General features: G+C 38.0%; 5 protein-coding genes across 5 annotated transcripts; 3 read left to right on the top strand and 2 right to left on the bottom strand.

Moving 5' to 3' along the window:
• Window positions 1–6,805: 6,805 nt before the first annotated feature.
• On the top strand, window positions 6,806–7,204 carry LOC131054292 (uncharacterized). Its single transcript, XM_057988768.1, has one exon. The coding sequence runs from the start codon at window positions 6,806–6,808 to the stop codon at window positions 7,202–7,204; it is 399 nt and encodes a 132-aa protein (XP_057844751.1).
• A 12,971-nt stretch (window positions 7,205–20,175) lies between these two features.
• Window positions 20,176–20,559, top strand: LOC131859362 (uncharacterized). The gene has a single exon (XM_059213005.1). The coding sequence runs from the start codon at window positions 20,176–20,178 to the stop codon at window positions 20,557–20,559; it is 384 nt and encodes a 127-aa protein (XP_059068988.1).
• Window positions 20,560–37,807: 17,248 nt separating this feature from the next.
• On the top strand, window positions 37,808–38,242 carry LOC131054291 (uncharacterized). Its single transcript, XM_057988767.2, has one exon. The coding sequence runs from the start codon at window positions 37,808–37,810 to the stop codon at window positions 38,240–38,242; it is 435 nt and encodes a 144-aa protein (XP_057844750.1).
• Window positions 38,243–45,546: 7,304 nt separating this feature from the next.
• On the bottom strand, window positions 45,547–237,044 carry LOC131054299 (uncharacterized). The gene is made up of 6 exons (XM_057988773.2): window positions 236,724–237,044; window positions 188,741–188,770; window positions 116,972–117,073; window positions 98,343–98,450; window positions 59,013–59,067; window positions 45,547–45,902 (listed from the first exon to the last, which is right to left on the bottom strand). Exons 1-6 carry the CDS (start codon window positions 236,798–236,800, stop codon window positions 45,834–45,836), a joined length of 441 nt encoding a protein of 146 aa, XP_057844756.2. The 5' UTR covers window positions 236,801–237,044; the 3' UTR covers window positions 45,547–45,833.
• Window positions 237,045–255,176: 18,132 nt separating this feature from the next.
• Window positions 255,177–255,695, bottom strand: LOC131873687 (uncharacterized). The gene has a single exon (XM_059216867.1). The coding sequence runs from the start codon at window positions 255,691–255,693 to the stop codon at window positions 255,244–255,246; it is 450 nt and encodes a 149-aa protein (XP_059072850.1). The 5' UTR covers window positions 255,694–255,695; the 3' UTR covers window positions 255,177–255,243.
• Window positions 255,696–288,358: the final 32,663 nt, after the last annotated feature.

Raw genomic sequence — 288,358 nt, forward strand, 5'->3', positions numbered from 1 at the left:
AATTTACTTCTGATGAATTTGTGAAGTTCTATGATGAACAAGGAATTAAAAGGCAGGTGTCAGCCCCTATAACTCCACAACAATATGGGATAGCAGAGATAATGAATAGAACACTTGTTGAATTTTCTAGAACCATGTTAATTCAAGGTGAAGTACCAAAAATGTTTTGGAGAGAAGCAGTCAGCATTGTTGTATATACTTTGAACTGGGTACTTGCCAAGAGACGTAATAACAAAAAACCTTGTGAATTATGGAATGAAAAGACTCCTAATGTAAGTTATTTCAAAAAAAATGGGAGTAAATGTTTCATTAAATGTGATGATCTCACTAGAAAGTTTAATGCAAAGTGTGATGAAGGTATTTTTCTTGGTTACTCTACAGAAAGTAAGGCATTTAAATGTTATAACAAGAGAACTAAGAAGATCATTGAAAGTGCAAATGTGAAGGTAGATGAGCTCTCTGAGAAATCTGATGAAACCATCAGGTCTAAACCTGAGAAATATGAAGAAAAAATTGTGTTTATAGAACTAAAAGTACAAAAGGATGATGAATAGGAAAATGCAAAAATAGGTGCTCAATTGATAAATGAAGAAAGCGATGAAGAAGATGAAGAACATGAAGAAGAAGGCACAACATCAAAACTGGTAATGCCAAGATATGTCAGACTGAATCATTCAGAAGACCAAATTATTGGAGATAAAAATGTTGGTGTACAAACAAGAAGGAAAATCAAAGGAAACTCATGTCTGATTTCGACTATTGATCCTAAAACCATAAGAGAGGCATTGAAGGATGATGACTGCATTAATGCTATGAATGAGGAATTGGATCAGATAGAGAAAAAAAAGACTTGGACACTGGTTCCTAGATCGGAAGACAAGAATGTGATTGGCACTAAATGGGTCTTTAGAAACAAGTTGAATGAAGAAGGCAAGGTTGTGAGGAATAAAGCAAGGTTGGTATGCAAAGGCTATGCACAAGAAGAAGGAGAAGATTATGGAGAAACCTTTGCACCGGTGGTGAGATTGGAAGGAGTGAGAATGTTACTTGCTTATGCTGCATTTAAAGGATTTAAGGTCTACCAAATGGATGTTAAATCACCTATTCTTAATGGCATCCTTAAGGAAGAACTGTACATAGAACAACTGGATGGATTTTTTGTGTTTGAAGATAAAAATATGGTTTGCAAGTTGCATAAGGCACTATATGGATTGAAGCAGGCACCGAGAGTATGGTATGAAATATTGTAGGCACACTTGATCAAGATAGGATTCTAGCGTACCAGTGTGGACAGTAACATATATCTCAAGACTAATGGAGACAATATGTTTATAGCTGAATTTTTGGTGGATGATATAATCTTTAGTGGTGATGATTTATGTATGGATTTTGTTGATGAGATGAAGAAAGAATTTGAAATGTCTCCAATTGGTGAAATTAAATTTTTCATTGGGTTGCAGGTCCAGCAATTGGATGGTGTAATATTTATCTATCTAAGTAAGTATGTTAAAGAGGTGTTGAAAAAATTTGGCATGGAGGATTGTAAATCGGTTGGTACTCCGATGGTGACAGGTTGTAAATTGTCTAAACAAGATGATTCACCATCTGTTGATGAGAAGGAATACAGGTCAATGATTGGTAAGTTGCATTATGGCGTTCATAGTAGGCCTGATATTGCACATGTTGTTGGATTGGTTGCTATATTTCAAAAGAACCCCAAGAAGACTCACTTGATAGGGGTGAAATTGATATTCCGGTACCTAAAAGGCATAGTAGATTATAGATTATGGTATACTTATAAAGTTGATTTTTCTTTGAATATGTTTACTAATGCAGATTGGATAGGTAATGATGATTGGAAAATCCCTACTGGTGGAGCTTTTCTTCTTGGAGGAAGATTGGGTGCTTGGACAAGTAAAAAGAAAACTTGTGTATCACTGTCAATAGCAGAGGTAGAGTATGTTGCAGCATCAATGAATTGTACATAGGCAATATGGATGAGGCATGTGCTAGAAGGTTTTAAACTTGATATGTCTGAATCGGTGATCATTCATTGTGACAACACTAGTTCTATTAATATTTCTAAGAACTTTGTGTTACATGAAAGAACAAAGCACATAGAATTGAAATATCATTTTCTAAGGGAGAGAGTACAAGAGAAGCAAGTTAGAATGGAGTATGTGACAAGCAAAGAGTAGCTAGTAGACATTTTCACTAAACCATTGCCAAAGACAACCTTTGAGTACCTCAAATGTAAATTAGGGGTCAGACCCCTACAAAAGAAGAACTAGGATGTAGGTGATGCATCAATCCAGTGGACTTAATGATTTTTCTTCGTTGTGGATTGATGAGATGTAGGCTACTCTGTAGGCGAGCATCTTAGATGAGATTTGCAGAAATAATGAAGACGGGATGCACCTTTGGTATTTCTATCAAAGGGGGAAAAGAAAACTATCAGAAAGGGGGAGAAGAAATGAAGATGAATCAGAATCAGCAGATGAGGTGCAACAGAGAAGATTTGCAGAGAAGTTCCGAAACAGAGCAGAGCAGTATGAGTTGAGTATGTTGGTGCTTATGTTGGTGTTACCATCAATGCCAAAGGGGGATAATGTTGGTATGATTGGCATAACTGATGCAAATGGAGAATGTTGACTGAACCAGTAAAAGATTGTTGGTGATGATATAATGATGAAGAGATTGAGATTGAATGATTGGATGACTTTGATCAGTTATTTGTGTTTTTATTGATGGCAACTAATGTTTACTATGTTTTATTTTGTCATCTTAGTCTTTTTTGTCTACCGGAGAGAGCTTATCGATAAAGAAACAAGAAACTGGGAATTAGGACTTTAACCAGTAAATGAGGAAATGTTTTGATTGGATCTGACGATAGGTGATAATTTAAGTGTTGAGGTTTGGAATGTGAGTTTGTATCATTGTAATATGTATCTGACCAGAACCGCATCATGTTGTGACAACTGGGAGTCATGTTTATGATTTCTGATATATTTTTGCTAGGGTTTAAGAAGGGTTTAAGGACCGATAAACAATTCTCTTAACCAATAATGATTTTTGGTTTGGTGGTGATCTACATCAAGTTCAAATGTTGGAGATGATGAGGCACAATCTACGTAGAATTTGAATTGCTGCTTTAGCATGTTTGAGGATGGAATTTCTTGGGAAACGGTGAAACACTTAGAAGAGTGTTCTAAGGGTTTGACTTTGTATCAGATCGAGCTGTTGTGATGAGTTGCAATCACTCAATGGTTGATATTGTCTTGTAAAATATTGTAATGATATGTATGATGATCTGATATGATCTATGATGATCTGTTTATAAATTATTGATGTATCTACGGTTTAGTGACCAACAATGTTGTAAAGGATATTTATGTTGATATAGTTGATGTTTGTTGTGTCGATGGTTTTTTAGAAGAAGTGTGAAAATGAACCAGAGTGTGATAGATCTTCCAGAGTGTTGCAAATTTGGAGTAGAATTGGATTTGATCAAGCAAGCAATTGAGTGTTATACCAAGATCATTCATTATTGTTCCTTAACAATTGCAGCAGATAAAATCCCTTAACCGGGTAGGTCCTAACAAGCCTTACATTGTAAATCCCCTAACAGGGTAGATCAACACCTGAGTTCTAAATCCTCTTGCAAGGTTGATCCTAACAATTCAAAGCTCCTAACAGGGCTCATCGTCTACATCCCTTAGTCGGGTGACTCCTGACAGGGTCTTCTCCTAACAAGGAATCTTTGTAAGCTCCTAATTGGGCTAGGCTCCTAACAGGGCATATTCTGAAAGAGTGCAAATTTTGTGGGTACCAATTCCTACTATGGTTTTTCCCTATTTGGGTTTGCACGTGAAAAAGATGGTGTTCATATGGTGAATGTTTTTGATGTGTTTATTTTATTTTCTTTTAGTTTATGCATGTGGATGAACACTTCATGAGAAGCATTGTTAAATCAATTTAGCATATGATTATCAGAGGCTATCGGTTCTGGTAAATGGTTCTATTGGTGGTTTATGTTTGATTTTATGAAATATTGATAAATATAAGTTTTTTTTTTCAAGTGGTGTTAATACTTATTTACCCCCTCTCTCAGTATTAATCGGATCCTCTAAGATTAACATTAACAAGTAGGTAATTTTAACTTTATTTGAACTTTAATCTCAGGTTGATGTCAATTCAAACTATGCACGGTGGAAATCCAATGTGCAGAAGGTATACTGAATTCATTGTAAGTGACTATCACAAACTAATGTGTGTATATGTCACAAATTGTTGTATATCAATTGTCATGATATATAGGTGTCATCCAATCTATAGGGTGAATACGTAATTCAAACTTAATGATTATTTATTGTTGTATGTATCAAACTCTTATTACTTATTGCTCTCTTCATGAACTGATGTTATATTGAATCCTTATTGTATCATTGTATGTATATTATTGACTTCTTACTAATATGATTTTATTTTGTTCCAAAGGAATTTGTATCATACCAATATATGATACCAAATGACTTCCTAAGAAGTCGTGACTCTACACCAAGAGTCTTGATGGCAATGGGATACAAGACGATTCATAATTGTAATCAGGTTTACATCCAAACCGATTCAATTATAATCAGTTATGTATAATCAATTTAATCAATGTGATAACAAATCAATTAATAACAAATTGATTATAAATCAATGTGATAACAAATATGATATTAACCGATCACAACCAAACATCAATTATGTAATGTAAGTTGATAATCAGATACATATGTTTAAAGTAAATATGACATGGCAATCAGTAATCACAATTGATCTGTACGTTAAAATATGAATCATAATAACTAGAACAAGTAAATTGAATAACCAAATGTCTAAGGCCATTAGGCCAATTAGACATTTGGATTAGCTAGGTTGGTCAAATGAATCCGGCCGTAGCTATAATATCTTCAACAATATCCATATCAAGGTTTTGGGTTATTATTGTTACATCCTTAGTTAATCCTAACAAATAAACCCTAATTACTCTTATTGATATATATATTTTTTTAAAGGCTCCTCATAATCAATTGTCACTAATATATACTCATGTGTTTTATATATCTTGAGGTTTTCTCACACCTTCTTTCTTATACCCTCATCCTTGCACTCTTATGATTTATATCTATTGGATGATGATGTGTCTTCTATGAAGATGTTGTTTCATCATTTTCATGATTTTTTTTCCTTCATAAATGTTATTATTCCCATCCTTCTATTTTATACATACATACTTATCTAAAAGTCCCATTTTGATATTGTTTGTACATATTGAGGATTTACCATGTGATATGTATAGTGTTATGTCCATTAAGGAGGTTATGTCTTCCCTCCCTATTCATCTCAGAGTTATTACTTCTAATTATACTTCCCTTTCATGTCATGACAACCCTATATTTATAGATACATGTGCTTTTAATAAAACTCCTAGTATACATGATGTGTTTTATAATGATCACATTTATACATCTCATGTCTACCCTATCAATGTTTATGATACTCTTCCATATTGATATCTTATGTACCTTGATAGTATACAACTTTATACTAGTTCATTTGCCTCGTACGTATCCCACATCAATACTTCATTTCCTTCACATACATTGCATGAAGATATTATGATTTTTAGTGAGGGATTATTACATGATGATTATGACAATTCTTTAAATGTTTACATACATAAAAAATTATTTTTCCTTTTTAATTATGACTACTTGGAGGATGATATTTTATTGACTAGAGAGTTTAGACCCCACTTGAGTGATAGAGCATTATAACAATTTGTTTCACCTTGACTGTTGTGCATTTCTTGTATAAACTTAGTGCATGTTTTGACTGCTTATTTTTTCAAACCTAGTGCTCATGAGGATAGTATGGACATGGTGGTACCTTCACACACGAATTATCTTTTGATCTTGTTGTCCATATTAAATGAATATACAAAACCTACATTCCATGTCATCCTATACTATCTCAAATTAGCTCAAGACCCAATGCTCTAATTAAACAATCTACTTTATCTCGTAATACATCAATTCTTTTATAAAATTCCATCAATTTGAAAAACTAATTCAATCTAAATTTAGAAAATGAAGATTAAAATTAACCTAACAACTTTCACCTAAAACTAAAAATAAAAGCTTAAAAGATTAAATTCAAATTGCTAAGAAAACAAAACAAAAAAACTTAAATTCACTTCCCAAAAAAAATTAAATACTTAGCTCTTATATTAAAAAATAAATAAAAATCAAATGCTAAAATATTAAACAGGCATGGACTAATCCCTCATTCAAATCGATTCAAAACCACAAGGATCATTCGGTTAAAAATTAAATTGATAAAAGAAGAAGAAAAAGCTAATAAATCATATCCATGGAATCGCTTCTTAACATGTTCGACATAGAAGATAACAACGTTACGGATCTTCATATCCAAAATATAAACAACTCGCTTTCACAGGATTCATCTGGATCATGAACTGATTCTGTTCCTTGTCGCAAATAAAATATATTGTGTTTAACCAACTTAGCCAGTCCACTTTGGACTTTTTTAATCTAAACTTTTCAAGTAAAAAACAGCTTTATTATACTGGCCACTGAACTTTATTCAAATTATGCTTTGCAAAGTTGAGGGCATCGTTGAAGAAACAAAATAGAAAATCCACAGACATTTGGCTGGTAGTCATGGCCCATGAATTCTAACAACTACAAATAGCAAGAGATATGACGTTTTTGAAGAGTAGAGCAGTTCAACCATTATGGCGATGATCTCAGATTTCAGGGGATTTTCCATGTCTGTGAAGAGATTCATGCAAAGGAGAAAATACGAACGCCTGGATGATTTTAATGGCGGAAGAAAGCGATTGAGAGTAGTGCGGTTGGGAGGGCGTAGAGGCAGGCGAATTTGGAAGCTCAAATCCATTCCAAAGTTAAAATTCAGAGTTATTAAGTCGGCTGTTAATGTTGCTGTAAAATCATTGTCTGCAAAAATAAAAGATGAGTATGTAAAATTGATGTTCAATCTTTCTCATTCTAGATGTAGACAGCCTACTTCACAGGTGCGTATTGAAGAGTTCAATGACAAGATTATTGTTGAGATTTACAAGTCGTTTGGAAGAGAGGTCAAAGTGTTGCCGTCCCGATTCGTCCAGAGATGAGAGTATGTTTAATATGAACATAATTGTTGTTTGAGTGGGTGTTTTCAATGTGTGTAGGAAATTTGTTTTCATGTAGCAGTTTGCAGAGATTGTAACTGCTGTATTCCCCCCAAAAAAGAAAAACTAATCGTATTCCAGAGCAGCTCTGTTTTGTCTTAAACGAGAAATTGGATTTTCTGCAATGTTTGAATACAGTGAATGTATGGTTGTCTTCCAGATGCATTGGGTTCTGAGATTATATACCTGCCTTCAATGTGCTCTAACTCACATTATTATATTAAGGATGGTATAATATCTTTGAAAAAGGGCCAGTGGTAGAGCCGTACATTCATAAAGTCTAAGTGGACCATGTCAAAAATAAAGAAAAAAGAATATTAAAAAGGTCGAGTTTTAAAATTTTTGGTAAGCTAAAGTAAAAATAGATGGAGGAGGACCATTATCATCTAGATTGTCTCAAACATTTCTAAAGGCAACATCATCAATTAACTTTCAATTATTGAGAGTGCCTTCTTTGTCATCTTCGAGAGGGTTTACATGATCCAATTGAGTTCGGTATAATCTAGTGATGGAAATTTTGACTTGTTCATAATGCTTATAATCATATTTGGTCATTTGGTTTTGGTCTGGTGATTGGATGCTATCCTGCTTACTTAGAAAATTGGTTTTTGGTTCCGGTGAGGGTTTCACCAGCAGAGCTTTTGGTGGAGATCTTTGATGCATTGCATAATTGGTGCTGGTGCAGCTTCTGATGAAGTTTCAGGATGTTGTTGGTGATCATGTTCGAGACTTGGCATTTGGAGATCATTGCTGAAGCATGTGGACCTATGCTTGGTCCAGCATGTCGACCTATGCTTGGTCCCGGTTGATCTAGGTTATAGACCGACATTAATGTAACGTGTGGATAGGACCTATTGTTGTATTTCTGAGATGTCTTATATGTGGATATTATTTGTTTTGATCTAAAGTCAACATAGTTTATAATTATGTAATTGGTTTATTGTTAGGTGGTCAACCTGATTGTTTATGGTCGAGGGTTTGTATAAATAAGATGTAAGATCTCATTGTAGATCATCATGGTTATTGTAAGAGGTCATGGTCAAAGAATGTAATGTGCAAATAATGTAATATCACTCAGGTAGCGGAGTTGGTCATTCATTGGAGATTGAATTGGGTTTGTGTAAGAGGATTTATTCCTCCAGTATTGAGCTTAACCGGAACTGTACTTAGGCATAGGAGATGCTATCTTTTGTAGTTCAACACTTCTCTGGATTGTAGTCTGGATTTATATGTAGTCAGTGAGGCTCCTTTTTTGATGAGCAGTGTGCTCTAAGCTGTTGGCCTTTCTGCAAGTGCAGGCCCCTTCATTGTAATTCACATACTTACTGCAGAAGTATTATCTGGCTGTGGATAGGCTTCCCACCATAGTTTTTCGCTTTACCGGGTTTTCCACATACAAATCTTGGTGTTGTGTGGATGGCTTTTATTCTGTGATTATTGTTTATGCTTAATTGGATTAACTGTTATTCCAGTATTGTTGTTTTAAATTGCTAATGCTTCCGGTAATTTGTGATAATTGATTCACCCCCCCTCCCCTCTCAGTTGTCTTCCGGTTATTTGAACTATCTAACATCATCCATAAAACTTGAGTACAACAAAATGTTATGGCAATATACTTTTCTTCAACAGTAGATATTGATACAAATTCTTATTTCTTACTCATTCCTGAAACCAATCTATCTCCCAAAAAGAATGTTGCACCACTTGTACTCATCCTGACATCAATACTTTTGGCCCAATCATCATTTGTATATGCCTTCAACATGAAATCTCCATCTTTCTTGTACCATAGGCCAAAATCCTAAGTCCCTTTCAAATATCTAAAGATCGTTTTCATTGGTTGATCATTAGTCTTCTTTAGACTAGCTTGAAATATTGCAACCAAACATATAGCCTACATAATATTCGGTCTAGAAGCAGTAAGATACAATAATCCTTCAATCATAGATCTGTACTTCTTTTGATTAATGTCCTAAGATGCATCATATTTTTCCAACTTGCATCCAATAGCTAAAGGGGAAGTTGTTGGAATCAAAGAACACTGAGAGGGGGGGTGAATCAGTGTTATGCAATTTACAAATGAAAGTAGAGTGAAGAAACATAAACCAATTAACCACAATACCATAACACCAAAAATTTTACGTGGAAACCCGAAAAGGGAAAAACCACGATGGGATTTGAACCCATAATATTATTATACTTTGATCAGGAGTATGATAATATTACATGAAGAGGAATGCAATTGCATTCAGGCACACTGCCTAGAGCTCATTGCTTAATTACAAGAGGGATACAACCTGGAAGAAAGCTCACTGCTTTATAGATGATTACGATTAATTACAAGTATGATTGAACTGAAGAATAGCATCTACTAAATAATAGTTCCAGATAGGCTCAATTTGACTTCTACAACTGTTCTAGTTATCTTCTCTATTATGTTGCACTGTCATACACCAGAGAACCAAATTTGGAATCACACTCACAAATCACTCATACAATATTCGCACACTCATAATATCATACAAAATGCTCAACCAAATTGGTCTTATATATCCGCACTACCAAAATAGATTAATTTCCATGTCAACTTCCAAAAATCGCATAACACGCAACATGAAACGTGCACCAACAAGTCGGCTCAATTTGTCACAAAACCATATGTGGACCTAAACGAGATAATAACAAGCTTCAAACATGTCAGCCCAATCTCCTCAAACTCAAAACCAATCATCAAAATCATCCCAAAGATTCTGCACCACAAATTACACCAAAATAGCTCTATTCTTCCTGAATTACCGGTTACCAGACCTTCAAGCATGCTCATGAATCAACACCAGAAACTACAATTACAAATTAGCTGCCTCGAACTATCTGCCTCTACACCGCAACCAAATTTATGCAACCAAAATCAAGATCTGCATAATGTACTCATACTCTACTAGATATTGTATTCCACCTTCTAGACTTATGCCAAATGATAATGCAACTTCTAATAAGTCAAATCTACACATATCAGATAAGATATCTGAACTGATTTTCCATCGATGACAACCCTTAAACATCTCTCATGCATCAATCTTCACTAAAACAGTGTCTCTTACCAACAATCTCCCCCTTTGGCATTGATGGCAACACTGTGAAAAATGACACTATATTCCCTAAACTACAAATTTCAAAACTCATAAATCTCCAAGACTCAACAAGCTCCCCCTGAGATTATACACCATTTTTCACATTGCTCTCTCCCCCTCTGACAATAATGTCAAAGAATGTGCCAAAATTTATATACAAAGATATATACAGTGACTTACAAAAGTTTGAAGATATCATCAAAAAATTTCTGAAAAGACTTCATGTGCCTATCCCAACCTTCCTTCAAAGTCTCCAAAATATTGATCAGAGCACTAAACAAGTAAGCATGCACTTCTTCTCCTCTATGATCTTCTGGAACACTCTTATTCAGAGCAATCATTGCATCTCACTTACTATTGATCAAAGAATCTATTCGGAGAGTGATAAGGCATCTTAGTTCTCCCACTCTACCCAAAATTTTGTCCTTCTCCTTATTTAAGCTCTTTATTCTATCAAGTATACCCACAGCTTGACCTTCAAAATTGCTAGCAAAGGCTGATTGAGGTGCATAGGATTGAGATATGCTAGCTAACTTCCCTTCACACTCTTTTATTTTCTTATCAATGTCAACAATAAACTTAGGTAAATCTAGAGACTTGTATATTTGACCACCTTCATCTAATGCATCTTGTATATTCTTCATAGTAGTTATCAAAATGACCCTATCTCCTTCAATCATCTTCAAAATTGTCCTCATTCTCATAGCATTAAATTGATTCAAAACTTTAACATATGTTGCTCTCTCCAAAGACACAAAATGAGAATATATTGCATTAAGTAGGCTTCTAAGATTACCAGAGGGAGTATCACCTGAATCAGACTTAAATGATCTAGCAAAAATTTATCTAATACATCTGCGACCAAAGTTATCAACTTTTTGTCTGCAATGTGAGACTTGAGTAAGTCATCACTGGCTTTTGCTTGTGCAAGAGTTGCTAGCTTTAGTGCTTGGATAGGAGATAACGAACTCAAATCTATAGGCCCTTGAGTGAAATCATTCGAGTCAGTGACAATCTGTTTACCCTTATCTGCTACAGCGTCTCTTGCCACTATCACCAGAGCCTGATTATCCTTCTCTTCTCCTTTCTCCTTATCTACCACATTTGTATCAACCTTTGCACTTTCTTTCTTTTCTTCATCTACTCCCTTTCCTGCATCAACTTCTCATTGACCATCTCCAATTTCCTCAACTGCCTTCTCTGAATCAACATTTAACACCGAAGGGTCCTATTCAACTTCATTGGAGTCATTAACCTTAGCAGTATCAGTATCATTTGCAATTGTGGTTTGATCATTTTTCTACCCTATTGGAATGGTTTTCTCAGTTGAGTGATCTTCCTACACATCAGAAACTGTTGTATACACTTTCAGAATAGATGTCATGTGTCTGCTCTTCTGGTTGGGTGTCATCTTGTGTTGGATTTACATCATATCTATGCTCTATCAAAAATTGTTTCAAAATTGCTTCAGTCTCTTTGACAACTTCATCTATTTTCCCGAACATGATCTTATTAACTCTCTTTTTTCTTTTGAATCTATCTTTTTTAATTAGAAGCAATCTATCAACTTTAGCTTTAGAGATTATAGAAGACAAGTTTACTAATACACATTCTTTTATTCTTTCATCCTCTAAGTTGGTTGTATGCCTCCTGGCATCCAAAATATCATACAATCCCTTCAGAATCATGGATGAAAAATCTATCAAGGCTTTACTATAAACATCCATATATTATACAATTGCTTTCTCTAATGCTCTCTGATCATTATCATCATAGTTTTCATAATATACAGGTACATTCTTCAAATTTCCTTCCTTTAGCACTTCATCAATTATTTCATTTAATGTCACTGGGGGCACAAGAGTATAAGTACCTTCTAACTTTCCAGACTTCAGAGCTTCATCAAGCTCAGACTTAGGCTTCCTGTTAGGTCTAGGTCTACCGAATGACTCAGGTTCAGTTCTTAGCTTCTTGGTAGGTTGGGCTCCATTGGTTTGAGGCTTCTTCACTACCCCAGTAGAAGCAGCAATCTTCTTTACCTCTCTAATTGCCTCATCAAACTTTGTCTCTACATCTTTAGCAGTGGCTGCAACATATTCCGTTTGTGGCTTCTCCTGAACTTCCTTTTCTCTACTCCACCAATTGACTTGGCTTGTGGATTGGGTGGAGGGATAGGCTTCTGAGCATTAGAGGTAAGTGTTGACTTGGTTTTCCTTGGCTTGGTTGGTTTGGGAGGAGTGGAGACCAATTTTGTCTTCTTAGGCTTTACCATGTCCTCCTCCTTTAAAATATTCTACTATCTTGCCCTTTGTACAACTTCCTTGATTATTCCCATTTGTTATGCAAGCTCTTCAACTTATTTTCTGACTTTCCTTTTCCTTGCGGGCTCAGTGAATTTCTTGTGCAGGTCAAGATCTTTCTCCATATAAGTGTCAAAAATTCTTCTTTCTCATCTACCGGTCTACTCAACAAGTGTTGAGCATAAGCATCAAGAGTGTTTCCATCCACTTCATATCCAATGGGCATGATCCAAACAGTTCTTGGTTCAACTGCCTCCATGTGGAATTGGTCTTTATATACCATGAAGCAGATAGTATCCTCATATTTTTCTACAATATCATTTGGAATCCTCTCTCTACTCTGCATCATAGCTTGAAATGATTTGAAATAACCCCATAAAGTAGATTTATATTGTACTACATCACCCAAACCTTGCAAACCTTTTTTAATTTGTACTGCCACCGGTTTATCATAAGCCCACTGGACTTTTCCTATACCGGAGATTTCATTCAAAAATTAAAATGTCAAACAAACAATCAAGGAACCAAACTTGGAATCATGCTTCTTATCTTGTTTGATCTTCTTCAGATTGCTCATAAGCTCACTAAGAAGCACTCCACATAGATCATTCAAAGCACGAGAGCCCTACCTCGATTCGCAACCCTGATGATCTGAAAGCGAGATCTTTTTAGCCTTCGATCCTTCAACAGCCCACACCCTTTTGCAAATTCCCTATCTTTGTATATATTCTTCATCGAAGCATTTGGGGAGATGACGAACACCAGGCAAATGACCAGTTTCTCCACCAGGTCGATCCAAGACAAAACTGTTGAAGGCAGCTCGCTCGGATCCCTTCGTGTTGTCAGCTCTCATATTAAAAAGGGACTCACATAGGTGTTAATGCAAGTGAGGGCAATGTATACAACAGTTGCGTGCCAGATAGAATTATCACCCCCCACTCCACCGTTTTCTAAGTTGTTGTTATGTCCGTACCAGCTACCACTCCAATGGAGTTGCATACAAAGAAAGCTTGATCTTTAACTACATCCTGACAGAAATCATTAACTTGATTTGCCCATTTATCAAACATGTATAGGGAGTTAATTGGAAGGTCACATGGATTTGGCTTGTCCGAGCATCCATAACCAAGAAGATCAATTGCACAAACCCTATTGAAATTTGCAAGAATAGGCAGATTCTTCCTCCAGTGATCACAGTTTGAACCAAACCCATGGATTAGGACTACGGCTAAACCCCAACACGACCCCTACACTCCTGGAAGCCTTCGACTTGACCGAGTTAGTTTTTCTTTGAAAAGAATTCTTGGGCTCATTACGACTACTCCCCGAATCCGTTAAGCTACCCTTGCTCAAATAGAGATTTCTTGTTTTTTCATGTTTTTTTTTTGTTTTTTTAATAAAATATTCATTCTTTCTAAATTTTTCAAATAATGAATCTATATTCATATGGAATGGCTACGACTTGGTACTCTTAAAAAAAAACTTAGTTTATATATATTTCCTAGTTTTACTAATTTTTTTTATCTTTTTCAATCAAAATATGGAAACATTTATTTTATGCGAATTAACTTGCTTTATCTAAACTTGCATACTATATTTACTATCCTTAAAAATCTATTCATTCTAAAGTTGATACCAGATTTAAAAAGAAAGCTAGAATTACATTAATTGTTAACCTTAGAGACTCTAAGAAAATATTAATTCATATTAATATTATCTATAGAGATATGATGTATTCATAAACTTTCAATCTTAATATTTAAAAGTTTACTAACAATTGAAATTTTATATATTTATATTTTAAATGTAAAATTATGTTCTTAGAATAAATAAAAGTCATGAGCAATTAAATAAAATAGAATACATATATCAATGGTAAGCATCAAATTCTAGAAACCCAAATTTGCAATGATAAATCCGCCTACCCACTATGAAGTATGAAGTCAAATTAAAATGTAAACCCAATCAATTGCATGAATTCTAACAATCTAAAATTGTAATTTTATAATTTCTTTTTCCTTTTTTATCTTTTCAAGTAAACGATATATACATAAATTTGAATGTAAATACTAAAACTTGAATTGAATGGCATTTTATCTCCATAGTAAAGTGTGAGAACTGTCATACCTCATTACTCATACAGAGTTAGAGGGAGTAGAGATTCATGCAAAGGAGAAAATACAAACGCCTCCATGATTTTAATGGCGGAAGAAAACGATTGAGAGTAGTGCGGTTGGGAGGGAGTAGAGGCAGACGAATTTGGAAGCTCAAATTCGTGCAAAAGTTAAAGTTCAGAATTATTAAGTCGGCTGTTAATGTTTCTGTGAAATCATTGCCTGCAAAAATAAAAGATGGGTATGTAAAATTGATGTTCAATCTTTCTTATTCTAGATTTGGGCAGCCTCCTTCACAGATGCATATTGAAGACTTCAATGATAAGATTATTGTTGAGATTTGCAAGTCGTTTGGAAGAGAGGTCAAAGTGTTGCCATGTCCCAATTCCGCCAGAGATGAGAGCATGTTTAATATGAATACAATTGTTGTTTGAGGGGGTGTTTTCAAAATGTATGAGAGCACAAATTATAACTGTTGTATTCCCAAAAAAATTGAAAAACTATTCGTATTCCAGAGAAACAATGTTTTGTCTTAAATGAGATATTGGATTTCCTGCAATGTCTGAATAGAGTGATTGTTTGATTAGGCGTTTTCAATATACGTATGGAGGGTGTTTTTATGTAGTAGGCAAAGTGGGCTAAATTTCTTTAGCATGCATAACACATTCTTGATTAGTTTTTTTTTATACTAGGCATGCTAATTTACTTTAATTCCAACTTAATTTTCTTATATAAATCATCCCAAACTTAACAAGGAAAACCATCTGGGAAGAGCTAGACAGAAGACATGCAAATAGGAAGCATTCTATGGAGATTACAATGGGTGCTGCCATTGAGTTGACAGGGACCATGGTCAAGGTGAAAATGGAATCTTCTGCAATTTCTTCGAGAAAAGGTTGTTTTTCGATGAGAAAGCTAAAGAGTTTAGTCAAGATTGGCAAGCTGTGAAATTCCCAACCATGTAGACCATCGATTTGTGTCTTTTGGATGGTGTTGGCTTTTGGGGGTGTGAGTCATTTTCTGGGTTTGTTGTTTTGTTGCTTCTTTCATTTCGATTGGATTAGTTTTCAATTGTTTTTTTGTTGGTCTTCAACTAGTTCTGATTCTTTTTGTGTCTGTTGATATTCATGTTAGGTGTTCTCACTCACTCCTCGTGAGACCCTTGTTCTCTGTCGTGTGGAGCCCTTCTACATAAGAATTTGGGCCATATCCCATTTTATCTAATCAAAACCTTAACAAAAAAAACTCATATATATGTGTAATGTAAAATTTGCATACCCATGCCAATTCTTCCCATTAAGTTTTGGACCGCTTTTTTATGAAATGAAATAATACAATTTTTTTCATATTTACAAGTGACAAATTCTTGTTTAAAGTTTATATCTCTTTCTAATAATTATTCACCATATATATCACATTATATATCCCTATATTTATTCAATCGACACATTCACCATTGTTAGTCATGTAATTTACCCTTGCTTACACGTATATACACACATTATACCCTCATTTTATACCTACATTTTTATATTCAAAGTAAATCGCATAGCACTAAAGATCAATCCCAAGGGAATTATGATTGACTCCTAAATTTTAATTTTTTATATAAATTGCTAACTCCTACTCTTTTACTAGTTTCTCAAACCAACTTGATACAAGTTTGTGCAATTTATTGTTATGTCTTAGTATTTGAATATATTCAATGCATAATTAATTCATAAGGAGGAATTCATAATTTCTATCAACCGAAAAATAATTGTAGGAACATTTTGATTTTAAAGAGTTTAAAAGGAACCCATGGCATTGAAATGTGTATAGAGAATATCTACATGCTTGATAATTCCATCTACAAATATTTTCCAATAGCTATAAATCTAGTCCAGTAAGGGCTTGAGCTAGGATAACATTGTCCTACCAATTAACTAGTCTTCACTAAGGCATTTATGAGTATTGCTATCTAAGTGCATCTTAAGATATTACAAATCGAAGCCTACATTTGATTAGGGACTAATCTAATTAATTACAAAATGATCCTATTAATGGGATCAATCTCATGTTGCTTTATTTCAACAGTAAGGGGCTAAGTTCAACCCACGTGTATTTTAAATATTCAATGAAATATAAATCAATCATCAAGTATTTACAATTTCATGGTAATTGATGAATCAATTCTATGTAGCATCCACAATTGTTCTTCATCATAGTTCAAAAATCTTTGTAACCAATCTATTTGTATCTAATTTCACAATGTTCATTTATTGTTATTGAATTATTATAGCTATTGGAAAATATTTGTAGATGAAATGTGTATAGAGATCATACAAAGTATTATCTACATGCATTGAAATGTGTATAGAGAATATCTACATGCTTGGTAGTTATTCTTAATATTTCAATTATTTTATTGCATTGTCCTAGATTATTCAATGTGTTTTATTTCTATACATTTGGTAAACTCAATCATTCTTACCCAATCTAATTTTCCTATATGGTTTCTCCCTCATTGGAATTTAAAAGTTTATTATTAATATAATATATTTACTTCTTATCTTTATATATGATTGTAGTTGGTTTTTCTTTAGTATTTTTTCTTCCTACTTATATCTTATTTAGGATTTGTGGTTTATAGGTAGCTCTTGTGTTCCCTTCTACCCAACCTTGAATTTGCCTCTAGTCCATTATATTTTACAAATATATATTAATTAGTAATCCTTAATCTTATATCTAGTTAGATTTGTATCCACCCTTTTTCACTTATCATATTGATATATCCATATTAGGATTTTGGGTCATTATTATTCCCTCCTTATCTGATCCCAACAAACAAACCCTAATTACACTAATTGAAACATCATTTTTTTAATGGCTTCTTATAGTCAATTGTCCCTAACCTTTATTCATGCGTCATATATTTTGAGTTCTTATCATACCTTCTTTCGTATGCCCTCATTTGTGTGCACTTATGATTTTTGTCTCATGGATAATAGTTTGTCTTCTATGAAGGTGACATTTCATAATTTTCATGAATTTGTTTCCTTCATGGATGCCATTAACCTTACCCTTCTTTTTTATAGATACATACTTTACTTATCTAAAAGCCTCATATTGATCCCATTTGTACCTAATGAAGATTGATTCTGTGATATAAATAGTGTTATGTCCATTGAAAAGGTTATTTCTTCCCTACCTATTCATCGTAGAATTATTCTTTCTAATGATACTTCCCTTACATGTCATGAAAATCCTATATTTATAGATGTGTTTGCTTTTAATGAATTTCCTTCTAGTATGCATGATGTGTTTTATGATGATCACATTTATATATCTCATGTCTACCCTAGGGATGTTTATGATACTATCACATAGTGATATCCTATGTATGTTGATAGTATACAACTTTAAAGATATTATGATTCTGAGGAATTATTATATGATGATTATGATGGTTATTTAAATATTTTTGATAAAGATAAATAGGTTTTACAAGGACCTAAAACCCAAAGTTTTATAGACCAGCAGCCAAAAAGACATTAATCATAAGCGAAACAGGGGATAAACCCCACAAAGACCCAACACCAAAAAACAAAACGAAAAGTCTCCAAAAAAGACAAGAGAATGCCCTCAACTAAGTGAGTGTACCAATTCAGTATTCTTATGAATAATCTTCTTGTTGATTTTCTCCTGATCTTCCATTTAAATGGTTATTTAAATGTTTCTTTGCATGTTAAACAAATTATTTTTCCTTGTTAATTATGACTACTGGGAGGATAATATTTTATTGATTAAAGAATCTTATCCATGGAATCGCTTCTTAGCATGTTCGACTTGGAACATTACAATACTGGGGATCTCCTAAAGTGCGAAGTGTTTTATATCCAAATTAAAAACAGATCGTTTTCACAGGATTCATCCGGATCATGCACTGATTCTGTTCCTTGTCGCATATAAAAAATATTCTGTTTAACCAACATAGCCAGTCCACTTTAGCCTTTTTTATCTAATTTTTTCGATCAAGGAACAATTTGATTATGCTGGGATCTGAACTTTACTCAAATTATGCTTTGCAAAGTTGACGGCATCCATTAAGAAACAAAATGGAAAATCTGTGAACATTTGACTTGTAGTCATAACCCATGAATTCCAACAACTACAAATAGCAAGAGATATGACGACGTTGAAGAGTGCAGGAGTTCAACCATTATGGCAATTATCTCAGATGTCACTGGATTTTCCATGTGTGTGAAGAGATTCATGCAAAGGAGAAAATACAAACGCCTGGATGATTTTAATGGTGGAAGAAAGCGATTGAGAGTAGTGCAGTTGGGAGGGCGTAAAGGCAGGAGAATTCGGAAGCTCAAATTCGTGCCCAAGTTAAAGTTCAGAATTATTAAGTTGGCTTTTAATGTTTCTGTAAAATCATTGCCTGCAAAAATAAAAGATGGGTATGTAAAATTGATGTTCAATCTTTCAAATTCTAGATTTGGGCAGCCTCCTTCACAGAAGCGTATTGAAGACTTAAATGATAAGATTATTGTTGAGATTTACAAGTCGTTTGGAAGAGAGGTCAAAGTGTTACCATGTCCATCTTCCATCAGAGAGGAGAGCATGTTTAATCTGAACACAATTGTTGTTTGAGAGGGTGTTTTCAATATGTATACGAAAGGTGTTTTGAAAATGTATGAGAGCAGAGATTATAACTGTTGTATTTCGAAAAATAAAAACATATAGTATTCCAGAGCACCTTTGTTTTGTCTTAAATGAGAAATTTGATTTCCTGCAATGTTTGAATACAGTGAATGTATGGTTGTCTTAGAGATGCATTGGGTTCTGAGATTATAGACCTGCCTTCAATGTCTGTAAGAGCGACTTTCATTATAACGAACTGCTGGTCATTTTTTTGAAAATTTGTATTGATAGGATTTCTAACTAGGTTGGAGATTTTTCTTAATCATGCCATCACAACAGACATTTGATCTTTCTAAAAGTCATGAGCAACTAAAAGTCATGAGCAACTAAAATGTAAAATTATGTTATTAGATTAAATAAAAGTCATGAGCAACTAAAATTAGTAGAATACATATATTAATGGTAAGCATCAAATTCTAGAAACCCAAATTTGCATGATAAATCGGCCTACCCACTATGAAGTCCAATTAAAATGTAAACCCAATCAAATGCATGAATTCTAACAATTGAAAATGTAATTTTATAATTTCATTTTCCTTTTATCTTTTCAAGTAAACGATATATACACAAATTTGAATGTAAATACTAAAACTTGAATTGAATGGCATTTTACCTCCATAGTAAAGTGTGAGAACTATCATACCTCATTACTCATACAGAGTTAGAGGGAGTAGAGATTCATGCAAAGGAGAAAATACAAACGCCTCCATGATTTTAATGGCGGAAGAAAACGATTGAGAGTAGTGCGGTTGGGAGGGCGTAGAGGCAGACGAATTTGGAAACTTAAATTCGTGCCAAAGTTAAAGTTGAGAATTATTAAGTCGGCTGTCAATGTTTCTGTAAAATCATTTCCTGCAAAAATAAAAGATGGGTATGTAAAATTGATGTTCAATCTTTCTCATCCTGGATTTAGTCAGCCTCATTCACAGATGCGTATTGAAGACTTCAATGACAAGATTACTGTTGAGATTTACAAATCGTTTGGAAGAGAGGTCAATGTATTACCATGTCCATCGTCCATCAGAGATGAGAGTATGTTTAATATGAAAACAATTGTTGTTTGAGAGGGTGCTTTCAATATCTATACGGAAGGTGTTTTCAAAATGTATGAGAGCACAGATTATAACTGTTGTATTCCCCAAAAAATGAAAACTATTCGTATTCCAGAGCAACTATGTTTTGTCATAAATGAGATATTGGATTTCCTGCAATGTCTTAATAGAGTGATTGTTTGATTAGGTGTTTTCAATATACGTAAGGAGGGTGTTTTTATGTAGTAGGCAAAGTGGGCTAAATTTCTTTAGCATGCATAACACATTCTTGATTAGTTTTTTTTTATACTAGGCATGCTACTTTACTTTAATTCCAACTTAATTATCTTATATAAATCATCCCAACCTTAACAAGGAAAACAATCTGGGAAGAGCTAGACAGAAGACATGCAAAGAGGAAGCATTCTATGGAGATTACAATGGGTGCTGCCGTTGAGTTGACTGGGACCACGGTCAAGGTGAAAATGGAATCTTCTGTAATTTTTTCGAGAAAAGGTTTGATCAAAAGGTTGTTTTTCGATGAGAAAGCTAAAGAGTTTAGTCAAGATTTGCAAGTTGTGAAATTCCCAACCATGTAGACCATCGATTTGTGTCTTCTGGACGGTGTTGGCTTTTGGGAGTGTCAATCATTTTTTGGGTTTGTTGTTTTGTTGCTTCTTTCATTTCAGTTGGATTAGTTTTCAATTGTTTTTTTGTTGGTCTTCAACTAGTTCTGATTCTTTTTGTGTCAGTTGATTTTCATGTTAGGTGTTCTCACTCCTCATGAGACCCTTGTTCTTTGTCATGTGGAGCCCTTCTACATAAGAATTTGGACCCTATCCCACTTTATCTAATCAAAAGCTTAACAAAAAAACTCATTTATATGTGTAATGTAAAATTTGCATACCCATGCCAATTCTTCCCATTAAGTTTTGGACCCCTTTTTTATGCAATGAAATAATACAATTTTTTTCATATTTACAAGTGAAAAATTTGTGTTTAAAGTTTATATCTCTTTCTAATAATTATTCACCATATATATGACATTATATATCCCTATATTTATTTAATCAGCACATTCACCATTGTTAGTCATGTAACTTACCCATGCTTACACATATATACACACATTATACCCTCATTTTATACCTACATTTTTATATTTAAAGTAAATCGCATAGCACTAAAGATCAATCACAAGGGAATTATGATTGACTCCTAAATTTTAATTTTTTATATAAATTGCTAACTCCTACCCTTTTACTAGTTTCTCGGAACCAACTTGATACAAGTTTGTGCAATTTATTGTTATGTCCTAGTATTTGAATATATTCAATGCATAATTAATTCATAAGGAGGAATTCATAATTTCTATCAACCGAAAAATAATTGTAGGAACATTTTGATTTAGAGTTTAAAAGGAACCCATCACATTGAAATGTGTATAGAGACTATCTACATGCTTGATAATTTCATCTACAAATATTTTCCAATAGCTATAAATCTAGTCCAGTAAGGGCTTGAGCTAGGATAACATTGTCCTACCAATTAACTAGTCTTCACTAAGGCATTTATGAGTACTGCTATGTATGTGCATCTTAAGATATTACAAGCCTACATTTGACTAGGGACTAATCTAATTAAATACAAAATGATCCTATTAATGGGATCAAACTCATGTCACTTTATTTCAACAGTAAGGGGCTAAGTTCAACCCACTGGTATTTAAAATATTCTATGAAATATAAATCAATCATCAAATGGTAAGTATTTACAATTTCATCTAAATGGATGAATCAATTATATGCAGCATCCACAATTGTTCTTCATCATAGATCAAAAATATTTGTAACCAATCCATTTGTATCTAATTTCACAATGTTTATTTATCGTTATTGAACTAGCTCAAATTAATCTAAGGTAATTATTCTTGATAGCTAAATTATTTGATTACATTATCCTAGATTATTCATTGTGTTTTATTTCTATACATTCGGTAAACTCAATCATTCTTACCCAATCTAGTTTCCTTATATGGTTTCTCCCTCATTAGGAATTTAAAAGTTTATTATTATAATATATTTACTTCTTATTTTTATATATGATTATAGTTGGCTTCTCTTTAGCATTTGTTCTTCCTATTTATATCTTATTTAGGATTTGTGGTTTATAGGTAGCTCTTGTGTTCCCTTCTACCCAACCTTCAATTCACCTCTAGCCCATTATATTTTTCAAATATATATTAATCAGTAATCCTTAATCTTATATCTAATTAGATTTGTATCGACCCTTTTTCACTTATCATATTGATATATCGATATTAGGATTTTGGGTCATTATTATTCCCTCCTTGTCTGATCCAAACAAACAAACCCTAATTACATTAATTGATACATCATTTTTTTAATGGCTTCTCATAGTCAATTGTCCCTAACCTTTATTCATGTGTCATATATTTTGAGTTCTTATCACACCTTCTTTCTTATGCCCTCATCTGTGTGCGCTTATGATTTTTATCTCATGGATAATAGTTTGTCTTCTATGAAGGTGACATTTCATAATTTTCATGAATTTGTTTCCTTCATAGATGCCATTAACCTTGCCCTTCTTTTTTATAGATACATACTTTACTTGTCTAGAAGCCTCATATTGATCCCATTTGTACCTAATGAAGACTTATTATGTGATATATATAGTATTATGTCCATTGAAGAGGTTATTTCTTCCCTACCTATTCATCGCAGAATTATTCTTTCTAATGATACTTCCCTTACATGTCATGAAAATCCTATATTTATAGATGTGTTTGCTTTTAATGAATTTCCTTCTCATATGCATGATGTGCTTTATGATGATCACATTTATATATCTCATGTCTACCCTAGGGATGTTTATGATGCTATCACATAGTGATATCCTATGTATATTGATAGTATACAACTTTAAATATATTATGATTCTGAGGAATCATTATATGATGATTATGATGGTTATTTAAATGTTTTTGATAAAGATAAACAGGTTTTACAAGGACCTAGAACCCAAAGTTTTACAGACCAGCAGCCAAAAAGACATTAATCATAAGTGAAACAAGGGATAAACCCCACAAAGAACCAACACCAAAAAACAAAACGAAAAGTCTCAAAAAAAGACACGAAAAGGCCCTCAACTAAGTGAGTGCACCAATTCAGTATTCTTCTGAATAATCTTCGTGTTGATTTTCTCCAGATCCAACCATTTAAATGTTTCTTTGCATGTTAAACAAATTATTTTTCCTTCTTAATTATGACTACAGGGAGGATAATATTTTATTGATTAAAGAATCTTATCCATGGAATCGCTTCTTAGCATGTTCGACTTGGAACATTACAATACTGGGGATCTCCTAAAGTGCGAAGTGTTTTATATCCAAATTAAAAACAGATCGTTTTCACAGGATTCATCCGGATCATGCACTGATTCTGTTCCTTGTCGCATATAAAAAATATTCTGTTTAACCAACATAGCCAGTCCACTTTAGCCTTTTTTATCTAATTTTTTCGATCAAGGAACAATTTGATTATGCTGGGATCTGAACTTTACTCAAATTATGCTTTGCAAAGTTGACGGCATCCATTAAGAAACAAAATGGAAAATCTGTGAACATTTGACTTGTAGTCATAACCCATGAATTCCAACAACTACAAATAGCAAGAGATATGACGACGTTGAAGAGTGCAGGAGTTCAACCATTATGGCAATTATCTCAGATGTCACTGGATTTTCCATGTGTGTGAAGAGATTCATGCAAAGGAGAAAATACAAACGCCTGGATGATTTTAATGGTGGAAGAAAGCGATTGAGAGTAGTGCAGTTGGGAGGGCGTAAAGGCAGGAGAATTCGGAAGCTCAAATTCGTGCCCAAGTTAAAGTTCAGAATTATTAAGTTGGCTTTTAATGTTTCTGTAAAATCATTGCCTGCAAAAATAAAAGATGGGTATGTAAAATTGATGTTCAATCTTTCAAATTCTAGATTTGGGCAGCCTCCTTCACAGAAGCGTATTGAAGACTTAAATGATAAGATTATTGTTGAGATTTACAAGTCGTTTGGAAGAGAGGTCAAAGTGTTACCATGTCCATCTTCCATCAGAGAGGAGAGCATGTTTAATCTGAACACAATTGTTGTTTGAGAGGGTGTTTTCAATATGTATAAGAAAGGTGCTTTGAAAATGTATGAGAGCAGAGATTATAACTGTTGTATTTCGAAAAATAAAAACTAATAGTATTCAAGAGCACCTTTGTTTTGTCTTAAATGAGAAATTTGATTTCCTGCAATGTTTGAATACAGTGAATGTATGGTTGTCTTAGAGATGCATTGGGTTCTGAGATTATAGACCTGCCTTCAATGTCTGTAACAGCAGCGACTTTCATTATAACGAACTGCTGGTCAAGTTTTTGAGACTTTATATTGATGAGATTTCTAACTAGGTTGGAGATTTTTCTTAATCATGTCATCACAACAGACATTTGATCTTTCTAACTATTATTTTAAGGACTTCGTAGTAATCAGAAGAGAAAGGAATTACAAAGTACATAAGAAAACAGAGTAAAAGAAGAAAAAATGGTGTTCACTTTTATAGATTATCAAGGAATATGTGGCAACTAAATGTGAAGTTTTTAACATTGTTTAAGATATGGAATATGACAAAATAAGTCAAATATAAGTGAAATAAGAAGTCTTTAATACTAAAATGTGTTTTTGCTGAAAGAAGTCACATCCAAATTATTGAAAAAATAACATGATGTCAAACCTAGATAGTTCTTTATATTCAAGTGTGACATAGAGGGAGTGCTGAATAAAATAAGTCATATCTAAATTATTAAAAAAATAAATATGATATGGAATTCAAACGAATAGCTTTTATCTAATGTTGGAAAAAACAATCTACATACAAATACAAATTATGAAATATAATAGTATAAAATCCAAATCAGCTACACTCAAACAAAAAAGTGCCTACTAAAATGGCTAATCACAATAAACATTGAATGCTAAATGGAGGTGAACTCAAACATGCATATTAGAGGTACTAAGTTGCAATCCCAACTGATCCTTTCAAAATAATAAATAAATGCATTCTTATTTTTATTTGAGAAACATTCACAAGATGAATCAAATGTTTTTGTTTATCATCTATATGAAAGTTTCTTAGCTTGTTTGTGCTAATTATCTTAATATTAACATTTTTATTCTAACTTTACAAAGTTGTTCATAATTTTGTTATTTTTAATTATTTTTCAAATAATGTAAAGAAATGCTTACATTTTCAATAACCTTTTATGTGAGAAAAACTTGAATGAATGTAAATGTAAGTTTAAGATTAAAAAGAGAAGAGAAAAAGAAAGTTAAAAGAGGATATTAGATTGTTTTTTATTGAAAGGAGATTGAAACACAATAGGGAACAAACCTTTACATTATTAATCCTCTTTTTGAGATCTATGTAGTTTAGAATGTATAGTTAATCCCTGTCAATTTTTGTTGTAGTTAATCAATTTTTAACTTTTTTTTTATGAAGTAGCATTTTGGCATTGATACACCTATATCATGATGTATATTCACACAAAATATAATTACATCGAAATTGTTTTATATAATTATACCTTGTAGTGTTGATGTGTTTTTTACACACATGCGAACACAGAATAAAATACCATAAGTATATCCTCTCTTGAACAAAATCTTTTGGATGCTAAAGATTTTCTTAAGGTTCATCCAAGAAAGACTCCAAGGTTCCATAGGTAGGGTCTCTACATGTGGTTAAGCTTAGTTGGTTTGATGCGATTATGCTAGAAGCACAAGGGGACTTACATTTGAATGTCTGGATGCTTGATGCCCTAGAACTTAGGTCATTTGATATTACAATATGGTGATGCTTTTGGTCCTAACCTAGCTGGAGTTAAAAAAAAATGATAAAAGATAAGGGTTTGAGAGAGAATCTATCCTAATCCTATGAATGTAGGAAGGTGAGTGAATGATCAAATGAAATCCTAATGAGCGAGGTCTCACCATCAAACTAAACAATTTGACACAAGCTCGATGCAATCTTCTAAAGACTTTCAAGGATGTTCGAATCAATACCATCAAACATTGACCACCATTCATGTTAATGCATAAGCAATGAGTGTAAACGATTCGAAGTTAGTCTCATATCATTCCAGTTGACCACACAAGGCGCACTTACAAGCAACAAGAGGCTAGTGGTATGGATAAAACGGATTTCGCATGCATACATTCAATAAATTCTTGCATTCAATCTAATCAACATGAAAATAAATTGAGAAGTAGAACTATGAGGCTTTTTGAAATAAAAAATTTCACCATAACTTCAATGAAAAGAGTATCTCATTTACAAGTCATACCAACAATTCTTCCATCTTCTAATCTACTTCTATTCTAATTGCTATTCTATTTTCTCCTAACTATGAGCTACTCTCCAACTATTAACTAACTACTCACTATTAACCTTTACAAATAAAGAGCCTGAGCCTTTTATAGTGCTCCCAATACAACTCAACGGCTCAGATCAATTTGAGATCAATGGCCAAGATTTTACAATGACAACCCTAATTAAGGTTTGTTACAACAAACTCTCCTTAGCCAATGAGAAAATTACATTCAGCGAATGTGGACCAATAGATATAAAGGGTAGGTGCCTCAGAGTTTGTGCCATCATGGAGGAATCAAATACATTATATGTAGACATGCTGATGTAGACCTTCCTTGATTGGTGAGTGGTGACTGGGACGATGACTAGGATACCACCTCAACTTGCACTTGTAGGTTTGGAAGATTTGATACTCAACATTACAAGCTTGCTCGAAGTAGTGGTGATGGGATATATTGAGGGAGTTGAGTCCTTTTTCCATCCTTGCTTTCTTTGGAGTGATTGTATGACTTCTCCTTAAGATCCTTACTCCAATCTTCTTCATGCCTCCAAGGTGTGGTGAGAATACTTGAGATTGTTCCCTCCTAAATACCTTTGTGTTTGATGAAGCTTCATCTTGATCTTACATAATGATGATAGGAAGTGTTTGTCATGATCGAGTCATCCCTCCATCCTTGCTTGTGTCTCTTGCATGGTGGTTGCATGATCTTCCCTTTTATATCTACAAAACAAAGCAAGTATAGTATCAAACTCATATGATATATAGCTTATATAATCTCTTATCTTGACACAATCTCTGATTTTGAATGATTGCAATCAATAAGTTCATTGGGTAATTTGAATACCCTAGGGAAAATCTAGGTTGTCTAAAGATGAAATTGCTGGTTGATAGGCCTCTTAGTTGAGCAAATTTTCTTTTCCTCAATACTTAAATGATAAATTCGCCTTTTCAAGACATCAGACCTGCACCCTCAATAATGAATTCATCTATAGGCTGGATGAAATTCGCAAATATGCTGATGAAATTCCTTGTCTTGCTGGAATAATTTGTTGACTTGCCACTGACGGAGAGAAAAATATTTGAATTGATGCTTAGAATGATTGATTTGACCTCCCTTTATATGTGATCTAGGATAAAGATACAAGGCTGACCTGATTTAGTATGAATAAAATAACTTTCAAAGTGCTGGCCGACTTGATCTCTTCTTAGCAATTTGAAATTTTGAATTTGTTTAGGTGCCAAAATACTTGTTTTGTTGAATTTTTCTTCGGATCTCATGCAATCACTCTATGTCCTTGCCAAGGACAGGACCTATAATAAAGTTCATTGGCTAACCTTTATAAAGCATGTTCTTATCAATTTGCAGCATGTTATTTGAGGAAAGGTCCTAAAATCAAATGAATCTGCTCCATGACTACCTTAGGGACTGGACAAACAACACATTTTGCTCCGTGTCCTTCTAAAGGACGAGACCTAAAAGACGGATTTCGCTCTATGTCCTTCATGAGGACAAAACCTATAATCAATTTGCTTTGTGATCGACCTAAAATGTTCAAAATTTTCTCCATGTTCTTATTCAAAATTTCACTCAATAGCCAACCTAGGGACAAGGTTAAGGTTATAAACCCGCTCGCTTGATGTATTTTGGAAGGATGTCTTTCAAAAGATGGTTCTCTTTGAGATCGGCCCAAGGACAAGTCCTATAAACAATTTTTGCTCTATGTCCTTCATGAGGACAAGCCTTAAAATGGAATTTTCACTCTTGGACTAGCCTAAGGACAAGGTTAAGGTATGAATTCGTTATTAGACCTTCAGAGGGACAGGACCTAAATCTATATTCACCCAAAGATCAAGATAAGAACATGAATCAAGCTCGCTCATCATCCTCCTGAGGGACAGGACCTAAATCCTATTTCGCTTTATGTCCTTTGTGAGGAAAAGACAAAAATATGAACTACTCTCACCGAACCCTCCAAAGACAAGCTCAAATTGCTCCATAACTAGCCCAAGAACAAATTTTAAAACACAGCTTGCTCTATGTCCTCTTGAGGGATAGGGTCAAGATAGGCAAAAATTCGCTCTCTGGCCTCTCTAGGGACAAGACTTAAATGAAAAGATTTAACGACTTACCTTATGACCTTTACCAAGACATGACTAGAAACTTACCACTCCATCAATTTGAAAGCAACATCAATTATGCCTTCTAAGAACACCTCAATAAGAAATTCACTCTGAAACCTTCGAAGGGATAGGGCCTAAAAGATAAACTTTCAAGCAATGACGACTCCTAACTTAGCCTGATCCAATTTGTGTTAACCCCATAAACTCACTCATTTCATCCTGAAAGCAGAGAGGCAAAAAAAAGACAAAAACCAAACCAAAAAAGAGGGGTCCCCATTTTGATGGGGCGATGTGTGATATGGTCACAACATGTAGTATAATAGAACATTATCTACAAAAATCATTCACCTATCTTCAATAATCAAACTAGAGCATAGAGTCAACATAGTCATCATAATGAATCCACCATTGTCAAGGAGAATATCAATATTAAGAATGAAACAAGAGGCATCATAAACATGAACTAATCTAAAAGTGTTTATCACATCCTCTCATAAAGGATGAATCAGTGAGGGGCGCTATAGTAATTCTTTTTCCAAGGCTCGGACCCTTGTTTCTTGTCGATTCTTAGCTAAGGTTGAAAAGCTATATTTTTTGGTTCATTCACACCTTGTTGGCTATTATGCTTAGAATTTCAAGACCTTTCCTAATTTACTTACTCAAAACCGGAACAAAAACCCCATTTGTATTTGTAGTGGTAAAATTTGCATACCCATGTCAAATCTCATTGAGTACTAGATCCATTTTGATTAAATAAATTAATAAAAAAAAATCCATATTTACAAGTTGCAAAATTCTTCTGGAAAGTTTATACCTCTTCCTAATCCTTATTCATCTCCATTTACCCATCCTTACACATATTTTTAGATATATGACCTCATTAAATATCCTTGTTTCTACTTATATCCACACATTGACCATTGTTACTCATGTAATGAACTCATTCTTATACGTATATGTACATTCTATTGCAACTTTGATACTTGTATTTTTATATTTGAAGTAAATCTTATAGTGTTGGTAACTAAAGATCAATCCCAAGGGAATCAAGATTGAACCCTAAATTACAAATTGCTAACTCTTCTTTTCACTAATTGTTTTTGAAATTAATATATAAATTATAACTAGGGCACTGACCCTTTACATAGCCAAAAGGCTATCAAAAATTTAAAAACAGCCCAAAGGAGACATCTTTTCACTAGTTGTTAGGAACCAACTTGATACGGGTTTGTGCAATCCATAGTTTTTATCAACCAAAAATCATTCTAGGAACATTTTTTATTTAAAGCTTAAGAAGAACCCATCAAATTGAAATGTGTATAGAGACTATATGCATGCTTGAGAATTTTATCTATAAATATTTTCTCGTATCCAGTTTAGCAAGGGGGTTGACCTAGGATAACCTTGTCCTAGAAATTAAGTAGTCTTCACTGAGGAATTTATGAGTACCACTATCTATGTGCATCTTAAGATAATAGAGATCAAGGAAACATGGGTTGAAGAAGCCTACATTTGTTTAAGCTAATCTAATTAATTACAAAGTGATCCTATTTATTGGATCAACCTTGAATGGTGATTCATCATTGTTTGATCCCTACAAACAAACCCTAGTCACACTTATCGATACATAATTTTTTAATGGCTTCTTGTAGTCAATTGTCTCTAACCTCTAATAATGTATCTTAAATATTTTGAGGTATTCTCACACCTTGTTTCTTCTTATACCATAATTATTCCACATTTATGATTTTTATCTCATGGATGATTCAATGTGTCTTCTATAAAGGTGTTGTTTCATCATTTTCATAATTTTTTCTCCTTCAAAAATGTTATTTTTCTTATCCTTATATTGTATACATTCATACTTTACTTATCCAAAAGTCTTATATTGATCTTGTCCATTCCTAATGAGGATTTATCATGTGATATATATAGTATTATGTCCATTAAGGAGGTTATGTCTTCCCTACCTATTCATCACATATTTATTCTTTCTAATGATACTTCCCTTTAATGTCATGAAAGCCCTATATTTATAGATGCATGTGCTTCTAATGAATCTTCTTCTTGTATTCATGATGTATTTTATGATACTCACATTTATACATCTCATGTCTACCCTGCAGATGTTTATGATGCTCTCACATAGTGATATCTTACACGTTGATAGTATACAACTTTATGTTAGTTAATTTGCCTCGTATGTACGGGCATATCAGTACTTCATTTCCTTCATATACATTACTTGAAGATATTATGATTCTTAGTGAGGAATTATTACATGATGATTATGATGGTTCTTTAAATATATATTTGCACGTTAAATCATTTTTCCATTCTAATTATGAGTACTTGGAGGATGATATTTTATTGATTAGAGATTTTACACTCCATTTGAGTGATAGAGAACTATAATAGTTTGTTTCATCTTAATTGTTATATATTTCTTGTATTAAATTAACACTTATTTTGGTTGTTTATTTTTTCAAACCTAATGCTCATGGGGATAGTGTAGACATGGTAGTACCTTCACACATGATTTATCATCAGACCTTGTTGTCCATATTAAATGAATATACGGAACCTACATTCCATGCCATCCTATACTATCTCAAACTAGCTCAAGACCTAGTGCTCCAATTCAACAATTGACTTTATCTCATAATAGATCTTGACTCTTTTTTAAAATTCCATCAATTTAAGTCGATTTTAAAAATTTAAATTTAGAAAATGAAAACTAAAATAACCCTAACAATTTTCACCTCAAACAATAATAAAAATATAGTTAAAAATTAAATTCAAATCACTAAAATAAATAAAAATACAACTTCAATTCTCTTCCAAAAAAAATATTAAATACTTTAACCCTTATATTAAAAAATAAACAAAATCAAATGCTAAAATATTAAACGGCCATGGACTTATTCCTCATTCAAATCAATTCAAAACCACAAGGATCATTCGGTTAAAAATTAAATTGATAAAAGAACAAGAAAAAGTTAATAAATCAAATCCATGGAATCGCTTCTTAACATGTTCGACATAGAAGATAACAACGTTATGGATCTTCATATCCAAATTAAAAACAACTCGCTTTCACAGGATTCATCTGGATCATGAACTGATTCTGTTCCTTGTCGCAAATAAAATATATTGTGTTCAACCAACTTAGCCAGTCCACTTTGGACTTTTTAAATCTAAACTTTTCAAGTAAAAAACAGCTTGATTATACTGGCCACTGACCTTTATTCAAATTATGCTTTGCAAAGTTGAGGGCATCGTTGAAGAAACAAAATAGAAAATCCACAGACATTTGACTGGTAGTCATGGCCCATGAATTCCAACAACTACAAATAGCAAGAGATATGACGTTGTTGAAGAGTAGAGCAGTTCAAACATTATGGCGATGATCTCAGATTTCAGGGGATTTTCCATGTGTGTGAAGAGATTCATGCAAAGGAGAAAATATGAACGCCTGGATGATTCTAATGGTGGAAGAAAGCGATTGAGAGTAGTGCGGTTGGGAGGGCGTAGAGGCAAGCGAATTTGGAAGCTCAAATCCATGCCAAAGTTAAAATTCAGAGCTATTAAGTCGGCTGTTAAGGTTGCTGTAAAATCATTGTCTGCAAAAATAAAAGATGAGTATATAAAATTGATGTTCAATCTTTCGACTCATTCTAGATTTAGGCAGCCTACTTCAATGGTGCGTATTGAAGAATTCAATGACAAGATTATTGTTGAGATTTACAAGTCGTTTGGAAGAGAGGTCAAAGTGCTTCCATGTCCCGATTCGTCCAGAGATGAGGGTATGTTTAATATGAACATAATTGTTGTTTGAGTGGGTGTTTTCAATGTGTGTAGGAAAGTTGTTTTCATGTAGCAGTTTGCAGAGATTGTAACTTCTGTATTCTCCCAAACAAAGAAAAACTATTCGTATTCCAGAGCAACTTTGTTTTGTCTTAGATGAGAAATTAGATTTCCTGCAATGTTTGAATACAGTGAATGTATATAGTTCTCCTCGAGATGCATTGGGTTCTGAGATTATATACCTGCCTTCAATGTGCTCTAACTGATATTGTTATTTTTAAGACATCATTGCAAGCAATATAAGTCAAACTAAGGCACAATTTTTTGAAAATTTATATTGAATGGATTTCTCACAACGTTGGAGATTTCTTTTAATCTTGCCATCATGAGAGACATTATGTTGTAACTTTCGTTAATGAACATGTTTTATTTGATTTTAATAATCAAAAGGATGGTATACTATATTTGGAAAAGGGAGGGTGGTAGAGTGGTACATTCATAAAGTCTAAGTGGATCATGTTCAAAATAAATAAAAAATAAAAAATATTTAAAAAGTTAAGTTTTAAAATTTCTTGGAAGCTAAAGAAAAATAGATGGAAGAGGATCTTTATCATCTAGATTGTCCCAAACATTTCTAAAGGCGACATCATCAATCAACTTCCAATTACTTCTACAAATAAGTTAAAGAGTGGCCAACTCTAGGCAAGGAAACTTGCCTAATTCAAGAGAACCATGAGCACCTCCTCTCCCATGAGAAGAGGTAGAGAGTGTCTAGAAGGATTTATCCCACCCTTCACAAGTACCAATATTCCAAGAAGTTAGAGGATGAGAACCATGGTGACCACATGAACAAGATCCACTATCACACCTCACAAAGTGGTTGCATCCATGTTGACACCCTAGCTTCATGAACTAAGTGACCATTAATGAATTATTGTAAAAATTTGAGAAGAGATATTCTCTTGACTAGGGACTGAGAGATTGCATTGGCCAAGAGATAGCTAAATCCTTTAGTGGCCAAAACGTAAATAGATGAAGCTATAGGAAAGCATTAATAAATGGACATATGAAGCTCAAAAGGTGTAAATTCTTGGCTAGTGATCAAGATATAGATAGAGGCACAAAAAAAATATTTATAAACTGAATGAAACAAATCCCAAAGATAAGGACTTGAAATATGGTAAGGATATGATCATTGACCTTGGGGAAGTCAAACTAAAAGAAGATGGTAGGTTGGTGGGACCAATGATCCCAATTCATGCTTCCCAAATATAATATTATACAAGATAAAGGTGGGCTAAAATGAATCTCATCTATTCAAGATGAATGAGCTAGGTGAGCATGGAATAGATCTTGAGAGTTAGAGTTTTGGAAATGATCTTGTAGCTTATATGATCGGCAAAGTAATCGACTACTAGTTGTAAGATCACCTCAAGGTCACTAACTTTTTGTATACATTTTGAAATTTCCTTTATTAATTAGCTTGCCTAAATATATGGAGTGAAAATATTCAATACTAATATTATGGAGGTCGTTGTCTATAGTATCCTAAAGGGACATGTAAAATTAACTAGGCAAGTCATCCCTCCTAAGAGTTTTATCATTGACCATCATGAAAACAACTTCCTTTTATATGTATGTATGTATGTTTTTTATTAAAAAAGCAACGATAACTAGGGCGCCAACCCTTTACATAGTGAGAGACTATCAATAATACATTTGCAACAACAAAACCTTACAATTCAACAACAACCCAGACCCAACTCAAGGAGGGGTACGGACACCCGAACCAAGAGGGATTGGGGGGGGGGGGAGGGGGGGGCAGGTAAAATTTCCCCCGTCACCTGTGACAAACAACAATCCAGGCAATACTGTCCTTGGGACCAACAAGAGAGTGATCAAGAGGTAAGGTCCCTGCTTGGATACCATCAGAAGGTTCGAGGGAGTGCAGCAGCAATCGGTTGTTGCAGAATAGCATAGAACTATTGCAAAACAACAGAAGGCTACTGCAGAGGAGTGGCTTCAAGAGAAGAAGCAGAAGATATGGAGTGAAGCTGCAAGTCGAAGGCGATAGGAGTTGAATCCAAGATTGGAGCCACAAGAGTTGGGACGTCACGGACATCAGCAACATTGTCCTTCTGAGAGGATTCAACCAAAACAGAGTCAGAAGCATCAGATGATCTTCAGTATGTGTGTATGTTAAGATATAGGTTTATTTATAAATACATAATTTTATATTTTAAAATATAAGATTAATGAAAATATCTCTTTTAAATTTGGCTCTAATACTACTTAAAATATGATGATCCTTTTTCACAATATAAAAGTTTATGCAATTAGTAAATTTGTAATCATTTATATTATTGATAATTAAATTGATTTTTAGGGACATATAAATAAAGTAAATTGAAATAATTTTATAGAAATTATTTATAAATATGTTTTAATGAAACAAAATAGGAAAAGAACATTTAAGTTAAAATGAAAATATATATATATGTTAAATATTTATTGAGAGGGTTGGTCTATTTTCTGACTATTTGATCATGATATTAAGTTGTGACACACCTAGAGAGTCCATTTAAAAACCAACGTGTGCATACTCACACCAAAGTATGTGCCTACTAGCACCATTCCTATTTGCACCAAAGCCCTAATTAGGATACTCCTAAATGTATTTTGTACCCTGAGGTGGACAAACCCTATATCACCTTCTCTAGTTTTCACTTCTTGTTTCTCACTCAAATCATGCAAGAGAAATTCACACACACTACCTACTCAAAATATACATATTTATAATGTTTTGGTAGGTAGTTATCCAATCATCAAACCCATTTGAAAAATACCACCTCATAATAAAAAGTGTTTTATTACTCACTATAATCAAATGATTTATTTACGATAATTGATATTCATATTTTTTTCACTTAAAAATGGTTACCTTTTTTTCTACTCTTGGGATTTGTAGATGAATTACATACTTTTCACTTCTTTACTCCAACATATCAATATTTTATAATTTATTTTCATTCTTTAATACTTTTATTTATATAATGATGTTTTTAACTTCTATTAAATTATTTTCATTTTTTGATAAAAAGTTTTATAACATTTGTAAACATTTTTGACTAATTTTTTTAGATACTATGCATCTACTTTACTTCAATGCTAACTTAATTATATTATATAAATCATTCTAGTAACCTTAACAAACAAGCCCATTTATATTTGTAATTAGAAAATTTGCATACACTTACCAATTCCCATTAAATTTTGGGTCTATTTTGATGGAATGACAATACAATTTTTAACAAATTTACAAGTAACAAATTCTTGTGTTAAAGTTTACATCTCTTCCTAATCCGTCATCTCTAATTGACCATCCTTACACATATTTTCATACATATGACCTTATTATATCCATATTTTCACTTATGTTCACACATTCACCATTGTTAGTCATATATTACACCAATTCTTACACACCTATATGTACAATTTATCCCACTTTGATACCCACATTTTAATATTCATAGTAAATCTCACAGAACTAAAGATCAATACCAAGAGACGTAGGATTGACCCCTAAATTTTATGTTTTTTATTCAAATTGCCAACTACTCTATTCACTATTTGTTAGGAACCAATTTGATACATGTTTGTGCAATTCATTGTTATGTCTTGGTATTTACAAATATTCATTTGTAATTAATCTATTACGGAGAATCCATAGATTCTATCAACCAAAAATAATTGTAGAAACATTTTGATTTAGATATTTAACGGAAACCATCACATTGAAATGTGTATATAGACTGTCTAGATGCTTGATGATTTCATCTATAAATGTTTTCCCAATGCTATAAATCTAGTCTAGTATAAGGGTTGATATGGGATAACCAAGCCCCAACAATTAAGTAGTCTTCTTTTAAGGCATTTAGGAGTAGCATGATCTATGTGTGTCTTAAGATATTAGAGATCAACATGGGTTGAAGAAGCCTACATTTTTTTAGTCTAATCCAATCAGTTACAAAGTGATTGTATGTATTGAACAACACCAAGGGGCTGAAATTGAAACTATGAATATTTTAAATATTGCATGAAATATAAAGCATTCATCAAATGGTAAATAACTATAATTTCATGTAAATGGATGACTCGATTCTAGATAGCATCAACAATTGTTCTTCACCATAATTCATAAAGCTATGCAACTAATCCATTTGCATTTAACTTCACAATATTAATTTATTATTATTGAATTAACTTAAATTAATCTAAGATAATTATTCTTGACAATTAAATTATTTGATCATGTATTCCTAAATCATTCATTATGTATAATTTATTTATATTAAATATTAAATAAAATATAAAATTAAATGCTAAAATATTTAAGAGGACTGGACCTTCTCTCCAAATAAAACCCTCATTCAATCGGTTAAAAATAAAATATGAATTTAGTCAATTCAAAACCACAATGTTCACCTGTCACCTCTACAATTATAAAAACTGAGAAAAGAACAAGTTCAAGTTCATAAAGCATATCTCCATGGATTTGCTTCTTAACATTTCAACTTGGAAGATTACAACATTACAGAATCTGGAAAAGAATGAAGTGTATTTTATCCAAATTAAAAAAAGGTTGCTTTCATAGAATTCATCCAATGATAAAATGATTCAATTCCTTGTCGCAAATAGATAATACCATGCTTAACCAACTTAAGCCGCTCCACCTTGGCCTTTCCTATCTAAATATTTCGACTAAAGAACAAAGTCGATTATTATGCTTTTCGAATTTGACTGCATTCTTTAAGAATCAATGAGAAAATTTGTAGACATTTGACTTGTATTCATAACTCTGAATTCCAACAACTACAAATAGCAAGAGATATGACGTTGCTGAAGAGTGCAGCAGTTCAACCATTATGGTGAGGATCTCAGATGTCATGGGATTCTCCATGTGTGTGAAGAGATTCATGCAAAGGAGAAAATACAAGCGCCTCGATGATTTTAATGGCGGAAGAAAACGATTGAGAGTAGTGCGGTTGGGAGGGCGTAGAGGCAGGCGAATTTGGAAGCTCAAATTCGTGCCGAAGTTGAAGTTCAGAATTATTAAGTTGGCTGTTAATGTTTCTATAAAATCATTGTCTGAAAAAATAAAAGATGGGTATGTAAAATTGATGCTCAATCTTTCTCATTCTAGATTTAGGCAGCCTCCTTCACAGATGCGTATCGAAGACTTTAATGATAAGATTATCGTTGAGATTTATACATCTTTTGGAAGAGAGGTCAAAGTGTTACCATGTCCATCTTCCATCAGAGATGAGAGCATGTTTAATCTGAACACAATTGTTGTTTGAGCGGGTATTTTTAATATGTTTACGAAAGGTGATTTTATGTAGCAGTTTGCAGAAATTGTAACTGTCCGTATTCCCCACCAAAAAACAGATAGCAAGTATTGTTAGCGCAAATTTGGAGTCTATTATCTCCGTAATTCACGGAGAGATTCTTGCTCATGCATAAGCTAACAAGCTAACAAGGGAGTTATAGCTTTTTAACTTCCTCTGTTTATTTCAGTTCCATTTCAACATTTTATGCAATTAATTGTCGATCTTCAGAAATTTCCGTTTCTGTTATCTATATATCATTTGTAATTCATACAGATTTGTAATAATAGAGATGATTGAATTGCATTAATTCAGTTTTGATTTTCTTTTGTATTTTACTTGCAAGTTTGATTCTTTCTTTTCTGCTAGATCTATTTTATTTTGCACGGATAGCTGCAAAATTCTACATGGTATCAGAGCTAGATTGCTAGAAAGAAGAAGCATCAGGCATATTTCTAAAAATTACCATCATCATGGAAGTTGACGTAGACCTCTATTTCTAGATGCATGCATATTCTTCCTCTAATTTTTGCATTCTCCTTGCTTTTTTTTCTTATATTGATTCTTTAAAACTTATACGTGCTTTGCAAGCACTACATAACAAAGATCTAGAATACTTGCTATCTGTTTTTTTCATGACAAAGATCATCAAAAAAACAGATAGCAAGTATTCCAGAGCAATTTGTTTTGTCTTAAATGAGAAATTAGAATTCCTACAATGTTTGAAAACGGTGAATGTATAGTGGTCTTCGACATGGATTGGATTCTAAGATTATATACATGCCTTCAATATGCTCTAATAAACACTTTCATTTTACAGAAATCATCACAAGCAATATAAGTCAAATCAAGTATGAATACGTTATCCAAGAAAGGGATAACAGCTAATTAGTTAGACAATGAATCTATTTACACTAGCACAATGTTGCAGTCATATATAAAAAAGAATGTGTATTCCTAGTGTTGTCTTGTTAGTTCATGCCCGCAAGAAACTATAGCGAAGGTTGTTTCTCTTAGCGCATTATTAATGCAAGTGTAGGCAACCAATCAAACATGCTTCTTTGTAAATATTTTCCTTATCTCCTTATGTCTATGGGTTGAACATGCGTATTGTTTAGGTTCATTATTACTGTCAAATTTGTTGGCGTTGGTTTGTTGGGAGTTTTTGGCGGTTTGCAGAGGCTTGCAAGGTTCTCAACAAGAGAGAACGCACATCTCTAGAGGCAGTTGCAGGCCGTCAAAACAGAGTATATTTGCAGTACCGTCAAAACAGGGTTCCTGCAGTAGTTTGAAACAGATGGCTATGGAAGAAAGACTTGCAGAGATCAGACTTAGGGAATGTGGTTGAATGCAAGGCACACCAACAATTGGTAATAAAAGAATGATTTTCTCGCATGCTGGACACTTGCACTCTACTACAGGGCATCAATTTGTGTGGCATTACTAATTAAACAAGAGTGATATGCCCATCTTGCTTGACATGAACAGTTGGCGATTGAATTTTTAATCTTTTTGCATGCAAAGTGAGAGGTGGCCACGTTTTGTGCATGGAAAAGTGTCTTTTTATCATCATGAAGACTGAGTTTAATCTTTTTCAAGGTTGTCTTCATATTCTAAAGACTGAGTTTAGCAACCATCGCAACTCTTTCTATTTCTAAAGGGATTTCAGTTGGTTGGGCTCTGTATGGAAAATCCTATTATTTGGTTGTAGCAGTAATTCACATTTCATATGTCTGGTTGCACTGAAATTAGCCCCTTTTGGACATTGAGCTTTACATTCTATTTCAGATATGTCTATTCTCCGCGACATGTCTTGGCGTAAAATATGAATATAATAAATTTCATTCATTATTCAGGATTCATCTCTTGAGCACAATGGCAAAGTCACAAGAGAGTTTGGATTGGCTTGAATACATTGAAAACAATTTTGAAGGATCCAAACGCACCCCAACAGTACATATAATGTTGTTTGACTATTTGATAGTGATTATGCATTTTAAGACCAAAAAAATTCCTCTTTCAGTAAAATTTTGTCCTCCTTACCCTGTTTCCACCCAGTCAATAACTGTTTTCTAAGCCATAGCCCTTTAGGTAACCCTCAGAAATTGTGTTTCGTGAATTTAAAGGTTTGTTGTCCTTTACAGTGTATTCTAAAACTTGAAATTCCCTTTTATCTGGTTCACCCACCTTTTTATTGGATTCTCTAATTTCTTTCACTTGGGGTATTTACTAATAAGGAGATTTTGATGTTGGATTTCCGTGTTAAAATTGTGCATCAAAACAATGAAAACTTGTTCTCTCTGTTGCATTTATATAGAGGCGCTTTGGATAGTACTTTTCCTTTGTATTCGAGGTATGTGCCTACATATTGGCTCAGCAAGAAGGTAAGTAGATTCATGTCCACATATTCAGAACTATCCTCAAGCATAAAGTTTATGTGGCATCTGATCTTTTGCAGGTATATGCCAAATACCAAAGAATTTAGGATGCACGTCAAATGTTTGACAAAATGTCTAGGGGAGATGAGAGCCAATGGAATGTAATGGTCTCTAGGGTATGTTACTGGAAGAGATTTTCCAATGAACTCTTCTTGAGGTTTATTTATTGTTTCATGATTATGTGTTGTAATCTTTTCCAATTTATTTGATAGAAATATCTACTTTCAGAAACTATTTGAGAGAGTATTGCAATGGAGGTTTTTCCAATGCTTAGGAAGATTTTTGAAGTTTGCAGAACACCTAATCGAGTATTCAGGTAATCAAACCGTAAAATCCCAAAAGTCATTTATGTGCACACTGAATTGGAACTTCTGTTTATAGAATCTACATTTCTTTTGTTCTCCAGAATTATAGATGTTGATATTTCAAGCAAACATGTGAATTCCTACAATTGATATTTATTCATCCTCTTTTTTATTTTCATTTCCCTTTATACAGCACATATAATGTTGGGGTTAATACTTAATCATAATAATCAGATTGAACATATATTTGAAAAAAACTTCTTTAGATTCATGCAATTTTCCATTATGCATTTTCCAACATCATCTTTTAGGTTTTTTCATTGTTATTTTGTTTTGATTTTTATGATGTTTCTAATGCTGACATTTATTTTTGTATATTGAATCAATGCGTAAAAACTATTGTTGTGGATGTTTTTGAAGTTGGTTGTATGTTAGGTGTTTGAAAATCCTCTACTTATGTCTTTTTTTTGTCAAAATCTTTTGGGAGAGAGTTGATGCCTTTGTTGGTCCCTGATTTTCGCTTTTCTTGTTCTTTTTCTTTCTCTTGGTAACCGGTTTGTACATTGTCTTTTTCATTATTTTAGACTTTTCATATTTATTGGATTTTTGGAGGGACTAAAAAAATTACTTAACTCAAATCTGCAAATTACACATTAAATGTTGCAATGTTGTTGATTTGAATATAGGGTATGCAGTTTCATGCTTGTGTAATTTAATGTAAAATTGAGGAAATCCGTAGCTAAAGATGCTAAACTGCTGCTACAAATGGTACAACAACTATCGGGCTAATAAGCCTCTAACCAGCGCTACTAAATAATCATTACTCTATGGCAATCAGTCTAAAATTTTAATCTATTTTTGCAACTTGATTTATAAATATCACACACCCATATCCTGTTTGTAGACATCTTTTCAAGCAGTTTGTTTTTTGTAGATCCCATGGGGATTTATGACTACAATATTCTGAATAAACTTGTACTAGATAGAAAAACAAAACTTTAGCTTCTAATCAACAATACAGTTTTTGTAGATGGAATACTTTATTAACAATTACTCGAAATCCCATATAGCATTCAGCAAATAGAAAGACTTGTGACCACTCTAACAAAAGCTGAAGGGCAGCAAGTTCCTGCCAATGATTGAAAGAACAATCATGATTATATTGCAATTTTTTGATAGCATATTGTTTCCTCTTAAACAAGTTATATAAACAAAACGAATATCCTTATGCAAACTATTGCAATTTTCTGCATAGTGTATTGCTTCCACCAAAATAGCTCATATGGATAAAGAAAACAACTTTGCTGCAAATTATTGCAATTTTCATTTAGTATATTGCTTCATCTAAAACAGTTTATATAGATAAAACAAATAGCCTTGCTACAAAACATTGCAATTTTCTAATTTTATATTGTTTCCTCTAAAACAACCTATATGGATCAAACAAATAGCCTTATTGCAATCCTCTACGATTTTCTGAGAGAATAAATCGCTTCCTCTAAAATGACCAATAAAAATTATAAAAATAACCTTGAACAACTATTGCAATTTTTTAATTGTCACGATTCCTCTGGAACAGACTATGGAGACTCTTGAAATCTTATACTTGTCCACAACCTAGTTAGGTATACTATATCTCTTTTGCATTTCATTTTGAAATGTCTTGAAGAATCTCGAATACATTGTGTCACATGTCTTAGTATCTAAAAAGCTATGCATATGATCCTTAACCTTATCATTACAAAGCTCTTATGACCATACATGATTGCTATAAGTGATGCAATTGAAGAAACACAAAGAGGGAAAGAGTGCGGCGAGCTTGCGAATGGCGGGTCTATAAAAATTCAGTTGGAAACTTCATTCCAACTCTTCTTTCAGTTTTTTGCTAGCCTTTTTAAAAATTGTTGGTCCCATGGGAGGGTTTACTAGCGAAGAGATTGAAAAATTGGTATTGTTTGTGGTGGATCATCCATATTTATTTAGCCCATTTAATTCATTACACATTTTTCCAAAACAACAAGAAGTCCCTATTTTCATTCATGAATCGTGTAAGCCTGCCATAGGCCAATTTTGCAAATTAACACATGCAACGTTGTTCTTTCTTTCATCTTGTGAGTGCCTGCTATTGAACTTGAGACTTCTCAACAAAAGGTTCTATGATGTCCTAAAAGATAAAACCACTAAAAGAGAATTCACCCATCCATATGACTTAACTGATCCTCTTTGAAAATGACCACTTATCTACAAGAATATCCAAAACTGGGAATTAAATTTAAATGGGATGTGAAAATTCCTTAAATTCATAGAAATGAAAACATTTACATTCTCCAACTTTGTAAAATGGGTGTTACATACAGATTTCAAGGGTTACATGCAATCAGTATTATTATCTTCTAACAACATAAAAACTCATCTTTCAATATTACAAGAGAAGAAAGAGACAAGTCTGAATCTTGGCTACTCTTTTGCTTTTAACTTGCAGTCATTATTGGTTGGTTACTGGCTGATAGGGCTTCAGGATTCAACTGTATAGAATTCTTTTAGCATCAATGTTTTTTTATCACACTCTTTGATCTATTATTATGATGAGTAAATTCTTTTGGTTGCTACTTTTGTATATGCATTCTTTTGCACTGAGGCTTATGTAAGACTAGATGAGGTGCAAATTTTGGAGTGCAAATTTCGGAGTGAAATTGATTGACTGAGTATCTGTGTTTAATAGTTGCTGCTATGGAGATCACCAATTCTTTTAATATCCTTTGCAATTGACATCTTGAGCACTATTAATAGGCAGAGCCATGTTCAATTGGTTTCCAGATAGCCAATCAATTGTAGATACTAGATAGTCAAATAGAGCACAATGAAGGCATGAAGACGTCTCGTTTCTGGTAACAGAGGTAGATAGTCAAATAGAGCACAATGAAGGCATGAAGACGTCCTGTTTCTGGTAACAGAGGTAGATAGTCAAATAAAGCACAATGAAGGCATGAAGACTATGTAGGATGACTGGAGCGAGGTGTTTAGTTTTATGTATTTTATATTGCATGGCAAAAAAAAAATGCTTTGATTTATTTCATTGATTGTAATTTTTAATCTATCTTCATTGTCTTTAATGTTGTGAAATATTAGATATAAAAGGCACTTTTACAATGCACGATTATGTTGTCAATTATTTAACGTTAGCTTGTTATTCATTAGCAAGCAGAATAATACATTATGGTATTGCTATCATACAAAGTCATGTAGATCAATGTTAAAAATTATGTGCCAAATACATAAACAAGTCACACAACACCAATACTCCAGACTCAGCGACTATATTCATGTATACACAAACACATCATGCAACAACAATACCAGAACTGTTTTTCCAACCTCTGGCAAGAACTTCGCTGCTTGCAGCTCTTGTTTAATATATGTTTGATTATGTTCCAATTGTTAAATGTGTTTAGGATGAACATGATATCATAATAGACCAAACAATTTCTCTAAGTGACAATAAATGGTAAAAATAAACTTGATAAACTTCTTGTCAAAACTTAAACAAATCATCTACATAATCTAAAATAAAATAGTATTAAATTTTGCAAAGAGTTGAATGTAGTTTATGGGTTACTATTTTCTTTAAAATTAATTTGATGAAAATTAAATATTTCAATGAGGCACTACTAGATTTTCAAAAAAAAAAGAAAAAATTAGATGTTATTTGAGCTAACTCAAGGATATAAAAAAAATATATAGGTAATCCAAACTTTGGATTTAAATAAAGGACATGTGATCAAAATGTGATACACATTTTTCAATTTTTCTTCATCCATACATAATTATGTGTACTATTTTTATCGTAACTTTTTTAAAAACATTAAAAAACAATATGAAAGTAATGAATGTTTTTCATATATATGTATATCTAGAGGGAGAGAGGGAGAGACAGGTATTAAAACTATATCGAGGCATATATCATGACATTTTATTCTACAAGATCTTTTTATTTAATAAAATTTGGTTAAAAAAAGTTTGCAAACATCAAACATGAAGTAAGAAAAAAATTTAGAATAACACCAAACTGAGAGCAGTTTAGCAAGTTTTACAAGACCCACTTGCAAGTGGCATGGTCATATATTAGGATTTTCTTCTACGTCAATGGGAGCTCTCTATATCTATAGCTCATTGTGAAAATATATGAGATGTCACTTTTCACGTTCAATTCTCTTCCTATGCTTCTAATATATTTACATGTATAGCTCTACACATGGTGCTTCTTAATATATTGGCAACATTCTCCAAAACTTCAACATTCACCCTACGAGAGTATGCCATTCAACGCAAGCAGCATTGAGATTTCTATCATCCCAATTTAAATATGGAGGATGTTCACAAGAATAATCATTGGGATAGTCAGTGATGAAGAAATAGTCATTCATCTCCAAAGCTTCTACTTTGTTCAATCTTCTACAAGTAAATATTGATCAACCCAATTGCTAAAAGCTTACGACATTCTAGATTATTTTCTAACAATTAATTAATCTATCACTTGGATCAATGTATTCAATTGCTACTAGACCAAAGCTTTAAACTTCACAACCATTTAACACATTTTGCCTACAAATTGATATTGAGAATGCATTTGCAGCTTAGAAATTGATATTCTTTGCCTGAAAATATAAACTAGAAAAAATCTACTATCAAAATCTATGCTGATTTTCTTTCCATGTAAAGAGGAACATTTCACTGCAATTTTTACAATTAGTAGGTTGTGTACAAAATTGAGTTACACTGTCGTTTCAAATATGCCATAGCTACAATCTCATTAGTCTGTTCCTAGTATTTTTTGGTTGCTCGAAGAGATTCCACTGGAAGATTGAGTAGCTCCCTAATACCTTCACAAACCTGAAAAGAAAATTTTAAAAAGGATTCAAATTCCTTTGTTTATCTCTACAGTAATTATACCCTATTAAAATCATGGGGGCTTCACTTAGTGAATCTGGGTTATATCACATGCATTCATGATATACTAAAGAATCCCCCTATTTTCAAAAAATATTTCCCTAAACTCTTTTTTTGTCACCCTCTCCCAATACATAGCCTAAATTAAAAGCCCCCTATTTTTTACATATATTGCATTTTTCATAGCCCGAATTAAAACCCCCCCTATTTCCATCAGATAGGCAATATATTGAGCTCATTTTTTCAGGATATTTTACTCCCCAATATAAATGCATGTGATATAATATTGCCTAGCTAATGAAGCCCCCATAATTAAAATCGAGGATGCCAGAGATACAACTATCATTTTACAAAACAAATTAGAAGTATGTGCAAAGAACACAATCAAATTAGAAATAGACATGGCAGAATGATACACCAATAATAACTATTATTTTAATGGGAGATGAAGCACGTGCCAAGTTTACATCTTAAAAACAGAAAATATACAGGATTAAATGCAATAGCTCATAAGAAATCAATGAATTGAAGCACTGCAGTTGAAATAATAATCATAAGCAACTTAGTACAGTTGCTACAAGCACTCTACATAAGAATATACAGTGCTCCTAACACCCTGGACTATATCAAGACTCCGAAGAAACATTAAATAGAAAAAATATATCATTAGACAGTAGTAAATAGGTAGGGGCGGACCAAAAATATATCATTCCATAAGCCTCATCTCAACTTAAAAATGGAATATTAAAAAAATTAATCTAGCCAGTATCCTTTTCTTGGTAAAGATGTTGTAAGCTTTTCAGAACAGAAGCAACAAAAAGTTGGAAATGCAACTTTCAAGAATAAATACTAATGCCAAAAGGATGAAAGTCGACCTTCGCAGTAAGATATTTCTTATTTTAAACTAGAAATTTCATATACTTAACCAAATCATTTACCTATTATTATACATGTTTCTAATGAAGGCAACGTCTTGGTGTTTTGAGGCCAAGGGAAATCTCAAAGAACATCTTGGTGTTTTGTCACGGAAAACTTAAAAGGACTGAAAAATTCTATAAAAACCTGCAAATTTTTTATCAACGTTATTAATTGCTGAGGCAAATCATGATCTATTTCAAGAAGAAAATAATAAATTGCCTCCTGAATTTATGCCTAGTTCTAAAAAATAATTTAACTTCCTTGTTAATTTAGGCTGATACTAAGAAATAATTAATCTAGGCAAAGTTTTGCCTAAGGCAAAAAAATAGTTTACTTCATTTGGAATGTCTTCACAAACGACACGTAAGCACATTAAATTTAATATAATATATTTGTTTGAGCGGCTTCATAAATACATGAATGTAGTATGCAAGACCTTAAATTAGGATTTTTGGTCTAAACAGATTAAATGGCTTGTGTTCTTTCCAGATCCCATATCTGCAGAATGCAAGTCGGTCATATTTGCTAGGGGAAATGAAACTGGCATTGATTGACTATTGATTGAATTCCACTACTAGACCAACTATGGAAGTCCATTTTCAGAAGAAAATATGAAAAACCCGAAAGAATGTAAGCCATTCGATCTATTTATTCCAACAATCCCAATTTAATTTTTTTGTTTATTAAGTACACATTTACCTAGTTAGCTAGTAAATTAAATAATTGTATCATAATATCTACGTATAGATTTCCAACTAATAATTTTATCTAGACCCAAAATGGTTCAAAATTAAATGTGTTTAGTTGCTACTATATGTTATTAAATTATTTATTAACTCAAGCTCCAGCATTTGACCAAGAGACAATGAATGATCAATGTAATTAGTGTCAAATGCTTTGTTATGTTTTATTTACTTGGCTGTACCCAACTATAATTTCTTATTACCTTTTTGTAGTTGTTAGGAGTCAATTGTTAGTGGTTATAGATGGATGTGTTTTAAATAGGCTTCTTGTTTTAAGGAAAGACGGTCTAATCTTGTCAGATGCTCCCTAGTCTACATCTTTTTACAAGCAATACTCTAAATGAATAAAGCAATCATTGGTGTTAAACTACAAATTCTTTATATAATTCTATTTATCTTTGTTTTCTCTATTTACTTCGCAAAATATAGCAATACAATTTGTAAGAAAAGATATGGCAGTGTTGCCTTCCTTTTGCTACCAAAAGAAGGCATTGACCTTGTAGACCAAGATCAGCAAAAAGAATCAATACAACCTTCTCTATATGAGAAGAGTCTTCATTAGGAGGAGTAGAAGGACTACTTCATAGATGGAGATAGGAGTGGCAAGGGCCTCGACACATTGCTATTACACAATCCGACTACAAACAATATTTCTTTCATATGAGAACAACCTTCAAGGCATCAAAAGCTGCCTAGATTTGCAAGAGACAAATTAGAGGATCCAGTCAGACATTGTAAAGCAAGTGAAACCATTTGGGCAACAAATAATCAAAATGACAACACATATTAGCCACAGTATTTTTCCAATCACTGCGAAATTTGTAGCCATTGATAGATTATAGATACATGGAGATTGAACCAACCTCCAGAATACATGAGAAGAATTACGAAAGTTTTTCAAATAGAAACTCAAAACTGCTTCAGGATGATAGTGAAATTGTGGCAAAAATCTAGAACAATAGCCAAGGTAAGCATGAAGGAATAAGCACTTATAATTGTGTTGTGACGTATTCACACATCGCCCCATTGGAAATGGGGACCCCTGCTTTTTGCTTTCTGGGGTTTGTTTTCTGGGTCTTTTAGGGTTTTGTCTGTTAGCCTTTGCAGGATGAGTGTCGCCAAAGGGATCACTGAATAGCAGGCTCTGCTTGAGCTAGGTTGAGTCTTTGGGGCCCCAGAATTAGGGTTTCTTTGAAAGTCTTCCTTAGGGCCTGGTTTTGATCTTGTTGCTAATTGTGTCTTGCTTGGTGAGTATCATTCTTGAAGGTCCAAGCTAGGTCAAGTTGGTGAGTGATGAAGTTTGGAATGTCATCCTGATCTTCGAATGCCCTGAAATTTGGCTGTCTGGAATGTCCTGATCCTGAAATTTGGCTGTTTGGAATGTCCTGATCTTGAAATTTGGCCAAGTTTGGAATGCCCTGATCCTGAAATTTGACTAAGTCTAGAAAACTGAAGAATCCTCCAAAAACTAGATTTTGCAATATAACTCCTGGAGGTCCGAAACCACTCTCAAACATCCTGACAGTATATATATTTCCTTATATCTTTCTTCTTTCTTATACTTAAATGTTATATTCCATAAATGAATCCTGACGGAGAGGCTAAACTTTAGAATTTCGCTCCTGACCCTTCCAAAGGGTCCGGAGCGAATTTCAATTTTCACTCCTGACCCTTCTAAAGGGTCCAGAGCGAAAATTCACCAAGGACTCAGGATCTCACCTAAGTCAAAGAGTGGTCAAGCAAATTTGCAAGGATATGGAAGGAAATGGATATAGGATCAAGTTTAAGACAAAGTCAACTCAGTTTGAAGGTGAATTGAGCCTAGAATAGGAATTTCGCCCCTGACCCTTCCAAAGGGTCTAGAGCGAAATTCCTGAAAACACTAATTTCTCCCTTAGCCAAAGTCAGGACCAAGATGGAGATGCATGAGGAAGTATCTATGTTTGCCTCCCAAAGAGGATGAGAGTTTGAAAAATCAAGAATCAAGGTCAAAACATGATTTTCGATCCTGACCCTTTCAAAGGGTCCAGAGCAAAAATCCTTATAACTCTTGTTTTCTTCCTTATTTTGCCTAGGTGTTGACATGATGGAGGACGAATGGGTATGTTCTTGCCTTGAGAGGAAGTTGGGTGTTTTGGATGATCAAGATTTTGCCTAAGAGATGAATTTCACTCCTGACCCTTCCAAAGGGTCCAAAGCAAAATTCATCATAAACTTCATTTGCTACCTTGTTTGACCTTGAAACCTTCTTCCTCAGGTGGAAAATGATCTAAGTTTGCTTCTTGAAGTGGTTTGAAGTTTGAAAAGTGAGTAATCTAGCCTAGAATGAGATTTTCGCTCCTGACCCTTCCAAAGGGTCCAAAGCGAAAATCCTCTTAAAGCTCATTTCCTCCTAAGTTTGACCAAATTTTGATTTGCAGGGCATCTTGAAGGGAAGGATGGACATCTTGTGGCCTTTGGAAATGTTTGAAAGCATTGAAATGTAAAGGATTTTGGACCAAACAAGAAATTCGCTCCTGACCCTTCCAAAGGGTCTAGAGTGAAAAAACCTAAAAACACATCAACAAATTGCAAGCTCAAAGAAGTGGTGGTGACATTAGAAAACGAACCAATAGACAATTTATAGAAAAGATGGGGAAGTATCTCCATGCACTTCTTTACGAGTTTTCCCAGAGTGCAAGTGCTCAAATTGCACAGATTGCCAAAGAACATTGTAAGTGATAGGGACAACAAGTTCCAATGATTTTTGGCAAGATTTACTCAAATTGAGTGGAACTAAACTCACTTCTAGTACTAGTTATCACCCGCAAACTAATGGCCAAGAAGCACAAGACTTGGGTGACATGGTTACATTTGGGTAAGTATTGCAATATTTCTATCTATCCCATGTTTGTAAAGATGTCACCATTTATGCCATTGTATGGCTATGAAGCTCCTAGCTTTGTTAATTTATTGTTTGGTGATAGTAAAGTAGCCAAAGCTAAGGATTTGTTGCAGCAAAGCCAAGACAGTGTGAAATCCTTGAAGAACAACCTCTAGCATGCTCGAAATCAGAAAGATGTGCACAGATTGACACCATATAGAGTGTGCATTTGAAACAGAAGACATGTTTTATTTGAGGTTGCAGCCCATCAAGCTATCAACTCTCAAAAAGAGTGTATTAGAGAAGTTGAAGCCACAATTTTATGGCCCATTTAGGATCTCCAAGAGGATTTGAGAAATGGCTTATAAGTTAGAGCTTCCCGAGACCAGCAAAATGCATAATGTGTTCCATGTATCATGCCTCAAGAAGGCACTTGGACATAATGTTGATCCCTCTTCTAAGTTGCCCCCATTGGATGAGGAAGGGAAATTTGTTTTGGTTCTAGAGGTAGTATAGGGAGCATACTGTAAGGAGGAAGACCATCAAAGAGTATTTGGTGAAGTGGAAGAACCTACCTATGGAGGATGCTAATTGAGAGAGCAAATTTTGCATCTGGATTTGTGATTGCTTGGGGACAAGCAATTCTAGGGAGGGAGGACTATAATGTCCCTTCTCAAGCCTTGTCAATTTGATGACCATGAGCCTATTTCCTAAGTTCCCATAAGCTAATTGGTATTGGTAAGGGGACTCCAAAGATCTTGGAGAGCATAGATTCAATCTTTCTTGGTTTCTATTAATGGCATTGAGCTTAGTTGGTGTTATAAATTGCAATGAAGCTTTCAACAGTGTTTTTGGATTTCTAAGGTGTTCTCTAAGCTTATTGGAGATCATGTCTATTTTTAATAAGTTTCCAAGTTGGCACCAATCATCATCCCATTGCTTCAATTACCTCATGGCACAATTAAGATTGGTTTCTAAAGCCTTGGCAGTGCTTATTGCAACTCGGGTGGAGTATTTAAAATACACATACGTTTCCAAAGTTAAATGTTAAAATATTTTTTTATATTTTAGATCATTTACTAATATTCCACTTATACGAGCATTAATATGAGACCAATACAAGCTCTTGCAAGCCCAACCATGAGACTAATATCAACTCCTTTCGAGCAACCACAACAAAAACCACCAAACCAAGAGTCACAACATAGAAATCCACATTATTTAGAAATCACTTTCACCTATTAGAAACCAACTATGGAAGACCAAGAGTCACAACTCAGAATTCCATATTAGATGTCCCTTTGGAATTTGAACTTGAGTCTCCACAATGAGAACTCAATGTTTTAACCAATTAAGCTCAACCAGTTGGACAATGTTAAATAATGCAATTAAGTGTTATATTTTATTAAAGTTATTCATATTCCCTCAAAAGTGGATGTCTAAGGAAATATGAGGACTTACATATGAAGATTCAATTTAAAATTTAGAAAAAGGCCTTTGAGTGGGAAAATGGATTATTTTATAATTTCAAGTTAGCATTTTTCCCTCCAAAGCTATCAAAGGAGGTTGAGGGGTCTCATTTGTTCATATGTTGAAGATTTCTAATACCATTATGATACTGAATTAAACTTGCGAGTTCTTTCATGATCTTTTGCGGATAAAAACTTTCATTGGATTTCTACTTTTGGATTTGAGAGATAATCCCTTGCTAGAGTAATGTGATTCTATTCAAAAATCGTCACTACTCTTTATCACAGTTTCAGTTTTGAGGTTTCAAAATGAATTTTTTGAAGTGTTTTGATGTTACAGATTTACCAATGTTTGTGATGGTGTTTGTTTGAAACTTTTTCAAAGTTGAATGTGATCTTTGAGGGCAACTGGAAAGAGTTCCTACTGCTGGCTCACACCACTTCATTTCTTTCCTGGTTGTACCCTATTTAAGGGTCATTATGAGTGAATATCACATTTATATTGTTGTTAATATGCTGATGATAACTTTCTAATGCTAGTCATACAATTCCAAGACATAAAAGTGCAGATTTAGGACGGCCGTACCATTCCTAGGGGCCCAGTTACTTTCTTGGAAGGTCACGAGGTTTGTTGGGAACCAAGCACCTGAGGTTCCAATCATATTCCTTGCTGGTTGGAGGTGCCAATACTTGCTAGTTGCTACACATAAGAGTTTCGGGTTTCATGATGATATGCATCCATTAATGGCATTGTACCTATTGAAACAATGACCTGACAGACCTGCACAGGTCTGAAAATCAGTTATCGGATTGCTAATTTCCCCTTCACTGATGTTGCAGAGAAGCTGGGATGCATTTTGAGGAGGAATCCCAGTTCATGATCAATTTGGGAGAGTTGGGTATGTGCTGATGAGAGTTTTAGAATCATATTGGCTGTTCACACTTGTAACAGCGTGTTTCAATGTATTTGAGCCATACAATAACCAACTCCTTTGAGCCATTCGATAGCCCTAGATGCCATTATACGCATCTAATAGCATCCCAAATTTATAGGTTGTTCATATATCAATGACAGAATATTGGAGAACACTATAATGTAATACAGCAGAAAAGGTTACACATATTACATAAATCTAAAGCTGACCTAACAAATATCAAGACTTGTGGGCACTAGCCTCCTAAAATTGGGATAAGGGTGAGCCAACTTAGTATTTGTCAAAAGGTTGTGTGTGAGTCATCATTATTGCCAAATGTCAATCTTAGTGCCCTTTTTTAACCTGACATTTGTCCCTAGATTCTTTCATATTTTCCTCTAGGCAAAGATCATGTCATCCTGAAACCTTAAAACATCGAACCCTGATCTGCTAACTGCTATCTCACATTGATCTGTTTAACAGAGATTAGTATTGTGTTAAGTCTCTCTGCAATATATTGTTTGCCTTTTCTTGGGTTAAACCATGTAAAACTCTATGGAGAAATTCCACATCAACCAGATTTTATCTTTAATAGGTATGTTAAAGAAATCTGCTAAGCATAGATTTCTTCTTCTCTTCTCATATTTGATACAGGTCATGTCAACTGTTATCACAAAAGCTTGCACCCTTGCTGAGCTATCAACTCAGCAACCTTGTGAAACATGGAAACAACCCCGAAGTGTGGGACCTTGCGCAAGGGGGTTGAATCTCCGAAGAAGGCCGGCCTCCTTCTCAATCCGGGTGCAAGTGTTGAACCAACTCAACACTTCAAAACTTACTCCTAAGCCTATTCTAACAACTTGCAGAGGTAAAGGGAAGAGAGAATTGCTTGAAATAAAAGGAGGTGATGCACCAAGAAGAGATTGTTCCTCGCCCTACCTGAAATGACACAAAGAATCAATTGAAATACCCAGGAGATGCACAAACTTCAATTGTATGAGTGACTCCAATGCATGTATTGAGGTTGAATTCGTTGAATGCCAAGAGGGGAGAAGGTTTCCCACAAGTCACACTCAGAAATAAGTTAACACAGCATAAATGAGAGAAGAGCCACAAAACATACACCTATGATGAAGGTAAGGAAACATACACAACATACATAAGTTTGAAGGAAGGCAAGAATGGTGATTTCAATTCATTATAAGGCCAATGGCCAAACTTATAGTTGCATAAATGCAAAATAAATACAAGAGAAGTGAAAGAGCATAGAATAGCCCAAGCTAGCAGGGAGAGAACCCTTTTACAATGAGGCTTAACAACCTTTATATAGAAAAATGGTTACAAGAGTGATCATGACCCCTATGTGTCAGTCTGGGAGTCCAGGGAAGTGCATGCACTTGGCTTCTATACATGCAAGCAACCTAGCCATACCCTCAAAATGCAACCCTGAGAAGGGTGGATTGACTGACCTTCCAAAGACAGAGCATGCAGACATGACATAAGTCACCACAACAAGCATGGCCCCGTACCTCTCTTGATGGAAATCCTGCCAAAAACATTGAATGCACCCCTGTGGCTCCACAAAAGAAGGTGCACAACTCACAAAAGTCGTCGGAGCATTTAAAGCTTTTAGCGTTGATCACGCCATCCGGAAGTGTTGTCAGCCAGAAAGAAGTCCAAGGACTTTGGAAACTTGGGTTCCCGAAGTGGGGAAGACAAGGAAAGAACCTCGGAACCTCGGGGTTCCGGGAAGGAGAAAAGAGAGCAGCAGGGAGCTTTGGGACCTCGAGATTCCGGAGTTCCGAAGAACAAAAAAAGGGCTAACGAAGGAACTTCGGAGGTTCCGGGAAAGAAGAAGGGAAGCAAAGGAAGAGAACTTCGGAAACTCGAGGTTCCGGAGTTCCAAAAAAAGAAAGGAAGAAAGGCTAGGAGGGAACTTCGGAACTTCGAAGTTCCATAGTTCCGGAGAAGGCAAGGGAAAGGAACCTCAGAACCTCGGGGTTCTGGAGTTCTGAGGAACTGAGAAGGAAGCAAGGAAAAGGCGAGACTTCACAAAGGAACTTCGAAACCTGGGGGTTCCGGAGTTCCGGGGAAGGGAAGAAGAAGAGAAAGGAACTTCGGAACCTTGGGGTTCCGGAATTTCAGGGAACGGAAGAGGAGGGGAAAAAAAGGGAGGAACTTCGGAACCTCAAGGTTCTGGAGTTCCAGAGTTCCAAGAAGGAGAAAACGAAGAGGGAACTTCGGAACCTCGGGGTTCTGGAGTTCCAGAGAAGGAAATCAAGAGAAGGCAAAGAGAAAGATCTTCGGAACCTCGGGGTTCCGGAGTTCCGAGGAAGGAAGAAAAGGCCAAGGGAGGAACATCCTTCGGACAAGGCAACACCTCACACTTCATGATTCTTCTACTTTCTCCTTGATCAACTAGGGCAGCGCTGGTCCATGGATTGTATCTCTGATCGGTTCTTACTGATGGACCAAGGGTGTCATAAAATGACAACATTAACACTACCCCCCAAAATTAAATTGTCCCCTCTAGTTGCTCACTAGTTCAACTCGATATATACATTGAGACAGCTGAAAATTTCCAAAATTAAAACCATATGAGAAAACATTTCTCCAAGACCCTACAAAACTCACCTTCAATTCCTCTGTATTGATTCTCATTGCCTAGACAAGAATCAAATCTACTTACCATTCTCTATTTTCGTTTTTAAGTAACTATGTTTCAATTGGAGTTCCAGACTCCTCATATTCAAATCCCATATTTATCTCATGCTTGATTTTACTGGTAGTGTTCCAGTATTTCTCGCAAATTTGGATCTCTTGACATGGTTGAACTTTGAAAGGTTTGCCTTAGAGTATGAAATTATTTGTTTCTATCAGACATGATCCCGGAGCTAGGTTTGTAACTGTAGTTGTCTTGCTATCTATTTTCCTTGGCTCCAAAAAAGCAATTGTACTACCTTTGTACCTAGTTCCTAGGTGTTAGCACTCAGATGTTATTGCAAAAATAAATGTTTCAAACAAGCCCACTAATGCATGCTTCAATAACATGAGATTGAATGATAAAATAACTCCCCTCCACAACTATATATCCTACCAATATTTCTAGCATAATATGACTAGCTAAAAAGTGAAGTTGTTTCACTATCTGTTTTCCTTGGCTCTAGAAAAGCATGTACTATATTTGAACCTAGTTCCTAGGTGTTAGCACCACTTGGATGTTACGACAATAATAAATGTTTTAAATAGACCCACTAATGCATGCTTCAGTAAGATGAAATTGAAGGATAAAAATAAACCCCCTTCACAGCTATGTCCTACCGAATCTATACTATAATATGACAAACTAAAAAGTGTAGCATTCCCTCAACCCCCCATTAAACCCATTGTAGAGGGCGGCAGGTGGCAAAGAGATGGTAAATGGTGCCTCGTCTATTATATATGTGATTGGATCTCTTCATGTGGGGCATTTTGTACCTAAAGCACTCACTGCTCTACCAATTAGTAGTAGGGCCCTCTTTCAATTCAATTAGAGATTAGATCTGGCCCACCCTAAAACTTTGTTGCGCTCCATTCTTTCACCAAATACTTGAGCACCTCTAAGTTGTGCCTTAAAGTCAGGAGGTGCTAAAGAGGAGGAAATGGGGTCCTTGGCCAACAATAGATGATGATGTTCAACCTTTATTCACTGGTGTTGATTGAATGTTCCTATTAAAGCCCTATACCTATAGTTGTGCGGCCTTCATAGATCTCCATATTCAATCCCCACATACTCTATTGAAGGTAAAGATCTAAGCGAATACAAAAGTTTTCCTTGGCATTGGGGAATTAGAAAGTTTTACCTAAGTGAATTTATCAGCAATTATAGTAATAGGGAGCAAGAGGTCGGTTTACCTAAAGTTTTAGTAAAGTTGTTACGATTAGGTAATGGGTGGGGTATTTTGACCCTCTCCTTCAAACCTATATTAATTTTGAACATCACAAACAAATTTTTGGCTACTCATCCGTGCATTCATCAAGATCAACTTTCTCTACGACATGCTTCCTCCCCCACTCATAGATACTTGGGAGCCATATATTCCAATGACTAGGGATATAGACTAAGTGATATTATACCCAATTCCACCATTGTCAACCATTAGAAATGGGTCCATTATAAAGAGAGAAAGAGCATCATGTTCGACTAGATATCAAAGGGAGGAGCTAAGTGGAGCCTCTAGTCTTGAAAACCTTAGCTACAGAATGTATTTTGACTCTCTCCCTCATTACCCCTTCCTTCCTAGCTTTAATCTTTTGTTTTGTCATCTTTTATGTAACACTTCTCACATCCTATTTTACAAATGTTCAAGATCGATGCTCTACTATTTATAGGGCATGCCATGATGGTTGATGGTTCCAGATTGATGTTAAGTTACCCATCTATGATGGATGATGACAAATTGGATCAAAATCAGTGAATCATCAACTATCTATCATTGATTCCCTTCGATAGGGTGTTGCAGAACATTTCCATTAAAGACCCAAGGGTAGAGCAATTTTCATTGGCCCAACCAAAAATATTTATTTTGATTCTTATTCTGGATGATCCAACTAGGATTCTTGATAGGGATCTCACTTATGAATAGACCCTAGTACCTATATAAGGCACTACCAATCAACTAGACCCAAGCAACATACTATATATAGGGCCCACCATAGGAACATAACCATATGAAAGCTCTCCTCTTCATTTCTATATAGACATACATGAAGGGCATAGTTCTTCACTCCATAGCTTTGGTAATGTAAGCTCCATAACTCTAGTTTATCAAGAAAAATGTTTCATATACCTTGTATAGGGTCCATCAATGTGTGCAAGAATTCCTTATTCCCAAATACACAGATGTACCCACACCCCTATCTATATGACTAGGGTTGAGCCTATTTCTCTATTGCTAGAGATCAAAACAACCCAATTATATGGGTAGGGCTCTTATGGGATGTAGTTCCATGTCTTCACAACAATACCACTTGCTATATCAAGGGGAACAACCTCTATCATAGTTCAAGGTGACTAGATGCAATATCTAAATTAGTGTTGTCCGGACCCAAAGTTCAAGAAATTAATTTCCATGTCCAAGTGGATACCATTCATTGGTCATATCATCTATTCATGTATAGGTCACATGGGTCCATACGTGGCATGTAAAAAAAATGGATCATTTGGATGATGTCCCTATAATATAGAGGGCTCAACCTCTCTTAGCACCCTACTATCAACTCGGGGGGAGGGGGGAGGAGAGCGAGTGATCCAGGAGAGCCCTACCATCCATAGGGTGAGCAATTGATTTAGATGTCATTTAAACATACAAATACTATAGTTGTACAAGCATATGGGGGGCACCTTGTAATTGTTGTCAACATTCATTCAACACCACTTGGTATTTCTACACTAAATATGTAGGAGCAGCACACAAATCAACATCACTTACTTTGATGGTTGACAAGGTCAGCCTCATACTCTATAATCCTCCTAGGTTTAGCACAACTAGCTAATTAGGTTCTTATTTGTACTAGGATTTGAACTAATAGAAGGATAGATAAATAATCCTACTCATTCAATTTGAATGGGAGAAGTAAACAAGTAGCAAGCAAATAGATGAGTACTTCACATCTCTATTGTAGGGCCTCGATAGGCCTCTCCTTGACTTCTCTTTATCCACCTAACAAATCATTTATACAAGCTAAAATGTTTGTCCTCTAGTCACAAGATTCAACTTTCAACTTCAAAATCTCAAAACCACAACCCTACTTTATAATAGAACCTATAAGTGATAATATCAGGCATAAATAATCTGATCTAGTATGTCACCAAAAACTCATTTGAAGGAATTAAGTATACGTTTCAAAAACACTTTGTTATATTGCTACTTATTTGATGATTAAAGTTAAAATATTAATCAAAGTTTTCACTAGGTAAATATGACTTTGATTTTATGACCACAACAAACTTTTGAGCATGTAAACTTCATTAGCGAATAATCTTATTTAATAGGTCATAGAAAAAGCGAGTAAAGGAATAGAAAAACAATGGTTGTCCAAAAGTATTCTTATTTGTGTACACCTACATTAAAACACAAGCATAGGGACAACGTAAAAACACAAACCAGCTTTATTTGTGCTTTGATTTTTGCAATTTGTTCAGTATATTCTTCAACTTGCCTGTAACAATAAGAAAATGATGTCACCGAGCCAAAATGATATTTGACTAATTGTAAACTACTATATTCAAATCCATTATTGCCTTGAATCTAACCAAAGTATCAAATTCAAATCATCATTTAAGAATTTATCACTCATTAATAAAAGTGAGAGAAGTGAAATTTCAGCCTTACACATATATAAATTTTGTTACTAAAAAATTGAGCAAAAATTCAAATTCACAAAATACAAAAAAGTATTATACATATATATATATATATATATATTGTTGCTAAACATTGACCAAAAATTTTAATTAATTAACAAAATAAAAAAAATTAGCTTGCGATCATCCCATATTAGAAAAAATTGTCAGATAAGGAAGATTTCTAAGGTATGACATGCCCCAAAAGTTTTGTCAATTTGAAACAAGCTTTGGTTTGTAAGGCTCCATATCTTCCTTCTCTCTAGTACTTACATCGCTGATAATTCTGCTGATAATACACTTATTGAGTAACCCAATGTATTATATGCAGAGATTCAACAGAATCAAAACCAAACGAAATTGACAATCACTAAATAACTGAACAACATAGATCTTTGCTTCAATCAAGAACATATACATAGCAGGAAAACTCTTAGGAAAGATAGATAACTTCAGCATTTGTAGTCGTTTGGCAGAAAGAGATGAATGGTTGGCAAGGCAGAGTAGACAATTGGCTCAAAAAGAGTGGGAGTTGGAGCAAACAAAGGCTCACCTGATTGAGACAGCTCTCATTGTCACAACCCTGAATTTTAGCAGACATAATTATTATATTGTGAACATAAAGTGACATAATTAGAATAGAAATTAATAAGTTGGCTGTTGATTTTATATTTATTTTAATTTTAAATTATGGATCAGTTAATCATTATGTTTATTTAGAAATACATAAATTTGATGCTGAATATTGATTTTTGTATACATATATGCTGATGAAAAATTGAGTTCTTGAGTTGATGACAGGTGTGAGGACAAGAAAATGGCTTAGGTAGAGGTTGCCTAGCCATCTGAAAGCGTATGGTGTGATGGAATTGCACACACGGACGTAATTTGATAGTGATGCATGTTTGATTTCAATTGAGGGCTAACCCGATTGATGAAGTAACTAGATAAAGAAAAAAAATGATTATTAGATCGATTTGAAAATAATATCCTAGATTGAAACTCCGTGATTTGATGATTTCCATGGTAGACATGATAAATTACAAAACATTTTCTTATTTAAAATCTTTATGAGTAAATATCTATTTAAATTTTATATGATGTAACTAAAATAAAGAAAAGAAAACATATATGTAATTGTGAATAGCAGTTAAACAAAAATACTTGTTTCATTATTATTCTAAATGGATGTTATTAATAGGAAAATAAATAATATACCTTAATTAAACTAATTGTGCTTCTTTATTTAATTCCTTGCAAGTGTACTTCAATTTCAAATTTAACATGTTTTAGTTTAGATTCTTTATAAATAGTTAATGAATTTATCTTTCACAAATAGATTATTAAATATTCAACTGTTTATAATTGATCATAGGTATGTGTGCCCATTTTTATTTTTCTTTCTTCTCGTGAAGATGCCACTGAAATTTTGAGCAAACCATGCTCCCCTAATAACCATCTATAACCATCTTCACATGCCAACATTAGAAAATTCCGGGCATTTAATATATTTTGATCTATAAAATCAATGTCTGAGCATATATTGGCGGGGGAGGGGAGCGGGGGAGGGTAGGGAGGCTCAAAGTCACACATTTTCAGTGATATCTTGTGATGTCCCTACTTTGAAATATAATTTAATAATAAATAATGATAATAAAATTAAAATACAAAAGAATAAACATAAAAATAAATTAAATTAAATATCAATACACTTAGTACTGATTAATCATCCATTTATTTCTATCAGCTATATTATTAAAGAATAACCATTTATCTCTATAATAATAAATTATTAAATACCGTTTATCTTTCTAATAACCAATTATTAAATAAAATATTAATTACTATTAAATAATTATCTTCGGACATGTAATGCCACGGTTAAAACACTTCGTTGGTGAAGCGGCCACCATGGTTCAAATTCCTGTTGGGCCTTTGTGCTTGCAAGGCCTTGTGCCTTCGCTGGGCCGTTGTGCTCACGGATTTGAACAAGTGAAATGTGGGGATGAGGTCCCCCGTTTGTAGCCTCACTGATTCATAGCTCCAGGTCAAAAGCATTTACCCCTTATTTTAAAAAAAACAAATTACTATTATGTTGTCCTCATTTTTGTTTCCAAAAATGAAGGACCACTACATGAAATTTTTGTGAAAAAATAAAAAAATTTACTCTATGGCACGCTTCCCGAGGCAGAATTTTGACGAATCCTTGAACTGGCTTAATCCTCACTCTATCCTCGAACTACGTTTCGAATTTCGTCAAAATTCTAGGTTCGTTTGGTATGTCTTTCCTTCAATTTCGAGTTTTAAAACCCCGACTGCGGGTGGAGAATTTTCTTCAAACTGCAAGTTTTAATGATATTCATTGTATTGGTTGTTGTAGGGGAATTTTTAGCTTATTACATGTGCATCTTTATTAAAAGATGTTACTTGCAATTTGTTTTAAATTTCCCTTTCTTGTTTTTGTCTTTTTTTTGTTTTTTGGTCTTTTTTAGTTAAAATAGGGATTTTTTTAACTCAATTACAAATAAACTTGCAGTTTGGTCAAAAAACCCCTGCTTTAATGGTTTTTGCATGTAATAGGGATTTTAAATCCCCATTACATATGTGCAAGTATTTCTAACTTGTTGTAGGGATTTTATTTCCCTTTTACAAGTAATTAAAACTTGCAGTTTGCTCCAAAAAAACCCGATTTTGCCTTGCGAGTGCTTTTTTGACAATTTTAAACTTGTCATTTGTCCAAAAAAACCCGATTTTGGCTTGGCAAGTGAAAAAGTGAAAAATAAAACTTGTCATTTGTCTAAAAAATCCCGATTTTTCCTTGTAAGTGGAAAAAGTGAAATTAAAACTTGTATTCTTCTCCCAAAAACCCGATTTGCATTCTCTTATGCAAATTCGAACTTGTCTTTTGCTCCAAAAAACCCAAAATGCAAGAAAAAAACGGTTTTTGAAGAACTCAAAGCAATTTTTTGTGCAGATTTTCTAGGGAGGAAAGGCGTTTTTGCTTCTACCCTATTTTCATGCGTTCATGGACATCTTTCACACCAAATGGAGGTTGCATTGACTGGTTTTTTGCCCTAGATCAGCAAACACATTTTTATTTAATGCCACGTTTTGGGGGATTATAACTTATTGAAGCTGCAATCTCCTAAAGCATTTTGCCCTCTCTCACCTAGGTGTGGAGTTTGGGAGGAGTTTTAAGCTATTAAATGATGCCATTAAAGATGCAAATGATGGCCACGTTTTTCCACGTGACTCCTTTGGCTACGCTTTGCAAGCACAAATCATCATTTCTTCTACTTCCTCCTTAGGCGTTTTGCTCCAATCCTTTTAGGCGTGCTCTCTCATTGGCACTTTGATCTTCCAAATTTGGGATTGCTGCTACATTTATCAGTTTGGTGCATTTTTACAAAAACGTGTTCAAGGTTTGGCATTACGGATTGGTCCTTTTTACCGGTTTTGCTTCTTCATTCCAAGAATTGTTGCATTATTGGAGAACCATTTGCATTTTCAAGAAAGGTATGTTCTCTTTCCTTTCTTTCCTTCATTTTATTATTTTCTTGTTTTCTTAATTTTCGTTCTTAGTTGTTTTTTTGGCATGTGTTGTTCTTTCCCCAAAAATCGGTTTTTTGTGAGAGAAATTTTCCCCTTGGTATGCAATTTTTGAATTGCATTGTTCTTCCCAAAATTCCCTCTTTACTTGTATTCGGGATTTTTAATCTCGATTACAAGTTCGCTGGAAATTCTTGTTCTTCCCCTACGGTTAAGGAATTTAACCATTTTTGGTTAAAATTCCAAGTTAAAACGTGTGAAATACCCCTCCCTTGCAAATTCGGGTTTTGAAAACCGGATTACATGTTGAAGAGTTCTTCCCATTTTCATGAAAATGACTTTCCCAAATTTTCCCATTTCTATCCATTCATGTTCCCCATATCCGTACTTTCCATTTCCATCATTTCCCGCAAGTCAAAATCTCATTTTTCGTCTATTTCTCCATTTTCGAATTTACAAGTGTACTTGTATTCGGGTTTTAAAACCCTGATTGCATGTATGTCCTTTCCAACTTGTATACTTGCGAAAATTCTCCCAAGATCCGAAATTGGTCAAAGACAAGATTTTCCTGTTTCTACATATTTCCCCTCTTCCTCTCACAAAATCGCGAAATTCAAGAATCAAAGTTTTACCCATTTGGAGAAGGAAGAATGATATTTGTAGCTGACTATGATGCTGCCTTAACTCTTTTCTTCATCACAGCATTTCAGGTTCACAATCAATGTCAGATTTGCCGGCATCTCCAACTCCAAAGAAAATGAAATACAAATATGACAAATATCAGAATGAGGTTGCACCTTCCCAGGTTTTTTCTCCTTTGGATCGCATCAGAGACACAGAGATAGGGCCCGTTGATATGGCAGAATTCATCAACAGGGTAGAAGATCCACAGGATAATAACTTGCAATGGTTGTTGGATAGCCATATCCATCATGCATCTTCCTTCCCAGTGGCTGCCCTAGAACCTGAGTTTGTTCTTGCATGCGCCCATCATTTTGACAAGGAATCAAGAGTCATCAAAAATGATGATGGTGAAGCTATAATTCGTCTTGATGCGGATACAATCGAGAAGGTCTTCAGAATACCTCTTGCACCTGTTTATATGGAAATCACCAAAGAAAGTGCAACAGAATATTACGTAAAGAGGGAAAAAGAATGCAAGCGGCACATCAATAGGTGGATCCAAGAGCCACGTCCTTCTTTCTCAAGGTGGGCAAAGTTGTACCATTGTGATTTCAAATGGGAGATAGGAGACACCATCACTCTTCTCAGCAGGATGATGGGCCTTGAGCATTCCAATGTCTTTGAGCCATGGATGTATCAGTTCATTATGTTCATACGACAGTCACATCACATTTCATGGGGGGAAGTCATCAGCGATGCCTTGTGCGAACAACTTGCAGCAGTTCCTACCACCATGACCTTCATGAATTCTGATTTGGTATATTTAGCAGCATCACTTAGACACTTTCCAGGTCTTTCTACCAAGGGTGATCGCTCGCTTATACCAGTTTGGGAATATTATGACCAGTTGCCATTGAAACCCAGCAAACTGCATTTTAGAAGGGTCCAAGATGCATTCTTCGGATATTTCATGTGTCAATTTGACAGAGATCTCAGGAACAAAAGAGTATCAAATGAAGCATGGGTCAAGGTGTCTGAGTATGGGTGTTTGTTTCTGCAATTTCCCACCTTCACCTATATGAGGATAGGATGCTATGATGGTCAGCCATACATGCTTCCGAGATACCCAACCGATAAGATAATTCTTATGGAGTTGGGAAGACAGATCATGGCTGTTCACACTTTTCAGTCTACTAGACACAAGGTTGGAATGGGGATCTCTACCACAAACCCATTGAAAATTGGTCGATACTCCCTATCACATCTGTGAAGGCTAAGGCCATGGAGGCTGAATTGCAGGAAATCAAGCTTAAAAGGTTCAAACCTAAAGCTGATTTTGATTATAGAGGTATCAAGGAGAAGATCAAGAAATCCTTTGTGAATGTTCATCGCATTGAAGACATCTGGGTAGATCTCCGCACAGAAGCCGAAGTCCTCAAGATGGATTACTGCAGGCTCACTGTTGAGCAAATTGTTGACTTGAACTTGGCGGATATCCCACAAGGGATGATTGATGACGGGCATATACTTGATCCTGAATACACTTCACGAAGGGTTGAGGAAGCTCCACTTCCTTTGATCCAATGGTCGCACAAAGAGTGCATCTCCATCCTTGACAGATTCCAGCCTATCTTGGCCAACACTAACGCATGGCTGAAAAGTAATGCTGTTAGACTTATCAAAATCAAGGTTGGTAAAGAAGATGATTCTACAGGGCCTCTTGGACAGAAATCTAAGATTCAAATCGACAACAAGGAGGGTGCTTCATCTTCGGGCACAAGGATCAAGTTACGAGTCAGTCGTGCAGTAGTGCTTCCTCCTGAGGAGATGACTATTCGTGGGAAGGAAAAATCACGATTCCATGTTCAGGTGATCGATCTGGATAATCCAGAAGAGGGGCAGCAATCTAACGATGCTCCTAAGTCTCCAGTTTCAAACTCGCCTCATGAGGTCATTCCTCCAGTTTCCATTGAGATGCCTCTTTCTCCTCCTGATTTGCTCGTGGATGAGTCTCCTCAGAATGCAATTCCCATTTCAGCATACGAGCCATCTCCTGATCATCAACAAGAAAGTGTGTTGAAAGTTCCTACGAATATTCCTACTTGCATCCAGTTATCAAAAATTGATACTTCCACTTCTGGTTTTGAAGAATTCATGAGGCAATCTTCATGCCCATTGGTAACTAAGCAAATCGTGGTCGCTGTCCCAACTGATATTCCTCCCAGGGTGACTACGGTAATTCAAACAGAAATTGCTTCTCCTTTGCCTACGGTTGCTACTGCAAGTGAGTTGATGACTTTGCCTCCATGGCTTAGTTCTTTCACCCCGAAAAGGAAGAAGCAAGAGATCTCACCTGATGCCTTTAACTACCAGCAACTCAAACAATCCAGATCCAAAGTTGCTAAGAAGGCCAAGACTATCTCTAGGGTAACTGTTGATAGCAATAAGATGAAAGTAGCTAAAATTGTGGAACCTATTGCAGATAAGCCACTTGATGAAATGTCAGCTGTTGATTATAAGGTTACGAGGATAGAGTTGGGCAAGCAAACACATGAGGTCATTAAACATGATGCTCAGTTTTCTGTTGCTTCATTGGTGCGAAGGTGTGATGATCTTCTTGCAAAGAAAGACAAGCTAGAAGAAGAAAACCGACAACTTATGGCAGCCATTCATAAAATCACAAAACCTGTTGCTGAAGGGAGTAACTCCATAGGTTCTTCTGGTTCCCAAGAATCGATTCGTGGAGTGGAAAGGGCTGCTCAGAAAGTACAAGCCCTGGATTCCTGGGTTGGTCAGCTTCATGATCAATGTGTACAAGTAATGAAAGACATTTTTCAAATAATGTCTAAGTTGGAAACTATTGAGGAGAAATTGGATCAGACTTCTAACACTTTCAAAAGGAATTTGGAAAGTGTTGAGAAAAGTCTGACAGTCTGGCATACCATACCCCAACAACAGTTGAGTATTTTGCAGGAGCATGCCATCATCTCTTCCAGGGTCATGTACTTGGAATTTGAAGAACTCCTGGAAAACAAGACCCTTGTTCTTAAATCCCTCATTGAGGAGATCGGTGATGCAAGGAGATTCCGGGGTGAAGTTTACCGAGGTATTGTCTCACATTGTGAAAGGGCCTCTTGCAACATAGTAAATCAGGATGGAGAGCTGATTCTAGAAGAAGAAGTTCTTGTTGATTTACAGATGAGGATTCATAATGAATGGAGGAGCGAACAATTCTCGGCAGCTTCAATTCAAGCATTGATGAAACACCAAGCCTTTCTGCATGAAATCCAGTCTATCCTGGATAAAAACAATTCCGCGCTCCTCCGCTGTCACGACACTATTGTGAAGACTATGGTTGTTGCCAAGAACACCCATGAACCAAATCCCGAGGAACTACAAGCGAGCATCCGGAAATTTCAAGGATTTGTGTCTTCACAAAATGCAACTTAAGTTTTTTTTTAACACTTAGTTGATTTTTTCCTTTTTTGTAATCTTTAGTTGTAATTTAGTTTTGACAAGTTGCATGTAAAAGTATTTTTTGTAAAATGCAAGTTACACAATACTTGCACTTTTGTAAATACATGTAAATCAACTACAAGTTGTGTCCGATTAGGACTGTAGTTGGAATAAGTCTTAGTTAGTTGGAGTAGCTCTTAGTTAGTTAATGAAGTCTCAGTTATTTATTGAATGAGTCTTGGTGGTTGAGAGAATCTCTCAAGTTAGTTAGGATCCTCCCACCTTTTTCTCAAGGCTCCTCTTCTATAAATACTTGAGGGGTCTATTGTAATATTCATCTTTTGGAAAGCAAGCAAAAACTCTGCCAGGTTTACAGCAAGAAGTCTTTGAGCTTATGTATGTGGATTGAAAGTTTTTTAAGAATAATAAAGAAGGATTACTCAAGTTTTGAGTCTTTGAGCTACATGTTTGAGTTTGAATCTTTTTATTTCTTCTATGCAAAGTATTTCTAAAGGAGCTTAGTCCAATCTGATTTGAAGTCTTTGAGCTGCAAGTAGAGAAGATTAATTAAAATAGGAAACTCTCTTGAAGGAGCAGCAAGTCTTTGAGCTTGCGTCTATTCTTGAGGAAAAACTACTGTTTGATAAGAAATAGCAGCAAGTCTTTGAGCTTGCATTAGTTCTTGCCTTTGTGTTGAAAGAATAGATTATTCCAGTTTTTGAGCTGTTATCTTTTATTCCTTGTAAAATTTAGAATAGCAAAAGGTAGATAGGACTTCCAATAGTCAAGTCTTTGAGCTTGATATTGCTGTCCCGTCCCGAAGGAAGTGACGGAAGTCTTTGCGCTTTCAGGAAACTTCATTTCCTTTCTCTCATTTTACTTGAAAGTAGTTACTGCTGTTCATATTCAATCACTATCCTTTTCTGTGAAGAGAAAAGGATATTGTCTTTCTTGAAGAAAGAAGGAAGACTGATGTACCATCCTATTTTTATTTCAGTTTTAGTTAGATAGGGGGAGCCTTCCCTTAATTAGGAGAGTTTTTACTCGTGTGCTGTGGTTGAAACCACAATTTTGTATATTTCCCCCAGGTGTACAAAATTTTCAATCAACATATTAAATAATTACTAAAGAAACACAATGACAGACCAAATCTGACAAATGTCAAATTTGTCTGCCTTTGCAACAAAAACATACAAGGGAAACTACGTAGCAAAGAGGAAAGATGGGGTGTCATGCCTAAGGCTCATGAACGACCCATTATACAAAAGATGTGCTACACAAATACTGTTTTAAGGGGGCCAATTCCTTTGACCATAGTCTGCGATAATTTCTTAAGAGATTCTGATATTATGTGAGGGCAAATACGGTATTAATGCCATTAATCATATTGACACATAATCTTCATACTTGGCAATACAATCAGCTATGTAGAGATCATATATAAAGAAAGAGTCTACCAAGGTGTTGACGTGTATTTTGTACACTATCAAACACAGAATAAAATACCCAAGGGTACCTTATCCTCTCTTGAGTAAAGCCTCTAAATGCTGAAGATATCGCGAAAAGGATCAATCAAGGTGACTTCAAGGTTCTTCGTTGTAGGATCTCTACGTGTGAATAAGCACCAGTGGTCGTTGTAAATGTTGTTTCTTCAAGGGGTCTTACGCACTTTGAAAGCTGGTCCGTGTTGCTCTCACTCGATTGCAGGAACAGGATTTTTCCTAATACTAACAAATTCTCAAAAAAGATCAAAAGATAGGGGTTTTCAAGAGACGAATTCTAATCTAATCCTAAGAATGACTCAATGTAAGCTAGACTTTGGTAAGATTCTACCAATTTCAGTATTGCCAAGGAATTACAACTTTGCTAGAATTGATGCGATCTTCTAAGGTGATTAGTGATTTTCAAATCATTAAGGATTATAGATACTATCATAAAGATACATATCAATATTTCAATGATAATTGAATGTTCAAGCAATCTCAATATCTCCAGTTGACCACACAAGGCGTCCTTACAATCAGTAAGAAGCTAGTGGTTTGGATACGAATCTCACCAAAGATTAAGCACAACACTTAGTCCTTCAAACTTAAATACTACTTCGACTGAGAATGATTCAAGAAGATAAACAACCATGAAGATAGCCACAATTATTGCAATAAAACACCATAACTTCAATATTTTATTGATCTCAAAGCCAAATGGACAACAATTGTTCAAAATTCTTTCTTCACTACTCAATCTTGCTACACAATAACTTTCTCTCTAAGCTCTTCTAATTTCTCATCTGATCTAATGAAAAAATGAAAATGAGTGAGGGTATATATAGCATCCTCAATTACAATGAACGGCCCAGATTGAAAGAAGATCAATGGCTGAGATTTTGACACCTAAACCCTAATTAGGGTTTATTACAAAAAGTTCCCTTTTCAGATGAACATTATTAAATGCATAGCCAAATATTTAATTGGCACAAAAGTCGAGGAAACATAGACCAATGATAATTAAGATGCCACATCATCCTATAACAACCTTTCTTCTAGAACCTTGTTCCCTTTCCTATACTCTTTCTTAGCATATCCAACGAATCTGGACACAATCCCTTCAATCTCTGCAATGGGAATCTCGGGAAGATTCTTCATTCGTTCCTCCAAGTGAATGACCTGATCAAAAGCAGTGAGAAGAGCCGTTTCCCATCCAGGTTCGAGTTCTTTGATCTTCTCAATCAGGAGCATGGTAGTGAACATCAGGTCTCGTTGCTCATCTGTGATGACATTTTCCTCTTTGCAAAAGATGACCTTGATTCTTTCTTCCAACTCTTGGATGTCCACATCTGTCTCAATCTCGATCCGTCGGCCAAGGATGGTACACAATACTTCAAACACTTTATCCTGAATAGGATGGATGACACCTTCAACTTGATTGCATTTGGTGTTGATGTCTTCAAAAAAGACCTCTTTCATCTGGAGCAGAGCTGACCACTGTAGTAGGTTATGAGTTCCTCCATCCATTATCTTTTCTTGTGCCAGGATCCGTCTTGGTGTTTGTCTTATTACTTGCAAGACAGGAATGATAACATCTCTAGTGTGAGCAAAAACGGCTACAGTTATCATTAGATTATGAATAATCTCAAGGACTTGGATAGCTCGATGAATTGTCTTCATCATTCTTGTTGCAAATTCAACGACTACCGTGTGGGATTTATCAATCCATGAACTCATAAGCTGAACCAAGCTTTTGACCCTTTCTGCTTCGCCAACTGATTCAAGAGGAAGTGCTTGTAAAGAAGATACTGCTGGATCCTGACGTCTCAAGGGCTGATTGAGATGACTTAAGTAGCCTCTCCAAGCACCGACCTCCCTCTCAAGCTTCCTATTCTTTTCCACTTCTTCTTTGAGTTTGTCCTTAAGTGCTTCAAATGAATCGGTTGCCTCATCCATTGCATGTTCAGTAGTGAGTGGACCAAGCTCAAATGTTTCTACGTCATACTCATCTGCAAGAATTTCACCTTCATACTTGTCCACCACTGGTGTAGCTATTTGCAATTTCCTTGATCCTGTTTCATCTCTTATCACCTTGGACATCATGGTGGCCTTCCTCTTTTCTGTTATCTCTTGAGAATTTCCTATAAGGCTCTCTAAATCAATTACATTCTCTTCTTCTTCAATCACAATCACCCTTGTCAATCTCTCTTTCAATCAATCCGGGATGGCGGATCTTGTTTCTCTAACTTGTATTTCTTTCGGCAGTGGTTCATCTTCTCGGAGAGGAGATGTCACTTCATCATCATTTCCATGATCTTCTTATAGCTCATTGATTTGGGGAGATTGACTTGATGAATGCTCAGGTGTCTGTCCCTTGTCTGGCTTATCATTTTGCACCGTAGATTCCATAGATTCATCCACCTCAGGTACCATCTTCTCTTGACCTTCAGCTTGACTTGCCTTCTTTCCATGTCGAGAAGATGTGCTTGATGGGCGATCTTGATTGGCCTCTTGCTTCTTCTTGGAGGATTCTCTTTTCTCAAGTCTTTCTTTCCTCTTTGCGCCTCTAGGATGAGAAGTGTCTTCAGTCACGCTTGCTTCTCCTTCCTCTGGCCTTGCCTCCAAAGTAAAAGTCATTGGTACGTTCTGCTCTCTCAACTTCTGATGTTGTACATCCACCCATCTACGAGTACATGATAAAACCGGAGCCATCAAAGATCTCAAGTCAAAAATCTCAGGCTCGCTCCAATCTGTCTTCACTCTTTTATCTTCTTTGTCATAGGACGATTGGAGGTATTTGCCATTGTCCTAGGCTTGATCAGCTACTCTGTAAACCTTGCATTTCCTGATGAAATCTAAAGGCAATCTAGAATGCATCTTCCTTTTAACTTCTAAATCACTTGAGAGATTCATCCAAAAGTCTTCCACCTGAAACTCATGTCCGTACTTCCTAGCAACTGTCTCCTCCATATAGCCATATGGATCAAAATTCTCCCGCGGGGCAAAGAAGGTGAATGAATACAAGGCTAATTCCTTCTCTGCATCCTCCGAAGCTTGAGTATTAGGACATACCTCAACTGAATTCCCCAATATGATAGGTACGGGAACTCCATTTCCATGCTTGTGTCTGGATACCTTTGCACAAGCTGCCAACTGTCTGGTTACCTCAAGTAACACTATTCTATCTGTCGGATATCTCGGCAACATGTAGGGAGGTGAAGGACACCCCTGAACTCTGATGTATGTAAACTTTTGAAACTAGATGAACCATGCATCATACCTCTTCACAAGTTCTTGTGCATCCAGAGATAGTCGATTATGAATCCCGCCTTGCAAAATCCTAGTGATGTTCATCGTGAAGGTATCATTGACTAACTTCTAGTCACTTCTAGGCGGATGATGTAGATGAACATAAGAGTCACAAACTCTCACTTCTCTAGGTCCTCTTCCAATCACTCCTCTGTGAGGTAGCCCTGCATACTCGAAACTCCTGATCAAGGCGTATATAACATATGAGCTCATGTGGAACGACTTGGTAGGTCTTAGCCTTCTCAACTGCACATCCAGACTATTGCTAATAATTCTGGCCCAATGAAGCGTTCCTTTTCCTTGGACTATCACCTGAATGAAGAAGAACATCCACTTTTCGAAGTAGGCGGCTTGGGGAGCCCCTGTAACTCGGTTGAGCATAGTTATCAAATCTCTGTACTCCTCCTGGAAGTCGATCCTATGCGGTGTGTTGGGAATCTTGTTCAAGCAAGGACGACTTTTGAGCAACCAATTCTTGTTGATGAGGTTCAGACAAGTGTCAGGATCATCTTCATACATTGACTTGGCCCCTTCTAAACTTTTGTAAATCATATCTTTATGCTCTGGAAGATGAAGAGCCTCACTTATAGCCTCCTCTGAAAGGTAGGCTAAGGTGTTCCCTTCCTTGGATACGATCAATCTTGATTGTGAGTCATAATGGCGGGCACACTCGATCATCAGCCCATGGCACTTGACTGCTGGAGGGAAACCTGCCGCCTTGATGATGCCACTTTCAATTATCCTCTTCGCAACAGGTGATGGCTTGCCAATGTAGGGGACCTCTTGAAACTTCTTCACGTTGAAGTTTCCCAAGTTGGTATCTCCGATATTGCTCCATTTAGACACGATCCTGGTCTCCAATTCGTCGTTCTTCCGATCTTCTTTGATGAGAGTCGGGCGACTAGTAGATGCTCCTGCCTTTGGAGTCGCCATCTTGACAACTACACAACATTTCACAATTAGTAATATATCTTGAAGCGTAGAAATATAGACTTAAAAGGAAGATTTAAGATTTTAATTAGGAAACTTCATGATAAATCTTGAGTTATCATTTCCTAATTAACTATGCAATATTTAGATTTTTCAAAACAAATGCTCAAAATTCAAATCTTCAATAATGGTGTTAAGATGATTTAGCCATACCTCCTCTTGAGTATTAAACTCTAAGAAATGATGCAAAAATAGATGAATTTCGCTAGGCAAAGTGTAGATCAAAGCCTTCTCTTGAATGAATTGCGCCACTTCTAGCTTGGAAAAGAATAAACTCCACCTCCTTCTAGTCTTCAACACTTGAAAGAAATTCGCTCCAAACAAACCAGATTTCACACCTCTAATTAGCTTTTCAATTTCGCACTTAAGACAATGATTGAATGATTTGAAATATAAAAAAAAAAACTCCTCCAATATATAGAGCGCTCACCCCTTTGCTCCCTCTAGGCCGACTTGGCAAAAAGGAGGTTAAAAATAAATAAAATTCCAAAAAAGGGGGGCCAACTTGGCAAAATAAATCAAAATAGTGCCTTGAGCGCTTCATATTTAATTTTAATTTAATAAAAATTAATTTTAAATGCCTTCAAAATAAAAGTTCGATTTTCTAAGGCTTAAAATTAATTTATTAAATGCCAAAATGCCTTTAATTTAATGCTAATTTAATTTTAATTTTCCAAATGCCTCAAATTTAGCAATTTTGGCGATCAAAATGCAATTTGGAGAATATTAATTTTTAAAACAAGGCTTGATTAAACTCCATGATGATTTCGCCCTGGACCCTCTCTGAGGGTCAGGAGTGATTTTTGAATTTTAGCCTTGAATTCTTCGCATCTTGACTTGAAAACCTCCTGGAGGGTAAATTGATATCCAGTTAACGTGTTGCACTTCAAATTTGGCATTTTGTGTGAGAAAAAATAGGTGGAAATGTCAATTTCGCTCTGGACCCTCAACAAGGGTCAGGAGCGATTTTCCATTTTCTAGCTAAAATCCACCTCAACTTGATTGTTGACCCTTCAATGTCACTCCCAAAATCCATTTCCTTGCACTACAGAGTTAATTCATCAATAATTTTGAGGAAAAAGATGTCTTTAGAGGAGATTTCGCCCTGGACCCTCAGCAATGGTCAGGAGCGATTTTCCATTTTTTGCTCAAAATTAGCATTTTTCAACGTTCAAAATCTCTTCAAGACATTTCAACTAAGCCTTCTCACTGACTTGCAAACTTAGCTTTATCAAATTTTGGAGAAAAGGTGTGATTTTGAGGTTTTTCGCCTTGGACCCTCAGCAAGGGTCAGGAGCGACTTTTTCATTTTTTGACTAAAAGATCTTCATTTCTTCATCAAAACACCTCCCCATCAAGCTAGATCATGTTAATACCTTCAAAATAAGCAATAAAATCCTCTTTCAAGTTTTTCGCCCTGGACCCTCTCTGAGGGTCAGGAGTGATTTTTGCAAACTGAGCTTGATTCTCCATCATTTTTCATTGAAACTTCATTCGTCATTAAGCAACATCCTTCCTTTATCCACTCCATCCAAATTTGCTTCGTTGTGTTGTAAGGAAAAATGAGGATTTCCAACATTTTTGCTCTGGGCCTTCTCTGAGGGTCAGGGGCGATTTTTCATTTTGTGACCAAAATCATCAAGTTTCAAAGGCAAAACAATATTCATCATGCTTTCGGAGGTCTCTTCACCTTAGCCTAACCTTGCCTTAGCACAATTTTGAAGAAAACATGAAGTTTTTGTGATTTTCGCCCTGGACCCTCAGCAAGGGTCAAGAGCGACTTTTTGGTTTTAGGCATATTTCTCCATCGTTTGGACTCCAAATTGCTTCCAAGGCATAAAACATCATCTCCTCTTCCTATCCACACAAGATTTTGTCCCAATTCCTCAAACAAAGGAGAGAATCCTAAAAGATCGCTATGGGCCCTCTCTGAGGGTCAGGAGCGATTTTTGTAATTGACTTCTAAATCTTCATTCCCAACGATCTCTTTTCACTTCAAGGCCACTTAAACATCATTTCAAGCTCATGTCTAGGCTTGTCTTTTCTCAAACTTGGATGAAAAAATCATATATTAGGTTTTTCGCCCTGGGCCCTCTCTGAGGGTCAAGAGCGATTTTTTGATTTTGGGTTGATTTCCTCTTTTGTTGATCATCCAAATTATATTCAACGGGTAGAACATGCTTTCCTTCATCCCTTCCAATCATAAAAATCACTTTGATCTTGCAAGGATAGTGCACTTTTGAAAATCTCGCTCTGGACCCTCTTTGAGGGTCAAGAGCGATTTTTGCTACCTAGACCAAAGTGCTTCACTTTTTATCTCGAAATTTCTTTGCCAAGGAAGATGTCATCTTGTTTCATGCCATGAATAAGTTCTCATGTCCAAGAAAGGTCAGAAAATGTGCACATAAAGAAAATCACTCTGGACCCTCTCTGAGGGTCAGGAGCGATTTTACCTTTCCTGGGCAAAACTCCTTCAATTCATCATCTTCAATCAAGTCTGGATACTTTATCATGCTCACTTCATCCTTCGCCATGCCTTTGACATCTCAAATCGATCAAATAAGGCTAAAAATGACCTCTATAAGATTTTTTGCCCTGGGCCCTCTCTGAGGGTCAGGAGCGATTTTTTTGTTTTCAACAAGGTCCTTCATCATTTCAAGTCAAAACTTCTTTAGGTGGCTGGAGAAAGTCATTCATTTCCCCTTCATACTCGAAACTTGGTCTTTTTCCATTGCAAAACGAAGGAAATCAAAATCTCGCCCTGGGCCCTCTCTAAGGGTCAGGAGCGACTTTTCCCTCTTAGGCCAAAAATCATCACTTTTCCTATCTTCAAAACTTCAATCACCTTTAGTGACGTTCAATCATCCTTCCGAGAGACCCTGCACAAAACACATTAGAAAAGTCAATGACAAATATGACTTAAACAATATTTTCGCCCTGGATCCTCAGCAAGGGTCAAGAGCGATTTTACCCTTTTAGGCCAAACTGCTTCAAACTTAAGTCTCAAATCACCTCACAAGGCAAAGTCAGGTCATTTTCAAGGCCAGGAACTAGTTAGCAAGTCCATCAAAAATAAGAAATTGCACTTAGCATAAAATTCGCCCTGGGCCCTTAGCAAGAGTCAGGAGCGATTTCTCCGTTTCAGGCATCATCTCACTTCAAAAAATGGATCAAAACTTACCCAGGCAAGAACACACAATTTCTCCTTCAAAAATGCTAACACTTAGTCAAAATTGGATTCCACCCTAAAAACCCTGATTAGACCTAACCTAAGACCTATTTCACTCCCCTGAAAGGCTTACCTTATTTCAATCATCTCAATTCTTCGGGAGGACACTTAACAATTCTCCAAAATTTGACTGGACTTAGCCTGAATGACACCCAAAAGGAACCCCTAAGGTTTAGCCCTAGTCCAGGATCACCACTCACTCACTCAAAACCCTAAAACAGAGAGAAGAACAAGTAGAGAGAAAGCAAAAAAACAAAGCGAAAAGAGGGGGCCCCCATTCTAATGGGGCGATGTGTGAAATGGTCACAACATCTAGCGACACCACTGAGAATGTTCTCGAACATTTGGGAATCAATCCATCTTAAAGAAAAAACTCAGAAAATCTCCCTCAATAAAACAAGGAATTAAACAGCACTTACAAGAAGAGACCTTCATATTGAGATAAAGTATTAAGTCCACAGTTACCCATGTGTGTGCAAATGAGTTAATTCCCCTCAACAAGACAATCATGATCTCCAAGTTCCCCTATGATGAGCTACGTAGTTTATCTGAACTCCAAAAGCATCCTGGATAGAGCCTCGCTGCCAGTCAGACGTCCATAGTCCCGACGAGGTTATCGCCGCAAGCTCACGAACATTGCTCCATTGCCAGCCAGGCGTCTATAGCCCCGATGGAGTTATCCATATATTCCCATTAGCCAATTTTGATATTTCCTTTTCGGCTCATTTTCCTTTTTTTGATTTTTTCATTTTCTCATTTTTCCTTTTGATATTGCTTTTTCGTTCCGTCAATTCTTTTGGCTTGTGAGCAATGAAGCTCACTAGGGTTTGAGGATTGCGGTGGCGCTAAAGCCAGATTTTAAATTTTTCACCGATCACAGCTTTGTCTGAAAATCACGACGACTCGGAGATTATAAGTGTGAAAAGATATAATAACTGGAGGACAATAATATCTGAGTCCAATAAGCTAATCTTACTTCATTGCAAATACGGCTTGACTCAAAATTTTATCAAGAGAGAACTCCTTTGAATTTCCAAAAGACCTCATAATTGTCCAAATGAAGCAAACAATCTAGCGAGAAGTCAGAATGCTTCATGACAAAATCGCCCAATTTCAAATGGATACCCCTCGGGACAAACCAACTAACCTAAACAGAGACACCAAAACCACCTAAACTAAGACCAAAAAACAAAGCGAATGACAAACCAAAACAAAGCAAACCAGACAAGCAAACTAAACTAACTATGTACAAAGGAAGGCCTCTTGAATTCTAGGACTGGAAGTAATGTTTGAGATACCTCCCATTGACAGGCAATGGGACGTCTTCTCCAGTTAAAGTCTTCAGTCTAAATGCATTTTCTCCTAAAATCTCAAAGATTTGATAAGGGCCTTTCCAAAGCTTATCAAATTTGTCATGTTCCCCCCTTTTCTCGTGTGCCTTATCCCAGTACAAAACAAGATCTGAGATCCGGAAAGCTTTGACTCTGACCTGCCGATCGAACCATCTTTTCACAACTCCCTAATGCTTTGCAAAATTCTCCAGTGCTTGATCTCTCTTTTCTTCAAGATTCAATAACTGTGTTAATCAGGCTTGGATAACATCGGTGTCTTCCATGTATTCTTGGATAAATCTCAAGGTCGGGATCCTAAGTTGCATGGGGAATATCGGGTCTTGGCCATAAACCAGAAAATAAGGTGAAATCCCTAATGCATTCTTGGTCTTTATTCTATCTGCCCAGAGGGCGAATCTCAGTTGAGTATGCCATTCTATCGAACTTCTCTCTAGCAATTTCTTGATAACACTGAGTAGATTTTTGTTAGTTGACTCAGCTAACCCGTTACCCTGAGGATAATAATTCGATGAAAACTTAAGGGTTATACCGTACTCAAAAGCCCAATTTGAAAATTTCAATGATGTGAATGCTGAGCCATTGCCGCAAACTAATGCATAGGGACACCCAAATCTTGTGATAATGTTTTCCTCCAAGAACTTAATTACGGCCTCAGTAGTGCATACCTTGAGGGCTTGAGCCTCCAACCATCTGGTACAGTAATCAGTAGCAGTGATGATATACCTGTGTTGTGTTGAGGATGCGGGGTTGATGACACCAATGAAATCCATCCCCCATTTTGCAAATGGTCTTGCTTCGATTACTGGATTCAATGGCATGGCAGGATTCTTTTCTCTGAAGGCGGCGACTTGGCAAGTATGACAAGTCCTGATATGATTAAATGTGTCTTTGAAAAGTGTAGGCCAGTAATAACCTGCCCTTAGGATCTAATGAGCTGTTGCTAGGTTAGCTCCATGTCCGGTCCCAAACTTAGAGTGAAAATGTTCAATTATTTGTTTGGCCTCATCTTTGCCAACACACCTTAGATATATTCCCTCGTGATTCCTGCGATATAGAACGGATCCTTGAAGCATATAATGCTGACACTTTATCCTTAATGCTCGTTTCTACGTGGGTGTCATGTGGGCGGGGCATTTGTTGTTGAGCAGGTACGTCACAATTTCCTTATACCATTCATCTTGGGTGACATCTTCTAATTCATAAACTTGTTGAATTAATCCGGGGCCGTCGACTGCCAATGTCTGAGCTAAGGCTTGTCCTCGAACAAGTTTCATAGGCTGGATTTCAATATCAAACTCTTGAATAATGGCAACCCACTTGCCTCTTCTTTCTCCTAGTTCGTTTTGCATGAGGAGAGTCTTTCCTGCTGCATCTGGTACTATTGCATAAATTTTGGCCCTTAAGAGATAATGTCTGAACTTTTTAACGGCTTTGACCAATGCGTATGCTTGTTTTTCAATATTGGGATATCTGAGTTCTGCATCTTTCAGTGGGGTGCTCATAAAGGCAATTGGGTTCTCGTCTTTCTCTTCACTCCTCTGGGTGAGAATAGCCGCACAAGTGTATTCAGAGGCGAAGGAATACAGGTAGAAGGGGTTGATGTAATCAGGACTGATCAGTACTGGTGCTTCCGCGATTGTCGATTTTATCTCCTCAAATGCTCTCTTGGCTTGTGTCGTCCATTCAATCTTTGCGTCTTTCTTCAACATCTCATTCAAAGGCCTGACTATCTCGGCAAATCCGGTGATAAATTTCCTGACGAAGTTGATCTTGCCGAAGAATGATTTGAGTTCCTTCTTACTGGCTGGCAAATTAATAGTTGATATAGCCTTCACTCTTTCAGGATCGATAGAGATTCCCCTTTCTGAAATAACATGTCCTAATAGTTTTCCTTCCATTACCCCAAATATGCATTTTTTCGGATTGAGAGAAACACCATATCGTTTGCACCTTTGGAATACTCTTCTCAAATCATCTACATGATCTTCCCTTTTTCTTGAGAAGACTGTAATGTCGTCCATGTATATGATAATGCATTTCCCAATTAGGTCTCTGAAGGCGATATCCATGGCTCTCTAAAATGTGGCCCCGGCGTTGATAAGCCCAAAAGGCATTCTTTTGTATGCGAATGTTCCCCACTTGGTAGTGAAAGCAGTCTTGAGTCGATCTTCAGGCTCGACTAATACTTGATTATAACCTGAATATCCATCCAGAAAAGACATCATCTGTGACCCGTTAACACTCTACAATACTTCATCCAGTGATGGCAATGGATAATTGTCCTTTTCTGAAGCTCGGTTGACATTTCTGAAATCGACACACAGTCTGATCTCCCCATTCTTTTTCCTGACAGGAACCAGGTTGGCGACCCACGTCGAATGTCTTACTGGAAAGATGATTTTGGCTGAGAGCAGCTTCTTAACCTCTTGATATATTAGGGGTTCCAGCAGAGGATTGACCGGCCTTTGTCTTTGTCTAAACGGTTTGCTTCCTGGCTTCAAAGGGATTGTGTGAGTGATAACTACGGTATCATAAGTCTTAAGGTTCTCATAACTCCAAGCGATGACATCTGGGAAATCTCTTATATTTTTCAAGATACCATTTCTTTCTGGTGTGGTGCAGGCCTTTCCAATGAACACATTCTTAACTTGTCTATCATCACCAACGTTGATTTTGTTGCACATGTTTCCTTCCATGCTGTGGTTTTTCATTTCTTTCAATTTGTCGGGATCAAAGATTCTTTCTAGCTCCACCATTCCTTTTGGGATAGTGTTTGTCTTCAAATTCAAAACTCCTTCTGCATCCAATTCCGCTCCTTCCACTTCTTCTTCATCAATGATTTGGGCTAAGAAGACATCTGTGTTGGTCAAGAAATCCAGTATATGCTTGTCATCTTCAAACACTTGAAAATTGGTGATGTTATCTGGGACTGAAGGTACTGAGGCTAGCTCTACTGTGAACTTCTTCAATCCTTCCATCGCTAATGGAATCAAAGAGCCGGCGGCTTGTGCAAGAGAATTAGCCACTTGACTTTGGTGCCTATATATGGACTTGATGTTGAATGCCTCAAAACTCTCGATGAGGTCCCAAACTCGATTCCGGTATCTAGTCAGTCTTTTGTCATGACATACATATTGCCTTCTGATTTGTCTTATAGCTATTTCTGAGTCTCCATATACTTGCAGTATTTTAGCCTTCTTTCTGATAGCCAGCAATAACCCATGAATCAAGGATTCATATTCAGCCACGTTATTAGTGCATGGAAATTGTAGCCTATGAGCGGCGAGGTAAGTTTCTCCTGTCAGGCTAATTAATTCGAAGCCTGCTCCAGATCCTTGTTTGGACTTAGATCCATCGAACCTTAATGTCCATATCGCATTTCCTTGGTCTTTCGTCTCTTCGTCCTCTTGGCTTTCGCTTGATGTGTCGGATAGAGTTTCATCCTCTGAGGAACTTTCAACTCCTGGGTCTTCCCTTTCTTCTACAATCAATGCCTATGGGACCCTCTTGTATACTTGTTCTAATGCAGTCTGGCACAAAGTGCAGGATAGTTCTGAATGGACGGCATTATGTATCTTGCACCAATTGGGGAGGAGTAGGTCTTGGACGGACGCCATGTTGCCAAGTTGCACACTTTGTCGCACGTTCCTGTGGACAAATTTTCTAAAATTTTCAAACATTCCATCATCCTCTTGATCGGATCCTTGGTCACTTTCCACGACAATTTCTGTAGATTTGTTGTGACCATTTCACACATCGCCCCATTTAAAATGGGGACCCCCTCTTTTTGCTCGTTTTTGCTCGCTTTTCGCTTCGTTTTTTAGGGTTTTGGTAGTTTGTCAGTTGTCTGGATTAGGGTCAAGCCTTAGGGTTCCTTTTTCGATCTTTTCAAGCCAGAGTCCAGTCAGTCTTGAGAGCCTTTTGAGCTTCCTTTTGTATGATGCAATTTTGAATGAAATGAATTTGCCAGAATGGTCTGTTTTCAATTGGAATTTTTAGTGCAGAGTCTAAATTTGTCTAAGTGTTAATGATGAAAATGTGAATTTTATTCAATTGGGTAATTTTGACCAAATTTTGAGTTTTTTGATATTTGATCCTGGGCATGGGGAATGATTTGTTTTTGCCTTGTGAAGTGATTAAACGTGTGAAATCATGATATTTTGGCCTGTAGGAGCAAAATCGCTCCTGTCCCTCAGTGAAGGACCGGAGCTCGTTTTCAAAAATCTTACTGTCCCTGCAGGATCAAGATGAATTTCGAATTGGAAGTGATAAAGAAAGGCGTGATCTTTCCGTTGAATATAAATTGAAGAATTTCATGAACACGGAAATGCCTCAGGAAGCAAAATCGCTCCTGTCCCTCAGTGAAGGACCGGAGCTTAAAATCAAATATTGCTTTGTCCTTGCAGGATGTTAACGACTTGACGATTTGAAGAGATCAAAGGAGATGTGTTTTACCAGTTGAATATAATTTGAAGGCACAAACATGAAGAAAAATGCACCAAAATGCAAGATCGCTCCTGTCCCTCAGTCAGGGACCAGGGCGAAATCCATTGTAGCTCCCGTCCCTCTCCTAGGGACCAGAGCGAAATTTCTTATAAAGCAAAATTCAGGCAAAGATCAAGCAAGTTTTAAGTTTGAAGGCAAGAAAGGAGGTGAATTGAACCTGTTGAAGACAAATTGAAGATTATAAAACATCAACAAGGGACCCAAATGCCCAAGTTCGCTCTTGTCCCTCAGTCAGGGACCAGAGCGATTTTTATCTTAGATGAATTTCTTGCCAAGTTACAATGAATTCCAAGGCATGGATGAGTGAAAAGGTACATTACGAATCCGTTGAAGATAATTTTTGAGGTTAGCAAAGTGAGATGAGGCCTACAAGAGCAATATCGCTCCTGTCCCTCAGTCAGGGACCAGGGCGATATGATGGTTATGTTGCCTTTTCTTCAAGTTCAAACTACTCCAAGTCAAGGTGAAAGGTGGCAAGGGCGTTTTGAGGCGTCTCAATTAAGCACAAAGTTACAAAGACCGCTAAAATGAAGGATTTGCACTGAAATACCTAAGTTCGCTCCTGTCCCTCAGGCAGGGACCAGAGCGAAATTCCTATAAAGGCCTAGATTTTGAGAGTTTATCAAGTATTAAGTGGCCAAGAGGGATCAAAGGACTACATTTTACCCAATGAAGGCAATGGCAAGTTGAAGAAGGCAAGCATGGGTCCAGGACATTGAAGTTCGCTCCTGTCCCTCTCCAAGGGACCAAAGCGATATTTACTATATTGGCCAAATCCTTCCAAAATCACGTTAAGTCAAGAACATGCGAGGTGGTAAAAGGTCTAAGATATCTTGAGAAGATGATATACAAAGGTTTCAAACGTCAAACGACTATCAATTGAGCCAAGGAGGATGGATCGCTCCCGTCCCTCAGTCAGGGACCAGGGCGATTTTCACAAGATCCTTCATTTTCCGTCAAAATCATGTCAAAGCAAGGTCGCACAAGATCAAGATAGTCGTTTGGAAGGCAATGAATGAGAAGTTAAAGGTTAAGTACGACAAATGTTGGCTAGAACACTAAGATCGCTCCTATCCCTCTCCAAGGGACCAGGGCGATAATCCTCCAAACATCTAAATGCCTTGATAAAACAAGTGATACAAGCATGGAGTAAAGAAACAACGTTATTACTCGCCTTATGATGGAGATTGGAGATCAAAGATACAAGATCGAGGAAAAAAAAACATCTAGTTCGCTCCTGTCCCTCTCCAAGGGACCAGGGCGATATCACATCTAAAGGGCATTCATTTGCAAGGACAAGTTAGTCAAGTTCAAAATCTCTAACTAAAATGCCGATTTAAACGTAAGGATGAAGATGTTGAACGTCAAAAGTGCAAGGATCAAGACCAAGTTGATGGATCGCTCCTGTCCCTCAGTCAGGGACCAGGGCGATGAGGTTTGTATTTTTTTTTTATCTTCAAATTTTGGCGCCAAAACAAGCATTTTGAACTTATTTTAAATGCTAGGAAAATCGATATTTAATTAAATTAGCATTTAAAAAAATAGCGCAAGGTATTAATTAATTATTTTTGCCTTGTAAAAAATCGAATTTATTAATAAAAAAACGATGGCATTTAATAATTAATTATTAATTAATTATTAATTTAATGAAGCACTTGGTTTATGAAGGTCGGCCCTTGTTATTTATTTAAAAATCGTTTTAATTGCTATATTTTGCAAAAAGTCGGCCTAAAGGGATGAGAGGTAAGCGCTTATAAAGGGAGGTGAAGATTTTCATTTTCACATTGTCATTTTACCATCATCTTTACATGCGATTTGAGGAAGACAAAGGAAAGTGCGAATTGTGTTAAGGAGTGCGAATCTCATTTCAAACAAGGTGGTGCGAAGTATTATCCAAGGAGGTGCGAACCTTAGTTTGAACTAAGGCGAGCTTGCCAAAGACCACGTCAAAGACATCTCCAAGGGTGGCGAAATTGATAAGAAGAAAGATCACGTGGAAAAGGCCATCTAATTTCAAATTTTGCCTAGGCGAATTCTTCTATTTTGCATTCTAGAGTTAGCTCTCTAGTGAGGTATGGCGATATTGGTTTTATTGTTTTAATTTTGAATTGCTTATCGTCATAGCCTAAGTTTTGAAATTTTGAATTTTGAATTCCAGTAGCTCGATTGTTTTTTAGGAAATGATAACTCTAAGACTTATCATGATGTTTCCTAAAATTTATTCTCTAATCTATGTTATTTGTTGCAAAATCTAGTTTCTCACTATGAAATGTTGTGTAGGTATGGCGACCCCGAAGGCGGGAGCATCCACCAGTCGTCCATCTCTCATGAAGGAAGATCAAAAGACCGAAGAAGTGGAGACGAAGATCGTGTCGAAGTGGAGCAACATTGGAGATACCAACTTGGGCAACTTCAGCACGAAGAAGTTTCGAGAGGTCCCTTACATTGGCAAGCCATCACCTGTCGCCCGGAGAATAATCGAGAGTGGCATCATTAAGGCGGCCGGCTTTCCTCCAGCTGTTCAGTGCCATGAGTTGATGATCGAGTGTGCTCGTCATTATGATCCTCAGTCCAGAACGATCGTGTCCAATGAAGGAAACACTTTGGCGTACCTTTCAGAGGAAGCTATAAGTGAAGCTTTCCATCTTCCAAAGCACAGAGACATGATATACAAGAGCATAGAAGGAGCCAGGTCAATGTATGAAGATGATCCAGATGCTTGTCTAAGCATTATCAACAAGAACTGGTTACTCAAGAGTCGTCCTCGTCTGAGCAGGATCCCGAACACACCGCATAGGATTGATTTCCAGGAGGAGTACAGAGATTTGATCACAATACTCAACCGAGTTACAGGAGCCCCTCACGCCTTCTATTTTGAGAAGTGGATGTTCTACTTCATCCAGGTGATTGTTCAGGGAAAGGGAACCATTCATTGGGCTAGGATGATTAGCCATTGCTTGGATGTGCAGTTGAGGAGACTCAAGGCTACCAAGTCCTTCCACATGAGTTCATACGTCATCTATGCCTTGATCAGGAGTTTTGAGTATGCAGGACTACCTCACAGAGGAGTGATTGGAAGAGGACCCGACGAGGTCAGAGTTTGTGATTCCTATGTCCATTTGCATCATCCGCTAGGAAGCAACTACAAGCTAGTTAATGATACCTTCACGATGAACATCACAAGGACGTTGCAAGGTGGGATTCACAACAGATTATCTCAGGATGCACAGGAATTAATAAAGAGGTATGGTGCTTGGTTTATCCAATTTCCGAAGTTTACTTATATCAGAGTGCATGGATGTCCTTCACCTCCATACATGTTGCCGAGATATCCGACATACAGAATTGTGTTACTTGAAGTAACAAGACAGTTGGCAGCATATGCGAAGGCATTCAGACACAGACATGGGAATGGAGTTCCAGTACCTATCATTTTGGGCAATTCAGTTGAGGTATGTCCTAATGCTTTAGCTATGGATGACGCAGAGAAGGAGTTAGCCTTGTATTCTTTTTCATCTTTTGCTTCGAGAGAAAGCTTTGATCCACATGGACATTTAGAGGAGATAGTCGGTAGGAAGTTTAAGCATGAGTACCAAATAGAAGATTTTATGATGAATCTCTTAGATGATCTTGAAGTGAAACGAAAAATGCATTCTAGATTGCCTTTGGATTTCATCAGGAAATGCAGGATTTACAGAGTGGCCGACCAAGCTCAGGACAGTGGCAGACATATCCAGTCATCCTATGATCGAGAGAGTAAATCAGTAAGGTTAGATTGGAATGAGCCCGAGGTCGTGGATTTAGATGCTTTGATGGCTCCAGTCTTGTCTTGTACTCGCAGATGGGTTGACGTACAGCATCAGAAGTTGAGAGAGCAAGGCATAGCTATGACTTTCACTTTGGAAGAGAAACCAGCCGAAGGTGGAGCTAGTGTGAGCGAAGGAAATCCTAATCCTAGAAATTCAGGTGAAGGTAACCTTCGATGTGCGAGTGAAGGCAATCTCCATCCAAGAGGTTCGAAGAGGAAAGAAAGACCAGAAAAGAGGGAATCTTCCAAGAAGAAGCAAGGGGCTAATCGAGATCGTTCATCCGGTATATTTTCTAGACCAGAGAAGAGGACACTTCAAGTGGAAGAATCTATGGAGTCGATGGTACAGAACGATAGGCAGGAAGGAGGACAGGCACCGCAAGGGTCACCAGATGGATCTCTCCAAGATTACGAGTTAGATGAAGATAGAGAAGGCAACGAAATAACATCTCCTCCCAGACAAGAAGAAGTAGTACATAAGGAAATTCAAGTTCAAGAGACAAGATCGGCCATCCCAGATTGGTTGAAGGAAAGATTAACCAAGGTGATCGTGATAGAGGATGAAGATAATGCAATTGATTTAGAGAGCCTTGTTGGACGTTCTCACGAAGTAACAGAGAAGAGGAAGGCTACCAAGATGTCCAAGATGATTCGAGATGAGACTGGATCCAGAAAACTGCAGATAGCTACACCGGCAGTAGACAAATATGAAGGAGAGATCCTAGCAGAGGAATATGATATACAGACATTTGAGCTAGGACCATCCATAGCAGAGCAGACATTGGATGATGCCACCGATTCATTTGAGGCATTGAAAGACAAGCTTAGAGAAGAAATGGAGAAGAATAGAAAGCTTGAGAGAGAGGTCGGTGCATGGAGGACATATTTCAATCATCTCAATGAACCTTTGGGACGTCAGGATCCAGCTAGATCACCAGTGCAGGCACTTCCCCTTCAATCAATTAATGAGGCAGAAAGATTCAGGAATATGGTCCAGCGTACGAGTACTTGGATGGATAAATCTCATACAGTTGCCGTAGAGTTTGTAACAAGGATGATGAAAATTATTCATCAAGCTATCCAGGTTCTTGAGATAATCCACAATTTGATGATAACAGTAGCCGCATTTGCTCATACCAAAGATGTTATCATTCCTGTCTTGAAAGTAATTAGACACACATCAAGGAAGGTATTAGCGCAAGAAAAGATCATGGATGGAGGACCTCACAGTTTGCTTCAGTGGTCTACCTTACTCCATATGAAGAGTGTTTTCTTTGAGGACATCAGTACTAGATGTAGCCAAGTGGAGGAGGTGATCAATCCGATCCAGGACAGAGTATTTGAGGTACTATGTACCATTCTTGGTAGAAGGATCGAGGTCAAGACAGATGTGGATATGCAGGAATTAGAGGATAGAATCAAGGTCATCTTTTGCAAGGACGCTAATGTCACAGACGAGCAATATGATCAGATGTTTGCCACCATGCTCCTGATAGAAAGAACAAAGGAACTTGAAACTTCATGGGACGCAGCTCTTCTAGATGCATTCGATCAGGTCATTCACTTGGAAGAAAGTATGAAGAATCTTCCCGAGATTCCAATTGCTGAGATCGAAGGAATCGTATCAAGATTCATTGCATATGCTAAAAAAGAGAATTGGAAAGGGAATAAGATTCTAGATGAAAGGTTGTTATAGATGACATGGCACCTTAATTGTCATTGGTTTATGTCTCCTAGGTTTTTGTGCCAAATTTAATATTTGGCTATGCATTTAATATTGTTCAGTAAAAAGGAGGCCATTTGTAACAAACCCTAATTAGGGTTTAGGTGTCATGATCTTGACCGTTGATCTACTTTCAATCTGGACCATTCATTGTAATTGAGGATGCTATTTATACCCTCATTTTTCATTTCATTTGTAATGTAATAGAGAATAGATAATAGTGAAGAGATTAGAGAGAGAGTTTGATTAGAGTTAGAAGCAATTTTACTTTTGTAGCAAGATTGAGTTTGAGGAAAGAAATTCAAGCAATTGTTGTACATGATGACTTTGAAATCAATGAAATATTGAAGTTATGGTGTTTTGTTGCAACTTTCTTGGTTATCTTCATGGTTGTTCAATTTACTTGAATCATGCTCAATCAAAGTAGTGTGTTAAATTGAAAGATAAAGTGTGAGACTTGATCTTTGGTAGGATTCGTAATCCAAACCACTAGCTTCTTGCTGATTGTAGGAACGCCTTGCATGGTCGACTGGAGATATTTGAATCACTTAACCCTCAATCATTATTGTATCTTGGATATGTACCTTCGTGGTAGTGTCTTTGATCTTTGATGCGTTGAAAATCATTTGTTACCTTAGAAGATCGCATCAATTTCAATTGAGTTGTTATTTTATGGCGAAATTGAAGTTGGTAGAATCTTGCCAAGTCTTGTCCACATGAAGTCATTCTTAGGGTTAGATTAGATTAGACTTCTTTCAAAACCCTATCCTTTTGTTATTTTTTGAAAAGCTTCTTAGTTTAGTAAAATTTCAGACTTTCGAAGTGTAAGGCCCCTTGAGGATACAGCAAATCACATCATACCACTGGTGCTTGTCCACACGTAGAGACCCTACTAACCAGAACATTGGAGTCATCCTAACTGATCCTTCATGCGAATCTTCAGCAGTTAGAGACTTTATTCAAGAGAGGATAAGATGCCTTTAGGTATTTTATTCTGTGTATGATGGTGTACAAAACACACGTCAACAAGATTCCATCACTTCTTGTTGACCGTCTTTGTTCTGCAGGTTCCTGTATCATCAAGACTTCTTCCACTTTAGGTTTGTATGTCCCTAAATCTGATTCTAAGAATAGAACTTCGTTATCTTCTCCATACTCGGTTATCATAAGTCTCAATCTTGGAGTACTATATATTTTGATTTGGTTTGGAACTCCTCTCCAGGGTAGCCACATATGTGCAAAGTCTGTTGACACATACCCATTCAATTTTCGTGACCAATCTCTACTTAGGAGCATCCCATATGAGTCAAGGATATCTACGACTGATATGTCTATGAAATTTTGAACCCTTGGGTCTGCAGCCAATTGCATGTGGATATTGTTCAATTCTCCCATGACTGGAACTTCTGTCTTGTCTAATTGAGTGACTTTTCTTCTCGTTGGAGCAGGAGTTATACCTAGTCTCTGACAGACGGCCAGGGGCATCACATTACTAGAAGCTCCTGAATCATAGAGGCAGTTGTGCAATAATTTTCCAAAAATTCGGACTGACAGTAGGAACGGGGCCGGCTCATCTTTTCCTTGGGAAAAGATCGAGGAATCCCCACTATGTTCTTGATTCTTTACTTCATTGACCCCCGAATTGTTACTCTTTTCTGATGTTTCTTCTTTTGAATCGTCCGTCTTCTTCAGAGGCTTTCCTTTCTTGATCACATCTTTCTTAACGGCAACTCCCTTTTCTGGAAGAATCTGACTGGTGGTGAGGCTTTCTTTGACGGCGGGTTGAGTTTTCTTACCCTCGCCTCTTTTGAGTAACACCTTGCCTTCTAACATATCTTCCTTTTTGGTTGGGAAGGCCACAATCTAGACCATACATTCGTCTTGTTCGGATTGTTCTTCGTCATCAGCTTCCTCTTGAATTACATTGATGGTGGCTTGAACATTGTTAGCCATTTCTTTGGACGCATTCGGAACACTCGGCCTTACTATGTTTGAATCATTTAGGCTATTAATCACAACATCTTTAATCTCTGAGACCTTGAGTAGCTCATAAAGCGGTAGGCTAATTTTAACCTTCTTGAGTTCTTCCAACACCAACATAGCCAGTCTTTTCATTCCGTCCCCCACAGGAGGGGAAACATCCTTTTGCCTATATTCCCGTGCGTCTTGTGGATACTCCGGATTATTACTAGCCCGTGGATCTGGAGGAGTAGAGAAATTGTTTGGAGGGATCGATGTTGTCAGAGGTTCTTGATTCCTCTGATTTCTATGATAGACTCTTTGACCCATGCCTCCTGAGGATTGGTGAAATACCTTCTTTATCCCCTCAACTAGGACACTATTATTCAAGGGCGAAAAATAATACTCTGAGTCTTCAACAGGTTCATTTGCTGACGCAGGTGGAAACTGGGAACCCGGAGGTACCATTGGTCCATTAGCCGATTCTGGTGGAAATCTCTCATTTTGAGCTTGGTTGTTTTCTCCTTCCGATGAATGCTTGTAGCTCTCCACAATCATGGCTTGATCATACCGTGTTGTTGGGACCATTTCATATCCTATCGTGGGTGGATTGTCAGGTGGATCGTTGCTGTGCATCTCCTGCTGGAATATGTCGGCTGCAATTTTGAATTCAGGACACTGCAACTCAGAATGTTGGTTTGTATTGTGGAGTCTACACCAACTGGACAAGGCCGCCTCAGCTAGAAATACTTTACTGGTAGGATGATTCTCTTGATTCTATGAACTTGATGGGTTGTCCAATGGCGTCACCACGTTTCCATTATTAGGAGCAGTATTCCATGTTCTCCTTTGAAAGCCTTGGTTGTTATTTCCCTGATAATTAATATGAATGTATTATGGACGAGTGTCAAATATGGATAAACAGAGAACGGTAAGTCTCTACTTTAGATCTTCTTGCTGATAGACGGCCTAAAATGTTGTTGTCACAAAAGCTTGCACCCTTGCTGAGCTATCAACTCAACAACCTTGTGAAACATGGAAACAACCCCGAAGTGTGGGACCTTGCGCAAGGGGTTTGAATCTCCGGAGAAGGCCGGCTTCCCTCTCTATTCAGATGCAAGTGTTGAACCAACTCAACACTTCAAAACTTACTCCTAAGCCTATCCTAACAGCTTGCAGAGGAAAAGGGAAGAGAGAAATGCTTAAAATGAAAGGAGGTGATGCACCAAGATAAGATATTGTTTCCCTCCCTACCCGAAATGACACAAAGAATCAACTGAAATACCCAGGAGATGCACAAACTTCAGTTGCTGAATGTCAAGAGGGGAGAAGGTTTCCCACAAATCACACCTAGAAATAGGTTAACACAGCATATATGTGAAAGAAAGCCACAAACATACACTTATAATGAAGGTAAGAACACATACACAACATTCATAAGTTGAAGTAAGGCAAGAATGGTGATTTCAATTCATTCAAAGGCCAATGGCCAAATTTACAGTTGCAGAAATGAAAAAAAAATATACAAGTCTTCAAAAGAAGTGAAAGAGCATAGAAAAGCTCAAGCCAACAAGGAGAGAACCCTTTACAATGAGGCATAAAAGCCTTATATAGAAAATTGGTCGCATAGGAGAGACCATTGGTCAAGGGAGAGAAGCCTTGACCCTTGTGTGTGCAAGGAAATGTCAGTTAGGGAATGAAGGGAAGTGCATGCACCTGACATTGTGTACATGCATGCAACCTGGCCATACCCTAAAAATGCAATACTTCAAGAAGGTGGATTGACTGACACTTCAAAGTCAGAGCATGCAGGCATGACATAAGTAACCACAATAAGCATTGCCCTGTACCTCTCTTGATGGAAATCCTGCAAAATCATTAAATGCACCCCAGTAGCTCCACAAAAGAAGGTGCACAAGTCACAAAAGTCGTCAAAGCATTTAAAGCTTTGAGTGTTGATCACGCCATCCGGAAGTGTTGCAAGCTGGAAGGAAGTCGGAAGACTTTGGGAACTTGAGTTCCCAAAGTAGAGAAGACAGGGAAGGAACTTCGAAACCTCGGGGTTCTGGAGTTCCGAAAGAGAGGGAAGGAGACTAAGAGAAAAGAACTTCGGAACCTCGAGGTTTTGGAGTTCAGAAGAACTGGAGAGAAGGCAAGAAACTTCCAGGAAAGAGGAAGGAAAGAAAAAGAAAGGAACTTCGGAACCTCGGGGTTCCAGAGTTCCGAGAAAGAAGAAAAAAGGGGCTAAGGAAAGGGAGGAACTTCGGAACCTTGGGGTTCCGGAGCTCCGAGAAGAAAAGAGAGAAGGCAAAGGGAAGGAACTTTGGAACCTCAGGGTTCCAGCGTTCCGGGGAACTAGAGAGAAAAAGCTAAGGGAGGAACTTCGAGTTCCGGGGAACTGGAAAAAGGCAAGGAGGGAAGGAACTTCAGAACCTCGGGGTTCCCGAGTTCCAAGAAACTGGAAAAAAGGCAAAGGAAAGGAAAAGGCTAAGGAAAGGAACCTCGGAACCTCATGGTTCCGGAGTTCCGGAGAAGAGGAAAGAGAAGCTAAGGGAGGAACTTCCTCCTGACAAAACAACACTTCACACTTCATAATTCCATTGCTTTTTTCCTTGATCAACTAGGGCAGCGCTAGTCCATGGATCGTATCTTTGATCGGTTCTCACTGATGGGCCAAGGGTGTCATAAAATGACAACATTTTTGGCGATTTCTGCGAGATGCTTGCTTGCTTAGCATGAAGTCCAGAAGCCTTGAGCATCCATTGGGCACTGAGTCATTGAAAAAACCCACAACATGTGTGCACCATCGCTTGGAGGGAAACAGGAAACTAGAGCGCACACCCTCTCAAGGAGGATGCAGCAGGTGCACAAGCACTTATGAAAGCAAAACAACTTCTAGTCTAATATTTACATAGTCATCAACACCTTCTTCAGAAGCAGGGCTTGAGATGAATCCCATTCACTGGGATTGGAAGAACTTCGCCATCAAACCTGGAGGGATGAAATGCATTGGCCTCCTTGCAACTAGTGATGACATATGGACCACTCCTAATAGCATCAAATTTGGAGTGTCGCCCAGCTTTGGCTCTGTCTGCATCCCACTTTAGAACTAGGTCTCCCTCTTTGAAGACCCTATTAGTAGCCTTTTTGTCAAAAGATCTCTTGACCTGTTCTTGATGAGTCTCAAGCGTATGCATAGCCTGACCTCTAACCTCCTCCAGCTCCATAAGCTCAACTAGCCTTACTGTCATGGCATCTGATGTGCCAGTTCAAGAGAGGGTAACTCTAGGGAAGTTGGAAGTCTTGCTTCTTTCCCATATACCAGCATGAAAGGGGAGTTATCGATCGCCCTCTTGGGTGTGATCCTGTCAGCCCATAAGGTTGTCCTCAACTTAGTATGCCACAACCTCTGGTTGTCTGATGAGGTTCTTGTTGGAAGATTCAGCTAAACCATTACCCTGCCTTGGCATTGTCTAATATGATGGTGGAGGGGACACCGAATCTTGTCACAATTCCATTAAGGAATTCCAACACTAAGGCCTCAGTGGCATCCCTCAATGCAACTACCTCTGTCCGCCTAGTGAAGTAATCTGTTGCGGCCAAGATCCACTTGTGGCCAGCACTAGAAGGTGGATTTATCATGTCAATGAAGTCTAAACTCCATTGCGCGAATGGTTGATCTGCTCGGATGGGGTGAAGAGGTAGGGCAACTAGTCTTTGCTATTCAAAGAAGAAAGCACATTTCTTGCAATTCTTCACCCACCTATGTGAGTCATTGAATAAGGATGGCCAGTAATAACCAGCCCTCATTATTTTGATAGTTGTAGTCCTTGCAGAGAAGTGACCCCCTGAAGAGCCATCATGAAATTCTTCTGACTTGATTTTGCTCGATACATCTTAACAAGACCCCATTAGAGTCTCTTCGAAAAAGGGTGTCATCCACTAAGACATAGGGGATGGACTGTAACCTGAAATGCCTCCTTTTGGTCCTATCCATACCTTGGGGGTATCTACCTTCCATTAAGAAGGTGGTCATGTCACTTACCCAATTGAATTGAGTGTCGTTGCTAGTTGGTCGATCCTCTTGTAGCACAAGGGCGATCTCTGAAGTAGTCTCAGAAGATGAGACAAGTTGTTCACATAGGCCCCTGCCTCTTACAAGCTTGGTGATCTTGATGTTGATGTCGTATTCCATGACCTTGGTTATCTACCCAGCCCTCTTCTCACTGGATCTTGTTGTTAGACAACATGTGTCTGAACTTTTTAAATGCCCTTACAACAGTGAGGACTTGCTTCTCTATATAGCTATACTTGAGCTCATAGTCCTTTAACCCCTCACTTAAGAAAGCAATAGGTTGCTCCAAATTATCATCGTTCAGCTATGTTAGGACAGCTGAGATGTTGGATTCTCCTCCATAGGTATAGAGGATAAAATCCCTTTCATAGTTAGGATTGACAAGGGTAGGGGCCTGAGCAATTGCTTGTTTAATTTCTTCAAAACCGACCCTCGCCTCCTCAGTCCAACTGAAAACCAAGTTTTACTTCAACATGGAGGTGAGGGGTTTTACCATGGTGGCAACGTTGGGAATGAACCTCCTCACAAAGTTTATCCTACCAAGGAAACTTTTCAATCGTTTCTTGTGATTGGGAAGTGGGAGAGAAAGAATAGCCTCCACTTGCTCTGAATCAATGGTCAAGCCATCTTTGGATACAATGTGTCCTAGCAATCTTCCTTGATTAGTAGAAAATACGCACTTGCTAGGGTTCAAGGACACACCATACTCCCTGCATTTCATGAACACCTGCTCAAGATGACCAAGATTCATGCTTTGAATAAACAATTATATCATCAAGGTATATAAGCACAAACTTTGCTAATACACCCTTGAAAGCCATGTCCATTGCTCTTTGAAACGTGGCACCTGCATTGGTTAGCCCAAAAGGCATCTTACAATAAGCATTGGTACCCCACTTAGTAGTAAATGCAGTCTTGTATTGGTCTGAGTCTTGGACTAAAATTTGATTGTAGCCTGAATACCCATCCAAGAATGAAAATCTTTCCGAGCCACTGACCTTTTGGGTAATCTGCTCCATGGAGGGAAGGGGATAATGATCCTTGAGGGAGGCACTATTGAGGTCCCTAAAGTCTACACATAGCCTAATTCCCCATTCTTCTTCCTTACAGGGACAAGGTTGGCCACCTAGGAGGAGTGCTTGATAGAGAAGATAATATTGGCTTTTATGAGCTTGGTCAACTCCTTCCTCGTTAGTGGCTCAACCTTGGGGTTTATTGGCCTCTTCTTTTCTCTAACTAGCTTTGCATCCGGGTTTAGCTCTATAGTATGCTGGGCTAAGCTAGGGTCAAAACCCTTCAGATCTTAATAGGTCCAAGCAACTATGTCATCATATTTTTGGCAAAGCTCAACAAAGGCCTCTTGTTCGGTTGAGGAACACACCTTGCCCAAGTTTAAAGACCTGCCCTCGGCAACAACAACTGGCTTGTAATCCCCCATCTTTGCAGCCAGGTTCATCTTCTTCTTCAACTGATCACTCAAGTTGAAAATGCCTTCCAAGGTAACTAGACCTTTGGGCAACTTGTTGGAGTTGAGCTGCACGATTTGATCTCCATACTGGTCTTGCATCTTAGATTGATTTTTAGCAGAAAATTTTGCTTCATTTTGCAAGAAGTTAACAATTTGTTGATCGCTTTCGAACACTTGCCAATTTACCTAATTGTCTGAGACAGCAGGCCTCACAACAACCCTGCTGTGTTGTTCCTTCTCACTTGCAACATGCACTGGTATATCAAATTGAGCACCAACCGCCACAAGCCTATCAGCATGCTTGTTCTGACCTCTAGGAAAGCTCTGGGTATTGAAGGCCTCGAATCCTTCAATCAAATCCCAAACCCAATGTTTGTATGATTTGAGTAGGTTGCTCTTTGTTATGCTCTGAGCTCGGATGTGATTAACAACCAATTCGCTATCTCCAAAAACTTGCAAGGATCTGATCTTTCTGCTTTGTGCAAGTTGGAGACCTTGGATCAAGGCTTCATACTCAGCGACATTGTTGGTGCAACCAAAAGAGAAAAAACATTTCTCTTTCTCAGGAGAAACAAGCATCACACCGGCACCTACACCATTCTTGTTTCTCGAACCATCAAAAAACATGCTCCATAACCCCTCTAAATCTCCTTGTGTCTTCTAGCTAGACATGTGGATGCTTGATTACTATGAAAACACAATGTAGCTTCAAGTAGTCATGTTGAAAAATTGAGGTAGTGAATAGAATAGGTAAGACAACAAAAGCAAACAAATAAATGGACATCCTTTTAATCCATGGAAGGATTACACTAGGTTAAATCAGTTTTGTCAATCCGATCATTGCTAGGATATACTCTTCATTATATTTCAAAACTAGCAAGTTTAGTGATTTCATTATACAACACGTTGGTTGCATTCCATATCAAAACCTATTATTCCATGAGAGTTCCATACAATGTGCTTTGTCTTGGATGCTATCAAGGATAATGTTTTCATTTGTAACAGACCAAACACTTAATATGCAATTTTAAAATTACAACTTGACAAGAAACTATTTGTCGAAGCATGACATCAAAGAATTCTCATTAGAGTAAGCTTTTCAAAGTCTAACAAAAGTATAGCAATGAAACTTGTTGGAGGTCATTATTAAAACATGACATCTAATGGTTAGTTGATAGTGGAAGCAGGATGATGATGAACCTGTTATTTTGCAAGGACTTGAAGGGGACAGCTTGTCAAATTTCCTCATGTGCTCCCCCAAGTTTTAGGGACAAGGACAACAAGGAATGGCGGGATGTGTTTCTAGTACAGGGGTACCTTTTGGCAATTTTTGGGGGGATGGGACATGCTATTAAAAAATAGGCAAATTTTTTAAAATATGGAGAAATTTCAAATATTCATATCATAACATTGACAAAGCATTCATCATAGACCTTATAGAACCTTAATACATAACATTTGACTTTAGTTAAGATTTCAAATGAGCATTTACAAACGAAATTAACAAAATTTAAATGCTTTAATTGTTAATGTGCATACATATTAAATTGGAATTATAGCAAAATTCCTCAAAATGTGGCTGACAAGTAAAGAAAAAATCCATAAAACAAGCTTGTAGGCTCCCAAATTCTTTGATTTTAGTAGGTGGTCCTAGGTTTAATATTTTTCAGTCCATGGTACATATGTAGCTATGCCTTTAAAAGCAATATTTGCTACTTTCCACTAAAAAGATGAGATATTCTACTTCAGTTATTAAGGGTGAGTATTATATCTTATTTAAAATTTGTGAGTTGTTTGCAATGTAGTATTAATCGTGCTATCATTAGCACATTGTTGCACGTAGATAGTCTAGTTGTGAGGCTCTTTGATTGTAGAGGTTGTAATTTCATTCTCTGGAATAATATAATAAGCTGCCTCGAAATGTAATTTACACAGCTTGTGCAATCAATTTTAATAGAAGTCATTGATATGAATATATTATGTTTATTATACAAAGCTATGTAGGTGGCAAAAGTAGGAAGGGGAAGTCCTCCAAAGTCAAATTTGCAATTAAAAATTGAGCCAATATAGATTCAAAAGGTTTAGTGTTGAGTTGTGTATAGTATAGTCTTAATGCAAGAAGGGAGCTCAATTCTGTACATCAAGAGAAACCTATCAGATTGCAACTTGCATCTGTTCAATTTATTTAGTGGTGGATCTGACCAATCTTGCTATTGGAAATGTCAAGCAGAAGGAAAGCATCAAAGGATCTATGGACTACAATTTGGCTCCACAAGATTCAAGTAAATCAACCAAAGAGAAGCAATAGTTGCAGAAGGGCTGCAATACAGGAAGACTGTTGAATAAGTGTATAGGATTTGGGGGCTGCAAGGAGGTGCAATAGGGTTTCTTTTGCAACAGCTATTAATATAGTGACAATACGATTTCAATTATTATGGTGATAACAAGATAAGAACTGGTTCTTATTAAGAATGATTAATTAGGAAGAGTTGTTGGAAATAGATGTCGCAAAATTATTCGCTCGTGATTTCTCAATGAAACATTTAAGACCTTAATGCAATCTTCCTTCTGTTGTTTCCATTTACTTATTTTTCTGTATGTTTGGGGAAAGTCTGACCACAAAACCACACAAAGAACCATGTTAATATGTTTTATATGATCCTATAAAAAAAGTAGTGCTTGAGCACATATGTCATGTTATCATGAGTACAGACAAATCCAGGCACCAATCCGTATCAGGGAGTCACACTTCATATTCAATGGTGGATACTGAACGTTGATGAATCATGTGCAGAAGATCTTTTATTGTGATTACAGTTGTACTGTGAAAGAAAGGGTCTGCTTTTGTATAATATTTATACAGCTAAATTGTAGTCACTGCAGATGTATATATCATCAAGATAGATGCATTTACCAATTCTGATAAATGTGTCAGCATAAAGAAGCAAAACTGCTTGTTCATTTTCTCAACTATCTAATAAGCTGATATGCCTCTATAAACTGTTTATAGTTTTATTATGGTTTGGAGGAGAGTGTGATCTCATGCTTCTTGTGAGATGCTTGTACTGATATGCAATGCCAATATTGATTTAGTTAGAACATGTCCTATTAGTTTTGTCGAACTGTATTAGAGTTCGGCTTCTAAGTGTCTGCCAGTCTATATTAGCTGTGGTACTGTATTAAGTGCTTATGATTAGTTTGGCTGTCAGTTGTCCTTATGTGGGAATATGTAGAGGCATACACTTGAATTTCTTTTCTGAAATATAGTGAAGAAAGCTTTACTTTCAACCTGTTAACGGAAAAGCATTGACATAAAGAGTCAATCATGCTTTTTGGCTTTGGCATTATTGTCTAATTTATTTAGTCAATTACAGGGTATGCTATGCAAAGAGTATATGTTGCAGATAACTTATAGATCAATGCACCAGCTTCCAGAATTCAACATTAATTTGACTTTTAGGGGGATAGGAGCTTCTTCAGAAGTGTCTGTGCCCATCCATGCAAGTTTGTGTGAGAAAGAGACAAAGAGACAAAGAGAGAGGGAGGAGAGGAAGACAACCTAGCTAATACTGTCTCCTTGGTAGATATGAACTGCAGAGCTTCAGACCAAGTAAATTCCACATGAAATCCCAATCCAATTTCAACAAAAATGTGGCGTGTATCTGGCCTGCACATTTAACAAATATTCGTCAACTTCATATTAAGATAGAATAAACAACAATAATAACTTCTTCTATTCGCAACACAACACATCCAGGTTTCCAACCTATATTCAGTTTTTGGGGAATATATTAGATTATGGAGTTTTCATGGAATTAGATATGCACAATGTTACTTGAAATCCTCTACTTTTTATAACTACCACCATAATGGCTACTCCAACTCTTAACTCCTCCATTAAGCATTGAAAGCTACAGAAAAAAGACAATGGAGAGATTAGTTTGACAATAGACTTCACAATCTGAAGAATTGAAAAACCATTTAATTTCTCAACGTGTCAACTGCTGCAGTAAGTGCTTTTGCCTCTTATCTCCTCTTTACTATCACACTCTCATGCTGCACATAAGATTAATTAACTCTACTGTAGCATTTCCTTAATTATCTCAATGGCAGATGCAAATGAAGTTCTTGCTTATAATAGCCAACCCATAGATGACCACCTTATAAACCATCTAATGTTTGTCACTCTCGACTACTGAATGTACAGTATTGAAAAAAGCAATGTGTGCATACAATACAGGTTAATCCACAAAGACATACATATATAACATGCTATATACTATATAGTACTCAAGCTTGAGATATCAAATTAAAATCCTTAAATCAATTAATCAATCAAATTAGACTGGTTGATATTATTTGATATATTGTCAAAACTTCCCCGTTAATGGGGATGGAAGGGAAGGGTTGATGCTTCAAAGGTTAGGAAAAAATTCAATGGAACGCCCAGCACCCCCACCCCGACAAAGGCTAGTACAAGTTAAATTTTGATGGAACATTCAAAGGAAATCTGAGAGCTTCAGCAGCCTGTTGCATTATTCAAAATGAAGAAATCAAATTAACTGTTATACAATCTTTTGTTCATTATCTTCTTGTCCTAGTTCATGATTAATTCTCTTAGATCTGTACCTCATATTACAATTTCTTACTTCACATATACTGGGGCAACTATGAATTCAAAGGATCTTTGCCTATATGATCATCTCCATAACTTGAATGTCCTATTCTTGCAATGAAATACCATCTACAAGTGTGTAGAATTTCTACCCTCTCGTGAAACCTCGTGAATAATGACTTGTCACTTGAGCCTTTCATGGATTGTCAATTTACAATTTTCATTCTTGAACTACAGTCAACAACTCTATCATGAGATGAAGCAATTGGCCATAACAATTTCTCCAATCTATGACATCAACAACATTATCAATGACAATATTCTAACAATCTCTCATATACCTGAAATCAATGAGAATTTCCAATCATCGATATACCCTTGACATCAATGACAACATTTCCAACATCTTGATCATCCTTACACATGTTAGTCGATAAGAATAAAGTGACAATGGAACATCATCAATTTCATTAAAGGAGTGGATCAAAGAATCTTGAGCCTCGCTTCTATGGACCATTCAGAGTCACCGGGAGGATTGGAGAGGTCGCCTACAAGCTTGAGCTACCTAAGAGTTCCAAGGTGCATAATGTCTTTCACGTATCACGCCTTAAAAAGGAACTTGGGCATAAGTGATTCCTTCTACAAAGTTGCCTCCTTTGGATGAAGAAGGCAAAGCTAATATTGATTCAAGAGGCAGTGATTGACTTAAGGAGCGTACTCTACAAAAGAGGACTATTAGGGAGTACTTGGTGAAGTGGGGGGACTTACCAGTGGAGAATGCTACATGGGAGAGTGAGCAGATTTTACAATATCCAAATTTGCAATTGCTTGAGCACAAGAAATCTTGGGTAAGGAGGACTATAATGTCCCCTTCTTGCTCCTAGTTAATTTGAAGTTTCCATTAGCCTAATGTCAGGTTCCTGTAGGCTAAATGGGTTTGGTTAGGTGTCATGTCCCCAATTTTTGCCCTTCCTTAGTGACAGCATTTCTATTAGGGTTGGTCTATTATCTGGTTCCCGTAGGCCAACACAGCATGGAGGGAACCAACTCAAGGGCTTAGAGAGTCATACATGAGCCTTTTAGGTAGTTTGGAGTAGTTGACGGCAGTTTCTTAAAATTTAGGATCCCTATTTTTTAGGGATTGACTAGGAGTGGTCTTGGGGGCATCCGGAGACCTCTGAGAACGTTTTGAAGACTTTGAGTGCATCTCCTATTTTTTAGGAAGAACTTTTAGTTCGCTGACAGACCTTCCAAAGGTGCACACAACAAAGGACCATTGGAGTTCAGTTTCAGGTTGACAAGGTCAATCTCCTACTTTTTAGGAGCATCCCTAGAGTTTAGGGGAGAACTACTAATTGGCCTATGAGGTTCAGGCATACTTCACAGTGAGGTGGCTAAAAGCAATTTTCAGTTTTGAGCTCATTTGAAATATTTCCTAATTTCGATTAAATAAATAATAATAAAGTGAAATAATATAATCACTTTATATTATAATAAAGTGGCCCATTGGCACATTTTCCTAGAAGTTATAACTTAATGGTTATAACTTAATAATATGGCCACTTTTAATGAGGAATTAGACCCTCAATGGGTCAAACCACTTAGGGGAAGTTATTTTTTAATAAAAAGAAACATTTTAACATGTTTTATGATGCCAAAAGTACAACCCTAACCCCAAATTCGAATTAGGGTTTGAGGCATGTTAAAAAGACATTGGAGGCAGCATTTTATTCATTATTCAGGTTATTGGAAAGAAGAAAACTTGCAGGTTGAGCTCTGGAATACAAGGTTGCAGCATATTTTGGCCTCAAGGACGAAAACCCTTGCGCCTAGAGATCTGGACGTCCACCCAGCTACATTATTCCTTCATGTTTTGAGGAGTTGGTTCAATCTTTGCATCATTTTTAGTAGTTTGTTGGTGAGAAATTGCAGATAAATACCATTCAAGAGCAGATTGGTGTCTCATTATAGTAGATCAAGTATAATAACAATGAAATGGTCATTTCCCAGCCTGGCCGTACTTCCTATAATCTTTCCCAGCAGTTTTACCAAAGTTTGAGCTAGGGTTTGGTGAATCATTTGCAGATTGGGTGCTTTGGAGGACTTCCATTAAATTTTTTAGGCTTAATGAGACCTGTAGAAGTGAATTGATTGGTGATTAGACACCAATTGGGCCATCTTCTTACTATAGCTGGGAATTAATTCTTGACCTGATCATATGTAAGTTTGTAACTGATTGGGGGTCATACTCAACCAATTGAATGAACAATAAACTCTTATCAACTGCCTTATAACTTCCGGGTATGAGATTGCTAGTCTTGTTTAGTGAGGGACTCATGGAGCCACTTAAGGGGTCGATTTCACCTATGAAGAAGGAAAGGAGTATGCAGTGGGCTGCCCAAAAGTCAAAATTTCAGTCCAAGTCTTTTCCAAACAAGAAAGATAAAGAACATTTCACAAAAGACTCCAATCAGCAAAAAATCAATCACAAGACTTGAAGGTGAAGCACTTAATGACTTAAGAAAAAAAGAATTTATGCTTTACATCCAAAGAGCCTTGGAATCCAAAACATGAGTGTGCAACAAAAGGGAAGGTGAGTAAGATAGAGTACTATTTAGCAGAGGAACCATCAACAAAAAAATCAAACCAACAATTTGATTCAGATGAAAAGGAGGAAGAAGAGTCTTCAAACAAGTTTGGAAAGGGTGAGAAGAATGATGGAAAGCTTGCCCAACTCCATAGTTTTCAAAAGAATGAGTTCCTACGCATACAAGGGGTATTAGTTGTGTTGTGACCTAATCACACATCACCCCATTCCAAATGGAGACCCCCTACTTTTTAGGTCCTCTTGGTCTTTTGGTTTTGGTTCTTTGGGTCCTTCTGCAGCAATCCTTTCGATCTCCCCAATCTGCAAGTGTTTTGGTGAAATTTGATCAACTCTGCAAGTCGTTTGAGCGAATTTGGCTAAGTTTGGAACTCGTTTGGTCTATTTTAGGGTTTTGCCCTTCAGACTTAGGTTTCAGGTCTTTTCCTTAGGGTTTTGCAAAATCAAAATGTTGTAATGAAGTCGGAGCCCTCCAAGGAAGCTACCAGTGAAATTACTATTTTTAGTAAGTTTCACTGCATCTCGAATTGTCTTTTTTGGCCAAAAATCAAACTTACTATTTTTAGTAGTTTCTAATTTATTGTTACTATTTTTAATAAGTGTCATCTTGTCTCGATTTGCCCAGATATGATGTTTTGAAGTACTTACCATTTTTAGTAAGTCTATTTTTGGCAGGTCCATCTCAAGCAGTGTTCACGACACTAAAGGCAGAGCATTCCTGAAAATCTTTGTAAAATCTTTGTCTAAATCCAGAAAGTTGACAAAAGCAGACAAGTGGTCAGAAAATGGCTGTGTGAAGTTCTTTCTTGAAGTAGAAAAGCATGAAAAATCTTCGAAGGTAGAGAAATTCACTTCAATCCAAAAGTGGCATCCAAATCTTGAAAGGTGAAAAAATGGCTAAGTCGGGGAAGAGAATCCAAACCCTGGCAAAAATACAATTCAAGGCTAGAGTGGGCGACAAACTTGGGTCATGGAGGAAAAGCAAGAATTATCTAAATACAAGGTCATTCTAGCACCCAAGCAAGGAGTCAGGGCGCCAAAACCAAGGCATGGTGGAAAAGCAAGAAATACTCAAATTCCTCCACATCATGAAGACAACGCCCAAGTCTAGATGGAGAGTGCCAAAGTGAAGTAGTGGAGGAATTTTCCTCCAAGGCCAAAATTCCTTCACCTAGTCAAAATTCCACCCAAAATAGAGATAGGGAGCCAAACAAAGGTTGTGGAGGCTTTTTCCTCCAAAGACCAAATTCCTACACAAAGTGGATTTAGTGCTTGTTGTGACCATTTCACACATCGCCCCATTTGAATGGGGACCCCCTCTTTTTTGCTCGGTTTTGCCTGTTCTTCTCCCTGCTTTTAGGGTTTTGGGTAAGTGAGCGAGTCGTCTGGACTAGGGTTAAGCCTTAGGGTTTCCATTTTGATGTTTTTAAGCCAGAGTCCAGTCCATTTTGAATGATTATTTAGCTTCCTCCCAAATGTTGCAATTTGTGAAATAGGGTGAATCTGTCAGGATGTCGAGTGAGTCTGTCTGGGTTCAGTCGGAATTTTGAAAGCAAGTCCAAATTTTGCCTAAGTGTTAGTGATGGAATTTTGAAGTTTAGTCCAAATTGAATTTTTTGACCAAATTTTGGAAATATTGATAATTGATCCCTGGCCTTGGAGATAACCTAATTTTGCCTTGTGAAGTGACTGAGAGCCTAAATTCTTGATATTTTGGCCTATAGGGGTAGAATCGCTCTTGTCCCTCTGTCAGGGACCAGGGCGAAATTGGTATTTTATGCATCTTGGTTATTAACTTGTTTCATTTGTCTTGTGCAGGGTCGCCAGGAGACACAGTTGAACATGGATTGAGGATTTTGAGGATTTTTGAACTCAAAAATGGCAAGTTTTTCAAGGTTTAAGGTCAAATCTCTCCTGTCCCTCACCCAGGGACCAGAGCGAAATGGCTTACTTAGACCATTTTTGGCCTTAGTTGATCAAATTAAAGCATCAAGGACGCAATGAAAGGTGAAATCAACGTGATGAAGCACCCACACTTAGTTGCTTGCAATGAAAAGTTGAACATTTGCCCTTAAGGACAAAAATCGCTCCTCTCCCTCACTGAAGGACCGGAGCTTGTTTCTTAAAATTGCACTGTCCTTGCAGGATCAAGACGATTTTTGGATTGGAAGAGATCAAGGAGGGCATGTTTTGTCCATTGAATATAATTTGGAGTAATTTGCAAACAAGGAAACATGCTAAGATGGCAAAATCGCTCCTGTCCCTCACTGAAGGACCAGAGCTTGAAATCCAAGATCGCCTTATCCTTGCAAGATTTGAATGATTTCGTGATTTGAGAAGAACAAGGAAGGTACATTTTACTCGTTGAATATAATTTGAGTACACCTCGAAGGAGAAAATCGACCCAAGAAGTCAAGTTCGCTCCTGTCCCTCTGTCAGGGACCAAGGCGAATTTCAAAGATAGCTCCTGTCCCTCACCAAGGGACCAGAGCGATTTTTCCTCAAGACAAGTTTTGGACCAAGGAAAAGCGAATTTCAAGCAAGAGATGAAGGAAAGGCGACCCAACCAATCCATCAAAGATGATTTTGAAAGTTGGCGAGATACAATTGAGCTAATAAACGCAAAATCGCTCCTGTCCCTCTCCAAGGGACCAGGGCGAAATATACCTTATCTAGCATTCCCTTCCGAATTTGGTTAAGTCCAGGCCAAAGGGCATGATGGTAAAGATGTTTGGAATGCCTCAAGAGAGAACGAAGTTGTAAATAACCCGAGAACTTGATGAAATTGCCCAAGGCGCTCCTGTCCCTCTCCAAGGGACCAGAGCAATTTTCTTAAAGGACAAGTTTTTGGCAAAGGTGAAGTGAGTTTTAAGTTTGAGGCAAATAAAAGAAGGCGTAACCACTCTATTGAAGATAATTTTGAAGATTGAAAAGAGCAAGTGAAACCTATTTTGTCCTAGGCGCTCCTGTCCATCTCCAAGGGACCAGAGCGATCTCTTCATAAGGCAAATTTCTCGCAAAGTTAAAACGAGTTTCATGTTGGAGATGAGTGAAGGGGAGCATAACGAATCCATTGAAGATAGTTTTAAACATTGGCAAAGAATGATTGAGCCTATAATTGCCAAATCGCTCCTGTCCCTCACCAAGGGACCAGGGCGAAATATAGATTGTCAAGTCTTTTCCTTCGAATTTAGATGAATCCAGGTCAAGGCACAAGGTGGCGATGATGTTGAAAAGGCTTCGAGGAAAAGTGAAGTTACAAAGACCACGAAATGTGATGAGAATTGCTCAAGGCGCTCCTGTCCCTCTCCCAGGGACCAGAGCGAAATCCTCAAATTTGCCTTATTGCCTAGTATTTTGGAGCACTACTATCATTTGCAAGACTCAAGAAGGAGTAAGAAACACTGTTTTACACTTTGAAGGCAATTGAAAGTTGATATGATCAAGGATTAGCACAAGGAACAAAAGTTCGCTCCTGTCCTTCACTGGAGGACCAGGGCGATTTTTATTGAATCAGTCATTTCCTTCAAAAAACTACGTCAAGGCGAGGTCATGCAAGGTCGAAAATGTCTTTTGGAAGAAGATGAGCAAGGAGTTAACGTCAAAAGTCGACAATTTTGAGCTCAAATACAAAAATCGCTCCTATCCCTCACCAAGGGACCAGGGCGAAAGCACTTTAAGGCGCACTCCTTCCACAAAGGGGAATGAATTAAGCTCAAGGTTCTCAAGCGAAATGATATTTTGGACGTCCAAGATGGGACTTGGAACGTGAAAAACAAGAAATGCAAGGCCAAATGAAATGGACGCTCCTGTCCCTCTCTCAGGGACCAAAGCGAGGTTCTCAACAAGGTGGTATTTTTATCATGCTTAGACGCCAATGTCATCTTAAACGCATTAAATGCTAAGTCCGCTAAAACTTTTAAAAAAAAATTCAATTAAAGTTGGCATTTAATAAGTTCGCATAACTCATTTAATAATTAATTTATGTCTTTTAAACAAAATCGAAATTATTAATTGCAAAGGCATTTAATTAATTAATCATTAAATTAAATAAAAAGAGAGCACTTGGGTTCTATTTTAAATGTTTTCTACAAAAGTCGGCCTCCTTTTTATTTAAATTTTGTTATTATTTGCCTTATTTCCAAGTCGGCCTCCTTTTTTAAATTTTCTTATTATTTGCCTTATTTCCAAGTCAGCCTATAGGGATTGCAATGCATGAGCGCCTATAAAGGGGAGGTATGATATGGCATTTTAAATCATCATTTAATCATTGTTACATGTGATTTTGGCGAAGAATAGAGGGAGCAAATTTTGATCCAAGGAGAGGAGCGAAATTTCCATCCAAGGAAGAGTGCGAACTTTGTTTGTGGTTAGAAGTGGAGCGAATTTGCCCTCAAGACGTTGAAGACCCCAAGGGTGGTGAAATTGCTAGAGGAGGACCACGTTGAAGACTTCAATCTTCATTTTGCCTAGGCAAATTTCCTTAATTTTGCGTCTTTTCTTAGAGTTAGCTCTCAAAGTGAGGTATGGCGAAGTCCCCTTTGTCCAATTTTGAATTTTGAATCGTCCTAGCCTCAATCTCCAATTTTGAATTTTGAAATTTTGAATTTCCAGTAGCTCAATCGTATTTAGGAAATGATAACTCAAAGACTTATCATGAAGTTTCCTAAATTCAATCTTTAATCTAATCTATATTTCTACATTGCAAAATCTATTACTTATTATGAAACGTTGTGTAGGTGTTACGATGGCGACCCCGAAGGCGAGAGCATCCACCAGTCGTCCAGCTCTCATGAAGGAAGATCAAAAGAATGAAGAATTGGAGACCAAGATCGTGTCGAAGTGGAGCAACATTGGAGATACCAACTTAGGAAACTTCAGTACGAAGAAGTTTCAAGAGGTCCCTTACATTGGCAAGCCATCACCTGTTGCCAAGAGAATAATTGAAAGTGGCATCATTAAGGCGGTCGGCTTCCCTCCAGCAATCCAGTGCCATGAGTTGATGATCGAGTGTGCTCGCCATTATGATCCACAGTCAAGATCGATCGTGTCCAAGGAGGGGAACACTTTGGCTTATCTTTCAGAGGAAGCTATAAGTGAGGCTTTCCATCTTCCAGAGCACAGAGATATGATTTACAAAAGCATAGAAGGAGCCAGGTCCATGTACGAAGATGATCCAGACACTTGCCTAAGCATCATCAATAAGAACTAGTTACTCAAGAGTCGTCCTCGCCTGAGCAAGATTCCAAACACACCACATAGGATCGACTTCCAGGAGGAGTACAGAGATTTGATAACACTACTCAACCGAGTCACAAGGGCTCCTCAGGCCTTCTATTTTGAGAAGTGGATGTTCTACTTCATCCAAGTGATAGTTCAGGGAAAAGGAACAATTCATTGGGCTAGAATAATTAGCCATTGCTTGGACGTACAGTTAAGGAGACTGAAGGCTACTAAGTCCTTCCACATGAGTTCATACATCATATATGCCTTGATCAGGAGCTTTGAATATGCAAGATTACCTCACAGAGGAGTGATTGGAAGAGGGGCCGGGGAGTTCAGAGTTTGTGATTCCTATGTTCACTTGCATCATCCGCCAGGAAGTGACTACAAGTTAGTCAATGATACCTTCACGATGAACATCACTAGGACATTGCAAGGCGGAATTCACAATCGGTTATCTCAGGATGCACAAGAGCTTGTAAAGAGGTATGGTGCTTGGTTCATCCAATTTCAGAAATTTACATATATTAGAGTTCATGGTTGTCCTTCACCTCCATACATGTTGCCGAGATATCCGACAAACAGAATAGTGTTACTTGAGGTAACTAGACAGTTGGCAGCTTATGCAAAGGCATTCAGACACAGACATGGAAATGGAGTTCCTGTGCCTATCATATTAGGGAATTCAGTTGAGGTATGTCCTAATGCTCTAGCCATGGATGATGTAGAGAAGGAGTTAGCTTTATATTCATTTTCATTCTTTGCCTTGAGAGAAAGCTTTGATCCTTATGGGTATATAGAGGAGACAATCGGTAGAAAATACAAGCATGAGTTTCAGATAGAAGACTTTGTGATGAATCTCTCAGATGATCTTGAATTAAAAAGAAAGATGCATTCCAGATTGCCTTTAGACTTCATCAGGAAATGCAAGATTTACAGAGTGGCCGACCAAGTTCAGGACAGCGGCAGACATCTCCAATCATCTTATGACCGAGAAAGCAAAGCAGTAAGGTTAGATTGGAATGAACCCGAGATTGTAGATCTAGATGCTTTGATGGCTCCAGTTTTGTCTTGTACTCGCAGATGGGTTGATGTGCAACATCAAAAGTTGAGAGAGTAGGGCATATCTATGACCTTTACTTTGGGGGAAAGACCAGCTGAAGGAGGAGCAAGTGTAAGTGAAGGTAATCCTAATCCCAAAGGCACAAGCGAAGGCAACCTTCGAAGCGCAAGTGAAGGCAATCCTCATCCGAGAGGCTCGAAGAGGAAAGAGAGACCTGAGAAAAGAGAATCCTCCAAGAAGAAGCAAGAGGCCAACCGAGATCGTTCATCCGGCACATCTTCTCGACAAGACAAGAGGACACTTGAAATAGAGGAGTCTATGGAATCAATGGTACAAAACGATAAACAGGAAGAAGGACAGGCACCTCAATGATCATCAAGTCAATCTCTCCAAGTTAATGAGCTACATGAAGACAAGAACGATAACGAAGTGATATCTCCTCTCAGAGAAGAAGAAACGTTGCCTAAGGAGATACAGGTTAAAGAAACAAGATCTGCCATCCCAGATTGGTTAAAGGAGAGACTAACAAGGGTGATTGTGATCGAGGACGAAGATAATGTGATTGATTTAGAGAGCCTTGTTGGAAATTCTCAAGAAGTGACAGAAAAGAGGAAGGCTACTAAGATGTCCAAGATGATCAAAGATGAGACAGGATCCAGGAAATTGCAGATAGCTACACCAGCAGTGGACAAGTATGAAGGTGAGATCCTCGTAGAGGAATATGATGTAGAGACATTTGAGCTTGGTCCACTCACAGCCGAGCAGACACTAGATGAGGCCACCGATTCGTTTGAAGCACTAAAAGACAAGCTTAGGGAAGAAATGGAGAAAAATAGAAAGCTTGAGAGAGAGAGAGGTGCATGGAGAGGCTACTTTAGCCATCTCAATCAGCCTTTGGGACGTCAGGATCCAGCAGTATCACCCGTGCAGGCACTTCCCCTTGAGTCAGTTGGTGAGGCAGAGAGAGTCAGGAGTTTGGTCCAGCTTATGAGCTCTTGGATTGACAAATCTCATACAGTTGCTATTGAATTTGCAACAAGGATGATGCAGACCATTCACCGAGCTATCCAGGTTCTTGAGATCATCCACAACCTAATGATAACGGTAGCCGCCTTTGCTCATACTAAAGATGTTATCATTCGTCTCCTGCAAGTAATCAGACAAACATCAAGGAAAGTCCTAGTACAAGAAAAGATAATGGATGGAGGACCGCATAGTTTACTTCAGTGGTCAACTTTACTCCAGATGAAGGAAGTTCTCTTCGAGGACATCAGTACTAAATGCAATCATGTTGAGGAGGTCATCCACCCGATCCAGGATAGAGTGTTTGAGGTATTATGTACTATTCTTGGCAGGAGGATCGAAGTTGAGACAGATGTGGATTTACAAGAATTGGAAGAAAGGGTCAAGGTCATCTTTTGCAAAGATGCGAATGTTATCACAGATGAGCAACGAGACCAGATGTTTGCTACCATGCTCCTAATTGAGAAGACCAAAGAACTTGAACCTGAATGGGACACTGCTCTTCTCAAGGCTTTTGATCAAGCCATCCATTTGGAAGAACGAATGAGGAATCTTCGTGAGATTCCAATTGCTGAGATTGAAGGAATCGTGTCCAGATTCATTACATATGCTAAAAAGGAGCATTGGAAAGGGAATAAGATTCTAGAAGAAAGGTTGTTATAGATGACATGGCACCTTAATTGTCATTGGTCTATGTCTCCTAGATTTTTGTGCCAAATTTAATATTTGGCTATGCATTTAATATTGTTCAATAAAAAAGGGACTATTTGTAATAAACCCTAATTAGGGTTTAGGTGTCATAATCTTGGCCATTGATCTTCTTTTGATCTGGACCATTCATTGTAATTGAGGATGCTATATATACCCTCATTCCTTTTCATTTTAAAAAGGAGATATTAGAGAATTAGAGAGAGATTAGAGATTAGCAATTAGATAAGAGCAAGTTACTTTGTAGCAAGATTGAGCTTTGAAGAAGGAATTTCAAACAATTGTTGTTTATGATGGCTTTGAGATCAATAAAATATTGAAGTTATGGTGTTTTATTGCAATTCTTGTGGTTATCTTCATGGTTGTTTACTTTCTTGAATCATTCTCAGTCAAAGTAATGTTTAAGTTTGAAAGACAAAGTGTTGGGCTTGATCTTTGGTGAGATTCACTTTCCAAACCACTAGCTTCTTGCTGATTGTAGGAACGCCTTGGGTGGTCAACTAGAGAAACTTGAATCACCTAAACCTTCAATCGTCATTGAACTTTGGATATGTACCTTTGTGGTAGTGTCTATGATCCTTGATGAATTGAAAGATCATTTGTTACCTTAGAAGATCGCATCAATTTCAGTTGAGTTGTTATTTTATGGCAATATTGAAGTTGGTAGAATCTTGCCAAGTCCCGTCCACATTGAGTCATTGTTAGGATTAGATTAGAATTTATCTCTTGCAAGCCCTACTCTTTTGATCTTTTTTGAGAATTTGTTAGTATAGGAAATTCTATTTCGGAAACGTAAGGCCCCTTGATGAAACAGCAATCACAACGACCACTGGTGCTTATCCACACGTAGAGACCCTACATAAAAGAACATTGGAGTCACCCTGATTGATCCTTCTTTGCGACATCTTCAGCAATCAGAGACTTTATTCAAGGGAGGATAAGGTACCTTTGGGTATTTTATTCTGTGTATGATTGTGTACAAAATACACGTCAACAGTGCTCAAGGCTGACGAAGAGCGCTAGAAAAGGGTGATGTCGGAATTTCCTCCGTAACATATTTTTCCTGCAGCACATGGAATTAGCGCCAAAGACTGAGGAGGAGCGCTAGAATGAGGTCATGGAGGAGTTCCTCTCCGTGACATGAATTCCTCCACAAGGTGAAATTTCCACCCTAAACAGGAGAAGAGCAACAAAACATGGTTGTGGAGGAATTTTCTTCCAAAGCCAAAAATCCTAAACATAGTCAAAATGTCGCCCAAGTCTTTGGTAAGAGCACCAAAGTAAGGTGTAGGAGGAATTTTCTCCTCGTAAAATTCCTCCATCATGGTGATTTAGCGCCCTGGTTGGAAAGGGAATGCAAATCAAGATTAAGGAGGATAATGCCAAGATTTCAAATTTTCTTCCCAAGGACAAAATTGAGAAAAGAAATCAAGGGCAAAGAAGAAATTCAAAATTCCTCTCTCAGGGATAGATTTCTTCCCAAAGTGAAGAAATTCCAAGGCATGAGAAAAATTTACCAAGAGAGAATTTTCTCCCTCCTAAATTCCAAAGCTCAAAAGGGAAAAAATTCCTAAAAAAAAAAGGAAACGTGATTGATTGATCAAAAATCTCCCTCCAAATAAGATGAATTCAAAAACATGAAAAAACTCTTCCAGGATAAAAAAAATTCAGATGAACAGGATTTCTTTCCAAGTGGAAAAATCAGCAAAAATCTTTCAAAATATCCTTTTGAATCCAAAATTGAAAGATTTTCACAATCAATGAGTTGGCGACATGCAAAGGGAATATTCCATATTTATGACACATAACATAAGAAATTACAAAAATTTCCATTTTTGAACTCAGCTTTGATCGCAGGACCCGTTTGCATGCCGAGTTGTCAAGGGAAACATGACGCATTTTAAATACAACTGCCAATTTTAAGCTTTCACCAACTTGGTTGCAACTTAGAAGGATTGGAATTCATTTCTCACGCAGGTTTTTTGAGAAATTTCAACTTGGAGAGAGGTGGAGAAAAGTCAAAGGCCAAGAATTTATTATTTTTTTAGAAGTTCTTGTTTGCGAGGTTCAATTTATTTTGTTTTGTAGGAATGGAAGAATCCAGCAAAGCTACAAGCACTTCCCGGTGGGCGCAAATCAAGAATGAGATGAAAAAATCCCTTCTAGAGTCCAAGATTGGTTTCTATTAACCAAATGCATAATCCCAACCTCAAAGCTGATTCCTCCAGGAATTCTGCCCCACCCCAGAAACATAGAAAAAAGAATGTCAACAACTTGTGATGGAAAAGATTAGAAATGATACTGTCTGAAAACATAATGAAATGAAAAATGCGAATAACAACAGTGAAATTGATGGTTGTGAAGGTCTTGAATCCCCAATCATTATTAAGAATAGAGTAAATAAAGGGGATAATTCAAAGGATGTCCATCCTTTGCTAAACAAAGAAGCTGAATCTCTTGTGAAGAATATTGTCCAAGAAATTGAGAAAAAGAATCAACTTGTTAAGAATCTGCAAATACCTAAAAGGCTACCAGCCCCTTCTAACTTGGAAATCAATATCAATAAAGGAATGTCAGCAATGATAATGTTGACTCAAAATCAGAGTCACAGCATGGAAAGCATATTGAAACCGGATAATGATACCAATGAAAAAATTTCAATAGATAATAAGGAGGGTGAATTCACCCCCAAGTCTGATCCGACTGGTAGGTCTTTGCAGATTCCTAGCAACTTGATCACTAACAGCTTGAATAATAATTCTAGTTTGGACTCTTCAGTTATACCCAAACATGGACAGGTCTCCGACCATGTGTTTTTAGTATGTTGTTTCCAGCCATTGACATTCTTGATGCATTTTAATTTTGCAAATTGAAGAAGTTTGTGAAGGCATTTTGGAGTGTTTGCAAAGTATTTTTTGGGGTATTTTGAGTAATTCCTAGATAGCATCATACAATTTCTCATCTGGCATGCATGTGGGGGTTTTGTCCTTGTTTAAATTCCTAGTGTGATGTGCATCATACTTCTGCGTTAACCACCCACATTGGAAGTTGATTTTTGCCTGGCCAGGGAGAATTGTGGGAAATTTGAAGGGTTTCCAGTCAGAAAAGTACGGACCAATTACAAGTCGTACCTCCTGCAGACTGGACTAGGACACATTTCGCCCTCATTTCCATGTCATTTGTTATTGTTGAGTGGCTAAAAGGTGTTGAAAGATAGCCGCCAACCTTAGAAGGTGTTCCTTGCTGGTTTGGGAGATGATTTGCTGATTTTATTTGGCTAATAAACCTGCAACACCATTATTTACAGTTATATAAGACCTACAACTTAGCTTCCTAGACTGTTATATATATGCTATTTCCAGTTGGGTGTTGGGTTTAATAGTTTTGGTCATCTAGAGAGTGATTTCAACAGTACATTTTGGTATCGTCTTTGTAACAGATATGTTTTTTTCATATCAGCAGCTAACCCACTTCATTTGATGATAAATATGCTTATGGACTAATGTTGTGGTGCTTTGGATGGTCCTACCTCCAAAGTCATGTATTTCCTAAGCTTGAATTGTAACACTAGATATTAGTACTGCCAGTGAATATATTTTGGTTATCGCTGATACTTACCCCACTGCACAAGTGGTTTGTAACCATCGACCACTGGACAAGTGGCAGGAGCATTGTTATTTACTTTTAGTTCTATAAACTTTCCCGCTGATAGTGAACGTGCCCATTTGTTATTTACCTTCGAATTAAAAAAGCTTTCCCACTGGAGTGGATGTACTCTTGTAATTCCCGCTGAACAAGTAGATGTTTACTTTCAGTACTGTAATGCATCCCACTGAATAAGTGGCACTGGCCGGCTTGCCACCTGATGCTTTCCATTTCTGTAGCTTGTTATCAATTATTAGTGATTCTGAACACCGTATGCCCTCACCTTGCCCTTCTCAGGATCTAGGTGACCAGAAAATGGAAAGGAAGTTGTTATCTTTCATTTCAGATTTGAAAGCTGACCCACATTCTCACAAAAATAAATGGTGGTGGTTATTGCACACTACTTTGTTTGTTTTGCATGCCTTTGTTTAGAACCAATTACATTTAATTCCTTAGGGTTCCACATAAATCTTCTCATTTTTCTTCTTCACGGTCACTATTTTCCTTGTACCATTATAAGATTTGTTGTCCTTGTGCTTCCTAGTGTCATTCAGGCCAAGGATCATGAAATGTGATAAAATGTTAAGCAAGGAATCAAGATAGGCAATTGAGCAATGTACCAATGTCTTCCTTTATTGCCAAATTCTTCTAAATCATGACCTATGGTGCTTGATTTCTTTCAGCTTCTTCATATACGTGCTCTCCTACAAAGAGATGCCACAAATATTTGAAGTCCCTTACAAGGTAATTCTCATCTCCCTGGTTTGTATTCACTGCTTTGTTGATTAGTAATCCCACATATTTTGCAATCTCTTTAATGTCTTTATCAATAAGTACTGACTGCTGTTTCCCTTGTATCACTTATTAAGGCAATGGCACCAGAAGGTTTGCTACTGATTCTACACTACCAAATTGCAGCAATATACAAAATAACAACAGTAAAATAATTAACACAATAATAATTAATCGAATGTTCTCATGTAGGTAGTGTCTATGCAATTGCTTGGTACACGTCCCCAAAATCAACATACCTGCCTTCACAGGCTTCCTTATAAAATGAAAGCATGTACATTTATTGTTTATACAACCATGGACAACAAAATATAAGAAGTTACACCACCACCTAATGCTGACAAAAACATAAGGGGTTGATTCTGAAAAAAATATTATTAAATCAACAGTCCACAAGTGCATGATAAATAGATGACAGCGTACACAAGTTATGGACCAACACTATTTTCCTTGCACAAAAAAGCTTATATTATGTTATTAAAAAGAGTTCTCCAAATATTTTGTCACCTGAACTTACAATCTTAGCATCGGCATATACTAATTTGCTTATTATATGAATTCAGTAGACTGGTTAAGTCCCAAAGTAGGCATAGCTCCAAACACCACCATCTCTCCCCTGTCATGACTGCACATGGTCATTTGATGACCATAGAAAGTGGAAGTCTTTTAAACCTAGCCCACACTATACAAGATATTTGCTTATGCTGTTAATTAGGTTTCAAATTGATGTATGAACATAGATTCTCTTATCAAAGCCAGCTAAGCATATTTTGAGGCGAAGTATACAGGGGATAATCATAATATCCACTTCCACAATGAAAAGAAAAAATTAGAGGTTGAAGAAAGAAAGGACCAAAAAAGAGCATGTGGTTTATAATTAACTTCCATTGTATAAGAATTTTGATGTTGGCAATAGAGTAGGAAATTCAAATCAATTTAAGCTTTATAGACTTTGTAGATCAAAACTGACTCTCTCCAAAAAGATGAACGTTGTATTGAGCCGAAAAGAAACAACTATAATATGGTTCTCTAGCTTGGGCACTTCATTGCTACTGCTACAATGTGGATGGTTATCAGCTTGGAATAGCGTGCATATTTGGTGGTGATGGTTAGCAGGGTGCTCAACCTGCTTAAGCTGGTCATCCATATGACAGAAAATCTGCTTTAAAATGTGTCTCATTTTGGGAGCAGGTGTTGTTGCTTGCAACAGAAAGCAATAAATGTATGTTGCATTTTAATGACAGAAGCAGAAAGAAAGATATATAATCAAACACGTTGATTTTAGCAAGGCAAAAAAAAAGTAAAATAATGGATACATAGAAATGAAATTTAAATTGCAATAATTTGTAACTCTTCTTCTCAACTGTAATGTTCCCTCATAATAACCTCCATGCCAAACCATGTTAGATTTGATTATTGATAAAGCGATTATCAAACATCAACATCTTCCAAGACCAATATATAGCCCTTAGGAGGAATAAAGTAAAGGACTGATTAGGATACACAGTTCAATGATCAACTAAATGAAGGAAGAAGTGATCTCAGTGACTCATTCATGATAGCATGAAGAATCAATAAAGATGGCCCATGTAGATTAGGGTTAATCATTAATACTAACAAATAATTAACATATGATGAATAGTCAAGCAATCAGTTTACTTATGGAAGAGAACCGATAAGAGATAGATTAAGGGAAACGATTTCAAAGAGACAAGAGACATGACTCTTTAGACACCACTCATCATATATTAAGACAATCCAGTTCATTTCATGAAGGCATCGAATATTGTTTTATTATTCACTTGTATCCATATTTGGATCTGCTCAAATCAAGCATCTCCTTTTGGCATTTTCAGGTTGCACGGATTAGAAGTAACAATCAGGAACAGCACCATTATTTGCATACTTCAAAAGGAATAATCAGACACAGCAATTAATCATCATCACTCTAAGTGACATAGAGAAGACCGACAACATAAGTTTATAGTTATATCAGAAACAGCAAAAAGGTATCTCCATAGTATAGATCAGAACAGTCATTGCATAGTTCCCACCGTCATATCAGGCATAGCAAAGATATTACATTTTATCGAATTGATAAGGATTATATACTACAAATTCTGAATATCATATTCATTGTAACCAAATGATAGTTGCAGATTATATATTGTTTTGGATATCAATTGCATCAAGTTAGAGAAATAGACATATTCAAATAGCAGATTATAAGTTATGATTCTTATTATACATGGTATCTACTATTATCTATTTCAAGGTTTTGTGTTAATTACTTAGAAAGAAGGCACCTGTGATTAAAGTGTTAGTTAATAGTCTCTCATTCCTAAGAATTCAAATAAGGGGACATTACATCAACTAAAATCAATTGCATTCAAGGGAGCATAATACATTTTGGAGGTTTATTTGCTACTTTCAGAATGCATAAATAGTGAGATATGAAAAATTCAAGTGAAAAATGCAATTTTGAAAATTTAAGAGATCAAAAATAACACATACACTTCTGCTTGTACATATACTTCTGAACCCAAATTCACCATTGTCCGAAGCTGTGTTAATCCATTTTTTTCCAACATTAGTATGTTCTTTTTCAGGTCCAAGCTGTAAAATGTCAAGTCATAACCATAGCAATCTTTGAGCCTTTTTTGAGCTCTCTGTTTGTGGCATCTACATTCATTAACTACAGATTCTGCATATATGTTTTCAAGCTATATCAAAACCATTGATGTTAAAACTTGCAAAAAAGAGATAGATCAGTGTTTTGTACGCAACATTTAAAACAGCCGAACTTGGCTATTTTTGAATTATTAAAAACCAATAAACTCTTGAAGGTCATCCTATTAAAAATTTAAATCTAAAAGAATGGCGATGATGGCCTAGAAGTAGATATTAGCCAAAATGGCAATGCAAGAAAGGAAAAAACATATTAGGACCTACACACTAAGTCACAAGGTTTGAATTCGAATTCGAAATCGACAGCCATGAAATTCGGATGAAATTTGACAAGGGAAAAATTTGAAAAAAAAAATTCGGATAAAATTTGCCTTATATAATTTTGTTTATTTTTAAATATATGTATACTTCTAATAAATTATCAAAATAGCTTAACATTGCTAAAATCAATGTAATAAAATATATAATAAAATACATCATAATAAAAATCATTAAATCATCATAATAAAATATATACAAGTATTATAAGCTTTATTATAATGCTTGCAAGTTGCATATATTTTTTTATAATAATGAAAAAATCACTGTAATAAAATATTAAAATATATAAAAAATATATATATATTTCTAAAAAACAATTATTACACTAAAAAATAAATTATAAAACTATAAAAATAAATCACACTGAGTCGGGCAAAATAAATCACTATGAGTCGGGCAAAATAAATCACACTGAGTCGGGCAAAATAAAAATTATAAAACTATAAAATATTTCTTGCATCTATGGACCATGACTATCGAATGCAGCCAAAAAAAGGCACCTTCCTGAACATGCTGTCATTGGAGCTTGGTAAAGTGGAGTCGTGGCGACGTGGACTGTAGTGCAGGGCCCAGGCTGCAGCTATGGCCGTCGACGGCAGCAACGGCAGTGTTCAGAACAGGCTCTGAGAATGACGGGAAGCCTTGCAGTGATGGGAACCCACAACGCATTGCAATTCTTCCAGCGACGGCGACCCAGCAGACAACGCACTGCAACTTCTTGTAGCGATGGCAACCCACACTGCAACTTAAAAATCCGCCGAATTTATGGCCGAATTTGAACGTATGTTTTTTAAAAGTTTGAAATTCGAAAAAATTCGAACTTCATGCTTGAAAATCGCCGATTTCTGTGACTTAGCCTACACATTACCAGAATAGTCAATACTATAGATGAAAGTTATCATATGGCAATTGATCAGGAGAGACTATCTAATAGTGTCACTATCATAGACCTGTCTATATCTCACAGAATTGAAAATAAATAGTTAAACCTCAAGTACTAAAGAAAACAAAAGAAGATTTCCATTGTTCATATTAAATTTTCATCATGCTTGTATAAGATAATAAATGGCTTATAAACAAGCCAGGGTAGCCTGAAAGTGCTATATTAAAAAGAACTGAAAGCAACCAATCACAGCCAAGCAGCATTTTAAATGCAAGTACTCCTATAGTAGCAATATAAAAAAACAAATTAAATATGAAGATGAAATGAAGTTCAGATTGCTGAAAACATCAAATATATGGCTACCAGAAACCAGCACAACACAGATTAAAATAAAATATAACTTAAACTCATTTGGATGAACAAGTTATCAAGGATCCTATGAGGTAACTAAACGCAATTATTTCCATAATCCATAGAAATGTCAACTTCTTGATTATGGCCAATGAGGATTTGTCATGCTGGAAAAGGACCATGTTATGACTTCACCAAGCAGCTCTCAACCCCACAGTTAGCAATACAAACTACAACATTTTTGTAGATTTTCTCAGCACCAATTGAATGGAATATCAGGTTAATAGGTTCTGTAATGTTGTATGTAGTTGGAACTTCTGTAGTGTTTATTAGGTGAGTAAAATTATTTCACCCATATGCTGAAAATACACATATTTTTGGATCTCAAGAAAAGCATATACCAATGATGAATAAAATACGGTTCTTCCATCATTCGTATCAAAGCAGGGAAGAGAGTGGATTTATCAGCTGTGGATGTTTACCTCTTGTTCTACCCAATCTGAAACGTGTCTGTGCTACATGATACTCTTTCAGAATCAAAAAAAAATCTGTGTGTCAAAATTAAAGTTGGAAATGATAATTTCTGGTCATGTCATTAGTTATCATGTAGAAGTCTATAATTGTGAATTATAACAAATTATTGTGGCTTGTCAATTAATTTTAAGTTTAAAAAATCAATGTTTAACTAATTATTTTTATTAATTAATATTTTAAAATTAAAAATTTTAAATTAATTATTCATTGATATTTTAAAATTAAAAATTATTTTTTTAAAAAGAAGGTAGTAAGAAATTCACCCAGTCAATAAAAAAACTACAGCCAACATGAGGAAAGCACACCTATATGGGAATAGAAAGTTGGGCACACTTTTAAACATTATTTGTCTTTTCTGAAACCATGCTGTCAATGAAATCATGCCAAAAATAAGGTGCTGGTTTATGCAATATTTGCATCTTTTTAGAAAAACTGTGATCATCTAAAAAAAAAATAACTTGTACACATTTTGAGTATGGAACTGATGTTGCAAACGGAAGTTCATTCAGGATAAAGACAGAAATCTAAACACCATATGAGACATCAAACACAGAATCAGCAATAAAATCTTGCTGCTATTATATCATATGAAATTCGGTGGCTATAAATTAAAAATCACAGTTGAATGAACATGGTTGTGTACCTTTTACTAGTGTTGTTGGGAACTTGATGTATGTTATAGTCCATATTAGACTAGACATTGCCTAAGCAATAGAAGTCTTGAGCAACTCTATGGCTAATCTTGGATGAGATCATTGGGATGCAATTAAGAAGGCATTCAAATATGTGTAGGAGTACCTCCAAGTACTCTATTTTCTATCATAGTGATTCTCTAGGTGACCAACACTGAACAGATATCCATGGATTTGTAGATTCAGATTGGACAAGAGATTTCAACAGCAGAAGATCCAACAATAGATGTGTGTTCAATTTATTTGGAGGTACTATTCATTAGATAGGAAATCAACAGGTTGTGTTCACTTTGTCCACTACAAAGTTTGAGTACTTGATAACTATTCAACCTGTAAGGAGGCCATATAGCTTAAGAGATTATGTTCAGATGTGGTGCTAACTCAAGGAGCTATCAAACTTCTTTGTAAAAATCAATGTCATATGTCTACCAACAAACCCAAACTTTCTTTCAAGGATGAAGCATATCGATGTCCAATACCATATTGAGGATGAAAACATGATTCTAAAAAAGTTGACACTCTACAGAATGTTGCAGATGCATTGATGAAGCCAGAGAACATAGAAAAGTACAAGGGGTGATGTGAGTCTATGGGCCTCTCAACCCCTAACAATTAGTTGATACTATTAGTACTCCCTCCACTCTTGCAAGGGCATTCAACAAGTGGGAGAATGTTAGGAAAGTTGTCCCAATCTTGCAACCTAATGTTAAGAACATAAAAATGCAAATATAGAGCTACAGAACACAAAAACTCAATTTTTGGTCTATCAAGGTCATTTTTGGCATTGAAAAATGTCAAGATGGACTATAATTGGCAAGCTAGTTACAAGGACATAAAGATCCTACAATTAAAAAAAGGGGGGCTCAGTCAGTTTCCCAACTCAAAAGTTATGGCCTTCGAAAGTTGGTCCTACCATGTTGAAATGTAAAAACATCTATGACACATAAGCACTATAAGAGGTAGTTATGCTTGTTGACTAACTCATAATGCATGTTACGACACATCATAAGGCATCTTTGACTGGAGATAATGAAACCAAATAGAGTGCCCACATTGCTGAATGGATTATGATGAACTAATGGCAGATGGAAGGAATATGTTAGTTTTATCTTGTGGACTCATCTTGGGGATTAAGCATTAGACTTTTAACTAGGGATTAAGGTGCCACATTTTGGGTGGTTTTAGCTTATGCTTTCTTGAGAAAAATTTGATGGTTCCATTTATTGCTTCTCCTATTTATTGGGTACTTGAGATGCAATTTTTTTAGTGATTTTTGTAGGTACTATTAAATTGCCAAAATTGTTCCAGATCTTTGTTAAGGATATTCCCATAAAGGCTTAGACTCTACAAATGATTGTAATCATTGATTACTATGTTGGTTGAAAATTTTGTACACTTGGGGAAAAATACAAAATTGTGGCTACAACCACAGTGTGTGAGTAAAACTCTCCTAATTAAGGGAAGGCTCCCCCTAATTAAGGGAAGGCTCCCCCTATCTATCTAATACTAAAACTAAAATAGGATGGAACAGCAGTCTTTCTTCTTTTTTCAAGAAAGCCAATATCCTTTTCTCTTCACAGAAAAGTGATAACAATTTAACATAAAACAGCAATAACAACTTTTTGAAATGAAATGAGAGAAAGGAAATGAAGTTTCCTGAAAGGTCAAAGACTTCCGTCACTTCCTTCTGGATGGGACAACAATATCAAGTTCAAAGTCTTGACTATGTGAAGTCCTATCTACCCTTTTCTATTCTAATGATACCAAGAACAAATTATGACAGCACAAAGTCTGAAATAACTTATTTATTTCTACACAAGACAGCAAGAACTAGTGTGAGCTCAAAGTTTCACAGCTATTTCTTATTATAAAATCTACTTCTAATCTCTCTCAAGAACGAGTGTAAGCACAAAGTCTTACAGCTTTTCTCAATAGAACTTTCTATTTTAACTAAATTAATCTCCAATACTTGCAGGCTTGCAACACAAAGTCTGCAAATCAAATTTGATTAAACCCTTTAAAAAACACTTGCAAGAAAGGTAATGTTGAACATAAACTCAAGAATATAGCACAAAGTCTCAATACTTGAGTTATTTTCTTCTATTCCTTTCAATTCTTCAATTTACACATAAAAGCTCAAAGTCTTCTTTGCTGCAAATTTGGCAGCGTTTTTGCTTGCTTTCAAAAAGATATCAATTACAATAGACCCTCTCAAGTATTTATAGGAGAGGAGTCTTGAGAAAAAGGTGGGAGGATCCTAACTAACTGGAGAAATTCTCTCAACCACCTAGACATATTCAATAACTAACTATGACTTATTCAAAGTTACAAGTCCTATTCTAAATTGACTTGTTACTCGTCTACTTGTAATTACAAAAGCGCAAGTAATGACTTGACTTGCAATTTACAAAATGTTTTTACAAGTAAACTTAAGTTGCAGCATGTGAAGACATGAATCCTTTGAACTTTTGGATGATCATTCGTAGCTTAGCAGGATTCGGCTCGTGGGTGTTCTTGGCAACAATCATGGTCTTCACAATGGTATCATGGCATTGAAGAAGCATAGAATCGTTCTTCTCAGAAAGTAGACTGGATTTCCTGCAAGAAGATTTGATGTTTCATCAAAACTTGAATTGAGGCAGCTGAAAATTGCTCACTCCTCCACTCATTATGAATCTTCAGCTGTAGATCTGCGAGAACTTCTTCTTCTAGTATCACCTCCACATTCTAACCCATTATATTGCAAGAGGCCTTCTCACAGTGAGAAACAACACCTTGGAATACTTCAACTCGCAATCTCATTGCATCATCAATCTCTTCAATGAGGGATTTGAGAACGAGGGCTTTGTTCTCTAGAAGCTCTTCAAATTCTAGATACATGACCCTGGAAGGAATAATGGCATGCTCCTGAAGAACACTCAACTATTGTCTAGACATCTTGCGCCAAACCATCAAGCTACCTTCAACCCTTTCCAAGTTTTGTTTGAAAGTCTTAGAGGTCTGATTCATTTTTTCTTCAATGGTCTCCAACTTAACCATCATTTGGAATGTCTTTTAGCACTTGCGCACATTGATCATGAAGCTGATCCACCCAAGAGTCCAACGCTTGTACCTTTTGAGCAGCTCTTTCAACTCCCCGAATTGATTTTTGTGAACCGGAAGAACTTGAAGGATTACTCCCTTCACCAGCAGGTTTTGTGATTTTATGAACAGCTGCAACAAGTTGCCTATTCTCCTCTTCTAGCTTGTCTTTCTTCGCTAGAAGTTCATCATACCGTTGTACTAGTGAAGCTACGGATTGTTGGGCATCATGCTTGACCACTTCATGCGTTTATTTACACAATTCTATCCTTGTGACCCTGTAATTAGCAGCTTGCATTTCCACGTGTGGCTTATCTACAAGGGGCTCAACAATTTCTACCACTTTCATCTTGTTGCTGTCAACAGTTACCCTTGAGATCGTCTTGGCTCTCTTAGCAACCTTGGGCCTAAATTGCTTAAGCTGCTAATAATCAAAGACATCAAGAGAAATTTCCTGCTTCTTCCTCTAGGGAGTGAAAGAACTAAGCCATGGAGGTAAAACGACTAGTTCTCCTTCAGTAGTAGCTGAAAGCAAAGGAGAAGCAGTTTCTGTTTGAACAGTCGTGGTCACCTTGGGGGAAGTATCTGTCTGGATGGCAACCATGGTTTGCTCGGTAACCAAGGGCATGAAGATTGTCTCATAAACTCTTCAAATCCGGAAGTAGAGGTATCAATCTCTAATAAATGAATACATGCAGGAGTATCCTCGAAGATTTCCAGCAATCTCTTTTGTTGATACATCCCCTCCTATATACTCTTATTTTGATACTTAGTTGTGTTGGTGCCTTAGATGGATACTGATTATTGAAACAATGATTTTGATGCCCTACAAGATTTTGGTTTTGCTAACAGTGGTATTCGGTTTTACAACGATGCCCTAAATGGTATTGAATGCTAGAAACAGTGGTTTAGCCTAAATGATGCCCTAGTTGAAAATGGCTTTATTTCTTATTTCTTATTCACGTAAAGTAATGTTATAACTCATCTTTTGTTCTAGCGAATATAAACATTAAGGTTGAATTATCGAGATGATGGACTAACTACTCTGGTTTGGACAAGTGGATGCAGGAATGACTTGGCCTCCAAGAAGAAGGGGAAAAAGATATCATCGGGAAAGAGGGAAGTGAAATGGTTATGGTCAGTGATTGAATGGAATATAAGACTGGTATGTACTACCTAATGTCAGCTAGTGTGACCTTGTCAACCTAGTTTTCCCTATTAGGACCATGGAAATTATGTCCATCAGTGTCTTTGACTTGCTCTGGCTCGTTTGTTGAACCTTTGTTCTAGCATTGCGAAATCATTATTATGTACCTTCTATTATTGTCTTAATTAATACCTTAATTAGACATGTTTTTGACTTACGAAAGTCGACTCCATTTATATTTACATTAATATATATATATATATATATAGATATATATATATATATATATATATATAGATCAATTGTTAAATAATTTTAATAAAGGTATTTTGTTCTCAAATTTAAATTGTCTTAAAAAAGAGAAATATTAATTACCTTCACTATTAACTTAATGTATTTATTAAAATATATATGAAATGACTTAGTTATTTTAATTTTTCTTGGACCTTAATTTCGTTTATTGTAAAATCTAGTTTTAATAATATAAGCCCCATTTACGTGAGGATACTTTTTTTTTAATTCTTTTCTCCTTATCGGGATGGTTTAATATTTTCGAATAGATTAGTAAAGGGCTTTGAAGCTTTTAAAAAAAAAATGAATTTCCATGACCGCCTTCCAGAGCCACGACGGGGAATGGCGGAAATATAGAATTTTCCTTCCATAAAACGTTAGGGTAGTGGGGCATATAGGAAACGATTTTTTGGCTTGGGCGGATTCACTTCTTCTTCGGCAGCATTCTCTTCTTCTTCAGCAGCTCTTGTTTCATTTGCTGGGGGTGGACGGGAGAACTAAGGGAAAGGAATGAAGGCACTGTAATTCCTAATTCATCTATAGTATAAGGAAGTGCAGCCAACCATTGTTGTTGTCAGGACTTCTCTGCTAGCCACGTTGTTCATTATTCTTGCTGTGCAAATCCTCTCACATTCCAAGCACGTGGACTCTTTGATATCTTTCTTTCTTTCAGTAGAGAGTAAATATATATTGTTGCAAGAACCATTAGTTAAAATGGTACGAAGGGGTCTTAGTTTTTAAGAGTTGTATTCTCCTGAAAAATCTAATTAGTTAAATTTCCTTTGTAACTCAACAAAAGCTTCTTTAATTGTTCTTTCCTTCCTATTTTCTACGTTGTTGTTCCTGAAGGAGTCTTTTGTAAATACAAGTATTGGTTTTATTTATATAATCAATTACTGTTCAGTAGGAACCTCTGTTGCAGCAAGAAATTAAAGAGAATTTAATTAAAGAATGGTAATATAATCATTTACCTTGGCCTTCGTTGCCCGGGTCTTAGCCGTCTCTGTGCAGGCCATCTCTAGCTGTGCCAACAACTGCGCCCTCTCGGCTGCCCATGAGGCCTGCTGACTGGCCACCTCCTTCTCCAATGCTACTCGGGCAGCCTCCCTGACTGCAGACTCCTGCTGTGTACGCCTCAATGTATAATAGGCATCCCGGTAGACCTGCTCAATCTCGCAGACAACTGCCGTCACCCGACTCTCCACAACGGGCTAACGCAGCCTCCAAGCCTGGAGCATCTCCTCTGTCTCCACAGTCGGCCACCCCTGAGACTCAAAGCAGGTAGCAAAGGCTATCAGGCAGCCCACCCGCATAAACTATAAGACCTGCTCTAGCTCCACCACCACCTACTGCAATGCTTGCGTCTGGGCAGCGGCCACCACCCGCCTACCCCTCGTCACCATATCAGCCATGTCAGCTAGATTGGTCTCAACATCCTCCCCCGTCTGTGCCGAAGGCTGTGAAGTCCCTGGTGGAACAGTCACTACTATATCCTGCTGTGAAGGTACCGCCTCCGCCACCGAAGGTGCACCATCTCCTGGTGCCTACCTAGCAGAGGCGACCTCCCTCGCGTCGTTCCCAACTGTGAGTCCATGTGCCTCCCCTAAAGAGTCATCCAAGTCGACTACCTCCGCTCTAGTCTCTCGACATAGTGAGAATACAACAGCTCCCTTCGGCTGTGCCAGTGTCATCTGAAACCGCTGTGTGAGCCAACTCTGCATAGCCTCGAGGTCAGCACGCATCTCCGTGACCGGGGGGTGGTTCGCTGTCGTCAGCTCCTCCAACAAGGAAGCAGAAACAGTCACTATTGCGTCACTACCCACGACGTCCAAACGTACGTGAGGCGCGGTATCCACCACCTCCGTCAGCCCCTGCTCCTCAGCGACCACTAGCCGATGCGGTGACTCCTCCGTCCCTGACTCTGCCATGTCCTCGGTAAGTGCTGTCGTGGTTGGGCTCGATGATGCTCCCTGTTGCCCATGCTGGAGGGGACCAAGTGTAACAGGCGTATGGCTCTGCCCGAAGGCCGGAATACAGGTGCCGCCCACTCCAGATGATGGCACAGGCGTGCCCATCGGTAACAGGGGTGGGGCAAATAGGACTCATACAAGCTCCTCCGTCACCTGGCTGCTGTCGTCCTCCTCATCTTCCGCCTCTGAATCCTCTGCACTGCTGGAATCCCTCCCGCTGTCAGGCTCCCCTGAGGCCGAGGCCCTATCTACCGCCCGTTTTTGCTTCGCGGAAGAGTGCCCAATGTCCAAGTGCCTCCAATACATTATTGGAGGCTCTCCTGCTGTCAACGGTCCCTACAGCCGTACCTCTAACTCGTCCTCCGGCACTGCTTCCCGCGTGGCCTCCAAGAATAACCCTATAGCGTAGTGAGGCATATAGAATGTGCGATGCTGGAGCGTCAAAAACTCATACATACGCTCTGCCAGTAACGCGGCCCAGTCATATACGATGCCATTCATCAGCCCATTCATCAGCATAATCTGAGGGAGGGCAATGTCCGACGCCCTACCCGACCCTGTCAATCTGCTCTTGATGACATCCATAATGCATCTCCAGTGGCCCTCTGCAACAAAAGTCTTACGAATTCCGCGAACCTTCGTGGCTCTAGCCACGTTGTCCAGCTCTGCTGTCGTCAAGTTCCGGGAGACTATTTTAATCCACTGCTCCTCCTCCTCCCGTGTCATCTTTTTGGCCTTCAAGTCTATTTTCTTGCCCTGGCTGCCCGGAATGTCGAATACCCTCGTGAAATCCCCTGCTTTGAAGGATATAGTAACATCCCTCCAGAGATATTCAAACGTGCTGGTGCATGTATGCCTGTCGAAGGTGTCCACCATGAAGCGTAGGGCACCCTCGTATTCTAAGATAGGGAACACGGGCATCCGAACAGCCCACTCTACTTGTGCCTTACGGAGGTTTTGCTTTACCAAGTCATTGTCGGGGGTGTCCTGCCACCATTTCCAGCATTCCAATCCATTCAGGCCTTCAAAAGTAACATTCTGTGGCGTCACTGTGTTTTTCACACTTATGGCAGCCTGTGGTGCCTTCTGTTTTTGCTTTTGTCGAGCGCTGGCATCCATGGTGCCGCCTGCAACACGTACTCCTGACGCTAAAATTCTGATATTGCTATCCCTATCCCTCTGGCTGCTACTGGAAGAAGCGTGCAGCTGTTTCTTCCAACTTCTTTTCCCTGTTGAATCCATCAATCTCTGTATAACTGATTGCCTGTTAAAATAAAAATCATACACCTTCGTAACGGCCCTCTTTTTGTGTATGGCTGCCGCTATGCGGGCTGCTGCTTCTTTTTCTCCCCTGCTGTGCGGCCTGCGTGGTGTTTCTCTTCCCTTACTGTGCGGCGCGCTTCCTTTTCCTTGCTGTGCGTAAACCTTGTTGTGCGGCGTCTTCCTCTTCCCTCGCGTCACGTGGTGGTCGGGCTGTGCGGCATGTGCGGCATGTGCGTTTCATGTTGGTTTTTATGTCCTCAGTGATGTGCGGTGTTGTGTGGTTGTGCGAGCGTGTGGCGCTACGCGGCTTCTTCCTCTGCGTTTTAGTGTTGGACGGGGGTGTTAAGTGTGGTGCGGTCTCCTTTTTTTTTCTTTCGACGTTTTGTTGTTTGCGCGAAGGGGTTTGTTCGGTGTGGGCGGTGTTTTAATGTTTCGCGATTGCTTGCAGTGACCACCTTCGGTGGCTTCCACCGTCGGTGGCCCCACCGTCGGTGTGACCACCGCACGGTGGCTCCACCTTCGGTGGTCCCACCATCGGTGGTTCCACCGCACGGTGGTGCCACCTTTGGTGGTTCCACCGCACGGTGATGCCACCGTAGGTGGTTCCACCGCATGGTGATGCCACCTTCGGTGGTCCCACCGTACGGTGGTCTCCCTCTTTTTTCTTTTTTTTCATCAGACTGACTAACTGGAGGGTCCCAGTTCCCTCCGTTCGTGATAGACTTTTAATTTCGACCCGTTGACTGCGTCCGGTATCTCCTTCCCGTCCAGCGTCCACAACTTAATCGCCCCATTTGTATTGACCTCGCGTATCCGGAAGGGCCCTAACCATTGGACTTTGAATTTCCTAGGTTTAAATTCGTTCTTCCCGTTGAATTTCAAAACTAGCTGTCTGGGAGAAAACTTCATTCACCGGAGGTGCTTGTCGTGCCAAACCTTCCGTCTTTGCTGGGCTGTTTCTGTCGCCCACTGAGCCATCATCCTTCATTCGTCCAATTTGTTCAAAGCATACAGCCTCTCCCTCAGGCTTTCCATGTCGCCAAGTCGATTATCGATGGCAATCCGTAGACTCGGCACCATGAATTCAACTGGCACCACGACTTCTTGTCCATACATTAGCTGGAAGGGAGTCTGTCCAGTAGTTACCTTGTAAGTTGTTCGGTATGCCCAAAGTACTGACGGTAGGCGCTCCTCCCAGTCATCCTTCTCCACTCCGCAAGACTTATATATCACCGACATTATTTTATTGGTTGCCTCGGCCTGTCCGTTCGCCCGTGGATAGTAGGGGCTTGATAAGGAGTGGAAGATTTTAAACTCCGTTGTTAACAGTCGGATTATGTGATTTACAAAATGGCCTCCTCTGTCACTCGTCAGTTGGATTGGAATCCCATACCGCGTAATGATGTGTTCATAGATGAATTTTGCTGTGTTGACCGCCGAATTGTCGGGTAAGGCCCGTGCCTCCACCCACTTGGTCAAGTATTCTGTTGCCACTACAATGTATCTGCATCGTCGAGCTCTACTTGGTTTTAATGGTCCGACGAAATCCAATCCCCATCTCTCAAACAGTTCCTGGGCATTCGATGGGTTGAGGGGCATAAAATCCCTTTTTAATGGCCACCCAACCCGTTGGCATGTATCACAGCTTGTTACCCACTCCCTGGCATCATTATGTAGTGTCAGCCACCATAGTCCTGCCAACAGAACTTTCCTCGCCATGGTGTCGAGCCCCATGTGTCCACCTGCGGGCCCTTCATGTGCTTCTTTCAAGATGCCCGAAATTGCCTCTTCTAGGATGCATCGCCGTAGGATTTGATCGGGCCCCATTTTATACAATAGGCCATTAATGAGTTGGAATGTCCTGCTCCTCAGTACCAGTTTCCTTCTTTCTCCTGGTGGCATCTCCCTCGAGAACTGTGATGTTGACAAATATTCCCCCACGCTTGCGTACCAAGCGGGGAGAACCGCGATGCGAAACAAGTGAGCATCTGGAAAATCTTCGTTCACTCCTTCGGCTGGTTCTCCTGACTGAATTCTCGACAGCTGGTCGGCTATCACGTGGCTCTTCCCAGGTCTTACTATAATGTTGAATGTAAATTCCTGCAGCAGTAACAGCCATCGGCTGATTCGTCCTTGGATAATTGGCTTGTTTACTAGATACATTAAAGCCTGGTGGTCCACATAAAATGTGAACGGGGTGGCGAGCAAGTAATGTCAAAATTTCTGGACGAAGAACACCATCCCAAGGGCTTCCCTTTCTGTGGTGCTATAATTTTTCTCTGCCTTCGACAGGAGTCTGCTTGCGAAGTAGACCGGGTGATCTAGCCCGTGGTCGCCAACCTGCGCCAGTGTGGCCCCTGTGGCAAAGTTGGATGCGTCAACGTGTACATGGAACTCTTTGTCCCAGTCAGGATATGTTAGGATTGGCGCACCCACCAACCATGACTTCAGTTCTTGGAAGGCCTCCTCTTGAGCCGTCCCCCATATATACCGTTCACCTTTCCTTGTTAGCTTGTCCAAAGGGCAGGATACTCGAGCAAAATTTTTGATAAATCGCCAGTAATACCCTATATGTCCTAGGAAGGATTTGACTCCCGTGACATCTGTGGGTGCCTCCATTTCTACTATCACCCGAATCTTGTCTGGGTCAGTCTTGAGTCCAGCCTTACACACTATGTGTCCTAACAGCTTCCCTTGAGGCACCATGAATCTGCATTTTTTGGGGTTGAGTGCTAGGCGAGCTCTCCTGCATCTCTCCATGCATTCGCCAAGTGCGGCCAAATGTGTATCTTGGTTGCTGTAGATGGACCAGTCATCCAGAAATGCCCTGAAGTTCCCTACTGACATCTTTTCAAATATGTGAAGGATTATCCGTTGAAAGGTCGCTGGTGCGTTGCATAATCCGAACGACATTCAATTATACGTGTACACGCCATCCTCCACTATGAAGGTAGTTTTTAATTTGTCTTCGTCGGCGATGGATATCTGGTTATACCCAGAAAATCCATCCATGAATGAATAAATTTCATGACCGGCCACTTCTTCCAAGATGCTATCCGTGAATGGTATTGGAAATGGGTCTTTTATGGTGACCACGTTAAGGCATCTAAAATCCACGCAGATTAGTATCTAGTTTGCCTCTTTTTTAAGGGATATCACTATGGGCGATACCCACTCGTTGGTCTGCACTTCAAAAATAATCCCAGCTTCGAGCATACGTTCAATTTCATCATTCACTCTTGCCGCATAGTTTTTATTCATTCTGTACGGCCTCTTCCGTACAGGTACGGCCCCAAGAACAAGTGAAATTCTGTGTACGCACAGTTCTGGCGATACCCCTTTGAGGTCCTTATACGTCCAAGCGAATACATTCTTGTATTCCATGAATATTTTAAACGCCGCAGCTTTCAGGATTGGGTTCCAATCGTCGCCAACCAGGATGTTTCTTGGCTCTGCTTCCGTACCGAGGTTTGTTGGTTTTACGGACTCTTAGTACCGGATTGGTTTTGTCATGTCAAACCTGTGTGATGGTACTTCATTGACCGGGGCATCCCCTTCGGTGTATTCCCCGTACGCTGGTGGAAATTCGTTCTCGTCTCGATCCTCGTCAATTTGCAACATGTTACACCCATACAGCAGCTCGTAGTCCTCCATTTGCCAATGGAAGAGCCCATTAAGGGAATCGGTCTCGTCCTCAGAACATCCTTGGATTCCGAGAACGCCTTCCTCGTTTGGTTCCCTCCCGTACTTTCCTCCGCCAACTCCGCCTTCGTCGTCTGATTCCGACTCCGACGCGAGTTCTTCACTCACAAGTTGTGTCTTCAGGTCGATAATAAATTTTCTCCCGGCTTTTTCCATTGAAAACGTGTTTCGTTTCCAATTGTGATTTACTCTGGCTGCCACCAACCACCCTCTGCCCAGAATGGCGTCGTATCCTTTCTTGGCTGGCGGAATCACCACGAAGTCGAGGACAAATGGTTGTGTCCCGATGGTCACTTGTTGCGCCATGAGCGTTCCAAGGGGTTTGATTCCATGTTGATCTGCTCCCAGTAAGTTAAAGGTTGACGGCCATAGTGTTGGTTTGCCAAGCTGCTTCCAGGTTTCTTCCGGAAGCACATTCACTCCGGACCCGCCGTCGACAATAGTGTCAATCAGAATGGTTCCCAGTATTCCCATTTCTACCACCGTTGGGTGTCGGCCACTGTATAGTGTCAGGACCAATGGGTCTGTAGGTGTTCTGCCGGTACCATCCATATTCCGGGTTGCCTGACTGTGCGGGGTTACTTGGACCGTACGTAGGAGTGCCGTACGTAATTGCGGCATCGTTTCTAGGAGGTCCTTCATTTTCACCGGCACTTCAATCTACAGCATTTGCTTCAGGATATTCTCCTCCGCCTCAGATCGGGAGGTACTTACCGCTTCCTGGGTGCTCCTTTGTGCCAACATTTCCTTCACCACTTCCGCCTTGGCCTCCAGCACCCGTTGCTTCTCCGTGCGAGGGTCCGGATATGTGGCCTCCTTTGCCTGCGACCGTGTGATTGCCAATACCCGTTCCTCCATCCTGTCGATGTTGAGCAGGTTTACTCCAGACTTTGGGCACGTTCCATAATCGTGGTCTCCAGGCCCACACACCATTTGCATAACTTTTGTGGAGTTTCTTCTGAGGTGCATTCTCTAGCAAAGTGGCCCCATTGATTGCAAGCTCGGCACTGGATCATTGGCCGTCCCTTTGCATCATATTGGATTCGGCTCCTATTATTATTATTGGTCCTCCCCCCTCGCCGGTTGTTCCGATATCCGCCAGATGATGCATTATTGTTGGCGGTTTGTGACGTTCCGACGGCCGGCTGCTCTTGCGTGAAGAGAACTTGTTGGTTCCTGGTTTTCATATTGTAGGGACATTCCTTTGTCAAATGTCCCGCAATCTGGCAAATGTCGCAAAAAGCCTTCCTGGGACAGGACCCCTTGGTGTGTCCGTCACTCCTACAGTCGGTACACCACACTTCATTTTCTTCCGTCTTACTTGTACTCCCTTTCATGGCTTTGAATTCTTTCAGCATTCGTTCCATGTCCTTTTGGAGCGCGTGTACCTTTTTACTCGATTCGCCACCACTACTACTCTCCCCATCAGAATCTTCATCATCGTCAGATGAATATTTATTACTTTTCTTCTTCCTTGATGTTTTGTATTCGCTTTCTAGATCCATCGCCCTGTTATAGGCGTCGTCATATGAAATCGGGGGTCCAATCTTCATTTTTTTCCGTAGGGAGGAGTTCAATCCTTCCACAAACCATCGTTTTTTAAAGCCCTCAGCCGGTTGGCTCTCCATTTTACCCAACAATTCCTTTAGTCTCCTACTGTATGCCCGTACTGTCTCCTTAGTACCTTGCTTGGTATTGTATATCTCTGTTACAATTTCGTTGTCATCACGGAGAAACCGAAACTCCTCCGTGAATTCCTTATGTAGGTTGGCCCATGTGGCCACTTTTTGCTTATCTATCTACATCAGAGTACCAATCTATGGCGACTCCACGTAACGTGGCTGGGAACTGCTGCACCTAGTCATTCTGGTCTGTCACTCCGTCGGCAGACCAAATGGTTTCACATGTACGGCAGTGCCGTAAGGGGTCTTCCTTGCCGTCCCCTGTGAACTTTGGCAATTTTTGTTTACTCGCCATCCCTGGTCATCTTCCTGGGGGCGGTTGTGTCTGTGTCTGTGGCCCTGCGCTGCTTCCTCCGGTGGCGTTGGTGGTGTGTCCTGGAGGTACGGTGTTTTGCCTGTCGTGTGTGGCACCTACACTCGTACTGTTGCCCTCCCCTTCGCTTTGACACGCGCCTACTCCTGCTTCCCGTTGGTGATCTTCACTCCGTGGCATAAGGGATAAGTTCCTAAACTGATCTCGAGTCTCCTCGATTAGATTTCACCGTAACCTTGTTTCTTCTAGAAATTCTTCGTGGCTCCACGTCCTACGATGATCTGGCGACGCGTAGAAATTTCCGTCGGCCTCTGCACCTTCCGTGACACCTCCTTGGTTCCCCTCAAGCCCCCCTTCGGCGGGTCGTCCTTCGGCAAGTTGCCTCAACCTCCATCTACGTTCTACTTGTTGCTCCAGAATCAAAGCCCTCTGCGCAACCTCCCTCTCGTTCATTTCTGGTTTTTTATTTCTATCTTTATTCAATAGGTTTGGCATTAATTGTCGCACATTTCCATAACTCTCAATTCATAAATCAAAACATGTCTTTATTTATTCATCTGCTCAAGTACAACTCGTGTCAATGACACTTTTATTTGAAAATAAGAAGTTCACAGTTCAATTCCCTCCTGGCCTGGCGCCATCTCTTTCCGTTTCCCATCAGCTGTTCTCTTCGTAGCATTGCAGGATTTGTTGTTGTCGCTCTTCCTGGGCAATCTCCTCCAGGTGGGCTTGCTGTGCCAGCGATGCCTATGCAAGCGCAAGCAGTCGGGGGAGGTGGTTCATTAACCGGTTTACTATCGGGCTAACCTCCAGCGCTGTCCACACGGCACTTGGTGGGATTTCTGCCTCTGCCGCCTCTCGTCGAACGTAGGTTTGAATGGCTACCTGGAGCAAAATTGAAAATTCTCGCGTTGCCGTGTCTTCTCCTGTGTTAAGTTCTGTCCGCGCGTCGTCGGCCTCTGGGTTTACTTCACCAACGGGTAGGCCCATTGTGTCTGTGTGCCATCCGTGTCTTCCGTTCCCGAGTACATCTAGGCAGTGGCGCCAAATGTTTGCCCTCTCGGGTGAATAACTTAAGGCATAAAGAACATAATGCAGAACAATGCCGTAAATATCAGACAAAGTATATCAGATGTTCTATTCATAATAAGTGTATTTTACAAGTTACATTCCGAAGTATAAAAGGGTACTGAGGGGGTGCGAGCGCCAACTGTCACACCGCAACTTCCACCCCTCGGTTGCCAACTAACCAAAACAATTACACATAATTAACTAATGTTATTCCCATGTACAATAATGCCACCAACAAAAGAATGGTAATATAATCATTTACTGTTCAATAGGAACCTTTGCCACAGCAAGAAATTAAAGAGAGTTTAAATTAATGAATGGTAAATTTAAAATAAGGGTTACACCCAATCAAAAAAAGATTAACCTGTAAGTGTGAGATAAAGTATTAACCTCACAAGTACCATAAGAAATTTCTGGTGAAATTCCAGTTTCTTATATTTGTTAATAAATTAAAAGTGCAAGTCGGATAGGGTGGAACTGAGTCTCATAAAAACATGTAGACAAACCCTTGGCCAAAGTGCACTAGCTGTATGTAGTGCTTGTCAGTTCTAAGAATCCAAATACTGTCCTAGTCAGGAATTATACGAGTTAGCAGGCAGCTATAGGGTGTAATTGATTACGACTGCAGGGTCTTACACCAGTTCCAACATGACTTGACGTAACCTTTCTCTTACCCGTGCGGAGGGTCGGGCCACTTCAGCTAGAAGTGAGCAAAGGGGATCGGAAACGATCTAACGATGGGTGGATAAACGCCCTGGTGATATCTTTTTCCCCTCTATGATTCTGAGAGAATTTAAAGATGAGCAAGTTTGCCAAATAACAAGTGAAAAGAACATTCTAAACCCTTCATCTTTTTCTTTATATAGGAAATAGTTGCAAATGTATTTTCTGTTCATGTTTTCAAAGAACTCATGTTTATTTGTTCAATAAAGAATATTTTTCTTCCTACTCTGTCATTTTGTTTTATCATAAAAATGCATATGATAATGGCATTAGTTTTCAGGTTCACTATTTCTTTTTTCAAAATAAAACTAGCCATTACTTGCTTTTCTTGTTATTTAAGTATAAAACTAGTCGTTATATGCTTGAGAAATTTAAGTTTGTTACATTTCCAGCAAACTCTTTTGTTGATGATCAAGAGGTGGCTCAATTGCTGAAATGGGAACGACACTCTGAGGAGACTCATCCACTACTGTGTCAGGAGGAGATAGAGACACCTCCATGGAAACTGAGGAGGGAATCTCGTGAGGTAACTTCGAAGCCAGTGACTTAGGAGCATCATCTGATTGTTGTCCTTCCTCCGGATCATCAGGATCAATCACATGAATGTGAATCTAGGACTTTTCTTTCCCACGAACTGTCGCCTCCTCAGGAGGAAGCACCATTGCCCGACTAACCCGCAATTTAATCCTTGTGCCTGAAGATGATGCACCTTCTTTGTTGTCAATCTAAATCTCAGACTTACGTCCAAGAGGCCCCGTAGAATCATCTTCTTTTCCAACCTTGATCTTGATGAGTCTAACACCATTACCTTTGAGCCAAGTGTTGGTGTTCGCTACGATAGGCTGAAATCTTTCAAGAATGGAAGTGCATTCTTTATGTGAAGAATGGATTAAAGGAAGTGGGGCTTCATCAACCCTCTGTGAGACATAGTCTAGATCAAGCGCATTGCCATCATCAATCATCCCTTGCAAAAAGTCCACCAGGTTCAAATCAGTAATCTGCTCAAGGGTGAGTCGGCAATAGTCCATCTTCAGAACCTCCTTTTCTGTACGGAGATCCGCCCAAATATCCTCTATGTGATACACATGTATGAAGGACTTTTTGATTCTCTCCTTCATACCTCGGTAGTCAAAATCTGCCCTTGACTTACACCTTTTGAGTTTTATCTTCTGCATCTCAGTCTCCATAGCTTTGGCTTTGGTGGATGTGATGAGGGAGTACCGGCCAATCTTAAGCGGGTTAGTTGTAGAAATCCCCATTCCAACCTTATGCTTGACAGATTGATGTGCATGAACCGCCATGATTTGTCTTCCCAATTCCATAAGAATAATCTTATCAGTTGAGTATCTAGGGAGCATGTATGGCTGCCCATTGTAACATCCAACTCTCATATAAGTGAAAGTCAGGAATTGAAGGAACAAGCAACCATACTCATTCACCCTTTCCCATGCCTCATCAAATATTCTTCTATTCTTTAAAGTCTTGTCAAACTAACACATGAAATAACCAAAGAATGCATCCTGAACCCTTCTGAAATGTAACTTGTTGGGTCTCAAGGGCAGCTGATCATAGTACTCCCACGCTGGTATAAGCAAGTGATCACCCTTGGTAGAAAGACCAGGGAAATGTCTTAAGTGACGTTGCCAAATACACTAAGTATGAGTTCATGTAAAATATCATAGTGGTAGGGACTGCTGCAAGTTGTTCACACAAAGCATCACTAATAATTTCTCCCCATGAGATGTGACGGGACTACCTTATGAACATGATAAACTGATACATCCAAGGCTCAAAAACATTAGAATGCTCAAGACCTAACATTCTGCTGAGGAGATTAATGATGTCTCCTATTTCCCACTTGAAGTCACAACGATATAACTTAGCCCACCTTGTAAAAGCGGCTCGTGGCTCATGGATCCATCTGTTAATGTGACGTTTGCAGTCCTTTTCCCTCTTGGCATAGTACTCAGCTGCACTATCCTTGGAAATCTCCATATACACAGGTGTTGATGGTATTCTGAATACTTTCTCAATAGTATCTACATCAAGGCGGATTATTGCCTCCCCGTCATCATTTCCAATGGTTCTCGTCTCCTTGTCGAAATGGTGAGTGCAAGCAAGAACAAATTCAGGATCTAGGGCAGCCACTGGAAAAGAAGATGCATGATGAATGTGGTTGTCCAGCAACTGCTGCATATTACTATCCTGCAGATCCTCCACCCTTTTGATGAATTCTGACATGTCAACATGCCCTATTTCTGTATCCTTGATATGATCCAAAGGAGAGGAAACTTGTGAAGGGGAAACTCCATTTTGGTACTTGTCATATTTATACTTCATCTTCTTTGGAATGGAAGATGATGGTAAATCTAACATTGAAGAACAACCTGGTATGCTACGATGAAGACTTAAAATTTTTAAAGCAACATCAAGATCAGCTGCAACTAACATTTTTTCTTCTTCAAATGGAAAGAACTCCAACCCTTGCACTTCACAACTTTGTGAGATAAAGATGGGAAATAAATGGGAATGTTTGAAACTTGACTTTGACCAATTTTGGATCTTGGGGAATGTTTTACAAGTATACAAGTAGGGAAAGACAAACATGCAAACATATTTTTGAAACCCGAATGCAAGTATACTTGTAAAAACGAAAATGGAGAAATGGGTGAAAAATGAGATTTTGACATGTGGGAAATGGCGTGAATGGTATGTACGAATAAAGGCAATGAGTATGAACAAAAATGGAAGGATTTTGGGAAGATCACTTTTAACAAAATGGGAAGAACCTTTCAACTTGTAATCCGGTTATAAAAACCCGATTTTGAAAGAATGGGTATTTTCCAACTTAGAAATTTGGAATTTCACCAAAAGATGGTTAAATTTTTCCAGCCAAAGGGGTAGATCAATTATTTTCATCTTACTTGCAATCGGGATTTAAAATCCCGAATGCAAGTAAAGAGGGAAAATGGGGAAGATCAATGCAATTTACAAATAGCTTTGCAAAGGGGAAAATCTCTCTCACAAAACCGTTTTAGGCAAGAACTATCAAAATGAACATGATTAAGCAAGGAAATAAAAACAACAAGACAAGAAATAAAAACAAAATAAAAAGATATCATACCTTGCTTCAATCCAAATGCTCTTCCAAGGAAATACAACAATCCTTGTGATGAAGAGGCAAAACCTTTAAATAAGCAACAAATCGAACTCCCAAAACCCTAGCTAAATGTATTTTGCAGCAAAAATGCCTAACAAAATGGCATAAGAAGAGGTCAAAACATCATCAAACCCTAACGCCTAGGCAAGAGAGGGCAAAACGACTTAGGAGATGAAAGATTTGTGGCATTTTGGAGGAGCAAATCATGGCATTTGAAGAACACGTGTTGCTGTTATAACGCCTTAAAACCAGCAAATAAATCCACCAAATGGCATGGAAAGAGTTTCAAGATGCATGAAAATAGCTAAGAATTCAAAATGCCTTCTTCCTCCTAGAAAATCTCCACAAAAATCGATTGAAACTTTCAACAAATTTGCTCCCAAAAGCTGGTCGGGTTCTTGAGGGAGAACAAGAAGTTCGAATTTTGTCAATAACATGTGAAATCGGGTTTTAGAAACACATTTACAAGTTTAAAATGTTCACTTTTTCATGCACAAGGCAAAATCGGGTTTTTGAGAGAGATTTACAAGTCACAAAAACTTATAAGGGGAAAATAAAATCCCCTTAACAAGTTTTAATAACTTGTAAATTGTAAAAAAGAACTTTTAATGGGGAAACAAAATTCCCTTTACAAGTGACTTGAAAATAAAATATGTAATAGGGAAATAAAATCCCTATTACAAGTAAAATCACTTAAATAGGAACTTTATAAAAGAATTACAAGTGACTTTTAAATTTATAATTTAAAACTAACTTGTAACTTATTCAAAAAGTTCCTATTATGACTTAAAAAGCAAAAAAGCATCAAGGGGGAAATAAAAAGTAAGTTACAAGTTCTAATTTCATAAAGTGCACTTGTAATTAACTTAAAATTTCAATACAAAGACTAAAACAAAGGAAAACATTAAAACTTGCAACTTAAGGAAAATTTCCCACTTGCAGTCAGGGAGAAAAAACCCGAAATTTAAAGAAAAACATAGCAAACTAAACCACAATGCGATGAAATTTGAAACGTGGTTTAAGGATGGACTGAGGATTAGTCCAATCCAAGGGTAAGGCAAAATTATGCCTTGGGAAGCATGTCATAGAGTAAAATTTTCATTTTTTGACAAAAAATTTATGTAATGGTCCATCATTTTTTAAAACAAAAATGAGGACAACATACTAAATAGCATTGAATTGCTTTGGAGTGTGGGATTTTTCTCCTAAAAGGGTTTTCCCCATGTAAACCTGTTGATGTGTTTTTTATGCACATGCGAACATAGAATAAAATACCAAGGTATCTTATCCTCTCTTGAACAAAGTTTCCTCGAATGCTGAAGATTTCGCCTAAGGATCGTTCGAGAAGACTCCAAGGTTCTTATATGTAGGGTCTCTACGTGTGGATAAGCTCAATTTGGTCCGATGTGATTATGCTGGAATCACAAGGGGACTTACATTTGAACACCTGAGCGTCTGATCTGCTGGAACTTGAATCTTATCTACTGGCTGGAAGATAAAGAATTATCAAAAGATACAGGGTTTGGAGAATCTAATCTAAGACCTAGAATGTAAGAAGATGGATGAATGACTAGGTGGAGTCCTACTGGGTTGGGTCTCACCATTAGTCCGAACAATTCCACACCAACTCAGTGCGATCTTCTAGGGATGCTTCGAATATGTTCAAATCATACACCATCAGACACTGATCACCATTCAAGATAATGCATGAACAATAGACGTGTAACGACTCAAGATTAAGCTCATTCTATGCTAGTTGACCACGCAAGGCGCACTTACAGTCAGCAAGAGGCTAGTGGTTTGGACTAGGCAGATTCCAAGTGAGTGCATTCAATAGCTTCCTTCATTCAATCTAATTAACCATCATCTAAAATGAAGATTCAACAAGAGACCATGCATATTGCAAAGAAACGACACGTTTCACCATAACTTCAATGAAAAAGGAGTTCATTTACAATTTGGGCAACAATTTCTTGCCTTTTCCTCCTATTCTATTCTAATTGCTACTTTATTTTACTGACTATTCATTATTGACTAATTTCTAACTATTCACTATTCTCTATTAGCTAACTATTAACTATTAACCCTTACAAATGAAGAGCCAGACCTTTATATAGGGAGCTCTTTACAATTTGATGGCTCTGATTGATTTACAATCAATGGCTAGGATTACAAGATGGAAACCCTAATTAGGGTTTGTTATAACAAACTCCTTAGCCAATGAAAAATTGCATTCAATGAGTGTGGACCAATAGGAAGCAGGGGTAGGTATACCAAAGTTTGTGCCATCACTGTTGAGTTAGATACACTGAATCTGGACATGCTTAGGTGGACCTGTCTGACTGGAGGAATGGTGACTAGGACGCCACCTTGTCTGGCACTTGCTTGTATCTCTTGATATTTGATGAGAAGCTTATCTTTGATTAACTCTTCTGAAACTATCTGCTTCTTCATTGTACCCTTGAACTGACCTTGGTTGATCCTCCTTCGTCATTGATGCGATGAATGATGCACTCCTTGATTCTCTATGTGCTTGATGAGGCTTCCTTACTGTCAAGTTTTTCTTTCTCTGGTTGCATACCTCGCCTTGAAGTGTTGGTAAGGTCATTCTTCTTTGTCATCCTGTGGTCTTTATGTGGTAGAATGGAGTCCTTGAGGATAACTTGGTCCATTACGTGCAATTCCTTGAACACTTGAAGTCTTCCAATGCTTTAGAAGCACCTTGAGTCCTCCTCCAAGCATTTGAAGTGTCCTTGATGATGATAAGACTCGAATAGGTTGCCCTTGTCCTGGCATGATCCTCCTCCATCTGCAAAACAAACCAAAAGATGATTAAGCATACATAATATGTTTATCCTAACATGGCATTTCTTAGCTTAAATCATTAACAAGAATGCATTAGAATGAAATTCGTTCAGGATCCTCTCCAGGGACAGGCCCTATAGGAATTTTTCTCTAGACCCCTTGGAAGGGTCAGGAGCGACTTTTGCTATTTTGCTCAATTAGACCTCATTTTCAACATTTCACAATTTTGGACTTAACCTTCAAACCTTCTCCCATCATGATCTCACAACTAGCCCTATAAGTGATGTCAATTTCAAAGTGTTTTTTGGTAAGAATTTAGGCTATCTTAGGATTTTGCTTTGGACCCTTTGGAAGGGTCAAGAGCGAAATTCATGATTAGGACACAATTCCATCCCTTCCTTGCTCCAAATTGCTTCTCAAGGCAAGTATACATTAATCTTTGCTCCACCAATGCCTAGGAATTCATATCTTGATCTTAAACATGAGCAAATTAGGTGTTTTTGAGAATTTCACTCTGGACCCTTTGGAAGGGTCAGGAGCGAAATTCTTATTCTAGGTTGATTTCACACTTCTTCCATTCAATCCACCTTCACACTTGATCAAACTAACCTCTTCTTACCACAATCAAGTCTATTTGCCATCCACTTAGCTCAAAATCCTCACTTTTCAATGTCTTAGGCCAAAATAGAGGGTCAATATGAGGATTCCGCTCTAGACCCTTTGTAAGGGTCAAGAGCGAAATTCCTATTTTGGGTTGATTTCTCACTTCCTTTCTCCTTTCCATGCTTTGGACATAACTTCTCAAGCCTCCTTCAATCATCATCAAGTGAATTTTCTCCTCAAATTGGCATTTAGTTCAAGATTTTGTGAAGAAATAGGGTCTTAACAAGAATTTCGCTCTGGACCCTTTGGAAGGGTTAGGAGCGAAATTCACCCTTAGGCTCAAATCTTGACTTCATCTCCCATATTTCTTCATCCAAACAAGCGAATTGCCTTCAATAATACCTGGGACATGGATTAATTCATAGTTTTGGGCAATGTAGAGTGTCTTATAGAGGAATTCACTTTGGACCCTTTGGAAGGGTCAGGAGCGAAATTCCTATTCTAGGCTCAACTTACCTTGAATTTGACTTAACTTTGCCTTAGACTCACCCCTTGATGCATATCCTTCCATATCCTTGCAAATTCGCTCAACCACTCTTTGACTTAGGTGAAATCTTGGGTCCTTGGTGAAATTTCACTCTGGACCCTTTGGAAGGGTCAGGAGCGAAATTTGAGAATTTGCCTTAGAGACCACTCAAACATCCAAACTTCCACCTCAATCACATTGCTCTTACCTCTAACAAACCACCTTGAGGAGTTCCTAGCTCAAAATTTTGGATTACAAAGACATTTTAACCATTTCGCCCAAGTACCCCTATCCTAGAATTTCGCTCTGGGCCCTTTAGAAGGGTCAGGAGTGAAATTCACATTTTAAGCTCAAATTTTGACCTTTTCATCAAATTTCCAGATCTAGACTTGTCCAAGGCGTCCCCAAAGGATAAATAGGTCAACTTCACATCATTTCAATGCCCAGGACTCCATCATACGTCAATTTTACCAATCTCAGACCCTCAAAGATGATATTCACTCACAAGGCTTCATTGACTTCCTCAAACTCAGACAAGACACAACTAGCAACAAGAACAAAATTTGACCTAAGGAAGACCTTCAAAGAGAGACCCTAACCTAGAGCATCCACTGACTCATCCTAGCTCAAGCAAAGCCTGCTATCTTAATGATCCCTCTGACAACCCTCCAAATGCAAAGGTTAATAGACAAGAACCTAAAAGACCAAGAAAACAAACCCTAAAAAGCGAAAAAGTAGGGGTCCCCATTTGCAATGGGGCAATGTGTGAATACGTCACAACAAAACCATTGTGTTATTTTATTTTTTTTGTGCTTATTTCTTTGTAACTATATGATTAGTTTAATTTTTGCACACATTTCCTCTCATATATTAGTGTAGGAAGTATATTTTGCACCTATACTTCCTTCCAATATTGACCCCATAAGAGACCAGGTCCTAAACTAACACTCTACATCCGTTTCAAGAAAAAATTCTTCTATATGTATATCATCTTTGTAACTCTTAAAATTATCATCAATATTAGAGGATGGCATTGTGAGTTCAACCTAGAGTCATCTCTGTTTTTTATAAAAAATGAACCAACAATCCTATCTCATCACCCCTAATGTGAAGGTTATCAATACACAAAAAAGCTATAAAATATTTGGTTACTCATATGAAATGAAAAGCATTGGATGAGAATGTTCATAAAAGCTGAAATCATCTAGAAGAATAGAAAACACTCGCTATAGCAACTGAAAAAGAACTACTAAAGAAAAACAAAATACGGACTTGTTGATGGGTGTTTTATGACCACACCAACACAGAATAAAGTGCCAAAGGACACTCTATCCTCTCTTGAGCAAAGACCCCTCGTATTCTAAGATTGTGAAGATCATAGAGGTGACTCAAGGTTCTTACTGCGGGCGTGCAACTTTATGTTGGATATGAGCCTGTTTGACTTGATGTATGTTGGAAATCTGAGGGGGACTTACATGGGGTGAATCGATCTTTTAAGAAGACTTAAACAAATTTGGGCTTCAAGCAAATATTGTGAATGATTTGGTGTTGAGAAGTGCTTTGAAATGTTCCAACGAAATATGCTAAAAGTAAATGAGAGTAAGGGTTGAGAGATTATATTCTGCTCCTAAGGACAATGATGTCAATGGATGGTGCTCCGACAAACAAATTCCAAACAAACCAAGTTCTGCTTTGCCAAGTTTAACTACAACTCCACAAGGACTAGTGCAATCTTCCAAGGGTTATGGAAAGGATTTTTCATATCATAATGAACACCATCAAAACAAACAATGAACATTCAACGATTGAAGTTAAGCATCCATAAAAAAAGGGCTCAAGCTAAATTTACAATGCAACTTATAATCAATAAGATGCAAAAAGTATGAGCCATGGAAATTCATCAAACACCATTAAAGTCAAAGTTCTTCATCTAACAATTTGAAAGCAAATCTAATCAATTTGAGGAAGAGGAAATCGTGCAAACTCCCAAAACAATACAAGTAATCACCAAAACTTCAATGAGCTACTTTTTATTCTAGTAGTTTCTAGCAACAATTTCCAAAATTCTTCCTATTACAAATGAAGGGGTGAACCCCTTTTATAGGCCTCAAAAAAGACAATGAATGGCCAAGATTGCAAAGGAATCACGGGCCAAGATTACACCATGCAAACCCTAATAATAACCTTTGTGGTGCAAGGTAGTGGGTCTAGTAATTAATGAGGGAACAATATGCCCACTAAGCATTCAATAACTCATCGCCCAAAATAATGTGTCCACTATCCTTCTCTCTAGTGGCAAATGCAATGAATCGGGTCATGACTGTTTCAAGCTCACCCACAAAGACACTTGGTGCAATCTTGAGTTTGTACTCCATAATGACCATGTCCTTTTCACACCTACTGAAAATCTTTTCCCATCGTGACATTGCCTCTTGAGTTTTACGCATGATGCCTGAGAATATGGAAACATTCTCCAAATCATCCTCTGAGAAAGATTCCATGTAAAAGAATTCCTCCAACTTATTTCTCAAATTATCTATTGCCATCTCCTCATCAGTCAATCTCCTTGTGAATAATGCTTCGACTGTATTGAGGATTCCTTCTTGAATGCTCTTAATTACTTTCCTCGATCGAGTTGACTCTTCATTTGACTTTTCAAAGAATTTCTTCTCGGTGGTCAATGCACAATACCACTAAGCGAAGTCATATGCTTCATTTTCCCTCATGACTTCACCATCTATCAGTGCTTGCCTGGGGATTTTAATCAATGTTTCCAGGCATGGAATGGTCTTATCCTAGTAAATGTGTGTATCTTCCCATGCTTGATCTACATTTCGTATTCTATCTAGCTCATACATCTAAGCCAAATCCTCAATGAACTTACATGAGGCATTGTAAAAATTCTTCGCCCACTTCTTGGTGCCTTGGGTGATTTTTCTCATTTCTTCAAGGCCATCAATTGATTCCTTCAGAAGAGTTGTAGGAGGAATATATGCTTGATCTTCCTGCCTAACTGGATGCATTAGGCATTGCACATACCCACGCAAAGCTTTGTTCTCACTTTTCAATCTCTTGTATTTCTCTTCCATCTTCTTCATATGTTCTTTCAATGCCTACATAGAATCTGTCATGTCCCCTTTCTAGAGTGGACATCGGAGACGGAGGAGTTGGCCTATAATTGGAGTCTCGTAGGCTAGCAGAGGTTGGTTGGGACTCATTCAGTGCATATAGTGATTGGATTTTGGCTTTACAGGCAGTTTGGAGCCAGTTTGGAGCAGTTCCTAGATTTTAGGGGGTATCCCTAAATTTTAGGAGGTCGTGACAGTTGCCAGTCGTGAGGTTATTCATGACCTTTTAGATGGTTTCAGTTTCAAAGAGATTGGGCTTGTTTCCTAAATTTTAGGAACATCCCTAGATTTTAGGGATGAGACTACCAGTGAATCCTTGATTTCCGACTTCAGTCACAGACAGGTGACAGGATGATTTTAGGGTTTGTAATGTCAGTTGGGCATTTTGTGGCTATTTGGGTTATATTTTTAATATTTCCTAAGTTAGCGTTTAATAATTAAATAAGGCTAAGTTGTTAGCCATTTTGGAGTAATAAGGGGATTTTTGGTCTCATCTGGATGCGCATCCTATTGTGTGATAGCTCGTTGGAAAGATCTTGAAATTCTTTAAATCTTTCTCTTTGGTCTCAGGGCAATTCAGTGAGCGGATTTCTGTCTATGGGGAAAAAGGTCATTTTCTAGTAACATGACCACTTTAAAATAAGAAATTATAACATTTCCACTAGACCACGCCACTTGGAGACAATTAGGGTTCGATTTGCAATTGAGAGGGGTTATAAGGGGATAGGAGCTTCATTCTATGATTATCTTTTACACATTTTACATCTTGGATTTGAGATTTGGCTCTGGAAGAGCTTTTCAACATCTGGGACGCCAACCCCAATGCCTTGCCTGTTTGGGACGTAGCCCCCAATACAGTGGTTTGGATTTGTTTGCAGCTATTAGCATCTTGGAGATTGTACGGCATTCTTTCTGGAGGTTCAGCAATTCGGACAGAGTTCAGCATGGGGTTTGGGGTTTCTAACCAGTTGGGTGTACTTGGCAGCCGTACGGCTGTACCTGGCAGCCACTTTCCTTCCCACGTGCAGCACTTGGAGGGCTGGAATCTTGCCACAACTTCATTCCTAGTTATGTTACTCTTTCAGCATCCAGGTTGGAATTATTCCTGATTGTAATCTTCCTGAAATTATTGGAAATCTTCATCTGGTCAAATATTTGATTTTATATTCAGAAATCTGCCTTGAATCGAATTTGTTTTGGCTGTATATGAACTTCATTTTCAGTACTTTGTTCATGTACTTGTACTTCATTATTTACTTGTTGAAAAATCATCAAAATACAAAAAGAATTCAACCCTTCTGCAACTTCTGTCTATTTCTGAAAGAAAATATTAATAAGCAGGAAAAATCAATTTAAATAAATAAAAATTACAGCAGATTGGTAAAAGAGATCCATCAGGGATCTTTCAGTGGTATCAGAGCTTTGATCTTGCCAGCCTGTTGGGTGAAGATCAAGAGTTCTAATTCAGATTTGAGTTTAGTTTGGTTGAAAATCAAATTGGACATCATGACAGGGTTGTTTAGAAATAAACAAGCAGGAAAAGAATTTGAACAAACACCTTCAAGGAGTTCCAGACAGTCTAAGGGTACAACTCCTTCAACAAGTACAAGGAGAAGGTCTCCTGCCAAGACATTCAATGATATAGTTATGAACAACTATGATAAGTATTGCTCTCTTCCTAAAAAGATACGTGACCACCTTTCCTTCACACAATTCATGGGTGTACCAGTTGAAGATGACTTGATGTTTTCAAGTCCACGTCATCAACCAAGAACAAAACAAGAGTCAATTGAGAGCAAGGGAAGCAAAGGAAGAGGAGCAGATATGATGTTTACCAGTGAGATTGGTAGGAAACTATTTGAAGATTTTGAGAGACATGTAGATCCAATTGGTGCCTCTTTGGTTGGTTACAACGCTGTCCCATCATTTTTGGTGGAAGATGTGAAGGAAGAGTTTGTAACTTCAAGCAATACACAAGACATTCATGAGAGGTTTGATGAGTTTTCAGATTGCCCAAAGACTGATTTTGAATCAGCAATTGATGAAGAACATGAGGTTGAAATGGACAGCGTAAGTTTGGATTCATTTGTCACACTACTTCCTCTTCTCAATTGGGAAGACCATGAGGAAAGTCGAAATTTAATGGTGTGTAGTGAATCCAAAGATTTGTCACTACAGTATGATCATAATTCTGAAGTCCATAACAGCAGTGATGTAACTTATCTTCCTCAAGATATGACAGCCTTTGGTCATGAAGAGAATAGAGATTTGCATTCTACATTTGCGGGTGCTTATGGTACAAGCATGGGTTATGCTGATGCAAATAATACAACTCACCATAAGTCTGATTTTGTGTACTTTGGGGCAGCTGATATAAAACATTGCCAAAAGTTGAACGAAGATTGGTTACATAGAGCTGCCCAAGCAAAAACGCTTGCTGCCCAAGCAAGACACCACCTCCAAAGAGTCAAAGAGCGTCACAATCGGTTAGATGATGCAAGGATACAAAGAGAATCATCCATTAGATCTTTATTTCTTCCAAGGGAAGAAAAGGACAGCGAAGATATATTGAATGGAAATAGAAATCAGTTTGATTTTCTGAGTTTGATCAGCAATTTTCCTTCATCTAATGAGTCAAATTTGAAACCTTGCATTGAGAACATTCAAGTTGGGAAGACTAGGTGTGAAGTTTATGAGTTGTTAGGTGGCATTCATAGTGGACCAGCCACTGAAGGTTTATCCATGTTGCAGAACAAAAACATCTACTATTCATTTGTGGACTTGTCACCTCTTTCATATGATAGGGCAGCGATGTACTTATTAATTGGTGACTCAGTTTTCTTAGATGTGATAGTGGGCTATGAAGATCAGCGTGTAAGAGACTATATTTGGTGCATGGCTAAACAATATATTTATTTGGCATCCTCCAATGAAGACATACTAACTTGTGGAGAAATTGGGCAAGTTGCAGCCGCTGATCAAAGGTTTTGGAGAGGTTTCCATCACACTTTGCTTGTTGGAAATTGTCTTATTGATGGGTCCATTTCAACATTGAAGATTGGTGGTATTTATGGTTTCACAGTGGCTATAGAGAGACACGGTATCGACGATGCCTCTTACTATCATTGTCTCTTCATGATAGATGGATGTGGATTTAGTTTTATTTGGGATCCAGGTGTTGATTCATTTGATACAGCGTCTTATAGGGATTATAGTATGTTGCTCCAGATATTAAGATTATATGGCACTTATATCAGAGGAGAGCAGCAGGAGCAGTTTATGTCCTACAGGTGGTATGTGTGGGATCATGGTATAGACATGTGTAGTACCTTCCTTTCGTGGATCCTACATGGGTTGCTTCACTTCAGATGTATAGATGTAGTCGTGGGTGTACAATGGTTGTTGACACTTGGACGGTATGTTCGGAATATCACGAGGATGGAGCTGGAGTTTACCCACTATCCATCTCAGTTTATCGAGCAGAGTGGGACGACAGTTGATCCACAGGTTGATTGTCATCAGATAGCTGGCGTGGATGAGTTATGTGATGTTACTCCTAGTGAGTACTTTGAGCCAGTTGATGTGGCAATTTCACCTGATTCTCTAGACAGGGTGATTGTTTCATTGCTAGTTGGTGATTACATATTTTTAGATGCCAGCTTGGACACTGATGATTTTAGTCAGTATTATGTATTGTCTAGTGAGTTGGCATTAGATCTTCCAGCACATCAACAACAGTGTGTGGCAGTTGTGTGTCACTTGTGTCAGATGGGATCAGATCACAGAGGGTCTTCCATGGATTGGCATTCATTGGATACCATGACGGATGTTATGCATGTTGGTGATCATAGACACACTAGTGGTCTTGGCATTTATGGATATTTGATCTATGGAGATGATATAGTTTTCCATTGCTCACTTGAGGTATTCAACGGGAGCTATGCTTCGCTTTGGGACCCAGGCAGTGTTGATTTGAGAGCACAGGTGCTTCAGCGTTTTGAGGAGCCATTCCAGACCGGGTTATTGCATGTTGTTTATATCAGAGATGAGCAGCAGTTACCTGCAATGAATTGTTTACGTCTTATTTGGGATGGTGGAGGATTGGTGTTTCAATTGCTTGTGGGCAAGCAACTCCGAGAGGGGAGGCTTGTCATGTCCCCTTTCTAGAGTGGACATCGGAGACGGAGGAGTTGGCCTATAATTGGAGTCTCGTAGGCTAGCAGAGGTTGGTTGGGACTCATTCAGTGCATATAGTGATTGGATTTTGGCTTTACAGGCAGTTTGGAGCCAGTTTGGAGCAGTTCCTAGATTTTAGGGGGTATCCCTAAATTTTAGGAGGTCGTGACAGTTGCCAGTCGTGAGGTTATTCATGACCTTTTAGATGGTTTCAGTTTCAAAGAGATTGGGCTTGTTTCCTAAATTTTAGGAACATCCCTAGATTTTAGGGATGAGACTACCAGTGAATCCTTGATTTCCGACTTCAGTCACAGACAGGTGACAGGATGATTTTAGGGTTTGTAATGTCAGTTGGGCATTTTGTGGCTATTTGGGTTATATTTTTAATATTTCCTAAGTTAGCGTTTAATAATTAAATAAGGCTAAGTTGTTAGCCATTTTGGAGTAATAAGGGGATTTTTGGTCTCATCTGGATGCGCATCCTATTGTGTGATAGCTCGTTGGAAAGATCTTGAAATTCTTTAAATCTTTCTCTTTGGTCTCAGGGCAATTCAGTGAGCGGATTTCTGTCTATGGGGAAAAAGGTCATTTTCTAGTAACATGACCACTTTAAAATAAGAAATTATAACATTTCCACTAGACCACGCCACTTGGAGACAATTAGGGTTCGATTTGCAATTGAGAGGGGTTATAAGGGGATAGGAGCTTCATTCTATGATTATCTTTTACACATTTTACATCTTGGATTTGAGATTTGGCTCTGGAAGAGCTTTTCAACATCTGGGACGCCAACCCCAATGCCTTGCCTGTTTGGGACGTAGCCCCCAATACAGTGGTTTGGATTTGTTTGCAGCTATTAGCATCTTGGAGATTGTACGGCATTCTTTCTGGAGGTTCAGCAATTCGGACAGAGTTCAGCGTGGGGTTTGGGGTTTCTAACCAGTTGGGTGTACTTGGCAGCCGTACGGCTGTACCTGGCAGCCACTTTCCTTCCCACGTGCAGCACTTGGAGGGCTGGAATCTTGCCACAACTTCATTCCTAGTTATGTTACTCTTTCAGCATCCAGGTTGGAATTATTCCTGATTGTAATCTTCCTGAAATTATTGGAAATCTTCATCTGGTCAAATATTTGATTTTATATTCAGAAATCTGCCTTGAATCGAATTTGTTTTGGCTGTATATGAACTTCATTTTCAGTACTTTGTTCATGTACTTGTACTTCATTATTTACTTGTTGAAAAATCATCAAAATACAAAAAGAATTCAACCCTTCTGCAACTTCTGTCTATTTCTGAAAGAAAATATTAATAAGCAGGAAAAATCAATTTAAATAAATAAAAATTACAGCAGATTGGTAAAAGAGATCCATCAGGGATCTTTCAGAATCATCAAAATCTTCTATTACCTAAGCCCTGGTAGCACATCCCAGATCAACTGTCGTTACATCATATTCTTCTAGAGTAATTTCATCCCTAACTTTGTTAGTCCTTGGCACTGCTACATATAGAGTTCTAGATCTTAATTCATTCTTGGTAATCTTGGAGAATTTCTTTGCCGCCTTCAACTCTATTGGCTTATTTATTTGGCTTAGAAATTCCTCCAACTCTAGTGCAGGATCAATTTCTTCTATGGGATCCTCTCTCATCCTTTCCCTTAGCCATTCTGGAGCGACTGACTACTAATCATACACTTGTAACTGCTCTTGCTCCTGCGTGATTTCCTCATGAAATTCTTCATCAAGAATTCTCAAATCTCCAACTGCTACTATTTCGAGACATTCCAGGATATGAAGATCCATATTTGGAGGGAATTCTTGCTTTTCATTCCTTTGCTGAGTAGACTCTCTGGAAGCATTAACACTTTGTGAATCTTCTGCTTTGGAAGTCATTTCGCCCTCTTCCTGTTACTCATTCCTTGTGTCGATTCCAATTATTCCTCCTATGAAGAGGTCAACTTCTTGCACACTTGAGGAATTGCCAAGTGATGATTGTGCTTCTTATGATCTCTATCTTTTCTATTGTTGTTCTTCTCTAAGGACATCCTGCCTTTTCTTTGATTGTGAATCCCAGGCAATGTTCTCTTTTCCACACTCTGCTTTTCCTTGTCAATTTGTTCCTTCTTTGGCCTCAATTCCCAATGATTCTTCAGTTGCTTCATCTTGTGATTCTAGGTCTCCCATCAGATCATAAGTCAAGCAGGCATTCTCCATTTTTAGTTTGTTGATTTGACACTCCACCCCAAGTCTTGTGAATTTTGTAACTGACTTGCTCAGCGTGTCAAGATCAACAATCTTCGGCTCAAACCAATTAGGTGTTAGGATTGGCTTGCCTTTCACTTTCTCAAAATCAGGGTGAACACATCTTCTTCCACCTGGTCTGGGACTGGGAGTTCACATATCCTTATCATCTTGAGGGGTATCCTGAAAAACATTATGTTTCTGACCTCTTATTTATCCTTGGCATTAGCCCAATAATCCTCGAGTTGCATCTTATACCTATGCCTTATGGCAGCCACCATTTTTGTTCTATCATATGGATCAAAATCTGACCTCGTTGTGTGATGTGAGGTACTAGAACTGCAATTCCTCTACTAACTTTTCCGCTACTGATAGTGACGAGCACACTTTATCAAAATCTCCCATGATTATTGGGAACTCGATTCCACCTTTCTTCTTCTTTTTCTGGATTTTTTCATAAGCTATCAATTGCCTTGTCACTTCGAGTAGTACCATCTTATCAATTGGGTACCTTGGGAGCCTATAGTGATAGGAAGAGAATCCTTGAAGTCTAATGTAAGTGAACCTTGGGAAGCGGATGAACCATGAGTCGTACCTTTTTATCAATTTCCTTGCTTCTTGTGACCTCATGTAAATGCCACCTTGTAGAGATCGAACAATATGCATGGTGAAGGCATCGTTAGCTCTCTTGAAATTAGCAGTGTTATACAAGTGTAACTAAGGCTAGCATTCATACACTTTGAATTGTCCTAGACCACACCCTATGGGTCCTTTGTTCATTAATCCGCTGAATCTAGCCATCCTTGCTAACATGGAAACAATGTATGAACCCATGTAAAAGGGCCAAGAATGCCTCAAATTCTTCAATTGTTCATCCAAGTTGTCACTGATTAACCTTGCCCAATCCACGACCTTCACTGCATCCATCACTTCCTCGACGAAGCAGAACATCCATTGCTCGAAGATAAATGCCTACGGGCATCCCATGACTTGACCCGACAGCATCACAAGATCACTATATTCTTGCTTGAAGTCCATCCCGATAAGCTACTTGGGCACATCTTGGAATGATGAGGTTTTGACTTCTGCATCGATTTATGATTCATGACACCTGCGCATCCATCTACTCTTGAATCATAGAGCCTTAATGCCCTCTCCTTTGTTTTGTATACCATGGAATGATACGTGGGAATCACAAAAGCTTCGACAATTGCTTCAGCTATGAGATTTGCCAACAGCTTGCCATCAGGAGCTACAATTGATCTTTGCTCAGAGTTGTCATACTTTGCACATTCCACGATCAATTATGGGCATTGTATGGTAGGAGGGAAACCAACTGCTGCCACAATTCCACTTCGATTCATCTTCTTATCTAAGGTTGATGGAGGATGTCCCTCATGACCAAACATTCTCCTCCTGAATTCATCCAAATTGAGAGTTTCCCAGGTTAGTGCCGCTAACTTCTTTCCATTTTGATATGATCCGTGATTCCGGGAGAATCCTTTGAGCTCATTCTTGATTTGGGTCTGCCTGCCTTGACATGCTTGCCACCTTTGATTCTGCCATCTAACTTGCTGCAAAATAAAATAACCAACGTTAGAATCATGTCAAGGAATTTTTAATTCATCATGAGAAGAATTCCACATTGCGTATTCCAAACTTGGAATAATTTTAAACCCCCAACAAAAAGAATTCTTGGATGAATAACCACACCTTAGCCTCAACAGCACGCTTTGTTCTTGCTTGTGCTCCTCAACCAGCGATGTGAAAAATGAAACCTCATGCCCCCTTAAATAGAGAATTCGCCCTCTGCTACCAAGTTGGCACTAGGGTATTTTAGCAACTCATTTAGTTCTTTCCAAAACATTTTTCATGTTTGTATTGTTGGGAGAAAGCTGACTTGTTTGTCATTTCAATGGACCTTGTTGGTGTACGTTTTATCATATACCGAACATTAGAATAAGACACCCAAAGGTATTCTATCCTTTCCTGAAAAATCACCGCTTATCATATGGCAATTCCAAGGTCTATATGTGCAAACAAGCGACTTTAGTGAGATAGCTACTTGGTTAGTGTATACTGAAAATCTCAAGGGGGACTTACGTTTACAAATGTCTTTCAAGCTTCTGGACTTAGATAAATTTGTCAACTTCGGGCTCTCTCTCTTTTTTTGGGGGGGATTTTCTGGGATTTAGACTTTCAAAAAGGGGAAAAGGGGATAGGGTTAAAAAAGTTGATCGAAGCCTATGAATTCTGGAGAAGGTATTAACTAGGTGTTCTCGGGAAACCACCCTTTGCTTTGCCACACTAAGGACAACTACACAAAGCAGGTGCAATCTTCAATGGGTTGTGCTTATGATCGAAGTTTTGGCATACACAGGGGATAGGCTCAAACTAACTTTGCACAGTGAAATGGAAATCATCCATTCACCAAAAGTATGAGCAGAGATACATAGTTAATTAATACTTATCAAATCTTTCATTCAACTCTAACAACTTGAAAGAAAATCTAAATTAACTTCTAACTAATGTGTTGAGGAAATTGAAACCATGCTAATCACTCAAATAACAAAGATTAAAAAATTGTAAGAGAAAGCGCACATGCAATGTATTATTTGAAAAATGACCTTCACGCAACAATATATCAAAAACCTCACACTCTCCAAGTGAGAAGAGGTAGCCTTATATAGTTTTCCAGAAAACAATGAACGGCCAAGATCAAACGGTGATCAAGGGCCCAAATTGAAAGCTACAAACCCTAATTAGGGTTTCCAAAAACTAACTACCCCTCGACCAATGAGAAAATTACATTTGGGGACACTTGTCCTTCTTGCTAAATATGAACCAACAATAAAAATAGAAGGTTGTTGCATTGTGAAGTGTACCCTTCTAGAAGCTTATGTGGATAAGTCAGGTTCATTGAACTTGGACATGCTGACTTGGAACAATCTGATTGGTTGGAAGATGACAAGGTGCCACCTCAGCGTGTTGGATATCTTCCTTGAATTCTCTAATTTGTGTGAAGAAATTGTCAATGTATGGAAATTTGTTCCTTCTTGTCACCATCTGATTCTAATTGCGAGCTTGTCTTTAATTCTTCAAAAGATGAAGTCCTTCAAGAAGTTGGAAATTCTATTCAATATTTTCACCAAGTCTGAGAACTTTTCTTTCTTGATGCCTTGAGATTCTTTCAAGTGCCTTGAATTCGGAGAAGAATTCCTCTAGGCCTCCGTCATAATAGCTCTTCCCATACTTAGCCAAATTTTGGCCATCTTTATGCTCGGACGTGTTAACGTGTTTTTATGACAGCATCCAACACAGAATAAAGTTGCCCAACGGTCACTTCACTCTCTCTTGATCAAAGTACGATTGCATGCTAATATTGCAGGAAGATCAGACAATCGACTCCAAGGTTCCTTTATGCTGCGGATGTAACTCAGTTGGCTGATATGATTGCTGGTAATCCAAGGGGGCCTTACGTATGTCGAAGAAATTTATGCAAGCTCAAGAATTTATTGACACGGATGATTTGCAATGAAGCTCTAAATTTTAGATTTTTTTGGATTTTGAAATATGCAGAAAGTAAATAGGAATAGGGCAGAGGGAAACTAAACTAAAGGAAATCTAATCCTAGGAACAAGGAGACGGGATAACTTGTGCAAAATCCAACTGTGCTTCGCTTTGCCTGCAAAGCACAACTTACACGAAGGCGGTGCAATCTTCAGAGGGTGTGTTAAAGATTTTCAAATCATCAAAAGAAACCATCAAATCGAACAATCTCTTCTGACAATCGAAGTTGAACATACACATATAACGAGGCTCAAACTAACTTTGCACAGTATGCAACAATCAGCTGCACACCAAAAGTATGAGTACGAATTTGGCAACAAGCCATCCTATCAAATCTAGTTCGTCTAATAGCATTGAAAACAAATCTAATCTATGAAGAGAACGAGACCATGCGAGTTCCAAAACAACACAAGAACACACCAACAATTGAACAATGTATGAAGTGTTTGCCTCAAAAACTCTTAGCAACAATCTCTGATGATAGTCTCTCTTGATTACAAATGAGGGGGGGCACCCCCTTATATAGGCCTCAAGCCATGATCACATGCAAAACCCTAATTAGGGTTTGCTCTAAAGATTCCCCACTCAAGGTGCAACAACGTGGGAATCTGCATTAAATAACCCATCACGCCCATTTACAATAAATTTAAAAGAGCCTAAAATAGCACCCATGATGATGATCATGCCCAAAATATAACTGACGTCGTCATAGATGCCCATCACTCTCCAAGCGACAGCGACATGCAAGAAGAATCCATCATAAGACCATAATGAGAGGACGACATGCAAGAAGATTCCCTATCCTATGGTGGCATGCGTTGACCGGTCCCATGCCTAGTCAATGTTCCTTCAGCCATAAATATGCCATCACTATTCAGTCAAAAGACTTTCGTCCAAAAACGGACGACCATTATCTCGTTCATTAATGGCGTATGCAATGAACCTACCGACGACGGCCTCTAGTTCTCCGATGGAGACACTTGGCACATTCTCGATGTTGAATTCCATCAAGGCAATCTCCTCTTCGCTTCTGGAAAAGAAACTTTCCCAATCTGCCATGGCTTCCTGCGTTTTCTTCATCATACCGGAGAATTAAGAAACATTTGCAAAGTGTTCCTTAGGAAACGAACCGACGAAGAAGAAATCATGGAACTGGGATTTCAAGGAATTCACCATTATTCCTCCAATGCTGAGTTTCCTTGAAAATAAAGCTTCCATGGCACTGAGGATTTCTTCCTGTATCCCTCTGATAGACTCCCTCAAGGTGACGGAATCAATGCTGAATTTATCAAGGGTGTTCTTCCTTGAACAGATGGCGTAGAACCATCGAGGAAAGTCATAGGCTTCATTCTCTTGGATCACTTTCCTGTCTACCAGTGTTTGCCTTGGAGTCTTCGTCAGAGCCCTGAGCTGGGAAATGGTTAACTCTTGGTAGACATCAACATCTTCCCATAGTCCTTCCGTCATTTCCAATCTACTTAGGAGGGCCACGAACCTCGAATGGAGCTGAGCTAGATCTTCTACAAATTTCCCTACCTCAGCATAAACATCTTCTACCCATTCTCGGGAATTTTGTGCCATTGCCTTTGTAAGTTTTGCATCATCAATTACTTCCTTGGGAAGGAAGGGAGGGGGAGTGGATGAAGGACCCGCGTCCCTGAGGGGTTTTTTGAAACTCCTGACGTATTCGCATAGAAATCTGTTTTCCTCCTTCAGCCGCTTACATTTTGCCTTTGACTTCAGCAATTTCTCCTTCATGGCAAAGGAAGAATCGTCGAAATCTCCCATTACTGGACCGGTAGAAGCGTGGCCAAGATCCACCTGTCTGATGACGTAATCTTCCTGTCTAATCTCACTCCTATCCTTATCCACTGCAGGTTCAGCAATGTGCAAGGTTCGGGCTCCAGATTCTTCCCTGACTACCTTGGAGAACTTCCGAGGGGCCTTTCTTTCCGGTGGCTGATCCATCCTCTTCAATAATTCTTCTAATTCCTGAGCAGGATTGGTCCCTCCTTCTGCTTCATTTCCCAATCTGCCTACCAACCAATCTGGCGCGGGGATGGAATGGCTGTAATCCTCTACATGCTCCCGTTCTTGAGATTCTTCTTCCATTTCGCCAAGGATAGTCTCTACGAAATTATCCTAGCGAACTTCTTCCAGGTGCAGGGAACCTTCTTGCCTCTAACTTCTTGGCTGATGACGGCCCTGTGAAGCATTGATGCTGAGTATATCAGGTGCTAGAACGTTCCCTGGGAGTGGGCCTGCGGGATATGGGAACATCTCTACTTCTTGTACACTCGAGGAGCTAACTGGTGAATGCTCCCTTCCTGTCCTCGTTCTCTTTTTTGGGGGTTCCTCTTGCTGGGCCTCCTGTTGAACCTCGTGTGGGATTTCCTGTTGGATATCCTTCATCTTTGTTACCCTTGGCCTCTTTGGGGCATTTTTTCTTTTGTCCATCCGGGCCTCTCTTCCTGCCTGACCCTGCGAAGAGCCTTCAATTACCTCACTGTGGGAATCCAGATTTCCCATCAGCTGGTATGTCAAATGGACATGGTTTTCCACCAACTTTCTTGTCTACCTATCAATCCAGTGCTTAGTGAATTTTAGCACTAGTCTAGCTAAAATGTTCAAATCATCTACCTCGGGCTCCGACCAATCTGGCAATAGGATAGGTTGATCCTTTATCCTCTCGAATTCGGGTTGCATCAAATCTGAGTCTTCCTTCACCTGGTCTAGTACCTGATGAATCTCACTTATTTTGATGGTGTCGAGGGGCAGTCTGGAGTGCATTCTTCTCCGGACCTCAAAGTCATCTTCGGCACCTGCCCAGTAATCCTCCAAGTGAAATCTATGTATGAATTTGACACCGGCAGCCTTCCTAATCTAGCTGTAAGGATCATATTGGGCCCTGAAAGTGTAAAATGGTAGGCGGTAGAATGCCAATTCGCCTGCTGCACTTTCAGCGGCCTCCAAACCTGGGCATATCTCCATGAAATCCCCCAAGACAATTGGAAATTCAATAGATTGCTTCTTCTTCTTCTCCTGCAGCTGATCGTAGGCAGTCAACTGCCTCATGAGCTCGAGCAATATAAGCTTATCTGACGGATATCTGGGCAATTTGTAAGACTGGAAGGAGAAGCCCTGCGTCCTGATGTAGGTGAACTTGGGGAACTGCAAGAACACGGCACTATACTTCTGGACCAAAGCACTTGCTTGTGGAGACAACCTCAAGTGCAACTTATTTTGCATAAGTCGTGTCAGGTACATGGTGAAGGTGTCATTCGCCAACCTGTAAAAATTCACATTATGGAGATGCAGCTGAGGATAACATTCATGCACCTTCAGCTGAGCTGGCTCGCAGCCCATGATTCCTCTTGCTGGCAGCCCATTGAATCCTCCCCTTCGTGCAAGCATATAGAATAGGTAGGAACTCATGAAAAAGGACTGAGACCTTTTCTCCTACAAGTTCTTCAATTGTTCATGCAAGTAGTGGCTGATCAATCTAGCCCAGTCGATCAGTGTATTTGAATTCATGATCTCGCCTATGTAGTAGAACATCCAAGGCTCGAAGTTCACCGAGTGTGAGTATCCCATTACTCTGCTCAGCATCTTTATCATGTCTACATATTCCTGCTTGAACTCGAAGATTGTGAGAGTTTTGGGCATCTTGGAAACATGCACTCTAGGCTTCAGCAACCACTGTTTGTTGATAAAATCAGCACATCTGGCGAGGCCTGCTTCATAGACTGCTTGAGCTCCGCTGCTGGTCTTGTACGTCATGGAGTAATGTGAAGGGATTTCGAAGGCTTCACCAATTGCCTCTGGAGTCAATGTTGCCAGTAACTTGCTGTCTGGCATTGAGATTGTTTTCCACTCCAAATTGTAATGTGTTGCACATTCCAAGACCAGATCTGGGCATTGAATAGTGGGAGGAAAGCCAGCTGCTGCAACTATTCCACTTCTCACAATTTTGACAGCTGTCAGAGATGGATTGTGCCCTACAGTTCCGAACATTCTTATCTTGAATGCAGCCCAGTTGAACGTGCCGAGGTTGGTATCGCTGATCTCTTCCCATCTTGAATTCAACCGAGAATGGGGAAGAAAACCCTTCATCTATGCTTTGATCAATGCCTGCCTAGAGATAGTAGCCGCCTTGCTAGGTTTTGCCATCTTGGGAATACTTCGAAATGATGAAAATAGAGACTAAGTATAAAAATTCTTCACTTCTTCACTCTTTCTTTCCTGAATCTTGCACATGAAAAATGAAATGTTTTTCCCAACTTATATAGAATTCCCAAGAGGCATCAAATTAGTAATTGCATTTATGGCGTGTCATACTTTCCTTAATTACTACGTCATGCAAGGCAGTTTCCCATGCGTGTGAGTTCAAATTTAGAATCTTCCTTAAATGCTCCCAGTCATGCGTCATACTTGGAAGATTCCTCCTGCCAACTCGTTGATTTCTTTCTTTCCAGGGAGATCACAGGATCTTTCTCGGGATTTGCTCAATTCCACTCCAACTTGTCATCTCCTGTCGTCGAAGGAACTTTCCTGGCTTTTCTCCATATCCCTATTTTTTAGGGATCTTCCTAAATTTTAGGAGTCAGGTTCATTGGATGGGGAATTTCGTCCCGATTAGGAATCTATAAAAATTTCCATATTTGGTCGGGGTTTGATGTCTAAAAATAGCATAACTAAAAATTCGCCCGAGGGGAATTTTGCTTTTTATTCCTCCTTGACTCCTTGGATTCCATGCCTTGGGCAAAATTTCAAGTTTTTGCTTGGATGAAAATTTTGCCACCAAGGATTCATGTTCTATGAATGGCTTTCTCAATTCAGCGCCCCAGCCCAGACCTGGGCACATTTTGGCCATGTCCATGGAGTGATGGATTTTTGCACTTGTGAATGACTTCTTGGATTCAACGCCCCAGCCCAGACCTGGGCGCATTTTGGCCATGTCCATGGAGTGATGGATTTTTGCACTTGTGAATGACTTCTTGGATTCAGCGTCGCAGCCCAGACCTGGGCGCATTTTAGCTATGTCCATGGAGTGATGGATTTTTGCACTTGTGAATGACTTCTTGGATTCAGCGCCCCAGCCCAGACCTGGGCGCATTTTAGCTATGTCCATGGAGTGATGGATTTTTGCACTTGTGAATGACTTCTTGGATTCAGCGCCCCAGCCCAGACCTGGGCGCATTTTAGCTATGTCCATGGAGTGATGGATTTTTGCACTTGTGAATGACTTCTTGGATTCAATGCCCCAGCCCAGACCTAGGCGCATTTTAGCTATGTCCATGGACACATGGAATTTTGCACTTGTGAATGGCTTCCAGACATAGAATATTTTGACCTTCTGTTCTTTTGGAGTGTTTTCCTGAGCTTTCCATTTTAGGCATGGATTTCCAGCACTTGACCCATTTCTGGCTACCTTTGTCTGCTATCTGACTTTCCGGAATTAGAAATGCCTGTGAATACCTGATCCTTGTCACCTTGGCTAACTAACCCTGCCTGTAATAACTTTCCAAAAATAGAAACTTTCCAGGTGTCAGCATTAGATCCCAAACAGGGAGCAATAATGACTTACTATAAATAGAAACTTACTAAAAATAGAAATTACTAAAAATAGTAAGTTTGATTTTTGGCAAAATGGCGACATTTCGGGACTTGGAAAAAACCCTAAAAATTAGGGACTTTCTAAAAATAGAAAGTTGTTCCGTTTGTGCTCAAATTTTGCTGGGAGGTGCCCACTAAAAATAGAAATTACTAAAAATAGTAAGTTTGATTTTTGGCAAAATGGCGACATTCCGGGACTTGGAAAAAACCCTAAAAAATAGGGACTTTCTAAAAATAGAAAGTTGTTCCGTTTGGGCTCAAATTTTGCTGGGAGGTGCCCTGAAGGGTCCCGACTCCAGTCGTATGCTTAGTTTTCCCGAAACCCTAACAGGAACCCCTAAAGTCTAGGACACAAGGCAAAACCCTAGAAAAAGGACAAAACAGGCCTTAGACTTCACAGAACTCACTCGACAGAGAAGCAGACTAACACTAACTGACCCCCGAACACCTACAACGCGGAGAGATTGAAGAGACTGCCACCACCACACACAAAACCAAGACCAAACGACCGAAAGGGCCTAAAAGCGAGGGGGGTCCCTATCTGGGATGGGGTGATGTGTGATTAGGTCACAACAGGACGAAGCTTGCTTGTGGACTTGTCTTCAATTCTGAATTTGGCTTGAAACTCCATTCGTGTTTTCTGCAATGATCCTGCCTTCAGCTACCAATTTATGTTGCGCGGGAGGAGGGTAAAAAGCTCTAGATAACTCCTCGTGAGTATAAATTGATATGATCTAAAGTTCAGCCATCCAAAACCTGCAAAACCAAAAGAAAATTAAATTAAAGTTCTATCTTTGAGTGTAAATTTTGAAGGTTTGATAGCAGAGTGCTCTGATTTTGGTCCCTTTTACTCCAATTTCCCAACACTTTTAGCCTTTAACAAACTGTGAACACTTCAAAAATTTAGAAACCCTTGAAAACTCAATCCAATTTGAACGTTCAGGAGTGAAATTTGTCGTTGATCACTCTGAATAACTTAGTCCCCAAAATCTATGAAATGAATGTTGAAATCAGATTCGTATCCTAGAGAATATGTGAAAATCAGACTGTCCCTAAAAATCTCCTCCAAAATCTTGAAAAGTGGATTGAAAACCACCGAAGATGCCTTGAATTCTTGATCAGAAGGTAAGAAAACAAACTAGAATACCCCTGTCACCTTCAGAATATGTGAATTTGCTATTCAAAACAGTCAAGAATCTTCTTCAATCTGCATGTAAACAAAATCTCTCTCAAAAACTCTTTTGACCTGCACAAAACCTCTTAGAAACTCTCTCCTCTTGCTATCCAAAACTCGAACTTCATGTGAGAAAATGAAAGAATGAAGTGTCTTTGTAGTGAAGTTCGAATTCTCAATTAGAAACATAGAGGATCTCTTCGAAAATTTGTTTCTAATATCATTTCAGTCCTTTGAATCCTTAAAGAATGTTTCTATTTTAGTGTTCAGTTGAACTGTCATCTCTTATCTAATTCGAACTATTTATCTTGCAACTTTCTATTTTGATTTTCAGTCCCTAGTTCGAACTGATTTGCAATATATTATCTTTTCACAACACTCTATTTTGATTCCTAGTTCGAATAACATGAAGATGTGCTGACATCACTTGAAGAATATTCCATTTTTAAACTTAGTCAGCAATCTTTGACTTGTTTTGACCTCAATTATGAGCAGGGTGGACTTTGTTGACTTTGTTTCAACTTCTAATTGAGATAGGGCGGACTTTGCTGAGTTTGTGATCCATCATTAATCATCTTGGGCGGAGTTCTTCACACTTAGGAGCATAAGGTGGACTTTATAGCACTTAGGAACCTCTTTCTTCCTAAGGCGGACTTTGTTGAGTGTTACTTCCATAAGTTGTAGGGCGAACTTTACTTGTTCTCTTCCCAAATAGGAAGGCAGACTTCATGCCTTTCATTCCCCAATGCAAACTAGTCCTAGGCGGACTTTCCTTGCCTTATGCACTTGGTCTTCAAATCTCCCTCAAGGCGGACTTGGTTAGACTTATGCATCATTTACTTGCTTCTTAACTCACCTTAGGGCGGACTTCAAGAGGAACATGATTATGCTTTTGCTTTGGACTCACCCCTAGGGTGGACTTTGAGAAGGTTTAGAAACCTTAATATTTCAATGCAAGGTGGACCTTGTTTAATCCATGCTCTTAGGAGGGCAGACTTTGTTGCTTCCTTGCACCATGGCTATGACCTCCAAACACTTAGAAACTTTCTTCAACTTTGACAAGGCGAACTTTATATGCTGATGTAGGGCGGACTACATCAAACATGTGTACTTTGGAGGGCAGACTACATCAAACATGTGTACTTTGGAGGGCAGACTTTATCACTCCTACTCCAATGCTATCAAGAGTACGGCAGACTTTGTGAAGCTTGAGGTACCATTGCACTTGCACCTTGGGCGGACTTTTTCCATCTCTCCTACATGGCGGACTTTGTGAAGCTCCCTCTCCATCATAGGGCAGACTTTTTGGAGTCCCTGACATAACATTCGACACCAAACATGATTAGCCAGACTTAGAAGAATTCCTGGATAACTTCAAAATTTGATAACTTCTTCAATTTTAGCCAGATTAACATGATATTTGAAACCCATGCTCAGGTAACCCATCCGAAGCACCATGACCCCTAAAATGTAGGAACTTAGCTTTTGGGGTCAAAACTTGAAAATTTTCGATTGTGATCGATGCAAGCCAGTGGTACCAATGCAAACCCTAGGTCCCCACTTCGAAAAAGCAAAAAACAAACATCCCTAAAAAATAGGGAAAACTTTCTAAAAATAGCCATTCTGAGGATCGAGCTAAAAATGCCAAAAACAAAATTTCCTAAAAAATAGGAAAAAGCAAACTTTCCAAAAATAGAAAGTTGTCTAAATTCTTTCAAATCAATTGCGTTCTTCGTCCTTTGGCCTTTCTGGACACTTTGACAGTGTCTAGACTCTGTTATCACTTGGTTTGCAAAAACTGACTTTCAATCCTTAGGACTCAAACCATTCAAAACTTGACAAACTAAGCAAAACTGAAGCGGAAGGCCACGGGACACTAACAAAAACCCTAGAAAGCAGGAAAGGAGAGGGTCCCCATTCTCAATGGGGTGATGTGTGAAAAAGGTCACAACAAACCCCACACGTCATACTTATCCACAATATTGCTTATGCATTGAAATATATGTGCCACACCCTCTTTGATTAAAAAAATTAATTTAGGTGTCCAAACTTTGTTTTTCATATCACTTCTTATCTTGGACGCATATGAGACTGGTGGAAGGATTTTCTCTGAACTTAGTCAAAATTTGATTTGTCACTTCATCTCCTTAACTTCCATTTGATTCCTCTAGTCTCAGGTTTGAATTCTTTCATTCATAGTCAATCTTCAGGTTCCATCCTTGAATCCTTGGCGCAATTGAGGGGTGGTGAAGGATTTTCCTATGCCTTAGCCATATTTTCATGTTTTTGAATGCTTGAACGCATCTAGAGCTTGGAGAAGGAATATTGGCACACTTAGTCAAATTTTGGAGTTTCTATGTCCTTTGGGAGGTGGGTGCATTCTAGAAGGTGAGGAGGAATTTTCCTTGCCTTAGTCAAATTTTGGAGTTTCCATGCCATTTGAATTGCTTGGGATAGATTTTTAGACTTGTAGAAGAATCCTTCCCTCCTTGGGATTTGCACTCTTGGAGGCTTTCCTAGCGCACTTTAGGCGTGAGGGAGGATTTTTCCTTTTGGGAGGAATCCTCCTCTTTTAGTGAATTGCACCCATATAGAATTTCTTGGTGCACTTTGTCCTTGAAGGAGGATTTTCAAAAGTCACAATTCCATCATCTGCGTCTTCGTTCATCTCACCAGACTTGGATCTAGATACCTGTGTCATTTGTAGTCAATGCTCACCTATTGCCAAAAATAAACTTACTAAAAATAGTAAGTTTGTCCAAACACAAAATTAGGGCAAATGGGGAAACAGTGTGTTGATGTGTTTTTTAGACAATCTAACACAGAATAAAATACCCAAAAGTATCTTAACCTCTCTTGATCAAAGTCTCTCAAATGTTGAAGATTCGCACAAAGATCACTTGAGATAACTCCAAGGTTCCTTCAATGTCGAGTCAAAAAATGTGGATAAGCACAGTGGGTCGTTGTGATTTTCGTTCCTCTAAGGGGCCTTACGTACTCAAGGGATGGATGCTTAGCTTTCAAGGAATGGTTTCCAAATGATATGCAATTAGGCTTTCTTACTACTAATACTAGATATTATCAAAAAATTGTAAAAGATGAGGGTTTAGGGAAACTAAGCTATGCCTAAGAATGCAAGAATGAAGGATGACTTTAGTGAAACTCAATTAGTCTTAGTATTGCCATACAAGAACAACTCCACCAAGGCTAATGCGATCTTCTAAGGATATTAGGTGATTTTCAAATCATTATCAAGCATAGATACCATCAATCAAATGCATATCAATGATTGAATAACAATTGAACTGAAGCACTTTCAATGATTCCAGTTGACCACACAAGGCGCACTTACAATCAGCAAGAGGCTAGTGGTATGGATTAGGAGTTTCACAATAAATCATACACAACATGCCATTATTCAATCTAAACACTTAAATTAATTTCAAAGATTGACTTGAGAGGATGAATAACCATGCAAGAAGCTTCAAGGATTGAATAGAAACACCATAACTTCAATGTCTTTATTAATCCAATGGCAAATTAGCAACAATTTCTTCAAGTCCTTCTCTTATCTTTCTTACATCTAATAATGATCTAATATCTCCTATAGCTATTATCTATTATTTACAAATGAAATGAGTGGGGGTTTATATAGTACTCCCAAATACAATGAATGGTCGAGATTGAATGAAGATCAAGGGCTAAGATTTCAATACTTAAACCCTATTTAGGGTTTGATACAATCCAAATACTATCTAGATAAACATTATCAAAATACTAGCCAATGAGAAAATGACATCAATTGGCACAAATAACGAGGAAGCATCCTCCAATAAGAAAATGAATTGCCACATAGGATCATATCAAGTTGTCATCTAGAATTTTGTTCCCCTTTTCCTTCTCCTTTCTGACGTATTCAATGAATCTGGTCCTCATACATTTGATCTCCGTTGTTGCAACTAGCGACTGGTTCTTCAATTGCTCTTCTAGGTGAATGACCTCGTCAAAGGCTGTGATGATGGTAGTATTCCATCCACGCTCAACATCTCTCATCTTACTGACTAGTACCATCAATGCATGCATGTCATCTAATTGCTTTTCCGTGATCAAGCCATCTGTTGCAACTCTTTGCCATTTATGTGTGTTCCAAGGTCGATATTCCTCTCAAGAACGATTTGTGCTACTTCTACAATCTTAACCTGAATGGGGTGAATGGTTTCCTCAACTTGATTGCACCTGTTACTAATATCTTCAAAGATGATCTTCTTCATGCGAAGCAAACTGCTCCAATGTAGAAATATCGATGTAGGTCCATCCTTCGTTATCTTTTCTTTCACCAAAATTTCCCTAGATGTCTTCCTCATTTCTTGCAGGACAGGGATAGTGATGTCTCTAGTGTAGACAAATGCATCAAAGGATTCCATGAGAGCATGAGTTCCTCCAAGAAACTTTATAACTCTACCAAGAGTCTTCATCATATCTCTTATGAACTCGTTTACCATCTTGAAAGATTTATTTATCCATGCATCCATCAACTGTGCTAATTTCCTTATCTTCTCCATATGATCTATTGATTTGGAAAGAAGCAGTGGTGGTTGTGTAACTAATGGATCATGTTGTCTCAATGGCTCCTTGAATTGCTAGAAGTAGTTCCTCCATGCACTCACTTCTTTCTCTAGTTTCCTATTCTTATCTACTTCCATCCTAAGCATGTCATGAACTGTTTTTACTAAATCATTCATATCTCCCAATGCTTGTTCCGGATTAATTGGACCTAAATCAATAGTCTCCATATCATACTCTTTTGCGATGATTTCATTTTTATACTTGTCGACCATTGGAGTGGCTATTTGTGTCTTCAAGAAACTATATCATCCCTTATCACCTTGGACATCTTCGTGGCTTTCTTCTTTTCGGTGATTTCTTGAGTGCGACTTAGGAGACTATCCAAGTCACCTACTAGTTCTTTATCAACTGCTATCACTTCTCTAGCAAGCCATTCCTTAAGCCATGCAAGGATAGATGATCTTCCTTCTCCCACTTGTGTCTCCTCATGCAACTGCTCATCTCTAGGAGGGGAAGTTCTCTCATAATTCTCTTCTCCCTAATCTTCATCATTCACTTGAATGTGAGGAGCGAGATCTTCTTGATCTTGTGATAACTTTTCTTTTCCTCTATCATTTTGAACTATAGATTCCACTGATTCATTCACCCCATGACTCAACTCCTTATCAACTCTTTGATTTTCATGGCCTTCATTTTGATTTATCTCCTCTTTTCACCTGGAGGAAGTGTTGGAAGGATGACCGGAATTTGACATATGTTTGTTTCTTGGTGCTTCTTTCTCTCTATGATCATCCTTTCTCTTCGAACCTTTAGAAAGATTTGATTGAGAACTACTTCCACTCGCACTTGCATCTTCTTCATCATTCACTCTTGCTTCTACGTTAAATGTCATTGTCATATTTTGTTCCTTCAACTTTTGATGTTGCACATCTATCCATTTGCAAGTATAGGCTAGGACTTATTTCATCAACTCCTTAAAATCCGTGAATCCCATCTCAGTCCAATTGACCTTTATCTCCTTGTCTTCCTTCTCGTAGGTGGGTTGGAGGCACTTGCCACTATCTTCTTCTTGGTCAGCAACACTAAAGACTTTGCACTTTCGAATGAAGTCATGAGGTAGCCTAGAGTGCATTCTTCTTTTCACTTCACAATCATTTTGGGCATTCATCCAAAAGTCTTCCAACTGCCATATGTGCTTGTACCTCTTTTCGGCAACTCCCCTTACGTTGTCATAGGGATCAAAGTTATCTCTAGGAGTGAATGGCGGGAGTGAATAGAGAGATAACTCTTCCTCGACATTCTCAGTTGCTTGAAGAGAAGGACAGACTTCAATAGAATCTCCAAGTGAAATGAGGAAAGAGATGCTAGACCCATGTTTATACCTATATGCCTTGACATATGCCGCTAATTGTCTCACCACTTCAAGTAGCACTATTTTATCCGTCGGATAGCGTGGCAACATGTAAGGAGAACAAGGGCATCCTTGAATCCTTATGTAGGTGAACTTCAGGAATTAAATGAACCATGCACCAAATTGCTTGATCAATGCTTGTGCCGCTGGAGACAACCGTTGATGAATCCCACCTTGTAGAATCCTTGTGATATGCAAAGTAAAAGCATCATTGACTCTTCTATAATGTTGCTTAATCGGATGGTGCAGCTGTGTATACGCCTCACAAGCTCTTATTTCTCCTAGTCCTCTTCCAACTATGCCTATATACATCAGTCCAGCATACTCATAATTCCTAACAAGAGAGTATATGACATAGGAACTCATGTTGAATGTCCTAGTGCGGATAAGTCTCCTCAATTGAACATCTAGGTTATTGCTGATGTGTCTTGCCCAATTGATTGATCTTTACCATGAGTAACTATCTCTATGAAGAAGAATATCCATTTCTCGAAGTAGAATGCTTGCTGTGCACCTACAAGTCGATTGAGTAGAGTGATGAAGTGATGAAATCCCTAAACTCATCCTTGAAATCAACACTATGTGGTCTACTAGGCATCTTGCTTTTGCCAGGTCTACTCTTCAATAGCCAATATTTGTTGATGATCTTCGTACATGCTTCCGGATCATCGTCATAAACTGATTTAGCTCCTTTTACGCTCTTGTAGATCATGTCTCTCGGCTCAGGTAAGTGGAAGGCTTCATTGATAGTAGCTTCTAAAAGGTAGGCAAGCACTCTTCCATCCTTCGCCACTATTGTCCTTGAGTGGGAATCATAGTGCTTAGCACACTCGACCATAAACTCGTAGCATTGAACCGCAGGAGCGAAGCCAGCTGCTATTCCACTATCCATCATCTTTCTTGCTGTCGCAGTAGGCTTGCTTGTGTACAATAAGCTTACAAACTTCTTGAGATCAAATTTCCCAAGGTTTGTATCTCCTATATTGCTCCAATGGGACGTGATCTTGGTCTCCAACACCTCGCTCTTTTGATCTTCCTTAATGAGTGTTTGACGTGCACCAGCTCCACTAGTCTTTGGTGCTGCCATTTTTCACCTAAGAGAATTATCTAAGTTAGGGTTGAGTGTGCAAATTACTGATTTCAAGCCTAAGAATGGTGATTAATGCCTATGATCTAAGCAAATCTGAAAAAATGAAGGATTGAGCATTATTGATTACTATTTTTTTAGTATGCTTATTCAAACTTTCTAATGAATTAGCAGCAATAAATGAGGTTTAATAAAAATGATCAAAATTTGACGTAAATCAGACCTGCACCTAACTCTTTCGGAATCTGCATGCCATACTTACCTCTGATTTGAATGATAGGAATGTGACTGACAATGTTTAAGGAGTCTGCTGTTGCTGAAGGTGTATGAACAAATTCACCCTTCTTATGATTATATTCGCTGCACTTCTGGACAAATTCGTTATTCTTGTGATGAAATTCACTTCTAAATTCGCTTCTTGTTGATTGAATCTCGGCCTTCATGATCAAATCCACTGTCCTTATGGTTAAATTCGCTGCTAATGCAACTATTCTGCTCTTGAATTTTCTATTAGAGAAGAAGTTCACTTTGAGTTGGTGATCAAATGAATGTTTTGAGTCTCCTTATATATGCACTTTGAGGGAAAGGCTGTGTCTTTTAGGTTGAAGGCCGACCTGGTAATAGACAAATAAAATTAAATTTATTACCTTAAGATGGTCGACTTACCACTTCATTTAAAACTTTTTCCTTTTTTTGAATTTATGTTTGGTGCCAAATGTATTTGAACTACTAGCTGTTGTCATTGAGCAAATTTGCTCCTAAAGGGAAGCAAAGGAAGAACTTTTCACTCCTAACCTTAGGCAAAGGAAGTGATAAGTCCCCAATTCACTTAGCTAGATTTCACCAAACTTTCCTTCTTATGCCTCAAGTTTATCATCTTTCTTAGGTGGTGTGCTTCAAATAGTCATCAAAATGCTTAGGAAAGGTTTTTCGCTCTCATGATGAGGCAAAGGAAGTACTTTTCGCTCCACCTAAGAAGCAATGGAAGCATATTTCGCTCCTAAATGAGAGCAATGGAAATTATTCCATAACCAAAATTTCGCTCCAAGGAGAAGGCAATGGAAATGACTTCAAATTTGCTCCTCATCACTCCATGTTTAAGTAATTTCCTATCTATGCACGTGAAGGAGTCAATTCAACCTTGGAGAAGGCTGAAGGCTTTGAGATCAATTTCGCTCCCAAGCTCAAGCAAAGGAAGGCATTTTCGCTCCTAATGAGGAGAAATGGAAGTAAAAATCGCTCCAATTAGGGGGCAAAGGAAGTCATTGCAAGTTGGACACTTAGCTCAATTTTGATGCACAGCCCTGGTGTAGGTATTGAATAGGTGCCCCCAATCCAAGGACAAACCAAGGACTCTAGCAATCATCTAAAGACCCTTAGGGGTATAGAAAGGTCAAATTGATAAGTCCCACATCCTTACTTTCCTAAATGCTTCCTCACAAGGCCACTTACCTCGAGTGCTTCTCAAGGTCTTCTAGTTATTCTTAAGGACCCTATAGCCCAACAAGGGATGGTCCTCTCCCCAATTCATCAATGCCTATCTAGGGCTTGGTTTGAAGTCCCCTAGGTCAGGAAAACTCTTTCCAATCACCAATCTAGGTTCCTTCTAATGGTTTGTGACAGTTGCTACAATAAGGCCTACTAATCCTAGTAGCCCTGCCACACCGGTTTTCCACAATTAACTCCTTATTTCTCCAAAGAACCCAAACAACTAATTCCAAATTTGGATACCCTTTAGAGAGTTACAAAGCATATTCCAAGGGTTCTGACAGTTTGGGAACACAAGAGTCCAAACCCTATCTTGGTTACGAGACCTAAAAGCCCAATTAGGCCTATTTTACAAAGGAGAGGGTAGGCATAGACCCTATCTTGTCAAACCAACACAAGGAACCCTCTTAGGGCATGCTAAATCCACCAATTCCTAAGTTTTAGGAAATGATCAGACCCCTAACACCTAATGTGAGACCTATTTGCTTGCACTTGCACGGTGGCCACATGGAGTTGCCCACCTTAATGCATCAAACCCTTGCCTCCAACCGATCCTAACCTACAAAAGGCTTTCAAAATCTTAAAATACATTGGCCATACTTGCATCTCCTCCAAATCCGTGGGTCACCAATGAAGGATCAGCAAGATGAGGCCATTTCTTTGTGAAACTGTTGACGTGTCTAAAGTCGCGGAACTTACGACTTCATCCGGCCAACGCAGAATAGAAATACTAAGAAGCCTATCCTCTCTTGAGATAAGGAAATCCCTAATGTTGTGTTAATTTGATCAATGGGGATTACCTCAATGTTTGATGTGTTTTGCTGGAAACACAAAGGGGACTTAAGGTTAGACAGAATCAGTTTCGAACGGGTTCCCTAAAGTTCAACAGTCCTATATCATCTAATTTTGCCTCTGATTGATACTATTTCAGCTTGACTGTATGGTTTCTTTTTGATAAAAAGGAAAAAAGGAAGGGAAAAGAGATAGGAAATATCTAATTAATCTATCTAAGATAGCATATTCAAGAAGATAGACGGAAACCTTAAAAAACCAGATTTAACATTATCAGCTAATAAAGCACAATGTTGTAAAATCTAGTGCAATCTTCGAAGGGAGTTGGATTTTCATGCTACTAAACATAAATACAGAATTTGACATCCATTCATTTGATGTTTAACAACCGAACTAAGCACATAAATGGGTTCAGACTAACCATGCAGGGGGAATGGCAATCAAACAATCCTTAATGGTATGAACACCAAGGTTTCTATCAAATATTATCCCCAAAAATACTATCTGAAAGCAAAATACATAACAAGAATATTAAATGGTGAAGGAGACCATGCACTCACAAAGAAATAAGACAACTTTAATTTCCATTAATTCTGCATGAATTTCGTTAGAGTTTCAACAACAATCTTAGACTTCTTCTTTACAAAGAGGAACTAATTCCATTATATAGACTTCCAAAAACAGATGAATGGCCAGGATTAAAACTTAAATAAGCGGACAGATTCATCCTACATCAAAGCTGCCCATACCCATAAATGGGAGGCAAAATATCAACAACAACAAAAGGAGAAACAATAACTACCCAAAAAGGTAATTAATAACTACCAAAAAGCTGCTCCAGAAAGTGCACATGCACGGAGCTCGAGATTTACAACCGTTTTGGCAGTTAGAAATAAACTTTATGCCTAAAAAGTGCTTTTTAAGATTTTAAAAGAAATTTGCACTTTATGAAAGCACTTTATCCTTTTCTACTGTGGACCCTTTTTCTAGAAATTCATCCTCGCCGTGCAAATACTCCTTCCAGAGGTCCCGACCTGCTGCACGTTCTGCCCGAACATATTCTTGAAATCTGATGCATAGCTGGAACAGCACCATGCTTTGGGGCATGGGAGGATGGTGTATTTTATATTGCATACCCTCCAAGTGGCGATCTACATGCTTTAACCCATCCTTCTAGTCGGACCGATGAGCCTCAAAACTTGGTATGTCTGAATGCAATTCACTGGCAAACTCTAGGTCCTCCGTGGAGTATGCGACTTTATCAATTCTCAATCTATCCTCCCAATCTGGTTGTACCTTTTTATCGGACAGACTAATCTTCTAGCCAAAGACCATTGGTCGGAGGATCTTTCCACCATGATCCCTCATGTTTTTCAAGATTACCTCGCATTCCTCTTTCTCTTTGGTAATGGTGTCTTTTGTTTCACTCTTCATATTAGCAGTCTCGTACCATTCTTTAAAAATGTTGATGTCATGAGGATCCAGGATATCAGACAATGTGGGAATCTGTGTGTGGGTCCAGAAAAGAGCCCTCATGAGGGAAAGAATTGTACCAACCACCTCATGAACCCTGAGACATTCCCTCTTTACCTCGAACAATTTGACAAGAATGGTCTCTCGATGGTGGGCCATTTCCTTTACATCTTCAATGATCCGCTCTCCTTTTTCTTTGATGTCCCGAATCCATTCCTTGACAGCTTTGGCGATATCACGTACTCCTTCAAACTCTGTTGTAGTCCTTTGTGCCAATGCCAATGGGGGAACATAGGATTCAGGGTCATGTTGTAGTGGTCTCAGCAGGTGATCGATATATCCCTCAGCCTGCTCAGCACGAACTCGGTACATGTTTCTCTCAGCAATCATTTCGTCGAGATGCCTAAGCATATTCTGCACGGAATCCTTGAACTCTTCCCTTTCTTGTTCTTTGGTGGCTCGCCCTATCGGGATGGTTGCAATGCTATAATCGCCTAATGCAATTTGATCTGCTGGCATATCGATAGGCGGGGTAGCGATATGGATGGTGCGGTTCCTCTGCTCATCCTTGGTGATCCGGGAGTAGGTCTTGGGCTTTTTCTTTCCTTTGGACTTTGTTTCCCATATGCGAGAGAAGATATCCTCCAAGTTGATAGGCAGCTTGACGGTTGCTTTCCGCTGTGCATGAGCAACTAGCCAATCTTGAGGGATGGCTTGCCCGGATGTTATGGCCAAATTCCCACTCTGCTCCTTAGAGGTTTCAGCTGGCTCACTGCCTATCTGCAATTGATTTGTCATAGAAGGAACAGATGCAGTATCCAGCCCTTTACTTATAGCTGAGTTCTCCCCTACCTCATTGAACAACTGTCGGGTATCCCCATGTGATGGTTGCTCTTCAATTCTATCGGGCTCGTAGGTCTCATCCACCTTTCGTTCTCCTTCGACGGTGGTGTCATCTTTGTCGGCACTATTCAGTTGTAATTCATGCCAACTCCCCTGGGTGAGTTCATGCATATCAACCTCTTGATTAGGCGGAATTTCTCCTTCCCTAGCTTGATTTCCAGGTTCACCAGAACCAATGATCCTGACCTTTGCATATGGCTCACCTTGTGCTAGAGGATTATTAGCCCTGATTGCATCAACATCGCTCTGGGAGGGTGGAGCAAGTATGTAGTCAAGCTTGACTACGTCATCCTCGAAACTGGGGTCCTTGGAGGACGAACTGACCTCAGGCCTTCTAATAGGGATCTTTTCCCTTCAAGTTCTTTTTGATGCCCGATTCCCTCTATTAGCTCTGGCTTTCTTCCTCTTCTTTCCGTGTTTCTCAACCTCTTCCTTCGGTGCACTTGAGGTTCCCTCATCTTCCGAAGACTGGGAATCGAGACTACCCATCATATGGTATGTAAATTGGATTCCTTCATGGGTTAGTCTCTCAATCTACTGGGATAACCAGTGATCGGTATACCTTCCTGGGGCTGCCATAACTGCCTCAAAATCAGTAATCAGATCCTGAGACCAATCAATGCCCGGCAAGAGGTACTTTACTGCCTCAAACTCTTGGACCTGCAAGCAATTGCCCAAATCCGTCACCTGATCTGGGACCCAACGGTATTCATAAAGCCGCATCTATTGCACACTTAGCCTTGAATATTCACATCGTCAGACCTCATAGTCATCAGAACAATTTCTCCAATAGTCCTCAATCGATGCCTGTGCTCTGTAGCGCCTGCCATAGGCTCTTTTTGCCAAATTGTCATGATCAAAATATTTCCTTGGGAAATGTTCCTGCAGGCCATAAGATGTTAATTCAGCAAGTGACTCATCAGCTTGTACTGAATTCTTGAAATGGACATCGAGGGCACCTAAAACCATAGGGAAGGTGAATCCGGACTGCTTCTTATCTCTGAGTAAGCTGCCCGCTGGATGCGCCTGCCTTGCAACTTCCATAAGGACTACTTTATCTATGGGATAGTGTGGAAGTCGGAACGGACCTCCCTCGAAGCCGGCTATCCTGATATAGGTGAACCTAGGGAATTGAATAAACCAAGCGCCATACTTTTGTACCAAAATGGTAGCCTGCTCTAAGAGGCTTATGTGCAATCCCCCCTGCATCAACCTGACTAGGCGCATTGTAAAGGCATCATTGACACGCTCATATTGACCAATCGCATAAGCAGCATTGTTCTTTTCCCTCTGGGCTATGTCATAGTAATGTAGTTGAGGATAGCAGTGGTACACCTTTACCTGATTGGGCCCGTTCCCGATTTCACCCTTCTTGATTAATCCTGTCAGTGGCTGGTGTCGTGCGAACATATAAACCAAGTAGGAGGTCATCGTGAAGTACTTCTTTTCTTCAAGTTCAACCAGCTGTGTATGGTATTATCACTGATGATCTGAGCCCAGTTGAACTTGGATTTTCTAGCAAAGACCTGTTCCGTAAAGTAGAACATCCACTCTTCAAAAAAGTTAGACAGAGGGAGTCCCATAACCCGGTTGAGTAAGGTGACCATATCACCATGCTTGTTATGAAAGTCACTTCTGGGGGTCTTTTTACTGATTCTAATACTCGAAGGCCTTCCCTCCTTATACTATTCTTCGTTTATCAATGTCCTGCATTTAGCAGGATTCATGTCATAAGCAACTTGGGCTTCATCTATGGTTGTAGCAATGGGATTATCTGGAAATGGGATGTCAAATGCATCCCCAATGGCCTCAGGTGTGAAATCAGCTAGCACCATATTTTCTAGAACAACTAGCCTGGTCTCTGGCTGATAATGTTGGGCAGCCTCAACTACTAGCTCATAATTTTGCACGGATGGAGGGAAACCTGCCGTCTAAGCGATACCACTTTCCATCATCCGCCTGGGCTTGCCATAGGCATTAGGAGAATATACCTGGTCTCTGAAGTCCTGAATGTCTATGTGACCCAGATCAGTATCACCTATGTTTTCCCATATGCTCTGGACTTTTGACTCCCTCACTCCTCTTTGGTACTAGTACTTCATCTTCTCGCCTTTACGGGGAATGTCAGATTTAGAGACTCGAAATGTTCGGTTGCACTAGGCGTCTTTGAGGATTCTGAGGGCAGATTTAGGCATTTATCCTGCACAACCAGATGCGGATTACGAGACGAGATGAAGGAAACAAACAGGTTAGTCAAAATGGAGGATGATGTTAGGACATAAGGATCAACGGGAAAACTGAAATTTGAAGAAGAAAGTAGGATGCTCCAGCAAAAGAGCCCGATTAATTTGGAAGTGAAATGCTATTAAGTTCTTTGTTTAAAATTTGCTACTCGGCTGCAGTTCAAGGCTCGTGTGTTCAATGATTGCCAATTTTGCACTCGAAGTCTTAAGTTCGGTTTTTTTTTAATGTTCAAAATTTTCTAAGTCTGAATTTTCGCTTGGCCTTTACACTATGTTTAACGCTTTGCTCGGTACCTTTCAAAAGAAAAATGTAATCCACAAAATTTCACCTAATTAATTCTTGATTAACCGCTTAAGCATAGTGACTAGTCTTGCATTTATTTAAATGATTTTAAAGGAGACAAAATGAGTCATACCTGGTTCACAAGGTGTTTTACCTATGATCTCTCCAAACTTCGGGTTTAGGAAAGCTTTGTGCAAATTCGGCCTACAAGGTCTTTTTGAAAACTTCAAAAAATGCCTTTCCTTTCCACTCTTCCTAACTTATGCTTTCGCGATACCGGACTATACTTACCGATTTTCGGCTTGGGAGCACTCTTTGCAAGCTTGTAAAGAAAGACGCCCTAGGGAAAAACCGCGATTCTCCTAATTTCGAGATGAAAGGGCTGGAATGCAAATACCTTCAAGTTTAACGCCCCCTTATACTTCGCGATTTCCACCTCCTTTTTGGCAATTTTTGGGATAAAAGAGAGTTTTCAAACTCTTAAAAAACACCCTCTTTTTTGCTTTTCGATTTAACCTAGTTCAGCGATTTTGGGATGCTGGGCGATACTCTGTTTGCCCAATTTCGGGTTCACACAACCTTTTGCAAACTCAACGATTTTCAATGCCCATCACATTACTTGTGTTTTCCGGGGTAGGAGACAACTTTGATGAAAACACCTCTCACGCGATTTGCATTTTCGGCCGATAAGGGACTTTCAAAAAGCTTTCCTTTTACTTCATGCTTTACCTTCAGGAGAAATTCGGCCAAATAGTGGTTTTGCGAGTTTTTTGAAACTTAGGTGCTTTATTTGGCTCCCGAAATTCGCACTTCTTGCGAAATTCGGCTCACAAGGTGATTTTGAAAACTTATAAAACTTAATGCTTTTATCCCTTCGCACTTCTTGCGAAATTTGGCCTAAAAGGCCCTTTTGTAAACTTTTACCATTCTGACGCTTTTACTGGGTTAGGCGAACTTCGGCCTAAATCGCACTTTTGAAAAGTTTTTATAACTTTAGCACTTACCTTGGGCCCTCGAAAATCGGCCCAAAAGGGAATTTTGCAAGCTTTTTTAGTTTTGCGTTTTTACCTTTAGTTCCCGAAAATCGGCCTAAATGGCACTTTTGAAAAGTTTTATAACTTTCACTTTACCCTCTTTTAGCGATTTTGCAAGGTTTTATAACTTTAACGCTTTCACTTAGTTTCCCGAAAAATCGGCCTAAATGGGTGTTTTGCAAGCTTTTAAGTTTTGACGTTTTACCTTTGGTTCCCGAAAATCGACCCAAAGGGCACTTTTGAAAACTCTTTTAAGTTTTGATGTCCCCTTTGCTCGGCGAACTTCGGGCGACTTGGGTCTTTTGCAAAGTTTTGAAAAGTTCACACTTAGACGTTTTACCTTGGTTTGGCGAAAATCGAGCTCCTGAGAAATTTTGCAAGGTTCTAGAATTGACACTCTTGCCTACCTAGCAGACTCTCAGGCTTTAAAACTAGGTTTCCCTTGGATTGATATGGATTGATTTTGCAAGCTTTTTTAGTTTTGCGTTTTTACCTTTAGTTCCCGAAAATCGGCCTAAATGGCACTTTTGAAAAGTTTTATAACTTTCACTTTACCCTGTTTTAGTGATTTTGCAAGGTTTTATAACTTTAACGCTTTCACTTAGTTTCCCGAAAAATCAGCCTAAATGGGTGTTTTGCAAGCTTTTAAGTTTTGACGTTTTACCTTTGGTTCCCAAAAATCGACCCAAAGGGCACTTTTGAAAACTCTTTTAAGTTTTGATGTCCCCTTTGCTCGGCGAACTTCGGGCGACTTGGGTCTTTTGCAAAGTTTTGAAAAGTTCACACTTAGACGTTTTACCTTGGTTTGGCGAAAATCGAGCTCCTGAGGAATTTTGCAAGGTTCTAGAATTGACACTCTTACCTACCTAGCAGACTCTCAGGCTTTAAAACTAGGTTTCCCTTGGATTGATATTGGGTATTCAAAATGCGAAACTCTCCACGCAGAACTCCTAGGCCATGCGACTTAAAATCCAAACACGCCCTCACTTTTAACGACCACAAATTTTATTACTTCACCACTTCCTAGATCGTAACAAAAGGGACGGTGAACAAAAATCAAAATTCAAAACTCAATAGGACGAAGGCTGAAAACCAAAGAGGGGGACCATGTCGGCGACAAGGAGTGTGTGCAAGGCACAATAGAAATCCTAGGTAAAACTGTCAAATCTAGACCCCTTCCAAAAAATGATCGGTTTCTCCCTTGTCCTGGCAAATTAAGACCTCAAACTTGTGCATATGAAAGGTGATTGGCCACTCTAATACATCCCACTAGTTTCCTAATTACAAAATGATCGTACAGTACGGTACCCCGATCAGAACAGCAAAATTGCAAGAAATTCTCAAAATTTTATTGCTTCAATGATGCCAATTGTTTACAAAACTCTTCTCTATCCTTAATGATGATTGGGAATGACATTTTATACCTTACTCAACGGTTATCAACCACCTTTTGAACTAGGGTGACCGTTGGAAGGAAGTTGCTCTTTGTAACCAAAAGTTGTCATCAAAAGTTGTCATGTTTGAGCAACTTTGACACATGTTAAGTCCACAGACCTAGAGTTGTTTCAACATGTCTTAAACCTTCCTAAGACATCTCCAAAACATAAACACCTAGAAAATACTCAACTAAATACCCCTAGGCCCATATGCCCATGGTGGCTTATCAACTTGCCAAATCCATGTCATTGGGTAACAAAGTGGGGTTTACTACAAAAATCAAACAAACAAAACTATCCTATTACATAGATTGAAAGGTCATATTCCCATGTGTGACCTTTAGGCCTTCGTTACCCTGATTCTCTTAATCATGAGGTGCCCCTGCACCAAATTTCATCATCCTACTTTCATTCATCAACTGAAACCTTAAGTTTTTTATCCATTCATGCATGAAAATATGTCAAATTGACCTCAAGAAAGTCCTTAGAAGGAATTTTGCTCCTAAACTAGGGCAATGGAAGTGAAATTCGCTCCCACTAAGAAGCAATGGAAGTAAATTTCACTCCAAATGAGGAGCAATGGAAATGAATTCAACTTTGAAACTTAACTCCTTTTTTACCCGTTTCTTTCATTCCATCAACTCGAATGCATTGAATTACACTCATGTGGGGCCTTAGAAGCAAATTCTCTCTCAAGGGAGAGCAAAGGAAGCATATTTTGCTCCTGGAAGAGAGCAAAGGAAGTGTTTTTTGCTCTAAACCTTGAGCAAGGGAAATGACCTCAAGTTCGCCCCTTTATCAACCCATACCTTAGGGTTTTGGTTTTCATGCACAAAAGGTTATCAAAAGCCCTCAATGAATACTTTAGAGAGGATTTCGCTCCTAACCAAGGGCAATAGAAGAGAAATTTGCTCCCAAAGGAGAGCAATGGAAGTGTTTCGCTGCTGGAGAGGAGCAATGGAAGTGACTCTAATCTCCCATCTCTCCTTCGTTTCTTAGTCAAAATCTTGATGAACTTGATGAATTTGAATGATTAAAGAGATTGTGAAGACACTATATTAGTTCATCACCCTCCAATATGCTCAAGAAGTTCACATTGATCCAATATGAGGGCAATGGAAGAAGATTTCGCTCCAAATAAGGAGCAAAGGAAGAGACCTCCACATCTAGCTCAACTCAAGGTTATTGATCTTGCAGTGCATTCCTTGCTCAAAATAAGACATGACATGATGATTAGAGGTGATTTGGAAGGTCTGGAGAGGGATTTCGCTCCTAAAGGTGTCATGTCCCCTCTTTAGTATGACATGACACTTTACGTGGATTTGCCTATTCCAGACTCTCGTAGGCAGATGGCTGTGATGAGAGAGTCATTTTGGCGTTTATTTGGTGATTGGATGGCTCATTATGCTCCTGGAGACATTATATTTATTATTACTTTTTATTTGGGGCCAAAATGTTATTGAGGTACACTTTTTATTTTATGAAGTAACTTTTTATCTAAAAACTGCAATGAGGCTTCTAGAAGATTCTATTATGGATACTTCTAGAAAGTCATGGATACTTCTAGAAAGACTAAGAGGCTTCTAGAAGATTCTATTATGGATACTTCTAGAAAGTTATGGATACTTCTAGAAAGACTAAGAGGCTTCTAGAAGATTCTATTATGTGTATAAATAGACCCCATGGGTCTCTCATTCGGCATCAAAGTCTATTTTCTCTAGTACATCTACTTGAGCATTTGTGGAGCTTGAAGGTCTGCAAATATCATTGATCTTTGGGAACGATAACTCCCTTAGATTAGCATAACTGAGGAAGTGAAATATCTTCTGAAGGGTTGCGTTATTGGAGATGGTACTCAGCCATTTCATGTTGGATTTCAATTGAAGGCTGATTTGAGGGCTTGTATTTGGTGAATAAGGGTTTTGAATTCAGCTCAAAATTTGGTACTGCAGCCGCACAGTATGACCCAAGTACGGCCTGCAGCAGGGACAGTACGGTAGTGACAGCAGGGCATTCTTGGGACAGTCCAGTCCTCCTTTCATCAGCATTTCATAGTCAGAGTTCAAGGAGCGATTTCCAGGTTCCATTGCATGGTTTTTGTTGTCAATTTTTATGATAGAAGTGCACAGTTGTAACAGTCATATATGAAAACAATCCATTGTAATCAGACATTGCTATCTTGTAGTTGGATTGATATAGTAGAGAAGGTGCATTGCAAGGTCATTGTTCATGTGTGATAGTTTATACATTCTCTTGTCATAAATTCAGTGCTCATGTGTAAGAGTTTGTAACAGTCATACATTTTTAGAAAATTAGTCTACTGAACAATGCAATCAGAATTTGGGAAATTCATGATATATTAGCATTGAAGTCATTGCATGAATATTTAGAGTTTCATTATTGTTTATTGTGTTACATTTCAATATTGGTATTGTTATCTCAATTGTACTTGATGCTCAAAACAACTATCATATTGAAACACTACATCACAAACAAACCAATTCAGTGCATGCCAAGTGTTTGACAAATTGTCTCAGTTCAGATTTGGGGTTTATTAGTGGCCTTTATAGTAAGGGTCATTACAATGGTATCAGAGCGGTGTTCTTGCCATCCTGTTGGGTAAGAAACATTTATGCATCCATCAGCATTGGGGCATCACAGGTACTACACACGCAGAAGAGCAGCACTAGAGGGTGAACAGGAGTACAGAAACATTCTTACCATGGGTGAAAGACAGTCACAGAGTCCACCTAGAGCTCCCAGGAATGAGGATGATGAGGCTAGGGACTTTTTCAGAACCATGGCTACTGGACAGCAGGAGATAGTCCAGTCATTGCGTGCTTTGACCACTATGATGGAGAGAGTGGTTCAGCCCAGAGTTCAGGAGCAGGGTAGAGTTACACCTGATCATGACAATAGGAGTGTAGCAGGTTCACAGGGTGCTCCTAGGCACAGGTCTTGGACAGCGGATAGACCTACTCATCCTACTTTCCTTAGAGAAGAGGCTCAGGAGGCAGGAGAGGGCGATGTACAAGATGAGTTTCAGGATGATCTTAAAGCTGCTACTGCAGAGTGGCAGGCATTACCACCACATGTACGTGAGTTACTTAATTTTGATTGTTACTTGAATTAGAGGAGAGAGCACATGAGGAGTACTCAGCAGAACAGGAGACCTAGAGGCCATGACAGTGAGTTGCAGCGAGCTGCTAGCAAGCTCACTTTACCTTCCTTTGATGGTAGTGGACGGATGACAGCACAGGCATGGATGCATAAGTTGGATACCTTCTTAGCATTGAAGTTGGATACCTTCTTAGCATTGAGGCCCATGTCGGAGATAGATGCCATCAGATACGCCACCTTGCATTTGGAGGGCGCAGCTCATGACTGGTGGTCACATGGTATGGTTACTTTACAGCACAACCAGGTGACTTCATACCAGGATTTTGTAGACAGATTGGTGGAGCGTTTTGATAGGAAGGATCCTGAGATATTCTTTCGTGATCTTGCATAGTTGAGACAGATAGGCAGCTTGGAGATGTATATCAGTGAGTTTCAACGGTTGTCAGTTATGGTACAGGATGTATCAGAAAGACGGTTGGTCATACTATTCACTGAGGGATTGTCTGAACCCCTCAAGGGTTGGATCAAGGCATTTGAACCATCGACATTACAGGAGGCCATGAGGAAAGCTCGCAGTATGGAGCTTACAGCACCTTCTAGCAAATTCACCCCTAGGAGTTCTACTTCTTTCAGAGATAATAAGAAGTTTGATAAGGAGAAAGGGAGGAAGGTTGATACCAAGGGGAAATCCACCATACCGTTGGATACTGAGGCACTTAATGACCTACGCAGGAAGAAGCTATGCTTCTATTGCAAAGGTCCTTATGACAAGGATCATGACTGTCCGTTGAAGCCTAAGGGGAAGGCCAATAGAGTTATGTGGGCATATTATGAGGACTCAGATTCAAATAGCGCAGTACATGAGGATGAGCACAGTGACACAGAGCCGGAGGTAGAGGCAGAGGCCACAGAGCCTAAGGATGAGCTGGAGTTACATTTGCAACAGGCACGCTTGTCCAGTATCCAGCAGGAGGGGTCCTTTAGATTGCGTGGAGTTCTAGCAGGACAGAAGGTGATTACCCTAGTTGACACAGGTGCTACGCACAATTTCATTGATGCACGATTGGTTGAGCGCCGTGGCATTGAGACAAAGGAGTTTGAGGGTCTCCGAGTACAGGTTGCTGATGGTTACACTCTTAAGTGTAACAGGATGATTAGAAACATGCCTCTACGCCTGAACAATTATGAGTTCAAAGCGGATTACCATGTAGTTAACATGGGTGACCTAGACATTGTATTGGGGATGACTTGGTTACATTCATTGGGTGAGGTCACTCTCAGACTCAGAGACATGGAGATTAAGTTTGAGGTTGATGGGAGACAGCATGTATTGAGGGCTATCAGAAATAGTGATGTTAGAACTATTTCTTTCAGGCGCATGGAGAGGTTGGTTAGACACAATGGGATTGGATGGGCAGCCATGTGTACTCTCATGCCTACACAGAAGGAGCATCAGAAGGCAAAGTATCACCTTGACATTCAGAGATTGAGAGAACGGTATGATAGGGTGTTCAGTGACATTCCACCTGGTGCACCACCTGACAGGGGAATAGAGCACATCATTGAGTTAGAGGAGGGTGCTAAACCCGTGATGATCACACCATACAAGCATCCTAAGAGACGCAAGGATGAGATTGAGAAAACCATCAAGGAGCTGCTTGAGATGGGGCATATTAGACCGAGCAAGTCTCCTTTTGCTTCTTCAGTAGTGTTGGTGAAAAAGAAGGATGGCTCGTTACGTATGTGCATTGACTATCGGGTGTTGAACAAGAGGACTATTAAGAATAGATACCCTATCCCATGGATTGATGATCTAATAGATGAGCTCCATGGGGCATGCTACTTCAGCAAGATAGATTTGAGATCAGGATATCATCAGATCAAAGTTAGAGAGCAGGATGTGGAGAAGACGGCATTTAGATGTCATTGTGGACACTTTGAGTTTGTGGTCATGCCATTTGGGTTGACCAATGCACCAGCTACTTTTCAGTCTATGATGAATAAGGTCTTCCATCATCAGTTGAGGAGATTTGTAGTGGTTTTCTTCGATGACATTTTGGTATACAGCAGATCATGGCAGGAACATCTTGAGCATCTGGAGACAGTATTAAGCATATTGCAGAAGGAATCCTTGTATGCCAAGGAGTCCAAGTGTGATTTGGGTATGACTGAGCTCTTGTATTTAGGACATATTATCAGTGCAGAGGGAGTAAGGATGGATCCTGATAAGATCCGTGCTATAGTAGAGTGGCCTATTCCTGAGAACTTGACACAGTTGAGAGGGTTCCTAGGCCTATGTGGCTTCTACCGCAGATTCGTTAGTGGATACTCACGACATGCAGCCCCTATGACAGATTTGCTAAAGAAGGGGGCCTTTGATTGGACACCGGAGGCACAGACTTGCTTTGACAAGTTCAAGGAGATCATGACCTCATGCTCGGTGTTAGCCTTGCCTGATTTCTCGAAGCCATTTGAGCTTCAATGTGATGCATCCGACGATGGTATAGGTGCTGTGTTGATGCAAGACAAGCACCCTATTGCATATGAGAGCAGGAAACTCCGTGGTCCAGAGCGATCTTTCAGCATCTATGACAAGGAGATGTTAGCCATCATGCACGCATTGGCTAAGTTTAGACAGTATCTAGTGGGTGGTAAGTTTTGTATTAAAACTGACCACAACAGTTTGAGGCATTTCCTTAGTCAAAGAGATCTCAACGATAGACAGCAGAAGTGGGTGAGTAAGCTACAAGCTTACGATTTTGACATATCATACGTGAGAGGGACTCAGAATGTGGTAGCGGATGCATTGTCACGTAGACCACATCTTAGTGCATTGATTGAAATATCAGAGGATTGGAGATATATGATAGTGGCAGAGTATGCTAGAGACCCATGGGCGTCAGGGATAGTTGATGGGTCAGTTATTGATACCCGGTATACACTTCTAGATGATTTGATTATCTACAAGAGCAGGATATTTCTAGTCCCAGGATCGAAGGTGAAGCAATCTATATTGAGGGCTCTTCATGATTCACCTACAGTTGGTCACCCCGGGTACTTCAAGACATATAGACAGGTTCGGGAGCGGTTCACTTGGAAAGGGCTTAAGTTAGATGTTTTGCAGTATGTTCGTGAGTGCCCCGTTTGTCAGCAGAACAAACAAGAGCACACCTTTCCAGCTGGGCTCCTACAGCCACTTCCCATTCCAGATCAGAAGTGGGAATGCATATCTATGGACTTCATTACGGGCTTGCCCAAGGCTCAAGGGCATGATTGCATCTACGTAGTAGTGGATAGACTGACGAAGTATGCACACTTCTTTCCCATCACTACTACTTACACAACAGTACAGGTAGCTGAGGTCTTCTTCAGAGGGGTCTTCAGATTGCATGGGATACCCCGCAGCATAGTGAGTGACAGGGACAGTAGATTTTTGAGTCACTTTTGGCAGGAGGTATTCAGACTTTGTGGCACTGAACTTACACCTAGCACTAGTTATCACCCACAGACGGATGGACAGACGGAGATAGTGAACAAGTGGGTGGAAGGTTATTTGAGGAATTACGTGGTTGGTCAGCAGAGGGCATGGGTGAGATGGATTCATTTGTGTGAGTATTGTTACAATACCACATTCCACATGTCGATTCAAATGACACCTTTCAGAGCTCTATATGGGTATGATGCGCCTAACTTCATTGATTTGCTGATGTCTGATGTTAGAGTTCCACGTGCCGGGGATTTGCTTCAGGAGAGCAAGGACATTGTTGATGCTCTCAAGGATAATATGGCCAGGGCACAGAATCAGTACAAGCAGTACGCAGATCGGAAGCGGATTGAGAGGAGTTTTGAGGTTGGTGATATGGTTTACCTCATGCTTCATCCCTATAGACAGTCTACTCTTAAGAAGAGTGGGTCAGAAAAGCTTAAGCCGCGCTATTATGGGCCTTTCAAGATTATCAGGCGGGTAGGAGAGTTGGCTTATGAGCTTGAGCTTCCAGCAGATAGCAGGGTGCACAATGTGTTCCATGTGTCGCGCCTCAAGAAGGCATTAGGACAGCATGTTGTGCCTTCCACAGTGCTACCACCCTTGGATGATGAGGGGAAGTTGATATTGGTGCCAGAGTCTATTTTGGATAGTAGGGAGAAACAGCTCCACAGGAGAGTTATCAGGGAGTATTTGGTGAAGTGGAGAGATCTTCCTGTTGAGGATGTCACTTGGGAGACTGAAGCCATTCTGCAGCATCCTGCATTGAGATTGCTTGAGGCCAAGCAATTTCAGGAAGGGCGGACTGTCATGTCCCCTCTTTAGTATGACATGAAACTTTACGTGGATTTGCCTATTCCAGACTCTCGTAGGCAAATGGTTGTGATGAGAGAGTCATTTTGGCGTTTATTTGGTGATTGGATGGCTCATTATGCTCCTGGAGACATTATATTTATTATTACTTTTTATTTGGGGCCAAAATGTTATTGAGGTACACTTTTTATTTTATGAAGTAACTTTTTATCTAAAAACTGCAATGAGGCTTCTAGAAGATTCTATTATGGATACTTCTAGAAAGTCATGGATACTTCTAGAAAGACTAAGAGGCTTCTAGAAGATTCTATTATGGATACTTCTAGAAAGTTATGGATACTTCTAGAAAGACTAAGAGGCTTCTAGAAGATTCTATTATGTGTATAAATAGACCCCATGGGTCTCTCATTTGGCATCGAAGTCTATTTTCTCTAGTACATCTACTTGAGCATTTGTGGAGCTTGAAGGTCTGCAAATATCATTGATCTTTGGGAACGATAACTCCCTTAGATTAGCATAACTGAGGAAGTGAAATATCTTCTGAAGGGTTGCGTTATTGGAGATGGTACTCAGCCATTTCATGTTGGATTTCAATTGAAGGTTGATTTGAGGGCTTGTATTTGGTGAATAAGGGTTTTGAATTCAGCTCAAAATTTGGTACTGCAGCCGCACAGTACGACCCAGGTACGGCCTGCAGCAGGGACAGTACGGTAGTGACAGCAGGGCATTCTTGGGACAGTCCAGTCCTCCTTTCATCAGCATTTCATAATCAGAGTTCAAGGAGCGATTTCCAGGTTCCATTGCATGGTTTTTGTTGTCAATTTTTATGATAGAAGTGCACAGTTGTAACAGTCATATATGAAAACAGTCCATTGTAATCAGACATTGCTATCTTGTGGTTGGATTGATATAGTAGAGAAGGTGCATTGCAAGGTCATTGTTCATGTGTGATAGTTTATACATTCTCTTGTCATAAATTCAGTGCTCATGTGTAAGAGTTTGTAACAGTCATACATTTTTAGAAAATTAGTCTACTGAACAATGCAATCAGAATTTGGGAAATTCATGATATATTAGCATTGAAGTCCTTGCATGAATATTTAGAGTTTCATTATTGTTTATTGTGTTACATTTCAATATTGGTATTGTTATCTCAATTGTACTTGATGCTCAAAACAACTATCATATTGAAACACTACATCACAAACAAAACAATTCAGTGCATGCCAAGTGTTTGACAAATTGTCTCAGTTCAGATTTGGGGTATATTAGTGGCCTTTATAGTAAGGGTCATTACAAAAGGGAAGCAATGGAAGCACAATTCGTTCCAAGACTGGAGCAAAGGAAATTTTAGCATACTTAGTCAAATTTTGCTCCCAGATGTCACCTCTCACTGAAACAAGATTAGGTCACTTGGATGATGAAGGAAACCTTTGCATGGTTAACTAGGCTTTGCTTAAGGAACTCCTTCATCAAACTTCCTTCTCTCTTTGCTCAATTTGGTTTCTCTTCTTCAACATTTTGCCACCATAAGCTTCTGCTCAATCTGATTGACAACCACTCTCACCCCACCCACTCAAACTACAAGAGAGATAATAAGCTAAAAGGCACTAGGACTCAAAGAAAAGAGGGGGTCCCCATTTTGATGGGGTGATGTTGCAAAATGGTCACAACACAATGAAACTTACTAAAAGTAGACACTACAAAAAATAGTAAGTTTGTTCAAACTCAAAATTAGGCCAATCGAGGACAAGGTGAAACTTACTAAAAATAGTAAGTTCATGAAAAGCACTCAAGAAACTTCACTAGTATGCCATTTGAAAGATTTTTCTTTTTCACACTTAGTCAGATTTTACTATGCTCTTGAACCCTTTTGATCATAAACTTCTTCTCTCCGAGTTTGCAGGAAAGAAATCCTAAAAGCAGACGACTCTCACTTCCAAACTTAGCATAGATCATCAATATCCATCCAAACACTAGAAACTTTAGGAAATCACTACTAGACTACCGAAAACTCAAAAGAAAAAGACCAAGTGGACAAAAATGTAGATGGTCCCCATTTGCAATGGGGTGATGTGTGAAAAGGTCACAACAGGACTCATAACTTCAAATAAATCAAATGGAGAAAAGCAATCTCAAAGAAAAAAAGTTCTCTCTCAAAACAATGATTTGATCATTTCACTTACAAGTATGATACAGCTAATATTAGAGGTTGAACAAGGTATTTGTTTCAAGTAATAATGGCTTAAGTTCTTTCTATAAGACAACCTAGCAATCGTCCACAACAAATTATCCACATGCATTTTTTAAATTTTCAAAACTTCATCCATGTAAAAGAGGAACCTCTCATTATGAATCGAATTATCACTACAAAAAATCATAGATGTATCCATCTTAAGATTAGTATTGATTCACTATAAATGTGTGTACATCAAAAGGATACAATATTTTTTGTTGCTCCAATACTTTGTCCCTACAAAACAAGCGTGAATTCTTAGACAATTCTGTTTTGTCAATAAAAAATTGCAAGTCTAAAAAGATACATGCAGCGATAAATAAACTAAGTATAGAATTCTTACAACTGATAACTTGCAAAAGGAAAGCTTAACAAAATAAGTTTATAGAGAAGAATTTATATGCTGCATAGAAACTAAAAATGCAACTTCTATTTCTGGAAAGTAGGTGTAATTTGTGATATACTAATAACAAATGGAAAATAACCTTGATTTCTAAAGATTGAGCTGGCATGCATTTCAAATATAATTGACAATAATGGAGATTGTTGATGAAGAAAGGATAATGTAAACGGACAGTAAATGACCTGGCTTATTCTCTACTTTATAAATACATCTAGACTTATGTGCATGATAGCCATAGTCAATCAAGTGTGCATAATTTCACTCAAAATTTCCAGACTTACATCGTACTCACATTAATTAGCTATGCTTAATAGTGTTTGAAACATCTTGTTATAAAGTTAAGGGATCAAGCTGTGCATATAAAAAATTTCAATAAAAACTAAAAACAATGTAAACCTGATATCTGAATTTTTTTCATTTCTGTGAATAATTGATCACTACTCTATATTACAAAATTGAAGGTAAATCGTTGTTTTTATTTCCAATGCAATCAATTATCATCACAATGGCTTGCATATCCCAAGGCATACTCTCAGTTTATGTAGGCTATCACGTTTTTGATACCTTTTGGAAAGTGTAGAAAATTAGTATCACGTAAACAATATCTAAAAATATCCAGGATATAAATAGTATGCATTTTCTAGTTGTACCAACTTACCCATATACAAGTATCTGCTTATGAAGAACACAAGAGATACTTGATTAATAGAACACCATTCTAGCCATTGAAGTGAAAAGTCTTAGATTGAAAAGTATCCAGGATATTGTTCAAGGATAATCTTAGTAGATATATGAATATGTCAAAAAAGATGCACTCAGGAAATAGCATTCACAAAGGGCAGTCTAAATGGAACAGCGAAGACAAAGGGAAATTATTGGAGTGACCACATCAATGTCAAAAACATCACACAAAAAAAATAACAATAAAAACAATGAATTATGAATTATTGTAGCCCTTAAATTATGGATTGTGGTTCCTCCCCGAATGAAAGTAATAGAAAAGATTATAAGCCTGATAAACCTTCCATAAAGGTACACTCCAAAGGCAAACACCATTGATGTTCATTAAATTTCATGGTCAGCAGTGATTCACCTATGGCATAACATAATTAGCTTCTCCCCAATGCCCCCAATCTCTAAGAATAAGTAGCTTCCAAATCATAGTCAAACCAAGCCAAGGCATGATTGCTTTACTATATGTACAAGCTTATTCCTCGCTTCTATGTGGAATCCTATTAGTCAAGCAATGTCATTATGCCCCATCATAAACATAAGAGCTGACGTAAAATAGCCACACTGATGGCTAATGAGTTGTAGGAATTTTATTGCAATGGGCATTCATGTTAATGAGACTTCAGTCTTTGAATCCCAGTTATACTTATAATGTGACAAATTGCAGCTACCAAGTAAACAAATGGAATGTAATTTGAAATTGTAAGATGGTGCTTTGTGGCTTTCCTTTCTCATAGTGATCACATCCTTGAACACCTAAATTATGGCATTCCCAAATCTCCATAGGCAATGATATCACTTTCTCTACTGGAAACATAATGTTGCAATATGGTCTTCTCCAAGCAACTTCCAAGATGTTTTTGCATTATGAGATCTTACCTCCCTCACTACAACTCAAGGGATCCGAAGCAAGCCCTCCTCCTTTCAAAGCTAATTTTGGGTCTTCACCTTGTGATCTGAGATTCACAGATCAAGAAGCAAGTGTGGCTGTAATATCCCGGACAAGGGTATTTCTAAATTTTTGCAAATACCATAACTACACATAAATGCTCTAATACCACTATAGTGGCCATTTCTAGGAATTTTATGAAATATTCAGTTTTGCTCAATACCCAATATGTATTTCAACAATTGTTTGATAAAATGCCAAAAACTGGAATTCTTGATTTGAACAACATAAAATGTAGTATTTCTATAAAATGTTCACCACAAATGAACAAATTCACCATAACATTGAGGTTACAACTATATTAAGGATATCGGTGATAGAGTGTTTATACCAAAGAATCACGATCATACCCGATTAATCCCGAATCCTGGAGTCAGCCGATTTATTCCCCGAAAAAATCCCAATTGACGAAAAAATTGTTGAGACAAAATTTTCAACAATTTTTTGCATTTAAATTGCATTCAAATCATGTTAAAAAGCAAAAAAAGATGGCAAAAAACGTCTCAAAAAATTGTTGTACCCTAGAGAAACTCAGGAAATTACTAAATTTCTCAAATATAGAGCTAATTTGAGATAGAATCTAAGTCAATGTGGAATCAACATTGAAACAGTTTGTTATTTTGTCCCTTAGTTTTCTTTCCGACCTCTAAAAAATCCCTAAATAAAGGAGTGCGAGGAGAAATGGCAATCATCAACCGAATTTGAAAGGGCCTCAACCATCCTAAAACATGCGGAATGAAAAAGTGAACAGAAAGTACTGAGAGCCGGGGGGGCGGGCGGGTGAAAGTACTTTAGAATATAAAGACTTAATTTCCAAATACTAAAAAATAAAACCACAGAGACAGAGACAATTTTTATCACGTGGAAAACCCTTTCGAGTAAAAAAACCACGGTTTACTGAACTGCAAATGAATGGGCAACAACCTGATTACAAAACAGAGCATCCACTCTGACTGTCTGAGGCTCCAACCTCTATTACAAAAGAAGCACCAACTTCTGAAAACATCAACTTCTTTTAGAAAGGCTGAATTCAACCTTCTCAAAATATAAATTTTTAAAAAGAGAACAAATTAAAAACACTGTTTTATACTGCGATGTATAAAACTCTTTAATCTCAGAACAACTTCAGCATGATATTTTTCAGTTTTAAATTCTGCCACACAAAAACACTTTACAACAGTCTGAAAAACTATACGATATAAGAGCTATTCTGGTTCAGTAACTCATTTTTGTATTCTCACACTTTACTCCACATACTTCTCAACTGACCAAAATGATACTTGAGAGGGTATTCATTTGAAATACTTGAAGATCTTTGATAATGCTGACAGAGCTCAATTTAACAATTGAACGCGCTTCATTTTTTAAAACTTCAAGCACACAGCTGTATACTGCTTTTTTCAAAATTACACGAACAACATCACTTATTCCACACAAGCTACAACAACTTCAAAAATCGACACACTCCACATGGATTCAACGAACTGCTGTAGGTGAAATCTTGTTAACCTGTCGCCAAATAGAGAACGTGTGGTAATTACTAAACATCACCAACCCAAAATCTGTGCTTTTGTAGAACAAACACAATCACACATGATTCTGCACACTGTTTCTATTTCAAATCGGTTCTCAAAAACAACAGACTACCAACACCACGGTCTATGAAAACACTTGCCCAATTGGTAAAACACGTCGCACCAAACACGGGAATAACGTTTTCGTTTTTTTAAAGAAAATATGAAGGTATACTTATCGCATAAAACATTCAAGAAAAAACCACCATCACATTAACCTTCCAAACAAAAAAAATGCTTTCTTATGAGAAACGACTCCACAGAAAACACGGCTCGCATTCATTGGGAGATAGCCACCAAACTAAACGTTTTTTTCTGAAACAAAGCGTCAGCTAGGAAACACTAGCACTGCCCAGAACTGCCAGGAAACAGAAACGCCATGATGCACCCAAAACATCTTCAGGGATAACTAATCTCGCAGAAAAAGAATCAAAACAATTTTGCCACCTGATATAACCACACCACACACAAAATGACTGACTAACAGCAGTCATCATAACCAAAAAAAAAACACCAAAAAAACAAAAGCAGCTGTCAACCTATACCTGCTAATTGATTTGGATGAAGACATCGCCCAGGTGGCACAATCAGAACAGCTTTAAAGCAAGTCAACAAACTAACAAGGTATCAAGAAACTAACGCATGAAACTGAGAGAGCTGAATAAAACATTTGACATCAATGACATAATCCAACACGGAACATATGAGATAGTGTCAAAGCAGCTGACAAATCTGCTCTAAATTGCGGCTTCGATATGAGCCATGACTCAAGCTCTCTGCACATCCCGTCCCATGGATTCTGCTATGAACAAGTATATAAGTAATATTGTACACTAGCTTTAAAATTAATACTATTATGCACTTAGAGATGCCACTTTGACGGGGAAGGAGCGAACCCGTAGAGTTTATAATTAATACTATGAAGTAGATTTAAAAATTAAACTATTATAGACTATGAATATATATTAATAGTTATATAATAAACTATAAATTAAAAAAATAATGTAAAATTTATAATGAACATATTTAATTTTTATACAATACATAATATATATATTTTTTTTATGGAGAAAACTCAAGTTTTTAGCTTGGTCTAATCCCAGAGGAGACCACTTGTAGAGGATCTCTTCCCACGAGGCCATTTCCAGGGGGTCATCGTTCCCCACACTTCACTTGTTCAAACATATGAGCTCAATGGCCCAACAAAGGCAGAAGGCATGTGAGCTCAATGGCCTAGTGGGGGTTTGAACCTTGGTGGCTGCCTCACCAACGGAGTGTTTCTACCATGACACTAAATGTCCGAAGACATATATAAATTATATAGATATAGATATATGATTTTTAAATTATAATTGATGTAGTTAATTTATGCTCAAACAAAGACATACAATTCATTATGTGAGCAATATATCCAAAGTGCTCCATGAAATAAATCTGAATGACAACAAACAAGCTTAAATACTCTTAATAAAACAGCCTCCAACACATAATCATTAAAATTTGTCTCCACCTAAAATAGTAGTTGCAAGCTAGGTATTGCCAAAACTAGTGGCTTGCTAATATTTTACTTCAACTAAACAAATGTCTTTTGTTGAATTCTACCCCATGTAAAAGACTTGCCAATTGCCACCAAGGAATATAAAGCATTGCAACTGTGGAATATGATTTGATAAGCTTTCTCAATATTGAACTACCCCTAGAAAACTCCTTGCCTCAATCACAATGAAAGTCTTGGAACACTTCAAAATGGCTTCCACTTTTACTAAATTCCTAACAATAGTTAGATCACAGTCTGACAAATTTTGATCTCAGCCACTTCATAGACTCAGCTAATCTTTGATCTCAAACTTTGACAATTGGTTGGTGTATTTGGTGACTGCCCTTTTACAAAGTTAACTGAATATTTACCTATGTAATCAACAATATGAATATAAACAACAAAAATCTAATTTTTACTCTATTTTATTTACTCTCTATATCTCTATGCTATAGAAATGCCCTTAAGTTCAAAAAAAAAAATAGTTTGTGTCTATTTTTCTACAATTTTTTATGATTTTTAAAAATCAATTTTTTTTACCCATTTTTCACAAAATATTATACTTTTGGTTTACCGATTTTATCTCCAAATACTTTTTGCTGCTATGATATAAAACAATTTTGAAATTTGATTTGATAAGCTTTCTAAAATATTGAATTAACCCTACAAAACTCCTTGCCTCAACACAATAAAATTCTTGGATCACTTCATAATAGCTTCCACTTTTACTAAATTCCTAACAGTAGCTGGATTGTTGTCTGTTAAGTTTTGATCTCAGTTACTTCATAGACTTAGCTAATATTTGATCTCAGACTTAGACAACTATTTGGTCTATTTGGTGACTGCCCTCTTAAAAACTTAACTGAATATTTGCGTATGTAATTAGCAATATGAATATAAACAACAAAAAATTATTTTCTATAATTCATAGGTAAAAAAGACTATTTTATTTGCTCTCTATATCTCTATGCTATGGAAATACCCTTAAGCTTTTTTTTTAAATAGTTTTTCTCTCTCTTTTCTACAAATTTTTATGTTTTCTTAAAATCTGATATTTTCCCGATTTTTGCCGATTTTTTCCCAATATTTTCAAAAATCTTATACTTTTGGTTTGTCAATTTTTTCCCCAAAAGATTTTTGCTGATATGGAACTTTATACAATTTCACCATACAAAAAATACATGAGCAGAAGAAAGAGCCACATACACAAATATCCTTTAAAATTTTTGAGTCTAACATCAATTATTCCTGCAGATGTTTAAAAAGAGAATGTAAGTGACAATACAATCTGGAAATGCTTCATAAACTGTCCAGGAACAGCTTTACTCTCAGAATGAGTGGATGGAATTATAAATTTGAGATAATCAGCTAGAACCTCCAACAAAATGCAGCTCCCAATGTGTAATATGTACTCAAACCCTAAGTGAAGGGTTGTGTTACATCCTCAAACAGAAGTATAAAGCTATGAACTGAATCTTTAGATCTGTTATATTACAACTTGTTCCAATGGTTTTAAAAAAGAAGTTTACCCAGCTCCAAATAGACCGAAAACAGTAGATAAATGTTGCACCAGGTATTAAGAGGGTTAAAACCAGAGAAACGAGAATCGCCTGGACACGCCCAAACTCGGCAAGTCCGGGTCAGAGTCATGCCTCCCGAGTCTGCAGAGCTCGGACTCGGACTCGGCCGAGTCCAGGAGGCAAAATCGCCAGACTCGCCGAGTTGGCGAATTTGGCCTAAAATCGCAAAACTTGGCGAGTCCAGTGCCTGAAACTCGGCCGCCGGCTGGGTTAAATAAAATGACAAAAAAAACACATTTTAAAAACTTTTTTTAAAATGAATGATCTCGTCTTTGTTCACTACAACCTCCGCCTAAGAATGAGAAAAATTAGGATTACATGTCAGCCAATAGAAAAATAACACCCGACGCCTTTATTAAATAATAAGTCTTTTTGGCGATGCCCCTTGACCCCACCTTGGGGGCGCTGCCCCCAAAACCCCGTCGAAAAATATGGGGGGAAACTACGTCGATAGAAGTAAGGAAAATTTAACCTCAGAGTCTGACACTGATTGGATCGACCAGGTAGATATAGAGGTTGAGACTGTAGCCATGGCAGAGGAGGAGCGGAGAGCATGAGCAGAGACAGGAGATTCAGAGGCATATAGTGACACAGATGTTCCTAATGTTGGTGAGCATGGCATGGTGTCACATGGAGCGGTTATGGTTGTCAAATCATCCAGGACCTACCTTAGACACCTTCGTAGGGGGCCGGGGTCAGGGCCGGAGGGTGCAGGCCCCTCTGAGCCATAGGCTTGTAGTTGTATTTACCTTTGCTATTTGTATGGAACATTTGATGATGATCATATGATGACATGGATTTTTTAGTCCATGAGATTTGTAATATTGTATACATTTGACAATATTTATATATCTATGTTTGTTATTTCCTTCAACTACAATTTGCGTTTATGCTTATGTGATCAATGTATACTTGTGTATGTAATCAAATGAGCCGAGTTTGATGATGTTATTGTGTCTTTAAGGTGTATTCAATAAAGGGTGCATGAAACAAGTTTTAAATCTTTAAAAATATCTAAATTTCTTGAGTTTTTCACTTTCCCAAGTCTAGTCAAGTTTGAAGCCGAGTCTGACTCCGAGTCCCGAGTCCAAGTCCGGGTCGGCCTTGCCGAGTCCTAGCCAAGTCCGAGCCGAGTCCGAGTCCCATTTCTTTGGTTCAAACCCCTCAAAACTGGAGCGCTTATTCCCTACAAGCCTCGCATCTTCCCTTGAACTCCTCATAATAATTCCTATTTAATGCAGCTCCCTTTTTTCTAGCAGCGAATAACCAAAAACTGAGTCTCCATGTCCCCTTAATATTGTTTGTCTCCCTTCTCTTCTCTATGTCAACTTTCCTCACACTTCAAAAAAGGAAGTTCGATGAGAAATTGGGTCCCAATAGCCTTAGAAGTCCTTTAGAAGGTTTCGCCCAATGTGCAGGACCTTTCCGCATACATATTAAAACCCACAATTTCAAGAAAATAAAAAAAGATATTAGATTGTGTCTTTATTGAGTCAAGGCTAATAGTGGGGCCTATAAAGTCTCAGCTACATAAGGACTCCTATTTACCTTTGCTTATAGCTCACACGTTCTTCCACAGAACAGTGCATCGTTTCCACAAGCACACAACCAACTCAATGAAACCACCAGCAGGAAATAAGATTAAACTTCAGCACAATAAACTAGATCTTCAACACAAACCAAACGTCATTTTGAATTCTTTTCCCACATCTTGTGACCTTGAATGAATCATGTTGTATTGGCTAGGGAAGATTTTTCACACCCAAGGGCCGAAACTAATCGTCGCCTTAGGGTTTTCATCCTAGCGCTTCTATTGAACAAACCTGCTTCACCCTTGGGGTTGCAATAAAATATCCAATATCTAGAATATCAAGAATGACGAAAGGACTCCTCTCAACCTCCTTTCATCACGCCTTTTTGGAATCTTTCTAGAAGTTATATTTTATGACCATTCAATAACCTTCTAGAAAAATCATTTTTATCTCCTTATAAAGTGACCTTTATTTTAATTTACTTGTTGAACCATATGAGTAAAAAAATTAATTATAGTTCTACACAACCGCCAAGTTGCAAAAAAGACTAAAGAAAACCAATTATGAATCCCTACCATGCCAAAACAACCTTAAACTCACAAGACATCAAAAATAATGAGGACTGGCACTTTCCAAATATAGTAGACTTCTCCAAGAAATGTGGAATGTTTAACAAGCTAATCCTCTAGCAAGAAAATAAATGCAAACTAACATTTCATATCTTTACAAATGACAAATCATAGCGCTATATTTTTTTTTCAAGTAAATGAAACTTATCTTTTCTATAAGCATGTAATTTCAACTCTTAGCCAATAAAGAATACATATGCATATAAATAGATCAAAGTTCTAATAGTATCATATTACAACATTAAATAAAGTACAAGAGGATTTTAGGGTCTATTGTATTCAAATTCCATTCTAAATCTTTAAGAACCATGGTGAATTGACTGGAGGGAAAGTATCATCGAGGCGTTATACCTCCAACCACAGACCTAGCGGTCCCCCGCACATCTTCCTATAGGAAGCGGCCCTACCCTTCACAAGGATGAAAGAGGTGTTAGGTCTAATGTCATCTAAGCTCGATGTTTTGACCCTACATGACTCTAGTCAATCACACACTATAGGTACCTCCTAACTAGAATGACCTCTGACTAGGTAGTGCATCTGAACCATGTGAACTGACAGACGCTTGTGAAGCAAAGCGCCACCTTGGCCAAAGGTTTTTATAGTTGCAAGCATGGATTATCGTGCAATCAATGTTCACCACCCTACTCAGCTAGTACATCAACTTTCGGGTTTTGTCATCCTGACAAATACTAGGTTGTTCTACATGCTAAGCTACATACATTCAAGGATGTAAGGTCACACTTGCCTCTGTGTTCAATAATTAATCTCTAGACCAATCTTGGTACAATCTTTTGTTGTGTTAAGAAGCATGGATTACTAACATTCATATTTTGGTCAACTCATTCTTATCAAAGTCAATAGTTGCAAGAGGTTTATAGGCACCATACACCTATACATGTGCTTGCAACATTGCACTCCCATGTCCACGTGCATATGCCTATAGCAAACAAGTTTCAAATTGTATTTCACTTCAAGAAGTCAATTTAATTCAGTTTTAGAGTTTTAAATTTCAAGGAGATACTTTGCTCAACTAAGCTTCTGCATTACAAGCATACTTCTGATAATGATCCTTGACCTCATAACAATAATGTATGAGAATTTGCTATACAGATCAAAATTGACAATTACATATCAACTCTTAAATTTATTCTAAAGAGCAGTAAACTTAACAATGTTTCAAATCATTTTGCTCCTTTCTATTCATGCTAGTAAGTACAAGGATAATGTTCAATTTCTACTGGTTACTACTCCAAGTTTATCTTAGCTTGTAACAAACTGTTAAAAGAGCATTCAGCTGAATGCTACAGCTCAAATATGGTAACATTATGATAATCTTGTTGGAGTAATTGTAGGACAATTATCTAAATATTTATTAATTAGGTCCTTCAATTGCTTTTTCACTTAACCTAAACTTAGGATGCTTTATTTTATCTAGGTGTTATGCTTTTTAGTCTGAGTTCACTTAGAGGCACCTCTAGTTAGCTTTTTTGGCTTGTAGTGGAGCTTAATTTAACTCCTACTTTGCATTGCCTTAGTTCTACTAATTTTAGGATTAAGGCATCTCTTGCTTCCTATAAAGCAAGTCATTCATTCATTGTAATTTTGCCTCCAATATTGAATCTTCACTTCTTTTGTGCAATAATACAGAATTCTCTGGTTGTTATAGAGCATACAATCTTTGCTTGATCTCTTTTGTGTGATACGTGTTTTGCTTGCAGATGATTCTTGGCTCTTGTGGTTGATCATCAACTTCTACATGGTATTAGAGTTCAATCTTAGCTCCTACAAATCTGTTGTTACTAAATTTCTACCCGATAAGGGTTTGAAAAAAATATTCTCTGCTTGAATTCTTCAGGTTGAAGTAATGTAGTTTTCTTAACTCTATTCCATAAAAGAAAATTTATATTTCATTGCTACAGTACTTATTTCATTTGCCCCGTAACAAAGACACAAGCAAGATGCAAACCCTTGCTATGTTAGCCTTGAGTGCAAACACCAAGGCCACGATTTTTGAGCTATACATTTCTTAATTATATAACAATATAGCTGCAAGTATGAGCTTAATCGACCTATATACCCATGTCATGAAAGCATTCCTTTTCAAACAACAACTCAGCATTCAGCTAGTACTTCTTTCATAATTTCAAATTAAACAATTGTTTTTCCAGGACAAAACCTACTTTACGTGCTCGTTGTTCTATGTTGTTTGCAACTGAAGCTCTCTACCAAAACCTTTGAACTAATCTACTCGCTCTTCCACCATTCCTATTTGCATATGGTCTTTCTTAAGTTTATGTGAGTAAGCAAAATGAAAGTTCATTCGATAATAATTTCACAAAGGCCACTTTCCGTATTTATTCTTAAAGATTTCACAAGCTCAACATTTTAACTTTAATTCATTTATCTGCATTTTGATTCCCTTTTAATTTCATTTCATTGAATTCCAATTAACAAATACGTCTCATTTCCATCTCCCACGATAGCTGGGTTGTATTAATTATCTCCCAGAAAACAGTTATGTGGCTGCTCAATACATAAGCAAGGCGCCACCAAAGTATGAAACATTCATACTTATATTAGTGTGGCCATTCTATATATTCAAACACTTCATTAAGCATTACAAGGTGATACATATATGATTATGTATTTATATAATACTTTGTACATATATGCTTATGTATGTTTATATGTATACTTGTGCTATCATTACTATGTGGCACACATACATATAAATATATATATATATATATACTCGTTATTCTTATATATACATAATCACTTGTGTATTATATTATTACATTTAGATAAGAGTAAAAGTCCCAAATGATTTAACTGATCAATTTCTTAACTTGAACTTAGCTATGAGAAAGCTTGAGTCAACGTCATTAGTTCACATTAACGAAGGAAACCCTAACGACTCAAATGACAATCTAGGGCTAGACAACCAAAAACCTAGGTCATGACTTCACAACCCTAGACACTAACATCTCTTGACATGGCTAATACTTATAGGCTTAAGTGACTTGTATGGCAACTCAACCCTTCATCTATTTCCACCCTCTACGTGATGATACTTCCCCTCCCTTCCCAGAGGACAATCTGTTTCTTGCAACCACTAGGTCATAAGAATGTAGTTAGCCCGAAATCTCATTAATCATTCTAATATGAATATATGATAAGATAGAAATTCAAAACTTCATTAACCATCAAATGAAATCAGTTCTCAAAGGAAATTATGAATCACTGTTCAATTTACATTGTCTAAACAACACATAATAGTGCAAATTAAACATAGCATAATATTTGTGAAAAAGAGGGATGTGATAGAATGCTCCCGGAATGTCTAAATTGCATTTGGAAAGTACCATGAGACTCACCTTGATTTCTTGAATTCACCACCACTATGGAAATTCCATTCCAAAAAGACTAGCATTCTCCAAGAAAGTTGGAGTTTCCAAGATGTCGAAACAACCACAAAAAGGGAACATTACAATGGGTCCCAAGTTGTGACTTGCTTCACTAATCATTTGAAAGCTATACCACCTTTTGGTAAAGCTCAGTAAAACAATGGTCATGTTGTCCAACATATTAGTGATGGTATTTCCATTATACGATTTCCTACAATGGTGAGCATATGAAGATAACGATTGTTTATACATCCAAGCTTGTTCATAAGGTAAACAAAAAGAAATTCCCTTGTGAGCTTTCTCAAGGCAAGTTTCATCCATAAAATTGCCACCTAGCTTAGTTGTGCCCTCAAAACAACCTTTATGTTTATACAATGGATTTTAACTAATTAAACCATCTTCAAATCTTGAAAGGGATATGCCTCACTTTCAACCTTGAAGCATCAATGTTTTTGGATACACTTCTAGGGTACTCATAAATGTGCACGTTCAATGCAATTATTCAACCTACAATTCTTCATAGGATGGAAGTTTAGGGCCCAATATTAAGGTTTACTAATAAGGCTTCTATTGAAATGATCTAGACTCTCATATGGTTTGTAATATGATTCATTATAAAGAAATAGTTTATCAATGCACCTTCCAAGCCAAGTTTGCTTCCCAAAACACTTTGCCTTAAGGTTATATCCAAGCTCATTTCTATACCCATAAACTCAAATCCTTGGGTGAAACCTCGAGATGTCAAAGATATTCATATTTGGCACTTTATTTTTCAAAGAGGATTGCCACTTTGGGTCTAACTAGGCATCAATGTAGTTTCAAAAACCAATCTACTCCTTCAATCTATTGATATCTCTATTGTATATTATTGTTATCTTGAGACCCATTGACCTACTTTCGATTATCTATGGACATAATAATAGTTTTTTCTTTCTATGAGCTAAATCCTCCAATTAGCTACTCCCAATATTGCCCTCTTCACCTTCTTCCCTCAAAGGTCACTAATAGAGTTGCCACTAATTGCTTGAACTTCTCCTCCCCAACCATTGAACCTTGTAGTTACATCTCATGTTGAAAATTTCCAACAACCCATAGATGGCATCAATATTAAGCTTGTATCCAACACCATTGATTTTATGGTTTCACAGTTTCCCTCAGTTAGCCGAAGGTGTATTTCACCAACTATGAGTTGAGATGAACCAGCATATTCTATGACATGACACAATTTGTTGATTCTACCCCTTGCAAAAAGTAGATGAAAAGTAGCTATTTATTTTTAGGTGTTCTATCTACTATGAGATGAAAGGATGATACCATATCTAAGACTTGTTGGTGTAGGTTTTATCATATACCGAACATTAGAATAAAATATCCAAGGATACTCTATCCTCTCCTAAACAAAATCACTACTTGTGCCAAGATTGCGAGAAAGATCACAAGGTGACTCCAAGGTCTATATGTGCGAACGGGTGACTTTATGTTGGATAGCTTCCTTGGTTATGTATGCTGAATACAAGGGGGACTTACGCTTGACAACTATCATTCACAAGCGAGGACTTACACGAATATGGCGATGAATGCTCTCTTTTTTTGTGTGTGTTTTGGATTTTCAGATTTAACTTCCTCAAAAAAAAAAAAATAATAAGGGGTTCAGAAGTTATATGCTATTCCTGAGCTATTCCTATGAACTCAAGAGATGGCAAAGACTGGGTGAAACCAATAATGACACTTTGTTTCGCCAAACTTGGACAACTACACAAAGCGGGTGCAATCTTCAAAGGTTGTGCTTAAGATTTTTACACTTGTGAATAATACCATCAATCGAACAATATCTACTCCAAGTAAAAGTTAAAGCATCCACATTATAAGCTCAAGCTAATTTCACACATTAAAAGAAAACCATCCATCCAAAGAAAGTATGAGCAAAGTTTCACCAATCTACACTATCAGATCCTTCATTCATCTAACAATTTTGAAAGCAAATCTACTTTAAACAAATCTATTCTATTATATTCTATTGTTGAAGAAAGATACACAACCATGCAACCACTTAATAACAATAAGATTTCAAGGCAAACACTTGCAAATGAACTTTTATTATTCAAGTAGCTCTAAGCAACAATTTCATAAATCTCTCCACAACAACAATGAAATGAGAGAATGAGAGTTTATATAGAGTTTTGAAAAATGAATGAATGGTCGAGACTGATTCAAGATCAACGGCTGAAATCGAGACAACATGACCCTAGATAGAGTTTCTAAAAATAAAACTAGAGACAAATGCAAGCTAGACAAGTGGCGTAATTAGCCATCTCCTAAGAAGGTGCATCCTTATCCTTGCGGGCAGCAATGTGTTCAATGCATCTGGACACAATTGAGTCAACCTCTTCCATGGTGACATGTGAGAACATGTTGATCCTGTATTCCCATCCGTCCAAATCATCTGTGCAAGCGGCAAAAGTAATCTCCCACTCCAACTCTTGTTTCTGGAAGGCATCTTGGATGGACAAGAATTATGATACCTTAGCCAAATTTTGCTTCAGGACCGGTCCTGTGATGGGGAAGAAAATCTCTTCAATTCTGAGCTTTAGGCTTTCCAACTGCATATCATTTTCTTAGATTGTTTCTTTCTCAAGCACATCTACAGTTACAAGGAGGATCTTATCCTGAACCTCTTTTATCTACTCCTTAGCCTTAGCACTATCTGCCTTTACCTTCTCCAAAACTTCTCTAAGTGCAACTAATGTCCAATGCCATGCATTAAAATCATAGCAAGTTGCACGTGGAAGTATTGTGTTTGAAACTTATCAATTAGAGTGGCACGGGCAGTTGAGGGTCGTGGTGGACAGCCATCGCGAGGGCATTCATTTTAGAAGATGGATTAGGTGTAGTGTCATGTCCTTTACTCATAGTTGAATTTTCTCCTACCTCATTGAGAAACTCTTGAGTAGTTTCCAATGGTGGTTGCTCCTCAGTCTTGTGGGGCTCTTCGGTTCTATCTTACTCTTTTTCTCCTTCAACTGTGGCATTATCTCTTGTATCACCTTCTTCTTGTTGTGCCTCATGTCTATCTTTTTGCTGCTCTTGCTTGTTGGCTCCTCATTTGGCACAATTTCCCCCTCCTCGGCCTGATTTTCAAGCCTATCCAAATTAATGATCTGTGTCTCTGTTTCTTGCTCATTGGGATGCTACAGATCATCTGTCTCTTGTGGCTCATTTGCCTCTATGGCAACTGGATAATTCTGCAGAGGTGGGGTAGGTAGACGATCAATTTTGACTATCTCATTGTCTGAGTTGGGATCTTTTGATGAAGTGGCAACCTCTGGCCTTCTTATTGGGATCTTTTCTCGCACATGAGCCTCACATGATTGACTAGGGTTCTTTTTTATTCTCTTTGATATGCAGGTTCCCCTATTGGCCTTTACCTTCTTTCTTTTCTTTTCAGGTTTTTCAACTTCTTCCTCCCTAGCTGCACTTGATGCTTGCTCATCTTTTGAAGACTGGGACTCAAAGTCCCCCATAAGATTATATGTTAACTGGATCCCCTCATGGGTTAGCCTCTCCATCTGTTGGTATAGCCAGCTATCTGTATACCTCTTGGGACCTTCCATTATGGCTTCCAAATCTATGATCGGGTCTTGGGCCCACTTAATGGATGGTGGGAGGTCTTTGACTGCCTCATAATCTTGGGTCCGCAAGCAACCCCCATAATCGAATATCTGATCCGAGACCTGATGGTACTCGAAAATTCTCATTTGCTAAATACTTAATCTTGAGTACTCTCGCCGGCGGACCTCAAAGTCGTCTAGTCAGTTCGTCCAGTAGTCCTCTATGGATGCTTTACCTCTGTAATGTCTGCCATAAGCATTCTTCCCTAGTCCAGCAGGGTCGAAGCATTTCCTAGGGAGGTGTGGTTGTAGACAATATGATGTTAGCTCATCAAAGGATTCCTTGGCATGCACAGAGTTTTTGAAGTACACATCATTGTTCCCTATGACCATTGGAAAAGTAAATATTGATTTCCTCTTCTCCTTGAGTATGTGTCCAGCTGGGTGCGATTGTCTAGCAACTTCTAAGAGGACCATTCTATCTGACGGATAACGAGGAAGTCAAAATGGAGATCCCTCGAAGCCTGAAATTCTAATCTAGGAAAAATGAGGGAACTGAATGAACCATGCTCCATACTTCCATATCAACGCATTGGCCTGCTTTGACAACCTTATATGCAATCCTCCTTGCATCATTCGAACCATGCACGTCGTGAATGCATCATTCACATGCTCATACTGGCTGATTGCATAAGCAATGTTGTTTTTCTCCCTCTGAGCTACGTTGTAATAATGCAGTTGAGGGCAACAGTCGTATACTTTCACTTGATTTGGTGCATTCCCAATTTCTCCTATTCGGATCAACCCTGGCAGCTGTTGATGTCTAGCAAACATGTAAACCAAGTAGGAAGTCATGGTGAAGTATTTCTTCTCTACGAACTCGACCAGCTGTGTGTGGATGTTGTCGCTTATGATCTAAGCCCAATCGAAATTAGACTTTCCATTGAAGACCTGCTTTGTGAAATAAACATCCACTCCTCAAACAGGTTAGAATGGGGGAGCCCCATGACTCGGCTAAACAGTGTGACCATGTCCCCGTATTCCTCAATAAATTCACTTTTATAGGTCTTCTTGACGATCCTAGTGCTTAGGGCTCTCCTTACTTTGGACTATTCTTCGTTTGCTATCCCCTTGCACTTGATGGGATCCATATCAAAAGCGAGTCGGGCCTCATCTGTGGTTACCGCAATGGCGCCCATAGGAAGCAGGATGTCAAATGCCTCTCCAAAGGCCTCTAGAGTGAAATCAGCCATCACCATCCCATTTGCAACTACCACTCTTCTCTTCGGCCAATAGTGCTTTGCGGCCTCGACCACAAGCTCATAGTTTTGAATTGACGGTGGGAAACCTGCATCCTGTGCAATGCCGCTCTCTACCATTCGTTCGGGCTTTTCGTATGCGTTTGGAGCATAAACCCTTTCCCTGAAGTTTTGAATGTCTCCATGCCCAATGTCTATATCACCTACTTTTTCCCAATTACTCAGGACTCTAGACTCCTTTATCACCCCCTGATATTGATACTTCATCTTTTCAAGCTTGCGGGGAATGTCGGCTTTGGATGTCTGTGAAGTCCCTGGTGCGTCAGGTGCCTTGGAAGATCTTGCCACCTAGTTAGGCATCTATCCTGCACACCCAAACATGAATTACGAGGCAATTTTGATGTGAAAAACGCGGGTTAGCAATGCTAGCAGACGGCGTTAGCACTAAAATCGTTAAACAGCGAGATAATTCATAATTTGAAAATACGTTAAAACACACTATTTATATAATTTGGACTCTGCATTTGGAGATTAAATGCAATTTGGATTTTGAAAATCAATTGGTTGTTGGTTTGAGCGAGTTTAAAATTTTATTGCTCCCTACATTGCTGATGATTTGAAAATTGCAAACGTTTTCTATTTTAAGTGCGTTTTGTTTTCAAACTTGTTTGCTTTGCTAGAGATTTAAAAACAATTTGATGTTTCAGTGAGCGTTTGGAGAGACGGTTATAGGTGTTTTCTATTTACAACCAGAATCTTCGAAATTTATCTGTTTTCCATTTCGGCTAGAGGCCGAATTCGAGAGGTAATGGTTTCTTGGGTTTGAACTTTAAAATTTACTTGAATTTGTGTTGCATTTAAACCCTAGATAAAACATGATATCAAATGAAGAGTTATAACTAAAGAGGTTTGCTAATTGTGAATGCTGATTGAACTTGGCGTTTTCAAGTGATGATTTCTTCTTTGAAAAACCTTGCCCTTCCACTTCATTACCTATAGGGATTTTTCCAGTTTTTTATCAAAAATGAAGGAACCTGCATCCCAATTTGGGCCCTTTGACAGAAAATTGTGCCTAACATTAAGTCGAGTGGTATAAAAGACCCACACCCTCGCTCCAAATTCGATTTTCAACACTAAAATGCGCAAAGGAGAGAGCTCGGCGATATGGGATGAAATGCAGGGATATTAACTTGCTTCCTTTTTCACCAAATCCTACGACTAGGCAAGTTTACTTTTGTCCTATCATTATAAGTAGAAATCATCGACCTTTTAAGACCTTTTATGCCCAAGCAAAACTCGGCTCTCTCAAGCGACTTGCATGACTTTCCTCCTTGTGGGCTCTTTGCTTCCAAATGCCAAATTTACACGCCCTTCGTCTTGACAAACGAAATCGGGATTTTTGGGCAAAACTCGCGATTTTTCCTTCCCTCGAGATATATTCAAAGGCCGAAATTTGACAGATACTTTCTTTCTAAATGAACTCGGCCATTTCGAATGAGATAGTTGAACCTTTAGTTTACAAACTTTGAACAAAAAAAGAAATGGCTAACTTACTATTATGCCTCCTTTCTTGGCTCGGGCCCTATGGACTTTGGGGTTCTTGAATAGATCGCACGACTTTTATCGTGTTTAAATTTGCCTACCCAACTTCGGCTATTTAGCCTAAAATGGGCGATTTTGTAATTTCTTTGGACGCCTTCGTTAAACTTTGGTCATTTAAAATGTTTTGGGCGATTTTGATGATTTTGCTACACGCCTTTCTCTTAATATGAAACTCATGCACTTTAGGCATTTTGCGTGATTTTGGACTTAGGTTTTAAAACGCCCCCTTCCCTTAAGGTCTGCAATTTTGACAAAAATTTGCGATTTTACTTTTGTGTTTTAAAATGCCTTTCATGAGAATTTGCACATTTTGCATCCTTTGCGAGATTTTAACTTTTAAACTAAATGCATCCTTTTATTAATATGAAACTTCGCGCATTTTAATTATTTTGTGCAATTTTGTCTTTAATCGCCTAAGTTTGGAATTTCAGGTCATTTACTATTTTTGGGCGAATTTGGCCTTTAGAGTTTTAAACGCCACTTGATTAAAATTCGCGCATTTTCTATCTTTTGCGAGATTTTATTGAATGCCTTTAAGTGGCTTTGCTTCATATTTCAGGTCTTTTGGTCCTTTTGCAAGATTTGATTTTTAAGCACTTTATCTTCACTTCAGCAATTTCAAGCGAGTTGGGTTAAATGGGCGATTTTACCTTTTAAAAACGCTTCTCTCCTTCAAACTTCGAATTTCGGCCAATTTAGTCAGAAAGAGAAATTTTGGTTTGGCCTAGCCACTTTCACTCATATGGGCAAACTTCTCTTCAGTATTTAAAAACCCCTTGTTAGCTTGGCTATCTGACTTAGGTGTGAAATCTTGCCTTCTCATTCCCTTAACTAGCAAATCTCACTAAAATACCGAACTTTACTCGCCTTTTGCAAGATTATATAAAGGGCCAAGTTTTTACTCATTTGCTCATTTAAGCAAAATTGTGATATTTTTCACCTTAGTGAATTTCAATTTCATTTACATATTGATTCCTTAAAACCATCTCCCCTTAGACCCAATTCACGCTTTGCTACCTCCAAGACTTGAGACTTTCAATCAGCTTGCAACTCTAGTTTAAATCATCTCTCCAAGGTCTACTCTCCCATTGTCGCAATCTACCCTACCTACCTACAAAAACTCCTATGCAGGACCTCAACAAAGTAACAACGAAAGGGGGGACCCTGTCGGCGACAGGGAGTGTGTGCAAGGGACAAAACTTCCTACTTCTCCTTTCTTTTTAGCATTTTTAATTGGTATGGCACTTTGAGATGCTTCTGCATTTGAAGAACATTCTTTTGCTTCACCCATCAGGTCATAAGTCAAGGTCAAATTTCTACGTCTTAGTCCTTGAATTTGTTGATCGACCCACCAACAAGAATACTTCACCACTGGCCACATCAAAGTAGCCAAGTCTGGATGCTCATGTTCTAACCATCTAATAGGGGGAAGAGGTGTATTCTCGTCAAAGCGCGGCTGAGTGTATTATGCATTATCTTCCAACTGATCAGGCACACGGAAAAGTTCAGTTATTCTAATCAAGCTTACTAGTAGTCTGGACCATAGTCTCTTCTCGATGTCAAATTCATCTGCAGCATCTGCCCAAAAATCTTCTAAGTCCACTTTATGCCTATATCTCTCTCCATTTACTATCCCAATATTGCCGTGAGGATCATAGTTAGCTCTGGACCGATAGAATGTGAAAGGATACCATTGCATCTCTAGCCTGGCACTCTCAGCTGCTTGTGCCGTTGGACAAGACTCCGACATATTTCCAATAAAGAATGGGAAGGAAATAGCTGCCTTTTGCCTTATTCTTTTGAAGCCCTAATATGTCTCCAGTTGTCTAAGAACTTCTAGTAGAACCATTCTATTGGTGGGATAGATCGGAAGTCGGTAAGGACGACCGGCAAAACCTTGAACTCTTATGTATGTGAATTTCGGAAACTGGATAAACCAAGATCCATACTTGTTGATTAAACTCTTATCTTTAGGAGATAGCCTTTGATGGGTTCCCCCTTGTAGTGTGCTTGTGATATACATCAGGAATGCATCATTTACTCGCTTGAAATGGCTCTTCTCACTAAGCTGCAATTGAGAGTAGCAGTCATAAGACCTGAATTCATTTTCACCATTGCCAACTATGCCTCTACAAATCAATCCAGAATATCTATAATTTTGGGCCAACAGGTAGACAATGTAAGAGCTCATGTAAAATGGCTTTGTCCTTTCTAAATTTGTCAATTGTTCATGAAGATTGTTACTAATTATGTGGGACCAATTGAACATCTTGACAACTGAAGTGATTTCATCAATGAAGTAGTACATCCATGTTTGAAATGGCGCACCCTGAGGGCTGCCCATTACTCTATTCAGCAGTAGGATATGTTACCATATTCCTCTTTGAAGTATGGGCGTAGCAACTTCTTTGTCATTTTCTTTTGAGAAGGTCTTGTCTTTTCCAACCATGACTTGTTGATATTTGTTGCACAGTGTTCAGACTAGTCATCATAGATCTTTTGGGTATCTTCTTTAGTTTTGTATGAATGGCTAACTCTGAAAGATTGGCTAATACCCTTCCATCAGGTGCAATGATCGCTCTTTCTTGTGCATCATAGTGCATAGCACATTCAACCATCAGCTCTGCACATTCTTTAGCTGGTGGAAATCCTCCAACTGCTTGGACGATGTCATTCCTCATCATCCAGTGAGCAATGGGTGTTGGCAGGTATCCATCATGGCCATATATTCTCTTTCTGAAGTCTTCGAAATCCACATGCCCAAGGTCAGTATCCGTGACATTCTTCCACTTGGATTTGATCTTTGATTCCGGCTGCAATCCTTTGCTGGCGAACTTCATCTTGAGCTTTCCTGGAAGGAACCCCTTTGGTGATCTTTAACCTGCAAAACACATGAAAGTTTAACATTATAATTCAAGAAAATTCAAAGTTTTAATTCAGATTTTGGACATTTTTACTTGAAAATTTCACTTTCAGCTTGTTAAAAAGCTAAATATTTGTGATAAATCAGACTGAAAGTGGATGAAATTGGTCAATTACTTAGTAGATTTCAAGAAATAAATGGTTTAGATAGAAGAAATCAGTCAAGAATATGAATTTATTGAACCTCTGAGATTTTCTTTGACTGATTTTGGTGAAAATTTGTTGAAAATCCTGTCTAAAACTCAGAAAAAAGCACTTCGTTTTTTACTTCCAACACTTGGAAAATTTTAATTCTTCAAAATTCCTTCTTGAAAATCAATTTTCCACAAAATTTGAGAGAGAAAACTTCTTCTCAATTGCACTCCAATCTTCCAACCTGATAATGAATTTGAAAGTGACTGGTTGAATAGATATAGAGTTTGGAATTTTAATTTTAGAAGCTCCATGTTTTTTGTTTTGTTTTTTTAATTTTTTTTTATTATTTTTTTGTGTTTTAATGTTTTAAATCTTTCCAAAATGGAGAGTTTTATTTTCCCTCAAGAATCCATCCCTAGCTTAAAAAAGCAAAGAATCTTCTAGATCTTTCTCTCAAATTGTATTTTTTTGAATTTTCGAAAATAATTTGAAGTGTTGGAAAATATTTTCCTTTTGAAAATATTTCTAAGTGTTGGAAAATAGTTAAAAATATTCTCTGTGTCAAGCTCAATTTTTCCAACCTGTTCGTTTGATTCACCCTTGATTTCATGTGCTACTTTGTCAAATTTATTTTTCTTCTAAGCATTTTTCTTTCTTCATCATGGCAAGTTGATTGTCTTCATGCCTTACCCATAGGTCATGGGAGAATTTTCGTTTGGTTTAGGCATCTTCACATATTCCATTTATGCCTAGGTAGAACTTGAAGATCCATGTCTTATCTTTCTTGGCAAACTTTGTGTAATTCATCTTGCCAACTTGTAACTTCTTCTTCGAAGTGTGCTTAGCCAAGAGTGGGCGGATTTTATGGAAGTTTGAACATCTTGTTCATAGGTAAGTTGGACTTTGCCAATGTTTGGCCAGCTTGACGGACTTTGATGTTCTCTAGACATGCTTCTTTGTGTGCTTTTTAATTCTTCTAAACTTCTCCAAGCTAGGCAGACTTTAATGTTTCTTTGTCATCTTCTATCTAGTATAGGCGGACTTCATAGATGTTAGGAGAATTCTCTTCTTGCCATTCTTCCTTTTGTTTTGCTTTCATCTCTTGCAACCTTGTCTTGGCGGATAATTGACTCTCATTGGACATATCTTTTACATGCTTTTCTATCCTTTGTCTACATGGCGGACTTGATGGACAACTTGCTAGGGCGGAGTTCATGTCTCTTGTGCCATGCACTTGGTAGGGCGGACTTTGATCTTCTTTGGACAAGACATGGTGGACTTTGCATTCTATTTGCTAAGGCGGACTTGGTTTACCATTTGCCATGCTTTTCACTTGCTTAAGCCTTCATGCTTTAGGCTTATGCTTGACGAACTTTGATGTGTCTTTGACCATGCTTTTATGCTTTAATCTTTTATCTCCTCATGCCTAGCTGACTTAACTTTAGGTCGGAGTTTGATGAAATCCTTCCATCCTCTTTTAACTGCATATAGGAGTTTGATGTTTACTTGCCAACCTTCTCCCTTGACTAGGCAGACTTGGCAAGTGTTTTGCCAACTTTATTTTGCATGGGCGGAGTTCAAGGGTGTTAGGCCAAGGCGGACTTGGCTTAGTCCTAGCCATAATTTCATCTACTTGGGCGGAGTTTACCTTCCATCTACCATGTTCCATGTGCCTAGGCGGAGTTTGCATCACTTTGGACACGGCGGAGTTGGAGGTTTTCATGCCAAGGCGGACTTGGCATATGTTTGGCCATGTCCAAGGCGGGGTCTAGGCTGCCCTTGCCATGTCTTGGCAAGTGTTGGGCGGAGTTAAGGAAAGCTTGGACATGGGTGGACTTTAACCTTCATTTGCCATTCTTCGGAGTTGATCTTCCCTTGGACAAATTTTCATCTTCATGCCACTTCTCTTCCAAACATCCTCATTCAAACTGCCATGTCCATCTCTGACTTGCCATGTTCATACCTGGATCATCTTAAACAAAACCCTAGAATAGGGTTTTCACCTTGCTTTTTACGCTTGGAGACATAATTTTTCAATTTTGACAACATGGGCACTGATCATACAACCTGAGGAACAAAACCCTAATTCTACTTTCAAAAAAGCAGAACAAAAAAAAAAGCAAAAAGCAAGCCAAAAAAGTTGCTTCCTCGATTGGTCCAAAAGTGCCAAAAAATCAAAAAAGCGGAATTCCTTAAAAATAGGAAGGTGTTGGAATTGACTCAAAGCAAATGCAATCTTCGTCCTTTGGGCCTTCTGAGTGCTTTGGCGATGTCTAGACACTATTCTGAGCATGAACTCTCTACTTGGCTTAGGATGACTTCTCCAAAACTCTGGCTCAAAAACTCTCAAAGAAGATGGATTTATGAAATTGCAGAGCTAGGACAAAAACCCAAAAAGCAAACAATAGGGGATCCCCATTTGCAATGGGGGAATGTGTGAAATAGGTCACAACAAGATTCCAGTTTGTTCTTTACCCACTTTCTTCCATTTCTCTAATTGGAGATTTTTAGCTCTTTTTCTTCCAAAGGTTTCCATTTTCAAGTGTAGATCCTTACAAGGGGCCCCCAAGGATGCCAAGATAATCACTTCCTTCCTTTAGCTCTCCACAAGCATTGGAAGCATAACTACCCCTACATACAACCAATTCACACACAAGAACAAACTAGTCAGATAGCATTCCTCTGTGTAGTATCTCCAAAGCACTCCAATATCCTTAGTATCATTTTAAGAAGAGTAGATATGCTATGTTTAGTTGTCTAAGATTGGGCCACATAGGAAAGCACACATTACTATATTCTTCTCTCATCTTAAACATTTATCAATCTTAAATGCTACAAGATGTTCTAGGGAGAGTGCCTTGAGTCCTACTAGAGTTGTCCAATTAACCTTGGGCATTCTTCAACAAACATTATCAAATCCAAGATTCTCTTCTTGGGATAGAGTACAATAATGTTGTCAATCCATCTCATTGTAGGCATATCAATCTCCATTTTCAAGCTTGGCCTCAATTTGTGGTCTTCTTTGGCTTAAGCCCCTTTGCAACTTAAGGGTTCTTCCATCACATGTTAATTTGCAATTGAATTCAGAGATTTCAGTTTGGAATCTAACTACTTTGGTTTAGCCCTACTTATGTTCCCTTTTGTTTTGGTATCTTTCTAAAATGAGGAATCCTGATAGCCTCGTGCATTTCTATTATAACTAGTAACATTGTCCAGTCCCATTGACCAACTTTGGTCATTTGTGAACATTAGTTAGATTTCGTTATATTAAATCCTCAAGCTCGTCTATGTAGATCCCAAATAAAATAGATATGGAGGGGTACCCTTGTTTGACTCCACTCATACTTCTAAGAAATTCAAATAGATAATGAGCGAAATTGAACAAATCCTCTACTATTTTAATGAGAATCATGATGCCAAATCTTAAAGTGCTCTAAGTTACTATTGTGACATTTTCACACATCGCCCCATTGCAAATGGTGACCCCCATTTTTTCGCTTTTTAAGTTAGTTGTCTATCATGCCCCCAATCAGATAGTGACCCAGTCGCATGAAATGCTCTTACCATTAACTAGAAAATCATCTCATTTATGAGACTTCGCAATTTTCTATGATCTTAGACCAAAGTAATTAATGCACCTGGCGGTGATTACCTCCATTAAGCAAAACGAAGGAAACAATCATATTACATCAAAAACTAAGCATTCTAAGTAACCACAACGATTCCTAAATTTACAACAATGAATAGATAAGAGACGTCTCAAACTCTAGGCTTACAGAAATACGATTGGAAATCATTCATGAGTGTAGAAACAAATTCAATAAGATTATAAATATGTAAAGAGCAAGAGGTCCTCATCTTCGAGTGCCTCTTCTGCCAACCACAGTGATCAAGGATGAGAAGCAGCAATTACATTTCTGCACCCAACACATGTGAATAAACAAGAAACCATTCTTTGGAAATTAGCAATTAAGAAAGGACAGAGATTCTCTTAAACAACATCATTAAGGCACTTAACAATAATCCGTTTGTTTGAGTTATGAAGAGATGTCTCTAAGAAGAGTGTGATCCTCCCACGGGAATGGCAACATCCAAGAGTCGTCTCTTCTCAAGGAAACGTGAAACTATAAGGGCAACATCAGGAAGGATTATGGGGGATATCCAGCACAAGAGATATAAGTTTAATTCTATAGAAGACCAATATATATTATCGATCAGATCAAAACAAAACTGTTATTAAGTTATAAGCTGTAACATCCTTGTTCTTGGTGGTATGCATGGGGATGTGTTTAATAAGTATGCTTAATATATGAAGCCCAATAATGTTCTTAGGCGGAATTAATAGTAATATTAATATGGACTGCAATATGTATGACAATCATACTTAATTTCATATATATTCATAATACATAAGAAATTAGTATACTTATAGTCTAAATCATGTTAAAACTGTCAGTATTTAAGAAGATGGGAATGAGATGTTCCAAAGAGGGGCAGTCTAAATCCAAGAAATAGGTTAAGTCCCAAGATAGGGTGGGGATCAGCGACCCATAAGCCTTGAGGGTATAGACCCAAGATAGGTAAGGGCTTGGATCAATAAACTTTGAGGGAATCTATTGTATTTGGTCTCTAAGTGCTTTGGTAACATACATAGACCCTTCTCCCTTAAAACTGAAGTAGTAGCAGAGTCTGACATCTATATTAAGAACTATGAATAATGAAATTAATCGTCTAATGAGGAAAATAAATAAGCACTTGTTAATAACTAATAAATTGAAGAATATTAATGACTGGCTTCATGATTAGTCTCTCACTCAATTTTAGTATATTGAAATACATTAATTATGTTAATTATGTTAATCAGGTAGGGAACATTACATTGTCTTAGCTTAGCCATTGGTAGTTTTAGTCTTTTCCTATTAGCCTTTCGCTTGGAAGAGGTGTAGTATCTTATGTGGCTAGGAGGTAATCAAGTCAAGTCTCTCTCTTTAGGATGAATAAGTTTGAGATAATTTGAGTACTCATCATTTTGGGAATGAATGATTCACATCCCTTGCTCACTTTAATGGAGAAGAAATGCAAATTTGGCTAAGGCAAGTTGGTTCCAAGGGTTGATATTCTAAGGAAAGAAAGAGCTAGAGTTCAAATTACCATGAGAAGCTTGAAACAAATGGATTAAGACAGCGAAGTTGTCATTTTTGGAAGACTTCCAGTGAGGCCCCAAAAGCACAAACTAAGGCTTCCAATGAGGCATCAAAAGCATGAGCTAAGCCTTGGGACTTCCTTTGACCCCTCAAATCAGTGAACTAAGCTTTGTGCATTGCATTGCTTGAAATGAGGTCATAATCTTGCTAAGTACGATGTTGCAAGCTTAATTGATAGCAAGTCGGGGAGAGGATTGATGACTTCCAATGAGAGTCCAAACCCACGACCTAAGGAATGTGACTTCCAACCAAGCCTTAAATCAGCAACCTAAAATTTGATCAATTCCAATGAGGCTTCAAAAGTGCGAACTAAGGATTTTGATGAAGTCTCCAATCAGCAAACTAACATTTCCTACAAAGTTCCAAATCCATGACCTAAGGATTGATCACTTCCTTTGATGCCTCAAATCCACAAACTAAGGATTTCCACTTCCGATGAAGCCCTTAATCCACAACCTAAGGATTTCTACTTCCTATGAACACTCAAAAGCATGACCTAAGGACTTCCTATAACCCCCCAAAAGTGCAACCTAACACTTGTGCATTTCCCTTGCTTGGTGATGATCATGACCATGCTAGAACACTTCCAAGAGGAATGTCTAATCCACGATAAGAGAGCAAATGAAGTAGCAAGTCAATCATCACCTCCATTCCCTTCCACTTCCACTTCCTTTGCCACCTTGTTGACGTGTATTTTGTACACAATCATACACAGAATAAAATACCCAAAGGCATCTTATCCTCTCTTGAATAAAGTCACTAACTGCTGAAGATATCGCAAGAAGGATCAGTTAGGATGACTCCAATGTTCTTTTTAGTAGGGTCTCTACGTGTGGATAAGCACCAGTGGTCGTTGTGATTGCTGTGTCATCAAGGGGCCTTACGTCGCCGAAGATTTTGCTAAACTAAACAAGCTTTTCAAAAAAAATGTCAAAAGGAGTAGGGTTTGCAAGATGTCTAATCTAGTCTAACCCTAGGAATGACTTAATGCGGACAAGACTTGGTGAGATTCTACCAACTTCAATATTGCCATAAATTAACAACTCAATTGAAATTGATGCAATCTTCTAAGGTAACAAATGATTTTCAATACATCAAAGATCAAAGACACTACCACGAAGGTACATATCCAAGATACAATAACGATTGAAGGTTTAAGTGATTCAAGTATATCCAGTCGACCACGCAAGGCGTTCCTACAATCAGCAAGAAGCTAGTGGTTTGGAAAGCGAATCCTACCAAAGATCAAGTCCAACACTTTGTCCTTCGAATTAACACACTACTTTGATTGAGAATGATCCAAGAAAAATGAACAACCATGAAGATAACCAAGAGAATTGCAACAAAACACCATAACTTCAATATTTCATTGATCTCAAAGCCATCATGTACAACAATTGTTTGAATTCCTTTCTCAAAGCTCAATCTTGCTACAAAAGTAAATTGCTTCTAAACTCTAATCTCTCTAATACATCAATAATTTCTAACTCTCTGATATCTAATCTTCTAGTTCTCTAATTACAAAATGAAATGAAATGAGGGTATAAATAGCATCCTCAATTACAATAAACGGTCCAGATCGAAAAGAAGATCAATGGTCAAGATTATGACACCTAAAACCTAATTAGGGTTTATTACAAATAGCCCCCTTTTTACTGAACAATATTAAATGCATAGCCAAATATTAAATTTGGCACAAAAATCTAGGAGACATAGACCAATGACAATTAAGGTGCCATGTCATCTATAACAACCTCTCATCTAGAATCTTATTCCCTTTCCAATGCTCCTTTTTAGCATATTGTTGACGTGTATTTTGTACACAATCATACACAGAATAAAATACCCAAAGGTATCTTATCCTCTCTTGAATAAAGTCGCTAACTGCTGAAGATTCGCAAGAAGGATCAGTTAGGATGACTCCAATGTTCTTTTAGTAGGGTCTCTACGTGTGGATAAGCACCAGTGGTCGCTGTGATTTGCTGTGTCATCAAGGGGCCTTACGTTGCCGAAGATTTTGCTGAACTAAACAAGCTTTTCAAAAAAATGATAAAAGGATAGGGTTTGCAAGAGATCTAATCTAGTCTAACCCTAAGAATGACTCAATGAGGACAAGACTTGGTGGGATTCTACCAACTTCAATTTTGCCATAAATTAACAACTCAATTGAAATTGATGCGATCTTCTAAGGTAACAAATGATTTTTCCATACATCAAAGATCAAAGACACTACCACGAAGGTACATATCCAAGATACAACAACGATTGAAGGTTAAGTGATTCAAATATCTCTAGTCGACCACACAAGGCGTTCCTACAATCAGCAAGAAGCTAGTGGTTTGGAAAGCGAATCCTACCAAAGATCAAGTCCAACACTTTGTCCTTCGAATTAACACACTACTTTGATTGAGAATGATTCAAGAAAATTGAACAACCATGAAGATAACCAAGAGAAATGCAACAAAACACCATAACTTCAATATTTCATTGATCTCAAAGCCATCATGTACAACAATTGTTTGAATTCTTTTCTCAAAGCTCAATCTTGCTACAAAAATAAATTGCTTCTAAACTCTAATTTCTAACTCTCTCTCTTATTTCTAATTTCTAGTTATGACAAAATGAAATGAAAATGAAGGTATAAATAGCATCCTCAATTACAATGAACGGTCCAGATCAAAAAGCAGATCAACGGTCAAGATCATGACACCTAAACCCTAATTAGGGTTTGTTACAAATAGCCTCCTTTTTACTGAACAATATTAAATGCATAGCCAAATATTAAATTTGGCACAAAAACCTAGGAGACATAGACCAATGACAATTAAAGTGCCATGTCATCTATAACAACCTCTCATCTAGAATCTTATTCCCTTTCCAATGCTCCCTTTTAGCATATGCAATGAATCTTGATACGATTCCTTCGATCTCAGCAATTGGAATCTCGGGAAGATTCTTCATTCTTTCTTCCAAGTGGATGACCTGATCAAATGCCTCAAGAAGAGCTGCGTCCCATCCAGGTTCAAGTTCTTTAGTCTTTTCAATCAGGAGCATGGTAGCAAACATCTGGTCCTGTTGCTCATCTGTGATATTAGCGTCCTTGCAAAAGATGACTTTGATTCTATCCTCCAATTCCTGCAAATCCACATCTATCTCAACTTCGATCCTCCTGCCAAGAATGGTACGAAGTACTTCAAATACTCTGTCCTAGATCGGGTTGATCACCTCCTCAACATGGCTACATCTAGTACTAATGTCCTCAAAGAGAACTTCCTTCATCTGGAGTAAGGTTGACCACTGAAGTAAACTGTGAGGTCCTCCATCCATGATCTTTTCCTGTGCTAAGACCTTCCTAGATGTTTGTCTGATTACTTTCAAGACAGGAATGATAACATCTTTGGTATGAGCAAAAGCGGCTACTGTTATCATCAAGTTGTGGATGATCTCAAGAACCTGGATAGCCCTATGAATAGTCTTCATCATCCTTGTTGCAAATTCTACAGCAACTGTATGAGATTTGTCCATCCAAGTACTCATACGCTGGACCATACTCCTGAATCTCTCTGCCTCATTAATTGATTGAAGGGGAAGTGCCTGTACGGGTGATCTTGCCGGATCCTGACGTCCTAAAGGCTCATTGAGGTGGCTAAAATATGTTCTCCATGCATCGACCTCTCTCTCAAGCTTTCTATTCTTCTCCATTTCTTCTCTAAGCTTGTCTTTCAAGGCCTCAAATGAATCGGTGGCATCGTCCATCATCTGTTCGGCTGTGGATGGACCTAGCTCAAATGTCTCTATATCATATTCCTCTACTAGGATCTCACCTTCATACTTATCCACTGCCAGTGTAGCTATTTGCAATTTTCTGGATCCAGTCTCATCTCTAATCATCTTAGACATCTTGGTAGCCTTTCTCTTCTCTGTCACTTCCTGAGAACGTCCAACAAGACTCTCCAAATCAATTACATTGTCTTCGTCCTCTATCACGATCACCTTAGTTAATCTTTCCTTCAACCAATCTAGGATGGCCGATCTTGTTTCTTTAACCTGTATCTCCTTATGCAATGTTTCTTCTTCTCTGGGAGGAGATGTTATCTCATTATCTTCTCTATCTTCATGCAGCTCATAATCTTGGAGAGATCCACTTGGTGACCCTTGCGGTGCTTGTCCTTCTTTATCATTCTGTACCATTGACTCCATAGACTCTTCCACTTCAAGTGTCCTCTTCTCCTGTCGAGAAGACGTGCCGGATGAACGATCTCTATTGGCGCCTTGCTTCTTCTTGGAAGACTCTCTCTTCTCAGATCTTTCTTTCCTCTTCGAACCTCTTGGATGGAGATTGCCTTCACTTGCACTTCGAAGGTTGCCTTCACTTGTATTTCTGGGATTAGGATTGCCTTCGCTTACACTAGCTCCACCTTCGGCTGGTTTCTCTTCCAAAGTGAAAGTCATAGCTATGCCTTGCTCTCTCAACTTCTGATGCTGCACATCGACCCATCTGCGAGTACAAGACAAGACTGGAGCCATCAAAGCGTCTAGATCCACGACCTCGGGCTCATTCCAATCTAACCTTATTGATTTGCTTTCTCGATCATAGGATGACTGGAGATATCTGCCACTGTCCTGAGCTTGGTCGGCCACTCTATAAATCTTGCATTTCCTGATGAAATCCAAAGGCAATCTAGAATGCATCTTTCTTTTCACTTCAAGATCGTCTAAGAGATTCATCATAAAATCTTCTATCTGGTACTCATGCTTAAACTTCCTACCGACTGTCTCCTCTATATATCCATGTGGATCAAAGCTTTCTCTCAAAGCGAAGAATGAAAAAGAATACAAAGCTAACTCCTCCTCTGCGTCATCCATGGCTAAAGCATTAGGACATACCTCAACTGAATTGCCCAAAATGATAGGTACAGGGACTCCATTCCCATGCCTGTGTCTGAATGCCTTCGCATATGCTGCCAATTGTCTTGTTACTTCAAGTAACACAATTCTGTCTATCGGATATCTTGGCAACATGTATGGAGGTGAAGGACATCCATGAACTCTAATATAAGTGAACTTCGAAAATTGGATAAACCAAGCACCGTACCTCTTTACTAGTTCCTATGCATCCTGAGATAATCTGTTGTGAATCCCACCTTGCAACGTCCTTGTGATGTTCATCGTGAAGGTATCATTAACTAACTTGTAGTTGCTTCCTGGAGGATGATGCAAGTGGACATAGGAATCACAAACTCTGACCTCGCCAAGTCCTCTTCCAATCACTCCTCTGTGAGGTAGTCCTGCGTACTCAAAGCTCTTGATCAAGGCATATATGACGTATGAACTCATGTGGAAGGACTTGGTAGCTTTTAGTCTCCTCAACTGTACGTCCAAGCAATGGCTAATCATCCTAGCCCAATGTATCGTTCCTTTTCCCTGAACTATCACCTGGATAAAGTAGAACATCCACTTCTCAAAGTAGAAGGCTTGAGGGGCTCCTGTGACTCGGTTGAGCATTGTAATCAAATCTCTGTACTCCTCCTGGAAATCGATCCTATGTGGTGTGTTCGGGATCTTGCTCAGGCGAGGACGACTCTTGAGTAGCCAATTCTTGTTGATGATGCTTAGACAAGCATCTGGATCATCTTCGTACATGGACCTGGCTCCTTCTATGCTCTTGCAGACCATATCTCTGTGCTCTGGAAGATGGAAAGCCTCACTTATAGCTTCCTCTGAAAGATAAGCTAAAGTGTTTCCTTCATTGGACACGATCGTTCTGGACTGTGGATCATAATGACGAGCACTCGATCATCAACTCATGGCACTGAACTGCTGGAGGGAAGCCGGCCGCCTTAATGATGCCACTTTCAATTATCCTCCGGGCGACAAGTGATGGCTTGCCAATGTAGGGGACCTCTCAAAACTTCTTCGTGCTGAAGTTGCCCAAGTTGGTATCTCCAATGTTGCTCCACTTCGACACGATCTTAGTCTCCACTTCTTCAATCTTTTGATCTTCCTTCATGAGAGCTGAACGGCTGGTGGATGCTCCCGCCTTCGGGGTCGCCATACCTACACAACATTTCATAATAAGTAACTAGATTTTGCAATGAATAACTAGATTAGATTAAATTTTAGGAAACTTCATGATAAGTCCTTGAGTTATCATTTCCTAAAAAACAATTGAGCTATTGGGATTCAAAATTTCAAAAATTCAAAAATTAAGGCAATGACGATCAAAATTCAAAATTAAAACAAGGGATTCGCCATACCTCACTTGAGAGCTTAGCTCTAAAATGCAAAACAAGAAATTCGCCTAGGCAAAAATCAAAATTTGATGGCTTCAATGTAGTCTCTCTTCAAATGAACATCCACTTTAGCAATTCGCCACCTTTGGAGGGGGGTCTTCAATGTAGTCTTTGGCAAGTTCGCTCAACTTAAACTCGAACTCCTTTGATAATGCTTCGCACCTTCTTTTAATGAAATTCGCACTCTTTAAACACAATTAGCACTTCCTTCCAAAATCGCATATGAATGAAATTTAAATGATGATTTGAAAATGAAATTTTCACCTCCCTTTATAGGCGTTCTCCTCTCATATTGACCCTAGGCCGACTTTGGTGAATAAGGCAAATTTTAAATAAATTTAAAGGCCGACTTTTGTAAAATGAAACAAATTTTAAACCCCAAGCGCCCCACTTTTTATTAATAATTAATTAATTAAATGCCATCGTTTTTAATTAATTCGATTTTTAAAGGCAAAAATAATTAATTAAATGCTATGCGCAAATTTTAAATGCTATCAATTGAATATTCCAATTCATCGATTTTTCTAGCATTTAATAAAATTCAAAGAATGTTTTAGCGCCAAAATTTGAAAAGGTGGAAAGATACAAACCAAATCGCTCTGGTCCCTGACTGAGGGACAGGAGCGAATTATCCTCTTAACCTTGATTCTTTTGCTTTTTACGTTCAAAACCTCCATCTTCACGTTGAAACTGGCATGTTTGTCAAAAACCTCGAGCTTGATCGTCTTGATTGTGTGAATGAGTGCCCTCTAAGGTGGATATCGCCCTGGTCCCTTGGTGAGGGACAGGAGCGAACTTAATGTTTTCCCCTTGATCCTAGCATCTTCGATCACCAATCTTCATCATTAGGCAAGTAATGACACTATCCCTTCGTTTCATGTTTACTTTACTTGGCTTTTACAAGGCATATTTAATGTTTGAAGGATTTTCGCCCTGGTCCCTTGGTGAGGGACAGGAGTGAACCTTGTGTTCTAGCTCAAATTTGCTATCTTTCAACCTTTGCTCCTTGTTCATCGCCTTCCAAATGACGTCCTCTCTCTTGTGTATCCTTGCTTTGCCATGATCTTTAAAGAAAAATGAGTGTTTTGTGAAAATCGCCTTGGTCCTTGCCTGAAGGACAGGAGCGATTTAGCTTCTTGGCTCAATTTGATCACCTTTTAACGTTTAACTTCTTCACATATCATCTTCTTAAGATCACTTTGACACTTTGCAACCTCGTACAACCTTGACTTAGCATGATTTTTGAAAGAACTGGCTAGTAAAATGAATATCGCCCTGGTCCCTGACTGAGGGACAAGAGCGAATTTAGGCATATAGTATAGATCCTTCATCATATTATCTTGCAATTATCTTCAAGGCTCAAAATGATGCTCTTCAATCCCTTTCGAACATTTGAAATGTTAGTGGCAACTTAAATTTGGACTCATTTGAACATTTCGCTCTGGTCCCTGGGAGAGGGACAGGAGCGAACTTAGGCATTTTAGTGCAAATCCTTCATCTTAGGCGACCTTTGATACTTCATTCTTCCTCGAGACACCTCAAACGTCATTGCCGCCTTGTATCCTGACTTGGAGTGACTTGAATTTGGGTGGAAAGCAAGAAAACCACTATTTCGCCCTGGTCCCTGGCTGAGGGACAGGAGTGATTTTGCACTTGTAGGCCCCATCACACTTTGCTAACTTCAAAATTTATCTTCAACGGTCTTGTAGTGCCCCATTTCATTCATCCTTGGCCTGGAGTTGGTTCTAACTTGGCAAGAAATTCATCTAAGGCAAAAATCGCTCTGGTCCTTGACTGAGGGACATGAGCGCCTAGGCCAATTTGAGTCTCTTGTTGATGTCTTGTAATCTTCAATTTGTCTTCAACGGGTTCATTTCACCCTCCTTTCTTGCTTCAAACTCAAAACTTGCTTGCTTTTTGTCCAAAACATGCCTTATGAGGAATTTCGCTCTGGTCCCTGGGAGAGGGACAGGAGCTATCACTGAATCTCGCCCTGGTCCCTGACTGAGGGACAGGAGCGATTTTGCATTTTTGGTCCATTTTCCTCATGTTTGCATTTTCAAATTATATTCAACGGAAAGAACATGCCCCCCTCTATCATTTCCAATCAAAAATTCATCTTGATCCTGCAGAGACAATAAGATTTTGAGAAACGAGCTCCGGTCCTTCACTAAGGGACAGGAGCGATTTTGCTCCTACAGGTCAAAATATCATGATTTCAAGGGTTTAATCACTTCACAAGGCAAAAACAAGTCATTTCCAATGCCCGGGATCAATCATCAAAATTCTCAAAATTTGGTCAAAAGCATTCAATTGGACAAAATTCACGATTCCCTTATTAACACTTAGATAAAATCTGGAGTTTGCATTCAAAATTCAACTGGAACTAGACCAACTCACTTAGCCTCTGGCGATTTCACTTCATTCAAAAATTGCATCCTACGAGAGGAAGCTCAAAAAGCTCTCAAGACTAACTGGATACTGGCCTGAAAACGTCAAAACGGAAACCCTAAGGCTTGACCCTAATCCAGACAACTGGCACACTACCAAAACCCTAAAAAAACAAAGCGAAAGGCAAGCAAAAACGAGCAAAAAGAGGGGGTCCCCATTTTAATGGGGCGATGTTTGAAATGGTCACAACACATATGCAATGAATCTTGATACGATTCCTTCGATCTCAGCAATTGGAATCTCGGGAAGATTCTTCATTCTTTCTTCCAAGTGGATGACCTGATCAAATGCCTCAAGAAGAGCAGCGTCCCATTCAGGTTCAAGTTCCTTAGTCTTTTCAATCAGAAGCATGGTAGCAAACATCTGGTCTTGTTGCTCATCTGTGATAACATTAGCGTCCTTGCAAAAGATGACCTTAATTTTATCCTCCAATTCCTGCAAATCCACATCTGTCTCAACTTCGATCCTCCTGCCAAGAATGGTACGAAGTACCTCAAATACTCTGTCCTGGATCGGGTGGATAACCTCCTCAACATGGCTACATCTAGTACTAATGTCCTCAAAGAGCACTTCCTTCATCTGGAGTAAGGTTGACCACTGAAGCAAACTGTGAGGTCCCCCATCCATGATCTTTTCCTGCGCTAAGACCTTCCTCGATGTTTGTCTGATTACTCGCAAGACAGGAATGATAACATCTTTGGTATGAGCAAAAGCGGCTACCGTTATCATCAAGTTGTGGATGATCTCAAGAACCTGGATAGCCCTATGAATAGTCTTCATCATCCTTGTTGCAAATTCTACGGCAACTGTATGAGATTTGTCCATCCAAGTACTCATACGCTGGACCATACTCCTAAATCTCTCTGCGTCACCAATTGATTGAAGGGGAAGTGCCTGTACGGGTGATCTTGCTGGATCCTTACGTCCTAAAGGCTGATTGAGATGGCTGAAATATGTTCTCCATGCACCGACCTCTCTCTCAAGCTTTCTATTCTTCTCCATTTCTTCTCTAAGCTTGTCTTTCAAGGCCTCAAATGAATCGGTGGCATCATCCATTGTCTGTTCAGCTGTGGATGGACCTAGCTCAAATGTCTCTACATCATATTCCTCTGCGAGGATCTCACCTTCATACTTGTCCACTGCTGGTGTAGCTATCTGTAATTTTCTGGATTCAGTCTCATCTCTAATCATCTTGGACATCTTGGTAGCCTTCCTCTTCTCTGTCACTTCCTGAGAACGTCCAACAAGGCTCTCCAAATCAATTACATTGTCTTCGTCCTCGATCACAATCACCTTCGTTAATCTTTCCTTCAACCAATCTGGGATGGCAGATCTTGTCTCTTTAACCTGTATCTCCTTATGCAATGTTTCTTCTTCTCTGGGAGGAGATGTTACTTCGTCATTGTTCTTGTCTTCATGTAGCTCATAATCTTGGAGAGATCCATTTGGTGACCCTTGAGGTGCCTGTCCTTCTTTATCATTCTGTACCATTGACTCCATAGACTCTTCCACTTCAAGTGCCCTCTTCTCTTGTCAAGAAGATGTGCCGGATGAACGATCTCGGTTGGCCCCTTGCTTCTTCTTGGAAGATTCTCTTTTCTTAGGTCTCTCTTTCCTCTTCGAGCCTCTTGGATGGAGATTGCCTTCACTTGCACTTCGAAGGTTGCCCTCACTTGTATTTCTGGGATTAGGATTGCCTTCGCTTACACTAGCTCCACCTTCGGTTGGTTTCTCTTCCAAAGTGAAAGTCATAGCTGTGCCTTGCTCTCTCAACTTCTGATGCTGTACATCAACCCATCTGCAAGTACAAGACAAGACTGGAGCCATCAAAGCATCTAGATTCACAACCTCGGGCTCATTCCAATCTAACCTCACTGTTTTGCTTTCTCGATCATAGGATGACTGGAGTTGTCTGCCACTGTCCTGAGCTTGGTCGGCCACTCTATAAATCTTGCATTTCCTGATGAAATCCAAAGGCAATCTCGAATGCATCTTTCTTTTCACTTCAAGATCGTCTAAGAGATTCATCATAAAATCTTCTATCTGAAACTCATGCTTAAATTTCCTACCGACTGTCTCCTCTATATATCCATGTGGATCAAAGCTTTCTCTCAAGGCAAAGAATGAAAAAGAATACAAAGCTAACTCCTTCTCTGCATCATCCATGGCTAAAGCATTAGGACATACCTCAACTGAATTGCCTAAGATGATAGGTACAGGAACTCCATTTCCATGTCTGTGTCTAAATGCCTTCGCATAAGCTACCAACTGTCTTGTTACCTCAAGTAACACAATTCTGTCTGTCGGATATCTCGGCAACATATATGGAGGTGAAGGACATCCATGAACTCTAATATAAGTAAATTTCGGAAATTGGATAAACCAAGCACCGTACCTCTTTACTAGCTCTTGTGCATCCTGAGATAGTCTATTGTGAATCCCACCTTGCAACGTCCTTGTGATGTTCATCGTGAAGGTATCATTGACTAACTTGTAGTTGCTTCCTAGCGGATGATGCAAGTGAACATAGGAATCACAAACTCTGACCTCGCCGGGTCCTCTTCCGATCACTCCTCTATGAGGTAGTCCTGCGTACTCAAAGCTCCTGATCAAGGCATATATGACGTATGAACTCATGTGGAAGGATTTGGTAGCCTTCAGTCTCCTCAACTGTACGTCCAAGCAATGGCTAATCATCCTAGCCCAATGAATTGTTCCTTTTCCCTGAACTATCACCTGGATGAAGTAGAACATCCACTTCTCAAAGTAGAAGGCTTGAGGGGCTCCTGTGACTCGGTTGAGCATTGTAATCAAATCTCTGTACTCCTCCTGGAAATCGATCCTATGTGGTGTGTTCGGGATCTTGCTCAGGCGAGGACGACTCTTGAGTAGCCAATTCTTGTTGATGATGCTTAGGCAAGCATCTGGATCATCTTTGTACATGGACCTGGCTCCTTCTATGCTCTTGTAGACCATATCTCTCTGCTCTGGAAGATGAAAAGCCTCACTTATAGCCTCTTCTGAAAGATAAGCTAAAGTGTTTCCTTCTTTAGACACTATCGTTCTGGACTGAGGATCATAATGACGAGCACACTCGATCATCAACTCATGACACTGTACTGATGGAGGGAAGTCGGCCGCCTTAATGATGCCACTTTCAATTATCCTCCGGGCGACAGGTGATGGCTTGCCAATGTAAGGGACCTCTCGAAACTTCTTCGTGCTGAAGTTGCCCAAATTGGTATCTCCAATGTTGCTCCACTTAGACACGATCTTGGTCTCTAGTTCTTCGTTCTTTTGATCTTCCTTCATGAGAGCTGGACGACTGGTGGATGCTCCCGCCTTCGAGGTCGCCATTGTAACACCTACACAACATTTCATAATAAGAAACTAGATTTTGCAATGTATAACTAGATTAGATTAAAGATTAATTTTAGGAAACTTCATGATAAATCCTTGAGTTATCATTTCCTAAATGACGATTGAGCTATTGCAATTCAAAATTTCAAAATTCAAAATTTTAAGGCTATGACGATCAAAATTTAAAATTAAAACAAGGAATCACATCGCCATACCTCACTTGAGAACTAACTCTAAAACGTAAAACAAGGAAATTCGCCTAGGCAAAATCCAAATTTGAAGCTCTTTCACGTGATCTTCCTCAAACGAACGTCCTTCTTAGCCCTTCGCCACCCTTGGGGTCTTCAATCAAGATCTTGGCAAGTTCGCTCAACTCTAACTAAATTCGCACTCCTTTTGATGATGCTTGCGCCTTCCTTTGAATGGAAATTCGCACTTCCTTGTCTTCTCCAAAATCGCATATGAATGAAGGTTTAAATGATGATTTGAAAATTAAAATTTTCACCTTCCTTTATAGGCGCTCACCCCCTCCATTACCTCTAGGCCGACTTTCAAAATATAGCATTTAAAAAACAAATTTTAAATAAAATTAAGGGCTGACTTTGTAAAATAAAGAAAATAGAACCCAAGCGCCCCAACTTTTATTTAAAATAATAATTAATTAATTAATTGCCTTCGTTTTTAATTGATTCGATTTTTTAAGGCAACAAATAATTAATTAAATGCCCATGTGCAATTTTTTAAATGCTATTTAATTGAATATTTAAATTTATCGATTTTTTAGCATTTAATAAAATTCAAAAAAAAATGTGTTAGCGCCAAAATTTGGGAGTTGGAAAAAATACAAACCATATCGCTCTGGTCCCTGGCTGAGGGACAGGAGCGAACTTCATTTTGGCCTTGATTTTCTCGCCTTTTATGTTCAAAATCATCATCTCTACGTTGAAACTGGCATTTTTGAACGGGAATCTTGAATTTGATTGATTTAATGTCGTAACTGAATACCCCTTGTGACTATATCGCCCTGGTCCCTTGGTGAGGGACAGGAGCGAACCTTGTGTTTTCTCCTTGACCTTTGTTTCTTCGATCATCAATCTTCATCATAGGGCAAGCAACAACGTCATCCCTCCATTCCACTCTTACTTTACTTGGCTTTTACAAAGCACATTTGATGTTTGAAGGATTTTCGCCCTGGTCCCTTGGTGAGGGACAGGAGCGATCCTTGTGTTTTAGCCAAAATAGCTATCTTTTAACCTTAGCTTCTTGTTTGTCGCCTTCCAAATGACGTTTTCAACCTTATATAATCTTGCTTCGACGTGATTTTTGAAAGAAAATGAGTGGTTTAATGAAAATCGCCCTGGTCCTTGCCTGAAGGACAGGAGCGATTTTGTCTCCTTGCTCTAGTTGATCACTTTTTGACGTTTAACTTCCTCGCATATCATCTTCTTAAGAACACCTTGACCCTGTGCAACCTTGTACATCCTTGACTTAGCATGATTTTTGAAAGAACTGGCTAGTATAATGAATATCGCCCTGGTCCTTGCCTGAAGGACAGGAGCGATTCTTGGTATCCGGGGCTCATCCTTGTTCCTATCAACTTGCGATCACCTTCACAATGTAGAATGATGTCCTTTGATCCCTCTTGAACGTACGAAATGTGATTATCATTCAAAACTTAAGCCTCCATAAAAATTTCGCTCTGGTCCCTAACTGAGGGACAGGAGCGATTTGGGTATTTTAGTGCAAATCCTTCATCTTTGGCGATCCTTGCAACTTCATTCTTCGTCGAGACACCTCAAAACGCCATTGTCACCTTACACCTTAACTTGGAGTGACTTGAATTTGGGTGGAAGGCAAGATAACTACCATTTCGCCCTGGTCCCTGGCTGAGGGACAGGAGCGAATTTTCATTTGCAAGCTCAATTACACTTTGCCAACTTCCAAAATTATCTTCAATGGACTCGTTGTGCACCCTTTCATTCATCCTTGGCCTGGAGTTCATTCTAACTTGGTGAGAAATTGGCCTAAGGGAGAAATCGCTCTGGTCCCTGGCTGAGGGACAGGAGCGCCTAGGCATATATGAACCTCACTTTGGTGTCTTGCAATCTCCAATTTGTCTTCAACGAGTCTGTTGCACCACCTTTACTTGCCTCAAACTCAAAACTTACTTAATCTTCGCCCGAATTTTGCCCTATGAGGAAATTCGCTCTGGTCCCTGGGAGAGGGACGGGAGCTATCATCAAATTTCGCCCTGGTCCCTGACTGAGGGACAGGAGCGATTTAGCTTCTAAGTTTAGTTTTCCTCATGTTTGCGCTTTCAAATTATATTCAACTGATAAAACATATCTCCTTTGATCTCCTCAAATCGTCAAATCGTTCAAATCCTGCCAGGACAAGGTGATGTTGGATTTTAAGCTCCGGTCCTTCATTGAGGGACAGGAGCGATTTTTGCTCCTGGCACATTTCCGTGTTTGTGAAATTCTTCAAATTATATTCAACGGAAAGAACATTCCTCCCTTTATCACTTCCAATCAAAAATTCATCTTGATCCTGCAAGGACAGTAAAATTTTGAGAAACAAGCTCCAGTCCTTCACTGAGGGACAGGAGCAATTTTGCTTCCACAGGCCAAAAAATCAAAATTTCAGGACTTCAATCACTTCACAAGGCAAAAACAAGATCTTTCCAATGCCCAGAATCAATCATCAAAATTCCAAAATTTGGTCAAAATCATTCAATCAGACAAAAATCAAAAATCTCATCACTCACACTTAGACAAATTTGGACTTTGCATTCAAAATTCCGACTGGAACTAGACCAACTCACTTAGCCTCTGGCAAATTCACCTTATTCAAAATTGCATCCTACGAGAGGAAGCTAAAAAACTCTCAAGATGGACTGGACTCTGGCCTGAAAACGTTAAAACGGGAACCCTAAGGCTTGACCCTAATCCAGACAAATGACATACTAAACAAAACCCTAAAAAACGAGCAAAAAGGCGAGCAAAACGAGCAAAAAGAGGGGGTCCCCATTTTAATGGGGCGATGTGTGAAATGGTCACAACACACCTGAAAACCAATGCAAATCAGGCCTGTATCAGACCTGAAACCTATCAAATCAGGCATATAAAAGTGGGAAATCAAACATAAATCAGGCCTGAGACACAAAATCATACTCAAATTGATGAGAATTAAGTCAAAAGGAGAGAAATCAGACTCAAAATCAGATGTTTCCGTGATAAGAAAATTCATTTCCAGATTTAGAGAAGGTAGTAGGAAGCTTGATTAAGTAATTTTTGCAATGCCGTGATTCAAATTATGTTTGTTTCCAGGTTTGATGCAAGGGGAATGAACATGAAAAGGAAAGTAGATGAGGATCAGCTCCAAGATGAAGACTAATCAGCTCACATACAACATCAGGATTTCACCATATAAGCAAAGACAAGAGCCCAAGGAAGACATTGCAGCACTTCAAGTCTCGGGCTTGTTCAAGGCAGCCGGTGGGATCATCATCACAGACTATAAGGCAAGAGTAGGAGTCATCTACATCAAGGAGAGCACAAGGCAAGAAGGAAGCATCAAGCATAGGCATCACAAGGTCTACATCAAATGCAGCACTAAGGCAAAATCCCCAAACAAGAAGATGAAAAGTGAGATGATCACGAAGAAGTACAACCACACACTTGTGATGAGTTACAAAGATCAAGCTAGCTGAGGTGGCACCCAGTCATCACTCATCTTATCCAATCAAGATAAGGCGTCCAAATTCAATGTACCTGACTCATCTAACAAGAAGATAACTACCACATGTGGGCACAAAGTCTAATGCAACTACCATCATCATATATTGGTTGAATATTCAATAAAGGAGATGTGTCCCATCAAATGTAATTTTGTCATTGGTCAAGCATTAAATGTTTTGTAATAGGTGTAACAAACCCTAATTAGGGTTTCTATCTTTCAATCTTGGCCATTGATTGTGAATCAATCTGAGCCCTTCATTGTAATGAGAGCACTATATAAGGCTCTTCTCTTTCATGTGTAAAGGTTAATAGAAAATAGTGAATAGTTAGTAGTTCCGCAATAGATAATAGTTCAATAGCAAATAGTTAGAGTAGAGTAGGAAGAGAAGGCAAAGATTGTTGCCAAGACATTGTTGTAAGAAGCATGTAAATTTTATTGAAGAAATGGTGAAATTCATATGTTGATTCAACAATTTGCATGGTCTCTACTTCTCATTTAATTTTCATGTTGTTTAGATGAATGGAAGAACTTTGTGCATGATCAATGGTAAAATTTGTATATCCATACTACTAACACCTTGCTGATTGTAAAGTGTCTTGTGTAGTCAACTGGATCCATCTTAACCAAGCTTAACTTCAATTGCTACTTCTTCATTGATATGCATCGTCTTGATGGTGTCTATGCTCGCGGTAGTGATTTGAACATCATATGCTTACCTTAGAAGATCGCACTAGCCTTGTGGAGATGTTCGCTACATGACAAAGCAAAGCTTAGTTGATTTTCACCAAAGATTGTCCATTGCTCTTACATTCCTAGGATTAGATTAGCTTTCTCAACCGTTACCCTTTTTATCTTTTTTTAACTCAAGTTAAATTCCACGTTCCAACAATATCCAAGCATTCAAGTTCAACGTAAGTCCCCCTTGTGATTCCAGCAATATCACATCAAACAACTAAGTCTATCCAAGAGCATGTCAAAACCTGACATCGAGAACCTTGGAGTCACCTTGTATGATCACGAAGCTTAGCATTAGAGGAGATTTTGTTCAAGGGAGGATAGAATACACAATATTCTATCCTTTGTGGCATAGTGCATAAAAACACCATCAACAGTTACCAATGCACATAGTGTCTAAACATTAAAGTGTACAAAGTAACAATAGGCATTCAAAAATGATAACAACCATTCTCAATAATAGCCCAATGAGCAAACACTTAATCAAATTTGATATGTTGTGGAAGCTTTCTTCCCTATGGTAAGCAATTGTGGATATCAAATAACTAGTAATAATATTGTGATCTGACTTGAGCTTCATTCCAAGTCAAAATAAAGCATCCATTTCTTAGCAAGAAAAGACGGTATTGTTTTTCCCCATTCATAATGCTGAGCCAAATAACCCACCTTTAAACCCGAGGAAAGGTGCAAAATAGTTGGCCCCACTAGATGGATGGAGCAAACTCAACTTTGAGAAGCCTTCTAAGGGCAATCCTAGGTTTTTTGGGGTTGGTTGTATTTCAAAAGACCATGAGAGTTATCTAATCAAAGCCACTTCAAAAGGACTTGGTCATGGAATAAACAATGAAGTAGAGGTTCATGCGCTTCTCTAAGGGCAGCAAACGTGCATAAACTTTTGTTTAAGAAGAGTGCATATTAAAGGTGATTATGTGATCATTGGTAATGCCATTACATGTGGGGAGCCCAAAATAGGAAAATAAATAGGACCTTAAAGCAAGTATGGTCATTCTTAGAGAGTTTAATAGAATACACAATAGGACTTGTCTATAGAGAGGCCAACTCCCATGCAGACACTTTAGCCAACTTTGATGCGGAAACAAACACAAATTACTTAGTCGGTAAGACACTAGAGCCTTGGTAGAGCCAAAGGCCAAATATTTTCAATGATGAACCCATATCATCATGAAGACAAGCTTTTATGCATTGACGGCAGGGAAAACTACTTAAGCATGTGCAATCATGAAAATTTGCCCCACTAAACCCAAGTTACAAGCAAGCGATAAATCATAGGTTGTTATGGTTGTTTTAAGGTTGTATCCCAACTTCATTTACCACTCCTAACAGATTTTCTTATGTGCAACTATGGACACTACTATAAGGCCATTAGCTAAGAAGAGATAAATCTCCTTAGAGGAGATCTCAGAAATTAGAAAGACGAAGATGTTCAAAACCAGTACAATGATCATGATCCATGCCATCAAAGTGATGCTTGGAAAACTATTCCTCGCAAGTATCAGGTTAGCACAAACATCTCCTCTATGTTGGTCACAACGTTTTTTGGAGGTAGGGGAACCCAAACAGATGATTCAAACTATGTCAAAGGCATCAATAAGGCCATAGTGGTGCAAGGGCCTCGTTGTCTTGGATGAAGCTGTCTCCAACATTGGCTTTCACCTTGGTGTGAGACCACAGATAGGATTCAACTTCAATGCTGCCATTCAATGGACTCCATTTAGCATCCCAGCCTTCAGCCACAATGACAACCTATGAGGACACAAGCAAAATGGGGAATTGAATTTATAAAACTTGCCACTAGTGCTGCTCCCTTGCCTAGCATTGACCAGGCATTTGAAGTGGAAGTAGAATTGTCAGACAATATGGAAGAGATTACCACAAGGTGAAAAAAATGTCTATTGTTCTTATTATACAACTGTAAATATCACTTATAAATAACGGAAACTTCAAACAACTAACTCTGTAATGAAATTCAGTAGCTTCTTACTTTCACACTGCCACTAGAATTTTGGTTATATGGCCCTTGTTAATGGAGCTGCCCCAAATCTGTAAATTTCCTGGTTTTAGTATATGAGTATGGCCCCCAAGGCCACATTTTATCTAGCTCGAAAAATGAAGTCGTCGTTTTAATATTACAGAAGGATATAAAATAAGTTATAACAGAAAAGTAATGAGTCTGAGAAAGCCCATAGCTAAAGAAAATAAGATGTCCTTAACAGTAACAGAGTAGTTGCCAGACAGCCAATTTGAAGTTTTACATATCACAACTTACACTAACTCTTTGTGCAAACTAAGCATGTCCATTAATGGTAACCAGATCATACAGATAACAGGAAAACTGATATCATGTAACTACACAATCAGGTCAAAAGAACCTAAAAGCTTCGACTCTGATTGTGTAACTACAACCCCTTTCATAATAGGGTAATTTGTAGATTTGTTAGCAACACTAACAATTATTAAGGGTTGATAGCCATCAAAATTACCCTAAATATTTCTGCCTGTCAACAATCTATATGTAGAATCGCGATAAATCTTTTATAGCATTTGGTCATTCGTAAGCATTTAACACCTGTGCAGGAGTAAGTGGAATTTCTCACGAGGTTGAGTCTATCAGCAATAAAATTTGCAGGGTAAGGAGCATTGAACATTACATAAATTAGGTCAGCTCACCCAATGGATACACCTTGAGACATTTGCACAACTCAATTGGCCACTAACTGAAGGTGACATGTAATGGTTTTGAAGTTATAAGGGGTCTAGAGATGAAAGGTAACCATATCTAAACAGTGTGAAAAAAATACACAAGTCTACGCCAACATCCATGTACATAAACCCATGAATGTGCCTGTAGCACACCAACTTTCTTGACAAATATTTAAGGTCACATCATGCCCCTGAATTGTAAAAACCCAGGGATGAAACACAATGTACAGACTTGCATAAATGCATGCATAGAGAAAAGTATAGATACATCAACATGCATAGAGGTATACACACAAATACATAAATGCTTGTGCCTGATGCGTGCATGTTGACTGTAACGTATACGCTCTGTAACAGTTTCTCAAATAACAATAGTAAAGAAAAAGGCCTTTATTATCCAAGGCCTGATATGTTAGTACTTTCTAACATCCCTGAACCTGGAGTAATTCCTCCTATGATAAGATGAAAGACCCACATCACAAGATCTCCTGGCTTTCAACAAGTGCTCGGTACCCCATGGTCCAGGCATAAGTGGAATGTTTCAAGATTAACAATGAACTTGGTCATGAGGTCAGAACCCAGTAGAACAAGAATTGAATAATATGTAAGGTAAACAGAAAACAAACCATTTGTGGACTATCACAAGAGAAATCTAATAGATCAAACAGGGGTTTGACTTGTTGGCGACATAAAATAATACCTTAAACAATTAGTGGCTTATTTCTGCATGGCCAATTTTTAAACTCAAACGTAATTAACCGTCAAGCCCTAACCCTCAGCAGCTAAAAATGAAAAATATTATGCATTCTACATCACCGCCTAGAAAAATACTTTTTCCATTTACTGGACAGTTCCTTCGCAGCCAAACTTCGACCTTAAGCAACTTAATGGATCTATTTTCATGGAGCACGAGGTCCCGTGAATCAAAAAAAATTATACTATAGGATAATTTCAAAACCTTTCCTGAAAAATAGCAGCCCCTACATTTTAGGACTGCATGTTCCAGAGGGTGTAATTGGGGTGGGGATAGAAATTGTCCCACCAGCTTAGGGTTGGCAATTAGCTACTATTTTAAATTCCTGCCAGAAAAGAAATAGAAGGAAAATGGCGTCCATTTATTATTTTTTCATTTGCACCATTCTTCATGAGCTCATTGGCTTCCCTAAATTTCAGAGCTTAAACTTTTAAGCTGATCTGCACTACTACATCATGGGACCACCAGCTTTAAAACATTCCTAAAAATGTCAGCAGCACCCACTGAAATTTTTTAGGAAGCCCCCCCTCATGGGATCTTGCCCTAAGCATTTTCAGTTAAAAATGGAAAATATCAAAGTCTACGTTTGCACAAAACATGTGATTAAAATTGAACAATGCTTCATTGTTTCAACAGATGTCATATTTCTCCATCACATTTACCTTAGTTACTGAGCATTAAGCGGAGCTCATGCTGACCGATAAACCAATTAATGACACAAGAATCAAACTGGAGGTTAGCCAGCTACAATTAGGGTTTTCTTCCATTAAATCTTGCCCTGAACTAATGTATTTCCATAAATGAGAAAAAGTCAATATTGCACTCTCAAATGCAGATAAATTATACCAGAACTCATTATCGCTCGTGATTAAAGAAGTCAAGCAGGAGTAAAATTAATAAAGCATACAAAACGTACACCATTTTCTCAAATTCTCTAGACAAACTCCGTAACAAAAGAGTTAAAGAGAGGTTTCCATTTTACTCAAATAATATGTAAAAGCCACGCGAGAACAGAACCAGCAAATAATCTCTGCGGACGAAAAATTTGGCGAGCCAACTCACCTTTCGGCCATTGCATTAGCAAGGTCGGGCTTCAGACGCCGGTCGACAAATTCTTCATATTTATGAACCTTGTCCATCTTCCAAATTAGCCTTTGTGTCTAAGAGGCGTGGAATTCAAATCTCCGAATCTTTGAAATTTGATTTTCTACAACGGCTAATTGGATTATGATCAATAAAAGGTTTGCAGACAAGTTTTCAATGTTAAATATGAATTCCCTACCGGCTAAAATAAATTTCCCTTGCTTTGATATAGAGTTGGTTGTGCAATGATTTTGATACAAGAGGTTTTTGAATTCTCTATTTGACTAAATAGCCACATAAAAAATAAAATAAAAATTAAAAAAATAAAACAGTATTGCATTCCGAATAGACCTAGTTTCAGTACCTATTAGAATCACAAATGACGTTGATATCTTGGCCAAGTTTTTTCGTTATGGAGAAATAAACTTCCCTTATAATAATTTATTAGAGTAACAAGGCCGTTGCAAAATTCCTGTCAATTGTTATAAGACAGTTTTGTTATGATTTAATAGTAGACAATTTGATAGTTACTTAACCTTTCTGTCTCAAGGTATGAGTAGGAAGTTCCTTTGACAACGTAGGAGTATTACTTATCATTTGTTACCGGTTAAAGTGATGAAGTCAATCTAATTATAACAAGTTAAAGAGATAATAGATTATAAGTTTGTTTGTTTTTTTTTTTAAGCTTTTATTCTTTGTTTTTAATGATAATATCTTTTTTGGGTTAATGTGATAATTGTATTGGTGATTAAGAAATCTAGTTAAAATCATGAAATTTTCACTGTTCATAATGATTTGCTTGATTTTTTCTGGATTTGATCATGTAGATTTTGTTGTTGTCAACTTTTGCAATCAAACAGATCCATCATCAAGGCAATAGAGGAGAAAATGTTTCCAATCAAACACTATGATCCATCATCAGGGTAGGAGAGCAAGTGTGAGAATAAGAGAGTGGAAAATGGATCCATCATCAAGGCAAGAGAACAAATGTGGGAACAAGAGAGCAGAAAATTGATCCAAGTATGAGAACAAGATCCATTTTCTGCTCTCTTGTTCCCACAATTGGATCATTTTTTGCTCTCTTGTTCCCACACTTGGATCACTTTCTACTCTTTTGTTCTCACACTTGCTCTCTTGCCCTAATGATGGATCATGGTGTTTGATCGGAAACGTTGGCAACAACGAAATCTACAAGGTCAAATTCAGAAGAATACAAGAACAAGAAATCTAGTGTTTGAATGATAAAGTTATAAATTTATTTTGTTATGTGGAGAATCAGAAGCTCTTGAAATATTGATTTTTTTCTACATTAAATTTTATTTTTTTGTCTTTCAATTGAGTAGACATTTTTATTTTTCATACTTATGAACTACATAATATTTGAACAGTTAACTTTAAAGTAAATTGCAGTCTCCCCCATAATCCTATGGCAGGAAATATGTAATAATAATATTATTACAATGCAATAGAATACTATAGTATATTATTGTAATAATATGATAATATTATATAATTTAGTAATAATTCATAACATGTAATAATATTAATATTATTATTATAATATTAATACATAATATAATTTTTACTTAAATATATAAGTCAAATCTCAGTTTAAGAATTAACCCTGAACAAAATAATGAAAAAACTGAAATAAATGTTGAATAGATATACATCATATCTACAATTGTTGATGATGATGCTTTTCTCTTTGAATGTAATCACAAATGTTGTATGTAATGGCATGACAAACATATGAACATGAAAAACCCTAATCACACACACATGCTTGCATAAGAGTGATGTAATTTTGCTCCGCAATTGTTGAAGAATGAATATGCAGCCTTGAAGATCTCTAAAAATGCTTGATAATGAATGCTTCATGGAGGATGGATTCTTAGATTGCTTAGATGAAAATAGGTTGATAAAATGTCTTTATATAGGGTTTCCTAGGTAATTTACCAATCAGGTCAATCTACAACAGTCATGTATAGCCATGGGGATGAATTTTCATCAAGGAAATACAACACCTACCCTATTTCAAATTTGGGCCCAATTGAGAGGGACCATGGAATTTTAGGGAAGCATGGTCCAGACCAAGATGTACCATGCCCCGATCCCACTGCAAAGGGAACCAAAATAAGGTGCCAAGGAGGTGGGTACCCCTTTGTGGGACCCACAACAAGTTGTACATGACATCAAAGTTGGGTAATAAGCACAAATCAAACCTAAAGAGGGGATGATGATAGAACACGTTAAATTAGGAGCACAAACATGAGGTGTAAATTGTACCAGTGATAATTTGTGATGCTGCATTTAGCCCCCACTTTAACGGGAGCATGAGCCTATGCAAATACTCACAGTAAAGTAGATGAAAGATGAAAGAGATGAGCAATTAGGAGCAAGATCACAAAGAGTATAAGACATCACTAATTTTGAGGAACCAAGCCCCCAATATTAGGATCTTAACTCACATAATTGCATGCAAGGGTACACAAAACAAGACAAAGACAAAAAGGTAAACAAATACAAAAGGCAAAAAGACACACAAGACAACAGCTAAAAACGAAAACAAGACCTCAAATCAACTAGCTGAAGAGACCTCGATAATAAAAATGTCTCAACCATTAATAGCATTCTTGAAATGCCATCACAATGACACAAGTGATCACATAAAAAGAGCAAGAGCATGCATCAAACCATGAACCACAAATAGAAAAGCTATGAGCTCATGGTGAGAAGAAAGGAGGAAACATGGATAACATGGGCTAGTTGTGTTTTGCCAAGTGATCCATGAGAGGAAAAGAAAGAGAGGACATGGATACCATGGGCTAGTTGTATTTTGCTAGGTGGTCCATGTTGGGGAGGAGAGTAGGAATAGTCTAGTTGTGTTTTGCTTATTTCACTCATTTTGTTCGGTATGCAATTGTCTGGTTTTAGGTGTTAAGCAGCCCATGTAAGAGTTTGTTTTCTTTGGTTTCAAGCATGCAACAACCTATATAATACATGAAATGTAAATGCAAAAATGTTTGGTTTTGAGAACATCTCATATAAGACTTTGTTTTGTCTGGTTTCGAGTATGTGTAAACCTGTGTAAGACAAATATAAGTCTGGTTTTGGGAACATCTCGTTTAAGACTTTTTTTTGTCAGGTTTTGAGTATGTGTAACCCTGTATAAGATATATATGTAAATGTTGTGTCTAGTTTTGAGTATGAAGCATCTTGTGTAAGACTTTGTTTTTTCTGGTTTTGAGAATGAACACCTTGTTTAAGACATGCAAAAATATAGTACAATATAGTACAAAGAGGGTGATATGTATGCCCCCCCTTAAGATGTCAACATTGCCTTATGTTGATTTCTTAAGGAATATAGAAACAAGGATACACACATTCAACACCAAGGAGATATCCTGTCAGGCAACAATGTTCATAAGTCCAAGCTAAAGAGGCATTACTCCTACAAGCAAGGATAAGACAATTGAAAAGGGGATAGCTTGCAACAAGTCTAAAGGGAATCATTGGAGGAGAAGAGATCTTTTCTCAAAAAAAATCTACCTCCAAGGGGAGATTCTTAAACAAATATAACATCTTCTACCAAAAGAGTGGAAGGAATGCATACCTTCTCCTTATTGCTAAGTGAAAGGGATTCTAGATGAAGGATGACATACTTTTGACCCTAACTAAGGGGTTTGTTTATAATAGATATACATTGCCAAGTGTAAAAGAGGTTGTAGTCAAGGATACACACCTCTTGCATAAGAGATAATCCTTGAGCAAGCAACAACTTTTGATAAGTAATGACATCAAATCATAAGCAAACGCCACTCAACAAAGGAAAAGTGGATCCTTAGAAATGGTAGCAGAGATTAATTCCCCCAAGCATATGGATAATGAGAAGAATTACACAACCTATAAGGAGAGATTAAACATAAGAAAAATGCACTATTCCAAGCAAAGAAAGGTCCTAAACAAGGAAAATACATGTGTACTCACATGAAGGAATATTCAATGCAAGAAAAGACATCAAAATATGCAAAATACAACTCTAAATAAGATGTAATATTTAAAAGAGAAAGAGAGAATTGGATGTGTATTATCCTTGCCCCCCCAAGCGAGGAAACAAGGAAGAGATATATGTTGTTGCCCCAATATTTTTGTTATTGAAATAGCATCACCACTTATGACAAAGAGCCCTGGATGAAGTTAACTACTAGTGTCATAGGGTGAGGAGCAACATGATAGGGTGAATGGAGTGCTAAGGCACTATCTCTTTACCAGGAAAAAGTGTGAGATCAGTTGTAGAAACTATGTGAGCTCTGTCATATTGGTCTTGAACAGATGTGTTGGTTAACATATTTTCCTTTCCCTTAATATTTTTTTAATGATGACTCATGTATACCCTTGATGAAAGGCAAATGAACCAACAGTTGGGTGAACCAAGTTTCGGTTTACCCTCTACATAAGAGTGCAGCTCCTCGTATGATATCCAATGAATTTTTATGCAAATAACTCAGAAAGAAACACACTTTTTACCAGAAAGCGAGAAAGGATTTCACATTCATTTGTCAACACAATAAGAATGGTACAAGATAATTATCAATAAATGTAAAGCTCACAGACTTAAACTTTGAACATTTCAATTCAATGTAAAACTTATTTCACCAAGTATACTCAATGTAGCGTAAATGTTGATCGATACTCACTCATGCCTCACAAGACAAGGGGGATCAAAATCATTTAAACACAATGTATCACTAATTTTCTTAATCAATGAATTCATAGACTTATAAAGAATTGATACTCAAATAAAATATTATGTGCAAAAGCATACATCCCAACAGAGAATACTCTATCATTCAAATGCACAGATTTGAAGACCATACAAAATATATATCATTCCATTCTTATATCAAATGTCTACACTGAAATTCAAAGAAAATTAAGTCTGCTAATTCAAATCAAAGTTTTTCAAACCCTCAATAAAGCTTGCTTAATTACATTTATAGCCTCTAGGCTAATAGTTCTTTTGAAAATAACCCTAAATTCTTAAACTCTATCCTAGTGTTAAAAGAAACTATTTGCTTCAAACTGGATGAAACTTAAATGAACAAAGGCCACAGATAGGATGACAGCTCATCCATAAACCAATCAAGACTCCAACATGGTAGAAGAAGTTGTTGGTTTGTCCTATTTTGTCAGGGTACCACGTACATTTCACCACTCCAAATGTGTTGTTGATAAATTAAGGATAACCTAATATTGCGTGAGTCCAATGTGCAGAATACGCTGCTTCCAAACTTCTTTGTCCATGTTTACCTGCATAACTTTAATTTTATGCGCTTCCAAGTGATTGAAGCAGACTGCTAACATTGATTCTATCCTTGCCATTTGGAGAAGTTGTCTATAGTTAGAGACTTTGTCTCTTTAACAAGATGCACCCTTTCTTTAAAGGTTTTGACCATATCTGTCACTGGTTCAATCGTCTATCCATCCTCCTTCAAGAGTTGTATATCGATGCATTTTAAATCTTTTTGCATCATATCAATAAGTTCTTTTAATCCTTTTAACATCTTGATAGATTCTTCATGACCCTGTTTAATGATAGAGTTCCTTCATTCAACATTCTTTCTTGATACATACAGAACGTTGTCATCCAGGTTATCCACTGGCTTCTGAGTAAGAAATTTCATGATGCCAAATTTATGTACATCATTCATCTATGCTAAGACTGATACCCATTTATTTATTTCTTTATCCCATGTGGTATCTTCCAATTCCAACACTTTACTCACAGTTATGGCATTATCATACACCTTGATCAGGCTAGCAATGTAGTTCGTGCCCTACTGCACTATGGAGTCAAGCCACTCATCAAAAACTTCATCTATCATGCAGCTTCTCTAGACCTGATCCAATAGCTTTTGATCCACTGGTGATTTAGGGTCAAAAGACAATGTCATTTGTGTCAAGGGCTGAGGACTCGGGTGATGTATGGCATTGATATATTTTGCCATTTGGGTAACAACTTGTTTCAACTCTCGTTTGTCCTTCTCATCTTTTTAGGTCTCGGATATCATTCTTTTAGTAGAGGATTCTAAATGTTTGGCATCCACAGCCCTTGAATCAACTCCTAAGTCAATTTTCTCAACAATAAAATCATTCTCAATGGCTTTTTCTAGGTCTTCATTTGAGATAGGCTTAGCTACTTCCGCTACCCAATGGCTTGTTTCATCATCAACTTCCATCATTGCCTATGTTTTAAGCTTCTTGGGTTTGGATATTTTCCCAAGTCACTTACTTACCATATCCTCCATGGGAATTGTAATAGGAACAATACTGTGTTTCTTTCCAATTGAAGCTCCAAGCCATCGAGAAGTACTAGAAGTTTCTTTGGGCAGAGGTGTCTGATCATCAGATGGGTTGACAACAATCATAGTGCTCATCGGATTTGGATTTCCTTCAGGTTCTTTCTCTGCATCCACATCCTGCACTGAAGGGTTATTTAACACTTGTTGATCCATGATTACCTGGGTTTCTTCGCTTGAATCCAAGTCCACAATAATTTGGTCTGTCACTGGTTCCCTATTTTTCTTTTTGCTCCTTGAACAAGTAACTCGAACTGCTAAAGAACTCAATGGGAATCTCTTTGATTTCTGGTTTGAACCTCTCCAATTTTAAGCCTTGTGGCACTTGCAACATGAACAATTTCGTTAGAGGAGGCAGTGGGAATCTGTGTTGTAGCATGAAGTGGATCAACTATTAATTCTTTAGGAGTGATAATCGACCCCTTTCTAAATTTGTGGTCCCTTAATCACTTCTTCATTCTTCTTATGAAATTGAAGGACTTGGCTTGAATATTTTCTTCTTCTCTTCTATCCCAGACAATTTCAAGGATGGGTTGTCCTTGAACCCTTTCATTGAATTCGGGATCTAATACATCTTCCCCTTCCTCTTCTTGTATTCCTGACACATTAATGGATAACCTGATTGTAGAAATCTACTGTAGAGTGGACCTTGACCATAATCTCCTTCTCACTTCAAATTCATCACAACAATTTTCCCAATAATCTTCTAATTGAGTTCATGGAAGAAATGGTCATCAACATTTAGATTTTCTACGACATAGCCCCTGCTATCAAACTTGCGTCTAGCAGTGTAGGGCTGCAAATTCATTTTCTTGAACTCTAATTCTAAGTTCAAGGCATCAGAAATTGACTTGCAACTATAATATCCAAGTTCAATTGGGAAGGCAACCCCGGATTTACCCTTTGTCCCTAACCTTTTGTCAATGTGGGTCAGCTATCTACAAACTTCAATAAGCACATAACTATCAAATGCATACCTGGGCAATTTGAATGGCTCGCCTTCAAAACCTCCCATTCTAATATAAGTAAATCTGGGAAATTGGATAAAGTAGCTTCCATATATATTGACCAGCTCCATAGCCTTGAATGACATTCTTTTATTTGTGTCTCCCTGTAGCTCAAAGACAAGTCTTCCAGCAAAAACATCATTTCATCTTGTGAAATTTTCTGCATGTCTCTAGTGTTGCAAGTATGGGTAATAATCATAAACCTTCATGTTGTCCACCCAAGGCTCATTATACAACCCTTGCCATTCTCTGGTACAAGCCAATATATAAAATAGATATGAGGACATGTAAAAACTGGACATTCCAACAAAGTTACTCAAACCCTCATGGAGCCTTTCAACAATAACCTATGCCCAGTCAAGATATTACTCGCCACCTAACAACACCTGAATATAAATGTACATCCAATCTTCCCAATAGAAAGCATGTGAATTCCCTTTGAGTTTGTTTAACAATATTACAATATCTTGCACCTCCGTGATGAAATGCTCTCTAATAAGAGGTTTGGGTAGCCAGGATCCCCCTTTCTGAACCTTTAGAAGCCAATTCTTTGCAATGACACTTTTATATGCGCTTTTATTCTCAGAGAAAAATGTGTATGAGGTACCAATTGATCAATCTTCATACAAATCTTAATGAGGGATTCCAATTGCAGTCATCATCATTTCTCTGTTAATTTCTACTAAGAGTTCAACATTGTTGGTCCTAATGCACCTGTTATCGACATCATATATGTTCATACATATTATCACTAATTCTGGGCAAGGAGCGGCAGTTGGGAAAGAAACAACTTCAATCAAGCCACTTCTAACTATTCTTTCCATCATCGAGTTAGCCCCAGGGTTTCTAGCTCTGTCTAAAAAATCTCCTAAGTCAACTTGGGCCAAAGAAGTGTCACCCAATTCTGGAAGTGTACTAACTAGGCATGATGTGCGACCAAGTTTTGGAAGAGTCGGCCTCATAATGACCGCTTTTACATTCATCAAATAGTTCCTAGAAAGAACATAATTCTATTCCAAAACAAAGAATTTTCCTACACTGACGTTTTTCGCTCCTCCAACAACAATAGCTACCACTTTCACAATTTGAGAATTCACATGTTAAGAAGCGAAAAAATTGAGTATTACCTGTAGACGTATAAAAATGACCACTTTCCTAAGAGAATATTTAATATTCATTTTAACCCCATTCCTCTATTTAATTAAATTATGTTTAATTAAATTATTCACATTCATCTATTTGATTAAATGAATTACTCAATTCATTTAATTAAGTTCACCTGAGCCTTTCACAACCTTTAATTAAATAAATCACTTTATTTAATTAATTCTCCTTTCTCCCCTTTTAATTAAATTTACATTTAATTAAATTGTTCATTGCAAATAAATAAATCTAATTTATTTATTTTTAATCCCCCACTTGTATTTATGCAAGTTGCATCTATTTTAGTTGAAATAAAGTAATTTATTTTAATAAAAATTCCCCTCCATCCACTTGCATTCTCCTACATCTCCCACTTGCCTCTCTAAACCCCCTTATAGATTCTTCTAATCACTTCTATTTTAGCCTAACCCATCTCCTAATTATTATCACATCCCTAAGCAAAGGGAAATCACTTCTCAAACCCTCAAAGTCTTTGAAAACCACTAGAGGCTTTATATCTTCAAGAAGTTAACCTTGAAAGTCTTCCAAACCATTAATGGTTAACTCAACCCTTTTGCATGATTAGAGACTTTCTCTCTAACTCAACCTTCATCTAACCCAAGGGTCTCATCAAGCATTCATTGCTTTGACCATGGTTATCTCTTTAACCCTTGTACAAGAGTTTATCCTCTGGCTAAAAGTTGTATCCAATGGATAACCTTAGCCTAACCTTAACCCTTACCTTCTAAGGCAACCATGAGGGCTTCTCAAGCATTTCATGCTTCTTACATCTCCTCTCAAGCAATCTTTTGTTGACAATTGTCACCATTTCATTGGTGAGAATTGTAAACATGGATTGATAACTTTCAATCCTGGCCCTTGTTAAGATTATCCAATCTTGACCATCCATTGCCCTATTTTTCCTATAAATAGAGCTCTCATTCTTCCATTTTCATATCCAAGTCTTTAGTATCAAACTTATAGACATTTTACTAAGCATTTAAATTTCATACATCTAATCATTTTTAAATCAAGCATTTAGCCTCTTTTTGAATAGAAATCATCTTAATAAGCATTTTTAGAAGCATTTCTATTATCATAGCATTCTCATATTAGACTAGTATATCATGTTAGGATAGATTTTACTAATCTTTTATCTTATCATCATATCCATGCTAGTTTAATTCATACTAGATTTAATATCATGCATAACTAGGAATGCATTCATATTAAGTTGATCAATATCCCTCGTTCTCATAGTTGTCATTCCTAAGTCACTTTGCTCAGTGATCTGAGAGCAAAGGCATTGACTTGAGGGATCCTGTGAGATAGAGAACAATGGAACATCCCTTGGGGAGTTGACCTATTCAACATAGCTCCATAACTTGCACCAAGAGTCCCATTGGTGTGTGGACAATATCATTAACTTAACCAACATCCCAGACAACTCTAACGATATCTCTATCATGACACTTATCGCAACTAACTCGACCCACCAAATGGCTCTCTACCACCTGTATTTCTTGATTTAATAGACTGGGATGAACTTGAAGATCGTGACATACCTATTTTCCCAGATGATGAATCTATTGTCCATTACCAATGTATAGTCAACCCAGAAACAGGCTCTACCAGCGAACAAAATAACGATATCTGCAATCGAGAGGGTGCCAAGTCTCTCAGTCACAAAAATGAAGGAAACAAAGGATCTAATGCTGAAAACCAGTCAATGGCAGCACTAGATCACCCAAAAAAAGACAAAATAAAGGACGCATTTGAGGGTGAAAACCTTATTAAGGCACCTAAGGATGGGAGACTTGACACTCTTCCTGAACACTATTATGAGTGATCACCCATATTGATTGAGCCCACTCAATCAATCATGAATCAACATTGGTACAGAAGCAACAACTAAAAAAATACACCTAGCAGAATCATTGACAGAAGAGGAAAAACCAGAGTTTCTCAGATTCTTCAAAGAAAAGAAAATCAATTTTGCTTGGTCCTACGCTGATATGCTCGGAATAGATCCAAACTTAATCATGCATCATTTATCTATTGCTCCAGGAGCTAAGCTAGTCAAGCAGAAGTTAAGAAAGATGAATCTGCATGTAGCATTAATGGTCAAAGCTAAACTAAAAAAGTTATTAGACATCGGATTCATTTGACCTATAGACTATTATGAATGGATTTCAAACATTGTACCAGTTTTAAAACCAGATGGAAGCATCAGAATATGCATAGATTTTAGAGATGTCAACAAAGTCTGTCCAAAGGATGACTTTCATTTTCCCAGCATTGACATAATTGTAGATCTCACAACAGGCCATGCAATGCTATCATTAATGGATGGTTTCTCTAGATATAATCGAATCAAGATAGCTCCAGAGGACCAAGATAAAACAATGTTCACCTGTCCTCGGGGAATGTATTGTTGGAATGTCATGCCTTTTGGCTTGAAGAATGTTGGGGCAACTTATCAAAGAGCAATGACGATGATCTTTCATGATATGATGCATACCTTCATGGAGGACTATGTGGATGATTTAGTAGGGACTTGATCTATGTGATATGAAGCTGTTAGTTGATAAGCGCCTGATCTATAGGCTGATAAGCGCCTGATCTATCAGTGGGGACTTGATTTAGGAGGAAAAATCCATCCTTCCTCTTTAAATGGATACAAGTTCATTATCACTGCAACAAAGTATTTCACAAAATGGATTGAACCAGTCCCACTGACCACAGTAAATGGAAAACAGATTGTCTCATTTATTCTTAATTATCTAATTTACAGATACGACATTCCCAATTCTATCATCACAGACAACAAGCGTCCTTTCAAAAATCAGGATGTGCAAGAACTATGTGAGTGATTCAAAATCCAACATCGTTTCTCTACACCTTACTACCCACAAGGGAATGGTCAAGCAAAGGCATCAAATAAAACAATCTTGAAAATCCTAAAGAAGACAATAAATGATGCAGGTAAGGATTGGCATGCACAACTCAATCCGACACTCTGGGCATACAAGACTAGAATTAGGACACCTACGGGAGCTACACCATATTCATTGGTGTACAGATCAGAAGCAATTTTACCTCTTGAGGTAGAAATTCCATCACTCGGAGTATCTTTAAAAGGCCTCATACCAGATGAGGAGTATCGGGTAAACAGATTGCAAGAACTAGAGCTTCTGGATGAAAAAAGACAACATGCCTATGATCACCTCAAAGCATACCAGCAGTGCATGTGCAGGAGCTACAACCATTGAGTAATCCCTAGGATTTTTAAAGTTGGTGATCTGATACTCAAAGAAAATCCTAGAAATCAACAAGATTGAGAAAAGAAGGGGAAGTTTGAACCTAATTGGTTAGGTCCCTATGTCATCATATCAACCTATAGATCAGGGGCTTATCAACTAACAACTTCAGAAGGAGATGTGCTCAATGAACCAACCAACAACATTCATCTGAATAAATTCTACACTTGAGTGGTCTAATGCACGAAAAAGTGACAAATACAAAAAAAAAATCAGAAAAATACAAAAAAATCAAAGAAAAACAAAAAGGTGCAATAAAAACAAGTGGTGAAAACCTGGCAAAAGGCGCTATTTGTGATGGAACTACTCCTCTATCTATCATTACTCATATCTTTTGCATCTGAAGTCAAAGCTAATGGCCATCACCCAACACTTCCTACGCAGCATTATCCCAGACATACTTAGCGTAGTCATTGTCCTTGCTTATCTAAAAATCAATTCATCATATCCCACCATGGCTTGGTAATCACTGTGAATATCCGCATCAATCGGTATCTATAGCTAGGGGAAACATTCCTCTGACTTCAAACATCCCAACAACAAGCAAACAAGAATCACAACACGCTAAGGAAATCCTGTCAACAACAGCTCATCCGTGGAGAAAACAAAACACTGATCCAATTAACAACTTCAACACACACATGATGGATGATTTTCTGAATGATAATTTATTTACATCTCGCATGAATTTTTTATTTTTTTGCACTTCAAAATTTTTAAATCATTGGATCTCCTAAATTTCTCAACGATGCATCGAGCTAGAAAAAATCGCAGGGGAGTCTAATACTTTTTTGGTTTTTTGTTTGTGAGTCAATCACTTGTACTATGCAAATTTTGTCTTGAGATGTGATTGGAAACATATCACTAAAGACATTGTTTCACTTTGCGCATACAAATGGTTAAATCTTGTCTGTTTTTTCTCAAGCAACACTCAGGCCATCTTGGTTTAATTATACCTCGACGCTTGTGTCGTCTTGCAATATCAAAATCCATGTAAGTTTTACTCAGGTCATTATGGTTCAATTATACCATTATGCTTGTATAAACTCCCAACATATCAAAATCTCAATGATGGTAAACAAAAACAAAGCAAAAACTTGTGACTACACAGGAATGACAACAAGAAAAGGAGGGTGATCACTTAGCTGCACATCATTATCATTTTACACTTGCATTTAGTTGCATATCATTTTACACTTGCATTTAGTTGTGTATCATTTTAATCTTGCCTTAGTATCACATCATATCATTATCATACATCTCATTTTCAAGATACATCTCACATCATATCATTATCATACATCTCATTTCCAAGATACATCTCACATCATATCATTATCATACATCTCATTTTCAAGATACATCTCACATCATATCATTATCATACATCTCATTTTAAAGATACATCTCACATCACATCATTATCATACATCTCATTATCATGAACGTCTCACATCATACATCAACGAAATCAACATAAACAAAGCATCATCATATTTTCATCATTATCACTCATACATCATAATAAAAAATCAAAAGCATTATATCTAAGGATTACATCATCATCATCGCAACATCATATCAATGCATATCATAAATCATCATCCATAACACATCACATGTGAATCAAAGAAATCAGTGCCACACACACACACACACACACACACATATATATATATATCTCAAAAAATGGTCGAAATGTCCAAGGGATGTCATGTTTGTCAAAATACAACAAAGAAAAGTCTCTCAAGTATGAATATCTCCTGAGGCTGATGGTCTCGCAGCAAATGTCCTAGCTTCTGGATCTCCCCCAAGTGGATCACGTTGAGAAGGCCCAGTAACACTTCTTCTCTCTGTCCTTGTCTTACTCTGACCAGACTAACTAGTTGCATAGCTAGGAGCTCTCTGCTCTCTAGGGACTAGATCCAAATATAACCACCTGTAGTACTCAGCCTCCATGGCCGAGTACCATATCTCCCTCAGTGTGTCTCGCATCGCACCGCCACCTATCGCTCTTTGCAATCTCTTTGCAAGCTCCTCTGCCTGGCCCCAATGCTCTCTCTTTGTATCCTTCTCTACCGTAATCTGTGTAATCTAGTGTTGTTGTGCTAGCACCTATGCCTGTAGCTGCTGTACTGTGACCTATAAGGATCTGATCTGTGAGTCCTATCAATGGGTAGGTACCCTAATCTGAATGGCTACCTATTTCATGGTCCCACCCATGCCTGGCCCTGTCCAAGACATCAGTGGAGGTAGAACATCTAATCTCCTCCTCTTTGTGGGTCGCCTATCATCCTCTATACCCCCCACAGCTGCTAACAATGCGCCTACCCTACCAGTACCACCAACACCAAGGAGAAGTCCTCCTCTCCCTCCATCTCCTCCTCGTCCTCTATCTGATCCTCTATCTCTCCCTCCATCACCACCTCATCCTCTATCTCTCCTCAAATCTCCTCCTCCACCTCCTCTATCATCCCAACCTCCCTCTCTGACCTCCTCTCCCTCCTCATCTCTTTGTCTAACTCCCCCTTGCCTCTCTATCTGCTCATCCTCCTCATCGTCAAAAGCAGGTAACATCTCTACTACATCCGATATTCGTGCCACTACATGTGCCACAAAGTAGATCGAGAACTCCTCTATCATCCCCGCATCAACAACCCCAACTCTGTAATCCCAGATCTAGCCTGCTAATGTCATGTTCTCCTCTACTACCGCTGCACTATCCACTATGGGCCCCCACTCGAGCACATCCTGTCTCCGGTGAGCATATAAGCAAGCTCCTTGTGGCATCCCCTATTGTCTCCCATACTGCCGCTGCACATAGCTATGCAAGAATCACTCGATAATAAAGGGCATCCGCAGACAAATGAATATGATGGATCACAGACTCAAAGTCAGCATGAAGATAAAGACATTTTTGAATACCCGACTCAAAATGAAGATGAACCTATTAGTACTAGTCAGTTTCCGAATCTTGAGTCCATTTGGGATATAGAAGCCTCGGACAGTTGGACTGAGTCACTGAAGTGAATTAGCAGTTAGTTTATAGGTATTTATAATTATACTACAGTTCTTGAGTCATATTACAATTTCAATTTACAAAATTGCAATACTATAGTTGTCATTGATGATTTTTGATATTGTATTCCTTGAATTTATCAATCAGAAGTAGAACGAATACTTATTTCATATTTTTAATTGTGAATTTGAATTATTACTAAACAATTGAATTATTAGTAAATTGGTATTTGGTTCCACATTATGTTGAACATGAAATGCAACAATTTGTGTCACAAGATCCATAAAATTATTCATATTGCATAACTGTTACTGCTAGAACCTTTCTATTGTTCTACATTAAATGCTTAAAATGATGTTCATGGCGATTAGGGTTTTGTGTATATTTTTTGTCTTAGTTGGCTAGTAAACCGAAGTTGTCGTACGTTGAAAATCTGAGTTGTCCTCTCTTTATTTGTCCATGTCAACATCAAGTGTGGTCAAACGTTGGTCAGACATGTTTAATGTTTCATCTCTAACTCGCAAATAATTTTAATGTTTAACAATTTAAGTGGCGAGTTAGCGAGTGTTGGTTTGGGTTTAAATCGCGAGGTCTCTAGTTTTTTGAGTGTTAGCATTTTATGTTAGCGAGGTGGAGATTGTTAATGAAATTGCTTTGGTCGCGAGGTCTCAAATTGGTTTGATGCCATGCATTATAGCCGCGAGAGTTAGCGAGTAAGTACTAAGTCATTAATGGTCTGTGCCACTGCTCGTGCCTGTTTATGATGGTAATTAACATAAGACATCGATAAACAGTTTTCAGATTTTATGGTTATCGCTAGCTCACAGGTCCTTTATCATTAAGTCAGTTTAAGTTGCGAGCTTGCAAGTACTGGGAGATTTTAGTTGTCGCTACCTCACAAGATGTTTTGCACTTGACCATTTTATGTTGTGAGGTTGCAACTGGGTGTGATTTTATGTTGTCGCACGATCACGAGGTGTTCGTGGTTAAGTCATTTAATTTGCGATAATGCGATGTAGTTGGTATCGCAACTTAGTTGGTTTCATTGCTTGCCCGTAGGTTTTGAAGTTGTTTAGCATTTTAAGTTGCAATCTGGCGACAGGTAAGTTTTGGTCTGATTTTATGGTCATCGCATGCTCGCGGGTTTGTAAGTCTTAAGTCAAAAAGTGTTGCGAGCATGCGATGGCGGTTAAGTGCCTTGTTGTCGCAGGATCGCAAGGGTTTAAGTCAAGTTAAGCTTCGAGTTGCGATCTTGTGATGAAATAAGTTATTTTGTTAGATTTGAAGTGGTCGCCAGCTCGCAGGTAAAGAAAGAATATTACAAATGTTGTTGCGAGGTTGCGACTGAAGGACTTGATGAAGATCAATGGTTGTCGCTCACTCGCGAGATTCTTTGAGGATTCGTAAAAGGGGTTGCGAGCTTGCGATTAAGAGGATTTTGTAGCATTGTCGCTAACTTGCCGGTTCCTTTCCTAATTGTTATAACTAGTTGAGAGTGTGCGATTAAAGATGGGGATTGACATGTGGACTTTTTTGTCGGGTTGTGATCAAGCCACGAGCTGGCGATAAGTTTGTTTGGGTTTACTGTTAAAGGCACAAATTTGCACCCTACTAAACTATAAGTTTAGCAATCTGGCCTAACATGGGATTCACTTCTGCATGTGGGCAATGCACAACTTGAAATGAAACCTCCAGTTCCTAGGCCGATTCCTATTGGATAATCACCTGATACTCTCTAATATTGGACTAATTTTGCAGGGTAAAGGATAAGAAATTACTGAAATGGTACTTAAAACTGAACTAAAATTAACTAGAACCTAGTGATACACCAAAATGTGTGAGATAAATAATAAAAAATTGATCTCAGTCTGCAATATTCTACTTTAATTGATAAACACTTCTTTCCTGTTATAAGTTTGCATAAGTATTTCATAATAAGGTCTTGAGACGAACCAATGAGGAAATAATAATGTTTCACTCAAAAATTTTGAACTTTAAAACACATACTATGACCTGCAAACATACATACGTTCCTATATTAAGGTACTGACTGAGACAAGTAAACAAGGAGTAATATAACTCACAAATTTAGCTTCATCAATCATGCTTGTACACAAAAAATTGGAAGGATAACAAGGTTTGATTCATAGAAAATTGCTCCAAAAGATGCTATTTCATATATCATATCTCCAAATCTGAGTTACAGAATCTGTGCAAAAGAAAAATGCTAAGGACAAGAAAAAAGTTTCTCAAAACACTATTCTTGCATAAATCTGAACTAACTTCAAATGAAGTGTCTTCAGGCATTAAGTACAAAAAACCCCAACTGATTGGGTCGGATGCAAGAAAAGTGCCTCAAAAAGAGGAGTCTAGAAGACACCAAAGAGGGCTACAAACATGGAAAAGTCTTCTTTAATGAATAACCAACCCAAAAGACCACTAGAAACAGCCTCAAAAAGCTTAACCAAGTAATAAAAGCTCCCCAAAATGGTGAAAAAGTCCAACTTCGACCCTTTACCTAAAAGTGCTCCAACCTCCCTAGATTCACTCCATTTGGTTTCAAACAACCTCATGTTCCTATAAAAACGTTCTTATCTTCAAAATTATCTCAACTCCTTTTGAATATTTCCCAAGTGGTTATGCATGATCCTATATGCTCTCCTTATGTCTCCAAACTGAAAAGACTTCTTCAATGAGAGCCTTATCTCTCCTGAATTAACTCATCCTTCATAACTAAGTCAAAAGACTTAGTCTCCTTCTTGCATATGGATACACCTTTTACATTTCGAATAATAATATTCAATTACAATTTATAATTGCATTGTAATTAAATACCTTTTACAAAGAAATACCAGCTTTTAACCAAGAATGAAAACAAAAATATAATAAAAATAAAACATATTTGATATATTGATAAACATTTATTTTATCGAATATGTTTGATTTTTATTATATTGCATATTTTATAAGCCCAGCGGACTTGAGGGAGAATATAAAAAATGACAACGGGTTTTTGTTACCCTAAAAGTTTTGCACTCCATCGTATTTTTCTCATTTTGCAAAATGCGAATAACAAAGAAGGTTCTCAAGGGTTTGGTGCCGCCATTGACATTCTGATTTTTCATGAGGGTTTGGTGCCGCCATTGACGAAGGGTGCTGGACTTTGTGAGTCTTCTCTTTAAATGAAAATTGTGTTTTCCACAAGTATGAAAATGACTCCATCGTATATTTCTCTGAGATTAATTATGCCGTTGTTGGAATTTTGAAGAGGGCTTTTTCTTTTTACACAGTGTCTGTTTTTGTTTTTTTTCACATTTTGCATACAAATTTGCCAGGAAACTTGCTGTGTTTGGTTTTTTACATTTTGCATACACTACATTTTGCATACATATTCACCAGGAAAATAACGTGCTGTGTTTGTTTTTTTACATTTTTAACATCTTGCACGCACCATATTTTGCCAGGAAATTTGTTACTATCATCCCATTGTAATGCAAATTTTTGGGTGAACTATGATTATGCACAACTAGACCAACTTCATGCAGTTCCCCTTCTCTCCAGCAGATTGCAACATTTGATTGAGTTACTAATGTCATGAAATAAGTTTTGTTCAAAGCAGTAATAGATCCTCCTATTGTTTATGATGAGTCAAAACCAGTCCACCCATTTTGTACTGTGCTTTGCCTTCCTTTCTGGGTGACCTTGATATCTATTATTCTCAAAATTGGCACGAGCAATTAGTGACTCCAACAAGCTTGCTTCAGTTGACAAATAGGTTCCATTCAAAGCCCTTTGAAGTAATTCATCCAATATAATCCTTTGAGCAGGAGTGACATAGTATATACAATTCCTGGGACATTGCCCCACTGCAAGTTGGACTTGGTAATCGTCACCTTGTCCTTGAGAGATGGCACGTGCACATCCCGTCTCAGGAGCATATGAAAAGGCTTGAGGTGCTCGTTTCACACATGAATATAGGCATCCTTTGCCTTTACAAAGCAATTCGTTTACAAAAATATCCAATCCCTCACATTCTGGTTCCTCAAATGGATCCGAATTTTTCCTTCGAATATACTCTCCTTTAGAAACATGCATCATGAGAACCTGAGACAGCCTTCCTTGACATTCTCCTTTTCTTCAGAGTTATTGCCATTGTCATCATCATTGTCAGAATGCAAAAATTCTTTCTTGTGCTTTTTTAAGAACTTGACAAATTTGGGATCCTTCGTGTTCACTGTCAGAGCATGCTGCAAAACTATCCCCAACCGTTCAATGAAGACAAATGTTTGCTTGTAACCATTTGCCAAGTCAAATCCATAGAGTTCAACAACACAATTCTTTAGAAAGTGAATTTGTTGAAGGTTGGCCGCACTAACAATCTTGCAGTTTGAAGCAAAAACTTTGTAGATTCTTTTCAAGCACAAATCAAGACAATCTGAGCCCAACAAGATAGCAGCATCTCTGATAAACAAGAAAGATACAGCAGAAAGGGATTCTCCTCCAGTACCCCACAACTGAAGTGCAACCTTCAAGATCTTTTGTAAATAACTTGGAAAGGCTGCCAAAAAAAAAAAATTGATTGTCTTAGGCATTGAAGTGTGAATGAAATAATTTGATTGTCAGCCATCTGATTCAATAAGTAAAGAGTGCTGACAAAATATGATTTTATGAGACGCCCAAGCTTCGTCCACCGGGCAGTGTCTTGCATTTCAAGTATTGTTTCCCTCTTTCCACCCACATTAGGAAGTCCCAGAAATTTTCTGAATATACCATCCATCTCACGAAGAACAAATATCACAATCTTGTTGAAAACTTTGCTGTTTGTGATGATGATGTTTGATGAAAAATCATATTCTTCCCCATCACCATAATGACATGCAATTTGGAAAGCTCGAAGAAGGCAGCGCAAAGCTCCCATGTTTTGCTTTTCTTTTATTTCTTCACACCAAGCATCAATTTGAGCGGTTGTCACAAGTTTCTTTGATGAAGGCCTCGGGATTTTTTGGTTTCTCTCTTCTTGTTTCCTGGTTTTGACACCCATATTGAAAATACAACCATTGATGGAACATCTTCCAGTGTATCAAACACTTGGTTTGGACCAGGTTGCCATGAACTTTCTCCAAGTTTACCTTTTAAAAATGAACTTGTACTCAATCTGTTTACCCATAGGAACACCCTGTAGGAACAGTTCACTTCTATTGTCCATACATCTCCCTCTGACCACTCAAGAGGAAGAGCTTCTTTTGGATTCCATGTTCCAAACTGTGGGTCATCGCCAACTACAGCAAACTGTTGGCCAAATTTGTATTTCTTTTGTAAGACAAACTTCACTTTAACCAGAGGTTGACCGCCTGCTATCATTCACAGCCACACCGCGTGAAAGAGACATGACAGGCAGCGAGAGACTGCATTTTCCTTGGCGAAATTCAACTACACAGATTTGAGCAAATTTCGAGCCCATGGTGCAAACCGCAACTGTAGAAAGCCCTTTTGATGAGATTGTGTTTTATCCTTGTTAAATTTCTGACTTTGGCACATGCTGGGATTGATCTTATGTAGAAATGAAGTTCGAGCACGGGCTCGTGACACTCATTTCATTACCAGTTGATTCTGATTTCATTGAAGTTCATTGTTTGAACATGCATTAAAAAGAAAACTCAGATACTCTGTTTCTATACCAACCTGTTGCATTGAATTGTTTATCTTCATGATGTAGTATTGACCCTTTTTAAATACTGTAAGGTTTCACATTGAAATAATATGTCCCTTAAAACAGTTTATGCATTAATATTTTCTTTTTATGCATATCATGAATAGTAAAGTAAAAGGTTTCATATTTAAAACAAACATGTCCCTTTGATACTTCAGTTGGTTTCTTCATCATTCCACTTTGATATTCTGAGATTAGTTACTCTAAAAGGTATGTCGGGCTCATACCTGAAGGGAGCCTCGTCAGGGGCACATGCCAATTAGAGTAACTAATTATCTGCACATGAAACAAACACATTAGCATAAACATTTCTTTCCCCTGAAGCAGTGATTTGTGTCTTTATCTTTCCCGCCCTTTCAAAACAGAAATATGATAGGCTATGATAAATGATACGTTGTAGGATAATCTTTCATTGCTTAGATCTGTTGGATCTAACACCTCTTCTCTTTTGTGCAGGAAAGTAGGGGTTTTCGGGGCAGCCAATAACCAGTCAAAGCAACCCAAGGCAATGATTGGTTATCCTCACACTCACTATTTGATTCTATCCTTTTCTGTTTTGGATATGTAGGAAAGATAGAAATGCTAAGCTCACAGCTTGTGTGAGGTTTTAAGAAACTCAGTGTATATAAATATGCTTCAGATGCATGAACTCAATTTGTAATCTATCATTGTTCAATACAAATGAAAAATACGCCTTTTTCTTTTTAAACACTGCAATGTACCTTTTGTAAATGCAATCATTTGATAAATATGCATCCTTTGGCTAAAATTACATGGGTAAGTTTTGGTCTGATTTTATGGTCATCGCATGCTCGCGGTTTTGTAAGTCTTAAGTCAAAAAGTGTTGCGAGCATGCGATGGCGGTTAAGTGCCTTGTTGTCGCAGGATCGCAAGGGTTTAAGTCAAGTTAAGCTTCGAGTTGCGAGCTTGTGATGAAATAAGTTATTTTGTTAGATTTGAAGTGGTTGCCAGCTCACAGGTAAAGAAAGAATATTACAAATGTTGTTGCGAGGTTGCGACTGAAGGACTTGATGAAGATCAATGGTTGTCGCTCACTCGCGAGATTCTTTGAGGATTTGTAAAAGGGGTTGCGAGCTTGCGATTAAGAGGATTTTGTAGCATTGTCGCTAACTTGCCGGTTCCTTTCCTAATTGTTATAACTAGTTGAGAGTGTGCGATTAAAGATGGGGATTGACATGTGGACTTTTTTGTCGGGTTGTGATCAAGCCACGAGCTGGCGATAAGTTTGTTTGGGTTTACATCGCGAGGTCTCTAGCTTTTTGGGTTTTAGCATTTTATGTTACTGAGTTGGAGATTGTTAGTGAAATTCCTTTGATCGCGAGGTCTCGAGTTGGTTTGATGTCATACATTATAGTCGTGAGAGTTAGCGAGTAACTCATTTCATACAGTTGTCGCTAGCTCTCATGTTTGTTTACTGTTAGCATTTCTACGTCACGTTCTAGCAACTAGACAGTTTGTGGTTAGGTTTAATGGTTATCACCAGCTTGCGAAGTTAAATGTCTGAAGACCTGATCAAGCCGCGAGCTTGCGAGTGAAGTGCTAGCGATTAAGAGATAAACAGTTTTATGTCGGTGAGTATGCGACAAGGGCTAAAGTTACCACTATCTCCAAGTCGTAGCGGTGACGAGGACTTAACATTTTGTGGTTGAGAATTGGCGAGTACCAGTTCAGTTTCCCTCAGTCTCTAGATCTTGAGGTTACAAAGGCTTAGCATTTTCAGCTTGCGAGTTGGAGATAGAGTCGTAAGGGCTTGTCGCTAGGTCGCGAGATTTTCTAATGGGCAGTCTTCCAGGCAGAGAGTTGACAACTCTGTGCCACATGTTTTAATTACTTAAAGTTAATATCTTGAAATTGCCGATATTTTTTTTTTATGGTTTGAAAATAGCTTGAAATCACCAATATTTTATTTATATGGTTTGAAAATAGGTTGAAATCGCCAATAGTTTTTTTAATGGTTTGAAAATAGGTTGAAATCGCCAATGCAAATATTTTTCTGGTTTTAAAAACATTACAATTCGTCAGGATTTTTCACAAACTTTGAGCAATCACGGCTAATTCGCCAATGGAGATTATTATTTTTCTCCATAAACCGCAAAAATTCACCAGTAAAATTAAAATTTTCTTCGGAATTATACAACTTTCACTAGGTTTTTACACCTTGTCCAAGGGAGGGGTTTCTTAAAGTTTTCCCTGTTTGCCACTAACTTCTTAAATGTCCTTTCAATCATTTCTCCCAATGGAGTTTACTTCCTTCGAGGTTTTGATTGCCTTTGATTATTCACTTGATTGTTCAAATTAGAAGAAATTGCACTGGGGAAAGTTATCTTAGGTTTCACAACATTTGCATCTACTACCCCATCATTAACTGTGTTCTTATTCTTGTTCCAAAAATGGGGTTTGTATTTCTCATTTGATTCTTCTTTATTTTCTTTGAATATATTAATGACACCTTGGTCAATAAGGACTTTCTTAGTTGTCAATCCTTTCTAAATGACCTCCTTGAAGGTAGACAAAAAAGCTTTTCTTATCTTATATCCAATATCTTTGTTGACGTTTTGAGTGAACATTTCTACCATTTCTTTTTGTTGGATATCACAAGAGCATCTACTATAAAGACCTCTCCATTGCTGTAAAAATGAAGCAAAAGATTCCCCATGTTTCTGCTTAGTATTGCATAAGCTAGCTACTGACACATCTATTTCAATGTTGTATGAAAAATGTTGTATAAAAGCCTCTGCTAGATCACCCCATGACTTAATTCCAAGTTTAATTTGGGAGAACCATTCCATTGCTAATTCACCTAAGCTTTTTGGGAACAATATCATAAAGTATGTTTCTTCTCCTGCTACCTAAATGCAAGCTATGAAAAATTGTCTTATGTGTGCCTTAGGATCCCCTTTGCCTTTTTACTTATAAAACTTTGGTGTCAAAAAATGTGGAGGAAATGAAGGCATTGGAATGCTTCTATCAAAGGGATAAGGACATATATTGTTGGCCATTTGGTGGAATTGATTATGTTTTGTATTGATCTTTTGTCATTGATGTCAACACTAATTGTTTGGATGTTTTACCGACACCCTTCTGGTCTCGGTAGGTTAAGTGGTTTCTAGTTAACTTGGATCTCGCATGATCCGGCAGGCTCCGGTATAGTCTGGTGATGGAATTGGCTTGTTCATGATATTTATACTCATATTTGGTCAGTTAATTTTGGTCTAGAGATCGGATTCTATCCTGCTTTCTTAGAAGATTGGTTTCTGGTTCCAGCAAGGGTTTCACCGGTAGAGATTTTGATCGATATCTTTGATGAATCGCATAAGTGGTGTTGGTGTAGCTTCTGATAGAGTTTTAGGATGTTGTTGGTGATCATGTTCGAGACTTGGTGTTTGGAGATCATTGCTGAAGTGTGTGGACCTATACTTGGTCTCGATTGATCTAGGTTATGGACCGACTTTAATGTAATGTATGGATAGGACCTATTGATGTATTTATGGGATGTTGTATGTGTTGATATTACTTTTTTGGTCTAAGGTCGACATGGTTTGTAATTATGTAATTGGTTTATTGTCTAGTGGCTGATTTGATTGTTTATGGTCAAGGGTTTGTATATATATAGATGTAAGATCTCATTGTAGATCATCATGGTTAATGTAAGAGGTCATGGTCAAGGAATGTAATGTGCAAATAATGTAATATCATTCAAGCAGAGGAGATAGTCGAGCATTGGAGATCGAATTGGGTTTATGTAAGAGGATTTAGTCCTTCGGTATTGATCTTAACCAAAATTGTACTCAAGCATAGGAGATGCTATCTTTTGCAGTTCAACACTTCTCCGGATTGTAGTATGGATTTATATGTAGTTAGTGAGGCTCCTTTTGTGATGAGCAGTGTTCTCTAGGCTTTTAGCATTCCTGCAAGTGTAGGCCCCTTTATTATAATTCACATACTTACTGTAGAAGTATTATCTGACTGTGGGTAGGCTTCCCACCATGGTTTTTCCCTTTACTAGGTTTTCCATGTACAAATCTTGGTGTTGTGCGGATCTCTTTTATTCTATGATTATTGTTTATGCTTAATTGGATTAACTTCTATTCTGATAGTATTGTTTTGAGTTCTGGTATTGAAAGTTTAAATTGCTAATGCTTCCGGTAATCTGTGACAACCGATTCACCCCCCCTCTCAATTGTCCTCTGGTTATCTGAACTGCCTAACATATCCTTCATTGTGTATTGTTGCTTTGGTCTATTCATGTTTTCCATTTGCTTTTGTAATTCCTTGATTTGTCGTTGCAAGTCATTCTTGGGTGGTGTATTTTCTCTTTGAGCTAGTCCCATGCCCGAGCCATCGGGCAGAGGAGGAGGGATATAATTCATATATGGATGGTATTGATCATAGATGTGTTCATATGGAGGAGGGAAATAGTTATAGCTTGCATATGGACCACTTGGTATGGTGTTGTAATAAGGAGTACTAGGTCTAGGTTGATACATATCATGACCATAAGCATAGGAGGTTTCATAAGAGTGATCTTGAGTATTGCCCCCAAATATGACATGGGGTTTCCTCATGTCATGATTTTGAATATTAGATTGAGTGTAATTGTATGCATTGGTATGATCTTGGGTATTATCATGGTCATGTGTAGTGGTAGTTCTTCTCCATGGGAAAGGATGACTGTGGGGTTGTTCATCAGAGGTTCTATCATAAGTGGCATGAGAATGAGTGTATGTATTTGGAATTTTAGGTTTTTTAAATAAAGAGGAAGGTGACTCAAGCACGAGACACTCTCTCCTATTACCACCATTATTAGGTATCATTTATCTTGTATTAAATTGATTTATTTGATTGTATCATCCTCCAAAATGTGTGACATATCAAAATCATGGGTAGTCTTGTTCCACTTTGTGTCATGACTTATAGGAAATATTGTCTATCTCTCTTCATTATTTCTTGAAAAAAATTATTAAAATGGGGATCCATTATAGTTTCCTCAAATTCTGCAAAATCCACAGATACATTGTCATTGTCATCATCTTTTCTATTTTTATTCTCATTATTGTCATTGTCATTGTTTGGTATAATATTGCGGTTTTCAAATGGATTGAAGAATTTGTCTCCATCAAACTCATAGGTAATCATGTTTAAAGACCTTAAAGCTTCTTTGGCTTCCTTTCTAGACCTTTGTGAATGGGTTTCAATCATAGACTAAAGTCTTGACCAAAATGAAAGGTAGGATGAAGATACAAAGACTATGGAAGACCAAGAGGTATATGAAGTGTAGATGAATATAGGGTAAACTTGCAATGTCCAAGAATGTAAGACCAAAGTATGTATGTTTTAGAGTAAGGTGTTGCTTCTAAAGAGGATGGATCTCTTGATGAGGTAAGTTGACCTTGACTCAAGAAGACTAAATGGGATCCTAAGATGATAGATCTAATACACGAACCACTTAGTGTTTTGTTGTAGTATGTTTGCAAAGTTTGATGAGGACAAGTAAAGTAACCTTTTGACACAAATTTAGAAAATATGTATGAGGGAAATGTAAGTGAAGGAAAATGGTTGAGATGTTGGCATTTGTGCAGAGTATGTTGACATGATGATATTATGTTGTCATTGATGTCAATATGTTGGAGAGTGAACCGACAATATGTTGAAATGTGAACCAGTACAATGTGGTGAACCGATATATGTGCAAAGAAGTGAACAGGTATATTGAAGCTAAACAATTGGCAAAGAGAACTGGTATAGTGGTTTAAATCGGTATTTGAGCAATAGGTGAAGTGGTATGTTTGTCCAAGAGAACCGGTATGATGAAATGTGAACCGACATATGGAATGTTTTCTATGAAGGCTTAATATGGTATGACTACCAGTTGGTAGTCTTAGCTTAAGGGTTTCTGGTTGAAGTATTCCAAGCCTGTGTGATTCAACCGACGACATCCTGTGATGAGTTAGAATTATAATGAACATCAGATCATGGTGCCATGTCAGCCTTGTGCGCGTAAAGGATCTTGCATGAAGGAGACTGATCCTATCTACCACGAGAATGTGCGAACTCCCTGTAAATGGTGGAGAACGCGTGATGGGTTATCGCTTCCATGAAGTGGTGAAGAACGAGTGATGGAGAATGTCTCGAGATCTGTTCAAGACCGTTGTATTAAAAAATAAAGTGTTTAATGGCTAGGATTGAACCACCTGAATTGCTTAACCTAAATGTTTAGGGTTTAGGGTTTATGCTACCGACCTATCAGTTTCCTATAAGGTCGATGTTGTGTTTCATGCTGAGGTTGTTGGAAAATGGTGTGTGTGTATCCAAGCGCAGAGATACGTGATTCTTGCTAGACCAGATGAGATAGAGGATTGATTCCTGCATAGTGTGTGTGCAGAAGAAGGAACTTAACCAGATCTGCATTAGGCATTAAGTGCTATTATCATATCATTGTAATACCTGTTGATCTTTAACCACTTCAACAGTTGGAAAATCCCTTAACCGGGTAGCTTTAATCAGCTTGCTGTAAATCCTTTAATAGGATGATTCAAACTCATTGAGTTCTTGAAATCCTCTAACAAGGTAACCTCTAACAGGGTTTAACCCTTAACCGGGTATTTAGCCATCCCTTAACCGGGTGATCTCTAACAGGATCGATTCCTAGCAGAACCTGTTGTAATAGTCTTTAACCAGACTAGGCTCCTAATAGAGCAGACTTCTAAAGAGTTCAAAAGTAGCTTGTGGGTATTCATCCCCACCGTGGTTTTTCCTAGTTGGGTTTCCACGTGAAAAATTTGTGTGTCATGTGTAGTATTTTCATGTGATGATTTAAGTGATTTGTGTCTGAAGGTAAATCATGCTGAGCTAGCTGTTATTATATTTCTGATGATAGATTACCTATTCATGCATAAAGGTGAAATGGAAGTGTAGTATTAAGTTGAGTGGAAAGCTAAGTGATTAACGAGTTAATGCTTGTCATAGTCATTCTTAGCTTTACCGGTTGCACTCTATTTCAGACCGATGTTATTGTCTGTCAGACATTTGCAGTGTTTGTAGTCAAACCAGTTCGGGAGAAGATATCATGACTGTACTAATTCACCCCCCCCTCTCAGTACCGGTTTGGTACTTATTGTTCATCATTGAGTTATCAATTGGTATCAGAGCATCCTCTAGGTCCTCTGTGTTATGAGCTTAACTGCTTGAGGGAAAGATCCTATTGTAATGATGAAGAGGGAAGGTCCAAAGTTCAACAGAGATAACTTCAAAATATGGAACGATAGAATGAAGATTTACATCAAAAGCATGGGTGCTCAACACTAGAGCTATGTTGAGAATGCTTTTGTTATTCCTATCGATACTCTCACCGATGATCAAAAGAGAGAAATATAGGAGAATGGGCAAGTCATGGAAGCCCTAATCAGCAGCTTATTTGACATTGAGTTTATTGATGTCCAGGATAAAGATAATCCCAAAGAAGTATAGGACACTCTTGAAAATATCTATGGCGGTGATGAGCATGTAAAACAAGCTAAGGAAGAAAGCCTTAGAGGGAAGTTTGAAGACATGTGAATGGTTGAAGGTGAGACCATTAAACAGTATGGAATAAGAATCAAAACTGTTGTTGGAGATATCAAGAGTGCAGGAGGTAAAATGGAAGATTCCATTGTGGTAAGCAAAGTTCTGAGATCCTTATTATTGGTCTATGCAATAAGGGTTGCTGCTATTAAAGAGTTGAGATCAATAGACAAGACTAAGGTATCCCTAGACTCCATCATTGCAAATTTGATAGCCTATGAGCTAAATAGTTTTGATGGCAGTGTTCAAAAGACTGAATCAGCTTTTAGAGCTTCTGTTGTACCATCCAGAAAAGGAAAAGAAGCAAGCACCAATGGTGAACCAAGACAGAGCAGAGAAATGGATGATGAGGAGATCTTGATGGAATTTGAAGCTCTTCTTGCTAGGAAATTTCCTAAAGGAACCGGTAAATATGGAGGTAAGCTCCCTTTGAAATGCTTTTATTGTAACCGGATAGGACATATTGCTATAAACTGTCCTAATGGTGACAACAAGGACAAACCGAAGAGGTTCAAGAAATTCAAAGGAGGAAACTAGAGAAACTGTTTTGTTGTAGTTGATGAAGGTGTCACAGATGAGGAATTAGAAGATGAAGAGAATGAAGATATTGTGTTTGTTGCAGTAAAGGAAGATGTGTCAGACAAGAAGGCTCTTGTCTCCCGCTTTGATAATTCTAATGAGTGGATTATTGATAGTGGCTGTTCTCACCATATGACTGGTGACCGGATCAAGTTTCTATCTTTGGAAGAATATGATGGTGGTGTGGTTGATTTTGGTAATGATGCACCATGTATGGTTAAAGGAAGAGGATCCATCTCTTTGAATGGAAAGAGCAGTGCTGACAATGTGTATTGGGTGGAAGGTCTTAGACACAATCTATTGAGTGTTGCCCAGTTGAATGATAGTGGACTCATTCTAGAATTCAAAAATGGAGTGTACAAAATCAAAGGAAAGAATGGTGAATTGATGGCCACCGGTATGCAGACCAAAGGTAACTTATTTCAGCTGAATGCAAATGTAAGTACATGTCTTATGGCTAAATTTCATGATAGCTGGATATGGCATAGGAGTCTCTGCCATGTAAACTTTGATAACATTATGAAGGCCAGTAAGACCAAGGCAGTCAAAGGATTGTCGGATCTTAGCAAACTGGAAAATCCTTTGTGTAGAGAATGTCAACTGGGGAAAATGTCTTCCTCAACTTTCAAAGGTAAATCTTTCATGACAGACAATTTACTTGATCTTGTGCATACTAATTTGTGTGGTCCTATGAAAACTAGGAGTGTGTAGGGAGAAAGGTATTTCATGATTCTGATTGATGATTGCTCAATAATGATGTGGGTCACATTCTTGAAAGATAAGTCTGAAGCTTTTGGAAAGTTCAAAGCTTTCAGAGCACTAGTAGAAAAGGAAAGTGGTAGAAGAATCAAATGCCTTAGAACTGATCAAGGACGAGAGTTCACTTCCAGTGAATTCAACAAATATTGTGAAGAGAATGACATCAAGAGGCAATTGTCTGCCCCCCGAACTCCATAGCAGAATGGCTTAGCAGAGAGAAACAACCAGACTGTGGTTGAAGCAGCTAGAACTATGTTGATCCAAGGAAAAGTTTCTCACACCTTTTGGAGAGAAGCAGTGAGCACTGCAGTATACACAATGAACTGGGTACTCATCAAGAAAGGAAAGGATAAGACTCCTTATGAGTATTAGACTGGTAAGACACTAGTGGTAAGCTACTTTAGAATGTCTGGTAGCAAATGTTATATCAAGAGGAGTGAACATCAGAGCAAGTTTGATGCAAAATGTGATGAAGGAATATTCCTAGGATATTCCACTAAGAGCAAAGCTCTCAAATGTTTCAACAATAAGACTTAGAGAATTGTTGAAAGCATCAATGTTAGAGTTGATGAAAACTCTGGAAAACCTGAGGAAACCGACAGTAAGAAAGTAAGAGATGAACCGATAGTAACCTTCTGGGAACCGGTTGCTAATCAACCAAGTACTGGTAATAGTGTTCCTACACCGGTAAATGTTGATGCTGATGAAGATGAGGATGAAGAAGAAAAGCAAGAGGAATCAGTCAAGAGCATTCCTCGATATGTCAAACTGAATCATGATCCAAAGCATATCATAGGAGATAAGGATGCAGGAATCCTTACAAGAAGAAAGGTAAGAGAGAATTCTTGTATGATCTTTGAATTTGAGCCTAAATCATTCAAAGAGGCACATAAAGATGAAGACTGGATCAAAGCAATGGAGGAGGAACTTGACCAGATAGAGAAGAATGGTACATGGTCTTTGGTACCCAGACTAGAGCATAAAAATGTCATTGGTACCAAATGGGTTTTCAGAAACAAGCTGAATGAGGATGGCACAGTGGTAAGGAAAAAAGCCAGACTAGTATGTAAAGGATATGCTCAAGAAGAAGGAGAAGACTATGGAGAAACCTTTGCCCCAGTAGCCAGATTGGAAGGAGTTTGTATGCTTCTTGCATATGCAGCTTTTAAAGGATTCAAGGTATACCAAATGGATGTAAAATCTGCATTCCTAAATGGAATACTTGAAGAGGAGGTGTATATAGAGCAACCAGATGGGTTTTCCCTATCAGAAGATAGTGACATGGTGTGTAGGCTACATAAAGCCTTGTATGGACTGAAGTAGGCACCTAGAGCATGGTATGAACGCTTGCACTCCCATCTTGTGAAGATTGGATTTGAAAGAACAAGTGAAGATAACAATATCTACTTGAAATCAGAAGGAGATTAGATTCTGATCTATGAAGTATTTGTTGATGACATAATCTTTGGAGGCGATGACAAGATGAGTCATGAATTTGCTGATGAGATGAAAAAGGAGTTTGAAATGTCACTCATAGGGGAGATTAAGTTCTTCATTGGACTACAGATTCAACAAATGAAAGATGGAATCTTTATTACTCAGTCCAAGTATGTCAAAGAGGTGTTGAAGACCTTTCGCATGGAAGATAGTAAACCGGTTGGTACACCAATGGTGACCAATTGTAAGCTATCAAAAGAAGATGACTCAACGATGGTAAATGAGAAGGATTGCTGATCAATGATTGGTAAGTTGCATTATGTAGTGCATAGCAGACTGGACATTGCACATGCAGTGGGTATTACCGCTCAGTTTCAACAAAGCCCTAGAGAATCCCACTTGGTAGCAGTCAAACGGATTCTTAGATATCTGAAGGGAACTATTGACTATGGGTTATGGTATCCATACAATAATGATTTTAACCTGAAAGTGTTCACAGATGCTGATTGGGCTGCTAATGTAGATGAGCGGAAGAGCACAACCGGTGGTGCATTCTTTCTCAGTGGTAGACTGGTCTCATGGATGAGTAAAAAGAAAAGTTGTATCTCTCAGTCTACAGTAGAAGCAGAGTATGTTGCAGCTTTTATGAACTGCACCCAGACTATTTGGATGAAGCATGTATTGAATGGCTTCAAAGTTCCTATATCTGAACTGGTAAGCATATTTTGTGACAATACAAGTGTAATTAACATTTCCAAGAATCTGGTTTTGCATGCTAGAACCAAGCACTTTGAGCTCAAGTATCATTTCTTGAGGGAAAAGGTTCAGAACAAGGAGGTTGTACTGGAACATGTTTCAAGTAAGGAGTAGCTAGCAGATATATTCACCAAGCCTCTACCAAAGGCTTCATTTACCTATTTAAGAGGTGAATTAGGGGTGCTGCCCCTTCAAGAGGTGAACTGAAAGTATGTACTCCACATCAGTCAGGTATTGCAGTGTCCAAATTTTTCCAGATTGATGTGTTGAAGGATGCTACTCCTCAGGGGGAGCAACATAGTGGAATAGGAAAGCTTGGGCCTCCACTTTGGCATTGTTGTCAAAGGGGGAGAAGATGTGAAGTGGAGAAGATATCTGCAACAATGGGGAGAAGATGTGATGCAGAAAGAGAGATCTTTGTATATTGCCATCAACGCCAAAGGGGGAGATTGTTGGCATTTGTGCAGAGTATGTTGACATGATGATATTATGTTGTCATTGATGTCAATATGTTGGAGAGTGAACTGACAATATGCTGAAATGTGAACTGGTACAATGTGGTGAACCGGTATATGTGCAAAGAAGTGAACAGGTATATTGAAGCTAAATAGCTGGCAAAGAGAACCGGTATAGTGGTTTAAACCTGTATTTGAGAAATAGGTGAAGTGGTATGTTTGTCCAAGAGAACTGGTATGATGAAATGTGAACCAACATATGGAATGTTTTCTATGAAGGCTTAATATGGTATGACTACCAGTTGGTAGTCTTAGCTTAAGGGTTTCCGGTTGAAGTGTTCCAAGACTGTGTGATTCAACTGATGACATCATGTGATGAGTTAGAATTGTAACAAAGATCAAATCATGGTGCCATGTCAGCCTTGTGCGCGTAAAGGATCTTGCATGAAGGAGACTGATCCCATCTACCTCAGGAATGTGCGAAGTCCCTATAAACAGGAGAAAACATGTGATGGGTTATCATTTCCATGAAGCGGTGAAGAACGAGCGATGGAGAATGTCTCGAGATCTATTCAAGACCATTGTATTAAAAAACAAAGTGTTCGATGGCCAGGATTGAACCACTTGAATTGCTTAACCTAAATGTTTAGGGTTTAGGGTTTATGCTACCGACCTATCTGTTTCCTATAAGGTCAATGTTGTGTTCCGTGCTGAGGTTGTTGGCAAATGGTGTGTGTGTATCCAAGTGTAGAGATATGTGATTCTTGCCAGACCAGATGAGATAAGAGGATTGATTCCTACATAGTGTGTGTGCAGAAGGAAGGAACTTAAGTAGATCTACATTAGGCATTAAGTGCTATTATCAGATCATTGTAATACCTGTTGATCTTTAACCACTTCAACAGTTGGAAAATCCCTTAACCGGGTAGCTTTAATCAGCTTGCTGTAAATCCTTTAACAGGGTGACTCAAAATTATTGAGTTCTTGAAATCCTCTAACAAGGTAACCTCTAACAGGGTTTAACCCTTAACCGGGTATTTAGCCATCCCTTAACTAGGTGATCTCTAACAGGATTGGTTCCTAGCAGAACCTATTATAATAATCTTTAACCGGACTAGGCTCCTAACAGAGCGGACTTCTAAAGAGTTCAAAAGCAGCTTGTGGGTATTCATCCCCACCATGGTTTTTCCCAGTTGGGTTTCCACGTGAAAACTTTGTGTGTCATGTGTAGTATTTTTCATGTGATGATTTAAGTGATTTGTGTCTGAAGGTAAATCATGTTGAGCTAGCTGTTATTATATTTCTAATGATATATTACCTATTCATGCATAAAGGTGAAATGGAAGTGTAGTATTAAGTTGAGTGGAAAGCTAAGTGACTAACTGGTTAATGCTTGTCATAGTCATTCTTAGCTTTACCGGTTGCACTCTGTTTCAGACCGGTGTTACTGTATGTCAGACATTTGTAGTGTTTGCAATCAAACCGGTTCGGGAGAAGATATTGTGAATGTACTGATTCACCCCCCCCCCCCCCTCCTCCCCCCCTCTCAGTACCGGTTTGGTACTTATTGTTCATCATTGAGTTATCATGAGTATGTATTGTTGGGTGAATATTTTGTCACTAGCATACCAATGACAAAATATATAATTCACACAAAGCTATATCAAGAAATTAATCTCTCCTCTCAGCAAGGGGAGGTTCCCTTTGAAATTTCTTCTCTAATCAACAAGAAACTAAAATTTGTGGGTAAGTTTTGCGCATATAACTCTCTTTTTTCCGAGTTTATGTATTTTCCATCCACTTGTTACAATTCTCTATCACTTATGATACTTAAAGAAATGAACAAACTACTCCAACAAATTACACCAAAACTTACAATCAAGAAGCACAAAGTCTTTCTTGAATGTAATTCTAGCTAAGCTAATGATTAAAAATGATAGGAAATTTAAATTGCAGCTGAAAGTCTTCAAGTATAAATTCTCAATTCCTTAAACTACAAGTAATAGCAGCAATTTAAACCCTACTACTAACCACTTAACATTAGAAAATTCCCCAAATATGTAAACAATACAAAGTCTATTTCCATAATTAGAAATCTCTTTCATAAACTTTCACAATTTTCACCAAAAGATTCAAGAACACAAGGAATGATTATAAAAATTAAACATAAGAATAATCCCAATCATAATCACAATCTTCTATTCAACACAAAAATTGGAAATAGGTTGATTGCTATCTTTATTTCTTTAAATCAAAATTTACATCAAAAAGCACAAAGTCTTAGTTGGCAACAAATTTTGACAGAGTTTTGCTAAGAATATCAAAGATAAATATTTACAAATGAGGGTCCCCCTTATATAGAAAAAGAGTGGAGAAAAATGTGGGCACAATTGACTAATTCAACTGCACAATCCCACTTGACTACAACTTATGCATAAAGAAAATGTGCAGCTGAGAGAAAATTTGTAGTGACTAAGAATGCAACTACATGAAAAGAAAGTGTCAATAAGGGGACACTTTATTCATCTTTTTCCTCCTCATTGTATTTTTTGGAATTCCTCGAACTTGACAAAAATAGCTTCCATATCGACTTTGTCCGACATTGTGGTAGAACGGGTGATGACACGAACACAGGAAACCGCATCTTCAACCTTCATGTATTTCTTTTTTCCATCTTTCAACATTGATGCAAGAACTTCAAAACTGACTTGTATTTCTAGAAATTTATCAAATGCATTCAATGTGAAATCTTGTTCTGTACAATGATCTATCAAGGAAATAAATTATTGTATGATGGCATCACTAGTCACAAGATTTTGATTATCATCATACAAATAACAAGGAATTTCAGCTACCCTTGCTGAAATAAGATCAATCTCATCATCACCTTCCTTCTTCTCCTGATCCAGTTCCATAATTGTTGACCTTATTGTTTCTTTCTTATGAGACAATAATGACATAATCTGGATGTATTTCTCTCTTGTTGGAATTACTTGATTTTCCACAAGAACGTCAATTCTGAAATCCTCCATTTTACCCCAAAGAGTTATGCTTTTTTTCAATATCTTCTACCTCTTGAGATAAGGAAGTTTTGACACCTTGCATTTGACTTTGAATAACTTCAAAGTCAGTTAACAACTTAATCATTGAATCTAGAAGATGGGAACCTTCTGATTTCAAACGAGCAATCCACTCATCCACTACTCGAAGCTTGACACCCACTTGTTCCACCTTCTTGAGAGCCTCAATATCCATTGAAGAAACAATTGGCTCGATTTACTGGGAAGATTGTGTGACCTTGAGAAACACACTAGTCAACTGCTCACATTTCTACTTTAATTCATTATTTTCATCTCTTTCTTGATCAAATATTTGCATCGTGGAACTAAAAGTAGTTTGAGAATCTAACTTGACACTCTCATGTGTCTCCACTCCAAGTTCTACAGTCTGCATAGTATAATCTCCAAGTTGAGTATTATATTTATTTTTGTCAGAAGATGGTACCATAACCTCAGCATATTTCCTTTTGGTAGTAGGATCTACCAGTATCCGAGAAACAATCTTTGGCTTTTTAGTACTTTTGGATTTGGGAGGAGCCAACTGTTCAAAATCAAATTCATCTGGTAAAATAACTTGTTTCTTTATTTTGGGTGCTACTATATCCATCCATGGTGGTAATTTTGTGTTAGTGGATGGATTTGTGGCCTCCTTCTGAATATCAACTAGTATCTGAGGAACATTCTGACTTGAGGTTGTAGTAGTTATAGATGAAATCATTGGTATCAAGGTTGTGGTGACCAATGGCGTTTCTATTGATGGAGAAATAGTAGTCATTATTGATGCCTCCTTGGAAACAACTATGGATGGAAATGTGGATGGTGCACTAGTGACAACAATGATACTCACATTGAGTAGAAATCCAGCTATGATTGTTGTGGAAGGTAAGGCCACCATCTATTTCTCTGCAAATGCTTTCTCTATAGATTCAGTAAAATCAAAAATTGAAGACTCGATAATGGATGAGGGAACATCATCAAAAATGGAGAGACTAGACAATATAATATACTATTGATCACCCTCTCGTTGTGGTATTTTTATATTCAACCCTTCATTATTATGTTCCTCTTCTTCTTGATCTGAATCAAATTCAACAGAATGAATAATAACCTGTGTAGGAGTTGATACCTATGAAGTGGTGGGAGTATCACTCTCACCTTGATGAGCTGGTTCTTCAACCTCTATTTCCTCTTCATGAGGAATTTCTCCTTCTTCTTGTTCTTTTTATTCCTCAGTCTCTTTAATAGCCTGATGCTCAGACACCTTTGTTTGTGTCACTTGTACTACTGAAGAAGATTCGCCTTTCTTCGATCCTTTGATAGTGAATTTGATTTTAGGTCCTTTTCCCTTGGATTGCATTGAAGGGATTGATAGTCGTGCTTGCACATCTACTTTGTTTTTGGTCCTCAATTCAGTTGTAGTTGTTTTACCAACTGGACCATCACTGTTATTATCATCACAAGAACTAGCAAGAAGTTGCTTCATTCCGATCTTCTTCTTCAATAACCATACATTAGTTTTGGCCGAAATAGGGGCAATTCTTTGAGTAATGGAATTACTTTCCTTTTTTACCATTGAATAGGTGGCAATGGGGAATCAACAATCTTTCGTTCAAAATAGACTGGATCCACTATATCATCAGTATCCTCCATGGTCATTGTGATTTTAGCCAAATCCATATTTTTCAATTTGCTCCAATGTGAGGTGACTAAAACCTATCTTCCTCACGTCCTCTTCATCTCGACAATCAGTCCATACATCTTCAAACTTGTATACATGAGTGTAACTTCTTTTGAGTTTGTTCTTCATTCCATGAAAATCAAAATTATTTTAGGCTTTGAATCACCTCATGGTGTTCCATTGCATCTCTTCTTCCATATTCTTGGCCTTTGGGTTGGTCATTACTGAATATCGACCAATAGCTTCTGGAAACTTTAAGCCAGTCTTATGAGCCTGTGACTACTTTTCATGCACATAGATCAATTGTCGACATAACTCCATGAGTATAATCTTATTAGATGAATATCTTGGCAAAATGAAAGGTTCACTTGTGAAACATCCTATGCGGATGTAAGTGAATGTAGGAAATTGGAAAAAGACAAAACCAAAATGAGAAACCTTACTATATGTTGCTTCTAAAAGTATCATCTTCTGTAAGTCCTTATCAAACATACATTTCCATACAACAAAGAAGGCATCATTGACCCTTCTGAAATGACTTCCTTGATTATTGATTGTGAGCCGATCGTAATAGTTCCAAATGGGTACTAACCTCTTATCGCCCTTTGTTGACAAACCTAGATATTACCTCATAGAGGCGGCTACATACACAAGGTATGAGTTCATGTAGAAATTCAGTGTTATTTTGACCACTTTCAATTGTGCACAAAGTGCATCACTAATCTGCTCACCCAAACTATTGTAGTAGTTTTCTTTCTCACTATGTTCATATAATAACACATCCAGTTTTGAAAATAATGAGAATATTTTAAACCCTTTACTCGTGCCAACATGGTAACTATATCATTGTATTCCTCATTGAAATCACTTCTATGAAAATATTTTGGCCATCTTGTATTGGTGGAACCCCTAACAGAAGATAGGAAAATTGTATTGATCATTTTCTTACACTTTGCTTCATTTTTCTCAAAATATTCTTGAGCACTTTCCTAGGTAATGTCAGCTACTTCCTCAAAAGGAGAGCCCTTGAATACACTGTTAAAGAAAACACTATCTAATGTCATAACAATATTCCAGTTGGCATCCTTTACTTGTCTTTTATCTGGATCAAATGATCTACCACTGCAAGTACAAAGTTTGGATCATGAGTTGCGACTGGGAAGGAAGCATATTTGTGCAGCTCCGATTTGATCAAACTTGACATATGTGAAGGAGCTTTCTCAACTTGATCAGTGAACTCTTTCATATTTACATGACCAATTTTTGTATCCCTTATCTCCTTGATGTTGGAGTCAACTAAGCTTTCTAGAAACATGTTCAAGTTTTTATCATACTTTTACTTCATCTTTTTTACCGATGGCTTGTTTGGTGAGGACTCTAACTGACTTGAGGAAGGCTCTGATTTTCTTTGAGTAGGCTTTGACATTTGCAAAGTACTGCATCCAACATCAAGGATTAGAGTTTTCAAAAGCATCACCATCAAAAAAGCAAATTTTATCAACTGGAACAAGAATCTGGAGCTAAACTGGACTTGTGAAAAAGATTGTCGAAAACTAGTAGGTCAGAGAAAAAAGTCTAACATGTGAATTAGAAACCAAAATTCGCACATCAGACTTTAAAGTCCGATGTGCAGGGGAGAAAAAAAATTCATTGCATATCAAACTTTAAAGTCCGATATGCAAGTGGGAAGGACAATCTTTGCAGATCAGACTTTAAAGTCCGACCTGCACTTTAACAAAATGCAAAGATAATATACACATCAGACTTTAAAGTCTCATGTGCAAACTAAAAAGGAAATGCAATCGATGACATGTCGGGTTTTATAACCCGACCTGTCAGCTGAAAATGACACAAAGATTAACAAGTCAGGTTTTAAAACTTGACATGTCATCTAGGTAAAACATGATATGTTAACATATTAGACTTTAAAGTTCGATATGTTCACCAAAATTCGCACAACACGCTGCTAACATGTCAGGTTTTAAAACCTGACATGTCAAGAGGGAAACCTCAAAGAAACTAACATGTTGGATTTTAAAATTTGACATGCTAGTGGAGAAAGAGATGACAACAATGCTAACATGTCAGACTTTAAAGTCCGACATGTTAATAGAAACCTCAATGCAACTAACATGTTGGGCTTTAAAGCCCGATATGTTAGTAGGGGAAAAAACATCTCTTGCATGCCAAACTTTTTTATTTGACATGCATGAAGGGGAAAAACAACATTCCCCTCGCATGTTAGGGTTTGAAACCCGACATGCGAGGGTAGAAGGAAGAACAAGGCAAGGATATTAGGGCATCGGATTTTAAAATCCGACATTCCCTAATCCTCATCAAAACATAAAAATGTCGACGCACACACACAAAGCCTACCCAAAATTTGCAAATGCAAAGAAGGAAAGAAACACAAAACAAAACAAAACAAAGGTACCTACCTTTGTTAGCAGATCGACAAAGGAGATCGTTGCAGTGGGAGACGACATATCCATGACCAAAAACACAACAGAAAAAGAGAACAAAGCGCAAATCCTTGCAAGGAGTGCTAGAGGAGAGCCAAGACACAGAGACAATGATTAAAAATAAACTTAAAACCAAATTAAAAACCCCTAAAACCCTAATTAATAAAACACAAATTAAAATAAATGTAGTTCATTCTGACAGGTCGGACTTTAAAGTCTGATCTATCAGTCACAACATGACTCAATTGCAGGTTGGACTTTAAAGTCCGACCTATCAATTTACTGACAAAAGGGAAACTAGCACATCAGACTTTAAAGTCCAATGTGCTAACTTGACTCACGGTAAGTTGGACTTTAAAGTCTGACCTATTAGTCAAAAACTAAAAACTCACTAACTTCTAAACGACCAAACATAAAGAGAAAAAATGAAAAAGTGAGTAATTGACTATGTTGATTAGCCTATCCCGAAGCCCGTGAGGAATGAAACTGATGAGTTTTGTAGGGTTGCCTCATGATTATGGCCGCGTTGAAATTGAGGACAACATGCATGACCAAGATAGGTTGACTGAAAAATGAAGCCCTATAGGAAGAAGCCTTAGAAGCTCTTTGAATCTGAAAAGTTAAGTCCCTTTTGTTCTTGACAATTTTCTATAATTTCTCAACTGTGAATATAAACACAATTTTAGCAAACCTTGACATGATTTCTGATCCCAGACGTAGTTACATTGAACAAAGACACATTTTATGGTGACAATGATAATTTTAGCTTGAAAGTCAAAGACACGGTTATGATCTGCATATACGTGATTTCTCAACATAGACATGGTTTTAAAGTTTTCTCTAGCAAATGTGACAATATACTTCTCTGTTACCTAGACGTGATTGTGCTATGCACAAATGCCATTTCCCTACACAAAAGTAGTTGAAACTAACATGACACCGACACAGTTCTGAAAATGTTTTGCAATTCTGTCCAATTATGAAGTTGTTGAATGCGAACAAATATAAATGTTTTGACTTTTAGTGGAAAGAAAACACAGCAAAAAAGTGAAGACCCAATATGTGAAAGTGTTTTTGTCCCAAAATGATAAATTGTTTCAATTTCAAATTTGATTGTAAAATGTCCTTATTTGATTTACATACGCTTGGAAGACATAGCAGACATAATGTTTGTTTAAAATGTTTGATTGATTCTTTGATGAATGAAGACAAGCCAGGACAATAGTTGTTGGATCTCACTTGGTTTCCCATCTACGCTTATTCAGAGTGGATACTTAAATGCTTGACCCAACTGACTCCCCTCCATGACACTCATTTCTCTAGGGCAGCCAAGCACCATTCCCCATGAAAACTTCTCGTGGAAAACTTTGTATCTCTACTAAGAACCGTAAGAACATGAGACAACATTAGAGGTCCGACCTCCTGTACCAACAACTAGAAGGTTTTTGGCTTCTAAAACAAAAAGGTGTCTAGTAAGGGCATCTATTTAGGTGGATATAATCAATAGTGTGTTACACTTCATTAAATGGAAGGCCTCCCAACATATAAAGTTTACACTTTATAGGGTTTATGGGGAGTCATAACGTCGTTATAGTAGCATGTAACACCCGTGCTTGCAAATTTTGTCACAAACACTTTTATTTAGTGGCTTGAAAGAGCTTGGCTTTAGCCTATTACAACTTGGGTCGTTCCCTCTCACTTGGCCTTATGGGCTACTCGGGAGGTAGACCCTCTAAAAGGTAAAACAAAAAGAGCCTATTGCTTAGGACACAAAAGACACTTTTTAAATTTTAGACCACCAATTGAAGTGTTTTGCTAGACTAAAGAAGACAATGCAAACAATTTCAAAATTAAATCTTTGCCAAAGGTCCTACACCAAACTTGTTAGTAGTTTTGAAATGATACCCCTCCTGCAAGCACTCAAGTTAGGTAATTTTTTATAAATACTAAAAGACTCTGTGAAATAGGGGCCTTTGAAAAGATGTTTTTCTCCTTTACAAACAGCTGCACCACTTCATTAGTGTGATCAAGAGAGGTTAAGTTCCAAAGAAGGAGAAAAACACAAAACAACATATATCATGGATAAAAGCTTTGACATTTAGCTGACTAATAGGAAGCATTTTGGAAATTCTAAAAATGTAATATGCCAAAGTGCTATGGATAAAAAGAAGTAATGTAAAGTGAAAGAAACCATTATACAATACATGATTTTTATAAATATAAGTAAAAAGAAATGTAATCATATGTGAAAATACAAACACATTATGAATTCCTAAGATCAAATCTGAAAACAAAAGTTACAAACTATGCAACCCACAAATCAAATTAACCAAAATAAATTAGGGTTTTTTTCTGAATTTAGCCTCTAAATTTATGCGTTTTTTGCTCAAAATATTATCGATGAGTCTAAATTTGAAAATTAAAATGCCTACAAATCAAATATGAGAACACAAATCAGAAATTGTCGTTTAAAATCTCAGGTTCACCAAAATTTAATGATGGAAAAATTAGGGTTAGGATTAAATTAAGATAATTAAACCACTAATTTACCTAATTAACCATCACATTAGGGAGGGGAGGAATATAATAGATCTAGCCTTGAATGACCAAGATTCTAATAAGATTTCAGGCTCCTTTTGATAGGTCTTTCTCCTCCTTAAATTGAATTGATTTGATTATTGAAGATTAGGGAAAAATAGGTGGCAAATAAAGTAATTTGGCAAGAATAGTAAGCTATAGATCACATAGAGCCACCAAACTAGATTTGGGCAAAAAAATATGTTTCAAATATGTTCCAAGAAGTTTGGCCTTATTTTTCGAGACCATGTATTGTCAATTTGTCATGGTCCTTTGAATTGTCTGTCATTGAAAGTTGAACCTATTCATCTTTGTGAACTTTGTTGATCGTCTCGAGTGTAACTTTGTACCTATTCTTGCATATGGAAAGAAAGGGGAAATTTTTGGGAATAGGGGTTTGTCTAAGTGAAGCCTCGGTTTAGGAATTAACCCTAAATGAAATAATTTAAATATGGAAATAAATGTTGAATAGATATACCTCAGAACTACAATTGTTGATGATGATGCTTTTCTCTTTCAATGTAATCACAAATATTGTATGTAATGGCATGACAAGCACATGAACATGAAAAAATCTAATCACACACACATGCTTGCACAAGATTGATGTTATTTTTCTCCATAATGGTTGAAGAATGAATACACGACCTTGAAGAGCTTTGAAAATGCTTGATAATGAATGTTTCATGGACGCACAAATATTAGGGATGGATTCTTAGATTGCTTAGATGAAAATAGGTTGATAAAATATCTTTATATAGGGCTCCCTAGGTAATTTACCAATTAGGCCAACCTCCAACGGTCATGTATAGCCATGAGGATGACTTCACACCAAGGAAATACAACATCTACCCTATTTTAAATTTGGGCCCCATCGAGAGGGACCATGGTGTTTTAGGGCACCATGGTCCAAACCAGGAGGGACCATGCCTTGGTCCCACTACAAAGGGGACCAAAATAAGGTTCCAAAGAGATGGGTACCCCTTTGTGGGACCCATAATAGGTTTTACATGACATCAAAGTTGGGTTATAAGCATAAATCGGACCTAGAGAGGGGATGGGGATAGATTATGCTATAGTAGGAGCACAAACATGAGGTGTAAATTATACTTTTGATAATTTATGATGCTACAAAAGCATTAAAGGGGGAATGACTTACATGGTCGATAAGACATATATCAATATAATTGGGTATGGTAGAGTAAATATTAGATTTCATGACAAGAGGATTAAGGACCTCTTGGGACTCTTACACATTCATGGAACTTGGAAAGGAATTTGTTAATAACAATATTTCTAATTTTTCAATGTCGTAGACTATGAAAATATCATGTATCTTAAGGAAATTGATATCAATCAATAAAATGAATGATGCAAGTGTGAATATAGCCTTTAGTAAGAATGGGTGATATTTGATGGAGCTATGATATTTACTAAGGGAGTTTGTGTTGAAATATTTATCAACTTGATGCTAGCAACTTCATAGACTATAATAGTTCAATGGAATTATTATCACCGAAGTTTGCACCCTTGATGAGCTCTCAACACAGTAACCTAGTGAAACACAGTCCATCATTCCAAAGTTGTGGATATCCTATGGTGGAAATGAACCTCAAAAGAGGTTTGGTTCCCTTGGAGCTAAACTAATCTACCTTGTGATATTGGTGCGTGCAAAAGGGATAGAAATGATTGTTTGAAACAAACCTAAAAAGGTGATGCACCAAGATAGTTTCAGGATATATAATGTTGTTTCAAATACATAATATGACCAATAATTTAAAACATAACGTACACAACTAAAAAATTTAAATCCCTTTGTTAAAAAAAATCATAACTAGATTAAATATAGTAAGGACAATGTTTAGAAGGAGCAAAAAAAACTTGTCACAACTTAAACTCCATCCCTAGCTAGTTAACACAAGTCGTGACCTATAAAAAATAGTCTTATTTCTACATAAAGGCAATAAATATGAGACATAAATCAAGGATAAAATACATCAACACAAGATCACATCAACCATCTTGAACAAAACTGCACAATGAAACAACTCTAAGAAGGTAAAAAGCATAATTTTAATGTTCAAAAGGTGTTTACAACAACTTATTCAAGTCTGAAATATTTTCTTTTCAATTTGAACCTTAGTTACAATGAGTTGTAATACAATATAGATGTGAGAGAACCTTGTTTTAAGTTACAATACTTCATCAAAATATAACAAATAACTCCAAAAATAAGCCCAATACTTTTCCTTATATTGTTTATGTTGGATTGTTGGCATTGACAAAACTAGTCAATCTAGAAAACCGGTATATGTGCTAAGGGTTGTCATTGATGTCCAACACTTACCGGTGAAGTGGTATAAGTAGAGTGGTGTTGATTTTTGGTAAGCAAAAGTGAATGGAAACAACATTGGTATTGAATGATCAAAGGTTACTTCAGCTTATGAAAAGATAAATTAAGTCAACTGGTCTATCATTTAGGAAGATCAATCACTTTGGTGATGGTGAAGTCACGAAAGGTGACTCAGGAAAGAAAACTTGTTTGCTCTAACAAATCGGTAACTCATAGGTAAACAAGGAAAGAAACTTGGTGCTAGCACAACAAACCGACAATCAAAGGATGAACTGCTAATGCAGAAGTGAAGTGGCATACCGGTACATCTGTATGATAGAAGGAAGACATGTGATCATCATAAATATCGAAGCAGTGATCAGTTACTCAGTTGCGGTGGTAAATGATGTGTTGGTAGGCTTGTGTCTATGCCAAATCATATGTTGGTAAGGTCAACTTTCAATTATCGTGTAGTAATGCATAGTTACATGCAGATTTTTTGGTTCACACTTATTTGGCTGAACACAACTTAGATGTTTCTATATTTGGGAGATGCGATGACATAATTGGTTGGACACTTGGCAGAATTGTTGTAAGGTGTGCAGAGAAAGAGTGGGAGATTTTTTTTGAATTTGAAATCTTCTGAAATTCATGATTTCTTTAATTAAAGGAATGCCTGGAAGTGTCTACAGGAAATGTATATAGTGTTCTTGAGTTCATTCATAATTTTTCTGATCGTGAAATTTGCATCAAGGAGAACTTGTTGAAGGCAATCTGAAGGTGAAGAGTAGAGGAAAAGGAAGTGCTAAGAGGTGTTAGCACAATAGAGTGTATGTGTGGCAAATCGGCTAGGTGCAGAGTCGAGACACAGTGAACTGGCAGAGTGCAGAGCCGAAGATCAAAGAAGTGACAAAGAATAGTGTCGAAGGATAGGTGACCGACAAAGTGAAGACTCGAAGGTGTAAGAAGGAAACCAATGCAGTGCAGAGAAGACATAACTAGTTTGTATTGAGTGAGATGCATATTGAGATCTGATCAAGCTATCAAGTAGCCAATTCAACAGATCATCCATCTATTTCTTTTTAACAACTGCAACATAAATCCCTTAACCGAGTGGACTTTAATAGGTCCCTATTGTAAAATCCCTTAACTGGGTGGCATCTTAACTAATGTTCTAATTCCTCTAATCAGGCTACCTTTAATAGGGTAAAGGCACTAACCAGCCTTGAACAAAATCCTTTAACCAAGTGGCACCTAACATGTGTCTTTGTATCTCCTAACAGGGATGGCTCTTAATTAGGCCTACTTAAAAAGAGTACAAATTTTGTGAGTTCCTACTCACACCGTGGTTTTCACCCTATTGGGTTTCCATGAGATGATTCTTTGGTGTCACTGACAACTTTTCATGCTTGCATATTTTTTACTTCAGTAATTAACTATATTGTTGGATCTTAGATGAATGCAAATTTAAGATAAAAGTTAAATTGTGTAAATTTGTTTAGTGTTGATTCAACCCTCCCCTCTTAGCATCGATTGGGACTAACAGTCTAATAGTTTGGTACAACAAAAGAACATGTGCTTAAGAAAGAAAGACAAATGTTAAAAATCGGTTTGCTTGGTCAAATTCTCCTTGGGTGTCTAATTTATGTGTCCCTACTTTTAAGGTTTTTTTAAATGCTTCATATTAGTGGTTACATGAAGAAAATTATCTTTATTTTATCATTTCATTGATAGTTCCTCATTGTTAGAGAAATGTTGTCTCAACCTTGCAATAATAAAAAGGTTAACATTCTTACCCGCAACAAGGAATTTACAGAGGCTCTATAAATCGGTTCACTGTTTTGGCCAGTATCTCTGGGACTGAGGAACCTAGCAAGGTTAAATCATGGACCCGCAATCAAGAAGCCTTCTTTGCAAAAACTAAATATTTCATGGCTGATACGGTTAGGGCTCCCCCTCCTCTTCGCAAGGGCTGGGATCGGGATTGGCATTTGGTGAACTGCAGAAACAACACAGCATTAGAGCAACCAAACTACCTCAAGCGGAATCCCAATCATTGCTGGGAGGAGGGTTTTGTAAAACCTAACCAGTCAAAGATTTCCTCTACTCACCATATCTTTCCTCCACGGAGGTCCTTGGGTAAATTATCAAAGAAATTGGTATCCTCGAGCCGTCACTCTTCCATGAATATTCACAATTTAAAGGAGGCTAAGCATCCTATGCCGAATTCACCTTCAAATCTTCCAGCTATTCCTAATGGGTTGGTCATTGAAATGGATACCCATACTAAGATTAGGTATCAAATGCATTGCAACGACCGAATTCTCTTTGCTTGGTGGAAAGGTTGGGGGATCTGGTATGATCAAATTTCTAATTCGGTGTCAACTTCTCTCAATAACCAGGTAAAAATTGATATCCTTCCTGATAATTTCTTAGCTATTGAATGTGGTAATCAGAGTTTGAGAAATTCTTTGCTAAATGGGGACATATTAACATTCAAAGGTCTAGGATTTGATTGCTGGGAATAGCAACCCCTCTTTCTTCCATCTCAACTTAATTCCTGCATGGTTAATAGAGCAATTTCACTTGATTCCCTATAGAATTGCGAAATAATAAGTTCTTAAGAATAATAGGTAAGTAAATAGGCAAATTTGTAGAAGTTAAAAAATCAGCCCTAAGCTTCTTTAACCAACTTTTGATTGTCAATATGAATATTAACATTAAATCTTTAGAGCCCATAATAGTGAAATGCGACCATTTATGCTTAACCCTAGAATTGCCCTTTTATAATGGCTCTTTCGAAGATTCTACACCAAGGAAGATCCCCTTTGAGAAACCTTTCTCCAAATAGGTCCTCAAATCTAATGGCACCCCATTTAGATTTATGGCAGGAGGGGGTTTTACCTTCGAAGGCTATAAGTTTAATATCAACCATAATCATCTCAGCACGGACTTATGTCCTCATAGCTCCCCTGTTACAATATCTTGCCCACCTCTTCCTCCTTTGCCAACTATTAATCCACCTATAGTCGACTCATCACCTTGGGATAAAGACCTGGAAGAAGGTGAAATCGGTGAGGTTCTCCCTCAGAAAAAGCAACTTGGTCTGAATAATTTGCCATCATCTAGCTCTCTCATCCCACCAGAGAGGCTAAGTCCTTTGAGGTCTTCCCCTATAATGGTACCCACCTCCTCCTCTGAGCAATCAGAGAGGGATAGGCCTCCCCTGAATCCAGGAATGGCACCTGTGCAGGGTCAACCAATCACTCAAGTCTCAAGATTTGAGATCTTTGAGGGGTCAGAGGTCCATCCTCCATCTGTGATGGTTGTTTCAGATTCATTTGCAGAATCTGAGAGTGATTGAGTTGCTAGGGAAGTTAATATCATTACCAAATTTGTAGGAGAAGAAGTAGTAAACGACCTCATGGATCAATTGGTTGATGAAATTTGTGATGATGAGTAACTTGAAAGAGAAAGGGATTTCTATGTCAATAATCTAATGGATATTGCTAGAGTCGACATAGAAACAGATGATCTATTTATAGTATTAGATAACTTAGAAAACGATAATCCAAATACTCTAGGCATTCTCAGCTCTGTCAGAAGCAAAGACTCTCCTGACTATGCTAAACACAATAAGAGAAGAGGTAGGAGATCACTTGCTGAACTAAGATCAAAGGATGGAGATGCCAAAGGTACTCATTTTAATGCAGGGGAGGGGAAGTTCCTCCCTAGAGAGCCATCAAAATCATAACATGGAATGTTAGGGGTCTGAATGCCCCTAACAAATAGCACATCTTAAAGTGCTGCATCTTGGATTCTAAACTAGATATAATGTTAATCCAAGAAACCAAAATGAACTCCTCTGAGATAGCCTTTTTTGAGAAAAAATTAGGCATTAGACAACTAAAGCACTCCCCTGCTATAGGGGCCTCAGGGGGCTTAGCCATAATTTGGGACTCTAGATTCATCTCATTTACACCTTTAGAGATTAAGCAGAATTGGATGGGAGGAGAAGTAGTAAGTTATAAAAATAACCTAAGATTCAAATTGATTAACGTTTACGGTCCAATCCAAAATAGGGATAAGGCTAGGGTGTGGGTGGAACTGGAGTCTTTCCTCAGAAGTTCCCCAAATGATGTATGCATCATTGGGGGAGATTTCAATGCTATCACTAAGTTAATAGACAAAAGAGGAGGTAGCAACAAACTTCCTTCAACGGCTGTAGATTTCAATCATTGGATCAATAGGAACTCCCTGTTGGAAATCTAGACGGTAGATAATTCCTTCACCTGGAACAACAGAAGGCTTGGTTTCTGTAACATTGCTGAGAAACTAGATACATTCTTTATCCATGGAGGGCTCTTGGAGCTTACCTTTACCTTGAATGCAGAACCCCTCCCTTTAGCAAGATCTGACCATTTCCCACTCCAACTAATCTTATTATTTGACCACTCCCCTAAAAAATGTCCCTTCAAATTTGAGAGCATGTGGTTCAGAGATGATAACCTCTTAAACTTAATTGAGAACTGGTGGAGAAGCTTTGTTTTCTCTGGTTTGAAGATGTTTATTATCACATGCAAGTTAAAGCTTATCAAAAGAAAGCTCTTAGAATGGAACAAGACTAATTTTGGAAATATTTTCGATAAAAAACTCCAAATAGAAAATGATCTTAAGAATGTTAACATTGAGGTTCTTGAGAAGGGGATGGATGAACATCTCTTTCTCAAAGAAAAGGCTCTACTCTCTAAGTATGAAAAGATATTCTCAAATGAAGAGATCTTTTGGAAACAAAAATTGAGGGAGACTTGGTTGAGTGATGGGGACTGAAATACTAAGTTTTTCCACAATAGTACTAAGCAAAGGTGATGGGTCAATCAAATTTCTAAAATTAAGAATTGCCAGGGTACCATCCTGTCTGATCCGGATGATGTTGCCTCTGAGGCAGCAAGGTTTTTTGATAAAATCTTAAACAATATTGAAGGCTCCAACCTCAAAGGCCAACTCAATATTATCAAGAATCTTCCAAAACTCATTAGCGATGACCACAACAAAATCCTGTCAAAGAAATTCTCTGAGGAGGAGGTTAAATCTATCCTTATGAAGATGAATCCCGATAAGACCTCGGGCTCGGATGGCTTCCCCACTAGCTTTTTCCAAAAATGTTGGGGTTTTAAGGGGACAGAGATCACAGATGCCTTAGAAGGTATTAGGAACTCTGGTAAGATTCTGAAAGAAATCAACAATACCTTCTTAGCTCTCATCCCCAAAAAAGAGAATCCTGAAAGCTTTAATGATTTTAGACTAATAACCCTTTGCAACACTCTGTACAAACCCTTAACCAAAACCCTAGCAACTAGACTCCAAAATCTTCTCCCCATTATCATTAGTGAAGAACAAACCGGCTTCGTAGAAGATAGATCAATCTATGATGGGGTTATTATAGCCCAAGAGGCCATTCATTTGGTCCAGCTCAATAAGGACCCAATTATGCTAGTCAAATTAGACATAAGCAAAGCTTACGACAAAGTTGATTGGCGCTTCCTATGCAAATGCTTGGAGGCCTTTGGATTTTCCAAATCCCGGATCAACCTAATCTTTGAATGTATATCCACCCCCAAATTCTCGGTCTTGGTTAACGGTTCCCTGGAAGGTTTCTTCAGCAGCTCAAAAGGGCTAAGGCAAGGAGATCCTATGTCCCCCTTCCTCTTCATCATCATGGCTAAAGCCCTAGGTAGATCCATCTCTAAGGCCAAAGAGGAAGGTAGGATCCAAGGAATCCCCATTACCAGCGGCCTCCCTCTCTTTACCCACTAGCAATTTGTCGACGACACGATGCATTTTGGGCAGGGAAGTGTAAGGGAAGCGAGCGCCTTCAAAGGCATCCTTAATTCTTATATGCTAGCCTCGAGTCAAGAGGTGAATCTGGCCAAGTTTGCAGTTTTTATGTTCAACATAGACCCCTCCTTAGGGAAAGTGATCAGCAATGTCCTGGAGATTAGTGAGGGAACTCTTCCTTGCAAATATCTAGGCATTCCCCTTGACAAGGGTAGAAGACCCTCAAAATTATGGGACAACTTGGTGGATAAAATCAAGTCTAGGATTAACACTTGGAAAGGAAAATGGCTCTCATCTGCAGGTAGAGCAACCTTGGTTAGATCGGTCTTGTCAGCTATGCCCATTTACCAGCTCTCATGTCAACATTTATCTTCTTCTAAACTTGCAGAGTTCAACAAGCATGTCAGGACTTTCTTTTGGCAAGGTGCTCATGACAATCGTAAAATATCACTCATTTCCTGGGAAAAGATATGCAAACCTAAAGAAGAAGGAGGAGTTGGCATTAAAAGCCTTCATGATCAGGGCAAAGCCTTGGGTACCAAGTTGGTCTGGAGGATGTTCAGAACCCCCCACCTCAAATGGGCTCACTTGCTGCACCACAAATACCTTAATGGAGGGAATCCTATCCAAATCTTCAGAGAAACCAACCCTCTCAGAGGGTCCTGCCTATGGAATTTGATGTTAGACTAGAGGAGGATTATCTGTGACATACTTACTTGGAACCTAGGGTCCGAGGATAAAGCTCTTTTCTAGTCGGATTCATGGGGTGGATATAAGGCTATTGATAATGTAGTCACATAAATCTGTCCACTTAATTAAATGAATACTTAGTATTTATTTGATTATTTAACCAGCAATCAATAATTAATTAAATTAATATTTAATTAATTCATCTTAACCCTCTTCTCCTATTAATTAAATAAATTATTCAATTTATTTGATTTAATTCACTTAACCAAATTCAGACCATTAATTAAATAAATAAATCATATTTATTTAATTAAATATTCTCTCACATTTTAAAAAAAATAAATATTTATTTAAATCCCCCAAAATCCCACCTCTCACATTTAAATAAATTAACATTTATTTAAATCACCTTTATCCTCCACCCACTTGCATTTTCCTACAAAAGCAAGTTGCACAATTATTTTAAACAAATAATTTATTTAAATCACCTTTATCCTCCACCCACTTGTATTTTCCTACAAAAGCAAGTTGCACAACTATTTTAAATAAATTATTTATTTAAAATCCTATTTATCCTCACCCACTTGAAACCTTTAATGGTTTCCCTTAAAGTATTCAAACTTGATGGCTTTAAAGTCTTCAAACTTGATGGCTTCCTTCTATAGTCTTCTTAAGCCTTTAATGGTTTCCCTTAAAGTCTTCAAACTTGATGGCTTCCCTTAAAGTCTTCTTAAGACTTTAATGGTTTTCCTTAAAGTCTTCAAGCCTTTAATGGTTTCCCTCAAAGTCTTCAAGCATTTTAATGCTTTATCTTCCTTTTTCTCATTTAAATAAATTGATATTTATTTAA

This window comes from Cryptomeria japonica, chromosome 2 (assembly GCF_030272615.1).
Source record: "Cryptomeria japonica chromosome 2, Sugi_1.0, whole genome shotgun sequence".
NCBI classification, from domain to species: Eukaryota; Viridiplantae; Streptophyta; class Pinopsida; order Cupressales; family Cupressaceae; genus Cryptomeria; species Cryptomeria japonica.

Excerpts from the sequence above, each read along its gene's own strand:
- LOC131054292 (XM_057988768.1), top strand. The coding sequence starts at position 6,806 with ATGGCGATGATCTCAGATTTCAGGGGATTTTCCATGTCTGTGAAGAGA.
- LOC131859362 (XM_059213005.1), top strand. The coding sequence starts at position 20,176 with ATGCAAAGGAGAAAATACAAACGCCTCCATGATTTTAATGGCGGAAGA.
- LOC131054291 (XM_057988767.2), top strand. The coding sequence starts at position 37,808 with ATGGTGAGGATCTCAGATGTCATGGGATTCTCCATGTGTGTGAAGAGA.
- LOC131054299 (XM_057988773.2), bottom strand. The coding sequence starts at position 236,800 with ATGGACAAGGTTCATAAATATGAAGAATTTGTCGACCGGCGTCTGAAG. Across the intron at positions 117,074-188,740 it reads TTGGAGCAACAAAAAATATT|CTTGGACCTGAAAAAGAACA; the intron begins GTATCCTTTTGA and ends GACATTTTACAG. Across the intron at positions 98,451-116,971 it reads GTATATGTACAAGCAGAAGT|GCCAGATACACGCCACATTT; the intron begins GTATGTGTTATT and ends TTAAATGTGCAG.
- LOC131873687 (XM_059216867.1), bottom strand. The coding sequence starts at position 255,693 with ATGATGCATGTTTCTAAAGGAGAGTATATTCGAAGGAAAAATTCGGAT.